A 288,358-nucleotide genomic window follows, 5' to 3' on the forward strand; every position below is an offset into this window, starting at 1 on the left:
AGGGCTTTGTCAAGCCGCAGCTTAAAAACCTCTAAAAATGGAGATTAACACTTTTTAAACACTTGTTAAATCTGAACTCCGGTCATGATAGATTCATGCCAAAAAGATCCGTATGTGGAAGGAGCTGAGTATTCTCAACTCACATGGACTTCACCAGTGGTTGAGGGTACTCAAGACCTCACTAAATTGGTCCCCCAAGCTATTGACTCCCCAAAATAATGGCTCCTACAACCGGAGCCAGATTGGAGGTTGGGGGGGGGGGGGCGGGGGAGAGAGAGAATGATGGGACTCTTCCAAGCTCCAGCCACAAAATAAGCTCCACCCATATAAGGCACTAATCACAACTGCTTAGGGCCAAAAAATATGATCACACATGTTCTTTGGGTTCCAAATACATCCATCAGATCGTGCTTGGCTTCCCCTTCCTCAAGGCTTGGTGCCAAAACAAGCTGTCATTCACAGCATATTGTGCAGTTCATCCGAATATAATTCTCTCTCCCGTCTCTCCCACTACGAGCAACGAGATAGTTCATACTTTGAAGTGTTAGCTTTGGGTGTCTCAGTTAGTGGTCACTGAGAGGGGCAGGCAGGATACATACCGCTCGGAGTTATTGATTCAGATTTTGCAAAAGCAGGCAGATGTTCCTACATCATCAGCTTCAAAACCATGAACCCAGGTGTAACAACAAGAAATGGATTATTTTGTTTTCAAATGAAAGCTTAGATTCTGGAAAATAAAAAAGGCAGCTTGAAATTGGTGGTGGGACATTAGACTGGCTGAATCTCAGACCTGCCTACAGATCTGCAACAAGTCTGCCAATCCAAGTCCCTGGGACCTAGACAGACTATGCCACTATAACAAGTGTGTCGCCAACGCTGTCAATAGCTATGGAACCCAGGACTAGCAGCACAAAAGGCAGTGACCCTGCCAATTCATCTAATAGGGTAACTACTTAGTTGTGAGTCGAGCCGTGTTAAATTGTCTGGACAAATATGTTTTTTCTAGCAAAGGGGTCCTCTTAGAAAACTGAAGTTTTCATGAAAAATTATTGACCTCTTTGAAACCTTGCAATTTTTGCCAGTGCTTCCACAACATCATCAATAGTTTCTAAATCAAAAGATTGTTGAAAATAGCTTTTTTATTTTTAGTTTGCTGAAAACATCTTTGATCAAGCTTTTGAGTTAAAAAAAAAAAGAGATAAAAATGTCATGGAAACTGGTGTGTTGAAAACCCAATTAAAAAGGTAAGCTCTTCTTTTAAATTCTCAAGGGGGTTGGTTCCTGTTCCTGTTGCTGTTGGCAGGCCAGGCTCTGCTCCAGCTAGAGCAAGGCGGGTAAGTTGTGACTTGCTGACATATGGAGCAGCCTGTTTTGTCTCTCTCTGTTTTTGGTTCTTGAGGGTTAGGATTCTGAATCTGAAGAAATAAAGTCATGCTACGTTGCAACCTTTCAGACGGTTAAAAACAAATACTCTAATTTCTCTGTTTGTGTGCCACGAACATAGAACCATAGGGTTAGAAGGAACCGCAAGGATCGTTTAGTCTAACCTCCTGCCAAGATGCAGGATTTGTTGTGTCTAAACCATCCTAGAAAGATGGCTCTCCAGCCTCCTTTTGAAAACCGCCAGCAAAGGAGCTTCCACAGCCTCCCTAGGCAATCTGCTCCATTGTCCTAGTGTTTTTACAGCTAGGAAGTTTTTCCTGAGATTTAATCTAAATCTGCTCTGCTGTAGTTTGAGCCCATTGCCTCTTGTCCTGCTGTCTGTGTCAAGAAAGAACAACTTTTCTCCATCTTTTTTATGGCAGTCTTTCAAGCATTTGAAGACCGTTATCATGTCCCGCCATAATCTCCTTTTTTCCCAAATTAAACATACCCAGTTCCTTCAGCCCTTGCTCATATGGCTTGTTGCAGTCCATCCCCTTGATCATCTTGTCACTTGCCTCTGGATCCTTTCCCTTTTCTCCACATCCTTTCTCTACATTGGTGACCAACACCGGACACAGTACTCCGGCTGAGGCCAACCCAGAGCTGAGCAGAGCGGTACTATCACCTCCCATGACTTGCATGCTATGCCTCTGTTAATGCAACCTAAAATTGCATTTGCTTTTTTTGGCAAAAACATGGCATTGCAGATCCATATTAAAGTTGTGATCCACATGAGAAATGGAAAATAGGCCCATTTTGAGCCCTCTGAAATGGAAACAAGTTTGAAATCTTCCTCAGAGTGTTTCCCGGTTTTCTACCAGCTCTAGTTGTGAGTAAGCTGCGTGCTCTGATCCTTGCTTACCTGGGTCACGAGTGGGAGACATGATCACACCCCTGTTTTGCTACCACGCACTGTACCCTGTGAATTGCACCACATAACGGTATATTGCACCCTGTAAAGGCTGTTTGTAGAAGGAGGAGGGAATGGAAGTTGGCTCTAGGACATCTCAACGATGTTACTTGTCCAAGCATAACAATAAAGGAGCAGAACATGGAAGGAAACAGTCTTCAGAACATTTATTTGGTTTTGCCAGAATCTTAGTTTTATTTTGAGTTTAAGAACATTTTCCCAGATCCTCTTTAAAGACTCTTTCTGAACTATAATAAGAGCCAGTTAAGTAGCACCGAGTGGCTCATGAAATTTCCCTTTGATAATATAGTCTCCAGATCACACTTCCAGTCTTTCTTCTCCTGTGAATTCATGAGCTGTGAGGTTCTATGTTGCAAGGAGATGAGTGCCCTCAACTTCCACGGAGTTGTCTGGGATGATCAGCTCGGCTACGTTCTCTCATTGTTCTGCAATTGTGAAAGGAACAAGTCAGACGTTGCAGCGAGAGGATCAGATCCTGAATGTTATGGGTTACCAAGTTGTGGGCTAACTGGGGTTTCTCTGCTTTCTCCAATGTGCTCCATGCAATCATGCATAAAAGGTAGAGGGGTCAGATCTCAACGGGCGTAAAGTCATCCTCCCCTGACTTCAATGGACCAATGCTGGTTTACTTCAGCAAACGATCTGGCATGAGACTTGGAGGTGAAGTGGCTTATTGATTGGCTTCTTTGGGTGCTGGATGCAGAGTCATCCAATGTAATTTCGTTCAAGAGCATCCCCTTCATCTGCAGGTTGAAGAGCACCATTTCCAAAATGATCTCATCCATTCTTTTTAGCTCTTGCAGATTTAAATGGGGAAATTAGAATTCATATCTGGCCTGTGTTTTATGTAGGTCAGACTAGATGCTCACAGTGGTCCCTTCTGGCCGTGGAATCTATGAATCTATGAATCTTCTGTCAGGACACTAATGGAGACAAGCACCATTCTTCCAATTAAGCAATTGGTAACGTTATCCCCTTTTACGGATGGGAAAATAAATGGAGGCACAGAAAGGTGAAGACGTGACTTCCCGAGGCCATTCAGAAAGTGAGAGGCAGAGCCCGGAAAAAACCTAGGTCTTTTGTCTCAGTCCACTGCTCTATCCACTGGACTGACTGTTTTCTTCCAAGGGTTCAGCTTGGCAGCCCTGTTTCCTGTGTTCTGCCACTCAAGCGCGACCTTGTGCCTGCCTCTCCGGATGCACTCCTGAGCGTGGACTCTGCCCTCTCTATGGCAATGAAGCACATGCCTCTGGCAGCCAAGCCAAGGCACGGGTCAGAAGCTCAGCAGTTCCCAGACTGATTTACCCTGACGGAAATAGATTAGTTCCACTCACTTGGATATCTGCAGGCCAAGCTCCGTTAAAGAACTGCTGACCTCTCATGGAACACTCTGGACAAACTTTCTGTTTCAAGAACAATCTGTCTATAGTACACCATGTTTCCTTGTCACTGCCGTTACCAGGGCATTGACAGGGAAGCAGGAGATAACTGTTTATACCCCGTCTGAAGTCAGAATCCTCCCTTTGTAACCTCAGTAGTTGCCACTGTGGAGTTGACAACATGTAATGTCTTCAGGTGTGGATCAAACAGAAGAAGTAGGTGACCTTACAACAACAAATGTCCTGATTATTTTTGTTTTTTTTTTAACTACTATTGAAGGACGTCTGCATGAAGGGATGTGATGGAAAATGTCTCTGTATTTCGTAATACTTCACATTGCTATAATGCTCTTCAGGAGAAGATCTCAAATGGGCAAATAACTGATCACTCAGATCTACTGATGAAAAGTGCTATGTATAAGCTTAGTATTATTACTCAAAGCGTAGCAAGCGCCTGGAGGTTTCCAGTTTGAATCCTAAAGTAAAGGGCCTCTCTGGGAACTGTATAAAGAAAGCCTGTTACTGCATTTATGAGCCAGATCCTCAGTTGGTGTAAGTAAGCGTAGCTCTGCTGAAAGAAGTAGAACTGCATTGACTTATGCCATTTGAGGCTTGGGACTTATAGCAGAGGTACTTTCGTCATGGAGGGTTTTTTCCCTTATCAGAAGTTGGGACGGAACAGAATATCTCTGCATTGCAAAATGAGCTTGCCTAGATCCTACTCATGGAACAAAAACAGAATTCCAGGAGCTGGAATGCAAGAAGGGCTGGGACCCAGTCCCAATGAAGGCAATAGCCGAGTTCCCAATGACTTCAGCTGACCAGGGTATGTGGCCTGTTGTCTCTACGCGATAGCATGGCTCTGAGACTCGGTATTTGAAATGGAAGCTTTCGGTCTTCACATGATGATAACAACTCCTTGCCATCTGAAAATGGTCCAATGGCCTCTGAAAGGAGTTGGGACTTGGACCCGACCTGTCAAGTAGGTCTGGACCATATCACAAAACCCACCATCACTTGCGCATCCTCAGCAGAATGTCCATTTTTGCTTATGTCTCCCACTAGTGATACAAGTAGGTACAAGAGGTGGAAATGAGGTTTCTCCCCAGGGTGGCTGGGCCGACTTTCTGAGATAGGGTGAGGGGCTCGGCTATTCGGGAGAGCCTCGGAGTACAGCCACTGCTCCTCCGAATCGAGAGGAGTCAGCTGAGATGATTTGGGCTATCTGATAAGGATGCCCCCGGGTAGGCTTCCTTTGGAACTCTACTGGGCACGTCCCACTGGGAGGAGACCCCGAGGCCAACCCAGGACATGCTGGAGGGATTATATCTCCTGGCTGGCCTGGGAATCTCCCAGGAGGAACTGGAACCTGTTGCAGAAGAAAGGGAGGTCTGGTCGTTCCTACTCTCCACGCTGCCGCCGCAACCCTCACCAGGAAAAGCGGTATAAAGGAGAAGTGTTTATCTCTGATGGCTACATTTCCGGAGTCCCAGGCCAGTGCTTTAACACAAGGTCATCTCTCCTAGAAAAACTGAGTTCAGCCACTAACCCCTTGGCCAAGTCACTTGTCTCTGTCTTATTTCCCCATCTATAAAATCGGTATAATATTTCATACCTCATAGGAATGTAATCTATAAATACCTGAAACGTGCTCTGGATTCTAGAGTAGTAAAGAGAGTTGGGGGGCATCATGTAAACACCCAGAAAAGAGATCCCAATGCAGACAGTGAAATGCGTACATCATCTTTAGTTCTGTTATTTATTTTCCACCAAGAAATAGTTCTGGTGCATTGCAACTGCCTTATTGAATTGCACTCATCTGTTTCATTCCAGCTCTCATTTGCCCATGCCCTTTTTGAAGCAGATCTTGTTTTTACATCCGTCCAAAAGTTAAATAAAATGGGTTTATTTTGAAAGCAGAGGAAGCTGTGATCAGGTGCTGCAGCAGATTTGTGTGGACAAACCCTAGTTTAGCACTACTCTATAAAAAGAAAACTAGAGAGGAGCTAATCAGCTGGGATAAAATAACCCACCTGCAACTTCTGGTCTCACTCAACCCTATAGTTAACTTTTTTTTATGACCTGCCTCTACAATGTGACTTCAGCCGAGAACAGAAGTACCTATGGACTGTGAGAGAAGTTTTCATGAGGATTTCTGGCCAAGTGTTGGAAATCTCTTGAGAAAAATCTAACTGCACAAGATTCCCAGACCAGAGTTTGCCAGTAACACACAATTATTTGTTAGTTGAATCTAGAGAAGATTGTGAATAAGTTCAGAAAGATCTAACAAAGTTAGAAAACACACGAGGAGACGTTATAGTAGCACATAGAGTCCCGGATCAAGTTCAGGATTCCATTCTGCTAGGTGCTGGGCATATATAGGAAGAGGCTTACTTACCTGAAGGGCTTACTTTTGTCTGTCTTGTTTATTGAGATTGTAGCATTATCCCTGTTTTACAGATGGGAACTGAGGCACAGAGATCAGCTGAATGTCCCAGAGGAAATCTGTGGTAGAGCTGGGAATTGATCACAAACCTTCTGGGTCCAGTGCCTTTAAAAGACCATCCTTCCTCAAACAACAATCATTGTAAACAAATGTGGCACAATGCACATTAGATGGGACAATGTGAACTACTCACACACATGCTGATGGATTCTAAATGTTCTGAAGCAGATACAAATAGAGACCTATTTGCCACTTGGGACATCTCAATGCAACTCTACTTTCAAACTCATTTAAGAACATTATTTTCATCTGTGAATGTATAATCTTCTAACCATCACTCTTTAAAAAAAAAAAAAAAGATTATTTTAGTTAATAAGCATTGGCTTTAAGCATGTATTTGGGTAAGATCTGAATTTTTCATAGATCGGTTTAGTAATGTGTCCTGTCCTCTGGGATTGGTAGAACTTTTTTTTACATATGATGGATAAAGATCTACAACAATCCCATTCATATTTGACTTGGCTGTCTGGGTGCTAGCCAGAGAGTTGGATGTCTTAAGGGAACTGTATTTTTATCTTCTGAATCACCAGTGAGGTGACCAGAAGTTATTTGTTGCTGGCTTGGTATATCTTATGGAAGAATAACCACCAGTACTGTGGGTCTGCCCGCCCCATTCTTTGCACTTTCTGCCTGTTTAAGCTATCTCAGCGTGCTTCCCCTGGAGGCCAACTTCACAGAGGTGTCTTGTCAGAACAGAACGTAAGCCAGACTTCTCAGAAGTGATTTAATAGGTGAATGATCTTTCCCCAGCCCAGAGCAGAGGACAGGGCAAGAGGTCAAGCTAGTGGACATGGATGTGGGGGGCTACCCTGGAGTCAGTGTGTCTGGTTCCCCAGTCTCTCCAGCTGTCAATCCAATACTTAATTCACTGAGTTTTTTATTTGTAAAAAAGTCTTGTGACATCATGTCTACATGTGGTAGGCCAGAGAGAGTCTTGTGAGGAGGTTATGTGTGTCTGTGAATTTATACTTTAAAGGTCAGATTCCTCAGCGGCTGCATATCGGTGGAGATCCATTGAATTATTAGAAAGGCATGGGGGAGCAGGTGCGGGAAGCACAGGCACATGCAGCCCGGTGTCCTTTGGGGCTCCGTGAATTGGCCTTACCTCCTTCAGAATGCTGGGTTGAATATAAATATCCCCCAATGGTTTATAGCTCTGGTCCCCAAACATTTAACCCTGCGCCCCCCCTTCCTCCTGTCCATGTCCCCCCCCCTCCCACCACCACCTCTCCCCAGCTGGGGATGGGAGCGAGGCCACAGTCCGGGTCAGGGGTGGGGGCTGGGAGTGGGGCTGAAGGGGGAGATGGGGCCAGGGGCTGGGAACTGAGGCCGCAGCCGGGCCTGGGTGCCAAGGTGCAGCCAAGCCGGGAGCCAGGGATGAAGGCCGTGACTGGGCCCAGACCAGAGCACATGGCCAAGCGCAGCTGGCTGGAGGCTCCCTCCCCGCCCCCCAGGGGGGCTGGCCCAGGCCCCCCAAATGTTCCTGCACACACCCTGCGGACCGTGCCCCACAGTTTGGGGACCTCTGGTTTATAGTCAGGAAGACACACACACAAGCCCTGGTGACCCTGGCTGAGCTGCAATCGTTCCAGTCCACTCCTTTTGCAGGCAGGGAAATGCAAACACCTGCACGCTTCTTTGGACAGCAGTGACATCCGGTGGCTAGCTAAGTTTTTTTTTGCTTTTAAAAACTGTGCTAACTAATGGCTACTGAGCCCCACCCCCTCTCCCCATGGACTAATGGTTAGAGTAGGGGAGAGACTGGGCGTTGGGACGCCTGAGTCGTACATTGTGAGATGCTGGGTTTATTCCCTGCTCCGTGCCTCAGTTTCCCTTTCTGTGATGTGGGCACAATGATACTTCCCTACATCACAGCTCAGCTGCGAGGATGAGCCATCAAAGGCTGCACATGGCTGATGAGGCGGAAAGTGTTACAGAAGTGCTAAGTGTTATTAGGGGAAGGATGGCTGGCTGCCCATTGCAGTGCCTGAGAACAGTGGGATTGGACCTGCTGTTTGTCCAGCGAAAGTTTTGGGTAGGCAGAGCATTGTCACAGGACAGAACCTTTTCATATTTCTTCTGCTTGATCTCTGTCACAGGACATCGCAGTCGTCCTTCAGGACTTTCCCTGGCACCACATAAGTGTACTCGTTATTGCTCTTGTCTGGTTTTTTTCTGATGGGGACGACCATTTATTCAGAGCTGCGAAAAGTTGAACACTTGTTATGAAGCAAATCTGTGTGGACTATACGGCTGCAAAAACAAGAAAAAACTGTGTCAAAGAGAGGCCATTCATGATGAGTCATCTGCTTCTTGTACATGGTAGATACTGGCAGGTCAGACATCTGTATCAGCTAGACTGGCTACAGATCTTACTTCTGAGCAAGACACACACAGATGTGTTCAGGATCTGGTTGCCCTGCCAGGTATGGCTAAAATTAGCTTAAATTAGCTACATTTAAATTGAACTTAAAATAGCTAAAATTAGCTTAAATTCACGCCACCTAGTAGCTGAGCAGTATGTACAGCTTAGCATTCCATGACATCTCCCCCTTTAAGTCCTACCTTCCTATCATTTACAAAATATACACTGTCATGCTGTCTTTGAAAATCAGTACATATCAGTTTAAATGTCTCTGAATCAGACTGGTGTTCCAGTTACGCCACCTGAATGCATAATAACGTGGTCATCTGGGTATCCATTAGTTGCAATGACTGGCTGTGGTCAGTTTCCTTCTTGTTCTGCAACCACCACCTGTGGAATTTGCTCTGATTGTTCTTTCTCAGGAACAAACTGGAGATGTTGATGGTTTCCATTGACCTCTCCACTGTCAGACCCTCTCTCTCTGAATTCTTTCTTTACAACAGCTGGAGTTGTCCTTCCTTTTTTTCCATCCAATTTGACATGAACCATCTCCAGGTTCTAGACCTGGCAGATCTCTGAGTGACATCTGTTGTCAAAATGTTCGTAGGCTCTTTTTGCCTTTTTATCCAGTTTGGCAACTCTCTTCATATCTGGCCACTTTGAAGGTAACTACTGGTCCAACTCTGGAAAAGAACCTCTGAGTTGTCTTCCCATCAGCAGTTGTGCTGGACTGTATCCAGTAGCTGCTATTGGTGCTGATCTGTAACTCAGAAGAGCAAGGAATGGATCTTCCTGCTGCAGGATTTTTGTACCTGTCTAAATAGCTCTCTCAGCCTCTCTATTCACTTGTGGGCAATGTGGGCTGCTAGGAATATGATCAAAATCATCTTTCATTTGGAATTACTTACATTCTGCTGCGGTGAATTGTGGTCCATTGTCCATCGCCGGTTGTTCTGCAATATTGAAGTGAGCAAAAGTGCACTTCGGCTTCTTGATGATATTGCAACATATGTTTTTCAAGTACATTATTTCTATAGACCTGGAAAAATAGTCCACTAGGGACAAGTAAAGATGTGCCTCTGAAGTCACATAAATCATTTCCAAGGTCTGATTGGTAAGGGTGTTGCGTTGGTCTGGACTAGCAGTTTTGCAATGTTTGCATGCTTTGTTGTTTATGCCCTTGGTGATGCCTGCCCAGCACACCGACGGAACGGATGGCCCATTCATGGCATTTAATTAATCCTTGATGTCCTTCATGAATGAGGTTTAGGATTTCTCTTCTCATTTTGTTTTGGAATTATGAGGCACTTCGTAATGCAATTATGATGCAATTAACTTGCTTAATTGTCCACGGACCACAAAGCTGTCTCTTATCACTTCCTTAATCTCCCTTAGATACTCAGGCCAGCTAACCCTGATGTCACTTAAAGCTTCTTGAAGTTGCACGTCTGTCAAGGTTGCTTTTTTGTAGCCGATGCAGTCTCTTTACTGACACAAGTCTGTATGCATCCAGTTATGCTTCATCTTCAAGCTCATGGGTTTCAAAGAAATATTGCATGGGGGCTGGACAGGGGCAGGTTGGTTGGCCGGTTTTGAACCCTACACAAGGACGACAACTTCAAAATATTTACCAAACTCGTTTTTTCAGGCTGGCAAAATAAAAGCAGGGGTGTTTTATGCAGAAAAGATGCTCAACATTATAATGTCCCTCCACAAGTTCTCTAGGAACACAAGACTGGAAGGGACATCCTGGCTCATCAAGTCTCGGCCACTGCTATCCCTCCATTATAAATCAAGCCCCATCGTCTATCATTGAATGGGACTGAATCCCACAGTGAAATGCAAATGCTGGTCTTAAATGAATGTGTATAAACCTATCCCCATTGATTTATTGCTCCACAAGAATCAACCCCTAGCAGTGTATGCAGCTGCTCAACCAAAATAGGCAGTGATTTTAAGACATCACTCCCACGGCTCCTCCAGGCTTTGACTTGTGAATAAAATTGATTTCCAAATAGAAAAGAATTGTCTGTTAGTAAGGCATCTGTAGGAGCAGAGCAGGAGGACAGGCTGCTGGGGATGGGCTGGGAATGGACTTTTACCTGCCAGTTGCATGCTGCGTCTGCTTTGAAGATTTCAAAACTGCCCCCTGTGCCCCCAAGCGCGGCAAATCCTAAAGGGTTATTTCTGATCTGCCTGGGATGAGAGCGGAGAGAAAATAAAGACTCTCTGATAAGAAAGTCACTGCAGCCTGAGGGCGTGGGAGATAACAAAGCAATTGAGCCAGTGTTGATTAGCAGCAGTATGGTCTTGTGGCAACAAGCCACTGGGCATTTCTTGCTTTAAGTGCATTTTAAGGCAGGTAAAAAGTCCTGGAATAACGACGTGGGAGAACAAAATCTTCCCTTTGCTCTGGGTTTGTGGCCGGGCTGCTTCCGCAGCATCCAGCTACCCCTGCAGGGCTATGAGAGAAATGTCAGCCTCCCTTCCCTCTTTAAGGGTGTAACACCACAACGGCTGGTTTTTCCTGGGGGAGGTTAAATCCACCAGTTTATCTCACAGAGGCTCTTAGACAGGTATGGCTGGCCTTGGCCAGATTTGAACCAGCAACCCACGCCTGCATTCTATGATCATTCACCAGCCAGTGGTCTGCAAGCCAGGCGCAGGGTGGTTTAAAATGAATTTTAACTTATCCTATTATTTTCTTCCCTGCCCCTCAGGATTCCCACCCAGCTTCCTTGAAATCTGCCCCTCAGCAGGTTCGTTATGGGGTGAACTCTCCAGCGTGCCACAGCCCCAGAAAAAGGGAGGATCTGTCAAGCACCCCCGCCCCCGGCTTGAGGTGGGGGCGATATGGGCTAAGTGCTGAACCTGGGCCTTTCATGCAGTGGCAGAGGGCACTGGGCCTGGAGTGTCTCTTAAACAGGCTCTTGGAGCTATTTTCAATGAGCTAGTTTGGCCCCATTGCCTCTTGCACTGTGTGAATCAATGAAACTGCGTTAGTCTTTTCCAGGCACCGGAGCCAGGGCCGCAGGCTGGTTTTACACCGGCCCAGGCAGATATTACAGCAGCCTCCAGCAGCTGCTAATGGCTCCCAAGAAGCGATCTGGCAGCTGGGGATAGGCAGAACACAGGGAACTCTGCCGTTTTCCCCCTCCCAAGCTCTGGGTCCGTCTACAAGGGCCAGCGAGGTGGGTATTGAACCCACATAACCATCGCTTCCAGTAACTGGGGAGATGAGGCCATATTTCACTCCCTCTCTTGCACCAGAGTGGAGCAAGCGTCAGGATGTGGTCAGTAATGGTTGCAACGATCTTACGATGCAAACTGGGTTTCAAAATTCAGTTCCCATGGCTGACTGCATTTCCTTCCGTGGTGTACACGGCTCCTAACACATGCAGCTTTGCAGGAAGATCAGGACTATACTCCAGTCTCTGGCTTTAGGGCTTCAGCTGGTCGTTGGCAGGAGTCAGGAAGGGATCTTCTCCCCTGCCCCGTCCACAGCTGGCCAGAGGTGCTCAGGGCGGGGGGAGGAGGGGGAGGGTTGCTTTTCTTTGATGAAAAGATGGGCTGTACCTGCAGATGGGACATTGGACAGGGTATATCAGTGCTCAGAGGGGGTGCAGAGACCCTCGGTCTAGGTGCCTGGCTGGCGTGCGTTGCCCACGTGTTCCAAGTCAAACTGATGGGCGGATACGGGGTCAGGAAGGAATTTCGCCCTGGTCAAGTTGGCAGGGACGATGGAGGTTTTCGGCCTTCCTCTGCAGCATGGGGCGTGGCTCACCCGGCTCCGGCTCACCTAATCTGTTCCCTGCCGTCGCAGGGGCCTCAGGCATCCATCAGGTAGCTGGAGCTAGACGGGGGTTCAATCCTCACCCTCCCCACACACTCCGAACCTCTGCTGCCAGCTGCCCAGCCCCGGCTGGACAGGGAGCGTGCCCGGAGCCAGGCTGGGGGGCTGCCGGCAGAGTCCGTCCTGAGCGTGCCCGGTGACCGGCCCTGGTGCCGGGGGGGGACAGTCTCTCTCTTCCCCACGCAAGCGGGGCTGGGGCCAGAGGGGGAGGGAGCAAGACAGGGAGGAGAGGACAGGAGTGAGGGTACCATCACACAGCCCCCCTGGACTCTCAACTCTAGCTTGTCCCACTCACCTCCCCTCAACCCCCTCCCTTCATGCCCCCCATTACCACTCGTCCACCCCCAAAACCACCTCCTGCCGTAGCCCCCACCCCGGCCCCACCTCATCCTCCCCCACCATTCCCCTAAACCCCCCTTTTAAAACCTCCCCTACTCTCCCACCCCCAAACCACGTCTGTCTCCACCCCCTGCCACTCCACCACCTCTTACCTCCCCCCCAGGCCCTCCTGCTGCCCCAGTCCAGCCACCCTGCCGATCGGCCCACACGACCCCAAGTCCCGGCGTACCCCCCCCCCTTCAGTTGCTCCAGTCCCCTATGGCCTGCCCGCTGGGCACCTGACCCCTTTAGTCCTGGCAGCAGCCCTTCCCCCCCTCCTCTCGCCAACCCTCCTTCTCTTCTGGGGGGGCGGGTCAGATGAGTCCTCTCCCCCATTCAGAGGAACCCACCAAATCTGTGCGTGGCGAGCACCATGTGCAGGAAGCTGGGCCCATCCCCTTTGGGACAGGAGTCGCCATTGCAGGATGAGTGTGGGGCCAGCTTGCTCTTCCGCCGCCCCGCTGCCCCACAGCCATCTCCCCTCCACTCCGGTCCAGAATAGAGACAGCAACTCCCTCCTACACATGCCGGCGCGGGAAGGGGTGCTGACAATTTTACTCAGCCCCCCCAAGAATATTTCCCTCAGCCACCTCTGCCCCTTGGCCTCTCCCTGTGACATACCGTTTGGTCTCCTGGGGGCTGAAATGTTTTAGTCTAAAATCTCTGGGATTCATATAGAACCATGGAAACGCAGGGCTGGAAGGGACCTCGTGGGGTCATCTAGTCCAGTCCCGGCGCTGGGGCAGGACCAAGGAAACCTAGACCAGCCGTGACAGGCATTTGCCCAACCTGTTCTAAAACCTCTAATGACGGGGATTTCACAACCTCCCTTGATAACTTTTGTTCCAGAGTTTAATTATCCCTATAATTAGAAAGTTTTGCCTAATATCTAATCTAAATCTCCCTTGCTGCTGAGTAAGCCCATTGCTTCGTGTCGTCCCGTCAGTGGCCATGAAGAGCTATTGATCACTGTCCTCTTTATAACAGCCCGTAACGTATTTGCAGACCGTGATCAGGTCCCCCCTCAGTCTTCCTTTCTCAAGGCTAAACATATCCAGGTTTTTAACCTTGCCTCCTGAGTCCGGTGGGTGAAATCTTCTAGCAGGGTTGTTGCTCTCCTCTGAGCTCTCTCCAGTTTGTCCACATCTTAAAGTGTGGCACCCACAACTTAGACACAGGACTCCAGCTAAGGCCTCACCAGTGCCAAGTAGTGTGAGACAATTACCACTTGCTTCTTACATATTAATACCCCCCAGAATAAGCCCTAGTCATAGAATCATAGAAGATGAGGGTTGGAAGGGACCTCAGGCGGTCATCTAGCCCAACCCCCTGCTCAAAGCAAGACCTACCCCAACTAAACCATCCCAGCCAGGGCTTTGTCAAGCTGGGACTTAAAAACCTCTAAGGATGGAGATTCCCCCACCTCCGTAGGTAACCCATTCCAGTGCTTCACCACCCGCCTAGGGAAAAACATTTTCCTAATATCCAACCTAGACCACCCCCACGGCAACTTGAGTCCATTGCTCCTTGTTCTGTCATCTGCCACCACTGAGAACAGCCTAGCCCCATCCTCCCTGGAACCCCCTTTCAGGTAGTTAAAGGCCGCTATCAAATCCCCCCTCACTCTTCTCTTCTGCAGACTAAACAAGCTTAGTTCCCTCAGCCTCTCCTCATAAGTCTTGTGCTCCAACCCCCTAATCATTTTTGTTGCCCTCCGCTGGACTCTCTCCAACTTGTCCACAGCCTTCCTGTAGTGGGGGGCCCAAAACTGGACACAATACTCCAAATGCAGCCTCACCAATGCCGAATAGAGGGGAATAATCACTTCCCTTGATCTGCTGGCAATGCTCCTACTAATGCAGCCTAATATGCTATTAGCCTTCTTGGCAACCAGGGCACACTGCTGACTCATATCCAGCTTCCTGTCCACTGTAACCCCCAGGTCCTCTTCTGCAGAACTGCTTCCTGGCTTGTCGGTCCCCAGTCTGTAGCTGTGCATGGAATTCTTCCATCCTAAGTGGAGGACTTCACAACTGCATCATGTCGTTGGCTCATACTCAGCTAGGCAGCCACTGTAACACCCAGATCCTCTTCAGTGGTGCTGCCACCTAGCCCATTACTTGCCATTTTGTATTTGATTTTCCTGTCCTATGTATAGCACTTTGCACTTGGCTTCTATTGAATTTCATCTTGTTGACGTCAGGCCGCTTCTCCCATTTGCCAAGGTTATTTGGAGGATGGGATGCAGCCCCTCCCAGCTTGGTGTCATTGGCAAATTTTATAAGTGTCCTCTCCACTCTATTATCCACGTCATTAATAAAATGTAGAATGGTAAAAGACCCAGGTCTAACCCCTGTAGGACCCCACAAGATACATCCTCCCGGTTTGACCATGAATTACTGATAACTACTCATAGACTCTAAGGTCAGAAGGGACCATTATGATCATCTCATCTGACCTCCTGCACAACACAAGCCACAGAACTTCACTCACCCACTCCTGTAATAGACCCTGAAGCTATGACTGAGTTACTGAAATCCTCAGATCATGATTTAAAGACTTCATGGTACAGAGAATCCACCAGCAAGTGACCCGTGCCCCATGCTGCAGAGGAAGGTGAAAAACCTCCAGGGCCTCTGCCAATCTGCCTTGGGGGAAAATTCCTTCCCGACCCCAAATACAGCAATCAGCTAAACCCTGAGCATGTGGGCAAGACTCACCAGCCGGACACCTGGAAAGAATTCCCTGTAATAACTCAGAACCCACCTCATCTAATGTCCCATCACAGACCATTGGGCACATTTACCATAAGTAGTCAAAGATCAGTCAATTGCCAGATTAGGCTGCCCCATCATACCCTCCCCTCCATAAATTTATCGAGCTCAGTCTTGAAGCCAGCTGGGTTTCTTGCCCCCATGTCTCCCTTTGGAAGGCTGTTGCAGAACTTTGAGTACAGTTTTCAACTAGCTGTGCAGTAACTTTAAAATAACTTCATCTAGACCTCATTTCCTTCCTTTTCTTATGAGGCTGTCGTGTGGGACTATGTCAAAAGTTTTACTAAAATCAAAGGTATATAGGGGTATTTGGGGGAAATTGAATGGCTGGTGAGATTCAGGAAAGCAGACTAGATGATCCGACGTTCTTTTCTGACCTGAAACTCTATGAAATGTAATTAATTTAAATTGAGTGAATAAGACTGGTACATCAGGAGGAAGGAAGGAATTTACCCCTGATGCTGTTGAATCAGTTGGGATGTGACAATTTCTATTCTAGTCTGTTTAATGATAGTGCTTTTATTTATTTGTGCCGTTCTGTTGCAGAATTCTTTATCTCTATGGTGTACATAGGAGAATGGCCAGAAAATAGTCTGTGATCACATATTACCTGAAATAATCAAACCGTCACAAAATTTGCTGATGACTGACAACAAAAAGACTTCTGCACAATGGATTCCAGTTGCATCCAGGGGTAGGGTGACTTTTAAAAGCCATTAGTTTGTGAGGATATTTTGCAAATTTAAAGGATATTAAGCTGATAGTACTCATGATAAAAACTGATCTTTTTTATATGCACAGACCTGTACATGGGCCTCAAATGTTAACCCCTTCCTCACTTCTTTCTGTGATGCCAAACTGAAACTGGATTCAATGCAGTAGCCTAGAGAGTGCAGATGGGCCCGGTTTGCAAGGGCTTGAGACCATTGAAATTCATGGCCAAATTACCACTGGGCTGAGGTGAGCTCCCGCTGTAGCCAAAGATTCAGAGTTTCCCTAGAGTTCAGAGGTGCTTGAAAACAGGACTTGGATTTGGCCTGTATAGTGAGGGGCCAGGGCCAAGATGGAATCTGGATTCTGCCAATGAGTCATCCCAACTGTGCTAGATGCTCAAAGCGTGAAAATATTAAAAGTGAGAAGTCTAGGCCAAATTCAGCCCTGAATTCCACCCCCCGGCCATCCCACCGAATTCACCATTGAACAGCAAGTAAAACGGTCTATTGCATGTGGGAAATTGTACGGGCAAAAGTACCTCTGCTGCTTTCTGTTGTTTTGAATGCACCGGTATCTCGATGTGATTGTGTGATATATGCACTCCACCATGGGAGAGGCTGCGTTTGCATTATTTCCAGCCCAGGCAGTTTGCTGGAACCCTCCCGCACAGTCTGTTCCTCCTGAGATTGCCAGCTACATTCTGCAGACTCAAACTGTCACCTTTGGGCGCTCATCGGAACTGAACTGTGAACCGCTCGGCAGCCTCGCCCAGGGTTAGATTGTAGGGTTCGGAGACTGCGTGGTCGGCTCATGTACGCCCTTCGGGTCTCCGGGCACCCGATCAAACAAGTTCATCGGCGATAGATAGCATTTGACAAGGACAGACGCTATATGACTGTTTATGATTGCAGGGATTGAGTTACAGGCTCAGCAGCTGTAAAAATACCCCTCATTGCTCTCTGAATGACTCAGCAAGGGCTCTTCCTAGAGGCAGCGATAAGATCATTTATCTCCCGTCGCCATCTACCCATCCTCCTTGTGTGTATTAAAATCAAGGGCCAGGCTGCTGCTGTGCAAATTTAGCTCAGCTCTGAGAACAGTTAGTTGTGGAGTTTGCTAGTTCTGAGTCCTGTCACACGAGAATGCGTTTGTGTTCAAGAACTACTGTAACTTACAAAGCCGGGATCGTACATGCACAATTAAAGTTGACGGCAACGGTAGGCCTAACTGAGATGTTTGCTGTGAGGTCATTTTTCAGTTGGGATGGGTTCAGAGAATCATCTCAATGCTGCAATGCTTAGTCAAAGTTAGCCTCTGGTTGGGAGGCTCTTGAAAATCAGCAGAGCTCCACGGAAGCTGTATCAGGTGACTCCAGCGGCAGATCAAGCCCAATGAGCTATGGGAACATCACTGTGTTGCAGCTGGCTGCTAGGAAGGAGATCATTTGGAACAGGCAGCTGTTGAGAACACCCTGGCTCCCCCAGGCTGCAATCTGCCAGTGAGAGCTGGTTCCGCTGATGGGATGCTTCGAACTTTGCTGCTTCATTGCTGGGACTCGGGCTCTGGAGAAGCTCAGAACTTTCTGCAGCTCCTACAGTTCTTTTCAGCTCTTGTTAAAGCCAGTGGGTATTTTTCTGACTCATCTCTGAGCTTGCACTTTCTCTTGATCCTGCCTCTGCCTCAGGATCTGAGCTACCGGAGAAAGACCAGTGATGTCTAGGAAAAACTTCCTAACTGTAAGAACAGTAGGACAATGGAACAGACGGCCTAGGGAGGTCGTGGAAGCTCCTTCGCTGGCAGTTTTCAAAAGGAGGCTGGAGAGCCATCTGTCTTGGTTTAGACGCAACAAATCCTGCATCTTAGCAGGAGGGTTAGACTAGATGACCCGTGCAGTCCCTCTAGCCCTATGGTTCCAGGATGCATTTTTTGTGATGTGCTCCTATCTGCATCTCTTCCCCTCTTACAGTGACCCTAGTCAAATTTGGCAATGCACTGTATGCACATGAATCATTAAACACAGCTGACCTAGGATTAACCGCAGGGTTAGGGAAGTGAAAAAACTTCTTTTTATTTGGAACCTAGTTTTAAAGACCGGAGTTAATAAATCAAGAATGACCCTCTGAGGTGGGAGGAAAAGAGAACAAGCCAAACTCACCAGGCCTTTCTGCCCTGCAGTGAGAACATGCCTCTATGTGACCAGAAAACAATGGGGGGGGACAGATCTTGGGCCTTGCCCAGTGTAGGGAGTATAAGGAGATGTGGCTGGAGCATGCCACATTCTGGTGATCTGTGGGGATCATCACAAGCCAACGTAACTTAGAGCAACCTTCAGTCTGCTCTACGCTACCTGAGAGGCCAAACCGGCTCCCTTGGGGGTCAGGGAAGTGACAAGGTGACTTAAAACTCCTGAGGATTTTAATGGTTTGTGGTTTCCTTTCGACAGCGAGGCTAGTCTGGTGACTGACTACTCATGCGCCGAGGCCAGATTCCGATCTCAGTTACACGGCTGTAAATCCAGAGTGACTCCAATGGCACAGCAGAGTTACTTCGGATTGACACCAATTTGGCTAAGCTCAGGGGTCCGTCCGGGGTGTCTTGCAAAGCAGAGCTGCGTAGGCATTTCGGTGGGCCGTTTGGTCAAATGGTGGCATTTCCCAGGCCGCCAATGAAACAGAAGCTTGGGAAACACCCTCCACACGTGCCTCTGGCTCTAAAGGTTACGAAAATAAATACGACTGGATGGAAACAAAGTCCATTCATTCAGGAGCGTGGAACGCACTCCTGGGCCTGAATGACCGTTGCCACATACACTGCAAGTGCTAATGAGGGTAAAGGACACGCTAAATATAGTTCATAAAGAAAAATAGCAGCGTAAGGCTTTTGTTCACCTGGCGACCAAGGCCCCAGTCCCCTCCGCTCCCAATAGATGGGAAGCTGCTGGTTGCAGTGCCTCCCTTGGTCACCGTGCCTGTCTGGTCCTAGCACTTGAGCTGCAGGTTTGCTGCTGATTGGTTAGTTAGCCGGGCTGTAATTTGCCAGTGGTTGTTGAAGATGGAAAACACCACCGGGTGTGGATTTCACCCAGAGATTTTGCTTCCAGATCTCTCAAGGGGCTTCACTCTAGAGGGGTCTCTCTCCGACGAGGATCTCGGTCTGCATGGAACGTGCCTGGAATCCGGCAGGCCACACTGCCATCTCCCATTTCCCCCTTTGCTCTTCCAACCCGATTGCATGTTGATCTCTTGGCACGGCCTCGATGGAAGGTACATAACCAGGGGGAAGATCAAGATATGGCCACCCTGTGTTAAGTCCCTCGTTTTGTGGAAGCAGACAACGGGTTCCATGCAGGAGGGGCCTCTTCTCTTTCACTCCCCAACTATCCAGTTAGTGCTGGTGGGAGGTTTGAGGTGGCCAGGGCTGAAGTCTCAGCAGGGAAACTTGGAACAGGGCTTCGACAGCTTCTTTTGAAAGGCCAAACAAAGATGCTTTCCAGTAACAGCACCTAGCCCCGCTGCAGCGATAGGGCAGATAATGGTGTCAGCCCCCCCAGCCCTCTTCCCCTGGAACCTCTGCCATTCGGGAAGTACCAGAGCTTTCAGCAAAGGGACAAATGGCCCCTCTAGGGCCGGATCCTCAGCTGGTGTAAACTGACTTTGTTCCAGTGACTTCAGCAGAGCAACACCAATTTCCTGAGCCCTACTTTCCGAACATCCTGCAGGAGCCTGACTCTTCCCTGTCTCCTGCAGGGCGGGGGGTGTCTCTGCGACAGTGGATATGCACTCCCCAGAGCAGTGCAGGCAGAACAGTTCAGCCCCAGGCCTGTATTTAACTAGCTCTTAGCCAATAGCGCGCACACGTCTTTGCTCCCCCTGCATTCCCTGCCCGGCAGCCTTTTGTCCCCGCTTCCTACTCAGCTGTGGCTGCTAAATGATTCAAGCTCACCATGAAAGGTATTTGTGAGTCCATGAGCCCCCAGGTCAGAGAGCTTTAGGGGCTCCTGATGAAGCAATCACTGCAGAAAACAGCAGGATGACGCTTTTTTTTTTTTTTTTTTTTTAAACAGGACATTTTTCCCAATGAAAAAATGACTGGAAATTCTCCTTGTGGTTGAAATTTCCTGTTGTTTCGAAAAATCAGAAACAACAACAACCAAAGATCAGCTTCTTGCAAACTGTGAAAACTTTTCGCAGGAAATGCTTTTGACAAATGACTCCACCCCTACACACCCTTTCAATTTTTCGTGAAAAATCATTTTCATTTTTTGACCGGCAGACCCAGTTGCATCCCCCTTCTTCCCATCAAATACAACCAGAAAAAGACTGAGATTGGAATATTATGCCCTATTCTGGTGCCCACGGTCTTAAAAGGATATTGAAAAATTGGAGAGGGTACAGAAATAATTCAAAAGCTGCAGAAAATAAATCTCTCACAGCGAGATATTTAAAGACTTCAACCTGTCTTGCCTGTTAGAAATGATTTGATTATAGTGTGTAAACACCTTCACAGGGAGAAAATACTAGATATTAAATAGTGCCTTAATCTAGCAGACTGAAAATTAAAGCGGAACAATCTCAAATTAGAAATAAGCACAATTTTTTTTAGCAGTGAACGAGTTCAACCATTGAAATCTCTGACTATCAGAAGCTGGGACTGAATGATAGGGGATGGATCACTATATAAATTGCCCTATTTTGTTCATTCCCTCTGAAGCGTCTGACACTGGTCACTGCTGGAAGATAGGATACTGGGCTAAATGGACCACTGGTCTGACCCAGTATGGCCGTTCTTGTGGAACAAATGTGGTGGATTCTCTATCTTTTGATGTCTTCAAATCAGACTGGGTGCTTTCCTAGAAGGGTGCTTTAGCCAAGCACAAGTTACAGGGCTCAGTGCAGAAGTAACTAGCTGAAATTCTGTGTCCTGTATTACAGAACAATAATAGGCCAGACTGGATGATCGATGGTCCCTTCAAGTCTTAATATGAATTTCAAAGAGGTCCAGATGGATTTCTTTCTTCCTGGGCATCACTGAAAAAAACTCGCATCACAGTTCATCCTGCAGAATTTTTCTAGCTGGCATTCATGTGAGAGGCAGACAAAAGCATAGCTTGGGTCTCAGATCAGCAGGCTGAGTTTGCAGCCCAGGCAATTAGAAAAACACCCTTTTTTTAGTTTTGCAAATGGAGTCAATTTGATCTGGAAGCTCCTGCAAGAGAATAAAATATGCCACCCCTCTTTCACACCGTCCCTTATGCTGAGAGCAGCCGCCCCTGAGCACAGCTTCATCAGCATCTCAAAGTTTTAGGGCTTTTTTCTCTTGGATCCTTTTTATTGGTTATTATTTTTCCAGCAGCCTGGGGACAGACAAATGAGCAGCGCGCAGCATGATGTGCTCCACTGAGCCTTTGATGTTCCAGCTGACTGCTTGAGTGCTGCCTTTCCCTTCCCACCAGCGTGGACCCTGTGAAGAAGATTCTACTGCACAAGTAGATGGTGTGTGGGTGGGTCTCCTCCAGACCATACAGATCAGATCCTCTGCTGCAGTAACTTTGTGTTCTTAGCCACAGCCTTCACTGGAAAGAGAGAGAAGATGACACTTCATCACACCCCCTTACTTACACGAGGGGAACTCCACTGATGTCGAAAAGCCGGAGCGCCATGTGGTCTAATTAGCTTCTCTCCATCAGCTTGAATGGCATTACAGCGGTGTACCAGACTGGAAAGAGATGAAGGACGGTTAGGGTGCTAATTTGGGAGCCCAGGTTCAATCACTGATTCTGACACAGGCTTCTTCCGTGACCTTGAGCAAGTAGTTTAAGCTCAGATCCTTAAAGGTATTTAGATATCTGACTCCCTTCGATTTCAATGGGAGTTAGGTGCCTGAATCATAGAAGATTAGGGTTGGGAGGGACCTCAGGAGGTCATCTAACCCAACACCCTGTTCAAAGCAGGACCAACCCCTGCTTTGGGACCAATCATCCCAGCCAGGGCTTTGTCAAAACATGCCTTAAAAACCTCTAAGGATGGAGATTTCTCCAGCTCCTAGGTAACCCATTCCAGTGTTTCACCACCCTCCTAGTGAAAATTTTTATCCTAATATCCAACCTAGACCTCCCCCACTGCAACTTGAGACCATTGCTCCTAGTTCTGTCATCTGCCACCACTGAGAACAGCCTAGCTCCATCCTCCCTGGAATCCCCCTTCAGGTAGTTAAAGGCTGCTATCAAATCCCCCCTCACTCTTCGCTTCTGCAGACTAAATATCAGCAAGTTAAAGAAGTATGGGTTGGATGCATGGACTATAAAGTGGATAGAGAGTTGGCTAGATCATCAGGTTCAATGTGTAGTGATCAACGACTCAATGTCTGGTTGGCAGCCAGTAACAAGCAGAGTCCCCCAGGGGTCAGTCCTGGGACCGGTTTTGTTCAACATCTTCATTAATGATCTGGAGGATGGGGTAGATTGCACCCTCAGGAAGTTTGCAGATGACACTAAGATGGGGGGAGTGGTAGATACAGTGGAGGGCAGGGATAGGATTCAGAATGACCTAGACAAATTAGGTGATTAGGCCAAAAAAATCTGATGAGGTTCAACAAGGACAAGTGCAGAGTCCTGCACTTAGGACAGAAGAATCCTAGACACTGCTACAGATTGGGGACCCACTGGCTAGGCAGCAGTTCTGCAGAAAAGGACCTGGGGGTTACAGTGGACAAGAAACTGGATATGAGTCAACAGTGTGATCTTATTGCCAAGAAAGCTAACGGCATATTGGGCTGCATTAGTAGGAGCATTGCCAGCAGATCATGGGAAGTGATTATTCCCCTCTGTTCAGCACTGGTGAGGCCACATTTGGAGCATTGTGTCCAGTTTTGGGCCCCCCACTACAGGAAGGATGTGGACAAATTGGAAAGAATCCAGCAGAGGGCAACAAAAAGGAATAGGGGGCTGGAGCACATGACTTATGAAGAGAGGCTGAAGGAACAAGGCTTGTTTAGTCTGCAGAAGAGAAGAATGAGGGGGGGATTTGATAGCAGCCTTCAACTACCTGAAAGGGGGTTCCAGGGAGGATGGAGCTAGGCTGTTTTCAGTGGTGGTAGATGACAGAATTAGAAGCAATGGTCTCAAGTTGCAGTGGGGGAGGTCTAGGCGGGATATTAGGAAAAACCTTTTCCCTAGGAGGGTGGTGAAGCACTGGAATGGGTTACCTAGGGAGGGGGTGGAATCTCCATCCTCAGGGATTTTTAAGTTGCAGCTTGACAAAGCCCTGGCTGGGATGATTTAGTTGGGTTGGTCCTGCTTTGAGCAGGGGGTTGGGCTAGATGACCTCCTGAGGTCCCTTCCAACCCTCATATTCTATGATTCTATTAAATAAGCCCAGTTCCCTCAGTCTCTCCTCATAAATCACGTGCTCCAGCCTCTTAATCCACGAGCCGCACTTTAACTGTAAAAGAGCCGCATGTGGACACAAGCCACAGTTTGCCCACCCCTGTTATAGTCCATTCATCCAACCCATACTTCTGAAACTTGCTGGCAAGAATACTGTGGGTGACAGTAACAAAAGCTTTGCTAAAGTCAAGGTATATCACGTCCATCCACAGAGCTAGTTATCTCAGCATAGAAGGCAATCAGGTTGGTCAGGCATGACTTGCCCTTGGTGAATCCATGCTGACTGTTCCCGTTCACCTTCCTCTCCTCCAAATGGATTCCTTGAGGACCCGCTCCATGATGATTCTGGGGATTGAGGTGAGGCTGACTGGTCTGTAGTTCCCCGGATCCTTCTTCTTCCCTTGAGGATCTGTGCCGTAGTTTCTCTAGGCTGCTGTTTTCCCGTCTGCACAATGTGGATAATAGCACTTCACAGGGGTGTTATAAAACACACCCACTGAAGAACATGAGATGCTCCCTGCAGTCTGGTATTAGGACCCACATCAAAATCTTAGATAGGAAGAATCAGGCCCTCAGAGTCAAATTCTTCCTTTAGTTACACCAGTGTAAATCTGAAATAACCATAAGGAGATGGCTGGAGTCCCTCCAGATTTACAGTGGTGTAACCAGCTGCCTAATTCTCCCTTCTCTTTTACCTTGTGACGTCATTCATGCCTGGGAAATGCTTTTACTGAATCTGCAGCTGTGCGTGTTCAAATTTCCCTCTGGTGTAGGTTTTATGTACAACATTCAGTAAAGAAACACGTCCCCACACTATCCTCAAGGAGGGCCCAGCCCAGCAGCCGCTGAAGTCAACAGGACATTTGTGTGCAGGAGCTGGCCCTACATAACAGGATTCCACCCCCCAGTAGAAACACTCTCATTTTCCGTACTAAAAAACATACTCCTCTGGTGTCACTGAATTTACATGCAAGACTTAGGAATACAGTTGCAAGGCTCAGCTACTTTCTTGTTTGTTCACCGTGGTAAATTCTGGCAAAGCAGAAGCCAGCCCTGTGTATTCTGGCCCTGGCTTTACACATTAACCACAATCATCAATAGCCAAGTGAAAACAAAGCGAAAGAGTCCAACTCCCCCTCCTAGCTCATTGAGGTTTTGTCATTTGACTCCCTTTCTGGGAATGAGTCTTACAAAACTTCTGGTTTACAATGTAATTGACAAGCTTGTTTATGTCAGGCAGTTGCTACCATTGATTCCCCCTCAGATCAATAAAGCCTGTGCATTCATTAAAGCAGTGGGTAGACCTAGGTACGATCCAAATCCTATCCCAGTGAAACTGAGCAGAGCAATGGCAGAAGGTCCTTTTTCTAGGATGAGAGCTTAGTTTCTTGTGGAAAAGAAACCACCATCCAACTGTGAGGAAGAAACTAGAGAGTGAGGTTGTTTTATTTTGCAAAGCTTTTGTGCATGTCAGCCTGAGACTAGGAAAGCAGATCAGAGCTGTTGACACTAGAAATATTTGGACCAGCTCCTTACCTGGTGTCAAGTGGCATTGCTGCATTGCTGACGGTAATTTACATCAGTTGAGGATCTTCCCCTTTGTCTGGTTGGTTGGGTTGTGGTGCTTAAATGCCAAAGGAACTCTACATTTAGTACAAATCCCAGAGGTCTCTTTAGAACGATTGGATAGCAAGGATTGCTTTTCGTATTGCAGCAACTGTCCGTCGTGCTTTGCATACATGTACGAACGCACTCAAAGTCCGATTGTCCTCTCTTTTTCACCGATTGTACAGCAGAGGTAAATCCACGCGGTGGAGCAAATCTCTCCATCATACCGATGAGAACTACAGTAATGCAGGGGTGAATCAGAGCCTCGCACGCTGACATACACAGTCGCACTGGTTGGTCACCCACACACAAATGTACATGCACAGGCGAAGAAGGTTGGTCTTGGAGTTAAGGTGTCAGTCTAAGACGACAAGGAGCCAGATTCAATTTCCTGCTCTGCCTGAAGTTTCACGTAAGCCCAGATCCTCAAAGGTATTTAGGCTCCCACAGATTTCACTGGGGATTAGGAGCCTAAATTCTTTTGTGGAACCATGCCTCAGTTCTTCATCTGTAGCATGGGGATAAGAGGCCAGCAGAACCACCCAGGGACATGAAAGTGATACACTAAAGACCGTGAGAGGTCAGATACTATCTCTCACTAACAGGGGCCATGTAAATCGATAAGAGATCACATGGTCACACGTGCACACTGGGCATCGGATCTGGCAAATCCAACGGAACTGACTCCCTCTCGCTTTGGGCCATTCTGATCTCTCTGCCTTTTAGAGGCACTTTGTACCGGGACGTATGTGCAGGACAACTGTGAATCAAGGACCCTTCTGAGCCAAAGCCTCTCACTGAAAAGATTCTCACTGACTTGGATGGGCTTTATAGCAGACCCTATATATGGACCTGGTGGTTTTCTGGGGATCAAGCGCCGCACACACGTACAATGAAGACATAGTCCTTGCCCCACACAGAACTTAGGCCAGATCCTTAAAGGACGCCTTGGGAGTGGCATCTAAATACCTGTGAGGATCTGTGTGTCACAGTTTTATATGGCCCCTTCCAGTGAGTATCTGAGTGGCAGCATCTTTGTTTTGTCTCCTAAGAGCCGGACTCACCCCGGGGTGCTTAACAAATGATCCATAACATGGAGAAAGCCTGGCCAGGGAAGTGTAGGCGAGGAGACACACACACACCCAGAGCCAGGCCGTGAGCAGCGGGGAATAGCAGTGGGAGCGGCCTGGACTCTGACTGGCTTAGATGATCCCGGAGCAGGGTGACCTTGGCGGATGTACGGAGCGTGTACGCCATCCAGTAGACTCTGCCTGCCGCCACAGGGACACAAGGAGTAGTGTCACCTTCTGGGCTGCTCCAGCGATGCAGTGGTCTTCTCTCTTTCATAGTTAAATTCCCTCCCACCCCAGAAAGCCCCTCTATAAACAAACCACTCGGGGGGTGATGCCCCCTGTTTGCTGTTTCCCTGCATAGCCCAAGTGAGCGAACACACAGGGAGTAAAAGACCCAAGAAAGAAGAAAGACCAAGGGAGGTGCCTGGGCGGGGGGGGGGCTTTACATTGAAAGGGCAACTTGCAAAGTAGCCTGGGCCGGATTCCTCAATTTCTCAGCCCCCTTTCACATCGGTGTAACGCCCCCCAGCTTCAGTGCAGCACTGGGGGGAGGGGAGGGGGGCACACCAGCGAAGTGACAATCAGTCCTGGGCGGGGGCGGGTGTGCAACATTTCCTCCCAAACAGCTCCAGGGCAGGGTTGTTTTAGCCTGCTCCCCCGACGGAAAATATACCCAGTCTCTGTCCCCGTCCCCCAGCACCAAGTCCAGAACTGGGGGAAGGGGGGGGGGGGGGGAGAGAAATCAGCCCACTTAAAAACGCCCTGCTCCCCCTTTCGAAGAAGCCGGTTTTAAAATCCCAGCATCCCCCCCCCCCCCTCCTTTGCTCGCCTCCGCCTTGCCAGATTTTTTGCAAAGACGCCCGGCAATCTCCCCGGGGTGGACCCGGGAGGGGTGATCCTATAGAACCAGTTTCTGCTCTGGGGTTGCCTCCAGCCCTCACCCCTAAGGATTCACCCCTAGGCACGGCCTAAGCGGGGACATGGGGGGGGGGGGCTTTAATGCAGCCCCTGAACCCTGAAGGCGAGCTGGCCAGCAGAGAAAAAAACCCCAGAGCCCTACAACGCTCTGGTTACAACTGCGTCTGGACGAGAAGTGGTGTGGGGTGGGTGTGGGTGTGTGGACAACGAACCCGCGGCGGTTCCCTGTCTGCGGGTCACATGGTGGCTACAAGCATCCAATGGTGTGCTGGCCATGCTGGTTTTTATACCTGCCTCCTGCGCTCTGCAAACCACACACATTCCCTGCGAGCCGCGCAGGCTGGCAGCCAGAGGAAGAGTTTTCATCAAGAGGAGGATTATTTCTCTCTCGGACACAGGAAGCGCTACTCTACCTTCGCTGGGAGAGAGCCCCTTTTCATAACACGAGCTGAAGGCACCCATTCACAGCACAGGGGAGCTCTAAAAAAAACACACACACACACACACCAACGGTAGAGGATTTTTTTCCCCCCTCTCTCTCTCTCCCAAAAATAAAAGAGAAACGCACACAGCTCCCCTCGGCTTTGACCGCCTGCTCTCCAAAGATCTAGAGAGAGGTTTTCTTGCAGTCCGTCCCCCCCCTTCCCCTTCCCCGCCTCCCTTTTTAAAATCACAGCCCCCGGCAGAAACCTGCTATTTCTGCAGTAAAATAAAATAAAACCCACCAAAAGGATTTGATTCTCCAAGTTACAAAAATTAATAAATCCCCAGCAAAATAAATAAAAAAAAATAGTTTCGGGGAGGGGGCATTATTTTGTTATTTCAAGCAGCCCCGCAAAAAAAAGCAAAGTATAAAAGAGGGTCTGCAGCTCTCTCTTTCAGACTCCTAAACAAAACTAAAGCCTTTACGAGGGGAGAAATGATGCTTTTTTCCTTCCAGCTTTATGAATGAAATTGACAGACAGCTGCCTGGAAACTAACAAACTGGTCAATTTCACCAGCGGGGGTTGGTGGAGGAGATTTTAGCACAGGGGGGAAAAGACAGCTCTGCTCTCCAGACAGATTGTCTTGTCTTCTGTGCGCGTGTGGTGTTGAAGCAATGTGTTTTGGAGGCGATAATACACACGGAATAATATATCCCGAGAAGCGGGTAGATTTTCCCAAATGAAAAGTGTAACTGTCTTTTTTTTTTTTTTTTTAATCCCCTCTTGTACGTGTGGAAGTAAACAGACCGGCCGCATGTTCACTTCGTAAGTAAGTCTAAAAGCGACAGCAGCAGCAAGCGGGAGAGAGAAAAACTTTTGCTTTGCTGGGCTTTGGAGATTTGATTCTTGCCGGAGGAGAGGACAAGAAGCGGGTGGGTGGGTGTATTTGTGCAAAGGGGACAGCGTAGATTTTGGAAAATGCCATGGAGTAAGTGAAAAGAGTTTGTACTGCAAGATCTAAAATAAACTATGTAAGGAGAGCGGGGGTGGGGGGAAGAGCAGTTCTTCAGCCCCACGCGTTCAGCCCATACTCAATTGGCGTTTTGAAACTGCAGATCCTTTGAGACGGAGAGGGAGAGAGAAGCAAAATCCGCATGTGCAACAAAAACACACTGCATCCAGGGAAGGCTGACAGAATAAACCTCTTGTGGAGCTGAACGGCACTGAAATATACAAGCGAAAAACTACCCAGCAGGACTGACTGTTTGCATGAACGTAACTGCGAAGAGAAAAGATTTCCAACTTTTTTTTTTTTAAACGTGTGACTTTGTGATTTGTTTGCTTGCTTTAAAAAAAAGCTCTTTTTGGAAAAAAAAAAAAAAAAAAAAACCCTCCCTCCCTCCCCAGCCTAAAAGATAAAATTACTAGATCTAAAAATAAAGCAGTGGTTAAAAGCTCTCCCCACTCCTTTCCCACCTCTCTCTCTTTCTGTGTGTTTGCCTTTGACAAAGAAATGATTTGAACTCCCCACTGCCTCATAAAAAGGAAGCAGAATAGCAGTTTTGACATATGGATGTGATTTTTCTGCTCTGAGACAGATGCACACACAAAACAAACAGCACCAGCTCTGAGTGCAGCTCCGACTGAGCCGGGTGTCGGTGCTCCCTTCACATGGACTCTTTCTCTACGTTTATGAAGCTGCCTAGATTTCCAGCCATGAGAAAGCGAAGCAAAGGACTGGGGTTTCTTGTCATGTGCCTCTCTGGCTAAAACTGTGGAAACAAACAAATAAAAAAACCTGGGAAGGAAGAAAAAAAAAAAATCATCTACAACTGGATCACTGGAAGATCTTTCATCCTCCTTTTACTTCCCTTAAGACTGTGGATGCTGCAACACGCTTCTCGGATATGGGATCCTATCTGGTTTATCACAGCCTGAGTTTAATCCTCTGTTGCTCCGTGTTGAGTTCGGTCTACGCTCTGGTGAGTTGCTAAATTTTTCTCTTGCACATTCTTGAGCAATTGTTGTCTTTCGCTGTGGCTGTTTCCTTGATGAGTAATTTACTGTATCAGGATTTAGAAACTGGCAAAGCCTGGCTTTTGAGACGAATGTTTGATTTTTGCTGGCAAATCTTGTGCCCAGTCTTCGCTGCTCTTAGACTGAGAGCTCCTGTGCTAGATGAAATTAAAACGACTGCACTTTCAGAAGAATTTTTATTGCCCATTTCCAAATGACTTTTACATTGATTTTAGCCAGCTATCAGAAATAATTCCAGGATCAGACCCACTCTCCCCCCCTATTGAAAGAATGTCTTATTAATCTGGACAAAATGTTTGTCCTCTGTTCCGGATGACAATGTTAATTTTAATTTAATATTGTTGAAGCGTAATTTCAGCAAACAATTGCTTTCCGCTGTGGGAATGACTCTGTACAGTAGCATACTGGATCTGCTTTGCAATCCGAAACGTGAGCGCATGGATGGCATATGGTTTACACTCAGAGGAAAGAAAGTAGTATTAACCCTATACCGTCAAAGACTGTATTCCATCTGTGTGTGTGTCCATATATAATATAGAGATTTTATCTGATGAGACAGCTATTATATGAGGAGCTAATCTCTGTTAAGACAACTGTCTTCCTGAGTGGAACAAAAAGAGATTATGTCTCAGGGTGGCAAAACCAGAGATGATTTGCTCTGCTCATCCTTCTGGATGAAGCTAAATGTCATAAGTGATCAGCCTTTGTACATTAAAAACCCACTGTGTGCTCCATCACCCATTAGGTTATAAAAATATTAATTATATTTTTCTTCTGCTCTCCGGCATTGTTATTACTGAGCGTGTTTGATGCTAGGCAAATGTGTATGGAGTATGGGGTCACTGCCTAGGATCCTGTCTGCTTTAGATATAGAAAATGAAAATGCTTAGAAAGGGAATCAATCCTCCGGCCCTAACTCAAACAAAGTTCCCGTTGAAGTTCATCTGGGAGTTTTGCCTGTGTTCAGGACTTGGGCCCAGTGCTCGGAGTTGCGGCAGAAGCCTCGCGTAGCATTACGGTTTGTCGCCCGTGCGTTGTGTCGCCAGTGAAACGGCTCTTCGTGAGACAAAGCAAAATGAGCACCGTGTACGTTCAGGTTCTCTCCATACTTACTTATCTCCGTCTCTGGGTGTGTATGAACTTAGTCGCGTTTGAAGGAAAGTCAGTGTACACTGCAGAGATGTGCCATTCAGGCGCCGCTGGCTGTTGGAGGTAGAATGTCTGGGGTTGAAGCAGTTGATGTCCGATGATGTTTCTTCCCCCTCTCCCCGGATCTGATGTTGAGCAGACCAAAAGTTAACAGATTCTGTGATTTCCAGCCCACTTTGGTTATCTTATACCAGGGGGAGTCCATTATTTTTCATCAAGATCCAAATTTCTTGGTCAAGGTATAGCCAAGGTCCAGACTATAGAGAAAATAATAAAATCATAACAACAATCATGGTAATAATAGGAAAATAAAAAGATTTTGGGGGCTGTTGAAAAGTGTCCGGGGGTCTGGATTTGGCCCACGGTCTGTCTAGCGAGTTCCCTTGTGAGTGTTCGGTTGAATATGTGCCACCTGCTAACATCCCATTTCTCAGATTTGTCCCCATGGAAGTCAACAGCAAGGCTTCTGTTGACTTCAGTAGCTGCCCCCCCCAGCTGGTGTTGATGGGGTACAGTGACTGGGGGTGAGCAGAGACAGGAGGCTATGCTGTGTTGCCCATCTCGCGCCTTCCCTGCTACCACTCACCCCCGTCCTCCACCACAGAGACACACGGTGGTTCTGCTACCCACACACACGGCAAAATCCTTCTGACTGTAGAGCTAACGAGCCAGCGAACAGGCTGTCTCCGTTCTTGTGGCTTTTTCACGTATATTTTGCCAGTGGCAGAGACCAGAGCTGGAAAGAAATCCCAGCAAACACACCACTTCAGATCATACACTCTGGGATTAACTTTGCAGCATTGACCGGAGACTGAGATTCAGGCGGGTTGTTGATTGTGCCGGGGCTCAAAGCTTCATTCTGCCAGTGTAAATCAGGGATAAGTCCCCTGAAGTCAACGGCGTCACTTGCACAAGTGCAAGAAGATATACCGCCCTTTCGGGGAGATCTGCACTTTCTCTGGCTCTTAGCCTTGTCCCCGTTCTCTCTAATTGGATGCAGAGGGCCAGATTCACGGGCGTGTTACTCCAGTGTCACTCCAGTGCAATTCCATTCATTTCAATCAGGCACACGAATAGCTGCAGGTTCAAGGTACCTAGCTCGCTCTTAAAACACTCCGGCAAAGACAGCTATTAAAGCTGTCCAAGGGATTGCTAAACCTCCCTTATAATCTCTTGATTGGGCAGAAATTCTTTATTCCTCTCCACTTCTACTTAGGAGGAACCCAAGGGTTCTGATCCTGAATGTTAAAAGCATGTCCTGTTGTTGTTTTGCAATTTGCAATACAGAGCAGAACTTTATCTGTGTTGGCTGCATGGTTTTTAACCCAACACTTTTGAAAAGGAGCATGCACAACGCTGTATGGTATCAACAACTTGCATCAATACAGCGTCTTTCATTGCTCCAGCACAACAGTGATAGGGGCCAGATAAGTAGCTAGATAGAAGCTAAAGGATCCCAGTATGTTTAACAGACTATTCACACGGCATCACAGCAGAGGATTCGGGGCAAGAGATATTTTGGCCACAGACTCTGGGGCAGATCTTTGCTAAAAGTGGCATGTGACCTTTAATGTCTACGCTCAGCAGACGGGACCCTGGGTAACAGACTCCCAGTCAATTTCCAAAGGACAAGCATCTACACTGAACACCTGGGATTTGAAGTTATGGTTCTGGGGAATCCAGGGACTAGGTTCTGATCACTTTGTCTTCACTGGGATTTGTCCCACTGAGGTTGAGATCAGTGCATGGCCCCAGGTGTTTTAAACCTGGTACTTAGATCGCTAACCCATCCCCGGCAGCTTTGCGTTAGACCACAGAAGCGTGAGTGCAGGGGAGAGCAAAGTTAGGAGTGGAAAGTGCTATACAGTATGTTCTTCAGCACCTGTGAATGACGGGCAACATCTTGGCTGCCTGAACCACTTTTGAATTGACTTTAATGTTGCACACGGATAGGATCTTTCAGCCTTAACCGCAAGGGGATGGGATGAAATCTAGTGTGCAGTGCAGCTAAGTGGTAAGAGACAGGGCTCTCAAGGTTAAATATTCCTCTCTCATTATACTGTTGCAACTCCACTGAGCCTGATTCTACACTCAGTGGCATTGGTATCTCTCAGGAATAACCCCCACAATGGAGTTTCAGCAGTGCAAAACCGGTGTAGCTGAAATCAGACCTGTTGACTTAAATGAGGTTGTGTGACTGTAAGAGGCCTGGCTTCTAATCGCTTGGTGTATGTGCAAAATAAGGCTTTAGGGTGGAATTCTGCTCTCAGTCATAAACCCAGAGAAATCACACTGATTTCAGTGGAATTATTCCTGATTATGCCCTTGTAAATAAGAGCAGGAGTTGGCCCTTCATGCTTGTACTAAAATACAGGCTGGTGTGCTTCTGCCTGCAAGTCTGTGTGATGGAGAGAAAGAGTTTATGAACTTTGTGAGGCAGTCATAAGGTGACCAGGTAGCAAGCGTGGAAAATTGCGACAGGGTGGTGGGGAATAGGCGCCTGTAAAAGACAAAAGCTCCAACTAGCGGAACTGTCCCTATAAAATCGGGATGACTGGTCACCTTATGCTGCAATCATACATCTCCACGGGGAGGGAGGTGGTTTGGTCTGAGCTGCAAAGTTCTGAAAATAAGGGGTTTGTAATAGAAACGTTGCATGCAACGGTAACTCTGTGTGAGTGGTGTCACTGGGCTGAGACCTCAGGCACTACATTTTAATCCCAAAGGGGGTTTTACACATCCCAGCAAAAAGACTTCCCAGAAAACCACCACAATAAAAAAGTCTGGGGATTTTTCCAGCTGTTTGCCCTTCTCTCTCTTTTAACCTCCGTGCTTTAAGTGCATTTATCATCAGAATAGATCCTCGGTCAAAAGGCCACTGTGCTGCCTTCCACATTGATAATCTCTTGCATGGCTCCCAGGTCAACATAGCTCCATTTCAGGTCGAAAGAGACCAGGCCATGTCCACAGATGGGGTAAACCAGCCGATGCCAATTTCTGCTGGCTGAGGAGTCAGGCCAGTCATTTCTGTAACTGTCAGCACCTAGGTCACTGAGATTTGAAAATCTCGTCATGCTCTTTGTGCCGCTCATGTTGTCAGCACTGCTAAGAAATCAGGAGTAAAAGCTGCCAATTTGGCTGATGTGCAAGGTAGAACAGACTCGATCTTGCTCTGCTGTAGCTTTTTTTAGAGCGCTTTGTGGTCTGCAGGAGATTCTGGACCAGGTTCTCAGATGAGATATACCAGTGGGAGATCTAGCCATTTGGGCGCTAGTCACCAAGGACTCAGTGTATCTAGGGGAAGATTGATTAAGAAGGTGCTGTATTTACCTCTTTGCTCTTCTGATTAGAGCCACATCTTTGTGGAATTTGGAAATGGGAACGGTTCAGTTACTTAGATTGCAGCCTCTCTGGGCAAGGACTGTCTCTTTGTTCTGAGTTTTTACAGGGCCTACCACGATGGATTCCTGGCCTAAGACGGTGAAGTCTAGGCGCTATGGTAATACAAATAACAAATCATCATCATCAGGTTGACTGGCATCTTCCTTAAATAATTTTCAGCTAAGAGGAAGAGATCATCGTATTCTGTCCCCATGCACGGCCAAAAAAAAAAAATCACCTCTAGAGAAGCTGTAAATCTCAGCTGTCCAACTTCATTAGAAAGGCAGCCCTGAAGTGCATAAAACAGTTTCTGAAATGTTCTCTTTTTTTCACACTTGGGAGGCTGCTGATCTAACCGCAGTATATTTATGAAAGATAAAATTTTTGTTGTTGTACTTGGGAATTAACAGATATCCCTGAACTATAAATATCCAACCACCAAATATAAAGCAAACAAGCCTTGGCGCTAGAATAATGCATGGGGTGTGACTTAATCCCAGACAAGCCAGAGTTCCAGTGGCAAATCTGACCTGACCTAGCTACATTTGGCCTACATGTTGCTGCCCTGAAAGTGAGAAAAGTGCAGGGATAAATGACTATGTGACAAGGATGTCAGGCTATGAACAATTGCTGTGAGTGAGCTGTCAACAGAGGTACGCTTGAGTTGTACATTTCACTTCCAGTCTTCCCCAGCAAACAGATTTGTTGTTGTTTTCTGACTCCCTAAGAAATAACGTCCAGCGGCAATGTGCTTTGAGATTGACATTGTTATTTATAACGAGAGTCCTGTGGGCTGTGACACACTTCCCAAGAAAGCTGATGCCGGCAGAAATGAAATTTGTTAGTCTTTAAAGTGCTACAGGACTCTCGTTGTTTTTGCTGTCTACAGACTAACACGGCTACCCCTCTGGAACTTTTCACCATTGTTATTTATGCTGTGGTTGTTTCATAAGGTCCTGGTCAAAGTTTCGGACCACCCCTGCACTAGGCTCTGCAACACAACTAAAATAAAGCCAGCCACAGCCCCAGAGATGGCAGAGTTGCCAACTCTCTCAACTTTGTTGCAAGTCTTGTGATATTTAATGTTGTTCTTAAATGCCCAGCTCCTGGAGTCCTGACTCTTAGCTTTCATTTAAAAAAGAACTCTTTCTGACCCTGGTGGTTTTGGAGAAATGCTTGAATTTGCAACTCCTAAAGGCACAAAACCAAGAAGGCAAATAAAAGAACCCCAGATATATTATTCTTAAATAGCTCATGGTTTTTAAGATGATCTTCCGTGGTGGGGGGCCTGACTTGTGATTTTTGAACCCTCTGAGTTGGCAACGCTGATTTAAAGTCTGCACCAATGCACTGTACGGCAGCCTGGGTTATACTGAGGTCAGAGTGCTAGACAATCATAGTGGTATCTTCTGGCTTCCAAATCTATGCACAAAATCCTAGTCCATTGAAGCCATTGACAAATCTACCGCTACCTTCAATGGAATTGGGATTTGACCCTATGAATTTATACAGTAGCCTGGAAGTATTATGAATGAATTGTACAGTCTGGTTTTACATGTCTCCAGTAGAGGCAAATTTAAAGCTGCCCCTCATAATCACGCGTCTTTATCAAGAGGCCCTGTCTGCACTACAGAGACTGTGCTGGCAAAGTTATGCCGGCATAGCACCCAGTCAGTATAGTCACGTCCACCCTGGGTGGTTTACTGACCTAGTTATGTTGCTAATGGTGTGATTTTTTTCCCACTCCTGACCGATGTAGCTTTGCCGGTATAAAATGTAAGTGCAGACTCAGGAGTGGTCTACGTTAGAGAATGAGATTGACCAGCTAGATCGCTGAGGGGTGTGAAAAATCCACACCCCCGAGCTACATATTTAAGCCGACCTGAGTCTCTGTGTAGACAGTGGTAGGTCAGGAGAAGAATTCTTCTGTCAATTCAGCTACCACCTCTTGGGTAAGGTGGGTTACCTACACTGACGGGGAAAATCCCTCCCAGAGAGTCTTTATCTACTCAGTAGATAGGTCGTTTCCTTATTCCCACTAATATTTGGAAGCCTTTTGAACACTACCCTTCGTGCCTTCACTCGCCCTCGGAAACTGATGTGATCAAAAAGAGAAAAATACCCAGGCATCTCCATTTTGGGTAGGCTGTTTCTCTGCAAAGGCAGACAGGTTTTTGTACCCACTCAAATCCTGAAACAGGCAAGACTGGGTCCTTTGTGCTAGTACAATGCAAATAATAAAGAGGAGGATTAATAATAATCAAAACTTCAGACAGGTTCATGTTAGGGCAAATGAAATATTAAGGAAACAATTCCCCAGAATCAGTCAAAACCTTATTTGAAAATGTTCAGAGCAGAGAGGAAGGAATTCCCCCTTGAAGTCCTCAATATCAATCTGAGTGCTGGAACATGACTCACACCCAGCAATTTGGATATCTTAGGCTAGAATATTCAAACCTTCAGCCAGCTCTGGAGAGCTGTTATAACAAATACTTATAATGAGGTAGTAACCTCCCTCAGAAGAATCCAAGCAGCCAGTCAATTAATACGTTGCTGAGGTGCAGCCACCTCTGGGGAGGAGCGTGGCAGATCTTGAGCAATGCACAGCAACAACTACTAAAAGTCAGCACGTGAAGATGACTCGTGCGTCCGGTTGAGACTGCAAGACACATTTAGGTAGCAGAATGGAATCACCTGAATATAATTTGAGGAGAATGCTATTTGGGGCCGGTAATTGATGGTAGCAACGTCCCACGTTCTGCTCTCAGACCCACTTGGTCAACACTATTGCTATCCCTGAGGATCCATGAGTGTGACTGAAGGAAGAATTTAACTCTGTGATGAGTAGTTGCTCTACTAGGGAATAAGAATTAATATTTATCCTGCATAGCCGTGATCTGAAGCTCTTTCTTTTCAAGTCACTGGAAAGACTCCAACTAACTTCAGTAAACTTTGCATCAGGCCCTCTATGTACTAAGGGGGTAGCCCTCAGCGTATTTTGGTTTAGGGGTGCTTTAATTTTTGGGTACCTAACTAGAGACATCTTAAAGGGCCTGATTGCCAGGAGACAAGTTTTCTGAAGATCAGGATCCTCTCAAAAGTGTCTCAGACCCAGCACCCAAAAATCACTAGCCCCTTTTGAAAATTCAGGCCTTAAACACTACTAAAGAACTTAACAATAGTGAGCTATTGGTAAGAGAATAAGTTAAGCTAAACACCTCAGGGCAGAGGCTTTGTTCTGTGTTCACACAGTACCGAGCACAACAGGATCCTGGTTTGTGATTGGTGCTACCACAATACACATAATAAATACTAACCTACACCTAGCTTAAGGCTGAAGCATGTTGTTTTACGGTAACATATACATTTTAAGCAGATCCCACTGCACTCCTGGGATAGCCAGGTGGTAGGTGAGAGATTCAAGCCGATGTTTCTTGGGCAGCAGTTGTACAGCATGCTAGCAATGGTCCTGGCGCCAGCCCAGCCTTATTCCTCTGTCTGAAAATATAAGGAGAAACCCCTTGTCAGATTTCATTACTGGAAACTGAAAACGGCTTGTTCCTTTTAGATTCCAAACTCCTGACAGCAGCATCGCTGGCTTTACTTCCTTGCAGATCTCCTTGTATTGATGCCTCCCCTGATGCAACTGGGTTGCCTCAAACACTTTGCTTCTCTCATGGACACACCCGCAGGCACGTTTAAATCAGCAAAGCTCTGTTGAAGCTTTGCTGATTTACACTGGCTGGGGATCCGGCCCGACACGCACACACTCGCTGACCTTCACACGGACACCGTCACACAGATATTGATGCATTCTCGGCTGCACGCACTAAAGTCACATACTGAAGCTAACTAGACATAAACCCAGTCTAAAGAGATTTAAAGTTGGCCATGTGGGGATTGGCAGCAGTTTAACTACATTGATTTAAAAATCAATCTGATTTGGAGCTGGTGCAAGCTTTCCATGTAAACAAGGGCTCACTTTTTCACACGCACATACATTCAGGTGTCAATTTTCAAAGCCGTTCCCAGGTGCACGTTCTCTCTCTCTCACACACACACACACAAACACACTATCATGCTCACTCACACACGTTTCCGCATCCACACCTAATGCTCACGCTATACGCCATGCACAATACAGAGACACTTGCCCACGTCACCACAAACGTGGGGCTGGGAATTTAGCTAGACTGTGACAGGAAATAGATTGATGATATTCACATGCCTCTCCTTAACTCCCCATGTCTCTTCACAGCTCTTAATGCGGATGGCTTGCCTCTCAAGTCTGAGTGAGGGGTCACGGGAGGTCTTGAGCGTGACGGGGAGGGGGAATGACAGTGGTGAACGCAAACACACAGATATGGATAGAAAGAGACCCCCAGGGATCAAGTCACATGTAAGTGCAAATAACATCGTGATGGGCATGGCTAGAAACGAGAAAGAGTGTTCTATATCGGGGCCAGACGGAGACCTGGGAACTAAAGGCCATGCCTAAGGTATGTATCGAAAGGACAGGGATGAGAGAAAAGGCATTCCCTATTGAACCGTAGCTGCCGCCATTGGCTGGTGCATAGGGTTCTGGCTTCTGGAGTTGCGTGATGATGGCAGAATCCCAGCCTTCGTACGTTTCTAGCCCTCTTAATCACCCAGAAAGCTTGCAAATGTGACCTGAGTGCAACTGACGCGGAGACCTCTGCCTGAGGGGGTGTCTATGCTGCAATCAGTGGTGTGACTTGCCGCAGGTGTGGACGCACCCCAGCTTGCTTTGATCTAGCGAGCTCCAATAACAAGAGCAGAGAAGCACGGAGCGCAGCACAGGCATACAAGCCCACCCAGGACTCGGTGTACACTTGAGCGGCTAGTGCCGGCTGCCGAAGCTTCATGGCTATCGTCAGTGGGACTAGCTAGATCAACGCGGGCGTGGGGATGTCTCCGACGGACACGCCCTGAGTCTGCTGAGAGCCTGAAACAGTCGCTCTGAGAGGAGAAACGGCCCGATTTGTAGTAGCGTGAGGTCTTCATCTTAGTGGGGATCCAGGCCTCTCCAGCATTACCCCAGTGTGTGTGTGGGTCTCTCTGCTACTCCCTCATGGCTCTGCCGGGGGCGATCCTGGAAGGAGCTTCTTCCACATGCACAGGAGTTGGGGGGGTTGTTTGAATCCACCCTTTTTTTGACTAGGACTCACCTCCTCCCCTGTCACACTAGCTCCTTTATTCTCATGCAGTGGGCGCTGTCGGAGGCCAGCAGAGAATGGCGGCACGGAAGCTCCTCGACAGTCACTTTGCCTCAGTAGATCTCAAAGCGCATGTCAGGGAAGAGCAGTGTGGCCGTGGCAGGGCAAGGGGCGGCTCGGGCTAGCCACCCGCGTACAATCCCACCCAATCTGCCAGGTACATATGGGGGCGGTTCGTCTGAGCCACTGAAACTGGGGTACTTTTAGGTGCTAGCGTGTGGACGTCTACCCAAGTTGGGAATTACATCCCTGGCTGCCGGGAAGATGGACCCAGAGTCACAAGGAGGCAAAAAGATTTGCTGAAGGTCACCATTGGGAATAGAACCCCTTTCTCCAGGCTCCCAGTCCAGTAACTGAGCTGCTGAATCCTGCTCCTGAATTTCCCCACTGTCTGCGGGGACTGTGCAGCGTGTCGGTTCCACTTCTGGCCACTTAACCCGCCTCCCCCCGCGGCTAACAGCAAGCGAAGAAGCCATGGATCATAAATCGACTTGTCCAGTGTCACCTTCTGAGCTGATTGCAATGCAGAACCAACCGCAGATGAGGCCCAAGGTGCATTTGAGTGTTTAAATGCTTTCCATTATAATGATCTGTGCCGTTAGGAGTTACTGGGTCAGGCCACTTCTTTAATACCCGATTTGTATCTGAAAATAACCCATAGATGCCTCAGTGTTTGTGAAACATGTTAAAGATGTCAGTTGCTATGTCAGTGTTAAGCATGATCTTTTACTTGTCAGAAGGCTTTTCCCATGTACTTGCTGGTATTGTAACTAATCAGGGTTCCTTGATGTTATCCTTGCCCCTTTGCCCTCATTTCTCCCCCCACCCCCATATCATTTATTTAAAGTATATAAATATATGTTGTTAATGTTTGTTTTGAGGAATGAAAACAAGCTAAACAGCATCAGTTTAAGGGCCTATTCCAAAGCTCATTGGAGTCAACCAACAAGTTTCTGTCGCCTTTTTTGGCCTCTGGATCAAAACGTAAACATCTGCATCAGAATTGCTTGGTTATGTGCACACACAATCCAGCCCAGGCGAGGGGGTATTTGTAAGGAACAGCGCCAGGCAGTGGATGTGAGAGAACTCAATATCTTGCGTAAACAGTGAGGCACAAATGGACAATAGGTCAGATGAGCTAACCCAGGCCAAGGGATGAGAGTGGGACCCTGGGCAAGCAGAAAATCTATTTCCAGTTCTGCCATTGACTTGCTTTGTGACCTCAGGTGAGTCACTTAGCTTCTGCCTCAACATCTCCATCTGTGAAATGGGCATGACAATCTCGTTCCTACAACTCTTTGTGCTGAGATTTAACGGAAGAGCTTTCTGAAAGGGCCGCAAGATCCTCAGATGCACGGCGCCCTGGATGTGCAAAGCACGTTGATTCTAAGGCATCAGTTACAGGGGGAAGGGGTAGGAGGAACAGAATGGAAAACACACCTTACGTCACAGCAATCAGGATGCCCATTGCATGATCGGAACCTCACGCCCATCTCTATGCACTAAGTCATGAAGCGATGACAGCGACGCTAGATTGGAGATAGGTGTAACGCAAATCCCGGCATCCACCCCATTTCAAGTTTTGCAGTTCAGAAACTGGATCCAGATTCAACTTAGCCCATTTCTCCTAAGAAAGACCGGGACTGCGGTGCACCGTAACGTGTCGTTTCAAAACCATAGGCCACATCAGCTCTTCTGAGCCTGTGCAAAGCTTTTTGGGATCTCCTGGTGCCATGCCCTTCCACAGAGCCTGCCCTTTTACTGTGTGCTGTCTTCCCACATAATCACCTGCCTTCCCTGCTCGTTGAGCACATTCCATCGCCAAAGCTATTGGAATGCATCAGTGAATTCTTACCCTGTCTCATCCTCTGGCCAAGATATTAACGACTCTCCTGCTCATGTATCTTCTGTTTTCTTCCTTTCACTATGGGCCTGATCCAAAGCCCAGTGAAGTCAATGGAACAACTTCAGTGGATTCCCCCCTGCTTCTTCGATTGACACCCAGCACCTTCCTTTGATGCGTGGGACGAATCTGCTTGCTTTTGTAGGCCGCTGATTACTAGGCTCAAAGTGGCTTTTGATCCCAGCTCTGGAGAGCCAGATCTGTCACATCTCAAAAGTGAAAATAAATGTCTTGTTTGTCCTAGCAGGGCTTGGACAGCAGGATCAATAAACCAACATTACACAGCATATCTATTTCAATCTAAGCGTCCATTCAGCTCAATACAAAGACAAAGCAGGAGAGGGGGATGATGAGAGCTGGGCGTTCGAAGAGACACTCAAAGGATACAATCCGAACAATCAGTGTGGCCGGCTTATCAAAAGCTGTCACATCTCCAGGCCTGTTTGCCTCCAGAGAACTGATTTTTTTCCAAGGCTTCCTTTAAGCTGCACGTTCCGCCATAGGTCTCTGGGTCTTGCTTGTTTGGATGGCCGCACCGCAGAAGGACGGTTCGGTTCAAAGGCTGGGTTTCTGGTCTGCCCCTAGTTTCCTGGGTCTCTTTGGGCAAGTCACTTCAATCTCTCTGAGTGTAAATAGGGTGCAGATGATGCCTGTGGATGGGGCCTGGGTCCAGGAACATAGCCCCTGCTTTATTTTGAGTTAAATCACCAAGCCCATAGCTGATGATAATAAACCTACAAGGGTGGTCTAACCAATAGAGGAAGACAAAGCACCACGACGCGTTAGCATGTCTTGCATGGGGTTGTTAATGGCTAGCACATGGGGTGTTCGTGGGGCTGAAATTAATTACTGTTCACACAGCACTTGGAGATCCTCTGTTGGAGGGGGCTTCAAAAGGGCAGGGTTCTTCTTGTGCAACCTGGGGCTCTCTGGGAACCTTGGCAGCTTATCTTGGCATGCATCCGAATGCCTCATTTCTGCTGGTTTTCCCATGGCAAGTGTTGTGTCGCCTGACCTTTGGACAATCCCATCTCTTGTCCTAGAGTTTGTCTACATGGAGAGTCACTGTGCTCACCGGCTGCCGCACGCTACACTCCCCTCTGGGGCTCTCACCACGCTGTTGTGACGTCCCTATGTGAGTTAGCGTGCGGCAAGCTGGGGCGCTGTAGATTCATGCTCCAGCTGGTTAAGGCGCTAACACTCCGTGTAGACAAGCTCACAGCGTTTCAGAACATCTAAATAGGTCAGCCGGGTAATCACCAGGACGGGAGACGAGTTACTGACGCTAAAGGACAATGCTGGCACAAGAACAAAGGGGGATCAACTGGCCACGAATCAATTGAGGTTGGAAAAGAGAAGGAGGTTGCTAACCATCAGAGGAGTGAGATTCTGGAACAGCCTCCCAATAGGAATAATGGAGGGCAAACAACCTAGCTAGTTTGAAGACGGAGCTTGATAAATGAACAGAGGGGATTATAGGATCGGGATACCTGCAATAGCAGGGGATGGATTCACTGGTCCAGGAGATTCCTCCGGTCCTTTGTTCAAAGCAAAGGGCCCCTGCCTGATGGGCTGCTTTGGAAAAGCAAAGGGCCTGATTCTCCCAGGGGTTGTGGCTTGGAAGTGACTCTGATGAAGTTACATTAGGGCAGGGCCGGGCCAAGAGAGGAGCATCCAGCGCTGGCCTCCTCAGAGCGGCCACATCAGCATCACATGCCCTTCTGTGTCCCCAAGCAATCCCAGCCAGCATCCCTCCCAGCTGATTTGGGTCCAGATCAAGCTCCACTCAGGACTTGCCACATCTCTGTTGAATAACATCCCCACTGTACCGGGAAGGTCTGGTCTCATTTCCACTCAGCTGGATAAAGATTTCAAGATTTGGTCCAGCAGGACTGACACATGCCTACTCCCCTGAGTCACGCCTTAGCTTTGCTTGACTAATCTATCGGCATCCACTGTACGATTCAATGGCATGCTATCAGCTTCGGCATCGCTTCATTTCCAGTCATTACTTGTGCTTCTTCATCTGCCTTTCACCACACGCGGTCATTGCATGGTTGCTTTTTTTTTTTTCATTCCTGAGATCATATTCTCTCTTGGTGACTTGCCTTAACCTCATCAGAGGAACCACAAAGTTCCAGTGGTCCGATCCTCAGCTGCACTGAAGTCAGAAAGGCCCAGCTAGACTAAATCGGCATAGCCCCATTTTGCAGATTTGTTCACAAGCTCCTTGGTCTGCATTGCACCGGGGGAAGATGACGCTTGGAAGGTTTGGAGATTCAGGTTAGATTAAGAGCCTAAATGTTCAGATGCTTATCCAAACCTCGCTCTGCTGTGCTCAGATTAGCTTTCTTGTGGTTTGCTGACTGGCTTCTTTGGCCTGCCCTACTTATGAAATGTAGAGTGCTTCTTGCATGCACGCAGATGAGAACCCCCTTCTTTGTGGCATTTTGACCACACCAACTTCTGGTCTAGCTGGTAGTGAGAACGGGGCATGCAGACACAGAGAAGTTGTTCAGACTTCAGAAAAGGTCTGGGTTCAGTTGCGGATTCAGGTCAGCTCTTAATTACTCCAGGCTCTACCTAGAAGATGGGCAGCCCTATGCTGATGGTATCGAATCCTAAGAGACGCTGAGAGCGGGGAATTTCTTGTTGATATGAACAGCCAGTGGGAACCAGACACAGGGTAAACCAGATCACCTTAAGCACTGGCTGATTACTGAAATGTACGACCTAATTCTCAGCTTCCCTACACCGATTTTTCCCCTGGTGATTTTTCCACTCTGATTCCCCACTGCCTTCCGTCTCGTGTCCTTGCTTCCATCTCCGCACAGTGCATGTAAAACACTGCTGTTCTCAGCTGATAATGTTCCACGCCCATTTCTGGAAACAGTAAACTGTCGAGCCCTGCAGATTTCGCAGGGGTCACTTCTGGTTTGCCACCCGGTTGGCAAAAGATGAATCCAGGCTTTTGGGGGCCAGATCCTCAGCGGGTGCAAATGAAGCTGACGGAGCCCCAGCGGTTTATGGCAGCTGAGGCTCTAGCCCCACTGTCAGCCTATTTACTAACAATTCTGCCTGCACAGCAGGGTTCCTCATAGGGGTCAGTGCGGGCACGTTCTCTGGCTTGGCTGGTAGAACTGAGTCAGCAGGTCTCTGGGTTCAGGAAGATAAAGGGTCCTAAGAACAGTCAAATAAGCAGATTTCTGGGCAAACCAAGGAACAAGCATTTGGCTTCCAGCCAGCCGTGCGCCGTAAATAGACTTGTGTTCAGGCAAGCCCTGGCTCAGGACAGAAGAGGACAGCCTAACCCTAACCCTGTCAGCTCGGCTGGCATTCACCTCGCACTGGCTCTCCTTGCTGGCTTCCGCTCCGGCATACCGCCCTGCATCCTAGAGGCTGCTCCTGGCCGTCCTGGTGGCTGAAGTATGGCTGTGTCCAGTGAGCTGAGTGACCGTCAGCGCGGTCTAACTACGGGGCTGCCTCGCCTGCTTGTGGCTTCCTTGGGCGGGCCCCAGGATCCCATTCCCCACTGCCCCTCATTCCTATTCTAGGGCCCTGTTCTCCCCTGGCAAAGCTGGGGTGTCAGTGAATTACTGGGAGGATGGAGTTCTGGGTATCCGTCGTGCAAAGCAGCGGGTCACTGGACTGCGCGAGTTCTTTGCCCCCAGCCTCCCCAGTAGATCTGCCTGTAAGCCTGTTGTTCCCCTGCACTGCTATAGCTAAGGGTGGGTAGGTGCAGACTGAGAATGCGCCGCTACAGAGGTGCTAACCCCTGTCCTGCTTGGGCCAGGACCTGCGAGCAAGGGGTCTGCAGGACATTGAGATGCTTCAGCTTCTTCTCAGAGGCCAGGGCAACGCTACAGTTGTCACGTTACAACCCAGTCACAGAGGACAGAGCAGGAGGAGATCCGTCAAATCTTCCCCATTCCTCCAGCAATGCAGCCCGTCACCCGCTACCATGGGCGTCTGGCTGCTTTGGGTTGCAGGCCTGGGGCGAAGCAGCCAGAGGGTCCCAGTGAGCCTGGCACATGGTACGTCCAGTCCTGAGGGTGGGTGCTTAAAGTCCCGTCCCTCTGATTAAACATCTTGCTTGACACCCACACGCACCTGCCGGTACGCTTCACTTCCAGCCTGGCATCGGCAGGCGAGATCTCACCAGCCACTCGAGCTACAGCATATAATGCTTTGTGCAGTTGACGCCTGGGTGGCAAACTCATTACAGGAGCGGGACCGAATCCTAGTTTAAATCCCCACCCGTGGGTTGCAATAGACATTTAGGATTCAGTGCCCCCTTCAATCCACTGGTGTTGCGGGGAGGTTTGCAAAGGGTGGGCGATGGCCTTTGATAGAAGGCGATTGTCAAAAGGGCCTAATGGAGTTCAGGGGCTGTCTCCCACTGGCATCATGGCACCTAACGCCCTTAGGAACCTTTGCACCCCCAGCCTTCATTACTCGGTGTTTGTTCAGCAGCCTGCACTGGGGAAATCCACTCCCTTCAAAGATCATTGCTGTTTGCACCCTTTGCTCTCTTCCTTCCGTTGTCCGTTTCCCTGCCTTTGTAGGTCTCCCCTGTTCACCTCTCTGCAGCAGCTCCCAATTCCAGTTCCCTTTTCCCTTCCACCACCTTCCCCATTCTGTCTGTAATAAAATAGGAGTAAGCGTGGCCACTTCAGAGGCATTGTTAGAGTTCGGAGTTAACACTACATTAAGATGAATGAGGGACAGAGTGAAGGAGTTCACGCCTCTCTGAGCTAGTGTCTCAGGCTGCCTGCAGACTCAGGCACACCATGCTTCATCAGTCTGCACTCTGGTTTGCATTTTGGAAGGCTTCCTTCCTAGCCATGTGTAGGTCGAACTTGGTATGAATGGGCCCCAGTAAGCAAGGACAAGGGAAAAGAGAAGTTGTCAAAATAACTGTGTTAGTGGACCCAGTTGCCCTGGAAAGAGAGAAGCAGTGTAAAAACAGGTGCAAGAAATAATAGTAGCTAGGAATGTGTGGATGGAGGATAAGCAGATAAGGAGGAAACTAACACAATATGCTTTGTATGTGTGGCGTGGGAACAGAGCATGGTGTGTACAGGGATTGGTTCTGGAAATAACCTGGCCAATCAGAAAGTGCATGATGTAACGCAGAATGGAAGACACATGCATCAGTAGAGAGGTAAACTCGTATCTAAAGTAATTCGTACGTGTATTCTTTGGATTTGTGGTATGCTCTGTACTCACTCCCTACACCTGAGTCTGATCAGCTCTGTGTAGTCTTAGTGTATGCCAATAAAGAAACCTGAGTGATGATTCTGGAGTGGGGCTGAGTTCTTGGGACCTGAGAGGTTAAGATCCTGAGAGGAATCCCAACTCTGCGAGAGCTAGAATCTGACTTTTTCTTTTAAATGAAAGCTGAGATTCTGCACAATCTGCGCATGGCCCGTGGGCCATATAAATATGTGAAGTGGGACAGATCTAGCCCATGGATGGGGTGTTGGACACCTCTGAACTACTGGATCTTTTTCTCACTCTAGTGGTTCTCACCACTATAATCATGTGCCTGAATTTAAGGGAGAGGGGAGAAGCAAGTTAGTGATTGGCGTGGTGTGGTTTGAAGGTCCCATCACTTGTATAAATCATCAGCAGGGCTAAAAACAAATGCTGAAAACACAGGAAAGATGACCTCCTCGGCTTCCCAGGGTGTAAGGAGCGTGCTTCTAGACGCTCCATGAGATAACAGGCTTTCATTCTCTCACTAGCATCACCAGTCTTTTAGCCATACTGATGTAGGACCTCGGACCAGCGTCATTTTCATTCCCAGTGTGTGGTTGGTACTTGCTTCTGAAACTGGTCTGAGTTGGGAGAGGAGACAGCGCTGTTCTCTGCGGACAGGGGACGGTATTATTCCCAATAAACTGAAACAAGGGAGGGAGATCTCACTGACCCCCAGCCAAGGAGGAGGAGGAGGAGTTGTGGGGCAATACTTCTCACCCAGGCCAGGCACAGGAGCGGGAGCTGTTCAGTCCCACTGGGGAGATGAGAAAGAGCTGCTGCTTTTAATAGAAAGGGGGGTTGTGTTCCCCCCCCCACACACACACCACTCCCTCTTTATTTTAACCCCCCCAAATACCTCCATTTTACAGACAAACAGAGGCACAGAAACTTGCACAAGGCCAAGCAGCAAATCTGTGGCGGAGCCCAGACCGAAACTGATGACTCCTGGCTCCCAGGCCTGTGTCTCGGCCGCTAGACAACACTCCAAGCCCTGTCTGATGCATAGGATGAGCGTGCTGTGTCCCTTCCCCGGGCCTGGCCCAATTCAGTCCCTCTCCGATACCCCTTCCCCTGCTCGTCTGGCTCTCAACTCTGTGAACTGACATGTTAGGCCGTCCAGCATCTCCCAGCCTCGTGTTTACCCCGAGTCCCCTCCCTGGAGCAGGGCGGATGACGGAGCTGCCTGGCCGCGCTGGGAAGACGTCACCTCCCGGCTCTCCGCAGCACACTGAGGGTTTAATGTGCCATCCGCACAGTGCTCGCCTTGTTGCAGCTGCAGCGCCGCAAATAGAGCCCCCTGACTCCGTTGTCAGCGCGAGGCCCAGTGTTTTTGGAACAGATCCTCTCAAAGAGGGGAAGGAGGGCCGGGCGGGGGAGCTGCGTTGGCCACATCTGAGGCTATTGGCCAAATTGTGCGGGCCTTACCAGCCGCCTTTATAGAACACAGCCTGGGAATCAGTACATCAATCAACATTACGGGGCTCGGGACAGGGTCAGATACCTGTGGTTTGGTGCATGCCGGCAGAGTTAAATCTCTTCAGAGTCACAGCACCACACACTGCTCATTAAAGCTCTGATCTGCTTCTTTGCAGGGGGCCCAGGAGGCAGGGGGCAGCGGAGGAGGGACAGGTGAAGGGCTTGTAGCAGCAGCAAGAATCTCAGTGTGTTTCCCAGCTGCCTGGGTGGGATGCGAGGGGGGTTCCTAACCCCGCTCGCTGCTTTTCCGCTCTCCTTTCTCGCGCCTCAGCCGCAGGGAGCCCAGAGCTGCTCTGCTCGCTTCCCAAAATAGCTGGCAAACGAGCTCTGGATGTGAAGTGAATGATACTAAAGGGGGAGGAGGGGCTGGGGTGAGGAAGGCACTGGGCTGGGGAGGAGAATCAGTGGAAATCCTATCGCACTGGGAAAGAGAACGAAGCAGACCCTTACGTCTGCCTTTGCGTTCCTGTGATTCGTGATGCTCTACCTATTCCACATCTGGAGATCCCTGGAAACATCTGCCTCCGCTTTTCAAGGACACCTAAGGGAGTTAGGTATCCAAATCCCCTTGGCTTTCAGTAAGCGTTGGGCACCTAATTTCCTCTTTAAAGCCCCAGCCCTTTTGATTTTTTCTTAGGGTCTTGGTGCAGATTCGGCGGTGTTTGCACCAGACACAGCACGTGATGTATTCGTCTGTGTAACTACGTTAAGTCTTTTGGAGGGTTTTTTTCCTGTGGACTGCCCCTTAAGGACTCTGCTTTCCACAGAGAGAGGCAGCCATTTCCGCAGGGAGTCCAGCGTAGGCTGGTTCAGGAGAGACGCACCCCCCGTGCTCTCTTACAGCAGTTTCACTTCCCGCCCTTGTATGTTTGCTGGGTTGGCCTGATCTAAAGGGAAAGTGGCTCAGATTGAAATGATACGATTGCTCTTGGGGGGTGGAAAAACATTACAGGAAGGAGCCGAAGGGGAGAGAGAGATGGGATGGGAGAGAAATGGCAAAAGAAAACTCAGGCTGACCTGAGATCTGTTAGACTGGGCAGAGATGTCCCACGGGAATGGCTGGAACACTGGGAAAAACACCAGAGGCAGCAGTAATGCCCACGGCGAGAGGTTTGGACTCGATGGACAGGCTTTCCAGTCCTGTAAAGTAACACGAACGGTAAATGCCACAATGTTATGTGTAATGCCCGCCCTGACCCTTTCTTCTCCTGCCAGCGGTATTGTGGTAGCGAAAACATGGTCCCGGGGAGCAGGGAGATCCCATCGGAAGTAGCCACTGGAGCGCCTCGTGGATGTACATTCAGACTGAGACAAGGGCACTTTGATTGTCCACATGGCCCTGGCACCCCGCAGTGGACTGAGTCAGTCTCGCTAGCCACAAGCCTTGACAAATCGTGAGTCAGGCCCCCCAAAATCCCGAGATTGGCTTAAAACTCATGAGGTTTGAAAAAGAATAAATGGTGGGTTGGTTTTCTTTGCCTTCTGGTTGCTGAGACCAGAAGATGGGGGGGTCTCAATTTCAGGCTTTTCTCCACAACCACAAGGGCTAGACATTTCCTGTTTTATTTTAACGGAAGTTGAGAGTCTCACGGCTAACCGCAGGTGCTGGGGCTTTAAGGAAAACAAACAAAATCGTGAGAACCGGCAACGCTGTTAATGAGTGGCTGGCTACCCCTGCCCTTGAAAGAGGGCGAAGCCAGACCAGAAAGTTCTGCTGTCCTATCTGCCCCTGCTTTGCTGGGTGACCCTGGGCAAGCCACTGGGTGGTCCTGTGCCTCAGTTTTCCCATCTGTAAAATGGGGATAATGATACTAGCTTCCTTCATAAAGCGCTTTAAGATCTACTGATGAAGAGCTAGGACTTATTATTATTACTGTCATAGGGCACGATCCAGCGGTAGGCAAGCCATGATACTCTCGGGGCCTCTCCAGAAATACTCAGGGGAGTGAGGAGGTTAGATGGATATCGATGTTGCTTTAGAATCACAAAGCAAAGGTCCACTGTGAGTCCTTCATTCCTTACTTACCTGAGCAGCTCTATAACAACTCATCAGCATGGGCATATCATGGACCAGTCTGTCTGCCTGTATTGGGAAACGTGCTACAATTGTAAGCTGTCACTTTAAACTTTCAGAGACTGGCCTGGTTAAGAGGGGAAAAAGACATACCCAGTGCCATTCAGCCATGACCAATCAGGGCCTCAAACCCCCCGATTCCTGGCTCCCAACCCAGTGGTCTAGCCACATTTTCAGTGATGACGTTCAGGTCTCGCATGGCTTATTTTGATTCGGCAGCTCAGCCTGTCCCTAGCATCTTCATGGTTATTGTTTTCCCTGCTAGCGAGGTTAAAGCTAACATGTTACAATCACACCTTCCTTTGCTGTTTGGAGGTGTCCTCAGATGGTAAGATCTTGGAGCAGGGTCTGTGTCTCACCAATGTACAGCGCCTTGCACAATAGCGTCCGGATCTTGTCTGGGGCCTCTCGGTGTAATACAAATAATAGATTACATCGAGGGCCCTGATCCTGCAGTAGGATCTGTGCAGAGCTCAGTGGGTCTCCACAGTGTGTGACAGGATCCGGTTGCCAGATCAGGACCCAGATAAGTACCCCGTCTTTCCCAAAATCTCGGTGCAAAAAACGTTTCTGCCGGAGACATATCACGGGAGGTGTGTCATTTGCATTCACGAAGGAAAGTTCACACCAGTGGTAAATACCCAGTAAATACAAACGGGCCTGACTCTCACTGACACCCCAGTTACATTGACAACCCTTTACATTGACAGAGTAGGGTAAAGGTGCCTTTGTATAAATGAAAATCAAACCCGATGTACCCAGCACCCACTCACCTCCACGGGGAATGGATCCCAGGCAGAGAAGCTTTCCCCATCTGCACTCCCTGGGCTGCCAGTCAGTCTTTGGGTGTGAACAGAATGGTAGTAAATGGAGTTTCCATTAAAATGTTCATGACACTTTTATACCAGTGAGTATTTTCTAGGTTATCCTTTGACCAAAGTATCCTTTGACCAAAACATTTGACCAATGCTGATTGGCAGTGAATGTGACTGCTGCACCACACCCCAGAGGTGGATACATTTCAGTGAAGTGACTCCACACAATACATGCTTAGACTGCGGAATTCATTGCCATAAAGTTTCACTGAGCCCAGGAGCTTAGGATTCAGAAATGATTTGGACACTAATATGAATAATGAGACTATCCAGCATTATAGTAGCAATGATTTTTTTTTTAATAGTTTTGAAGGGGAAAACGTCATGCTTCAGGGCCTAAACCAACCTCCGATTAATTGAGGTCAGGAAGAAACTTTCCTTGATGGAAGAGTATTCCATAACTGCATATTGCAGGGTTTCTTGCATATTCCTCTGAAGCAGTTGGTATTGGCCACTGTCAGAGCGGAATATGGGATTAGCTGGCGTATTGGTCTGATCCAGGTCAGCAATTCTTCCATTCCTATATAATGGGGGGACTCCTTTAGGATGGAAAGAGCTATGTAAGCAAACAATAAGTAGTTGTTATTTACCCAGCTGATGCTCCTGTCTCCTCTGAGTACTTCTCTCTAAAAGAAGACATCCGATCTGTCAAGGAACCTTCCTGTCTCAAGCAGAAAGTAATTTGCCTCCAGCAACATGGCTCTCCATTTGTTATGAAACTGTCAGTGGCCTCTGCGTTTAACTGTGTAATTACATTCTCTGCAGCTGGACTCAGTTTAGTGGATTTTTTATTCACTGCTGGTAGCTGCCATGCTGTTGTACAGAATGTCTATATCTTGGAGACATTCCTTCAGTGTCCTAGGCACAATCTGTGGGGCTGATCCCCCCGCCCCGCCCCCGAGGATGATCTGGCCGCTTTGCACCAATTGAATGATGCAAGACAGTTGTTAAAATGGTTAAACCAAATTGACAGCTGCTTTGCATCACCGGAATGGTGCAGAGCAACTAGAACATGCCAGTGAATCTGTACCTCTAACCTTAGTCGTGCTTGCTTGCGTTTGTACTGTTGCACAAGGAGATTTCTGTGTATTTTCTACTTTTCATGTCTGCATCAGATGTTCTGTTAGAGAACTGGCCCATGAAAACTGGGCTAGCACCGGCAGTTTAACCATATTGGCTTAAATCTTTTTAAGTGAGCCATGTTTTGGGGGTTCAGGTTGAGGCGCCTTAAAAGACCCCAAGTTTCAAAAGTGAGGTGCACACGCTTGTTGAGAAACAAACCCTTTTGTGGGGACTCTGTTTGACCCCCAAAATCATCAGTCACTTTTGAGCAATTAGGCCATTATGATTTTGACGGTCCGTCTGTCTGTCTTGTCTCTCTGGAGTCAAAACGTACAGATTGTGTGTGTAGATGTTTATATATTACTGCTCATGCTCCCCGCCCTATACCATTTCCATTTGGAAACCGCATTTTAGAGGGTTAGTATTGCTTATGTGTGACCCCTTTTATTATCCACTAGCAAAACTTGACTGCTTGACATGGAGGTCATTTTGCCCAGGTTCCGGAGGACGTGCTCTCTATGGGCAGGGCAAATCAAATCCTTCCTTCTTATTATATTTACTTGTATAGTTTAAACCTCAGAGAATGTATTTGAATAGGACAAACTCTAGCAATGCTGATGGCCTCCTTACCAGCTGGCAGGGAATAAATACGCGTGATCCTGGTGCCTTATAATTCCGCACGCTTTGCAGGAAGGAATTGTATTGGTCTGTTACAGTGTTGCTGGCATGGAAATCACCCTTCAGGAGAGGGGGAATTTTAAGGTCTCAGGACTGTTCGAAGCACCCCGTGGACAAGTGCTGTCCATAAACCGGGTCCTTGTAAAATTCAGACGGTAAACAGCCCTATCGAATGCACTGAGAGAAAAAACAATAGTCCAATGTTGGGAATTCTCCAGCCGATGCAAAGTGACCTTACGCAGACGACACTGGAATTTGTTACTCAGACTTTAAGGCCAGAAGGAACCACCATGATCATCCGGTCCAATCGCCTGCACATCAGGCCACAGAACCTCACCCACCCACTCCTGTAAGAGACCCATAACCTCTGGCTGAGTTAATGCAGTCCTCAAAGCATGGCTTGGAGACTTCAAGTTACAGAGAATCCACCATTTACAAGCCATGTCAGTCGCTTAGGGTGCTATTCACTACTTGTTTAAGGTGCAGTTATTCTAGATGGAAGGCAACAAAAATGGTTAGGGGGCTGGGGCACATGGCTTATGAGGTTGGAGGGAACTGGGCTTGTTTAGCCTGCAGAAGAGAAGAGTGAGGATTTGATAGCGGCCTTCAACTGCCTGAAGGGGGGTTCCAGGGAGGATGGAGCTAGGCTGTTTTCAGCGGTGGCAGATGACAGAACAAGGAGCAATGGTCTCAAGTTGCAGTGGAGGAGGTCTAGGTTGGATATTAGGAAAAGCTTTTTCCCTTGGCGGGTGGTGAAGCACTGGAATGGGTTACCTAGGGAGGTGGTGGAATCTTCACCTTTAGAGATTTTCAAGGCCTGGCTTGACAAAGCCCTGGCTGGGATGATTTAGTTGGGGTTGATCCTGCTTTGAGCAGGGGGTTGGACAAGATGACCTCCAACCCTAATATTCTATGGTTCTATGATAGACAAATTCAGGCTGGAAATAAGGCGTACGTTATTAGCGGTTGCCAAGGGTCATGGTGGATTCCCCCACCATTGGCAATTTTTAAATTGAGATAGGATGTTTTTCTAACAGAAATATTTTGTGGCAGTTGTCTGTGTGGGGCAGTAGTTGCTCTAGGAATTATTTTGGGACAGTTCTCTGCCCTGTGTCCTACAGGAGGTCAGACCAGATGATCACAATGGTCCCTTCTGGACTTGGAATCTGTAAACCGCTCCTAAGTGGAAGAACCACATAAATGATTTAGTTGAGGTTGGTCCTGCTTTGAGCAGGGGGTGGGACTAGATGACCTCCTGAGGCCCCTTCCAGCCTTCATCTTCTATGGTTCTATGATAAGTAGCGCTCGGTGGAAATGGCTTTCTTCTTGTTCTGCATTAGGATGAAACTGAGACCGGTGGAAGGGAGAGAGAGACACTCCTCCTCTCCAGAAGAGCCAATAACCCACTAGTTAGGGCATTCACATGGCATGTAGGAGATCCAGATTCATGTTCCTTCTCTGCCATGTTCCCTGGTGAGTCCTTCTGTAGTGACACCTCAAATAATGGTTACTTGAGGTAACTATTGGCTATTTAGAGGTGAGGGGGTCTCTCTCTCTCTCTCTTGCTTCAATTTTGACCAGAAATTCCATCCCGGACCAGAGAAAGCTTTCCCGAAAAGACATTTAATCAAAACTGGTCTGTCCCTGCGAAAAGTTTTGCTGCCAACCTTTTCCAACGAAAAACCGTTGTGTTGGAAAATGCCTGAGCAGCTCTGGGGCCAGGTCTGTCACAAGAGGTGTGCGTGCATGCGTGTAGTTAGCAGATAAAGCGCCAGTGGATGGTGCTGACGAATACGCAGCAGGGTTCCTGGCTTTGGTGGGTCCAATAAAACTTCTCGTCGTGGTGCGCGGCAAACGCCTTCCATTTGTGCAGCTCTTCCCGTCAGCTGTTGATTTGGTCTCTCAGCCCCTCGGGCCACTTAAAAGCTTACGTGGGACTTAAACAATGCATAGGCCACTGCAGAGGGGTGAGGTTCAGCTTTAGATACCATGGTGATGGGCTCTATAGGAAATGCAGGGCTGAGGGATAAAACGTACCCATGAGAACGGCAGCAGGCTGGTTTTCTCAGCCCGGCAGGATGGAAGAAGCTGGTGAGGGTTATGCATAGCGTCTGATCCAGGGTGTCACTGGCAGTGGAAGGGGTGGATTAGATTCAGGGCTGACTGGGTGAGGTTTTCGAGTTTGTATTCCGCTGGAAGTCAGACTAGAATCAGAACCCCACCCCACTCCCGGTCTGGGACGCAATGGAAAGCCTTGTATTGATTTCAGTGGGAGTTGGATCCCTCGTGAGCCTTTGTCCTTGTGCTGCTGCAACAGCCACTCCTGCAGAGCGGCTTCAGCCTGCTGCCCTCCGTCACGCCGTACAATAAATAGACATCCAGTCACCGCTGCAGAAACGCCGTCTCCTGCTTTCCCAGGGAGAGTCTCAAGGGCTTTGTCTGGGCATCTCTGAGAGCAGGGCATTATTATCCGGCGACAGGAGTCTGATCCAGTGAGAAGAGTCTCTTTGACACGTATTTAGGGACTCGGGAAAACATTTGTGATGCAGGATTGATCCGGTCTCACAGAGCCTCGGAGACCTGTAATGGAAACGCGGCGTTAGGGGAAAGGAGGCTTGCAAAGGGAGCTCATTGATTGCAGAGACCATTAGGAGCTCTAAACTGAACACAACTTCAGCATCCCCATACCAATGTTTTCTTGCAGACAGGAAAGTCAGCGCACGTGGGTTGCTGGCCCAGACGCAGGAGCAGACCTGATGATTCGAGCCCAAGCTCTCAGTCCAAAGGCTGGATTTGCTGTGGACCCAGCATGTCATGAAACAACACACACACAATTCAGTATCATCCGCAGGGGCAGTGTGGATGTGCTAGCTGGGGCTCCAGCGCTCTGAACTCAAGTCCCTGACTTTGCCAGAAGCTTTCTGCGACTTCGGGCAAATCGCCTGATCGCCCCGTGCCTCAGTTTCCCTCCTGTAAAATGATAATACTCCCTTTGTCTGCCGAGATCCCGATTCTGGAAAACACACAGACACGTGCGTAAGTCCATCCCCATTCAGGACTGCACGTAAAGCACGGGCCTGCCTTTGTGTATGTGCTGAACTGCTGTACCGAATAGGGATGCGTTCCTCAGCGGGGGGGGTTGTAATCTTTTTGGGGTCGGGGCTGTCTCTCGCGATGGATCTGTGCAGCACCCAGCACAACAGGGCCCTGCTCCTTCTAGAGGCCGTCAGGAGCCGCTGCACTATAAACGTCAACGGGCTAATATCAAACAGATGGTTTCTGCTGGTTTTAATTATATTTGTAAAGAATGAAGTGGAGGGGAAAAGCTTGGAGCGGCTGGGTGGAGACAGGATTGTCAAGGCCAAATTCTGCACCCTGTAAAGCGAGGAGTTCTGTCATAATTACAGCTTGTTTTTCACCATGTGTCTGTACGAAGCCTGGTGGGATCTCTAGGCACGATCATAAAAGAAAGGATTGTTTTTAATTGATAATAACGCACTGAATCCCGTTTGCTCTGCTTCGCCGGCGCGAGCGGTGATAATCCCATGTTCTTATCTGGCACGTTTCATCCACACATCTCAAAGTGCTCGAGGAAGCAGGGCGGGAGCATCATCCTCATTTTACAGATGGGAAACTGAGACCACCGGGCATTGGTAAACATGGCCACGGCAGCCTGATGGCTTCTTATTCCTTGTGGCAGGCCGGAGCAGACGTAGCTCAGCTTAACTCCTAAATCCAGGGGAACTTGCTGGGTGTAAAGCCTTCAGGGTCCGACCCAGTGGTTCGGTGCCGTGACAGTCCCTGGTGTAACAATGGGAGCATTGTTACAGACAGACGGGGCAGGGTAACGGGATCTTGCACCGTCGTAAATCACTTTTATGGCCGCTGCGCTTTCCCTCCTGCGATGGCGTCTTAGGTTTCCCTCTCCCTCGCTCAGGAATGATGGCAATCTTTGGAAAGGGAGGGGGGCGGGCCCTGGAAACATTCAGTGGGGGCATCCCCAGTCGCATACCTCTGAAATTTGACCCGAAAGGAAAGTTTATGTGGTTCAACTGACTTAAAACCTTCAAGACCTGGCTGCATCGGTGCCAGAACAAACAGCTGCATTGAGAATTCCTGGGCCATTTGTGGTGGCCGTCTACACTGGAAAAGCTTTCTATTGATTCCGGGGGGGGGGGGAGGAGGCGGGGGGAGAAAGAGAGAGAAAAGCACACACGCCTGCTCACTCAGCCGTATCCTGGCAGGCCAAATGGCAGGAGAGCGCTAGTACAGGCCTCAGCAGAGCATGCGCCCGTGCAGGCAGGCAAGCACGCTAACGTGTGCTCGCGCAGACATGATTGCACAGACAGGTGTGCGCCCTCGCTCGTACTTGAACAGACGTGAGCACAGGCAGGCATGCGCTGTTGCGTGCTCACATGTACTTGCGAAGACTTTTGCAGACAGGCGGGTGCACGCCCACGCTTGCACAGAGAGGGGCGTGCGTCCACACATGCTTTCACCGGCGTGTTTGCACAAGAACATGCCCAGTCGGGCATGCAGCTGTACCGACGTGCACACCCTCACCTGGACGGGCACGCTCACTTGCACAGATGGGCAGAGGCAGGAACACTTACTTCACGGGGAGGTGGATGCACTTGGTAGATGGTGTGCATTCCCCCGTGCACAGCGGTGGGTACAGCCCATGCACGCCTGGGTGCGTGCGACGGCCACTCCGCCACGCGCCCGCAGATGAGCTGAGCCATGTGCATTAGCAGCCAGGCCGGTTTTCCAGATCAGGTGTCTGGGCAGAGGAGCCTGAAGTTAAACGAGAGGGAGTTTAATGGGTTGCACACAACTCTGAAAGACAGCACCTCCACAAGCGCCAGGCCCCACCCCCTGACGCCACGCCAGAGCTGGAAGCTCAGTGCAACGTCAGAGAGAAGAACACCCCCTACTGACTCACCAGCTCCAATTCCGGATAGCCTCATGAACGAAAGGGCGCGGCTTCTATCTACCTACACCAGGTCCTTGTCTGGCCCCCGTTGCCTTAGTATTTGAGCACCTGACAATCCTCATAGCACCCCTGGGAGGCAGGTCAGAGCTATTATCCCCATTGTACAGATGGGAAACTGAGGCACCGAGCAACATAAGGGCCAGTTTTTAAAGGGATTTAGGCACCTGACTCCCATGGGGAGTCAGGTGCCTAAATCTGTTTAAAAATATGGCCCTAAGTGACTTGCCCAAGGTCCCATGGGAAGTCTGTGTCAGAGAAACGGACTGCACTCAAGCCTCATCATAGCAACCTAACCACTGGGCAAACCTTCCTTTCAGAGCATCTCCTTGCATGACTGGAGTCTCTGAGTTGCCGCACCTCGTACACAGGGATCCATCCACCACGTGCGCTGCCTCCTCCTCCCGCAGACAATCGCTGCTCATCCTGTACTCCGTACCACGGTGCACCACGTACCGTTGCAATTTTCCCAGGGCCGGGACTCACTGTTTTTCCTTCTCCGTCAGGCCGGTGATTCATACCCGTCTTGATCTCTCTCCACCGTGCTGCCCCTGCTAGGCGTGTGAGCATATTACGTGCAGTGGCACGTCTGGCGGGGGTGAGAATGGGGATAGGGTAGGCAGAGGGGACCCAACAAATCAATCAGTGTGTTTGCCTGCCATTGCTGCTGCGTGTTCTGTAACTAAAGTTGAGTAAGACCTAGCCCCTTAGCTTCGTTAAAGGGACACGGTCAAACAATTTACCGTATTTTACATTCATTGTGCAATAGCACCTGGGAAGCCCTGAATCTTTTCTCCTTAAGTAAAATTCTCTTCCCCCCCTCCACGCACCCGGTAAAAAATCACACACGCTGCTTTGTGATTGTAGGTTGGTTTGGGAATGCTGAGCTGCGCAGGCTGCTTTGTTATTGTAGGGTTGCTGGAAAGTGCTGGAGTGTCCACACTGCTTTGTTTTTGTGGGGCTCCTTCTGGGTGTGGCGCGTGACATGCCCGGTTAGCTTTGGTGACTGCTTTGAAAAACCTTAGTAAAATCCACAGCGATAGATAGTGGCCTGGACTTGGAGACCAACTTTCTGCCAAAACGCCAGCCAAGCCGTAATGTCCCTGGGAAGCAGCACCCCAGAGCTGTGACTGGAACTAGGGGCTTCCCTCTCCCATCCCAGAAACAGCCAGGCCACTCCTCCTCTCAACAGCCATGGGGTGACAGCAGGCAATAGGGGTGGCAGACACCCAGAAAGATGGGGGGGAGTCTTAGGATTTACCCGAGCAGCTGGGGTGTACCTCCTTGGGTGGATGGGTAGAGATGAACTGTGCCCATTGCCCCCTAATCCTTCTGACATGGACAGAGTCCTCTGCTGGGGTGGGGTTAGCAGAATCCCCCAGAGCAACGGGTCTTGGAGTTAACACCCCACTGAGATGACTGGGCTGAATGGCCCCTCATCCCTATCATTTTAAGCTCTCCGTAGACTCAGCATATGTCAATCTCCATCACTTTCCGCTCAGCTCGCATGTTCCTTCATAACCCCCGGAGCGAGAAATGTTTCTTTTCAAACAAACGTGAAGATGCTGACGTGACCCCAGGAGGCAGCGGCGTCCTGGACACAGGCCTATGCATTAATCCAGACTCGGTCACAGCTACACTGATGGGGATTGGGGCTTCATCTCCAGCAGGAATTAGGGCTTCTTCTCCAGCACCAAAAAGACCTGTGAGTACAGGAAAGGTGGGGACAGCAAGACACAGTTGCCTGAACAGCAAGGAGAGGTGCTCCCAGATTCCATAGGCTGGATTTTCAAATTCCAGGCTGATCGTGGCCCAGCTGTGGCCTGTTGGCATCTCTGGACGACACGCAAGCAGTCCCGGCCGCATCGGGCGGTGATGGCGGTTTGTTTATAGCGGCAGATCACGAGCGAGCATGAATGTTTATCTGGGAGCTGCAGCAAGCTGTATCTATAAACAGCCCTGGAAGCACAAAAGCATTCCTGCTGCGTTAGGCCATTTTATTGGCTTCGTATAAGAGTTGCGTTGGGGAGAGGGGGGGAAACGCTCAGCCTCGTTTGTGCTCATGGCTCTGTACCGGAGGGACCTTGGCTCGGCCAAATTGTTCACCCCGGCAGTCGAGTGCCGTACCATTGTGCTCACGCGGAGAGGGAAGGCAGGAGGGAGATTTGGGAAGGGATTAAAACGTGCAGTTGAAGTGAAAAGGAAAAAGTCAGTCAAATGGTTTTAATCCTTTTGAAAAAAAATCCCTGCGTTGATTCATGAAAGGGGGGGGGGGGGGGGAACCTTACATTTAACCCTTCGCTCACCTTTTCTCTCTTGCTGGTTTTGCCTCCGTCCATGGTGATTAATTACCATGCAATGTTTGCGGGTATAGTCCTTGTTATTTATTATTTGTATTATCATAGTGCCCCCCCATTGTGCTTGGTGCTGTACAAACAGACAATCATAGGTGCTGTACAGCCAGGCAGCTTCGGCGCTTTAGAGAAAAATTAAAGACAGCCCATACCCCAAAGAGCTGACAGTCTAAAACTCTGATCCAGCAGTAGGAAGCTGGCCCCTGTGCTGAGATGGGCCCGGATGGGTCCAATTGCAGAATGGTGGCCTCAGTTAGATGTGGCCTGCAAGAAGATACGGTGTCAGAGGAAGAGGCCAGGAAGCAAAGGGCTACACAAAATTAGGTTACCCCACCTTGTTTTCTCACAGCACGCAATCCATTTGTTACATTCCTTTTTATACGGCAAATGCTGATTTTAGGCAAATATACCCTGCACGTTTAGCGCACACGAAACACGCACACTCCCTGCACATGCTACGCTGTATACACACAACACATGCACAGGCGTTAACCACACACCATCCATGCCCTCATCTACGTGCCTGCACAGACTGCACATGCCAGGAAATACACACACTGCACACAACACACACAAGATACACCCACTGCAAAATATTCACACCACATACACATGCAGAGGCTACATGCTATGCCTACACACACGTACCCATCACGTGTTCATGCACTACACAACCACACGGCATGCATACACACTGGACACCCTGTCCCCTTTTTCTGGTAAGGGAAGTGTTTTCAGCAAAGCCTTTGCATTACATAAATTATCTGTATTACAGACCAGCACTCCGTTGTGCTAGGTGCTGCACAAAAACTGACCTTAAGTTACTTTCCTATTTGTTAGACCAGCAGCAGCACTGGGGCTAATAGAGAGGGTCCGCTCCCTTCTCCAGTGATCTCGGGTGGCCTGTACGTCTGAGCAGATATAGTGCACGCATTCCTCGCTCGCAGGCTTGTTGTGTGGTGTTCCAATGAGTTGTGTAGCCGGTAAAGGTCTTTCGTTTCCTCAGAGGAAACGTGCCATGGAAATGCAAAGCAATGATCCTCATTCATCCGCCTACATGAGCACTTTCCTTACCCTTTGGTCATATTGTTCAGTGAGGGAATGCTACCCCCAGTTTGCACCAGTCTGGGCTTTGGGGGAATGACTTCCCAGTTTATTCGCGCTTCTAAATTCCTGACCTGAGGCTGCTACTGGAAAGTTGCGATAGTTGGATCGTGCTCATTGAGCAACTGGGTAGATGGGATATTCTAGCACATCTCTTTTCTATAGGCCAGTTCCAACAAGGCCCCGTGGCCCAAAAGAGCCACAAAGCTGCTGTTACAGACCAGTCGAGGAGTCTCATGGTGTAGGAGATTCCCCCTCTACACCTCCCGCCCTGCAGTGTCAGGAATGCAAAGGGGCATGGCCAAATCACGGCTGCTTTCCAGTGGTTCCTTGCTTATGTCATGGCGTCTTGTGCATCAGTTCCGGTCAGCGTACGCTTGAACTGCCCCGAGCGCTGCTCTAACTTACATCCAGAGCTGAATCCTTGTGGGTAGGGACATATGGTCCCTTTTGCCTCCTTGGTTTGCACTGCCTGCAGCTCAATGTAAACAACATCATTTACACTCAGGCCCCATTATACCATGCTGGCAGGGTAAAGGGACTTTGAAGTGGGTGTATGCCTAGTCCTCTTGCCAGGCCCCTCTCTTTTCCACTGCCAGAATGAAGTAAAGAGACTTTAGTCCTGTCTTGGTTTTGTATTAAACAGGAAGGATTAATTTTTTTCCAATTTACAATCCATGTCGGTTAAACATCACGCACTATTGCAGTTCTTCTTCACCGGCAGCAAATATCCAAGTGGTTTCAGGTCAGCGGGTCTGACGTGACATTTGGGGTTAGAGCTGGTTGGGAATTTTTCAGCAGGACTGTTGTTCCCTGATTCGTCAAAACCAAAACTCTTTGCAGAAACGTATCGCTTTTGACAAAACCTTAATCGGGACGATTTCTCAGTTCCAGGCTAGAAGAGAGAAGATGGCCTTTGCGAAACCAGGGATGCAAACCTAGGTTTCTGCTATCCACACGCTGAGCATCCTAACCACTGGGTTACTGGCTAATCTGGGGTGGGTGTCTCTCTCTCACTGGATCTCATGGTTTTTGGTGAAAAATTTCCAACGGTTTTGTTCTGATGCAGAACAAAAGCAAATTTTGAAACCTCAAAATTTGCCATAAACTCACATTTTTGTTTTCTGGCCAGCCCTAGGTGTGATACTTTCTGCTTTTCTCTATGCCATGTTCTGTGCCAGGTGACATAAACTACAGAGTGTTCTCTCCAAGCTTTCCAGAGTGTTGCAGAGTGGTTCGTGGGATGTCACGCACACACAGCTTGATTCTCCACTGCCTTGTACTTTTATGTTATCACTTACAGAAGAAGGGTGATCCAGTGATTAGATTTCCTGCCTGACCCTGGGCAAATCTCTTACGGTATGTCTACATGTCAAAAAAAAAAATCTGTTCTTAACGTGGATTGGCTAACTCAGGTTAAAACAGCAGCAAAGACAAGACAGCCTGAGTTAAAAGCCGATCACGGAGCCCGGATTGAATTGGAGCTCCTGACCCGAATTGCTGTGCCTTTACTGCTATTTTAACCTGAGCTAGCTAACATGGGTTAGCTACCCCCAGTTAAGAACACAGCCTCCTTTTGCAGTCTAGACACACCCTTATGCTCCCTGCATTTCAATTCTCCGTCTGTAACACAGAGATAATAACACTTCCGTACCTCGTAAGGAAAAACACACACACATCTGGGTCTGAGTTCTCGTTTGCGATTATTATTTATTAGAGCTGGGGGGCACGGAGGGACGCTGAAATTGAGATGAGTGGAGCAGTTCACACCTCTCCGAGTGATTGTTTCATGCTGTATCCAGCTCCATGGGGTGCTCCCCTTTCAGCAGAGAGCAGCCCATGGAGATCAACAGCCGCTTCACACCTTTGCGAGTTTCCTATGCTGCAGACAGACCCTTTCCTCCTGCCGTGAACGAGGCGCGTTGAGACTCCTGGCCCAGCCATTCAGCCACGAACTCCCCGGAGCGACAGTGCAGCGTGCCTGGTTCCTACCTCCGCCACCTCCCTGCTGTACGTCGCTTCCCCTCCCCGTGCCTCGGTTTCTCTGGCTGCACAATGGATGTCGTGATACTGTGTCTCCTTTGTAAAGCGTTTTGAGATCCTGGTTTGAAAAGCAGCTGGAGAGGAGCTACTTCGTGTGTGTCGGGGTGGGAACACAACACGGCCTTCACAAAACAGTCGCTGCAGAGCAGGAATTTGTTCCTCAAACTCCCAGGCCCTCCTTGGCTCTGAAAAGAGAGAGCGACGCCCCTGGCAGAGGAACGGCTGGGAGAGATTTTGTCTGAGGGGCTCTTCCACCAAGAGGGGTGTTTGTCTCGCATTTCCAAAGCCAGCCTGTCACTGCTCATTACGCTCTTTCTCCTAGCATTTGGGAGCGATTAACAGTGGCCCCCCCTGCCCCAGTTAGCCGGTTTGCAGAATGCCCGTTCCTCTGAAGCAAGCCCCTGGGCAAAGCTGCATGTGTTTAACTCCATACAGCAGCCGAACTATGGGGGAAGAACCAGCTTCCTCCTTTGGCCGCTTTACGGAGAAAGTCCTCTGGTCTCTGTTCACATTCGGCTCCCTGGGACCAGGGTGACCAGTTAGCAAGTGTGACGAATTGGGACCGGAGGTGGCGGGTAATAGGCGTCTATATCAGAAAAAGCCCCGAATACTGGGACTGTCCCTATAAAATCGGGACATCTGGTCACCCTACCTGGGACTGATTCTGCCCTCGCCGTCCTCCTCTGCAATCACACGGAGGCGGAGGAGATCAGAACCCGGTCCAGTCCTGTGCTTCTAGGTGCTCCCTGTGTTATTATGTCTTGGCCATAGGTGGCAGCAAACAACCAGAGCTGCTGTAGTGTGTGGCTGTCAGAAACAGGAGTGGGGGTGTGACGGGAGGTGCGGAAAGGGAAACTCCTCTGTGCTGGGCTGAGGTGCTTTGTGGTGCTGTGAAGCAGCCTCCCCATAGGAGCCGAGGGGGCAAACAACCTAACTGGTCTGAAAATGGAGCTTGATAAACTGCTGAGTGGGATTATACGCCTGTGACAGCAGAGCGCTGGACCCGAGAAATCCCTTCATCAACTCCTAGATTCCAAGGTCAGAAGGGACCAATGTGATCACCTAGTCTGATCTCCTGCATAGCACAGGCCAGAGAGCGTCCCCAAAATCATTCCCAGAGCAGATCTGTTAGAAAAACAGCCCATCTTGATTGAAAAATTGTCAGTGATGGAGCATCCACCCCCACCCTTGGTAAATGGTTCCAACAGTTAATTACTCTCACTATTAAAAACACACACCTTATTTCTGGACTGAATGTGTCTAGATTCAACTTCCAGCCATTAGATCATGCTAGACCTTTCTCTGTTAGATCGAAGAACCCATTATTCAATATTTGTTCCACATGCAAATACTTTTAGATTGTGATCAAGTCACCCCTTGCCCTTCTCTTTCTTAAGCTGAAGAGACTCCAGGAGCACAATCTATGTCTATGAGGCGGGTTTTCTAATCCTTTCATCATTCTCACGGCTCTTCTTTGAACCCCCTCCGGTTTATCAACATCCTTGAATTGCGGGCACCAGAACTGGGCACAGGATTCCAGCTGCAGTCGCACCAGTGCCAGATATAGAGGTCAAACAACCTCTTTCCTCACACTCGAGATTCCCCTGATTATGCATCCCAGGATCACTTTAGCTCTTTCGACCACAGTGTGACACTGGCAACTCACGGTCAGCGGATTATCCACTGCAATCCAAAATCATTTTTAGAGACACGGCTCGCCAGGATACAGTCCCCCGCCTTGGAAGGATGGCCAGCATTCTTTGTTCCTAGATGTACTTATTTACATTTAGCCATATTAAAGTGCATGCTCTTTGCTTGCACCCAGTTTACCAATTGCTCCAAATGGCTCGGAGTAGGTGACCTGGTCTCTTCATTCTTTACCGCTCCTCCCATGCTGTGTCACTTGCAAACTTTATCCGTAAGGCGTTTGTTTTCTTCTCAGGTCAGCGATGAAACCGTTAAATAACCTAGAGCCACGGACTGATCCCTTCAAAACTCCACTGGAAACAGATCCGCCCTATGACGATTCCCTGTTTACAATTACAGTCCTATGTCCCTACCTGTAATACAGTGGTGCTGCGTTTGGCACAGACATCTCTGTCTTGAGCTGAGCAGCAAGGCATGTTGGGAGCTGTTGTCTCCTTGAATCCACTTTGATACCACCATAGAAAACAGAGCAGGAAATAGGGTGACCAGACAGCATATGTGAAAAATCGGGACAGGGGATGGGAGATAATAGGCGCCTGTACAGACAAAGCCCCAAATATTGGGACCGTCCCTATGAAATCAGGACATCTGGTCTCCCTAGCTGGAAAAGACCTGTCAGGTCCAGGGCAGGATGATTCACCAGTGAGTTTCACCAAGGAGGGCGGCCGCTCTGTTAAACTGCAAGATCCTGGCAGGCAGCCCTGGTGTGGGCAAAGTTTAGATGGGCCTATTGATTCCTCATATAGAGAAGAGGAGGATGAAACCTAGCACTGTCCGTCTGTAGCTCCTAAAGCACTTTATGGGGTGGGATTGCTGTTCTCCCCTGGTGGTGGTTGCAGGACCTATATTATTATTGTTTATTATTTGTGGTATCATAGCCCCGGTCATGGATCACAATACCGCTGTGTTAGGAGCTGTACAAACAAGACCATTCCCTGCCTCCCAGAGCTTCCAAACTGAGTATAAGACAAGAGACAACAGCTGGATACAGACAGAGCGGGGGAGCCCAAGGGAACAATGAGACCATATTGGTCAGCGGTCTTTACACACCAGTCCAGTTTTTGGCAGGTGTCACACCAGATTGGAGTGTTAGGGAGAGACTGGAAGGTGGACAATGGGTTAGTGTTGCAGAGGTTTACGTGGCCCAGCGTGAGGAGCAGCCGGAGGGAGGAAGCACAAAGCGGCTTGTTTGCAAATGCAACCAGCGGGCGATGGAGGCTGACGTCACGGGCCTCGCCGTGGAAGTGTCTTCACTTAAATGTGGCTCCCACCACCGCAAGCGCCTCTTGATGCCGATGTAGTAACCTCACCTCCCTGGGCGGCGCAGGGTCCTAGTTGATGTAGTTAGCTCGTTGCGGGTGTCCGTGAAGACACTGCGTTGTTCATGTCGACTGTTACTGGCTTTCAGGAGCCGGCCCGCAGCGCCCCCCCGCCAACAGAACAATCGATACAAGCACTCAAGGTAGCTTGACGTTATTTTGTAGTGTAGACATGGCCTAAGAGGTGGAGTGACTTGCCCAGGGCCATGCATCGGTTCAGTGGCAGAGCCAGGAATGGCCCAGTGTGCTCAACTGCAGCATTGTGATGGTGTTGTTCTTTTGCCAGTTGCTTTAATTAGCCGTGAGAGACACAAGGAAGGTCGGCAGGCAGATTTCTTCCCGGTCACTTCCCTGCCAAGGAGTGGGAAGCTCGAAAGACCTGTCACTTCCCAGCCCCGCCCTCACCTCGCTCCGAATTCGCTGGCTTATTTTTGTCTCCCTCTTGGTTCGAGCCTGTCTTTCCTTTTGTCCTTTTCCAGCCCTGCCCACAGACCCAGCTCCGCTCCAGAGACTGGAACGCGGACCCCTTGCCAGATCCCGTTCTTTTGCAAGCCTCTAATTTATCGTTTCGCGAGGACAGTGTCCCGGCGAGAGAGCGTGTCCCTGTACGTTTCCCTTTAAACGCGGCGAAGGAATGGTGTGGTTCTCCTATGTGCTCCGCTCCCGCAATTAGAGCTGCCTGTGTAATTAGCCCAAGATAGATGGTGTTGGGGAGGAAGTGCATCACCAGTTTAATTTCAAACTGTCATAAAACCAGGGACTGGAAAGTTGAGAGCTTCCATTTGTTTTCAATTGAGAAAAATAGAGGGGTAAGAATGACTGGCAACCCCGCCCCTCTTTAGACACACACACACACAGGGCTAAATGAAACCAGACCGAGCAGGGGAGAGCTGTGAGAAATGCATCGTCCGTTTCGAAGGATGCTGGAGCACGCCACTCTCGGGTCATGTTGGCAGACAATCTGTCTCTGCCCCCATCCCTTCTTCGAGGACCGAGGCAGGGGGAGGCGATGCCTTGTATTGAATCGACGGCTGCTGGGGAGAGACCTGAAGAAGAGCTCTGCGTGAGCGCCAAAGCTGGTCTCTCTCACCAACAGAAGCCAGTCCACTAAAAGATATGACCTCACCCGTCTTGTCTCGCTAATATCCTGGGACTAACACAGCTCCAGCAACACTGCATGCAACGCTCCCCTCTTGTCTCTTTCCTCCCTGCCTCGTCCGCTCCCCCCCTCCTTACCCCCATCTTACTATTATTAAAGATCAGGCTTCCATTGCGCTAGGTGCTGTCCGGCCCATCTCTGTTCCAGAGAGCTTACCACCAAAGGGCATGCAGACCCTGGAGCTGGGAGGTGTTATCCCCAGCTCAGGTAGACATACCCACGCCAGCTGTGATTGGGCTGGTGCGCTGAACTCGAAGTGTGGCCCCTGTGGCACGGGCGGCAGCTCGGGCTAGCTGTCCCGGGTACATACATCGGCTTTCAGATGGGGTTGTCGTCGGGGCAGCTAGTCTGAGATGCAGGGGCCACACGGCTATTTCTTGAATAGCTCTCCAGAGATCCAGCCCTAGCCCTTGTCCACTGGACTACACTGCTCCTCTTTCCCTCTGTCCCTTACTGTCTTCTCACTCCCCCATCTCTTTTCTGTCCCCATCGCCAGACCCTACTCTCTTTTCTCCTCCCCTCCCTGTTGTTGCTCCGTCTCCGCTCGTCCCTGCACTTGCTTCTCCCATGACACCGATCAAGCAATATCTTGTGCTTTCTAGAGGTGCTGCCTGTGTCCCTGGATTGTGCTGCAAGATGGTTTGCACTCGCTTTTATTTCTGGACACTTCCCTGGGTTATTCTCGGCCTGGTTGGATCTCAGACACTAGGAAATGCTGTCTTCCCTTCCCAAAATAGGCTCCACCCCACTCCCCTGTCTCCTCCAGAAGCCACAGCCTCATGGTCTTATAGAATCATAGAAATGTAGGGCTGGAAGTGAACTTGAGAAGTCATCTAGACCCTCTCTGAACACTGAGGCAGGACCAGATAAACCTAGACCATCCCTGCCAGGTGTTTGTCTATCCTATTCTTAAAAATCTCCGATGACACAGATGCCACATTCTCCCTTGATAACCTGTTCCAGGGCTTAATTACCCTTGCAATTAGAAAAAATTTCCTAACAGCTCACCTATATCTCCCTTGCTGCAGATTAAGCCCATGACTTCTTGTCCTACCTTCAGTGGATATGGGGAGTAATCAATCATTATCCTCTTTGTAACAGCCCGTAACATATTTGAAGACTGTTATCAGGTGTCCCACCCCCTGACTTCTTTTCTCAAGACTAAACGTTTTTTTAATGTTTCCTCACAAGTTAGGTTTTCTAAACCTTTGCTCGTTTTTGTTGTTCTCCTCTGGACTCTCTCCAGTTTACCCACATCTTCCTTAAAGTGTGTCAGGTCTGGACACAGCTCTCCTGCTGAGGTCTCACCAGTGCTGAATAGTACAGGACAATTGCCTCTCGTGCCTGATATATGACACTCCTGTTACTATGTCCCAGCCGTTTTCACAACTGCCTCACATTGTTGAGTCTCATTTGGTCTCTGATCTGCTATAATCCCCAGGTGCTTTTCAGCAGGACCAGCACTTCATCAGTTGTTCCCCGTTATGTACCTGGGCCTTTGATTTTTCCTTCCTCAACCTCATACTTTGCACTTTTCGCTGTTGAATTTCATCTTGTTGATTTCAGACCAGTTCTTTCATATGGTCACAGTTATTTTGTATTCTAATCCTGTCCTCCAAAGTGCTTGCAACCCCTCCCAGCTTGGTGTCTTCTGCAAATTTGATAAGCGTTCTCCCTACTCCATCGGCGAAGTCATTAATGGAAATGTTGACTAGAACTGGAGCAAGGACAGATCCCGGCGGGACCCCACTAGATATGCCCTCCCAGTTTAACAGCAAACATCGATGACTATGGTCTTTCAACCCGTTTTGCACCCACCTTGTAGAAGTGCGGACCACATTTCCCTAGTTTGCTCATGAGAATGTCATGTGGGACTGTGTCAAAAGCCGCACTGAAATCAGTCCCTATCTTGTTTTGATTGGAGGGGTCACTCTTGTATCCTGACTTCACATGATGCATAAAGGAGCTCTGGGCTTCTGCTCAGAGCAGAGTCTGATTCTAAGACTCATTTTTAAAGCACAGTAATTAGCAGCTTCCTTGAAATGCATCCAACACAGCAGGAGATCTTTCAGCCGCTTAGGTAAATCCTGATTAGCCATGTTTACCCTCATCTACTGGTTAACATGGTACAGACCAGTGGGATGGGCACCAGGGACATCAACCCAAACGATCTGCTGAGAACACAGTCTCATCTACACGATCTTCCCTTTGGTCTTTGAGGCAAGCCCGAATCTTCCTATGTGGATCAACTCGCCAGAGCATCGTCTTGGAAAGTTAAATACTCTTGGACATCTGCCGGGATTGAATGAAGCACGGAGGGTTTAGGATCAATTTCCACTCTCAGTTCTCAGTGGGAAAGACAAACCGTTCTCTAACAACATGGACAAAACAGAAAACTCGGCAATATCTCCATTCAGGTGCTAAACACACTAGCCAGATCCCGGGTAAATGTTAGGCAAGTGACGTTTGCGTCTTATAAAACCTGCGGGAATTGTCATTGTTAAGGAAACCTGTTCAGTGTTTTTATTCCCCTTGCTTCCTCCATGTGCCTGTCCTTCTACGGTTGACCTGGCTTATTTGCTCATGACATTTGGCTTCTGTCTTAAGCTGTCAGCCTTGTCTGCAGGGGAAGTTTCCTGTTGTGTGGTCTCTTTATAGACACTGACTGGTTTTACAGATGGCTTCTTCTGTGCAGAGAGTCTGCATCTCCGGGCTGTCCTTCCGATGGCTGTTTCCGCTCCCCTGGCTGGGTAATTAGTCATTGGTACCCATTGAGGAGTTATGAGACCATGACAACAGCAATGACGGCCTCATTGCAATTATTGTAAGAGGTCATTTCTCACGCTTTACAATTATTACTATAAGGACATCGGTGGCAGCCGTGGTTTATCTGGTCCAGTATCTTGTCTCCAGTCCAGGCCAATTCCAGCTACTTCAGAGGAAGGTACAAAGAATCTGACTGTAGGCAGGGGTGGGTTAATCCTTCCCCCTTCCCTCCCCGGAAGATCTCTTTCTAATCCCTAATAGTTAAAGGTTGGTTTAAACCCCTAATCCTGAGGTTTTATATCCTTGCAAATGATCTTTATTGTTAACATTAACTATTCCTAGACAGGCAGAAAGGACCCGTGTGATTCCTGCGTCACACAAGCCAGAGAGTTTCTCTCAGCGATTCCTGCGGGAACCACACATTTTAGGGAGCGTGTCTTTTAGCAAGCCGTCCAGTCTTGATTTAAAGACTCCCCCTGACAGAGAATCCACCCCATCCCTTGGGAAGCATCAGCCACAGAGCCCACCACCAGCTGTGTTCACACCCACCCACCAACAAGCCCCCAATGCTTGGGTCCTCTTGTCATCTGTAAGAATGTCCAGTCCCGCTTTGTAACCTTGGCAAATGACTGACATTGCACTTTGTAATTGTGACACCCCGGGTATGTCAGGAACAGATCCTCAGCTGGTGCACACCTGCGTAACTCCACTGATGTCAACGGAGCTAAGCGGATTTACACCAGGGGACGATCTGGTCCTCGTGATGTCTCTTGGCCTGTCGACACAGACTGGCAACATTGGGCTGAGTTGTGCCAATGCGCAGGAAGTGTTGCAAGAGACTGCAAAGAATGACTGTGTTATTTACCGGGCTGACTCTCCCAGCATCATGGGAAGCCAGGGAAAATATTGTAGTGATGATGGAGAAGAGGCTTGTGCAAAAGCTTGTCGCAAGCTGCAGCGTGGGTGAGCTGGCACCTGCCTAGGACATGCCAACAGTCAGTTAGCTAGCTCAGCAATGGGCTCTGGGAGTGTAACACACTAGCCTCGGTTGCTCTTTTCCCCCTGGAGGGGCTGTTCCATGGGGTAAGGTGCTAGTGGAGTTACTCCTTTAGCTCAAATGGTAGAAGTCTGTACCAAAGGTCCCAGGTTCAAGCCCTGGTGACGGCCCCTGTAGGAGCTGTTACACCAGGGTGGAGGTGTAGCTTTTTCTAACATGAGAGCTGTTTGTAAACCGAGGCGGGTGCTTCAGCAGAGTTTATGCACTGTGATCTTCTCTGCTGGGCATGGCCAGCGCTTATACCGGAGAACTCCAGCCTCCGTGGGCAAGAGGCTTCTGGCTGAGGGGTCAAAACATTGCGTGCAGTTTTTATTGGTGCCCCACCGGCCCCCTAATGCAGGCCGTAAAGAATTTCCTCGCCGGAGCCTAAGTCCTCATCTGGCGTAGGGTAAACATAGCTGGCTCTGTGCAGCCGCCGGGTGCAGGGATATGCAAGCTGTCCCTCTGCAGCCAGCTGTTCTTAGCTGCCGTTAGCAAACTCCTGAGCCGTCCAGTTCTTCCTCTGCTGCTCCTTGTAAGACTGCGCTCCACTTCTGTGGAGGTTTGCCGACGGACAGCTGCAGCTCAGGGGAAACCTGCCTCTCCGAACTGAACTTCCTGAGCTTTCCAGCCTGACCTGGCACTCGTTTTCACCTTGTATCTGGGGTGCCGAGAACACTGGGAGCTGAGCCCATGGCACTAACGTACGAAGCTTGCGTCCTGATTAAGGACAGCGGCTTCCTTTCCGTGGCCAAGACGGACGAGACCTCCATGGCACACAGAGAAACTAAACACCTGCAGTTCCCAGAACCAGGCCCCAACACCCTCACAGTCATAGGCTGACACATTTGAAGGGTCTGGCCCAGGATCCCAAATCCATCTGTAAATCCAGTTGCCACGCGGAGGAAGCTCTTGCGGGGTAGCAGAAGCCCTCCAATGTCTCTCTTTATCAGGTACAGGAATGTTTCTGGCACACAGTATAATTCTATATTATCCTGAACAGAAAATGAGTGGGAAATGGAATTCTCAATCCTCCCCGGACTAAGAATATTTTCAGCCAGTTGAATGCAGGTATTTGTTCATCGGGGAAAAGAGGAAAGGGGAAAAAAATCATTAGGGATGGTGGTGACAAGTTACATTTATTGCATTTCCATGAAGAAAAGCAATGCCCTTCTTTGATTAATAATGAATCCAAGGACTCCTGACACAGGCTAAAAAAAAACCCACATAAGTAATATTCTAGGACAGAAGAGATGTAGTTGTTTACAGAACCACTGAGACGTGAATGATGATGTTTTTTAATTGCCAATTTTCCCTTTTTCTCTTGTCCTCAGAATACCTGTAACACCATCAGACACACAGGGTATAAACCAAGGTCATGAGCAGTTGTCTTGAACGACGCCATTGCATTTTTGTGCAGAGGCGTTAACCCGAGAGTCAGTTGACTAGTTGCATTCCATCTCCCTCCCATGTCCCCTGTGATTTCAGTCAGATCTCTCCCTATCTTCTCATTTTATATTACGCTAGTGCTAGAGGCTGCGGCAGAGATCACGGCCCCACACTATTAGACCCGGCAAAACGTGCATCAGTGAGACAATCCCCAAAAGAACTTACTGTTTAAACAGAGTGCGTTCATAGATGCATTGACTTCCTGGCCAGAAAGGGCCATTGTGATCACCTAGTCTGACCGCCTGTATAACACAGGCTATACAACTTTCTCAAAATAATTCCTAGAGCAGATCTTTTAGAAAAAACATCCCATCCTGATTTAAAAATGGCCAGTGATGCAGACTCCACCAAGACCCTTGGTAAGTTGTTCCAGTCGCACAGAGGACGTTTGATTAATGGAAGCCGGAGGAAACCCTGGTGGAAGTCCTTAGCGGTCCTGAGGTGCTAATCAGTCATCCAACCTGGGCATAGCTTGAGTACTGGAGCAGGGAAGCTGCGGAAATGCACATTTCATCAAGGGTTGCACCAGCCCATCTGGAGTCCTGGATGGATACTTGCATGGCTTCACTGCGTCAGTATCCAAGCTGGTTTAGACATGGCCACACAAGCGGCAGTGACGGCCCGTGACTGCAGGTGGGGAATGGATACACAGAGAAGTGAAGTGATTGGCTGGGTGATTTGCTATAGCCAAATTGGATATCAACCCCAGATCTCCTTGATTCCAGTCCAGTGCTCTTACCACAAGACCATCCTTCCTGCCCCCTGCCCTCACCCCCGCCTTCCCTCTCCCATAGTATTAAATCACCCCCCAAGCATTTGTGGCTGTACCTTCACAGCACCCCTGTGAGGTGGGGAAGGCTCATTATCCCCAGGTGGAAGGGAAACTGAGGCACAGAGGTTAAGTGACTTGCCCAAGGTCTAATCCAGGAAAATCCAAGTGCCCCCCAGTCCATTTTAATGAGCACTTCTTCCTGGCAGCGACCCCTGTTTTCATTGTGTGGCTGACCTATGCTGACAGCCCTGAATCTACTTTGGCTCTCCTGTGAAGAGACGGGCAGGTGGAGATGGGCGCCCAGTCACTGGGCCGGATTCTCCATCCCGTTGCACCACGGGGCATCATTTAGGGCCTTATGCAACTCCCTTTGAAGCCAGCAGGAGATGTTTGGTGGACTTCATTGGGCCTGAGATCAGCTCCTCACATCTAGGCAAAGTGGAGGCAAGATGCTGCTATGTAGACGTCTACGCACGGTGCAAGGTGCTAGAGAGACAGACTCATTGCAGTCCCCTCTCCTATGAGTGCTCCCTAGCTCTGATACAGCGCTTTTCATCGGTAGGTGTCCAGGTACTTTACAAAGGGGGTCACTAATGTTAGTTGGTGAAACAGAGGCGCAGAACTGCAAAGTGACTTGCCCAAGGTCAACCAGCAGGCTGGTGGCAGAGTCAGGAACAGAACCCAGATCGCCTGAGTCCTAGTCCAGCACTGTCTCCTGGAAGGAGAGGTGTAGAGCTTGGATGGCTCTACAAATTGATGACCCATGGGGCCACATCCTCTGCTAGGGTAAATCGGCAGAGCTTCACTGAAGTCAAAGTCGCTGATTTACACCTGGAAATAAGATGTAAACTTTTAACAGGGAGGGTAATTAACCATTGGAGCAATTTCCCCAGGGCCACAGTGGATTCTCCGTCACTGACAATTTCTAAATCAAGATGAGATGTTTTTCTAAAAGATCTGCCATGGGAGTTATTTTGGGGACATTCTGTGGCCTGCCTGATGCAGGAGGTCAGACTAAAGGATCACAGTGGTCTGGTCTGCCTTTAAAATCTCTGAATCTACACCTGCTGAGGAAGTAGCCTGTTGTTCCCCGGTGTTACTGTTTTGAGCCTGGCTCACCTGTTCCCACATGCCCACTGTGTGGTGGCTGATATTCAATGAGTCCATGGTCTTGATCCTCTTCTCAGTGGAGAAGATCTGAGGTGTAAAATCCCCCCTCAGAACAGGCGACCCCCAGCAGTGGCAACAGAGGAGCCGACACTTGAGTGAGCATAAAAACGGAGCTACCCTTCAAAGTCAAGCTCTTTCTACTTGGTATATTCTGCCTGGTTCGAGACCAAGAAAACACCTGTACATGTGCCTTTCTCTTGCCATTCTGCCACTGTGTTCAGTACCATGCTGGGGTGACTGTGGTGTTATGATGTGGATCGTATAATTGTTTTTTACGGGTGATTAGGATGTACTTGCTGGGTTGCTGCTCGCACCTGCTCACACACAGTAGTTCAGCTCAGTTCTAAGGCTCAAGGGAGGAAAACCAGAGGCAATCATCGTTAAAATGGCAAATCAGGTGGGGGAAATCAGAATTAAGGAAAGCAATTAGGTGGCACCAGAGTTAATGTCGGTAACAGGCTAATGTCCCTGAGCTGTAGGAAAATGGGAAACATTTGATCAGGGCAATTCTATTTCTGCCCTTGCGTGGTTTGTGTTAATGCTGGCAAAGCCAGCGTGACTTTCTTTTTCCAAAAGCTGGACATCATCCCAGATGAGGGCTTAGAAACTTCTTGATGTCTCAGCGACTCCTGTGACATGTGTGCTGTTCTAGGGGAAGTAGCTCTGGCTTCTCTCTGAGTGCCTCTGAGATCCTGGGTTGTCTGACCCCCGTGCTGGGGTCACCGCCTCGGAACGACAATGACGGGTGTTGTCCAAGCAGCTGCTTTGGTGAAGAAAGAGGGCAAGGAGTGTATATGCTAAGTGTCCCCCAGTGGTGGCCATAGGAACCTTTCATAAAGGGCTCGGTAGGATGGAAAGGGTGAGGGACAGCTCCTTCCATGCGGAGTTGCTTTGCATAGCTGATATGCAGCTGGGACACTGGACCTTGTGTCTCCATGCCACCAACTTCAGATCTTTTCCAGGTGCTTAGTCAGCTGTCATTGGGGTGCTGCTCCCTTTTCAGTGGGAGTTGAATTGGACCCCACGTCAGCACTGGCTGAAAGTCCTTCCCGTCTGATGGCTCTGTGAGGTGGTTTGGTTTCATGAAGATTTCTGTTTAGTTGAGAACAAGCAGCTCTCGTTCTGATTACGCTCTCAGGGCCACAAAAGGTGCTCCAGACTCATCCCCACACTACTCTGGGAGAAGCCTGAACACGTGTGTTAATCTAGTTTGAAGCACAATAATTTCGGGCCCGATCTTGACTCCAATGGGAGTTAAGTCCACCTATCACCTTGCAGGGCTGGGGCCTTAACATGTCACTATGCAAAAGCACCCTTATTTACGTGACTTTGTTTCTTTAAGGCCACAAAGGATTCTGGGCATTATTTGCTGTGTTTGTGCAGGTGTTGTTAAAAGGACATAAATTCTTGCTATGCTATGCCTTCTGATATGATGACTTTTCTCTGCCCCGTCTCTAATCATTTCTGCTGTTCTCATGAATAGCATTTGTATATGAAAAATCATCTGCTAATTAACCAGTTGAGCCCAATTTCGCATATGGAACCACTTCTCCTAATGCATTTGAACTACAACAAAAAAGAGCCCTCTTCAGTCAGCGATTAGAAGTTTTGCAGCTCTCGGGAGACTGCATGGCGGGACGCGAAGGTGGCGGAAGGAAAACTAAACTCTACGAGGCAGCTGAGTCTAAATAATAATCATCAGCATTTTTCATCTGAGAATCTCCTTGTGCTTTACTGTGCAAACCTGTATTTAATCTTTGCAGTGCCCATCAGAGGTACATTGAGATACATTGTTAGATCTGGTCAAAAAATCTCTGGGGTAACATTTTTCTCTTTTTTTTTTGCCAACAGGCAGTGGTTTTTTGATACAACAGGCGTGAAAAAAAAAGTCTGCTTTTTTAGAAAATTGGGAGGGGTTTATAGTGAAAACCCATAAATTTGGGGGTGGGGGAAGGGGTTCAGACTAGATGAGCACAGGGGTCCCTTCTGGCCTTAGAATCTGTGAACCTAAGGTCACGCCGCAAGCCATTGTGGAGAGCCCAGGACGGCTGACTCCTAGCCCTGTGTGCTTAGCACTAGAATTCACTGCCTCCTGCCAGGACGAGGCTAGCCAGCTGTTTTGCTTTATGAATGAAGTCACCGTTAGTGGGTCGCTAACGTCAGATGCCCATTTCCGCTCTGGAGTAAGTACGGCACTCTGGACTGGCCACTGCTAGGGGTGAGAAAATAGTTCCGTCTCTTATCAGTCAGGCTTCCTGGTGGGGGATCTATTTCTAAAGCTGCTGCCTCCAGCCATTCAGATCTAGGGGCCATTACCAAGAGCAGCTCCATATCGTCTCATTGTCTCCATTTCTGGGTATGATAAAATCTGAGGCTAGGAAAGGGTGCTCAGAGTCACACGGGGTGAGTCTTCACTGCAAAGCTTGCCCGGGTGAGAAGCACTGGACTAGATGGCGTGGAGGTTCCTTCCAGCCCTATGTGTCTCTGAACTCTGCAGCGAAGACAGTGTCTGAAATAGGACTAGCACCCAGCTCTTCTGACTCCACTCCCATGCCCAGTCCACTCGATCATAGTGCCCCTTCCCATCCCACTGAGCGACATGATCTGATTCATTAGATTTTCAATCCAAAGTGGAAATGGAGTTAGAATAATAGAAGATTAAGGTTGGAAGGGACCTCAGGAGGTCATCTAGTTCAACCCCAGGACCTACCCCAACTAAATCATCCCAGGCAGGGCTTTATCAAGCCAGGCCTTAAAAACGTCCAAGGATGGAGATTCCCCCACCTCCCTAAGTAACTCCTTCCAGTGCTTCACCACCCTTCTAGTGAAAAAAGTTTTCCTAATATCCAACCTAGACCTCCCTCACTGCAACTCGAGACCATTTCTCCTTAAGTTAAGCGGCTTTTCCCTGTAGTTCTTGGAAAGGAATGACCCATCCCCATGGCTTGTCGTCCTTAGCTGGTACAGCCTGAGACCCAAGGTGATGTCTCCGGAGATCTGGCCACGGCCATGTTTAACCCTTAAAGTCCCTCCGGCTTCTGCAGTGGAGAGAGAACCTGGTTTGGCTGTTATTAGCTGTCCATACCTTTCGTTTCAGTTCGATGAGACTTTGCTGGGATAACAAACTTTGCCAAAGGGTAAGACACCTTCGGGTATTAGAAGCAGGTACGACTCTTCCGCAGCAGGGTCACGCACCATGTTGGGGGTTTGATCCCCCGTGTCCATCCATGATTACTGCAGATCTGTGGACCGTAGATCACGGCTGACCCTAGTGTAGCACGCCTGCACTAGGAGTTTGCACTGTTGAAGGTACATCAGTGTAGCTGTTACTTATACCACTGTTTACACCACCGGTGAATTTGGGCCAGAGAGAGCCAGGACCGTTGCCCCACTGTCTTTGGGGAAACTGGTTCTGTATGCCTTCTCTCTGATGATCCATCCTGCCCCATTCAGTGTGTCTTTCACGTCCACCTTCTTGGGCCTGATTTTCCTCCCACTTGTACAAGGATGTAAATCGGGAATAACTCCATTGAAGTCGATGGGCCACTATAGATGGTCTTATAGAGCATAGGCAGTGGCAGTGCAAAATGCTCTCCCAATGTGTCCCAACCCTGACCTAAAGAGGTTCATTCAGTCTCCACGCTCCATTCTACCATAACCTCTCTACTAAAGCAGTGATCAAGGGTGCCAACCACTGCTGATTATCGGGCTGAATTTTACAGATACCTTTATCCAGTGGAGGCCTGATTCAAAGCCCTGTGAAGTCAATGGGAGCCATTCAATGGACTTTAATGAGCTTTGGATCAGACCCTGGGAAATGCTCACAGACCCACAAGCATATTTGTTGTGGAGTGGTGGTGTCGAATGGTCTAGAGAAGGTCAGTCAAGGACGTCCATTCTCCCTGTCTCAGAACACACGGACGAGGGCACACGCCATAAAACTGAAAGGAGGCAAATTCCAAAGGGATAAAAGGAAATACTTTTTCCAGACTCTGCTTAATTAGACTGTGGAACTCATTGCCACAGGAGCTCCCTCTCATCGTGGTCTGCTGGGGATGCCTGGAGCTCAGCCGGTCCCTGCAGATCCCAGGCAGCGGGATCAAGCCATGTGAGTCAAGTGACCCATCACCCACCACAACTAGCAAATACTCCATGCAAAGCAGAAGTGAACCGTGTTTGAAGACCTGTTGGCTGAAATTTCTTTGCCATCTCATCCCTCCTTAAAACTCTTCTTTGCCATGATGCCTATCAAAAGCCTGGCAATGGTTAGGTGGCTGGTGCGCAGTGACCCCTGCCCATCAATACGGTCTCACGGTTTCCTTGTACTCTGCCGTCAGTCTGTATCCACCTTTTGTCTCTTGTCTTATACTTAGAATGAAAATTGTTTGGGGCAAAGACCATCTAGCTGTTCTGGTTCTGTACAGCACCTAGCGCAATGGGGCTTTGGTCCATGCCTGGTGCTCCTAAATGCTATCCTAGGGTAAATAAATAATCACAATAACCACAATTTTCCAAAACTTCAAAACTCGTGCAGCACCTAAGCCTTATCGTGATCAGAACCTCTTGGACCGAAAGAGCAGGAAAACCATGTCCAGTTCTGTGTGAACGTGGGTTCACCAGAGATTGCCTGAAACAGCTGATTTCTGCAGAAGCAAGAGTTATAAGAAGACTCTTTAGTTAGGGCGAGATTCACTGATTTCCGCAGCACAGCACACATGAGGAGCGTCGGTATGTGTCTCTGCTGTGTTCCTCTCAGATGAGTCTGGGATCAAGCAAAGAACATGCTTTTTAATCTGATTTTAGATCTGGATGCTGAGTAGAACTGCTGTGCTGTGAGCAGCTGCTGGAATCTGCTTAGACGACTCTTTTCCTGTCATCTTCTCGGGGTGATGCTAGCTGTTTGTAATGAGCTTGATGTCAAGACACTTTGGGTGCCGGATGGGGTAGAATCCAGCACCTTCAGTACCACAAAACAAGCTCCAGCCACCAGAGCGCAAAGCGTAACTTCATTAGCTGTTGAGTGGCAAGTTTTGACAGTCACTGAGAGAAGACGTGTGATCATTCTTTGCTGTTATTGCTACTGACTGGAAAAGCCGATCCCAGTCATGTGATCTATTAGTAAGCCTTTGCCCATCGAAGGTCTACAGACCTGGAAGAGAAAAGGAGAAGTTGGTCCATCTCCATTGGCTTGGATTTACGGTTGTTTATGCCATGCACAGCGCTTGGCTAAGTAGAAGGCGGCTTCATCTTCTAGAGCCCTGGCAGTCTTCCCTACGTAAAGAAAAGCATTTGGGCAATTCAGAGGCTGGAAAGAACTGGGTTAATGACCCTCGAGAGACAAGTGCCGTGCTTGGACAGCTGTCGTTTTGCAGGGCTCTCTGAACGGCTTTCCAGGAATAACTGCGAGCAGGTGTCATTTCTCAGCTGGCCCATCAGCGCGGTCCCTAGAGGAAAGGATTGCGTTATGCAGACGTATTCCTGTGTGTCCCTCGTGCGTACTCAAGCGTGTTGAAGAGAGACAATTTACCGTGCACCTAGTCAGTACATCGACGTCTTCAGCGGTAGATGTTCCCTTACATACCTGGTTATAAAACTGAAGTTCTTAAGGGGATCCTACTTGTTTCCTATTTATAGGACAGGGGGTTGGAAGGGATTTCCCAGTTCCCTGCCCCATCAAATAGCCCCTCTTCAGATCTTGTCGTTTTGCATTATGTAGCTACCCGGAAGTCCTGAAAGTTGCATGCCAACTCCCAGTGCTTTGGATCAGGCTCTGAGCCTCTACTCCGAGATAACCAAAACCACATTTTACCTTCCCCCACCCCTGCCCCCCTTGCACTCCTGTCTTTATTCGGAAGCTGTCAGCCCGTGCTACGTTCCGAGGTCCAGGAGAAAGCACAGAGCAGCCCTCCCCCGGAATGCCAGCACAGCTGTTCAGGAGGGACAGGCAGAGATTTTGCCCCCTATATGCCTCTTTCAGAAACACCCCCAGAGTGGCGTCCGTTGGTCATTCAAGCTAGTCCTGAGCTAACCAATCTGGCTAACAGAACGACCTCTTCCCCGACTTCCCCCACCTCCCCCGCTGGACCTGAACCAAAGTGGCTGCTCCCGAGGGGAAGCATTTTTTCTAACACGGGCGCTGCAATTAGATTGCTGGTGTTTGCCTTAGGGTAGCGCCCAAGGGCCTCAGTCAAGATCAGAGGCCCCTTGGGCTAGGTGCTGTACCAGTACAGGTGCCACACAGGCAGCCCGTGGCAGGGCCAGGCGTTAAACACAGATCTTCCAAGTCCCACTCAGTGCTTCACCCATCCTTCCGCTCCAGTGTTTGCCCGTCTCTAGTACCTTCCATCTGCGGGTCCCAGGCACATTCACAAAGTCGCACCCCATCGTTGCACCCCTGCAAGGTGTTCTTATCCCCACAGGTGGGGACACTGAGGCAGAGAACCATTTAAAGGGCTTACCCAAAACCACACAAGAAGTCCTTGGCAAAGCTCGTGACGCTAGCCACCTTCCTATGACTCCTGGTGAGCAGAGAACCGCGGGGGGCCAAATGCCCAGGAGAGGCATTTTAGCCCAGAAGCTGCAGTGGAGGAAACCACTGGTCCAGTCGTAGCTGCGACGAGCATGAAGACAAACTAGGGTGCCTGAACTTCCACAGAGCCCCGTGACTAGACTTCCTTTGCACCCTGCGTGAGCGACGTGTCCCTTTCCTCCTTTGCTGCTGTCAGCGGTGCAACGAGGACGTGCGGAGCAGACGCAGCAGTGTGTTGTCGGGAAGGGAGGCTCTCTCTTTTGTTGTTCCTTCCCCCTTCTGTCCCCTGGCTTGTGACTTTGACCCAGGGGACACTGAGGGGAGCTAAAGTCTCAAGCCATGCTTCCTTGACTTGAACTTAACCTAGGTTACCTTAAGCACGGAGTGACCTGTGTAAAACCCTCAGTAATACTGAGTTTGTATGTAGCCCTTCTGCCAGTCAGTGTCAGCAGCGAAAGGGCTGGTTCAATATCTGGGGGTTCCTTTCAACAATATAATACAGAATCAGCTCGAGCCCCCCACCCAGTAACCTGGGACAATTGCACATCACCCCTTCGGCGCCTCTGGAGGCAACGCTGCCCCTCTCGCAGGGACAGAGACTGAACGTAGAAAAGAGGCTTTAAGTAAAAAGGGAAAATTAGCCTGGCATTGACATGGGGAAACGCTGCAAGCAGGATGCACACGCGTAAAACCACGAGCAGAACACCCGCTCCACAGCACAGTGGGCAGCTTCCTTTTGCCTCAGCTTCTTAAATCCAGCAACCAGAAGTTCCTTAAATGTGCCCCTCACCTCACAGCCCCCTCCCCCAGGTGGTGTCCTTAGTCGGGGCAGACCCAGAGTTCAAAGGTGCAGCTGCAGAGTTCACCTCATGCCCTGACTCGGGGGGCGGGAAATGGGAAAGGAGACCTTTTTCTTACTCCACTGACTGGCCACTCCACTGGCTGCTCTGCTCCCTGGCCGCTCGCCTCTGCTGGCCGCCCCGCCAGCCATCACCCCTGTTCACCAGCCCCTTCTGCTGCCACCTGCTTCTCTGCTCTGACCTCTGCTGGTCGGTCCCTTGAGGTTCCGCCCGGCTCGTCGGGATTGTCAGCTCTCAGGGGGGAACTTCATTGCTGAAGCGGGCTGGGCAGAAATCGCTGCCCCACCACATGTGATTCCCGCTCTAGTGATCACTTAACAAAAACAAAAGACTCCTAATGGGAGCCTTAATTAGCTCTCTCTTGGAACAGTGGGCAGGGGCCCCCTTAAACCATGCCTAGGACTCTTTGGAAGAACCGCACCTCCCGACAGTGACACCTGTCCCCACCCCCTCTTCCTCTCACAGGCCTCCGAGCCATTTGCTCGGAGAGTTGAGTTTAATTGCGGGTGACCCCCTCGACCAGGACAGGCTCAACACAGTTCTGCTGCCCTTTCTTCAGACAACAAGGATAACAACATTTCATTACCCCGGCATTCCGGTAAAGGGAACTTGTAAAGCGATTTGTAACCCAGCACCAGCCCAGGTGGATTAGTTTGGCCACACAGCTCTGGCTGCTGGGTGCCTGAGCAGAGGGGGTGCGTTCATGTAAATACAGTCTGAACTTGACGCCTTTTCCCCTCCACAGCTAGCTCGACAGGGAAGAGCTCTTTCAGCCCCCGCTTACATCTATATAGCAGATCACAAAGGTTGGCATTGTCCCGCCCATTTTATCCGGGGGCGCAGGGAGGCAGAGATGGGAAGGGATTTGCCCCAGGTCACACAGCAGAGCCAGGAACAGAACCAAAGGCTCTTGAAACCCAGTCCCCTATCCACTAGGCCACGCTGCCTCCCTGGGCAAAGAATTCACCCAGGGAGTGAATCACCTGTGGTTGGCCGAATGCTCGCCCAGCAGCAACTGAGAAGGAAAGACTGGGCCTTTGCACGCGGACTTTGCTGGGGTGAAACCCAGGGCTGGTGGTTCACTACATGCAGAGTATATTGTACCGCTCTTGGCCACAGATAACAGCGGCCTCCTGATTATTGCACAATGAGAAATCCCTCCCTTGGACGACAAGAACGATGGTGCATTACGTCAGAGTGAGCTGGAAAGTGCATTTAATGTAACGACAGGAAGAGAGCCAACTCACTGTGTACTCAGAGTGGCTTTCCTGGCCCCGGCTAGGAACGCTGACGGCGAGTCAGCCCCTTTTTTGCTATAAATGATGCCGTGCGCTCCAGATCTGCAGAGAATGCGTTCACTGTACTGCCCAGCTTCCATGCCAAGCCATCGCTCGCAATATACCCGGAGCTGCCATCAGGCCCCACATCTCCAGCCTTCCCCGATGCAGATCAGGACGAAAGAGCTAGCCCTGATTTCTGGCCTGGGGTTTGGAAGAGATCATGCCAGGTTAAAAGGGGTGGGGTGGAATTCAGACACCTCTGCCCCACCAACACAAGATTGACTTGTGTTTTCTTATGCTGAGCGGAGCAGTGGGGCCCTGTGATGGGGTGTCCTGGTCATTTGCTGTCCCCTGGTGGAGGCCTTGCCACCTGGGCATGCCCCATCCTAAAATGTGTCCTGCTGGAAGAGAAGAACAGTGAGTTCCGACCTCCAGGGGTTGCCTACAGAGACTCCCGGGATCAGCTGTAGAGAGAACCAGCGAGAGTTGGTCCTCCAGCACCTAGAAGGGCTGGGAGCAGGTGGATGCCAATCAGGGCCCAGCAGACCAGATAAAAAGGTTGACTGCTTCTCCTTGGGGCCATGACAGGCAAGGCTTGTTCTCCCTGCCCGAACCCAAGTAACCTGGCCTAGTCAGCATCCTAACCTAGACAATATTTGCCTTGGTGCGTGCGAAGGACTAGTGTTTGTGTTACGGACTGTAAAGCCCATGTGGCTATTTTGAGTTCAGCATTAATTAGTTTTCTGTAAAACCTGAAGTGAACTCACGCTGTGGGTTGCTGGACTCAAGTGAGCCCTGGACAGGCCCCATCCCAGTAGAGTTCAGAGCAATTGGATTTCACGCGGCCTGGTCTGCGGGTTTTTTCTGGTATGCACAATGCAGGCTGGAGAATTTCACCCGGCGATTCCTGTGGGAAGCCCATATCTTGTGGTGGAGCTAGAGCGTATCTGTTTGAGAGGCAGCCAAATCTTGATTTAAAGGATCCAACTGATGGAAGAGGCATCATCTGCAAAGGGTGACTTCCAAAGGGGGAAAGCCCAGCTCAAAGTGGAAAGCCAACAGACCCCAATGCTAATCTCAGCCCTGAAGACGTAATGAGCCCCAGAGCAGAGGTTATTAGTGGGGACAGAACCTGAGACCATTTCTGTGAGAGAAAGTGGAGAGAGAGAGTCTAGAGGCTCCTCTAAATTACACCAAGCCTCCAGTACGTTCCTGTGCGGACCCAGAATAAAGGGCTCATGAAGGTGGCTGAAATCTACCTTAACTGCCTGCCCCCTTCTTTTCTGCCCCAAGTTCATGACCAGAGTAACTGAGGTGGGGGACTCTACCCTGGGAAGCAGCGCTTCTAATAAAGATTGGGAGTTGTGGTGGATAATCAGCTGAACATTGAGATCCCGGTGCAATGCTGTAGCCAAAAGAGCTAATGCGTTACTTGGAAGCATAAACAGAGGAATCTTGTGTAGGTGCAGAGAGGCGATTTTATCTCTGTATTTGGCCCTGGTGCGACCACTGCTGGAATGCTGGGCCTGGTTCCGGTCTCCACTATTCAAGAAGGATGTTGATAAAATGGAGGAAGTTCAGAGAAGAGCCACGAGAATGATTAAAGGTTTAGAAAACCTGCCTTATAGGGATAGACTCGAGGAGCTCGATCTCGTTAGCTTAATGAAGAGAAGGTGAAGGGGTGATTTGATCACAGTCTATGAGGACCTACACGGGGACAAATATATAATAATGGGCTCCTCGGTCTAGCAGAGCAAGGGCTAACGCCATCCCATGGCTGGGTGCTGAAGCTAGACAAAATCACACTGGAAATGAGGTGTGCATTTTTAACTGAGAGAGTAATTAACCAGTGGAACTACTCACCACGGGTCACGGTGGATTCTCCACCGCTGACCATTTTCAAATAAAGATTGGCTGTTTTTCCTAACAGATCTGCTCTAGGAATTATTTTGGGGCCACTCTCTGGCCTGTGCTATGCAGGAGATCAGACCAGATGATCACATTGTTCCCTTCTGACCTTAGAATCGCTGAATCAGGCTCAGTGAATCCAGCTTCTGGTCTCTGCTAACGGGTTATATCCATTGCAGTGTCTGGTTGCTGGCTGGGCTACTGCTATGTTCCCAGCTTTGAACCTGGATACACCGGGAAGCCTGGAAGTAGAGAGCAGGAGGCATGCAAGCCTCTGGGCAGAAGCTGTTCGTCTTATCTGGTGGTGTATGGTGCTGGCTAGCAGACTGTGGGCAAGGATCACTGGCCAAAGCGCTGTATCCCTTACAAAGTCAGACAGCTGCCTGGGGCGCTTTGTGCCATCCCGTACTCACTCAGTGACAGCTCTCAGCAGCGTGGTGCTGCGGTAAAGGAATATGTTTTGGGGAGGGCAAAAAAAAAAAAATTTTACAATGAGGATAGTGTAGCCTGGAGCAGCTGGGCTGGAAAATCCAAATCCAAAATCCAAAGGCTGAACGTCTGCCAATCTGAACACGGCTGCTCTCACCCGCAGGAGTTGTTTCATCACTTGCTCCGTTCACAAGCAAACCTCCCGCTGAAATCAACGAGATGCTAACTGGAGCGCTTCTCCGACTCATTTGTTATTTGTCACAGAGGCCCCAGCCAAGGTCAGGGCCCCCATTGTGCTAGGCGCTGTACACACCTAGGCAAAGTCAGAGACAATCCCGGCAATCTAAATAGACAAGGCAGAGAAGAGAGGAAAATAGCATTATGCCCAGGGAAAACTGAGGCACAGAGAGACTAAGGGAATGTCTACGCTTAAAATGCCATACACTGATGGGCTTCTCTTGTTGACTTAGGTAATTCACCTGCCTGAGAGGCAGTAGCTAGATCAACAGAGGAATTCTTCTGTCATCCTAACGCTGGCTGTACAGGAGGTGAGGATGATGTAGCTGTGTCTCTTAGGCGAGTGTTTTTTTCACTCCCTTGAGTGATGTAGCTATACCGATGTAAGTTTCTAGTGCAGAGCAGCCCTAAGCGACTTGCCAGGGTCACCCAGGAAGCGCGTGGTAGAGCCAGTACTTGAACCCAGACTTTCTGCGTCTCAGCACAGTACATCTGCCACAAGACCATTTTTCCTCTTGCTTTAGAACCCTCCTCCCAGGGCCTTTGTGTGGCTGTCACAATTTTGCTGCTGAAAAATCTCACTCCATGGCTCCCTGAAACGGCTCAGGAATTTTGAACCAGGATCTCCTGGTTTTTAATTTAGTGCCCTATCTGCTAGACAGTCCTGCCTAGCATAGCCCTGCCTTCCTATTCCGGAGGGCGACACCCCTTGCCCGTAGTATAGGAAAAGATGGACAGTCTACAAATGGGACTTCCAGGTACTGGCTGGTGAAGTAAGAGTGAGATCACTAGTTTTGATTAAACAAAAGGAAGCTGGGGAGGAAATCCATGCAAAACATTTTCCCCAAAATCGAAAACGTCATTGCAAATTGCAAATTCTAACTGTGTCTCAGACAGGTTGAAAAACTTGGGGCTGTCACAGAAATTTCTCACAATTTTTTCTTTAATTTCAATATCTGAACAATTTTGTCCATCGCTACAAATCTCCTTAAAAATCTTAAACTAGCTGGGGAGAAAGAGAGCCCATGGCTTGGGGGTGCTGCCTAACACAACTTCGCTGGATTCGTTAGCTAGACCTTCCCTCACCGTCCGCTCACCAAGAGACACATCTCTGATCTCATCTGATCCGCCTCCCCTTCCCTCATCTTCACACCTCTCTGCTTTCTCCCCTTCCCCCACTCTTGGCTTGGTGCTCATCTTCACGCCAGGAACAGTCTCCCTTCGCCAACCCCCCTTCTTCTCCCAAAGCTGTTTGGTGCACATTGCCCACGCAGACCTGCCCATAAGCGATGTGTCTGGTTATGGTTTTGCTTGCGCTGATGGCCATCGGGAATGCGGCCGTTGACGTCGGAGCTGGATTGAGGCAATCCAGGGCCACACGCACATCCAGCAGCCCTGCCTCCGTGCCTTGGCCACACCCATTCATCATGGTCTTGCTTCTCCTGAACCTTGGCGCCACATTTTCTTGGTGTGACAGTGGAAAGGGTCAACTACACAAGAGCTGTCTGCTGATGGGCCTCGCCCAGACCAGACCTCCTCAGACTTCCATTTCCTGTCTTCGGGTGGGCTGGGGTCTGTTCCAGAGGAGGAAGGATTCAGCCCTCACCTCTCTATTTGTGAGTAGGGACCCCAGACACCCCAGCAATGCCCCAGCAGACCTACGTGGACTTCCCAGATATTGTCAGTTGTTCGCTGTGTGTATGTTCTTCCAGTGTGTATGCTGTCCCAGCTCTGCGCAGATAACCGAGACACCAAACCACAACTATCCAATATTATCCAATTATCCACTAAGATCAGAGATCCGTTTCAGTAACAAAGGCACCAGGCCAGGTTTATCGCCAATCGAGCACGGTAAAAAGCTCCTTATACAAGTACACGTATGCCCGTGACAATGGTACTGGCTCAGTAAATGGCGGGACTTTCTGTTCCTCACTCGGCCAGACAAAGACACTCCCTTTGAGACCCTCTTTTATACGCTGATACAAACAAGTTGCGTATTGCCCCTCTGACGTGTGTAGTTGCTACCCTCTGACATGGTAAGACACCACCCTTTACCTTGTACCAGACGGTTCGGTCAAAACATCTCTATCCGTCATATTGTCATTCGGAGGGGTCAGTAAGCCCTTGTTATCTTTGGAGTATTGGGATGTTCTGGTACCTTTCTGGCATGTTCTTACATGAGTGCTCTGTACCTCGGGCTTCTTTAGGAACGTGTGTATTTGCAATATCAGCTCTGTTCTTGTCAGTTACTGTGGGTCTGCCAACATTCACAGCGTGATTTCTGCTAACTTTGCTTTATAATGGCAGGGCTTGACTATTACTTTAGCTCAGGCTGCAGGCCTCATACATTCCCGTTATACCAGGCCTCATGGCTCAGGCTCTCACTTTCTACTACACCAGACAAACAGGCATCCCTTCATGGGAAGTGTCGGAAAGGGATCCCCAAAGCTGCAGACTTCGGGGTTAACAATCCAGTAACGTAAATGGGGCACTTCACTTCTCTCTCAGGGCTACTGTTTCAGGCTCTCTGCAGACTCAGGCACTCACAGCTGCATTGGTTATGCTCGGGTCATGTTTTTAAGCATTTTCTTTGCAACCGTGAGGGCTAGAAACATCGTTCTGTTTTTAAATGAAGGTGGATTTTCTGACGCTGTTTTGTGACTCCAGGAATTGGGACCCTGGGCCTGGACAATAATCCAGCCCAGGTCGAAATCACATGGGTCAAATTCAGCTCTGAGTCACCTTGATGTAAATCAGTTGATTCTAATTATGGAGGTAGTCTAGAGTTACACCAATCCTGAGAAGGACAGGCTGAGAGCTGGTGCCTTCAGCTAGTGCAGGGGAGAGAGGCTGATGAGGCTGCAGTTCAGTATTATTGTGTTCCGTGGTCTTGGGGATAATAAAAGATTAGGACAGTTGATACCCGGCTCCCTTCACCGCTCACTCTGAGGCTGGGTACTGGACTGACATCCACCTGAAGGCCATGCTGGGAGGTACAGCAGCAACTGTGTCCCGAGTGTCTGGCCTTTCTTTGATTCATGAATTCATGAATTGGTTGCGTTGTCAGCGACGTCTTTCCACTAGAGTTCTGACCTCACTGCCAGAATAGCTAGAGGATTCGTCTCCAACCTGCCAGAGAGGAAACAGACAATTTAGCCTGCCCCGGGGGGGACTCATCTGTTGTTTAGAGGGTGGGGGTTGGTATAGGCAGCTCGTAAATGGCTATAGGGATCTTTTAACAATAAGTCACCCGCTCAATTCCAGCTCAAGATGGTAATGAAGAAAAAATGTTACTCCTTTGTCGGAGCTGTTAGTCATTTAGGCCTTGTCTACACGGGAAAATTAATCCAGAATAAAGTAGGGTGTGAATATAAAGCAGATTAACTATTCCTGATTAATTCCATATGTGGGAGTTCTTATTCTGGAATAAGAGCACTTTATTCTGAATTAGCTGTGTGGATTAAGCTAATTTGAAATCAGGCATTTTTACTCCTGAATCAGACCGTCCACACATGAAGCTAATCAGGAATAGCTATTCTGGAATAAATCCTCATATAGCTAATCTTTCAGAACCCCATAGTAAATGCAGTCAAAAAATGTTATCAGAAAACTGCCTTTCCCCTAGCAAAAGTCCAAATTAATTAGCATTCACCGTAGCTCAAGGCAGAAGACACAGGAGTCCACCCATGTAGGAAACTAAATTCTACTTTTAGCTTTTCCCCTTACTTTTTTGCAGGACAAGCTCATACATTTTGCTTTAGTTAAAATCATAGAAGATGAAGTTGGAAGGGACCTTAGGAGGTCATCTAGTCCCACCCCCTGCTCAAAGCAGGCCCAACACCCAACTCGACCCCATATCAATTCATACTAAACCCAGGATCGAACTGATACTGCTGAAATCAGATTGAACTCCAGGGCTAGTTGGAAGTTTTCCATCAAAACAGTTTTTTGTAATTAAAAAGTGGGTTTTGGTTAACCTAGGGTTTTCACACAAAGTGCATAGTGTCCATGGAAAATTTTGACTTTTCCATGAAAAACTAAAAAGCTTTAGAAAATATTTCATTTTTTCTTGAGGAAAATTTTGATTTTGTGTCAAAAAAAAATTAAATGTTGATGTTTTGTCAAAAACCTGGCACCCCAACATGTGAATGATGATGTTGCATTGGAAAATTGAAAATTTTCTGCCTGGAAATTTTTTGGTTTGGGGATTTCCAGTTTTCAACCCAAAGTCTGCATTTTCTACAGACAAAGTCCCCATTCACCGAGGCGCTCCATTTAACGCTCGTTCCAATCAGCTTCATTAAACAGGTGTCCCTGCACATTTCCCCTCTTTTGAGAGGGAATAAAAAACCCCAAACCATTTGTCACTCTCAGCTCTCTCCAGGGCATAGCAATGGTTTCCCATAACTCTTTCTACGACCGATTAAAATGTATGCCAATTCTGAGTTCGCTTTCAAGTCAGTGAACAGCTGTTCAGCTGCCTCCGTGAGCTGAGATGCCAGGGTCTGGGGTCTTTAAACAACAGCTCCCCCAGGAACAGTGCAGATCATCTTCGTCTGACCTCTTGTAGAACCTAGGCCATTCAATATCTCACAGTTATCCCTATATTAATTCCAAAGATCTTAGTTAGACCAAAGCATGACAGCCCTCAGGAGACCAAACTGTTGTGTGGCCCAGGCAGAGAGCTGGCGGGACCAAGGGGTCATCAATACGTGAGGCCATGACAGGGAATCTAGAATCCTGGAGCTGAGGTGACAGAGCCACTTGCATCAAAGGAACGAAGCCCCCGGCTTCCCGTACAAATCATTTTTGTGCCCCTCTCACTGTGGGTCTTTGTCACACACGCTTAAACACTGCGAGGTTGAGACGGAGTATGGTCCAGTGGTGAGAGCACTGGGCCATGGGAAACCCACATTCGGTTCTTGCTCCGCCTCAGACGATCCAGTGTGAAGTGAGAGAAGTCCCTTTCTCTGCCTGTGCGCCTCCACCTGTCCCAGCACTGCCCTCCCTCACAGGGCTGTGCGGAGGATATATCCATGGAAGAGTCTCAGACGCTCAGACACTACGGCGACAAGGGTTAGATAGGTACCTTAAATAGAGAGAGATGTTTTTGCTATCCCTGGTTATACTGCAGCCTCACCTGAAGGACCCCCACTGTGCTAGGTGCTGTACAAACACATCATAAATGACAACCCCTACCCCAAAAAGCTTGCAGTCGATCTCAAGGGCTGCTTTAGCTATAGGCAAACTAGGCATCTAGGGTGGCAGATTTGGCCCAGCTGTCCCTTTGCCGTGACAGAGTGGCCACCAGGCCAAATTTGAGTGGCATTGCGATCCCATGAACCAGGTTTCAACGCCGCTCACTCAGATTTGGCCTGGCTGCCCCCTGTCATGACAGAGGGGAGGCTGGGCCAAATATGAGTGGTGTATGGGCAGGGGAGCACGTTGAAATTTTGCCTAGGGCGGCAGATGGTCTTGTTGAATGGCCTCCGGTCAATGTGATTGCTTCCTCCCTCTGATCAGTGCCTTTACTACACAAGTCAGCCCACTGAAATCAACGGAACACTTCTTGGAGTAAGACGCTACTCGGAGTGAGGAAGAGGATCAGAATTTGGCCCTTTGAACTATTCGCTGACTGAACAAGTACATTCATTTCCTCCCTGTTTTAGGGTTATATTCCACCACCTGTACTCACTTCCCTGAGCACTACCTTACTCCACAAAGAACATGGATTTCAAAGGTGCCAGGCACAGTGAATCAGAAAAAAGATGCTAAAAAGCACAGCAGTGCAGGAGCTTTTCTTTCCTGGGAAATACAGGGCTGGGCATGAAGCTGTTTTCCTATCCTGCAAGAAGGATTTAAAAAAAAAAAAAAAATCCCAAATTGAAACAAAGAGTCAACAGCTCAGAAACGATTGTGACCCAAGAAACGTAAAAAAGTTTAGTCAATCAAACAAAAGGTTTCGTTTTGATCATTTTGAAATGCTTCTTTACCTTTTCCATCTTTTGACTTCTTTTGAACTATCCTTTTTAGTATAAATTAAGTTAAATTTCTAATCAACACGTCATTTTGAAGAATAAACAAACCCTCTAATCTTTTCATTTAGAAAATGTCGAAGTGGGATGATTCAACCATTTTGAACTGGTTTTTCTTTAAAAATGTTGAAGTTGAGAGATTCAGCGAAACCAGCCCCGTTTCATGAACAGTTTCAACCGCTCGGCATTTTTTGACAAAAATAAGTTCAAAATAATAAAAGTTCAAAAAATAAGCATCAAAAACTTCCCAATCAGCTCTAAACAGAAGTTTACAAAGATGAGAATTATTTCCCTGGCAGTGGGAATTAAATCAAATTGTTCATAATTATGAATGGTTTGTACGTAGGCTGATGCATAACAAAGAGACATGCCAAAGAGATGCCAACCTTCTACAAGACCCTTCGCCCAACCATTACACCAATTATTAACGTTGGCAGAGGGTAGTGTGGAAAAGGGGGTAGTGTGCAGAAGGCGTAGTCTCGGTTGTTCAGGGCAAGTAGTTTGGAAAGGCTGGCATCTCTAGTGGCAGAGTTAAGATTGCGGAGTGTGCCCTGTGGTGTACGGTAGCTGTGTGAATGCTTAGGCGTAGGCTTCGGGGTAAAAGAGAAGAAGGCCTATGCCATTTGCTGGCTTGAGTTTTCATTGCCTTGCTCTGATGGTTTTGTGTCAGGCCCGTTATGTAGGTAGCAACCTTACCTGCTTCCCAAGGAAAGTTTTATTGTGTTTTAATTGCAGTAGTTATTCAGGGAGGATGCACTTTTAATTATATTTGTGGTGTATTAAAGTAGTTAATCTATGGACAATGTCTTGCACGTCACATGGTGTTGTAATGTGCGTGTCCATGTAGCACTGCCCTCTACTGGAGGGAATCGGAACTGCTCAATTGTGTGTCAGACACCCTATACTGCTAGCAGCGATTCTTCTGTAGTTTGAGTGGTAGAGTTCTGTGCCTTTTCAGACTAGGATCATCATTCTAACTCTGCTGCTAGAATCAGTTTCCAACAGGTGTGAAGCAAAATCACAACCATGAAGTTCTTACAGTAAATTGCCTGTGATATTCAGCCCAGCTAATTTGATACACATTGAGCTAAATTTATGCCTGGTGTAACTCCATTGACTTCAACAGAACTACACCAGTGATGAATCTGGCCCATCCCATCTATTTTGTGTATAGTATATGGGGCATTTATTTGAGCCAGGGGTGGGAAATGTATGTTTTAGGTGAAGAAAGCTGCTTAAATTAGCAAACAATGTTCTGCCTATGGAAGAGGTATAGCTAGCTAGGTTACAGGCACCTGGGAAACTGGTACATTTCAGCAGTGTGCGTAGAGATGATAAGGGGGAATGTCTTCAGATCCGTTGCCTGTATTGGTGTTAATGGTCTGTGTGAAAATCTGCCTCCTGGTGGTTTCAACCAATAGCTGCAATGCACGCTGCTGTTATCAACACCAGGGGAAATCAAAAAAGAACGAAGGGTAGGTGTCACGCGGGTGATGCAAAAAGCAGAGCAGAGAGGGGCACTCGCTCGTGAAATGCGCAGAAGCCATTTCTAGCCACCATTTTTTCCCCAGCACTCCTCTATGAATCTACATAGCACCATCCGCAGGCCCAGCTACACATACCTATGGCTCGCTGCTATTCTTCGCATGGCACCGAAATGCAGTCACCTCTGGGGTGACAGCAGCTGTTATCATGGCACCTTGCAACACCAGGCCAAGGTCTGAGACAAGAAAAGAACTCGGCCGCGTCCATTTGAAGCCACAGGGAAATTTCAGGAAGCGGTGTGTAATTCCCTAGACCGGAGTGCCAGCATTTGCATGTCATCCCTCGTGAACAGCCCCAGGAGATCTTTAATCATTACAGACTTGGACCAGCTCCATAGCGGGTGTAAAGCAGCCGAGCCCTATTGGAGTCAATAGAGTGACACCTGCTAAGCATCTGGCCCTAACCCTGCTTCTCAAAGGAGCGCTGACAAGTTCACAGCCTGCTCTGGTGCAGTAGCTGATGTCTGAGTCTAAGCCTCTGAGCGGTTTTTGTTCGGGATGCTGGCACAGATGGCCGCCCAGATAAGGTGCGTGCTGTCTAGCCGCCTTGGGACCATGCTTCCAGATCCTGCCCAGAGTTTGTGCACGTCTCTCCTCTTGTCCCCTCTGGACCAGCCACTCTGCTGGACAGAGCCTTACATTCTTCTCCCAGGAGCTCTGCCAGCACCTGAGCGCTTTGCATGCTTGCCTGCAGCCAGGGTTTCGGAACATGGTGTTGCTGAAATTCAATCCGCCTGGCCGCCTGCCTCCAAGGAAAACAAATTAAAGGAAAAAAGCCTACTTCTCGCGGTGAGTCACTGCACAGTGGGAGCGAGTCAGGCCTTTGCTGCCCCCGATGTCGCAGTGGGGAATTAAGGAAGGGGAGCCCGTCTCAAACGGGGATGTGTACAAGGGGTGGGAGGGCAAGCACGGGCCTGGGTCCCCCCAATAATCAGCAGGGGCACAAAACTCCTCCCGCCCCAGGGGCCCGGCAGGGAAAGCGAACTCCTCGGCGAGAGCTGACAGCTCCCTGCAGCGGGGGTACAGAATGTGCCCCTCCAAAAGGGGTAACATTTTAATTCCTGTGCATGCCCCTGATTTCAAGCCCGTTGCCGTCCTGTTCAGAGTGCTGACAAGTGAAATAACGAGGGGCTGACGTGAAAACTTCACGGGGCGGGGGGACGGACAGAAATTGGATAATGAGCTCTTCAGTCGAGCAGACAAACATCTAACGAGATCAGTGGCTGGAAGCTAAAGCTAGAGAGATTCAGGATGGAAATAAGGCGTACATTTTTAACAGTGAGATTATGTAACCATTGGAACACTATACCGAGGGGCGGGGTGGATTGTCCATCAGTAGCCATTCTTGAATCAAGATTGACTTTCCCCCCAACCCCCAGACATGCTCTAGTTCACACAGGAATTATTTGGGGAAGGTCTATGGCCTGTGTTATACAGGAGCTGAGTTGATGATCACCGTGGTCCCTTCCAGCCTTGGAATCTATGAAAACATCTTTGTGCCCCGGACGGGTGCATGTACCAGAGCAAGTGCCGTTGTTTTGCTTTTGTTTCGTTTTCAAGTCAGCCAATTGCAAGGGAAAGGTGACAGCCCTGGGGTGGGGAGCAGAGGTGCACATGTTATCCTGAGAACATGGGCAGCATCCTTGCAAGCTACGCCCTGGATGCTCTATTAATAATAATAATACCTAGCGCTTCTCATCTTTCACGCCCAAAGCACTTTACAAACAAGGTCAGTGTCATTATCTGCTCTTCATAGATGGGAGCGTCTGGCCCAGGCTCATCCAGCAGCAAAGCTAAGAATTGAACGCAGGTCCCTGAGTAGATAGATAGTCATGTCTATAGCCACAGTGCTAGATTGCCATCCGACTAGGCCATGCTGCTACCTGCTATCACACAACCCTGACCTGAAAGGAGCATCTCTAAGGAAGAGTTCAGCCACCATGGCCTAGTCCATCTTTGGCTTTTCTGCGTGGTGCTGCAGGCAAAGGTGTCTGTTGTTATTATTTTGATAGCACCTAAAGATCTGAGTCAGAGATCAGCCGATCCCCCCTATTGTACTAGAGATTGTACAAATCATTTCCCTGTCCCAGAGAGACCACTCCAATGGAGGGCTTGGGGTCTGTCAATAAAGGATTTTCATGGCAAGGGAAAATGGATAAATCCACCCTGCCTCTGTGATCAGCTGAGATAGATATTCCCAGCGAGAGGGTATGGTCTCTCTCCTAGCCAAGAACAACAGACCCGTCAAGCAACAATCATCTGGCCGGGTGAGGAGTTGCTTAAGGAATTGGAGAGCAAAATGGTCTGTAAAATGCTGGATTTGGAGACAGAACAATGGGAGAACTTCTCAGAGGCAATGAGGGGACAATAATCTTTATATGGGGGGCATGAAAAGGCCTTTGCATTGGCTCCTGAGGAAACACTCTTTGTGGATCAAAGAATTGACAAGCAGGCCAGGTGAGGGATAAGGGGGTGAGCCTTGACAAGGAGGTAACTGGAAAGACGGGCACATTCAGGGGAGAGAGGCAGGTTGGTCCAGTGGTTAGGGTGCAAGTCTGTGCTTTTAGAGGGTTAGGGTCACACCATCCTGTGCCATGGATTTTCTGTGTGGCCGTGGGTGATTCACTGAGATTCTCTGAGCCTCAGTTCTCGATCTGTAAAATGGGGATAAAATGACACGTGTGGGAGTTGGGGGCCACTTTGGTGAGACTAAAGCTGGCAGAATCTGGCCTAGTGCTCTTACTCCTCAGAAATGGGTTACCTAGGGAGGGGGTGGGATCTCCGTCTCTAGAGGTTTTTAAGCTGCAGCTTGACAAAGCCCTGGCTGGGATGATTTAGCTGAGGTTGGTCCTGCTTTGAGCAGGGGGTTGGACTAGATACCTCCTGAGGTCCCTTCCAACCCTCATCTTCTATGATTCTAAATCAAGACTTTAATGATAGATGTCTTATAACTGGTTTCTTTAATGACTTTCAATTAGACACTCTGTCCAGAACCTTTAATATGAAATTGACGTGGTTTCAAGCCTGCAAGAGCAGTGAGCTGTGACATAGACGAGTTTCCCTTCTGGCCAGTCTCCATAGCCAACTAAAGGCTGTTCGACTTCTCATTCCGGCAGGGCTCCCACAGGGCATTTTGCGCTTTAAGCTCCCCCACCCCTTAGCTACAGACACGGCGAAACGTTGCTTCTCTTTCCAAGGATCTAGTCCATTGATTTAACTTAGTGCTGCTTTCTCTTGCTCCTCCCATGGCAGGAGGACACCTGGGGCTCATGCAGATGCAGCCTGTGTTTGTTTCGAGGGCTCTGTTTATATCCCGATGCCAAGCAGAGTACAGTCGGCTGTCTTACGTGAGAGCACCTCCAAGTGTTGGACTATCACAGCAGAACTATAGTGGAAAGTGTTGCCTGGTGCTGAGAGGAAGATCTAGGCAAGGGGACAGCAAGCCAATGCCTAAATCACTGCAGCACCGGGGGAAAAAAATCAGATGAGGATTCCTTTTCAGAGAGAGGGTGATTGAATCAGATCTTTCCCATTAAAAGCCACTGGGAAACATGCTTGTGTCTTCTTTGATAACATCCCCCTAAACATAAGTGGAACAGGACATTTCTTAAAAGATTGCAAAGCTATTGGAAGCGACAAGTCAAAAGTTTCAAAGTGTTCACGTCATCTTCCCGGCGTCGGGAAGGGAAGAGAGCCGCCTGTTCTTGCTTGTGATTCCTCTCTGGAGCCCGGTAAGCTCCACCTCCCATTTGATTCACGCGAAAGAGCAATAAAAAGTCAAAATAAAATAAATAGAAACTGTTCCCTCGTAATCCTGATAGCTGCGAAACGGTCTCCGGAGACAGGAGTTTACGAGGCCATAAAGCCGAGGAACATCTGCTTTAAAAGAAAAAAAACCCAATATCATAACTAAGCAACTGAGCATGGAACGTATATTCTAGGAAATGAGGCCCAACACAGAGCATCATCTCTGGAAGATAAGACAGAAATGGCTGCATCCGCCAAGACAAATAAAAATCTGCAGTGTCAGTCCAACCTTCACCTCCTTTTATGGTGCTTCTGAGAGATCGGCCAGCGAAAAACAGTCAAACTGCAACAGCCGACAAGAGAATCTCACCAACTAAAGGTCATGCATCAGCCTCGGTCACATTTCCTACTCTTGTCAACGTCAGGGGTCAAGTGCTCATGGAAACATCCTGGCTGTTCGAACAAATGTTACTAACTGCATCGTGATCTTGACCGGAATGACTTTAATCTGAGGAGTTCACCCTTCCGCCTTGGATCTTACAGACACATAGGCCATGTCTACATGACGGCGGCGAAATCGATTGAGCAGAAGTGGAGACCCGCTCGATCGACCCAGAAATCGACACTATTAATCCACCTCCGCCAAAAAGAGTAACGCTGCATTGAAGGGAGGGCATTTCCCGTCGGCGCAGTGGACTGAAGACACCGTGGTAAATAGAAGTTAGGAAGTCAATGGGAGATACGCTAGACCCTCTACTTAGCTTGCGTTAACTCCCGTCGACTGCCGTCGAATTTGGCGGCAAGTGTAGACATAGTCACAGTGCAGACCTCTAGTGCTTGAGGTGGCAGTAGTAGGCTGTTATCCTCTGGCCAATCAGTCACAGTGGGAGGATGTGTTATGCACTTTGCCAGCGGGTTACACATGAGTCTTGCGTGTTATTGAAGTTGGTCCCAAGGTGGGAATTGTTTGGTCTCTGTGCGACAACTCTACCATGTAAACGCAGAGAAAACTCTGCTTTGGCGAGGCCAGTGAGAAGCTGTGCTGAGGTTTTTGTTGGCTGGAAGCTGCTCATTGCATAGCTTAGCGCTCCGGGGTCACTCCTGGGATGTGATTGGAAACGCAGGCAGTTTTTCTCTGAGTGCATCGTTCCGAGGCAGGCTGAGCAGATGTTCCAAGGTGGCTCACCCCGAGTCCACGGCCAAGCAATATGCGACGAAGGCTGTAAAACGTTCATGTGCATTGATGAACGTTTGCCGGTCGCAAGTTGTCACCAAGATGCTAAGGAGTTGGCGTGGCAAGGAGATTAATCAACGAGGTTGCGTCCATGCGGGTTGTAGCCAGATGCCTGAGAGCAAAGAGCTGACCCCATGCTCCCCTGCATGCACGCACCTGCTCTTTTGTTACTGCGCCAGCTCCCCGAGGAGACCAGGCCTGAGCGGATGTTGACAGGTATCTCTCCACATGACCCGATGGAGCAGCACTGATACCAGCTGCAGATAGGGCCTGTGGGGAGGGGCTGGAGAGTACAAGGAGCCTTGCCCAAGCACCCCAACCTCTGCACTTCACCCTGCAGAGACGCCTGTTGCATTCCCTGTGCTTTCATTAGCACAGGGAGGGACTGCTGCTGGCTGGTGCCCTCTGGTAAACTAGGCACCCCAAAGGCAGAAAGGACCATGAGCAAGTGACACCTTTCTAAGGCCTTGTGCTATGCATGTAATCAGCCATTAGTGTGGCCCAGTGCGCTCAAACCAGACCCCGCCATGCAGTGGGCAGTTAATTAGTCAGCACCAATAACGGGGTGCGTGAGGCCCCTTGGTCTTTCGACAGGCGAGTTTGCCACCGCAAAGGAGGTCCGAGGAATTGCCGGGTACTCGCCCGGCCACTCGCTTTTGAGGCTGTCTCCTTCATTCTTAAGCCTTACGCTCTGTGTTTGTGTGTCTCTCTCTCACTTGTTTGCCAGCCGTGCGTGCAGCCGGAAACCCGCCGCACTGCAGATCGCTGCCCGCAGACGCCGTTGTGTTGCGTTGGCTGCACGGGGTTGGAAGACTGCACGTGTAACGCTGACAGACCTCTGTCATCACCAGCCGGGATCAAACCCGGGACCTCAGTGCAAAAGCCTCTACTGCATGACGGAAGAGACACCTGTCTTTTAGCCAAGGCCTGGAGCCGGCTCATCAGTCTGGCGGGGCTAGCTACCACTAGACGAGGACAGAGTGTCGCCCCGAGCAGGCAAGGGTTACACATGCCTGGTCTAACTGCAGATGGATCAGGCCCCTCGGAGAGGAGCATAGCAATGTCAGGCTGGAGGCACGGTGAGGCAGGACCAGGTAAACCGAGACAATCCCTGACCGGTTTGACCAACCTGTTCTTCAAAATCTCCCCTGAGAAGGATTCCACCGTCCCCCTTGATAACCTATTCCCGTGTTTAACTGCTTAGAAAGGTCTTCCTGATACTTAACCTCAATCTCCCTTGCTGCAGATTAAGCCCATTACGTCTTGTCCTGTCCTCGGTAGACGTGGAGGACAATTCAACACTGTCCTCTTTAGAACAAGCTTTTTACGTCTTTGGAGACGGTTGCCTGTCCTTCCCCAGTCGTCTTCTCCCAAGACTAAAACGGGCCCCATTCTTTCATCCTTTCCTCAGAGGTCACATTTTTTCCCAAAGCTTCTCCCACTGTTGTGGCTCTCCTCGGGACTTTCTTCAGTGTGGCCACATCTTTCTTGAAGCTCGGAATTGGATACCGCACTCCAGCGGAGGCCGCACCAGTGCCGAGCGGAGCAGGACGATTGTCTCCTGTGTTTCAGATGCAACACCTCTGTTAGTACACCCCCAAATTACCTTAGCCTTTTCCGTAACTGCGTTACATTGTTAACTCAGATTGAATTGATCACCAACTGTAACCCCCAGATTCTTTTTAACCGTGCTACCCCATAGCCAGTTATTCCCCATTTTTTGCATTTCATTTTTCCTTCCTCAGGATGGTACTTTGCACCTGTCTTTACTGAATTTCATTTTGTTGATTTCAGACCAGTTTTCCAATGTGTCAAGGTTGTTTTGAACTCTCATCCTGTCTGCCAAAATGCTTGTAACCCCTCCCATCTTGGTGTCATCCGCAGATTTTATCAGCAGACTCTCCACTCCATTATGAAAGTCGTTAATGAAAATATTGAAGTATTGGATGGACCCCAGCACTCCCTCCCCCACCCCAAATGGACAGCAAACCATTGCTAGCTACTCTTTGAGTACAGTCTTTCAACCAGGTTTGCACCTGCCTCATAGTGATTTCATCAAGACCACATTTCCCTAGTTTGCTTATGAGAATGTTATGTGGGACTGCGTCAGAAGCCTTACTGAAATCAGTACATATCATATGTACAGTTTCCCCTCCCAGCCAGTTCCCTAGGCCAGTAATAACGAGGATACAATAAATACAAGATAAAAACTTGGATGGATATTAAATCCCTGTATTAGGAGAATGGGCAAGGCAGGGCAGGGCTCGTGTGCACAAGTTTCCCCACCATGGCACTTGCATCTTCTTCTATATTTATTGTTCATCTTCAGATAGCACCTAGAGACTCAAATTGAGATTGTGATACCATCGTGCTAAGCACCGTACATCCACATATTGAGAGACAGTCTCTGCCCTCAAGAGCTTGCAGTCTATATAGACAAAGGCAGTGTTTGTAGCTTCATTCTACAGGTGGGAAACTGAGGCACAGATGGATTAAATGACTTGGCCATGGTCACAAAGAGAGTCTGTGGCACAGCCAGGAGCAGCACCCAAATCTCCTGAGTCCTAGCCTCGTGCCTTTATCACAAGACCATCCATTATCACCACAATCATCCCCAAAATACACACATCCTTCCCCGTAGCTTCGTCTGCTCATAGCTGCCCAAGCTTACTCCATCGAATTGTGGGAGAGGTCTAGGTTGGATATTAGGAAAAACTTTGTCACTAAGAGGGTGGTGAAGCACTGGAATGGGTTACCTAGGAGGTGGTGGAATCTCCATCCTTAGAGGTTTTTAAGGGGTGGCTTGAGAAAGCCCTGGCTGGGATGATTTAGCTGAGGTTAGTCCTGCTTTGAGCAGGGGGTTGGACGAGATACCTCCTGAGGTCCCTTCCAACCATAATCTTCTATGATTCTATGAATTTATGACTTCAAAATTGTCAGTCACCCTTGGTAAATTGTTCCAGTAGTTAATTACTGTTAAACATTTATGCCTTATTTCCAGTCTGAATTTGTCTAACTTCAACTTCAAGACATTGGATTGTGGTATATCTTTCTCTGCTAGACTGATGACTCCATTATTAAATATTTTTCCCCGTGTAGACACTTATAGATTGTAATCATGTCACCCCTTAATCTTCTTTTTCTTAAGCTAAATAAGCTGAGCTATTGAAGTCTTTCGCTATAAGGCAGATTTTCTAATCCATTAATCATTCTCATGGCTCTTCCCTGAACCCACTCCAATTTATTAACATCCTTCTTGAATTGTGGGCACCAGAACTGGGCACAGGATTCCAGCAGTGGTCGCACCAGTGCCAGATATAGAGGTCAAATAACCTCTTTACTCACACTCCAGATTCCCCTGGTTATGCATCCCAGGATGTTCAGATGATTATCCACCACGAGTCCCAAATCTTTTTCAGAGACACAGCTTCCCAGGATAGAGTCCCCCATCCTGTAAGTGTGGCCTGCATTGCTTGTCCGTAGAGGTATACATTTACATTTAGCCACATTAAAATGGATATTGTTTGCTTGTGGCCAGTCTACTATGCAATCCAGATCTCGCTGAACTAGTGACCTGTCTTCTTCATTATTTACCACTCCCCAATATTTGTGCCATCTGCAAGCTTTATCGGTGATGATTTTATGTTTTCTTCCAGGTCCTTGATTTAAAATATCAAATATCCTAGGGCCAAGAACTGATCCCTGTGGGACCCCACTGGAAACACACCCGTTCGATGGTGATTCCCCATGTTGAGATCTATCAGTTAGCCAGTTTTTAATCCGTTCATCGTGTGCCATGTTAATTTGATAGCATTCTAGTTTTTTAATCAAAATATCGTGCGGTTCCAAGGCAGGGCGGGACGTGCTGCCATGGCTGTGACGACTCCAAGGAGCCACGTTGTATGTTCTGCCTCCTGCAGGCCCCTGTGCCACAGTGCAGCTCCCTCAGTCCTTTTGCTGGAGCAGCAGCCTGCCCTGTGGGATCAGGTGGTGGATTGAGGGTATGGTCTAGGGAGTGGGACAAAACCACCCAATTCCCATATGCTTTTCAGCTGGGAGGCGAGATGTGCAGAGCTGGGAGGTGAGTGCATTAACGTCACGGCACATCCCCCAGCACCTGGGCAGAGTCCCATGTCACCAGCTCCCCACAACATCCCCCTCTTCCTTTCCACCCCCTTATTTCCTTCCCAAGTCTTTCCCTTCCTCCTTCGGCCCCTCTGTTTCTTCCCTCCCTCACCCCCATCCTAACCCATGCTTTACATCTTTAATCTTTAAACACCATTCTCACCTCTGCCTCTTGTAATGACTCCTCTCCCAGCCCCTCCACTAGTGACATAGAGGGGAGAAAAAAATGCAGGTTCGGGGACAGAAACTCAGGGGTGAGATGTCCTGCCCCGGCCCCCCTGCTGGCCCCCGACACCGTGCTGTAAAGGCCAGAGCTGCCTGTCAGCCATGGAGAGATGGGCACTAGTATTGATTTCCATGATCCCGCCGCAGGACCCCGGCGGGCACAAAGAACGCCCCTGCCACGAAGACCGTGCTATCTGACCAGACTGACTTCGATCCACTCTCGCTAGGGCAGTACTGTAAGGACTCACTAAGGAATCATTTCTGTGCTGAGCAGCTGAGTGCAGACCATCCAGCCGTGCTGCAGGAATCCTTTCCCAGCCCCTTGACCGCTCCCATTGACAAGTACAGAGTCTGGGGCCAGGATCCCCCCCCCCCCCCCCCACTTGCACTCTCACCTTTGTCCCACAATCCTCCTTGCTCCGGACCCGTGCGTGGGCCACCCCTCAGCTCCCAGACTCCCTTCCCCTGGCAGCAGGTACCGTAGCTCCAGCCAGGCCAGCTGGCAGCCTGGCTTTATTTATTTTAAACGCTTTCCAGCGTGAACCTGACAGGAAATACATTTCAAGCCACTTTCTTTATGACGGAAATAATGCCTCTGCACTGGAAAGAAAATGCCTCCAGGTGGACGAGCTGATCCCACCCGGCCGTCACCAACCGGGTTGTGTTTGCCGCAAATGCGACCAGGTTTATTATTTTGCTTGGCTTTTCTTGCTGAGACTCGGGAGGGGAGAGCACAGTAGCTACAACTTCCAACACAGTGCTGACAGCACCTGTGATTTTACTGCATGCCTTGGGATCGATTCTTCTGGAAGCCCCGGCTTCTGAAGTCAGGTGATTAAGTGACAATTTCAGCACTCGTTGAAGAACAAAAGTAACTTTCCTAGTCCCAGCCACGCAGAGGAAAAGCTGCAAAACCCTAATGGTTCAAAAACCACCAGGCAAATAAAAAGAACTCCTGTTTTATTGTTACTTTTTACATTGCGTGAAGCATCAGGTATGGGTCAAGCATCCAAAACAGGGTAAAAGCCACATGCAAGTCCTATCAAAGGTTGTGTAGGGTTCTCCCTCCCTGGACACTGTTAAATCAAGATGGAACGTTTTCCGAAAAGATCTGCTCTCCTCCAAGCACAGCGCTTGGACTTCAAGCAGGAATTAATACGGGGAAGCCCTATGGCCTGTGTGATGGAGCTCAGACTATATTACCACAGTGGTCTCTTGGGGGGTCTCCCAATCAAAAGTGGCACCATGGGGAACTCCTTGTTTATTTTTTTCTTCAGCCCCTCTAGGCCCAGTGTGTTTACAAGCAAAAAGAGGGTTTGGGCTTGGTTTTTTTTAACAACCTCCTACCCTGCAGTCTCAACCTGAGAGCTGAGAGTCAAGCTGGGGTCTTTCCTTCTGGTGCAGCGTCCCTAGTAATGAAGGTTACAAAGAGGAAATGTGTCCTCGGCGGCACCCCGTTGTTTACAAACATCAGTGGGCTTGATTTGGAGCTGAGTATGTCATTTCTGTGACTGCCGGCTGGAAAAGGGGCCTGCTCTCATGACTTGAATCAGAATCCTAGAAGATGAGGGTTGGAAGGGACCTCAGGAAGTATCTAGTCCAACCCCCTGGTCACAGCAGGACCAACCCCGACTCCAGCTAGAGCCCTGGGCTAGGTGTCAGGAGATGTGGGTTACTGATCTGTTGGATAACATTGGTCAAGCCACTTCACCCCTCCTCTCTCTTTTCTATGCAAATGTAAGGTTTTCGGTGCAGGAGCTGTCGCTCACGAGGAGTGTGTACAGCGTCCATGAGAATGGGAGCCTGATCTTGGTTGGGATTCTAGGTACTACTTGGCTGGTTCCCTCTTGCTTATCTCTGCAGGGCTGACACAAGTACGAGCTCCCCTTGGTGACTCACAGCAGCAGCTATGCCTGAGTGCACACTGGGAGGAGACCTGACGAGTTAGAGGTGGTCAAAAAATGTCCATCTCTCTCTCTTTTTTTTTTCTTTTGGACAGAAAATGGCTTTTCCATCAAACTGGAAACTTCTGCAGGAAATGTCCATTTCTGATAAACGTTTTGTTGAAAAACTGGAAACCGTTTTTCTCCCCAATCCAGAATTCTTCATCCCCCAGCCCCTTCAAAAAAAGAAATCTGACATTTTTCCTAGTGGGGGAAAAGATAAATACCTGGCTAGCTCTGCGGCGGAGTATGAACAGGTCCATCTCTACTGTCACTTGTTAAGCATCTAACGACACTTTGAGTCACTGCATGTCTTTACTGATTGGATGGGCTGGGGGTGGGGGCAGGTACCTCTCACCTGTAGCCAATGATGGAGCTGGTTGATGGCAGTGGCCCAGCCAATGAGCTGCAGAGCGTGAGTCGGGATTATGTCAACCCTTTAGCAGCGGTGAGGTTTTTCACTGGGCAATAAAGCAGCAAAACGGCCCTGAGATAAATCTCTTGGCCTCTCTGTAGAGAGGAGAACGGTTAATGTAGGTGAATCGGGCGTAGTAGCTCTCATTGGCCAGTGGGGAGGTGAAGCGATAGCTTCCCGAAGCCAGGAAAAGGAAGGCAAGATATGTGCCGGTTCCCCGTACTTTAATCCCTGGAAAGGGGGATACCTTTTTGTGCATTTGTTTTCACCACCTACGGCTGTGACCCACTTAGATCCCACTAGCTAAGCAGGACCTGGCTGGGTGAGTCCTAGGATGAGAGACCATGGGGCTGGTTTTAAGATGGATAGTTCCTATTTCTCCAGGTTTGTTCCCCCGGTGGGGATGGCTGTGAAACCAGATGTGGTATTAGTCAGGGTTCACGTTGCGGGGAGGACACCATTTTGAAGAGCATGCTGGGAGGGGTCAGGTCGGCAGGGGCGGGGTCACATCAGTGGGGGCGGAGCTACGGATGTGCTGGAATGTCTGTTATCCCGGGGATGCGCTAGAGACCACGCAAATAAAAACCAGGGCGGGGCTGTTGGTTCAGTAGCCGAGTCAGTGCCCCAGCAGGGCACTAGGGGTGCTGCACGGCGCCATCACACAGCCGAGATGCAGAACCGAGACCGGGAATCACTCCTGGCTCCCCAGCCAGATCCTGGCCCTTCCCCATTCTCTGTTGCTTAACCTGACAGCCGGACACCCCTTTGGCATGGCTCCAGCTGTGCTGCTGGATGGGCACCTGATGCATGGGGGGATTAAGAGTCTGTATCTGAGCTAGGGATTTGAACCAGTCCCCAAGACGTCATCTGCTGCCTTTACCACAAAGCCACCCTCCTTCGGTTCCCCCATCGGTACAGGCGCCGCAGCGCTCTTGCTCACTGCTGGAGCAGAAGGTCGCGTTCAATCCTGAGGGAGGCAGAGGGTAGGTTGCGTGGGGCAGACGCGTGCCTGCAGAAATGGGCAGGGAGTGAGAGAACGAAACAGGGACAGTATCATCAGCCCTGCTGAGTGCTTCACCCCGTCCCCTTTTCACAAACCGGGGCCCAGATCCTCAGCTGCCGTCAATCAGCCCTGGGTAATTAGCACTGATGAGGCTGCTGGCCGCCGATCCAAATGCAAACTGGAGACGGGCAAAGCAGCTTGGGAACAGCAAATTCCGTCCGGTGCCGTTGACCTTAGTCCTTGGGGATGTAGGGCTGCGCTGCCAATGATCTCTGCTGCAGTCATGCTCAGGGCAGCATCCGCTCTAGCAAGGACACCAGCCCTGAGCGGACGTTCCCGTTCTCCTTCTCCACTGCATCCTCCGCCCAGCTGTTCCCACCCGTAGCAGCAAAGGGCTTAGCTACAATCTGACCGGGCTTGATTTGGCGAGGACCCCTCCCACCCCCGCACCCTGCCAGGGGCTGCCATCCCAGGGGCATCCTTCAAAGCTGGATAGCTCACGACCTCTGCCGTCTTGGGAGCCAGTCAGGTTTCCGTGCTGCAGGAATCGGGTCAGGCCTGCATTCAACGCACGATACAGCAGCCTTTCGACCTGGTGAGGGGTAGCACCTGACCTGAAGTCAAGGGACAATTGTCCTTCCTGAGCTTTTCATCAGGTGCTTAGAACTGGACCATGGTGACATTTCCAGAGCCAGGAGGCTATCCTGCCGCATTCATGCTCTGATCGGATTCACCTCTGGTTTTTTGTTGGGTTTTTTTTGGTAACCACCAAATTGTTTAATGTTCCCCTCTGCTCCAGGAAAACAATTAGTCGTGTCTGTACAGGGACTGCTTCAGCACGTCTCCCCACAGCCGCTTGCATCGGTACAGTAAGCAGTTGCAACATTTTAAACCTTCACCAGGAATCTGTTTGCTTTTTGCTCTTTTTTGATGAGCTGCCAGGGAAGTTTCACAAAAAGGATAGTGTTATTTCTGAAAATGAGTCCCATAAACAAGGATGAATATGACCTCTCCTCTGAGACTTGGGGTTTACTTTAGTGGCTGGGAGATCAGCCAGTGAAATGGAAATACCAGAAAACATTATCATAATTATCCCGTGGCCTCCTCTGGGGGCAAGGAAAAAACCCAATGAAACTCATTTTACAGGCTCTGGATAGAATCACTAGCTAACCCCCCTCCCCCCAGCCTTCTTCCTGCTGGGCCTTTCTGCATTTTGTTAACACTGAAACGATTCCTCGATCCTTCCCTGCAAGCGACGTTTTGGCCAAAGGAGGTGACGTGAAGCCAAGAGGCGAAAGCCGTTGACCAAAAAAACCAAACCCCTGCAGATGTCATCTTGATTGCAAGCTGTTAGGACACACGGGAGCTGCCCAGCCCCGTCCCCTCTCACGCTAACCCGCGCTGACCTTGGATTTGCTGTCATCCTGGGTGCCGGGGCCGGGGGCTAAGGGAGTTTGTGCCAGGGAAGTGAAATGCAAACGTTAGTCCCTAAACTCGCCTGGTTAATTGAAGCTCCATTATTGTCCCCTGAGGTTGCTTTCGTTGCAGCCAAGCTCCTAAGGTCCACAAGGCTAGATCTGGACTCCTGCAGGACTCTAAGCACTACCCCAGCTCCCGCTTTGCCAACCCTCCGGTGGCATTCAGGCCGTGTGCCTTTGAATGCAGTTGCACTTGGTGCAGATCCCTCGTCTAGGCGAGTGAAGCTGCTATTTGCAGCCAGGCAGCTTATTACACCTGCCAGGAGCCAGGTTAAGATCCTCATCAGGGTAAATCCCAAAAGGCATCCTTGCAGATCACGTGTTTCCCGGCTCGATTTCTAGGTAGCTTCTTAAGGGGATCTGGCTGGATATTCCGTTTGTGGCCACCACCGGCGATCGTCACAGGCCACTGCAGCTTTTGGCTGATGAGAACTAGGTTGAGATACGGTGATGAAAATCACGGTTCATCAGGGTTTATCCCACCACTGCTAGAGGGTTGCACTGGGGCAGCTGTGCCCATAGCTAGCAGTCAGCGCAGTATAAACAAAGCAAGGGATGTGGGGGTCTTTCCGGCGAAGCACTGAGGCTCAACGGTAGGTGCGAAGTAGCGAGTGCTGAAAAGCAGAATCTAGATGCAAGTGCGTGAGAAGGAGGGAAGTCTGTGATGGGGTGGCTATAGTAGGAGGCAGTATGGACCGGCAGACAGTGCATTAGCTTGTGTCTTAGGAAACCTGGGTTCTCTTCCTGGCTTTGACCCGTTGGGTAGCTGTGGATCCTCTCTGTGCCTCAGTTTCCCTGTTGTAAGAATTGGAGGGCCCTGCACCACTGCCGGAACTTTGGCCCTGCCCTCTGCTGCTTTTCCCCTGGGCAGGCCGGAAGCTGGAGCCCAGAGGTGAGCATATTCCCGCTGGCTGAACCGGTCGCCCCAGCACCTCTCTGCCCCATTGTAGCCCCTCCATGCAGAAAACACAGAGGTCAGTTGGAGACGGGGGAAGAGGGTGCTGAAGATGCTGTGCCTAGGTGTGTGTAAGGTGTAAATCCGGCTCTGTCCTCATCCCCATTTTACAGATGGAGAACTGAGGCGCACAGCATGCCAGCAGGATTGGGGGGGGCACCCAAAGTCCAATGGTTCCGAGTGCCCAGGATGACACTCCCTGGGCCCGTTGCTTGGAGGTGCCGAATGCTGAACGCCTGCAGCTCCCATCAGCCTCGGGCAGAGCTGGGATTGCGCCACCCCTTTGAAAATCAGGCCCATGTTTAAATCAAACTGGATCTTTTTCTGAAAGATCTGCTCCAGGTCAAAGAGGAATTAATTTGGGGAAGTCTCATGGCCTGTGTTATCCAAGTCCGACTACATGATCCTTCTGGCTTTATAGTCAATGCATCTATATAATCCGTTCGTTTTATGTCGGTGCGTAACTGCAGGGGGTGTCAGATTTGAAAATGTTGGCCTAGCTAATCTCGTTAGCAGGGCCATTCTTCAATATGTTTGGACCAGAATTTAGGCTTGCTTGTCAAAAAAGGAAATCCCACCAAACCCTCCATGACAAATGTACGTTGCCATCGATTTGATTGCATTGCAACGAACCCAGATCGGGTTCTTTATTTCGATCTTCTGCTCTCATGTCGGAAGCACAAACACTGCATGTCGTCTAAGTGCAAGAGAACCAGGAAGTGAAAATGACAACCAAGGAGGAGCAGATGAAAGCCAGCAATTCAGTTTCACAGACCAAATGGAGAGGCATGGATGGTTTTGTGGTTGAGGCATTGGACTGCGGCATTGCCAAGTCTTGCAATTTTACCATGTGTTTCACAATAGTTGGTGTTTTCCGTAATGCCCCAGCTTCTGGAGTCATGTGATTCCCTGAGCCTCTCAGCTTTCATTCTTGGATGGGGGGAGTAAGCTTTTAGCCTTTGTGGTACTGGAGAACAACTGAAAAATGTGATCCTAGTGCACTCTATGGAATCAACCCCAAAAGACACATCAAATACATGCCCAATGTCTTTAAAAAAAACCCAAACCTCTCAATTTGTGAGGCAATCTCATGATTTTTGGGGGGCCTGACTCATGATTTTTGAAACCTGGGGTTGGCAAGATGGGGACTGGGACATAGAGAATCTGCATTCAGTTCCCAACTCTGCCACATGCTTCCTGTGTGACCGTGGGCAAGTCACTTAACTTTGCTGTGCCTCAGTTCCCCTTCTGCAAAAGGGAGATAATAAAGCTTCCTGTTTATGTCTTGTCTATTTAGACTGTAATTTCTTTTGGGCAGGGACTGGTCTTGCTATGATCCATGTAACGCCTAGCACAGTGTGATGCTGATCTCAATTGGGGCCTGTAAGATGCTAAATAAAACACATAATGATAAACTGAGAGAAGAAAAGAAATAAATAATCAACCATGTTAAGCAGTGAGAAGCACGTTAGATTTGTGCATCTCCCACCCAGTTTTAATCATCATCTAAAGTGACTCTAGGAACAGTCAAAGAAGGTTTTAAACATACAGGGGCCGATTCTAGAGTAATGCTTCTGGTTTCACTGGAGTATCTCCGGGTTTACACAGGTATAACTGAGAGCAGTGTCTGATGCAGGATGCTTATGTTTCTCAGGTAATGGTGTCTTAAATGCAGACCAGCCAACCATCTGGAAAGAGATGCTTTTACTTTTCATTCACATTAAGGCTGTTTTGACAGCATACGCCACTTCTTCTTTCATATGGCTGGTGTAGAGCAGCAATTACCATTTCACCTGAAGTTGATCTACCAGATGGCTACAGCAGGAGTGACAGAATTTATTGCAGTGCCGCCTCCTTCATATTTATAAACTGGGCAATAGTTCTGATGGTCTGTCACGGGGAACCACACGTGCATGCCGGGGAATCTGTGATTTCCCATTTCCATGCATTAAACGTCCGCCTATACCATGGCTGGTTTGGATTCGGTTCAGAGTTGACCGAGATGTCCATGGGAGGTCGAACCCAGGAACCATCTGCGTGGGATCTGGCACAAGATGCTTATTTTTCAAACCTTGTTTAGCCCAATCTGCTTTCCAATCCTCCTTCTGCTCATAGCCTGGTTGCATGAGGCTAAGCAAATATTCCCAGAAAGACTTGCTGGATTTACAGCATTGGGGGGGATAGGGAGACATCTGTTTTCCTGGATTCACTGAGCTTCGCGGAGTATTGCAGCCGTTCAGTGTATCGACGGGGCCACGGCGTTAGACAGAATAGGTAGCCACGGTGTTAGAGCTGACGTAAGGGTTCCAGTGAGGCGCTGCATCACTGTATTCAGCGGGGCATCAGCAAGTCACGTGTGGCTGCATCTGCCCCATCCCAGTGCACAGTATTCATCAACCGAATATACAAGGGCCATTGCAGATGTTCATGATACTGATGCACCCCAGGTTCTACCTGAATTATGTTGGCTCTCGCTTTTTGTCTCTGCAGCTACCTTCTCAAGGTGATCATGGAAGGCGAGGCTGCGGTCGAGTTTCAGTCTGAGGGCTGAGGGGGTGTCATTATGTCACACATTTTTCCCATAGAAAGCTACTTTCAGGGTGTTTTGGGCACTCCCTATGATCAAGGGGGAACGCGCTGACTATTGGTTTTCCAGAAGTATTTCCATTTCCAGAAGTATTGTTCCATAATTCGGTGGGCCTCCGTTAATGCTTTCTCAAGGTCGGGAAAATTTGGTGCTTGAATGGTCAAGGCAAGATCATCTGCATAGCCAAATGTTCATGATTTAGTTGGAGGAATGTCACTTATATAAACATTAAAAAGGGTCAGCGGGAGTACAGAGTGTCGGGGGAGCCCGTTGTTTATGGTACTGGGTGAGCTGGTCTTATTACCCAGCGACACCTTAGGCATCTATTACTCAGCGTGGTCCACAGCAGTGGGAGTGTTTCATAGCGACGTACGACTTTTGCCAGTTTCAGCATTAGGCCCTTGATCCATCCAGTGTCATACGTGGATGACAGGTCGACAAATGCTGCGCCAGTCTCTAGTTTTTTCGGATAACCAGCCTCAGTGTGAGTTGTAGGTGCCAGAGCTTTGTTTTGGCCGGAAGTCTGCCTGTTCGACAGGGATAGTTGGCTCAGTAAAAGGGCGAATTCTTTTGAGGATGATACGTTCAAGAAGTTTACAGGTCGTGCACAGTATGGAAATCAGCCGATAGCTTCCTGCTTCATCAGTGAGCTTCCCAGGCTGCCCGTATTTCAGGAATCTGTACTGTCCTTAAGGTAGCAGAGTACAGTGTTGCTAGCCACTGAAGTGCTTTGTAGCCGAGATGGTGGAGAAATTCTGGCGGAATACCGTCAAGGCCTGCAGATTTCCCTTTTTCCATCGCGGCATTTCCTTCTTTTACTTCCTCAGTCATGAGGCAGGATTTTACTGTGGATTTTACTCTATCTAATCTGGAATATTTTGCCCTGTCTGTCTGTCTAAGGGTTCTCTATAGCTCTCATCACTGTAGAATTTAAGAACTACACAGTTACATTTGATCTACATGTCAATGTCCCTGGTGGTTCATGGAACTTTCTGCTTTTCTCCCTTCCTTGCATATGGGATAAACATCTATTTATTTATTATGTTTATTCTCCCCTACCCTCCATCATTCTGAATCTGATGGAAATGCTTTTTTGAAAGGGAAGATTCTGCCCCATACATTAAATATAGCCACACTGTGGATCAGTCTCATCTTCAAAAACCAATGTGCAGGCATGCGTATAAAAACCTGTGCATGCGTTGCTATGTATATTGCAGTAGTACCTAGATACCACAACTGAGATCAGGGCCCCATTGTGCTGGGTGCTGTACAAACACATAACAAGAGACACTCTCTCCTTGTCAGAATAGACAAAAAGGCACAGAGAGGCCGTGCTGGGCAGGAAATTGTTTTCCCATCCTGGGAAAATATTTGAGATTTTGAAAAATGTTCCCATTCTTAACTGGGATGAAAGGTCGAAATCTCGAAAATGTTCATGTGCCCCCAAAGGGACATTTCTTTTCAGTTCAAATCAGTCAAAATGTTTCATTTGATCATTTCGAAACATTTCATTTCTATTTCAACCAACTTGTCTTTTTAAAAAAAAGATTGGTTTCTATAATTAGCTCAAATTTCCAAACGAGAAGTCATTTCAACCGGGGAAACTGGAATTTTTCATTTAGCAAATGGCGAAATAAGACTGTTTTGATGATTACAGGATGTTCCCCCCCCCCCCCCGCGCGTTTTCAGGTCGGGAAATTCCTCGAAACCGATCCATTCCAGTGCACAGTTTTGGTGTCGAGGAATCAACATTTTTCTATGGGAAAATGGCTCGCTGAAAAATTCCTGACCAGCTCTGCATAGAGGGGAAGGGACTCACCCAGGGCCAAACAGTAGGTCGGGGCGGAGCCAGGTGTCCTGATACCCTGTCTCGTGTCCAAGCTATTGGACTCCACTTGCCTCATTTTGCGTTTCTCTCTCACCTATTTTATATATTGCTGATCTCCTGCCGGCTTCTGCCTCTACAAAGTCCTGCGTCTCTCCTACCCCCCTGCGATTCTGATGGCCCTTGTGCACCTGCCTTCTCCCAGGTCAAAAGGCATCTGTGCTGTCACCAGCTGGGGAAAGCCCTTCTGGGGCAGGCGCGCCACACCTCGGGCGGGCAGAGGACACACTGGCCACCGGCGAGGCTGGAGGGCCACCGGGATGCTGTAGTGCAGGAGCCCAGCTGCATGGCAGGAAGCCCAGATTTGGTTTTGCTCATGTGAAGATTTGCCCTGGGGTGGGAAGCCGGGTGCAAACCGCTCCCCTGCTTCGAAGCGCAGCTCCCCTCTTCCTCCCCTGGCCTTGGTCAGGCTTTACTGCAGACACACGCAGGAGAAACTCAGCCTCCCGGGTGCAACGTTTACCAGCTCGGTTTCCTAAGCCCTCCGGACCTCGGGGAGGGGCTGGCAGCCTGGTGGCCCCTGCTGTCAATGTTTGTTCTTGGATTTCGAGGGGATGTTGATTGAGGCAGGTGCCATGTGGCCCAGGGCCTGCCAGAGGAAGCTAGACTTGCACATCATGAATGGGGACAGGTTGTGGGATTTAAAGAGGCAGGAGCCGTCTGTATTTTTAACCCCATTGGTATTTTGAATCGAGGGTTGGGGCGGTTTGGAAGGCTGGTCTCCCAGCTCAGCTGTTCCCTGGTGTTATATTTAGCTTTGCTCCTGTATTTAAAGCGCTATGGTCAAGTGTTACTCAATGGGATTTTTTTTTTTTTTTTTAATAGCGTCATCCCTCAGTGCTGCGGACTTTGGCATCCTGCCACAGAAATCTCTCCCTTTCCGTGTGTGTGTGTGTGTGTGTCTAGGTCGCCTCCGTCTCTCCACAAGATCTGCAGACAGTTGCCCGTGGCGTCTCAGAATGTAGCAGTGGGGATTCTAATTATGGAGCAAAATTAAATATAGCCAGAGACAGGCGAGGAAGCTGCCAAGGAGCAGGATGTCACAGGTGGCTGGGATAATGGCCACATCGGAGTCTGTAATCACGAGACTGTGCAGTAAGCGTTTTGGACTGGCTGGCATACCTCCATCCTCTACTGGATGGGGATCAGAACTGCTCAGCTGTGTGTCCTCGGCCCCATACTGCTTAAGGCGGGATTTTCAAAGCAGCCTTGTCTATCCAAGACACTTGTACGACCCTGTTACTGCAGGATCTCAGAACCTCACAATCTTTAATGTATTTACCCTCACAGCACCCCTTTGAGGAAGGGCTGTGCTATTATCCTTATTGTACAAACAGGGAATGGAGGCACAGAGAGGCTAAGGCCTGGTCTACACTAGAGAGTTTTGTCAACAAAACAGTGCTTGCGTACACACTGCAAGCACCCCCCTGCTGACAAAACTGCCTTGTTTTTGCGACAAAATAAAAGAGAATCCTGAACTGGTGCAAGCCCGGGCGGCTGGCACTCGCCTTCCAGCTGGGAGTGAGACGAGAAGCCGGGACTGTTGGTCTCTACTTTACCCTGGGAGCCGGGGCCAGCAGTCTGAGAGTTCTTCCACCTGCTCCCAGCCCTCCACCTGTCAATTACATGGCTGAGCTGTGAAATTGACATGGCTGTTCTGGCTGAGAGTAGGGAATGGAGAAGCGCCACCCTGCTTTCCCTGGCTCGGATGGCGGGGACAGCCCACAGGGAGCGCACAAGCTCCTCAGGTTGGTAGAAGTGCTTCTGGTTGAGATGCACTCCCCACCCCTGGAAGGGCAGTGTGAACATCAGTCATCAGTGTAATTATATTAATATATTAGGCCCATTTATTTTTTTTAAGAGTAGACAAGGCCTAAGTGACTTGACCAAGGTCACACAGGTAGTCTGTGGCAGGGAAGGGACTTGAACCCAGACCTCCCAAGTCCTAAGCCAATTTCCTGCCCACTGGACCAGCCTCTTGAATATAGGGATGCCCCTTTGGTGCCTTTGAAAATCCCTCCCCCCACTCCTAAGCTGATTTGTCTCTAATTCCCTGATTCTCCCACTGCCCCTTCCCCATCCCCTGGATAGGATGTTTGTGATGTAACTGCTGCTTCTCGCTTTGCCAGCTCTGCAATGTGGGTGCAGGTCCTCAGGCCATATAATCCTTCCCGCACGCTTCACCCGCTGAAACCTTTCTCAAGTTCAGTGGTCTCCTGCTATCTCCACCTTGTCTTCCTTTCCACTGCAGATACAGCTCTGAAGCTGGTAAATTTCAGGCTCTGAATGCTGCCTGTCTGCTACAGTTCCAGATCCTAGGGAAAGGAAATGAGCTGGCAAGGATTTAAGCTTAACTAGGCAAATCACTCGCATGTTCTATGGAAGAGGAATTTAGCCCCGCACATGTGATACCACTGCCAGGGCTGAGGGTGATGAGGGAGAAGTGTTTGTCAAGCTGATCATATACACATTAACTGAAATGGACAGAACCGTATCATGTCAGCTTGCCCTCTGAGCATGGTCCAACCTGCACAAAACTACTGGGTTTGACACGCGTGCTGGATTCCTGTTGGAAGGAAAGGCCCACTGAGGAGGCTAAAATGTTGGGTGCTGCAGTGGCTTACCTAGGGAATCCCCACTACTGGAGGTTTTTTAAAAACGGGCTGGACAGGGATTGTCCAGGGCTGGACAGGATGGACCTGTCAGGGATGGTCTCGGTTTATTGATTCCTGCCTCAGTGCCGGGAGATAGGGTGGATGACCCCTCAAGGTCCCTGCCAGTCCCACCTTTCTATGATTCCACGTCTTTCATCTCGGCAGCCCCGTGGCGGAACCCTCTTTACGATGTGGCTTAAGGGACGCTAAAGATGGGTTCCTTGGCCTTTCAGGTCGGCCTCTCGCCCAGCTATCGGCCCACACAGCACAGGATGAGTTAACGCTGGCCATTTCTGCTCACGAGAAGTCCAGCACGGGCACAGCCCTAGTGGAAATTATAGTAGGCGCCACTGGAAACCCTTCCACTTCCCCTGCGGTCAGGTTCTACCAGCCTCTGGAGGTTTCATTTGGAGGACCAGAAGCCCAGTTACTCTGGCCCTACTACAACCATGAACTGGATTTTCCTCTGGGAAGGAAAGACCCCTGTGCGCACATAGGGAGAATGGGGATGTTTGAACCGTTCTTGCTCATACGATTCCTGCTTAAAGTCAGAGCAGAGCTGTCGGACTGGAATTGAACCTGGCAGTGGAGTTGACGTGTTGAAGAAAGAAAGGGAGTATAGCCTAGTGCTCAGAGCAGAGGACTGGCGTCAGGACCTGTGGGTTCTTTTCCCAGCTCTGCTGTGCGGTCCCTGTAGAACCTCGGACAAGTCACTTAGTCCGACATTTTCAAAAGAGGCTTCGGATTTTGGGTGCCCAGTTTTGTGGGGTGCGCACCTCAAATCACCTTGGGCCTGATCTTTCAGCAGGCTATGTACATGCAGATCCCATTGACTTCGGTTGGTGCTGGGGGAGCTCAGCACCTCTGAAAATTAGCCTCCTGTCGGGCGCCCAAATGTTGGCCATAACGTCTCCGTGCCTCAGTTTCTCCTCTGTAGAATGTGGATCATGCTGTTTATTTACCTGGCTGAGGGGTGGGAATTGTTCACCAAGCCCTTGAGGCTAGACCGGGGGTGCGTCCACACAGCAATGAGAGGCGTGATGGCGACCCAGGAAGAAACACTCAGGCTAGCGTGGATCTGACAAGCTCGAACAACAACAGCAGTGAAGACATGGCAGCGCGGACTGTACACGCCTGCCCAGGACCTTGGCCATGGCCTCAAGTGGCTAGCCCATTCTGCTGCAGCTTCACTGCTCTTGTTACCGCCGCTCACTAGATCCAAGCTACCTCGGGTCTGCCTACACGGGCTGCACTGGAGACATCCGCTAACTTTCCCAAGCAGCCCGGACTATAGCGGCATGCCCAGCTGCTCGGGAACAGAAGAGAGAAAGGACTGCAACTCAGGGAGCTTGCTTCCTTCCCAGCTCCCCTTGCGGAGGGAGGGGCTGGATTCGCCAGGGCTTGCCGTTGGGACTGGCGGCCTCTCTCCATGAGCCGCCGCAGCTCCCACCGAAGTTATGGGTTTGGTGCAAATCCATGGTGAAATGCTGCGGACTGTGTTATACAGCCTGGGGAGGGGGGTGGGAGGAATTGACCGTCCTAGCCGATCCCTGGCTGACATAGCACGTCTCTCTGTCTCCCCGCAGGTGGATGCCGACGATGTCATCACCAAAGAGGAGCAGATCTTCCTGCTGCTGAAAGCCAAGGCCAAGTGCGAGCGACACCTGAAAGCCAAGGCGCACGGTGAGTGTCTCCTCTCCGGGCCGCAGCCGGGCGTGGGAGCTGAAGGGCGGCGAGAGGCGCGCGCGCGCTGTCCCCTGCGAACGGGCCTGGCTTTGGCGCAGCCTCTCTTTGCCATTCGCTTTCTATTCCAGGCTGCTAACGATGGCCTGATGCCAGGCGGGAGCAGGGAGAAAACACTCTGCAGGCTAGAGAAGGGGCTGAGCAGACAAAGGAGGTTAGGGTCTCTCTCTATCAGGACCTGTGGAATGAAAGGCTGGAGTCTGCTCTCTCTTAGCCCTCATGAACTTAACCGGTTTGGCCCAGGCTCCGGAAGCAGAGCCATAAGAACGCAGGCTTTGCATTCAGTCGAGCAGCGGCTTTGTCTGCTCCTTCGCGTCTGTATTGTCAGAGTCCTGCGTCTGCACTGAGGCTGCCAGGGCCAGCCTTAGGGAAAATGGCACCCTGGGCGACCTTGTATTTTGGCCCTCGCTGCCTTGCCCAACCTCCCATCCATCCCCCCATCGCCTCTGGCCCCTGCTGTCTCCTCATCCGTCTCCCCATCTCCCTGGGAATCCCCCCCATTGCCCAAAGCTCTATCCCACGGCCTTGCACCCCAGGCTCGCCCTGCTCCTCGCCTCTTGACCCTGGTGCCCCCCCCCGACCATGGCGCCCTGGACAACTGCCCACCCGTAAGGCCAGGCCGGGAATGGGCTTTCCAGCTAGATGAAGGCGCTCAGCCTTTGACCTGCCTCTAGGCTCAAAGCACGGGCGCCCTCGTGTGTCTCTTTGTCAGAGCGATGCACTGGAATCTGATTAGCCAAAGGCCACCTGAAACGGTCAGACAATCAGAGGGTTGGCTAACTGGTGGGGGGCGGGCAGTGACCTGCAGTCTCATTGGCACCTAGCACTGTCGTCTTTCCAACAACTGCACTTGTGTGCACGGCGATAGCCCTGGTCGATCCTTTGGATACTCAAAAGTTTCCTGTAAGTTGGAGAGGCAGCGTGGTCTAGTAGAAAGCGCACTGAGCTGGGAGACAGGAGACCTGGGCTCCGTTGCTGGCAGACCCTAAGCAAGGCCTATCACCGCTCTCTCTGCCTCGGTTGCCTCTTCCACTCCTTCTCTGCTCTTTACTATGTGTTCGTGCAGCACCTAGCACAATGGAGTCCTGATCTTAATTTGAGCCTCGAGCAGTTACTATAAGAATAACAACAACCGGGGTCTGATCGTATAAAGCGAGGACTGATTCCCTGGAGTTCTCCTATTGCTCTATATTTACTAATCATTGTAACCCTGTGTGTGCACACAGTGCCCTTTCATGCAAGGATCTGGGCAGGGTCTTAGCTCTGGAGGTCACAGGTTCAATCCCAGAGGATGACCCAAGCCCCCCCCGAGGGCCAGCCACCTCCAGCACTTGGCCCATCCCTCAATCCCGGCTGAGCAATGTGTTTTCAGCTTCACTGCCAGCGCGTGAGCTGCAGCGAGATGAGCACGTGGCATTAACCCTGTCCTCAGGGAAGGGTTCATCTTCCGGTGACCTCGTAAACAGCGCCAGCTCCACCCTGGCGGTTCAGGGGCGCCCCTGGGGCGTCTTCTATGAATCACTGCCATGCAGAGTCCTGGAAACCCCCCACAATTCTCTCAGCAGTCAGCAACGAACGGGCCAGCGTCCCATCACGGGCCCCGTGCTGCCGGGGCCTCCGTCTTTCAAATGAGCTGTAGGGCCAGATCCTCAGCTGGTGTAAAATGATTGTAGCTCCATCGACTTTGACAGCTTTGCCAGGTTGAGGATCTGGCCCATCACACCAGGGTCCTGGCCATGTGTGATCATTAAAAATACCAGAGCGGGTGAGGGAGGGGTTATTTCCTATGTGTGGGCTAAATTCCAGCTCAGGTAATCACCTTTTGCCTCCCCAAATCCTGCAGGGGTTTTAAGTGCATATGAGAGTCTTGCCTCCTTCCTGCCCTAAGCTGTCGTGAGGTGTTGCGGTGTGCTGTTAAACAGCTCCTTCATTTCACCCCAGTGGTGGCTGCATTTCTGCACGGGAGAGGCATGATTCTGGCACGTATGTAGGATCAGAGAGTAAGGCCTTTCTACGGTTTGTACGCACGCCTTCATAGCGCCCAGTTCCCGCTGAAGTCAGCGTAGGACTCTCCTTGGTGCCGGAGTTAAAACAGAAGTCTGGATTCTCCCAAGCACCTCGGTGGCTTAAGTGCACAAGTCAACGGGTCTGGAGTTCCAAGTGATTTAGGCACTTTTGCACATCCCCGCCTGAATGTGGCTACGGGGGCTTGGCCCATTGTTTGTTGAGACGGGAAGTACCAAGCCTTCTCTGGCCACCGCTGGAGGCAATCACCATCCTGACACTGCCCAGCTTAGACAAAAAAAAAAAACGCAAAAGCTCAAGCTCAGGTACCAACAAGTCTTAGTCCTCCATGGGCTAGAAGAGCTGGAAGAGACACTAACCAATCAGGAGCCACCAGGCCAGTTAAGAAGGCTTGCAGGCTTCATAGCAGGGGAAGTGCTGGGTGAAGCTGGGACAGAAGTGGAGCTCCAGAATGCTAGGCTGGGCTGGGTCGGGTCGGGTCCGGGCCTTTGTTTAGGTGGTGCAGCCCAGTGGTTACTTACCGTGTTGGTCTAACTGTTTCAAGGTGCAAGCATCCAAATTCTGAGTCTAACCTTAACGGACTATTAAAATCCTGGCACAGAGCTTGCAGCGTGACTCGCCCTCGGCTGGGCCAGCTGCCATGTTTGTACAGGCAGGGCACTGGGTCGGGAATCAGGAGATGGGACTCTCAGCTGTTGTGAGACTGTCTCTGTTTTGTCTCTTGAGACTGTAAGTTCTTCAAGGACAAGGACAGTGTTTAGACAGTGCCCAGGCAATGAACTCAGTGGGGGCCTGAGTGTAATATGAATAAACCGTTTGGGGGGGCAGGGTACTGTAGACATGGCGGTTAATGCCTAGTTGCTCTGCCTGTGAGTCGCAGTCTCCGTTTACGGCCTCGGAGTCTCCTTGAGCACGCGTTCTAGCTAGCGATTTGTACTGGTGCCCAGCGCTGTAGTGTCTGAGAACGTCCCCATGTCAATTAGATTGCCACTGTGGTATTGGAGGGCTCTACCTTGAAGGGCTGAGCTTCCCAGACACAGAGTCCGGGTGGGATGCTGTAAATCTCTTGTTGTTATGCTTAGTTGGAACCAGAGACTATAAAGCAGATCTCTTGCAAGCGGTGGGGCCCAGAATTAGTTTAGTTAGGCACCCAAATAACTTTGCAGGTCTGGGCTTGAGTGATCATTGAACACCACAGGCAACACAAGGTTCCTAATGGACTCCTCAGCGTTCATAGTTCTTCTCCCTTATAGGAAGCCTGGTTTGCGGGGTATTTTTTATTTCTGATGTGCTGAGTTACTGCAAAAATATCACAGCAAAGAGACTACGTGAAAGGCCAGACTGCTGCAGACACAGCATGACCCGTAACAAATCCCACATGTCTAGCAGTGATGTATTAAAATACAGATCTTCGCAGAAGAGTCCAGTAGAAACAGCCATTCATTCACAGATCTATGCAGCATGGGGGCAGATCCTCAGCTGCTCTGAATGGGCATTAATTCCACTGAGGTCTGTGTAGCAACAGCTAGTCTCCAAACACCAACGTCTCTTGGCCCTGGCTTGGATCTCACTTACATTGATCTAACGAGGTTATCCCAATGAAATCACTGGATTTACAGCAGCACAAAACCGATATGTGAGTTCTGACAGCAGCCCTCGGTCTATTGATGGTCCCGCTGTGTGAGAGAGAAAGAAAAAGATGAGATGAATATGAATGGTTGTAAAGATGTGTTGTCTCCACAGTGCAATTCCGTGCTGCCATGGGCTGCTAACGTGGCTGTGTGCTGCCTTTGTGTGCTGATCTGACAGTGATATTGTGTGGGAGTGACACTTATTGTAGCAATCAGGCAAACTGATTTCTCCTGCTGGAGCACTTGATCCTGATCCCCAGCAATAATGTTACCCAGGGTTATCTCAACCCAAGGCTAGGATAACTAGTCTCTGTTTTCCAGGCGGTGTCAGGACATAAATCAGCGGGAGACACAGCACCTCCAGCTGATAGTGATTGGCACACACAAGAGTGCTTGCACCCCAAAATCCTTGTTTTTATTAAGTAGAAAGCACACATTAAAAATGCCACACCCCAGAATACAGTCACCCAAAGTCTGAGGGGGTGTCGAATGACAGCAACAGGTTTCCAGTGGCCAGGTTTTCTCATAGCTGCTGGGAAGTTTTCTGTCAGTGACTCATAGAAAACGCAAACTGCTCCAAAAGTACACTCTCTATCTGAACGCGTAAATAGGTTTTCTCCGGACCAAGAACATAACTCATAATGGCCTCTAATAGGTAGAACCCTGCAAATTCGTGGATTTTAGTTGGGGTTGGTCCTGCTTTGAGCAGGGGGTTGTACTAGATGACTCCTGAGGTCCCTGCCAACCCTCATCTTCTATGATTCTATGATATCCACATCCGCCAATGTGGCTGCAGATATCCACCGATCATTTTTTTGCGGCTGGTGAATCGGATGCGGATCTCAGAGACGGGGAAGCAGCTGTCTGCCGCTCAGCCTTTGAGGCTGCTACCCCGCCTTTGAGAGCTAGGGGTGGGGGGCTGGCCGCCGATCAGCTCTTCCATGGGCCTCCCCTGTGTGCTGCTGATCAATCAGCTGTTCCACCCGGCACCCCTGCCACCCACTGATCAGCGGTTGGGCTGGCCTCCGAACAGCTGACTGGGGGCCCAGAGCTGCGGGTGCGTGGGGTGCAGGTCACTGCACTGTGGATGGCAGCGGGAGGTAAGCTGATTGGGGCGGTTCAGATGTGGATCCACATTTGCGTATCTGCGCAGGGCTCTTCTAATAGTCTAACAATCACCCCAGCAACAGTGAATAATAATTAATTATTCTACTGATCAGCAAAGCAACGTCAGCAGGCCAAGGTGAGCTATTCACATTTCCCGCCTCTCTCGTGAATCTGTCTTTTCGCTTGATCTGTCTTAGGAACACCACAGTTGTGCCGAGGTTTTTGTTCTCTCTGCCTACACCCAGACCACGTTTTCCTGTCTCTGTGGCATTCTCGCTTCTGGGGGCTTAGAGCACAAGCTGGCTGCAGGTTATGTCAAATCCAGTTCTCTCGTCGGAATATTATCCTGGGGCGCAACAGCTCACGAGTCTCCCGAGGCTCTCTCTTCTGTGACGGTTTCCACCGTGGGCAGGCCAGACATTACTGGCTGTGTTAGCGAAGAACCCGGGAGCCTTCCAGGGTGTGTGTGTGTGTGTGTGTGTGTGTGATCAGAAGCCCCACTAAGAAGCCTCTTGAGATTTGTTACAGCCGAGCCCCGTCTCTTTTGTAGCACGTGGGGTCGCCAAACTCCCCAAAGAGGCAGGACCAGGGTGTGGCCCAGGGCTCTGTAATGCACGAGAAATAGGTAGCATCCGTTTACTATTTAAAGGGGCACCACCCTATTCTAGGCACTACAGCCTCTCCCCCCCCCCCTTGCTCTGCAAATGCCTGGAGTAGGATACTGGGAGGGGGCTTGTTAAAGGCACAGCAGGTGCTGTTTCTGATCACACTTCTGCCACCCAGTTGCCCAAGAGATATTAGGCCTGCCACAGTCCTAGGCCAACCAGGATCTCTTCAGCCACCGCCACTCAGATGGCATACCCCCTAACTCTACTCTGCCCCTCTGGCTACGTAGCCACCGTTTAGCCCTAAGTGGTCAGGGGCTGGTCTTGTTTCCAGGACGCTTTGCATCAGACTTTGGGCTGGGGAACTGCAGGAGAGCGGAGGATGGGGCTTCTCTGGCCCACCCTTGGGGAACGGGTCCGCGCTCGTCTGAATTGGGCAGGAGGGATAAGAAGAAGGGTGAGCGGGAGCTGCGGGCGGGTGCGCTGAGGGTGAGGGAGTGAGCCGAGGAAGTGGAAGGGATGTGTTTAAAACAGGGCCATGGGGAAAGAGAATCTGCTGGAGGGACTAGGACCCTGAGTGAGAACAGGGTGGGGCCGGGCTGTGATGGGGAGGCTGACAGCACAGGTGCTGGTGGGGCAGGATACGTGCAATGGGGCTGTGCGGAGACAGGGATGCTGAGCATGGGTTACTGCCATTTGTTCTTTAAGAATCCCTTACGCCAGGCCTCCCAGATCCTGTGATCAACCATCCCCTGGTCAGCTGTTTTGTCCTCCTGTTGCCCTGGGAATGACTCTGATGGCTGGGGCAGCGGCCCCCGGGCAAGGTGACCCACCAGGGCTGCAGACAAGGATGCTATTGAGTCTCGTTTGCAAAAAAAAATAGCGTTGGGAGGACAATGCTCCTTTGCAGAGGCCTATAGATCAACCGTTCCCACCCTGGGGGGCAGGGCCCCCTGGAGTCGGGGACGGGGGGGGAGCCGCCAAAGATTCCAGGGCGTTGCAGTAATATTGAGGTCATTTAGCCCCCTGAGCTCCACGCCGGACGCAGCCCCCCCCAGCCCTGCGCCGGCCGGGCGCCTGGAGCAGCCCCGGCCAACCCGCCAGAGCCCACCTCCACTACCCTCAGTCCATGAGTGATGGGACAAGGCGGGGCCACACGGGGCGGGCGGTGGCGGCTGTGCCAGGGTAGGCTTAGTTTCTTACTCCGGTAAGAGTCATTTATTGTTATTATATAATGTAGTGTTGTTATTATCATCATTATGTGTGTTTATAGGGGGTATATGTGTTTGTAGGGGGTATATGTGTTTATGGCCGGTGAGGGGTCAGGGTGGAAGGAGTGGGGGGGGCCGTGTTTTACCTAGTGTTAACTAGTGGGGCTTTCACTCCAAAAGCTTGGCAACCCCTATCGTCCCTCTTTAAGTGACAACGAGCACCTGAGTCATTCCCCTCTCTGGTCTGGCTGCAGGATAAGAGCCGCCCCTCCCAAAAGCCTGGCCTGACACCTTGACTCAGCCGCGTCCTCCAGTGGATGCCCTTCACTTGCCTTGGGCAGGTGATAAAGTTCGTTTAGACTCATAGACTTTAAGGTCAGAAGGGACCATTATGATCATCTAGTCCGACCTCCTGCCCAACGCAGGCCACAGAACCTCACCCACCCACTCCTGTAATAGACCCCTGACCTGTGACTGAGTTATCGAAGTCCTCAAATCATGGTTTAAACACTTCAAGGTACAGAGAACCACCAGCAGGTGAGCCGTGCACCACGCTGCAAAGGAAGGCGAAAAACCCCTAGGGCCTCTGCCAACCTGCTTTTACTGTGGTTTGGGCTCAGCTAAAAAGCCTCAGTGCCCCATCGGCATGAAAGCACCTGAATGAGGGGCTGCAGGATCCAGGCTTCAGGCAGGGAGAGAGAAAGGAATTGCTGGGGTGGGTTTCCTCCATCGACCCAGTGCTGTCTACACCAGGGGTTCGTCGGCTTAACTACGTCACTCCAGGGTGTGGATTTTTCACACCTAACTTTTTACTGTAGACCTGGGCTAAGTCCCATTTTCAGTGTTTGTTCTATCTAATCTATGTATCCATCCATCCCCATTCATACCCATCCACTTGTCTATCCCCATACATACCCATCTATCTATCCATCCTCATTATTATCCATCCATCCATCCATCCATCCACCACCCTCATATCTATCTATCTATGCTTTTAAGGCCTGGCTTGACAAGGCCCTGACTAGGATGATTTAGTTGGGGTTGGTCCTGCTTTGAGCAGGGGGTTGGACTAAATGACCTCTTGAGGTCCCTTCCAACCTTCATCTTCTGTGATTCTATCTATCTATGGCCCTAACTCGATTTTTCTATAGAGCTTGTTTCTCTAGCACTTAAAGGGCTGATTATCTAAACTATCCTCTCAAGTCTGGTCAAATATGTGCAGGTTTTCAACCATCAACGGAATTTTTCACTAAAACTTCAACTTGTGATGAAAATTAAAAGGGAGCACGTTTTGTGAAAATGTCATCCTGTCAGGGTTAAACCGCTCAGGATGAGGTAGTGTTGAGAACTGGGAGGTGTCGAATGCAATCTGGCAGAGACATCGTCACAATCTGCCTCTGGCCATGTGTGGCTGCCTGTTTGTTTCCTCTGGGTTCTGATTTTATAACACCCCACATAGTTAATGGCCTAATTTTTGGAAGGCACTCGTGTTTTGTGATGTTGGGGAGAAAACACTGGATGCAACGAGTCTGGGACCCGTGCTATCCCCCTTTTTCCAGATGGAGACCTGAGGCTCAGAAAGATTCAGTGCCCCACCTATGGTCACAAAGGAGTGTCAGTAGCAGAGCTGAGAACTAAATTCTCATCACCTGAGTTTCGGTCCAGGGCCTTAACCACAAAACCACACATCCTGTTGTCCTGGAAGGCAAAGTAAAACTCAGGGGATGCCAACCCATGTGGATGGAAATGGCGAAAAAGGTTTGTTCACATGCTTGTGAACGGAAACCTTGGGCTGTCAGCATTGTGAGATTAAAGAAACCAATCTGATGTGTGAATCTGATGTGGTAAAACAGCTCTGAGCCCTGCGTTATAATTTCCTGCAAACATCTAAAATTCCCTCCCTCCCCCCATTAGTCAAGCCAACTTTCTGAGCCAGATCTTCACTGGTGTAAGTCAGCGTAGCCCTATTGCCTACGGCGGAAGGATGTCGACAGAGACCATCACAATCTTGCTCAACAACTCATTGCCCCTTTCCTTCCTTGGCTCACATAGGCCATGTCTAGACAAGCAGCGGCGCTGATACAGCAGTGGCACTGCAGCGCGACTGGTAAAGACACACTACGCCAGCAGGAGAGAGCTCTCCCGTCAGCAGAAAAAAAACAGCTCCATGAGGGGCAGAAGCTATGTTAGTGGAAGCGTCTCCTGCTGACAAAGTGCTGTGCACACAGGTGCTGATGTCGGTGTAACTTGTCACACAAGAGGCTGGAATATACACATCCCTGAGTGACATATGTTTTTCCGACATAGACTGGAGTGTAGATTGAGCTTTAGGCAATTGTGAATATTGATCAGAGATGGGCTTGAGCTAAACTGGACAAATTGGAGAGAGTCCAGTGAAAATGATGAGGGGTCTGGGGCACAAGACTTATGAGGAGAGGCTGAGGGAACTGGGCTTGTTTAGTCTTCAGAAGAGAAGAGTGAGGGGGGGATTTGATAGCAGCTTTCCACTAGCTGAAAGGGGGTTCCAGGGAGGATGGAGCTAGGCAGATGACAGAACAAAGAGCAATGGTCTCAAGTTGCAGTGGGGGAGGTCTAGGTTAGATATTAGGAAAAAGTTTTTCCCTAGGAGAGTGGTGAAGCACTGGAATGGTTACCTTGGGAGGTGGTGGAATCTCCATCCTTCGAGGTTTTTTAGGTGCGTCTTGACAGAGCCCTGGCTGGGTTGATTTAGTTGGGGTTGGTCCTGCTTTGAGCAGGGTGTTGGACTAGATGGCCTCCTGAGGTCCCTTCCCACCTAATCTTCTATGAAAAAAGTCACCTTGAAGATAAGAACCCATGGAAGCCTGAAGGTGTTGAGATACAGGGTTTTGGCCATTGCCAAAGCAGAGAAAAACGTCACAGTCCTGATCTGCAGCTAAAGTTCCCTGAGTTCGATCATGGTGTGGGTGTTGTTTGGCCCTCAGATTTGGACTTGGTGATATCTGCCCCATCATCTTCCAGACACTTAGGTGTTGTCGGTTGTTAGCTGTCAGTGTAGGCTGCGTGCGTGTGTCCCCGTGTAGGTGCTGTCCCAGCTCTGCGCAGGTAACCGAGACGGCGCTCAGGATCGAATGAATCGACACGACCACGGATTATCTGAACAATGAAGGCACCTGGGCCAGGTTTATTGCAGATGAAGCACAATGAGATGCGACCTATCGAGTAGCTACAGGTACACTTCAAGTACGAGTGCTCCGTTACAATGGACTCAGCACAACTTAACAACGGGACTTTCCATTATCACTGAGGCCGGATGACATAATTCTCTCTGACATCCTTTTTTACACACTGTTAGAGAGAATTTTGTTCTGCCCCCTTTGATGTTGGTAGTTGCCCCCCTCTTGACATAATCTAATTCCACCCCTTACCTTGTACTGGATGGTTTGGGCAAAACATCTCTATTTATCATATGATAAGGCATGTCTGTCCATCAGAGTGTCATTTCAGGGGGTCAGATGGCCCTTGTTATCTCTCTGGTGTTAGGCTGTCTTGGTAGTTTCTGCACCAGCTATCTATTTTTAGCAATGTTTTCATATTAGTTATATTTTGGAAATATGTGTGTTTGCAGTATCGGCTTTTTCTCCGTGCCAGTTTCAATGAGGTCGTAAGTTTACAGCCTGAATCCTCTTCCTGGCTTTTTCCACTTAGGCTTTAGGTCTTAGCCTGTTCTGCTAGGTTGCTCAAGCTCTCACTTCTTACTGCATTAGGCTTGGTCTAACCTTAATCCTTAAACCAGTAGAGTTATGTCAGTTCGGGGTGTGAAAAAACTGCACCCTCCAGCCAACATAGCTATGGTGGCAAATAACAGTAGAGTGCAGATGTGGTTTGGCGAGGTGGTGTTCCCACGGGGGCAGGAAAACACCCTTCTGTCAGTACGCTGTGTCTACGCCAGGGGGCTATGCTGGTGCAGGCTCTGTAGTGCAGACATAGCCTCGTATTGACGCTTTTCCCCTTTTATCGTTGACTTGAAATCCCTCAAGGGGAAACAAGACGCTGGAGGGATCTGTGGAGTCTGTACAGTTGCTTAGAAATTGCCCGGAAAAAAAAATGACTGGGAGCAAAGTATGCAGCGGAGGGCTTCTGCTGTGCACGGGCATTTCTAAGGTTGCACAGCTCAGCTCCAGAGACGTCATGGAGGCATGCAGCAGAGACCTGGCGCTCTGATTTGGAAAGTGTGATCCTGTCTACGCATGGATTTCAAACGCTGGAAGTGGCTCGTTCTCTGGGCTGTTCCATTTGGCGTTTTCTCCTGCCCTTTTCTGGTTTTCTTGGTTCCTCGCCATTAAATCCACGTCAGCATCTCCTCTCCAGCCTGCGTGACTCGGCACATTTGCACGTGTGCTTTTGCAGCACAGGAGGAAGCCAGAGAAGCAGCAGGTTCCAGGGCAACTCCTCTTGAAGAACTTGCTTCGTGTTTCTCATCCCTCCTCTGCGGTGGGTGAAGGAGGGCGGGCAGCAGGTCTGCGTGTTAGTGGGGTCAAAAGTACCAATGCTATGTGACTACGTAGTGCTCGCTCTCAACCTCTGCCATGCTTTGCCAAGCCTGACTGCCTTCCAGTGCCAGGGAGGACTTTTGGTGGGGATTTAAGCCTGATGATGGTCCTGGAAAATTGATTAGAGGCCCTGAAACTAGAATTCAGTGATTTAGGAAAAGGGCCACATGACCATTGCCTTAAATCAGGTCCAGGGAAGGACACAGATTCATAGATTTTAATGCCAGAGGGTTCCCATCCTGTTTAGATGGGGAAAGCTCAAGAGAGATTCAGAGGAAATGTTGGCAGCTGCCAAGGAGAAAGCATCAAAGAGGGCAGAAAGAGGCGAGTCCCTTTCTGATCCCCTGCGAGCAGGATCTCCGCATCCCTGCCACGATGCACCAGTCGGGTTTGCTTTGCTGCATCAGCCCCATTCTGTGACGTTTTGCTTTGTTTCAGGCTGTGTCCATGAGCCCTGGTTGCAAGCAGGGTGGTGGGAGAGGGGCCCAGGAGGACAGCCTGCCGCTGAAGGCATTCCATCTCTGAGGCACCACCCTCCCCGCGGGAACCTAGCAATAGTCAATGAAAGCATTGTTCCTTCGACCCAGCTCCGTCCACACAGCGGGTTAGGTCGGCACAGCTGGGTCCCCTGGGGGCCACTCGCTGCTAGGGGCGCCTCCTCCTGGATGCACTGAGGATTAGCGCCTTCCAGGCCCGGGGCCCCTTCTGCTGCTTCCTGTGAAGCCTGCAGGGGAGCCCCCCGTCCACTCCAGGAACTTCTAGTCAGCAGCCAACCTCCCTGAACCTTGATGCCTTTTCCCGGAGCCTTGTTCCTAACCTTCTGGCTCTCCCTGCATCACTGCATTTGTCAGCCTCACGCCTTTTCCCAGCCGGTGACTGCAGGCTATTTCCCAGCCACCCTCTTTACTATCAGCTTCCTGCCTTTATAAACCCAGGCCACCTCCTTTCTCCTCAGCTGGGCTCCCTCATTCAGTCCCGGGATTACGTAGCCACTGGATTCCCCTCAGCTGTGGCCTGTCTGATTAACTGCCTCCCCGTACTTATGCTATATTAACCCTTTCGGGGCAAGTGTGGGGTGATCACCCCATCTCACTGTGTCAGTCAGGCATGGGGTTTTTTGCCCCCAACATAGCCATGTTGATGTAACTTTTCAGCATGGACCAGGCCTAAAAGTGTCTGCACACAATGGCCAAGTAGGGGTTGCATCGGTTTATGAACCAGTTTCATCTTGACCTGAGGCAATGCTGAATATGGCCAGGGCCGGAGCAAAAGTGTGGGATTATTCCCAACTTGTTTCCATGCAGCCCTTCTCTGCATGTCTGTGCAGTTCTTGGCTTGGGCGTCAGGGGCGGGAGACCCAACAAACAAACAAAAAACTCATACAACGGTCCCAAGTATGCAGCTTTCTTTCTTTTTCACTTTATTTTATTTTATTTAGCCTCCAGATTAAAGCTGTTCAGTCGGAACAGGAAACCCTTCAAATTTCTTTTATATGTACATAAATATTATATTTCTGCAACAGTGGTTGAGCTGATGCCACCCCAAAGGCAAACCTGGAAGGAGATGAAGTGAAATCCCCAGTTATGAGCCATCATGACATTCCCCTTCTCCCCCCATGAATTAAAAGCCTGTCTTGCCCTGCTTTGGAAAACCAGCAGGGACATTTTGCGGCGGGGGAGAGAGATTTTTGCACAAGCCTGTTATTAGTCGCGGCCGTGGGACTGGCACTCCCGAAGTTTTAGGTGTTGCAGTTTGCCTTGCGATGGCTTGGTTTTTTTTTTTTAATAAATAACCCTCTTATTTGCTAGGGAGACGGGGGTTATTTTTAGTCAAGAAACCATGACTATTTATCCGAGGTATGCGTGCTGGCTGCCTGAAGTATGGCTCCATTGTTCCTATGGCTCCATCTGTCCCCTGCCCATGTCCAGGCTGTCTTAGCAATGCTGCTTTCCTACAAAGGATGCTCAATCCTGCCTGGTGCAGGGCGCCGTGCAGGAGATGCTGCGAGCCCTGCACTCTCTTTGAAATCAATGGGAGATGTGGGCTTTCGGCACCTCTCAAGATCAGGCCTAAGAATCACAGGTTTAAATGTCCTGCCAGCTTTTGTCTATCCCTCCTCTCGATGGTGTTTGTCGCAGCCAGCCTTTGCTTCCTCCGTTGCTGTACCTGATTTTAGAATCATAGCAGATCAGGGGTGGAAGGGATCTCAGGAGGTATCTAGTCCAACCCCGTGCTCAAAGCAGGACCAACCCCAAGTAAATCATCCCAGCCAGAGCTTTGTCAAAACATGCCTTAAAAACTTCTAAGGATGGAGATTCCACCCCTCCCTAGGTAACCCATTCCAGTGCTTCACCACCCTCCCAGTGAAAATGTTTTTCCTAATATCCAACCTCCCCCACTGCAACTTGAGACCATTGCTCCTTGTTCTGTCATCTGCTGCCACTGAGAACAGCTTAGCTCCATCCTCCCTGGAATCCCAAGGCTGTTATCAAATCCCCCCTCATTCTCTTCTGCAGACTAAACAAGCCTAGTTCCCTCAGCCTCTCCTCATAAGTCAGGTGCTCCAGCCCCCTCATCATTTTTGTTGCTCTCCGCTGGACTCTCTCCAATTTGTCCACGGGAGAGGGAGTCGTCTTGCAGCAGATTAAAATAGGGAAGCTGCTGCAGGGGCGGGATGATCAATGGGGGGAAGGCCTGGCCTGTCTGCCGGACTGACAGGACACAGATGAGCTCCCAAGGGCTATTGCATTGAGAACGTGATCTGTGCCTTCCTGTGATTTACATAGTTCGCTAGGAAGCCTAAAGGTGACGGCCTGAGCAACGTGCCCGGGACGTTTTAAAATACCGGTGCAGGCGAGCCAGGATCGGCAGCGTGCACCGACAGGTAGATACACACAAAAGAAGGAACATATCCGGAGACACAGATGTGAGTACACTTGCCTGCCCTCTCGCCCCAGTGTGAAGTCACGCACAGCCACGCTCTCACGAAACCGGACACGCGTCCCCCCAGCGCCCGGCACAACTGCTGAGCCCCGACACGTGCCCGGGTACACTCATCCACACAGTCCCACCCTTTCAAACAGACCTGTGTTCCCAGACACACACAGCTGGCCATGCAGCTGCAAACACAGACAAACACCCCCATACGGACACACGTCCCGCCCCCCACACTCCCTCCCTTAAGGCCTGGGTCGGATTTTTTTTAGTTGCTCCTCCCTGCCTGTTTCCAATCCGCCGAATGTCCTTCCCGTAAGAGAGTGACCACAATTGGACACCGTATTCCAGATGCGGTCTCCCGGCTGCCTCGACCGGTGCCAGAACAACTCTGGCTGATTTATATTCCATACCCCTAGATAAACACCTCGAGCCCTTGTTTGCATTCTTCCTGCTGCCAAGTGGCCGCGCAGATGGTTTTAATGTGTTCTCCACATGTATGCAATGCTTGCATAAAGAACGGGTGGCGGAGGGGTAGGAAATCAGGAAGGCAAGTGACCACGTCCCTCATTGGAGGCCTCCTTATTATACGGGCTGAGCAGCGAAAACGTGAAGGCTTCAGCGTGCCGTCACCTCTCCAAGGTCAGCTTCCTGCAGACTTCTCCCGCAAAGGCCCCTTCTTCCCCAGCTGTCCTGGGGTCAGCAGTTCCCTCTGTCCCCCAGGGCCGATCCCTCTAGATTCATCAGCACCAGCAAAGGCGGCGCTCGGCGAGGCCCGTTCGCAAGGTTTTGCAGTAGCAGCCTCAGAGGAGGTATTTGAGTGCACGCAGCGTAGTTGTAGCCCTGTCTGTCCCGGGATGTTAGCGAGACAAGGTTGGGGAGGTAATAGCTGTCATTGGACCTACTTCTGTTGGGGAGGGAGACCATCTTTCGAGCCATACAGAGCTCTTCTTCAGGGCTGGGAAAGGAACGCCCAGCATCACAGCAAAATGCAAGGGGGAACAGATTGCCAGCATACGTAGTTAGCACCTATTGTAAGGGACCCTTCAAGATTGAGTGGCCCGTTTGCACCTCTGCAGTCACATGACAAAAGGAGGGGTTAGTCGGTTACAGATTGTTGTAATAAACCATAAATCCAGTGTCAAACTCAGAGGCCCTATTGTGCTAGGCGCTGTATGTACAAATAGCAAGAGACAGGCCCTGGCCCACAGAGCCGATAGTCTAAGTACCCAAGACGGACAAAGGGCGAGTGGGGTGAAGCGACTTGGCCAAAGTCATATAGTAGAGGTTGGAAGAGAGCCCAGCTGTCCTGACGCCTGCTCTGTCACCACGCCCACTGCTTCACCAGCTTACATGCCGTGCGTTTCGGTCCCAGTGTGCAAACCGCGCGCAGTTCGGCTGTGCATTTAGAAATCCCCGAGCGCCTTTTCTTTTCAAATTCATGTGTGTGTATTTAGTATTGGCCAGGCTCTCTGCTGAGAGTCTGATGTGGTCCAACGGAGAAGGCAGTGGCCTAGATGAGCTGGTTCTAACCTGTGGCGTGTCCCCACTGCACCCCATATACCTAGACTATGATGCAGAGGCCCAGGTGAAAGGGGCATTTCAGGCCAAAATCTTCCAACATGTGTGCCTGGAAGGAGACTAAAATTCAGCACCTCAATGACTGACCTTGTTTTCAGAAGTGGTGAGCACCTACAATTCCTACGGACCTCAGCGGAAGGATGCTTAGATCCAAGTATGCCAATGACACCCCTTCTTTAGGGGTCTGAATCTCAGCATCAGCAATTAACCTCAGCAATTAAAATTGTTGCTCTCTGCCTCTCAGTCATTAGGCTCTCTGCTAAGATTGCCTTCTATGGTTTGTGGAAAGTTCAACACCTACATGCTAACACCTGGACTCTCAGACCCACCAAATTCATCGCACATCGGTCATTAAACAGGCAGATCGTAACCAACAGGAGCAACCACTGACTTGGGCAGGATTGGAACCGGCAACGAATAGGTACAAGGATCTGTAGCCCCTGCCCGATTGCCTGAATCACACAGCCTCCTGCCAGCTAGCTTCCATCTGACGTAAATAAAATCTTAGGGTCGTGTGATGCCGCTAAAGCATAACGAACATGTTATGCACTGATTCCCCTTTTGCCTCTTTGGAGCATCACGTCACTCTTCCGGGCATGATGATGTAACATCGTCGTGGTGTCACTTCCTCATGCAAGGAAGGAACCATGCAATTTCTTGAGGCAGCCACGACGAACACGGGACCCTTGAATTGTCCTGCAAGCAGGGACTACCGAACGGACAGCATCCCTAAGCTGTGCTGAATGTTATGAGCATGGCCAGCCCGGGTCTTGTTAGCAGCAACCTTCATACGGGAAAGGAGGAGTGGCACGTTTTCTCCTGACCTTTGGCTGCCAGGTGGAATCGAGCCCCCTTTTAGTGAGGGTGTTTATGGCCACAGACTCAGAGATCTCATCTAAAGAAAGCGATGTGTCTAAATACACAGGCAAAAGAGCATGGCTAATGGACGCCGGACACGGGAAATGTATTGCTTACTGACGCTAACAGAGCCAGGCAATATGCAGAGCCGGCCTTCCTCACACACTGCGGTCAGGGTGGATTTAGCGGGATTAGGATTAGAGCAGTTCGAGGCCAGCCTAGACGGAGGCACCCAGCTCCGGGGAACACCAGCCGTGGAGGAGAAGGGGGAGTTGCAGGGCGGCACCGACGTCCGTTGGCAGAGCTGTGTCAGAGCCCAGGAATGGAAGCGGAGGGAGCAGCTGGTCAGGAATCAAGTGCATAGGCAGAGCATTATGGGGCAATTACCACAGGGCAAGCTAGGTCTTTAAGAGGCAGTTCAAGTCCTAGCCCCCAGTGGCGCCCCAGTCCCCAATTCAGGGAATTCTGGGGTTTGTAGTCCAGAGCTGAGAGCAAGGCCTGCTGGGAGTGGCAGGGGTATAAAGGCAAGCTGCTTTTCTCTGGACTGAGGCAGGGCTGGGAAGAGCGGAGCAGCGGCTGGGCGCTGAGGTGGTCTGGGGAGGAGGGGGGCCTGGGCAGGATTTGATGGGAAGGGGGATTCCAGCCACAGGGAGCCAGGAAGAGCTGGGGAGGGAGGTCTGAAAGGCAGGGAAAGAAGCAGCCCAAGGGAGGCGGGACATATAACGTGGAATGTGTGCAGCTGGAGGGGGTGGCCACCTGGCCGTTCAAGGCCTCTGGGCTAGAGCCCTTTGGTAGAGGAAGGGCCTGACTGCCTCAGATGTGGTGTGGATCTCAGCCTTGAGGTGCGGAGCTGCTATCCCTGGGGTGAGGGGACTGTTGTGAACTCATGTGGCCAAGGCGTGAAGGTTGCATAGGCCTAAGGAAGGAGCTGTGGCTTGGGAAGGGCACGGACTGCACCTGGATCTCTGCACCCGAGGAGTGAAGGGCTAGTTTGGGTCTGGTTGGCCTCCGCTTACATCTTAGCCAGAGGCTCAGACTAGCTCTGAGAGCCAGAGGGAGATTGCTGAGCAGCAGGGAAACTGAGGCAGGCCAATGGGAGGGGAGCGACTCTTCCAGAGGGGAGAGAGGACCGAAAACAAATGTAACGCTCAGCTCGTGGGACTGGAAGGAAATGGGGGAGACACCGGAACCGTTTCATAGGCCAAAGGCTGCATCTCGGAAGCCACAGGGCTCCCTCGGGAAAACAGGCTGAGTTGTCCGAGGCACCATTGGCTTGTCCCCTTCCTTCAGGTCCCTGTGCGTCTGCAGGGGAGCTCCGGAGCCGGTCCAGTGGGCAGTTGCTTCGCTGGCCCAGCTGGAAGGTGGCCTGAAGGGGGAAGGCCTGGGTTCAAATCCTGACTCTGCAGCTGGCTTCCTACGTGACCTTCAGCCACTCTCTATGAAATGAGGGTGAGACCGAACACGAGGGGCAGGTTACCCCGCCTCTGCTCACAGTTGGGTTCTCTGGCACCTTCTCTGGCCCCATATGGACCCCGGTCTGATTCCATGAATTCGGTATTGTCCTTCGGAGGGATGACACACTGGGTGTTCAGCTCTACACCTTCACCGGTCCCAGAGATTGCGGAGTTGCTCTCAAGAGGTGCTCAGGAATAAGTTAATGGCTGCATAGATTTTAGTCAGGATAGAGCCCGGGAGTTCTTACCGTTGAAACCCAGGTTGCTACCCTTCGAGCTAAACCTCCATCAGCTATTAATAGCCCCTAGAGCGGAACGTGTTTGCACACAGGCGCTGAGATCCAGGAGAGATCGCTGATCCACGTACACAACTGATGAGCGCTACTCGTGCACTCACCGAGTCCTTTGTCAGCTGAGGGAAAGAGACAGACAACGGCATCAGGTATGAGAAGAAACAGGCGTCCCCAAAGAGCGCAGCATCCTCACGCATCTACATCAGCCCATCCTCGGCCTTGCGTCCAGAATGGGATGCATCTGTAAGGCTGTCAGGACGGCTCAGTCCACACCCTCCGGAAAGCAGGTCTCGGGGCCTGGTGTTTACCGAGGCTGTTTGTTTATAATTTTTATAGTGTTTGTCTAAAGCGCCAACCCCACATTTCCTGCAGGTCCCCTGGAGTTGTCTCCAGCCTGACTTCCAGGTGGCTGGGGTTAAAAACCCAACAAAGATTTTTTTCATCAGAGAAATGCTCTGTGACACCCTGTTACCGCATGAATGTCGAACCAAATTCCCTACCTCTCTCATTAAAATAATCCATAGCTGGTGTAAATTGACATAGAACTGTTGGAGTCAATGGAGCTACATTGATTTTCACTAGCTGACATGGCCTTCTTGCAGTGTGTCTGTGCCTGCCCATACGTATGTATAAATATATACTCTGTGTATTTATTCCTTTTCTGTCTGCGGGTTATACACTTTGTTGTGAGTTACATTTTAGTTCTGCCCTTTAATTGTGTGTAGTCTGGCAAAAACTCCTTTTAGGACCTCTGACACTAACGTAACATGCTGGTTAGTTATATATATATATTCAAATATATTCTTTCCCCCTTTCTACACTGCCACTTGCAATGATGCCAGCAGCTTGTTTCAATCCTAAACAGTCTCTTTGTTTATAAAAAAGAAAAGAAAAATCCTCATAAGCTTTCAGTTACAATAAATCTGATCCCCTCTGGTTATCTGTATTCAGTGTTATACAGTGAATCAGAAAAAATAAGATGTCTTAGGGGAAACTGCCATTTTTTTTTTCCAGTGCCCAAAAGCCGGTGGTTGAAACTTTTTAATGAAAAGCTCTTTGGTTGAGAAATGGTCTTCTGAAAAAAAAAATGTCACAAAAAATTGTCAGCTTATGATTTTTTCATGATTTTCAATATTTGTTATTTATCATTTTTCAGTTGATACCTTTTTTTTCCCAGTCTTTTTTGGAAATCATTTTTTTGTAAGTGACTGGAAAAAGAGGAAGGAAGGAGAGAGAGGGAAAACCAAAAAAATTAAAATGATAAAACAGAAAAATGCTGGGGGGAGGAGAGGAAGTTGGTAGAAAAAAACAAAAACAAAAAACGGTCCCTTTTGAACCCTGAAAAATGAAAACAACTTTTGAAACATTTTGTGAATTTTTTCCATCCATTTCTTGTAAGCAGCTCTTGCGTTAATTGCTATGCAAAACAACAACAATAATTAATAATACCTAGCTATTATATAGCACAACAAAGCCACAATAAACAACAGTGAGCAAGTAAAACAACAGTGAGGGAGGGTCAGAAATTGGTCTTAACTATCACCCCAGACAGAACCAACTAATAAACTAACAAAAGGCTAATGGTGATAGATAAGGCAAAGGTTCCGATAACATCACGCAGTTACTCAGGTCAGGCATGTTTGATGTTTCTGTTTCAAAAATATTTCCTGAGAGCATTCAGTCACTTCCTGTTGTCAGTAAATATAGAGGGATAACTGAATTCAACTTTTCATTCATTTTGACAGATGATTCTAAAGACGATGAAAATTCTTTGCATTGTTTAGTACTGTTCATTCAAAAGTCTCCAACCCCTTCATAAACTCTAAACTCTAAACCTCAGTGAGGGATGGAAGAACTATTGTATCAATGTCACAGATGGACCAACTGAGGCACAGACATGGTTAGGGTGTGACCCAACTTCCATGAAAATCGGTGGGAATCTTTTCACAGATTTCAATGAGAGTTGTTTTGGGACCAGATCTGTAGAATCTTAGAATCATAGAAGATTAGGGTTGGAAGGGACTGCAGGACTGCATCTCGTCTAACCCCCTGTCCACAAAGGTATTTAGACCCTTAACTGAAACCATTGGATGTCAGGAGCCTGAACACCTCTGTGCATCTCGTCCCAAAATTACATAGTTAAAAATTGCAGCAAGTCAGAAGCAATAGAATCCAGGAGTCCTGACTCCCAGTTCGACGTCCAATTACTGTGTGGTAGTGTCAACCATCTCCAGCATTTCTGATGAACACACTCACTGGGAAATAATTGCACACTTGGATATTTAGGAACCGCTAATTTCCTTTACATGCAGAAAGCAAGGGGTTACCAATGAAGACAAATGTTAGATGAGCAGGTGCAGTACAACTAAGCTTGGCAGAATTTGATTCTTCCTGTTTCATAATTTCAATGACTAATATCGGTGTTTATTTTAAAGCGTTTTAAAATATTTTTGTTAATTTAAATTTTCACCATTGCGCAAAATTATGGGCCTTCAGCAGTTTTAGCCTATTTTTATCAATTTAAATTTTCACCAGTATGGGAAATTTAAAAGGGGCCAGACAATCATTATTTAATGACAGCAGGCATTGAGATTCAAAAAGTTTATAACCATTACAACACAAATTGTCAACATCATATGTCAGAATATGCAAAGTAAACATCCTTACAGTCCACTTTAATGAGCTTGCAAGCAGCATTTTTCTTACTTCGCCATTATTGCTGATGGAAAAAATGTTTAGTTGGTTTGTGTGTGTACGGTGAAATCAACATTTACTGATAAAAAGCTAATCCTTCCAAGCCTAAGGACAACTAATGGAAAATGGGTATATATACCCATTCTTTCTTTTATTTGGCCCAATGTGAAATAGATCTCTGCTTTCTGCATGTCATGCCAGTGCTGGGAATACCTATTCATGCTGTACTGGGACTTCAGTTTCCTATTGCGGCCGATCTGCCATCTTTCATCAGCACTAAATTAAAGATAAGAAATCAATAGTTAAATTGAGTGTCATTTTATGCCCTAAATTACCAGCATATTGAATCAGGCTTTGCCACTCCCAAACCCAAAGGGGAGAAAATTAGCTAAGATGTTTTTAAAAAGAATTCTGAGTTCTTATTTCATCATATGAAAGCATATGCATTACAAAGAATAAATTACTTGAATGACTGAAAGACTGTTGATGGCTTATCTTTGATGTTAAAGAAAGAACATCATCGCTAAGATCTTGGAACATTTGTTGTGTCGTTGATAATGGAACTATCACAGAAGAGAACGCACCGTATTCCATTGTGTTTTCGTTCCTGTGGAGTGCCCTTAGATCAGTGCTGAGCATCTAGCTCTGCTGGGAGTATCCGTCTGCAGCGCAGTAATTGCTAAAGAGGGGAAAGCTGCCTCCTGCAACTCTGAAATTAAAACTGAGTGGGGACCCGTCTGTCTGTCTTTCTGCATTTGTCTTCCTTTCAAAAGGGTTCTTGGAGCACAATCCTGCAAGGGTCTGAGCACTCTGACCCAGCTGGTCCAGTCTAGGAAAGTACTAGGCAGATACTTAATTCTAAACATGAACAGAATCCCACTGAAGTTAATGGGACTACTCAAGTAATTAAAAGTAAGCATGTGTGTAAGTGCTTTGTTGGACTGGAGCAAACAGCGCAGCACTTTTCAGGCCTGAGTCCTCATATACCATATATTACTGCCAGCCAGTTTCAGATAGACTAGGAGATTCTGAAGGATTTTCTTCCCTACTTTTAAGGGAATGCTGAAAACCAAGGCTATGTACACACTACAGCTTAAGTCGGCATAAATTATGTCACTCTGGGGTGTGAATAAGCCACCCTTGAGCGACGTAAGTTACACCGACCTAAGCACCGGTGTGGACAGCTCTATGTTGGCGGGAGAGCTTCTCTCATCAACATAGCTATCGCCGCTCGTGGGGGGGGGACTGGAGTAATTAAGTCGACGAGAGAGCTCTGCACTAGCGACAACACTGTAAGCTCTGTAGTATAGCCAGAGGCTAGGGTCAATTACCACGGCAGTCACGCTCATCGGAGGATAGCATCAGCAGTTCTAACCATGGACAGCAGTTGGCTTCATTGGGTATTGCTTGTACCGATAGGTGATTAGTAACAAAAGAACATAGAAAGTGCTATACCAGAGCAGACCAGTTGTCCATCTAGTTATGTGGTCATGTCTCTGGCGGTAGTCACTTCCAGGTGCTTTGGAGGAAGGTATAAGAACCCAGAAATAGGAAGTTATGTGATAACCTACCTCCAAGGAAAGTTTCTTCCTGACCCCTATTAACCTATAGTTTGTCTTATGCCCTGAAGCATGAGGATTCATGGCCCATACCCTCAATGGTATTGAGGCATTTAAATACCTTTGAAGATCTGGGCCAACAGCCCTTCCAGAACCGTGGAGGGAGTTGCGTTGTTTTGATCTTTTCTAACCCTTGCTACTGTAGCTCCGGATATTCTCCCCATTGCAGTTGGTCAAAATATTCCAAGTTCTGATACATTTCAAAATTTCAAAACAAAACAAAACAGGACGAACGTTGAAATTAATGTTCAGAATTGAGTTTTCAGAATAAATTCCAAAAAAAAGGGGAGAGAGAAATTTCTTGATGTGTTCTCCCCCCTCCCCTTTTAACTATCCCTACTCTATCCCCACAAATGTCCTCAGAACCCTTTACAATGGCGGCAGGATGATACACTTGACCTGTAGAGTACGACGTGTGAGGTATATGAAGTTTAGTTTCTTCCAAAAACTGGACCCGATCTTTCCTCATTGGAACCAAATTCTCACTGACTTACCTGGGAGTAAATCTGAACCTAAAGGAACCCCAGTATCCACCCGTTTCTGGAAAGCCTGGGTAAACTGATACCAACAGACAGATGTGAGCAACTCTCCAAAACATTGTTACTATAAAGACTGTTTCTCTGGATTGATGTAAATGCTACAACAAGGCACCTGTCTCTATGCTCTAGTTGCCCCCAATGTTACAACCAAATTCAGGCTCAAACATATATCTATAGGGAAGCAGTATAACTCACCACCAGTGGCTGGTGTCATTCAACTTACCATTTGGAGCTACTGCGTCTAAACCAGGCATCGGAGGAGTTCAGATTTCCCCCTTTCTCAATGCAAAATTCCCTAAGCCTTATAATCTCTCTCCACTGCCACATTTTCAAATGCCTGGGTAAAAAGCTGAGCTGTCCAGCAAACCTTAAAGGACTATATCAGACCAACATGGGAAGTGGCTTCCAAAGTCTTGGGAATCCCCACAGAGAACACCCAGCCAGCAGCCCTTTTATCTTGCCCAAGTCCCTTTGAAAAAGAACCAGAGGCTGGGATAGGTTCTATCTACTCTACCGCTGCTGGCAGGTGTCAGGAGCTGTACACGAGAAGCTGATTGCGTAGCATAGCAACAGCAACTTTATTGAACCTACTAACTCCAAGACCGTGCTGCTTATTCTTATCTGCGAGTAAATGACGCTCCTTGTATTAACGACCTGCACGCAGCACGCTCCCCGAACGGCAGGTAGGACCAAAAGCATTTATGTGTGCCCTGAACTTAATTCTAGCTGGGAGAAGGCCCTCTCAGTGTAGCGTGTGTCTGGGAGGCCAGCTACAGACCTTAGTGGCACGAGGCGACGACGTCGGTGCAAGCGGCTGAATGCGGCAGGCTCAGTGACTTTTTCTCGTTCTTTCTGCCGCAGATGGTTTCTGTCTGCCCGAGTGGGACGGCATCGTCTGCTGGCCTGAAGGCATGCCAGGCAAAGTGGTGGCCATGCCATGCCCTGACTACATCTATGACTTCAACCACAAAGGTAAAGCTCCTTCCCGAATGCTGGGGGGACCTTGGAGCCTGCGGTGGGGAGGGTTGTAGCTGAGGATGTCAGAACCTAACGATGGCATAGGAAGCCTTTCCCCACTTCAGCGGTGCCCCGGGTTTACAGTATCCTTCAACAGTATCCTGGGATTAGTGCATCAGCCCCCCAAGGGGACCCATTTTGCCACAAGGGTAGGCCAGATGGCCTCAACACCTCCCAGACTGCGCCTTACGGCGCCACCAGTCCCGGTGTCTCAGTGTGAACTCTTAGCAGCGAGCCCGACTGAAGTAGACTCCTGGTCAGGCACTTCCTACCCCTTTGAGGGATCCAGGCACGTCAGTTAAGTATTTGCAGGTTTTCCAGCCCCCTGGAATGCACCATCTGGAAGCTCTGGGGTTAGCGGAGAGAAGCACAGGTTAAGACAGCTTTTTCGCTCCATCCCTTTGTCTCTGGGTCCCGAGGGGAAGCCCTTGTGTGTGTGAGAACCTGTTCTTATCACAGACCCCTGACACCTTCAAGCCCTTGATCTCCGGCTGGGGGCTTTTTGTTCTGCTTCCCTTTAGGGAGGTGGGGAGAAACAACTTGCTCTAGGAGGTCATCCTCACTCATTGAGGCTCCCCTTGACTCGGCAGGACCTTCCGATCAAATGTGTTGATTACAGCCCAGTCAGCCCTAGTGGCTCAGTCATTTTGCCCTGATCTCCCAGAATTAATTCTTACCCCGCCCCCAAAGGCAGCCATGCAAAGCAGAGAGGTGGGGAATCCTACTGATAGTGCATCAAAATATCACAGACAATTCCCACTGTCGTTACAGACGGGGACTCCAATCAGGTTCATGAGAGCAATGACCCTGTGACATTTCTGTGGCTGCACCCATCTCACTCAACATTACAAAGCCACCGCACTGGTGGAACCGAAACCACAATTTGATTATATTGTGTCTAATTTTTTTTTTAAATCCTCGGGCTGGTTTCTCAGTTGCTCTGCACCTGACCTAGAAGCAGGAGCAGAGTTGGTGGGTGAAACCGTTTTTGTGTTCCCCTGACTCAGGGTTGCCAACCGTCCGTAAATTTACAGACAGTCAGTTAAAAAAAAGGAAAAATTTTCACACTGTCCGTAAATCCATAAATCGATGAAAATGTCCGTGAAATTGGGTATAAAAAAACCATATTGTATTTTGACATTGATTGTTGTCGTTCAGAATTACTTCTTGTATTGTAAAACGACACTGATCATGACTTTGTCAATTTCCTGTTTTCTATTATTGCACACGCCCAAAGAACCCGACTGATCAATTAACTGCCGCTAAAACAATTGGGTAATTCCAAATTCCTGTGTATAGCATATTGCGAGCACAGAGTTTATATTTGTAATGGTGCCGTAGGTAATTAGTTCATGAAAATGGTCGTAAAGTGAGTACGCACTTTGGTGACATTACTGTATTGTTTATGGTATGTTTAGTAATGTCAGTAAAAAGTTTACCGCATCAGTAAAAAAAATCAACTTCAGATCATCATATCAGTAAAAACTAAAATGCAAGGTTAGCAACCCTGCCCCTGATTCTGAGGAATCAGGAGTCTGATCTGCCCTGATATGAATAAGAGCAGCCTCAAGGCTGCTCTAACTTATGCTCTGCTTCCCCTGGCTCCCAGGAAGCAGAGAATAGCCATCGTGTTGTAGAACCCTCACACAGGACCGCTATGGCCGAGACTGGGAGCTGGGCCGGTGTAGAATCCTTATGCAAGCACTATCAGGGAGGTTTTTGTGCACATCCATTTGACAGCCCCTTTATGGTATGTGGAAAGGGAGGAAGGATGGTCCAGTGGATAGAGCACTGGACTGGAACACAGGAACGCTAGGTTTTATTCCTGGATTTGCCACAGACACTCTGTCTAAACTTGAGTAAATCACTTACTCTACACTGTACCTGAGTTCCCCATTCGTAACAGGGGTGTAAGAAATTAAAAAACCCTATTCATGATTGGAATGCGCTCAAATAGCACAGTGATAAGGGCTAGATAAGTAGAAAGATCTGGTTGAACAAGCCCATTGTTTTTCAATGAATTTTTAATAATTATACAAATGTTTCCATTCTACTGGATTTTGAAAACCATTTTTTTTCCTTTTCTTTTTTTAAACCCTGTATTTTAATCTGCACCGTTTGGTGGGCACCCCTCTAAATTTGGGAGTTTCTGAGTAGAACAAATGGCCGGGATTCAAAGTTCGGTTGCTGTGAAAGATCCTCTAGACTAAGCTGATCTGAAACAAAGCCCCTTGTGTCTCCATGACAAGCAGCAGAGAGAGAAGAGAAGGGAAGGCTGAGTATGGGTAGCTGAGGTTTAAGGATGGGTGACTCAGTGCTCGAAGCATCGGGAAAGATACTTCTTCTGTTCTGCAAGCATTGCAATCTGCCAAGCCTCATGCTATCTGCTTTGTCGTTCCTTTTTGTTAGGCCATGCCTATCGGCGGTGTGACATGAACGGGAGCTGGGAGTTGGTGCCGGGCAACAACCGCACCTGGGCGAATTACAGCGAATGTGCCAAGTTCCTCACCAATGAGACCCGGGAGAGGGTACGCAACGCTTGTATGTAAACTGGGCACGGGGGGTTCTGATCAGCACGAGCCAGTAGAGGTTTCAAGCCCTCCAGCTTGCCTCCTGAGGCTGGAAAGTTTTCCAGAGTTTGCAGGTCACAAGCGAACTTTTCCCATTTGTTTCGGGGGAATTGTTTCACTTCAAGGGGACCGGGGGAAGGGAAGTGGGGCGGGTTAAATACAGTCAGATGTTTGTCCTGCACTCCTCAAAGTGGCCTGATCCATTTTCACAAAATCCGGGGGTGAGGGGAGGGGTACTAAATGGAATTTCTTAAGAAGCTAACAGCAGGTAACCACCCCTGCGGCGGGGGAGAGGAGGCTCTTCCACGCTAGTGAGACCACCATCACTTATGGGCAGTTACACCATCCTTGTGCTATTGCATTAATTAATTAATTACCATCATCATCATCATCTTACACCCTAGGGGACGTAGCCATTGGCCAGCAGCCCATTGTTTTAATTGCTGCACAGACACAGGACCAAAAAATGCTCCCTGCCCCAAAACGTTTGCAGTCTAACTCCTAGCAGCACCTCTGCTTGGGTCAGCTGTGGGGACGGAAGTGAGGACCCCTGGATCTAATGGCTCAGCCCTCCACGGACTGAGCTAAAGAGTTAGGACTAGTAGCTTGTAAGCAGCGGCAGACTTCCCAGGTTTGTTCATCAGATGGGACAAAGACCCTGTGTCATTGCAGGTAGGTGGGAACCTTCGAACTTATTCTCCGCTCAGCCTGATTTTCCCATCGCTTCTTGTCTTGTGTGGTCCTGTGTCAAGAGGGCAAAAAATGCTACCCAATTAGAACGATTGTGTTTTACCCCCACGTTACACTTAGAGGTCTAAGGGAGCACACGATGCAATGAAGAATCAGAGCCTGGTAGATCTAACCTCACCAGTGAGCAGCAGTTCATAGATCATGATCTGGATTTCAGTCCAGCTGGTTCTCCGTAGGCCTTCTGGATCTCTCCTGGCCTGGATATGGAGCAGCTTTCTGCAGAAGGAACAACCGTTTTGTTTGAGGAGGTGACTGTGACACATGCCAGACCCTGAGAAGCATGGAAACTTCAAAAGACAGATATACTGAATGTGCCGTGGGGTTAGTTAGAAACTGTTGTATCTGTGCATGACAGGGTTACTGGCTTAGTGGAGAGGAGGAAAACTGCAGGGTGTTTGTCATGGCCAGAGAGAAGGATGTTGTAGTGGTGGGGGTGGATCAGAAAAGCCGTATCTTAGAGGTTAGAAAGACAAGGCACGTGAGATGATATGTTTTATTGGACCAACTTCTGTTGGTGAGAGAGACAAGCTTTGAGCCACGTTGGGCTGCATTAGTAGGAGCATTGTCAGCAGAACGAGGGAAGTGGTCATTCCTCTCTATTCGGCATTCATGAGGCCACATTTGGAGTATTGTGTCCAGTTTTGGGCCCCCCAGGATGTGGACAAATTGGAGACAGTCCAGCGGAGGGCAATAAAAATGATTAGAGGGCTGGAGCACATGACTTATGAGGAGAGGCTGAGGGAACTGGGCTTATTTAGTCTGCAGAAGTGAAGAGTGAGGGGGGGATTTGATAGCAGCCTTTAACTACCTGAAGGGGGGTTCCAGGGAGGCTGGAGCTATGTTGTTTTCAGTGGTGAGTTTAGCTGATGGCTAGATATCCACGTGGAAGTGTCAGAAAGACAGGCTGAAATTTGAGTGAACTTTCTTAGCCACCTATGTATTATTTACAGCTGGGATCATGCAAAACTCGTGTCTAGAGGCAATTAAATAAGCTTCCGATATAGCCACAAACTTCACAGCTGGGAGCAGGCGTGAAGGTGACACACACAGCCACTTTGTGGGAATGTTCTTAGTTTTAAATCCGGCTCCGGGGCATGATATTATCAGCCTAGTTTTTCTAGCAGTGAGGTCAAACTTGGATCAGTGATTTGGTAAGGAAAGAACTTAGAATGATTTGAGCATCTCTGCCTTTAATCATCCATTCCAGGAACAGAAATCATACTATGTGACTCAGGTAACCAGTTACACTGCGGTGATAAGGAACTGGGAATACACGCAGGGCGCATAGTTCATCAGTAGCTCAGATTTGTTCACATTGAGTGTTTCCACCGAACAACTCTGAATAACAAAGTCATTCAGAAAGATCAAGAGTCTGTTTGAGAATCGTTCACCTCAGGACACTCCTGTGAGGTAGGCAGGTGCTGTTATCCCTATTGTAGAGATGGGAAACTGAGGCACTGAGAGGCCAGCCAAAAATCACACAGGGAGTCAACAATAGGGCAGGAATGGACCCTGAATCTTCTGACTGATAGGTTAGCATGCTAACCACTGGGCCAGCCTTCCCCTCTAAGGGCTTGTCTACACTTACCTCAGGGATTCGGCGGCAGTCGACCGGAGTTACTCAAACTACGCAAAAAATGTGCGTAACTCCCATCAACTTCTGTGCTTCTGTTCTGCGCTCCATCTTCACTGCACTGCGCCGACGGGAACCGCGTTCCCATCGACGCAGCGCTACGCCACGTGAGGAGGTGGTCCTAATACGTCGATTTCTGGATCGACTGAGAGGGTCTTCACTGACCGCTCAGTCGATCCAGAGCAATCGATCTGACGGCGGCGAATTTGCCTCTGTCAGTGTAGACATAGCCTAATAATGCTTTCTGGGAAGGAGGCCCAGGATGTAGTCTTTATGCCCTCATTCCTCTCAATAGCACAGCCCCTTCTCTTTCCTCCCCACAGAGTCATGGCTTTGAATGTGCGTTTTAGAAGTGAAACATTGTGAGCAGTTAGAGAGAAGTGGGTCAACAGACCATGTGCCATCCATCTGCATGAGGCATCTACAGCTTCTGGGCAATGGCCTGTGGCCATTCCCTTCTGGGAAGCACAGCTGTGTATTTTGTAAATCATCTGTTATTGCACTGGTAGAGTTTAATTCCGAAGGACCACAGAGTCGTGGGAAATGTCTAGGACACACGTTAGCACCCAAATGCCCCGGTCTGTGTATAAGACCGGTATTTTTTTCCCTGTTGAGTTCACCTCCTAAGCATATGGACATGGGATTGACTGTGTCCGTAGTGCGGCTCTGCTTAATGTAGCATAAAACAGGTCACTCTGCATGGATCAGAAGAAAGGGAAATTTCAGGATTGCATGGCCAGCTGTGTCTGTCATTTCAAAATCTGCCTATTGCAGAGAAACAAAGTAATAGGTAATATTGGCCCGGCTTCTGTTGGTGAAAGAGGAAAGAGCTAGACAGAGCTCTCTGTTCTTTAGTCTGGGAAAGTACTCCGAGTGTCACAGCTGAATAAGAAACAGAACACATTGTTCAGCATAAGTAATTAACAGGCCTTCAAGGTGAATTGGCCCGTTAACACCTCTGAAGTCAGAGGACAAAAAAAGCAGGGGAGGCTAGTGGGTTACAGATTGTCGTAATAAGCCATAAATCCAGTGTCTTTTGTAAGACCATGATTTTTAGTGTCTAGCAAAGTTATGAATTTAAGCTTTCAGGCTCATTTTTTGAAGATGCTGTGTAGGTTTCCTTCCAGGATGAGGCCCGAGAGTGTTCAGATACGGAGTGATTGTTTTGTGAACAGTGGTTGCCCATGGGTGATATGGAGTTTTTCCTCTTCGATTGTTTTTTTTGCGTGAGTTTATTTGAGAGCACAGTGACTGTCTGGTTTCACCCGCGTAAGTTGTTGGGGCATTTAGTGCACTGGATGAGGTACGCCACATGTTGTGATAGGCATGTGTGAGATCCATGGATCTTGAAAGGCGTGTTGTGGGTGATATTGATCATCACAGCAATGGGGGTATGGCTGCAGATTTGGCATTTGTTGTTCCGGCAGGGTCTAGTGCCGCTGTGAGTTGGTGAGTCCAGGTCTGTGGGATGCTTGCTTCTGAGGATGAGTTTGGTGAGGTTGGGGCGTTGTTTGCAGGCCAGAAAAGGGGATTCAGGAAATATTTCTTTCAGGATGTGGTCCCCATCGAGTATGGGTTGTCGTTGTTTAATGATACCCTGAACGGGTTCCAGTGTGTGGCAATAGAGACTGTCTCTCAGGCTTACAGAGAGCTCTTCTTCAGATCACTTCTCTGTGTAAGCTTGAAAGCTGGTCTCTTTCACCAACAGAAGTTGGTCCAAGAAAAGATATGACCTCTCCCCCCTCGTCTCTCTCATATCCTGGGACCAACATGCCCACGACAACACTGCAAACAAAAAATCACATGATTAGTCTTTTTCTCTGCTGACTGAAGATGGCGATTATGCAACAGCAATTTAGCCCTCCAGCCTTTCACACCGTCCATTGGGTCTGCAGAACTGGAAACAATACAGCCTCCTTCGACTGATTCTCTAAGTAGAGATGTCAGGCAGATGGATTTTGCCAAGACAGACTTGTCATCGCTACAAAGAGTGTTTTCTATTTTTTTTCCCCCACTGGGAGAACAGCATTTTTTGTGTCATCCGTAACAGCTGCACTTAACCAGCAATCATCCGACGAGGTTGTTGGAAGATTCAGAGAGAGACAAATGGACAAACATAGCCAATGGGAAGTTGTATGGAAGCCAAACACTAGAAAGTGTTGGAAAAATCTCTGTCTGTCTCTCTCTCTCTATATATATATATACAGGTATTTGTTTAGGTTCTCTGTGTTCTCATTTTAGCTACCGTGGGGTAATTATATGGCTGGCCAAAGCAGATACACAGGGGGGTGGAAAAGGTTTGTGTCTCTTTTTCTCTTTTCCTGAATGGCATAAATAGGATTATTCCATTTAGAGCAGCGAAGAACCTGATTTTTTTTTTAAATTAGCAAAGTTTGCTAACGCAATCAAAGCCAAGAGGATTAACAGATCGCAACTGCCTAGTGATGAAATTGCTTCCGGGTTTTTTTAAAGGGGGAATCTGATTGCTGGTGAAAGGTGCTGGAGTGACAGCCCCAGAGACTGAAGTCTGTTTAGCTGCAGATCAGGTAGCCTGACAGCACTGGCTGCAGATAAAGTTTCCCCAGATACCCCCACACGCCTTAACCCCTGCTGGGATGAGGACAGATCTCTTGGGAGAGGGCACATCTGTGTGTAGCCTTGTGACAAAGTGTATAGACCCCACCTGGCTGAGGAAGACACCAGAGAGGCCCTGTGTGCAGGGTTGGCCCAACTTCTCTGGCCCTGTCAATTCTGTGTGGTAGGGAGGGAGGCCTTTAAAAAGGAGGAAACTGCAGTCAGCTGCAAGGAGAGAGACCACCCTGAGCAGAAAATGGTTGAAGGGATTCCTAAAGCCGCAGGGGGGATGATCATCCACTCTAACCCTCAGAGGAGTGCGACAAACTCCTAGAGTGAGCCCAAGTCAGCTACCCCTCCAGAAGGACTCCTAGGAAACGGCTACACATACAGCCCCACAGGATGAAGGTATTGCCATCTTTCCCCCTTTGAGTTGGCTCTGGGAAGACACTATTTTTGGAGGAAGGAGAAACTGTACATAAGCCACCCCATGCAGATAAATAGGTAAGGCCAGGGACTGCCACCATGTGGGAGAAAAACCTAAGGGAACTCTTTTACAGGCCCACAAGAAGAAGGGATCCCGGGAGTTTGCCAAGAGAAAGGAGGGAGCTTTATAAAGAAGCAGCCTAGCAGCATGATCATGGAGGTTCAAAGAGATTTCAAAATGCCCTCCAGGGCCATGCTGAAAGCTGCCCCAGCTCAGTGATCTCCTGCCCCTTTATTCTAATGCTCTGTCTTTAAGAGCTGGGATAACCCTGCCCTTCATCCAGGTGGCCAGAAAGGAGCCCCGCAGGAGCCGAATGCAGGATCCGTGTGTCTCTAATCACAGGCAGCCTGCTTGGAAAGACGTCCTGCCTCCAGAGTGATGGACTGAGAGATCTCTGGCTTCCTGCCCCAGCACCCTGACCATCCGGCTCTGTTTTATTTACTTTCCATCCAGCATTTCAAAGTAACTTGATGTTGTGGGGGTGTCAGGTTCATAGATCAGCCAGTGCTGGTCCCTCGAGGAGCCCAGGGTGGTCAGAGAGAGAGGGCACAATTTGTTTGTTTCATCTTCAACCGCGAGACGGAGCCATCTTTGCGGTCCCGCGGCCTCAGGTCAGGGAGCGCATGGGTAGCACATCAGGCGCTTTCACCTGGCCCTGGATGCTGGTCGTACCTGGAGCACGCTCGCTTTCACGCTGGTGCCCGTCCGGAGCACTGGGGATATGGGCGCTTTCCCTGTCACGCTAGCCTGCATCGGTGGCAACGCCAACCCTCGCACTTTTGCCTTGGTGCACGTTAGTAGCACCTCTGAGACCGGCACCTTCACTGTCACCCAGCGGGGTGGCAGTAGTATCTGAGATGTGACCACTTTCAGCTTAGCCTAGGGGGGGTGTGGCAGAAGCACCTCGTGAACGACCACTTTTCACATGGGGGCACATGGACAGCAGCGCAGGGATTTTCCACCCGGTAACCAGAAGCAAATGGTTCTTGTGTCTCGCCAGAATTCCCTTCTCTACAAACGCTATTAAACCCAGGCACAGCTTGTTTCGGAAGGACAAACCCTCTTGTTTTCAGGGATGAGACTGGGGAGAAATGTGACCTAGATCCACTGAAACCGTAGGGAATGGAAACCGTGCCCAGAAACATGGGAGGTTCAGTTCTGCCTGGAAACCATCATCCCAACAATGTGGACCATCGGAGGACCTAACCATAAGCCAACCAATCCTGTCTTCATCCACTGCTGCAACGTGGTGGTTTGCCTGCTGCCGAGGAAATCAGAGAGGCCCCGGGAAAGCAGTCACATGCCAGACACGATGGGAAAAGCACAGAGTGTGCCAGGGCTGCTTTCTCTAAACCTCATTGTTTAAAGCAAAGTTGTTTCCAGCCTGGAGCTTTGCAAAGAGCCCTGACTCTCACTTGAGGGATGACCCCTCGGTACAGCCAGGCCTGGCCCAGCTAAGTGGAGGGGAGATCTCGACAGGAGATCCGTGCACATCCTCTCTTGACAGAGGAGAGAGCCTAGGGACGGGGCTATGTTGGGGCTTGCTCACTGGAAAGGAGATCAGGCAGATCCTGGGGCAGGAGCAGGTGGAGGCCGCGGCAAGGGGGCAGGCAGAGCAGTGGCAGCAGAGATGGGGCCAGGGCATGGCACGATTCCACATCCTCCCCCTCCCGGGATAACACACAGCAGGATGCTTCGCTGCTGAGCGAAGTGGACGGGACCCCCATCCAAGCCAGCGGCCTGGGATCCAGCCTGTTTGAACACCCCCCCCAAACGTCCTCCGTCCTCTGCTGTTCTGCCGTGGAATCAATTGTCTGGGCAATACCAAGATTTTCCAGCCCTCTCACCCGCCAAGGTGGTGCTCGCCAAGGACAGCTTGCTTTGGGGGTGCCTGCAGTGGTATGTGGACTCCTCACTTAGGCATGGCAGAGGCAGAGTTTAGTTTGAAACAATCGCACCGGTGTGGCAAGGGGGAAGACAACGCTTCCTCTACCCACCCGATCGCCATCCCCCCACCTCCCATCCCCACCCAGTTCTCAGACGAGGCCCTGGTTGTCGGGAGGAGAATAACATCTGCGTGATGGCCTGGGAAAAGAGGAACATGGCAGCTTTTTAAAGCCGTGGCTTGGAGTGCAAGAACACAACCAGTCATGTGAAACCATTTCCATGGCCAAAGAAGTGCCACCACCAGAGCCGCTGCTTCCCAAGCTCTGGGCTGAGATCTGTTGTCAGCGAAAGCTGGCATTTCCCAAACCGTTACGATTTTATCCCGACTCTTACAGTAGCACACGCAGAGCTGCTACAATGCAGCCGTTGTTTGATAGGAACGTGGGTGTTTCCAGTTAAAGTTCTGAAAGGGGAAAGGGAGAGGATTTTATTCTGCTTGGCTCAGTGATTTTTCTCCACCCCGATCCCGTCTTGGAGTGCGAGGTATTGCATACAAAGACGGTGGATGCAAACCCGTGTTTCAGCAGAGCCGGGATCCCCGACTTCACTGGGGGGAAAAGCAAGTTAGGCCCCGTATGGAGCCTTCCCTTTCAAAATGCACAGTCGGCTTATATTGCTCGCCGCACCGCCTGCTGCAACCACTGCTTTAAAAAAAAAAAAAAAAGAGCATTGGCAAGGCCATCGCTCTACCAAAGGAAACCACAAGGAAACATTCCCAGAGCTGGGTATTCTGCTGTAACGGGGCCTGCGGTTAGCATTCCACAGTGTGCCACTTCTAGCCCCAGATCAAAATTAGAGCTGTCATTCGGAGCCCAGCATTACTAATGTTACTGAAACTCCCCCGGGGGAGGAGGGAAGCAGAGGGAAGAAGAAAGATGCTGAATTGGTTGGTTTCTTCTTGAGTTTTTTGCTCCGTTCAGAAGACGAAAGCCTCTGTGATCCGCGATGTTGGTAGATGTTTTAACCCTGCTCAAGCTGATGTTCAGACCTGTAACAGACAAAGCTCCATGCAAGAGAAAGTTTCTTGAAGCTGTGACTTAGAAATTGGCAGTGAAAAAAGCCTCTTAGGTGTCTAGTCTATACCCTGAATGCAATATTGATCTCTAGAGATCCATGCGGTCTAATGCAAGGTGGCCTTTTTCATGAGACTTTGTAAACCAAAGTCTTGTATGAACAATAAAGATCCTCAGGCACTTCCAGCAGAACAGGCCCTTTCTCTTAGTATCCCTGAGCCAAATTTCTCCTCCCTGCATCCTTGTGCTATGTGTTGACGCCCTTTACCCCCAATGCTGGTTGCACACCACTGGTGCTGCACATCAAACGGCTAAATCCCACACGTCCTTAGTCAGGTGAATATCATAATGAAATCACTGGGCGTTTTGCCTGAATAAAAGCCAAGGAAGGCCAGCAGGATTTGGTCAACAGTTTGTAAAGCATCTGGGGATCTTTGGGGATGAAAGACGTTGTATAAATCCAATCTGACACACCGATATAAACCAGGACTCCCCTTCAAAATCCATGGTAACCCCCGTTCACTAGGAAATGGGGGTAGCTCTTTACATGCTGTCCATGTACTGAGAAGACCACCGGTTATCCTGTTCCTATAAACACTCACTGCTTCTTTGACCTTGTGTTTCTGTTGTCGGCAGATACAAGAGCCTGAATCTTTATGCCACTAGCACTGTTGTGTTACAGTAAAGCAGAATTTATTCTAATTTGGCCGTTTCTTTTCCCCCCCATCATTTGTGCTGCAGGAGGTCTTTGATCGCCTCTATTTGATTTATACCGTTGGATACTCCATCTCGCTGGGATCCCTGACAGTTGCTGTCCTTATCCTGGGATACTTCAGGTAAGCGGCTCGGTTTTTCCTTTTGGGGGGTATCGGTTCCATCACACCAGGCACCTGGAGTGGATGGGAGGAGACCGAGGTCCTCGTCGGTAACAAAACTCCTCCTTCCTTATGTGTGTTTCGTCAACAAGCCACCAAGGTTGTTTTGATATTTGCTGGTTGGGTTGTGTGCGGCGTCATTCAAACAAAACTCTTGGGGTTGGGTAGAAACCCCTCAAATCGTGCCGTACTCACTGTAGGCAGACAAAGCTTAACACCTAATGCCTCTGTTTGCTAAATGGATATAAGCTGATGGGAGCACAGACCACGTGGAAGCAATGGGGCACATCCTCTGGTTCCCTTGTGGTGCACAGGAAGCAGATGCAACCTATAAGCGCTGAGGTAGGGATTCCCCCAGCATGGGGGACATAGAGCCAACAGAGCTGGTTCCTGCACCTTCTTCCTGCCAGGAGCAGCCATTTTGCCAGCCAGAGTGGGAAATGTTTTCTGTACCCCCGGTGCCCTGGGGCGGAGCAAAACAAATTGGCCGGCTATTCACTGGAGGAAAACTGGGCTGGCCAATCACAGCAGAGCAAAAAACAAATCAGTAAATCGAGCTGAGAGGCCCAGCAGTCCAGTGCCCCCTAGAAGTGGCTGCCACAGTCACCTGCCCCTGGAACCGGCCCATCTTCCTGCAACCTCACCTGCGGGAGGAGAGCAATTAGAGCGTACCATCCCCAGCTTGGGGGACCACCGCCAGCTGCGGTCATAGAGAGTAGCCAACAAACTGCTGTAACCTGCACCCGGAGCCGACGCTGGGCAGGGAACCCAGATCTTCTGCGTCCCGATTCAGTGCCATGGACACATCCATCTCCCGCTTGGGCCGTTACTGGCGACTCAGTGGGCTGCGTTGACAGCAGGCAGTGCCAGCCGGCTGCTGTGGCAGTAACCTCTCCACGCAGTTATCAGCAGTGGCGATGGACTCCCAGACACCACACAGCGCTGGCCTGGGCTAAACCACTGACATGCAGCCCTGGGAATTGGACATGGGACCTTTGTCTCCAAAAACACACTGGCCTCTCACCGGCAAGCTAAAGGAAATCAGTTTTATTAGCCTAGAGAGCAAAGAGCACCCCATCGGCCTAGATCAGACATGCACAGTACAACACGACAAGCTCAAACTGCTTTGGAACAGTGGTGAAGTTAACACGTGCTATTCTGAGACACATGGTGCCCTCCTGCACAGCCGCAAACTCTCTTCATTCAGGTCTCTTGCATGGTAAATGCTTTGTTTCCTATTGGAGACCCGGAGAGCTTGTTAAATCATGTAATGCTGCGACTTTAGCCCGTAGAATGGAAATTCTCATGTCTTGCGCTCGCTCGTGCTACTTGCATCCATTTATCACTGATAAAGAGTGCTTGTGCTCAGAGAAGTGACTGAGTAAAAATAGCTGCCTCTTACTCAGTAGAAATGCTCTCTCTAGCACCCAGAGTTAGATTAGGGTGACCAGATAGCACGTGTGAAAAATCGGGACAGGAGGTGGGGGGTAATAGGCACCTATATAAGAAAAAGCCCCAAATATCGGCACTGTCTTTATAAATTGGGACATCTGGTTACCCTAAGTTAGATCTACTCGCTTTAGGGTGCAGGGTAAGTTTTTTCTACTATTTATTAGCGCTGGCCAAAAATTTTTGGTCGAAACAGGTTTTCTGTTAGAAAATGCCATTTCAACGAAACCAAATTTTCTCATGAAATTGTATAGATTTTGACATTTTCATTTTGAAAAAATAAATGAGGGGGAAAAAAACATTTGAAAATGTCAAACCCCCACATTTTGACATGGTGAGAACAAAAAAAAAAAAAATTGAAAAAAGCACCTCTCTTGGTTTTGAAATGTATTCGGTTTGATACTAAAATTGGCATTTTTAAATCATTTCGAAAGGGTAAAAATAAAATTGTTGATTGTCCCAAAACAAATTTTTTATTTCAGAATTTCATCTCACTTTTTTTTTTTTTTTTTTTTTTAATTTTGGCATTTTGTCCCAATTTGGGATGATCTGGGATGAGTTTTCTTCTTTTTTTTCCCAAAATCTCAATTTTTTTTTCCACAGGACAGAAAATCCGTTTTCCAACCAGCTCTTCTATTGATTTCTTTTTGCCCCGCAAAGCCAACACAAGAATGAGCTGAGCTCTGTTCTGGCTCACATATCATCAGGAGAATTATTAATTAAATTGCAACTGCAGGAACAAAGCCTGCTCTTTCTCATAGAATCATAAAATAGCAGGGTTGGAAGGGACCTCAGGAGGTATCTAGTCCAACCCCCTGCTCAAAGCAGGGCCAACCCCAACTAAACCATCCCAGCCAGGGCTTTGTCATACCTGCACAACTCCATTTAGCGCTCTTTGTATTATAGTAGGTCTCAAGGCTTTAAATAGAGCAGAATACCAAGGAAGAACAATTGCTCTTGTCTCAAGTCTGTCTTCCTCCCATTAAAACCTGTTAACCTTAGCAACAGACCTAGATTCTTCTTCTTCATGTCATTAGAGCTGGGGATCTCAAAGGAGATGAACTCACGGGCTCCCCCAGCACTAGCTAACCAAGCACTATCACATCTTACACTGCTACAGAGCCTTTCATCCTAATGGAGCTCAAAGCACTTTACAATCTATATTCAAGGATCACTTCATGCAACGTTGCAATGCAGCCACCTCTGGTGTGGGGCTCAGGGGTTTGACAGGGCCCAGCAACACTACCCAACAGGAAGTGAAGCAGAATATTTATTGAACTGAAACGGAAGCGGGAATCTAGCCAGACAGGAAGGAATTCTTAGCACAGGGACTAACAACCCTGTGCTGCACACAGGGGTGAATTTTGCATGGGAGCGGGACTCTGGCTGTAGACTCAGTTCACTGCAGGGACCCAGCTTTCCTGAGAGAAGAGGTGGATGCTGGGGGAGGTGGGAACACTGTGCAGAATCGTTCAACCCCCTCGGTGCCATCAACAAGCACAGTGGAGTCTGAATAGGTCCAGAGGGACATTTTAACCATTTCAATCCTCCCTCCTCCCAGACGTTTGCACTGCACAAGGAACTGCATCCACATGCACCTGTTTGTCTCCTTCATGCTGAGGGCGGTCAGCATCTTTGTGAAGGACGCGGTCCTGTACTCCAGCTCGGCTCTGGAGGAGATGGAGCGGCTCTCCGAAGAAGACCTCAAGTCCATTACCGAGGCCCCCCCAGCGGATAAGTCGCAGTTTGTGAGTACTGCCCTACAGCTGGTTACGTCTAACCTCTCCCTCTTGTGTGACTCACCCTGGGAACGCTGGTGATCTGGGGCCTGGTCGACTTCCTGTCTCTTCCCCAATGGGAGACTGAGACATCTGACCCCTCTTCCCCACCTAAACCGCAACATCTTCCACTCCCCCTCTCACGCCCTCCCTGCTAGCTGTCTTGAATCAAGTCCAGGGTATATAAGCAATGACCCAAAAGAACCTTCTTGCCAATGCAAATTCTTCACCTGCCGTCCATCCCAGGTAACACCAGGGCTAGGTCCCGGCACCTTTATTATGTGGGAAGATGGGCACCTCCTTTTTAAAGAGCAACCTCAGCACCCCGATGTGCACGTTTACACAGCCCACAGAAGTGAGCCTCTCTCGACCTGGGCTGGAGGGGGGTCCTGCTGTGAGCTGTAGACATATTGTGGCTATGGCTGGCACTCGTGCTCTGGAGTCTAGGGAGGGTTTCAGGGGCCGAGATGCCCCTTAAAACTGCTTCCTGCACAGCTATTTTAGCACAGCAGCGCAAGCCCAAGTCTGCTGAACCGGGCTCGGAGGCTCACTGCAGCAGGCTGCCATTGGCCATGTAAACACACCCTCCGTGGTCAGGCAGACAACTCCCTTTTGGAACAGTTTCAGTGCCTCTGTACCACAAGACATGTCAGCACATCCGTTTCCCAACGTGCCGTTTCCCCACCAGTGTACGTAATTCAATGATTTTCCGCTCGGCTGTTCTTCTCGGGACAAACCACGCAGACATCGCCCTAAGCTGTCTGACACGCCTGCCTGTGGTGGAGACTGGAAAGGCCTTCCACTCTCCGCTCCGGCTCCCAAGCATCCCTAGATGTAGATTTTAGACTGAAGAAGCACATCAATAAAAGTATCACCTCATTGCAATTTGCCGTACAGTTTACTACTCCCATTACTGTTTAAGACCCCGAGCTACTGGGGTGATATACTCTTTATAAAGGCCAAGAGATGGATTGAATGGTATTAGAAAGACAGATTCCACTGTCATCTCACCGTAATTGACTATTCTCACTGTAGTTTATTCCTATTATTATTGTTGTTATAGGTATCTTGTAGCACCCCCAATGTGCTAGGGAATGGTCCCTGTCCTGCAGGTTTTGTACTCTAGGAGACAGATCCTCACCCAGTGGAAGTTGGTGGAGCTGTGCCAATTTATACTATCTTAGGAACTGGCCCTGAAATGGCAAACTGGGTTATTCCCGTTGTGACATATTTCCCAGTCTGAACAGCGCTTCCCCCCTCACCGGATGTGTTCTGAATTTTGAAATGGCCGAGGGCTATTTTAGAATTAGTAATGCCATTTCATGTGTTCGCATAGCCGCTGGACAGCATGTGTTACATGGAAAGCTGGGCAAAAGAACTGATTCCTTTTTTTTTCAAAAAAAACCCCACCTTTTTTTGGACCCCCCTCCCCAATTATTTGCCAAAATCAGGTTGAATCTGACAAATAATTTAGGTTGGGGAAAAAAAAATTGGAAGAGTCCAAATGTTTCAGTTTGACTTTTTGATTCAAAACTGCATTTCAATTTTAAATTTGGCCAATTTAACTCCACCCAGAAAAGGTTGAATCAAAACAATAAAGACTCCCCCTCCCCCCCAATTGCTTTGTCTGAAATATTTAATAATTCAACAAAACAAATTAGATTTTGGTTCAAATCAAACGGGATATTTTTCCAGATTTTTCAGTTCAGCCCCTGAACTGATAAATCCATTATTTGCTTAGCTTTAGTTACGTGTTCCCAGTCCACAGAAGGTCCGGGTCTATTACAGACCTTGCCTCTTTACTTCAAGCTTTAGAGAATCCTGTTTCATTCAGAAAGTCTTCAGTGTGATTCCTTGTACTGGCCAAGATGACGGCTGTTGCATTAGCTCTGTGTTAGCAACCAAAAGGGAAACACTCGGAGTTTGCAAAGAATATGTGTACTTTGCTGCATTCATAGAGCAATTTTGTGCTATAAATAACCAGGAGGAGATGTTTCCTATTTAGTGAACTGCAAACACAAGCAAGTATCTAAAGGGTTTAGCAATGATTGATATATCATTTCATTTCCAAAGTAGGAGCTACATAATTATCAGGTTGGGAAGATGGTAATTTTCTGTGACGACAGAAATTATCATTTGAATGTTTTTTTAAATTTATCTTCTTTACATTTTTTTTTCACTCCTTTGTCTTTAACAGAAAGTGAATTTTTTGGCTGGCTAAACTTGACAGATTGATTGATAGCTCTGCAGACTGAAAATTCCTTTTTTTTGCCACGGAAAAGGACATGAGTTATGCAATTCTGTCCAGTCTCACTGGGGCTATATTGTTCCCTTTAGAATATTCCCTGAGTAAGAGGCAACACATATACATGCGGCCCTAGGAGGACATGTTATAAATAAGGAGGTTAGAAAATGGATTGTCCATCCTGTGAAAAATTCTGAGATTTTGAAGGAAAAAAATCATCCCAAATTGGGACAAAAAGCCAAAATTCTGACGTTTTCACGAAACAAGAGTCCCTGGCAAGGTTCCTTGAAGGCCAATCAAAATGTTTTGTTTCCGTTTCAAAAAAAAATTTTTTTTTGAAACCATAAAGGTCATTTCAAAATGAGAAATTGCAACTTTCCGGTCTGAAAACGTCAAAATGGGACGTTCGGTTATTTTCCAAATCATTTTTTCCAAACTTTTCCGAAATGAAATTCTGTTGGAATAGATTCAAGTTTGCGCCCCAAAAAATAAATAAATCAGTTTAATCAAAATGGCTTTTTTCGACAGAAAACTGTTTGGACTATAAGTTTTGGACCAACCCTGGTTACATTTAAAGTCATTTAAAGCACTGCATGAAGCAGTAGAAAACAGACTGTCAGGAAAAAATCCTGCATTGGCAGAGGGGTAGGACAGGGCAATGGAGAGGGGTCCGCATTACAAAGGTTACTGCAGGGTGGTACTTATTTTGCTCTGGTCATTCTGTGTTTAGAATGAGGAATCCTGGCTGCAGCTACATGTGAGACAGCACTGATTTTTGTCAATGGTATTCATTTAATTAAAACAATCCCAGGGTTACAATTAAATCTGACCCAGAACTTCATTGGCTTGCACGTTTAGGGCTAGTTTTTCCCAAGGCTCTCCCAGGCGCAGATTCAGCAGTCCGGATTGATTCAGTCACACACTCAAACTCCAAGTGAAATTCCCTGCCCTGGGTTATTCGGGAGGTTAGACAGGATCATCACAAAAGTCCCTTCTGGCCTGAAAGGTCTGTGCATGTAGCTGCCTGACTCCCTCTGCCTTGGTGTCCTTCAGTGTTTTGCTGAACAGTGGTGGAATACGCACTTGTTTGAGTGTTTTACTGAATCGGGGTCTCAGACTTGTCTGTGAAAGTGATGGGCTGGCACTGGAAAATTATGAGCAGCCCCAAGCCAGGGTCTTGAGCGCTCTCGGTGAGACGCAAAGGAGCATGGTAAATTCCCTGGTGCAGATCGCAGGACGTCTCTTCTCTAGCAGGCACATTGGCATCCGAAATGGAGGCGCATGTTTCTCTTCTCGCCCATGTTCCCCTGAACGGTCAGGAGCTGTACACTGGGACAGAGTCTGCCGGTACACAGGGAAAAATCCAGAGTGGCTCCATTGGTGCTGGATCCAACCCACCAGCTCAAAATTAGACCCTGCACAGTGGAAGAAATACACAGGGCAACCCAACAGGACTAACTACGCAACCATGTAAAAATGCCCTGGGTTTTTCCTAGAGAAAGCTCACCTTCTACCAGATTTCATGAGCTGACTTTGTGGGCCGGATCCTCAGCTGGTGTAAATCAGTAGAGCTCCCCTCAGGTGAATGGGTTTACACCCACCTGAGATGTTCCTCTTTGTCATTATTTTTATTAGAATAGTACCTAGAGGTGTCTGCTGCAGTCACTTGAGCTAGGCGCGGTACAAACATGTAGCCATGGAGTCTCTGCCCTGAAGAGCTTACAGTCCAAACAGACGATGGATGGGAGGGGAAACTGAGGCAAAGTGAGTTGCCTAGGGCCACCTGAGCCCTCTCCAACTCGCACAGCAGCCTTTTTCGTGTTTTCAAGCTCTCGCTAGCCCTTGACTCCCCCTGCTTCGGGTTCACAGCACGTTTTTAACCTCCCTTTCTCCCTCTGCGGTCACTCCAGGTGGGCTGTAAGGTAGCCGTCACCTTCTTCCTCTACTTCCTGGCGACCAATTACTACTGGATTCTGGTGGAAGGGCTCTATCTCCACAGCCTCATCTTCATGGCCTTTTTCTCAGAGAAGAAGTATCTTTGGGGCTTCACGTTGTTTGGTTGGGGTGAGTCACCGCTGCTCTTGTGGCCTTCTAAGCTGACAGTGTCTGTGTGTGTCTGCGTGTCTCTGTCTGAGCAGGTCGAAGAGCAAATGGACACAGAGTGAGGGCGGCTGGATCCATATAGTAGCTGATCCACCCATCCTTCCGCTGACTCTCCCTGTCCCCTAAATCGCCTGTGCACAGGGAAGCACCCTAAGCTGGGATCTGCAGCATATAAAGGCTGCACTCGTCCTACATAGCTTCCCCAAATCCTACCCTCCCCTGTAACAGGCAGGGCCTTCCTTCCCTGTGGAAGGGGTGGCAGGACTGAGTCCCTGAAGATAGTATTTAGTTTGATTTCTCGATCACAGATTGACTCCATGCAGGGCGGGGCAGGCGTGTTTGTTTCACCATCTATCACGCAGGAGTGTTTCTGGAATGGAGCGCTGCAGCCAACTTAAATGATTCTCTGCCCTTAATGACACAAGGGCCAGACACTCGGCTGGTGCAAATCAGCAAGGCTCCATTGAATTCACTGGAGTGACACCGATTTACACCCGCTGGGCTAGGTTCCCTTGAGACTGTCAGCACCCTGGGGAAATGGTTGCATACATGGGAAGTGCAGTCAGGTCTCAGGATGTCGGTTCATGGTGGAGTCCTGCGCTCTGATTTCCGTCCTCTGGCCTCAGACGGCCACCGGATTTCTCGAGCGTTCGAGCGCACAAATGGAAACCTGCAATTTGTGGGGAAGCAATTTTTTTCTGCATGGATCTTTTCTTGAAGCAGGGACGTGGGGGGGGGAGGGGAGAGGAGGGGACAAGTCATTAGTGGAAGGCTGTTTATACACAAGTGTTTAAGAAGAGACTGCGCTTTTGTTCCCCTCTGGCACTGCCTCCGGCTTGTCGAGACAGCGCAGGGAGTAATGAGGTGCAGCTCGTTTGAGGGCAGTGTAATAACTGCCTGCAAGTGTCTGATGGGTGGGAACACGAGGGGAGAGGAGGAAGTGTTTAAGATAGTCCTCATGGGTATGACTAGACATAAGGGAGTGCAGTACCTGAAAAAAAGAACGTGCAGCAGGGAAAGCTTCTGAAGGGTGAGATCTATTAGTTTCTCAAGCGAAAGAGCAGAGGCCTTGTTTTAAAGAAATGCGAAGGACAAAGCCCTGGAGAATATACGACAGGCCACCATCTTACCTTGGCACTGTATGTAACTGGTTGTTTCCATCGATTGTGTCCACACCAGTGGATCCCCCAACTATCCAGATAGCCAGCATTCAAGGGGTAACGTGTAAGTCACGTCCAAACAGTGCGGCATTCTGTTCCCTTTAACGCTGGCTCGGCCACATAACGTTTGATGAGCCTGCGGCAGCCTGGCTATTAAGTACTTGGCCTTTGAGCTCTGGTGGTAGCGGTTTGCGTCTTAAGATCCAGGGCTCCCAAATCCCACCCAGAGGTGTGGGCAATGCGAAGGCTATGCAAAGGCTGGCTCTCCTTAGGGAAAGTTGGAGAATGATGCATTGGCTAGTGGGCTTTCCAAACATCCGCGGTGGGACAATTCCTACTCCAGCTGTTGTTAGACTGAGAATTCTTTGGACTCAAGTATTTAAAAAAATCTTCAAAGTATTGGAGTAACAGTGGCCCCTTAGTCATTTAGTCTCGTGTCTGTTTTACGTCTAAGAGAACGGCATCCAATTTATGCTGCCATTTAACATTGCTAATAACGCCAAAGTAGTCAAAGAAAACCCATCAAACAGGCCTCGCAGCCTTTCATTAACACTTCTGATCACTGCCAAACTATAATCATCTTATTGAGCAGCCCACAATGTAAAAGTCACACCTGTCACAACACCAATTATCCATTTGCCTCCACACATTTGTGGCTGTTTAATTAAATTCCTCTGGAATTAGAATGGACGGTTTCCTCCAGTTGCATTTGGTTTTGCTTTATTTGGATTAGCATGATAAAAAATATACATATATACACATGGCTTTGATAACTTTTGGGCATTCAGAAGTGGGGCCCAGTTCAAGGCCTTCTGAAATCACTGACAAGACTCCAATTCAATATCGTAAGCATTGGATCAAGCCCATACCACAGTGATGACCAATGTGGAACCAGTGATAAATAATTATGATGTTCAAATAGGTACAGCAGGGAGACGTTTTCCTCAAGAGCTGAGATCTTTTGCTCATATAACAAAAAACATCTGAGGATTTGTAATGCCCTGGAGACTTCTATGAAAATCCAAACCGTTCACTATAGAACAATTTATGCTGAAGGAACCAAAACACCCACTTGTTCTCTGATGTTGGATCCAAAGATTTATCTGAAAGAGACTTTACAGTCCAGATCCTCAGATGGCATACTTTGTTGTCAGTAGTGGATCTGGTGAATAGCTGCTTTCAGTTCCAAAAATCTGAATTAAAAACATTGTTCGGGGTTGACCCAAAAATGATATTTTAAAAATATTTTTCAGCAAATCAAGAAGTTAAACAAAAATTCATTTTGGATCACACAAAATGTTTCATTTAGCCTGAACCAAAAGGTTTTGATTTCATTTTAAGCTTGCTTTTTTTTTTTTTTTTTTTTTTTTTTTTAAGGTTTTTTAATGTTTTAAAATTAAACTGAAGGAAATTTCAAAATGAAAAGTTGTGTCAAATAAAAAAAAATGAAATGGACTGATTTGTGGAGGATTATTGTTTTTGTTTTTTCATTTGAAAGAATTTGGCCAATTCAACATGAAATTGCAAAATTTTTGTCAACCTAAATCTGCATTTTTCATTGAAAAAAAGTTTCAGCTGAAAAATTTTGCTGAGCTCTGGTCAATAGTGAAGGATCTGGCCCTTCTTGTAATACAGAGGATACAAAGGGGACAGAAGGAACTTGTTTCTTGCAGTCATCTAGGGGAAAAAAAGATTTTACTAGTAGCAATAAATTTCCCAACAACCTTCAGGCTCTCTGCAGCTGTTATATAAAGGTAATCTGAGGAGCATGATCAATAACTGTAGAAAATCCGATTATTTCAACTGTGTTTCATTTACAACATTTTAATTTTCCCTGGTAGCTGGACCTCATCAGCACTTAGACACTATGGGGATGAGTGCTATGGGAGAACCTAAAATAGACAAATAAAAAGACTGACAGTTATTGCTGTCAGAGGAGCACACGGAGGCACCCACTGGGACCAGAATCCCATTGTGCTTGGTGCTGTGTGTACACCCACTGAGGGACCATCCCTGCCGCAAAGTGAGTGCCAGCTAAATACAGACAGATCTGGCGCAACTTAGAGCAGCCTTGAGCATCTGTTCTGGGCCGGCGATGTTACTCAGCTGATTGTAGGCAGGAAAATTAAGAATAACTAGGCCAACTACTGGAGCAGGGGACGGGAAAGAAGGTCTCTTTTCCATAGGCTGAATGCAATGATTGCTGTTGTGATTAGCCCAGAACACTAGGGTTTAACACTCCAACTAGTGCCAATGAGACACAAGCCATTTAGGGCTGCCCTTAATCACTCTGAGCAGTTCTTTCTCCTAACGGGCTCCTGGCATAAGCAAGCCTGACTCAGCGAAGGGGGCACAATCTGCCCTTTACTGCCCACGCACGGTTGGGTTTTTACCAATCACCCAGAAGACAGCACAATAGCATAGAGCAGAGTCGGCCCGATAGGCCTATGAAGAGAGACAGTTCATCCTGGCACTACAGTGAAGTTTCTCTGTCTGAACTGCAGGTGAAGGCAGGACCCAGAGGTCCTCATCATGCAGGAGTCAGAGGCATTAGAAAAAATGTGCATGTGAGTGTGTATGTAGGAATGTGTCAATTCCTTTTCTTCCCCTGGGGGCATCTCTTTGTTGCAAAGGGGCTGGGGGAAGGAGTTTGCCTAGCCTGAGATGTTTGCACTTTTTTCAGCTCCAGGGCAGAGACCTGACTTTATAGAACCTGCATTGTACACACTGTGTGTATTGATGGGACATGCACAGCGCATACAATGTGGATACTGTAGAAGTCAATTACAGCATCGCCACCCAGTGGAACTCTGCCTGTGGCTATACACGCAGCGGGGGGGGGTGCGTCTGGGTGGACGTGTGTGTGTGTGGATCTGCGTGTGTGCGTGCATGCACGCTTGAGGGAGACCAAATTGCTTTTGTGAGGTTTGCACCTCCTGGCTGGTTCGCCAGCTCCCAGACCAGGTCGCCATTTGTGGCTTTCGCTACTACCACCACCTGCAGGCTGAAACACACGGCCACGTTTTCAAGAGTGTCTCCTAAGCCTGGGTGCTGACATTTTTAGGGACCCACCTTTAGACAAATTGTGCCTGGTTTTTAGAAGATGCTGAGCAGCCACAGTTCCTCCTGACTTTAATGGGAGTTGCGGGAGTGTAGCACCACTGAAAATCAGGGATCTCAAGCGGGGCAGCCACATAGAGACCATAATAACAGTGCTTCAGTGAAGTTACCCTGGCTTTACTCAAGAGCGGGTTGAAATTTTTAAAACACAATTTGTTAAAACAAAAAAAAAAAGACCTTTTCTCAATATCAGCAATTTTCACATATATATATATATATATATATCTCCCTGTTTATAAGATGATAAATTTGCCGGCAAAGGTCCAGAACATTTTAGGAGGTTAGTGAAAAATGAATCCAGATATGGAATACCTGAAATATTCTATTTCAAACATTCTAGTTTCCCTTTGCCGCTAACAACAAAAACAGCATCCCAAGCCCAGCGCCTCCCTGCCCCGCCAAGCCCGGCACTTTAGGCGCTCACTGGGTTGCCTGCCCCTAAATCCAGCCCTGAGGGTAGGTCTACACTTAGAGCAGTGTATAGCACTGTACACCCAGTTAGCACTTGTCTAAATGGCAGTGTAGACAGTGATGAACAGCTGAGTAGAGCACAGCAGAGTGCCCTACATGCCTGAATCCCCAGGGTCTATATCCTCCACATCTCTCTAGACACCCAAGCACTGCCTCCCATGTCTGCACTGCTAGTTATAAAGTATAGTGTCCTGCTGCTTCCCCCCGTTGTCAGAGCCTTTCCCCGCTGCATCCCCACACCAGAGCCTTTCGCTGCCTCGTGTAGATACAACCCCGCAGCACACGTGGACACAGCTCGCCTTTCCCTGCAGCGTATAACTACGTGGACCCTACATGCTGCCGCAAGTATAGACAAGGTCATCGTGAGAGATAGTCCCTCCCTCACACTCCTGTTCAGGAAAGCACTTAGCACATACTTAAGCATCTGCTTAACGTCCCATGGGCTGAAATGTGCTTAAAGTTAAGCATGTTCGTAAGGACTTTCCTGAATTGGGGCCCACAGAGCATAGAATCCACACCACATTAATAATTATCAATGATAACTGGCCTCTTTTTCTGAAAAAAAAGGGGATGTGGAAGCTATGATAGGTTCAATTATGCATTTTCAGAGAAGGCCATGGGGGATTTGGGAACATAAAGAATGCAGAACTGGACTCGAAAAAAGAATCTATTCAACTCTTCAGTATTTTCTTAGGTCTTACAGGAAAAATTAATGCCAGAGCTAAATCCACTGAAATAAGCATGGTTACACCAGAGATGAATTCGGCCCTATTTTCCACGGGTTGTCCTAGCTTTTGTTAGTTCATGCAATGGGCTTCTTAAAATGAAAGGAGCTTCTTCTCCATCCAAGTTGAGAAAAAGCTCTTTCCTTGATCAAATTGTGATGGGTAGAAAGTCAGGGTGCATTAAATTAGAGGAAGGAGCCCTGGCAAACTGAAAGACTTGTCCATCAAAATCTCCCAGCCTCCTAATTTCCATAGCTAACACTTAGCTCTAGAACTGGTCAAAATTGAGAATTTCTGTCCCATGGGAAATTTTGTGATTTTTTGTCCTGAATCGGGACCAAAAGTTAAAAAAAAATCTCAGAACTTTTTGTGAAATGCTATATTCCAAAAATATTTTGTTTTGACTTTATCATTTTGATTACGCATGATATGAATATAAAAGTCCAAACAATAATGCCGGGGGGAAAAGTTTCAATAGTGTCAATACGTTCTTGGCAATACATTTAATTTTTTTTGTAGAATCAGCATCTTCCAAATGGAAACTGTTCTATTGGAACGTTTTCAATGAGCTCTACTTATCTCCTGGGAAATATCACAAAGACGGCCTCGCTCGTAAGAATTCTGCTATATCCAGCTCCAGCTAGCGGCAGGGAGAGGTCTAGGTGAACTATATGGCCGCACAGATGATCTATAACTCAAAATGGCAGCAAAAGTGCTAGCCCCAGCTCCTGGCTGCAATCCCATCTGACTCTGGTCCCAAAAGGCTGTGAATGGAAATGAATATCCAAACTGATCTGCCCTACTTGGAAAGCTCACAGTCTGAGGAAACCTACTGGCTTCCCAAACTTTTGAGAAGGTCTCTGGAAGCCTCAGAAGCAGTGGAAAGTAGAGCAGTTGTCACTGTCTAAGGCAGGCAGTCAGCTTGGATATGTGTGGTATGAGTGTGTAAAGGTCAGGATGCTTTCTCTCCAGAGAGGTAGTGTGGTCCAGTGGGTTGAAAATCAGGAGGCTTGAGTTCTGGCTCCATCACTTTCCTGCTGTGTGGCCGTTGGCAGGTCACTTCCTTTCATAGAATCGTGGAATCCTAGAAGATGAGGGTTGGAAGGGACCTCAGGAGGTATCTAGTCCAACCCCCTGCTCAAAGCAGGACCAACCCCAATTAAATCATCCCAGCCAGGGCTTTGTCAAACTGCACCTTAAAAACATCTAAGGATGGAGATTCCACCACCTCCCTAGGTAACCCATTCCAGCGCTTCACCACCCTCCTAGGGAAAAAGTTTTTCCTAATATCCAACCTAGACCTCCCCCACTGCAACGTGAGATCATTGACCCTTTGTCCTTCTTGCCTAGTTAGGTGTGAGTTCTTTGGGGCAGGAGGTGTCTCTTCTTATAAGTATGTACAGTGCCTAACGCTATGGGATCACAGTCGCAGTTAAGGCCTCTAGTAAGATCATTGCTACTGTAATATAAATAATAAGAGTCCTGCGTCATTTTTGCCTCTGGAACCAAACTTCTCCAGAACTCTGAAGTATTCAGATATGGTATTCTGGATAGGACCAAGACATGGAATATGGCTCTATGTCTGATTCCAAATCTGTGGTTCCCTGCAGCTGGAGGTGAAACCAGTATTGGGCCCTTAACCTCCAAATTATGCTTGAGTCATGGGGGAAATCCTCTAAATTCCTTCCCCCATGCCAGTTCTAGCCCTCTTCAGTTGGGTTTCAATGAACTGAGTTTACTACACATTGTTTGTACTCATGAGTATTTTCTTGTTTTCAGGACTCCCAGCTGTAATTGTCACAGTGTGGGCCAGTGTGAGGGCTACTCTAGCAGACACAGAGTAAGTCTTGGTTGAATTTTGTGTCGTTTTCTTTCTGTTCTTGGATTATGTTTTTGCTGCATTTTTGGAACCAAGAGGCTTGTGGATGAATTAGTGACCCCAGGGAAAAATAACTAGTTAGGGCTGCAGATCTGAAGCAATTTTACAATGAAAGCAGGAAATGCATGGAGCAGGGATGAAATTCTGTAGTTCCCTTGTAATGCTCCTGACTTGTCTTTAGTTTTCAATAATTTAACCAATTTGTGGCCACCTACAACTTCACAACTGACACACTGAGACCACTGGGAAGTGTGCATTAATCTCAGGGACAGAAATGTGATTCTCCCACTCCACAAGCATAGACCTCCACCACTTGAGCTAAAAGAGAATCACCCATTCGCTTGTACAGTATAGGGCTTATGACACACTTCAGAGCAGCTCCAATTCTATCCAGCAGAGGTCAATACTGCACACCACCCGCTTCTCAACTCCTTGTCCATAAGTCTGGTCCATGGCGTGGGTTCATAGGTCTTGGAGTTACAATCTTTTAATCTTTTAATCTCTCTTGACAGTTGTCTCCTTGGTCTTCCATGTCCTTTCTGACTGTCCTCATCCTCCCATGCTTTCTTTGCTAGTCATTTTCCTCCCACTTCTATCATACGTCCAGCCCACCTCAAATGCATGCTCTCCTACCTGTCTATCACTGGAAGTCCCAAGTATACCTTCCCCTTAATTTCTTCCAGGAGCACTCTTCCTACCCTCTGCTTGCTTGCCGTTCTCTTTGGCATATTACTTTCTACTCCCGCTATCTTTCTTTCTTCCCTCTTCGTAAGACCCACAGTTTCCATACCACAGAGCAGGCAGGGACAAACACACATAGCACACACATTCCCTTTCAGTTTATTACTTAATTGCCAGTCCCACAATACTCCAGCCACCTTTTTCACTGCTGCCCGTGCACACTGGGGTCTTCTTTTCAGTTCCCTAGACCTCTCGCCAATGGTACTAAGTGTACTTCCCAAATAAACAAATTCTTTCTTCTGATTCCGTTCTCTCCTAAAACTTCAATCAACAGTTCTTCTTCCAAGTTTTCTACTAGCAGAAGTTCAGTTTTCTATGTGTTTACCTTCAAACCATGGTCTTCAGCCACAGATTTGGGTGGGTTATTAACCCACCCTGATACCAATTCCTCTTTGCTGCCAGCCGAAAGGGCCAGATCATCAGCATACATTCGTTTTCTCTGTCTCTCCACAGGCTTGGTTCTCCGACTAATTAACACCATCATTAGGATGAAGAAAAATGGACTCAGCACATGGCCTTGTCTCAGTCCCATTGTCACCTCAAAACTCTCTGAAACTCCATGTTTGTTGCCCCATTATCGCTTGACCCTCAGTACAGCTCCCCTATCATCTCTACTTCTTGAAGTTCCTCTCCCACCCATCTCGGTACTCCAAACATCAAACCCTGCAGAACCAAGTCATAAGAGCTGCCATACTGGGTCATACAGTTCCATAGTCCATCTTGCCCGATATCCTGTCTCCGACAATGGCCCATAGCAGAACTTCAGGAGGAGTGTACAGAACAGGACTATTATGTAGTGATCCACCTTCTATCTCCCTTCCTAGCTTCTTATAATCAGAGGTTTAGGGTCGGCCTGAGTATGGTGGTGTGTCCCTGACCATCTTGGCTAATAGCCATTGATGGACCTATCCTTCAAGAATATATCCAGTTCTTTTTTGAACCCAGTTATACTTTTGGTCATCGCAACATCCCATGGTGATGAGTTCCACAGATTAGTTGTGCATCGTGTGATAAACTACTTCCTCTTGTTTGTCATATGCTTTCTCAAGATCAATAAATGCTAAATAGAACTATGCCTTCCATTTACCATTCTTTCATACTTATGTCTCAATGGAAATATTGTGTCTTAGCACTTCACTTTCAACAGCCATGTTGCGCCTCTCCTATATTCTCATCCACCTTGCACCTCAACCTTGCCGCCAAAACTCTTTCAAGGACTTAACAGGGTGATGTCCTGATAGGTGTTTGGATCATTTGCATTACCTTTCCGAAGAGACACAATCAATCCTGTTTTTCTCTCATTTGATATCCTAGGCTGATCCCAGCAAACACACAGTAATTTAGGAAGCCACTTTACTACAATATCTCCAGTTACATTGATCATATCAACAGTTTCCTCATCTTCACCAGTTGCTTTACCATTCTTCATCTTATTTAGTACTTTTCCACCCTCTTTTTGAGATCAGTACTGCACACAGAGTCATAGAAATGTCGTGTGAGAAGGACTTCAAGAGGTCATCTTGTTCACAGAATCATAGAATATTAGGGTTGGAAGGGATCTCAGGAGGTATCTAGTCCAACCCCCTGCTCAAAGCAGGACCAACCCCAACTAAGTCATCCAAGCCAGGGTTTTGTCAAGCTGGGCCTTAAAAATCTCTAAGGACGGATATTCCACCCCCTCCCTAGGTAACCCATTCCAGTGCTTCACCACCCGCCTAGTGAAAACATTTTTCCTAATATCCAACCCAGACCTCCCCCACTGCAACTTGAGACCATTGCTCCTAGTTCTGTCATCTGCCACCACCAAGAACAGCCTAGCCCCATCCTGCCTGGAACCTCCCTTCAGGTAGTTAAAGGCTGCTATCAAATCCCCCCTCACTCTTCTCTTCTGCAGACTAAACAAGCCCAGTTCCCTCAGCCTCTCCTCATAAGTCTTGTGCTCCAGCCCCTTCACCATTATTTGTTGCCCTCCACTGGACTCTCTCCAGTTTGTCCACATCTTTCCTTTAGCCCCAGATACAATATCTACCAGTTGTAAAATGGAATCTCACCTGATATTGTGCTATGCAGCATCATTTGCAAACTCCATGTACATCCAAATCTGCAACCATGATACCACCACGTTCCTGTCCTACAAGCAAAAGGTAACCTGCCTGCACTCCCTAGTGAATGTGACTCTGATCACGATAGCACCACTCATCCCGTATCCCTTGCCTCGGGGCATTTGCGAACACGCCGTGTAAAAACCTTCCGTTCCTGTTGGTGGTTTCGACCCCCCTTCACCTCCCTGTTATTCGGTCTCCTCAAATATCCGCCCGGAGCGGACGCTGGCTCCTGAAGTGAAAAAAGCTGCTGTGGTGCTAACAGGGAGCCAAGAGATGGCTATGGACCCTTTCATTTCTTGATTGCTGGAGCACGTCCAGTCCACAGCAGCAGCCGTGTGAAGCAATGATTGCGGTTGGATGGGCTCACTCAGTGGCCTGTTTGAAATATCTTTGGAGGCCTCCATCCAGTTCCCAGCAGACAGGCCACCACATCAGAAAAACCCACCACCGTGATTAGTTCCCCCTCCCCTTCTTGGCAGCCAAGGCAGAGAGGCCAAGAATTGGCTAGACAAAGAGAATCAACATCCTGTTGGGTTGGGTGGAGGTTCTGGCAGAGCAGAAAGGGGGGACAGATGCACTCCCGCTGTCCTCAACAGAGCGCTTCATCCAGCAGGGCAAACAGGTGGGCAACTTCTACCACCATTGCACTCACCTGGGCCTCAGCTACACACCAGGCTGTAACTACAGGTATGATTTTTAAAGCCAGTTTAGTTAGAGCCCTCTGTGGACACGCTTCACTTAATTTAAGGCTGTGTAATTAATTGCATTGGTCTAACCAGTGCTGGTAAATTTGCAAGCAGGGGCTAAAAAAAGGAGCTGTCACCAGTTTTAAACCAGTTTAAGTGTGTCCACACAGGGCTTTGTCCTGGTTTAAAATCCCACCTTTAGTTAGATCTGGGCAACGTCTGCGTCTAGGCCAGGCCTAAGGAGATGTATCCCGTGCAGCTTGCTGAACCCTGGCCATTACAGACTGGGATGTAGGATTCCAGTTCAAAGAGGACTGGATACAAGCCTTGACAATGTCCGAAGGAACAAGTCCCTGAAATCTGAAGAGAGAAATGCCAGATCCTCAAAGGCATCCTAATGTCCCCTGATTTCAATGGATCTTAAGCACTTAAATATCTCTGAGGATCTGGGCCTAAGATTTTAAATACATTTAAAATTGGATTTTAGAAGCAGACATAAGGATAACAGGAGGCCCATTTTGATGCCGATCGTTACTGATGCGATGGGGAAGGCATGGCCAGGGGTAGGGTTCAGGATGGTTTCACAGGTGCACAGGGCATTGCAGGGTCTCTGTTTTCAGCACTGAGTTGAAAACAGGGAAGTGAGGCGATTTTCCGGGGCAGATGAGGATTTACTAATGCGGTGCCTATCTCTTCCTAGGTGCTGGGACCTGAGTGCCGGCAATTTAAAGTGGATTATTCAGGTGCCCATCCTGGCAGCTATTGTGGTGAGTACTGGATTGGATTTGGGGTGATGGGGGGTATAGGAGCCAATGCCAGGCTTCTGGAAGAAAGACAACTCAGCCTGTGATCCCAAACTTTGTAATAAAATAAACACACAGGTCAGGCTTTACAAAAGTGACTAGTGATTCAGGGAAGGGGCCTGAACTTTGAGGAGCCTGACTTGACATGTCTTAAAGGGACCTGATTTTTCAGAAAGTGCTGAGCACCCCTCCTCTAAGAATCAGGGTATTTCCAATCCACATGGTACTGGAAAGCCCTTGAGAGGAAGACGATGATCTTGGCAGGCTTCTGCACCAAAGAAGGTCCCGTTAAACCTTCGACCCTGGGCTCCTCATGTGAACTGAACCTTTGCACCTTGTGTATTTTGACGGCCATTCGTTCGTATTCTGGATTTACTTCCTGAGCTGGTTCAGGCTAGGAGTAACCAGAGATGGTTTGTTAAAGGAGCGGAAGAGCAAGCCCCATAACAATCACTGCTGATCACTGTAAGGCGAAGATTTAGTCATGAGTATTTTTAGTGAAAGTCATAGCCAGGTCACAGGCAAAAAACAAAAATCACGGCCCATGATCTCTCCATGACTTTTACTCTAAATACCCCTGACTAAATCTTAACTGGTCCCAGGATGCCATTGCTCTGGGGGGGGGGTGTGTCCCAGGGTGGAGCGACAGTGCTCTGAGGCCCCCAGGGACCACTCTCTGTTGGCCTCCACTCCTGGGGCCGCTGCACAGAATCCATGGGTTCTGCAACTTCCATGACAGACTCGCAGCCTGGTGATTCCTTCTGTGCACTGGAAGGAACAAGTGCCAAGACCACACAATAATCTTTGGAAATAAAACTGTAGGATGGAAGACAAAGTTCATTTAGTTCAAGTGGTTGATTGCCAGCAACCCCATTGCATTTAATTTAAAGCCCAGTTAGTAGATGACAAAGAGCTGAATAGATGTTTGTCCTTGTAAAGAGAATGTGTCTTCATGAGATCTACAGGGCTATTTACAAATGCAGCTATTTATCGTGCAAACATGTTCTGTGGATTGTTTCCATTTCGTCTCTGGGGATTCCTATTGCACACTTGGCTGCTTTTTCAATCCCCGCACCAGCTTGTCATCTGTTTCGGGACAAAACTTTGCATTTTCTGGATGCATTTTGGGGGCTTAACGTTCCTCCACTATGCTGGTAACTCAGAAGTCATTTGGTTGTTTGCATTTCCTTCAAAGTTTGGCTAGTGTTTCAGGAAAAACAAAAGAATTTCCCTCCTTGTTTCCTTCAGACTGGGGTCACGGGTTCTGTGGAAATACAGTAGCAATCAGGAAATACAAGGTCTGGTGAAGGACAGCAAAGAAACAAACACAGGTCATAGACGGTCCAATGGCTTGGCCATGGAGAGAAAGATGGCCTCATGGCAAAGCCACTAGGCTCAGAGTCAAGATTTCTGAGTGAAATTCCTGCCTCTGCCCAGACTTTCTGTGTGACCTTGGGCACGTCATGTAAGAGTGAAATCCTGGCTTCATTAAAGTCAATGGTAGAAGTCTCATTGCTTTCTATGGGGCCAAGATTTGCCAGTTACCTCCCCATCAGTAAAGTGGCAGTAGTAAAGACTCGCATTCCTCCCTCTGTAATTTCTCATGCCTATTTAGACTGCCCGTTCTTCAGGGCACAGACTGCCTCTTATTTCCTGCCTTTGTACAGCCCCTTGCACAATGAGGCCCTGATCTCAGCGGACGCCACAAGGCACAAGAAATAAGTAAATTTTACAGAAAAATGTATATCAATTTACCACCAAGCCCTAGAACATTTTCCCATTGCTTTTCCTTCTCACCACACTTCTCAGGATCCATCTTTGAACTTGCCTTAAATACTGTTGAAAGATGCTGGATTGACAGCCACGGGGACTAAAATCCCCTAAGCAGAGAGCACGTCCACCCAGGGCAGAGGCCGTGCAAGTTTCGCCCCTACCACGTTGTCCTACGAATTGGTCTCAATCCTGATTTAGATGCACCTGACTGGTGGCAAGGAAGAGTTGCTCAGGGTGACTTTCAATCACCTGTTTTTTAACCAGGTTCTGTTTTTTCAGCCGGTTTGGGGCACTCAGAACCCTCAGTGATGACCTTGGTGGAAAGACGAAATTCACCCCAATGCACCATCAAGTCTCACGTAACTAGGGCTGGCCAGAAAACAAGAATTCCGCTTGATGAACAATCCCCAGGTTTTAAAATCGGTTGTCCTTTTGCACTGGGGTGAAGAAGATAACTTCCAAAATGTGGGTCTCCCACACCCCAAGCAAGTACCCTGCCCACCTAGGCTCTGGAGTCAGTCTTCCTTTCAATCTCTCCTCCTGGAGCTGTTCAACTGTATATTGATAACTATATCGATGTTCATCGGGCCAAAGAGAGCAATTGACTCTATAGCCTGGTGGTGAGGGCATTTGAGTGAGACACGGAAGAACAGGTTTTGCCTCTCTTCTCTTCCCAACATGGAGCAGGGGCTTGAATCTGGGTCTTCCATCTCCCAGCTGAGGGTCTAACTGTTCGCTATTCTGGGGTATATTTCTCTCTCTCTCTCTCTGCTTTTGGCCAGAAATTCCATCCTGGAACTGGGAAAGTTTCACAGAAACCAATAACGTTTCCAGGAAAAGTGTTGGTTCGGGCGAATCAGCGTTTTCCTTTGAAAAATTCCTGACCAGCTCTACGCTTGTCATGAGGTTTTTAAATGGCGCATTGGCCTTGGCGTGGGCTCCTTGCACAGGCCTGAATTTCATCTTACGTGCCTAGAAACACCACCATGAGACAATAAGGAGGCTGTACATGGTGGGGTCTGCAAGGGAACGGAAAAAAGTGGGGTCTTTCCTTAGCTCCCTGGCACAAGATCAGGCAGAGAGCATTTAACTCAGACGCAGTTGGCCTGAACTCGCTAACTTCTGAGCTCCTCCTGAAGGAGGTGAGGGCACTCTCAGAAGCATCTGGGGAAAGGCGCCATCTCGGTCTGGTAGCGTTGCAGATTTTGCTTCTGTGATTTTTTTTAAAACAATCTTTTTCTTTTCCAGGTAAATTTTATTCTTTTTATCAATATTATCCGAGTCCTAGCAACCAAGCTACGAGAGACGAACGCAGGGAGGTGTGATACGAGACAACAGTACAGGTGAGTCCCCTTGCCCCTCCAGCACGAGACACGGAAGAGCGAGAAGCATGGGATGGGCTTGACAACTTGGGAGAGCAAAGTGTCCCAATCACCTCTGGAGCGGGGAGCGGGCCCCCAGTCACTGCCGTGCTCCTTCTGCTTACCACCAAACCAACTAGAGTTCCAGGTGAGCAGCACCTGGTGAACCAGAGGCACTGCTGCCCTCCTGAGCTTTGATCCCAGTCTGGAGGGACCAGATGAGAGGTCTGCTGGCACAGCCGTCAAGGGCTAACGATGACAGTGGCATTTGTGAAGTGGACACCTGCACCATCTTTAGTTGGCGTTGATCCTGCTTTGAGCAAGGGGTGAGACTAGATACCTCCTGAGGTCCCTTCCAACCCTCATCTGCTATGATTCTATGACCTATTGAAGAGACCACCAGTAGCTGTTGGGTAGTAAAGATGGGACTGGTTCAGGGACTACTCAAGAAATCCGAGTTCTATTTCTGCCTCTACTGTATGACACTGGCCAAGTTCCATCCCTTGTCTATTTAGAGTTCACGGACTGTCTCTTATGTTATGTTTGTACAGTGCCTAGCATTATAGGGTCCTGATCTCACCACCGTAGGGGCTCCGTTCTTTACCATAACCCAAATAACTAATTATAATTATTTTCGCTCTCTACCAACCTGTGTTGACTTTGAACCAGTGGCAAAACGCAAAAGACTGTAAAATCCGATCCTTACTTATTACCTCCCTTGTTTCCAAAACATTGACTAGCTCTTTAAACCTGCCTGCAACTGTTTGCTCAAGAGAAGAAAGATTCTTAACTATTCACAAGAAGTTTGGAGTTTCGTCTTGGCTTTTTGTGTATGGTTGTGTGTGTTTGTTTGGGGGGTTATTTTCATTCTTTTCCCTTTGACAATTAAGCATATTTGCAACATAATCAAAGTTTGACTCTGAAAGTAAATAACTGAGAGGCATCCGCAGCTAGAGAACTCCCAGAGCGTTTGTAGGCTCAAGTTGAAATGATTCAGTGCAAAACCTCCAGACGAGAGAGATCAAAATAATTCAGAGATGTGTCGTTGGAAGTGGGGCTGGAATTTGGCTTAAACATGCAAAGGTTTGTTTTGCTGCCATGTCAGAGCCGTGACTTAGCTGTTGTTTATTTCTCACTCGTGGAGACTTGCTATTAATTACGGCTTGGACAAGCTCGGCTATTTTTATTTTTTCATCCCCACAGTGATTGTCAGGCGTTGGACAGCGAAAGCACCAGGCCTCCTGGCAATGGTACCCCCTCACTAATTGCCTCCATTTGGTAATTGCTGTAGCCGTTGGCAGTGGTTTCTGTCCCTTGATCAGCATCATTTCCAGTCAGTGTCTATTGCCTTAGGGATACGAGGTATGAACCCAGCCAAATGTTAGGGGCTGGGTTGTATCAAAGGCACAGGCTTCTGTTGAGGTGGAGTTGGTCCTCCATCTAGGGGACCTCCAGTGCACATTACACCCCAGGGAAACATAAGGTCTTAGAATCATAGAAGATTAGGGCTGGAAGGGACCTCAGGAGGTATCTAGTCCAACCCCTGCTCAAAGCAGGACTAACATCAGCTAAGTAATCCCAGCCAGGGCTTTGTCAAGCCGCAGCTTAAAAACCTCTAAGGATGGAGATTCCACCATCTCCCTAGGTAACCCATTCCAGTGCTTCACCACCCTCCCAGTGACAAATGTTTTCCTAATATCCAACCTAGACCTCCCCCACTGCAACTTGAGACCTTTGCTCCTTGTTCTGTCACCTGCCACCACTGAGAACAGCCTAGCTCCATCCTCCCTGGAGCCTCCTTTCAGGTAGTTGCAGGCTGCTATCAAATCCCCCCTGGCTCTTCTGTTCTGTAGACTAAACAAGCCTAGTTCCCTTAGCCTCTCCTCATAAGTCATGTTCTCCAGCCCCCTAATCATTTTTGTTGCCCTCTGCTGCACTCTCTCCAATTTGTCCACATCCTTCCTGTAGTGGGGGGCCCAAAATTGGACACAGTACTCCAAATGTGGCCTTACCGGTGTAGACAAGCTGCCCCATTCCCTAGGATGGTGTAGCATTCTCTCCTTTCCCCCTCTGTGACCTCTGCTGCCTTAATCCAGACTCCAAGAAGGCAGTTCTAGGGCCTAGAGAATAACTCAGACGCATGACTTTCTCCATGTGTTTCTGTCCTTCTCCTGTTCCTACAGGAAGCTGCTGAAATCTACCCTTGTGCTTATGCCTCTGTTTGGAGTTCACTATATCGTTTTCATGGCTACGCCATACACAGATGTGTCAGGGATTCTTTGGCAAGTTCAAATGCACTATGAAATGCTGTTCAACTCTTTCCAGGTACCGTACCCTGGGCATTTATTCTGGGCATTTTAAGGAAAAGTGGTGGTGTTCGATGGGACGGGAGGTGCAGATTCAATGCTGTCTGTTTGGGGGGGAAAGATTGTTTATGGGTGCCAAGTTCCTCTCCTAAGACCAATTAGCTCCATTTGCAGCTAGGTGTAGTATGTATTCGCAGAGCATTTTGGGGTCCTTCGGGGCAATGTGTCAGGCAAAAAATTTTATCATTTTAAGGTAATTCGTCCACCAAAATCCCTTGAGATCCAGGTTAGATCCTCAGCTGGGATAGGTCAAGAGAACTGGGTTTAAAGCAGCTGGCCCCACAGTAGCTTGTCCGAATCCTGCAAACAGATCTGCGAACATGAACCACAGCACCCTACTGAAGTGGATGATAAGTTTGGGTGTAATGTGGCTCTGGTCGCACGACTGGGACCTTTTCACCAAAATAAGTGCATCCATACCATGAAAATGGTGTTGTACGCACACTGCACACCCTCCCCTTCAGGGCAATCTACCGGCCAGTGTTTTAAAATCGTAAGTGATTGACTAGCATGGCTGGGAAGTTAGAGATGGACCCAGACAGAACCCAGGATCCAAAGCTTGAGGGAGTGCAGATTCAGACTGGACCTGAAACAGAAGGACCTGGCCCTGCATTCCTTGTACTGCCCAAGCTCCCGATTGGGTGCAAAGGGAATGCATGACAGGATCCCAAAATTGGCTTCCACGTCATCTGATTCTGGGTTTCCCACATCCCAACGAACTGCCCTGCCACTGGGCTATGCAGTCAGTCTCTGCCCAGCCCCAAATATTTATTTATACCAAGTGAACCAGCTCCAACAAGCGAGTTTGAGAGATCTCCACCCCAGAGTTCTCCATAGACACAGTAATTAGGGCACTCCCCTGGGCTGTAGAAGACTGAGGTGCAAGTCCCTACTCTGCCTGGTTCAGAGTAGGGATTTGAACCCAGGACTTCCACCTCCCAGCTGAGTGCTTTAATCACTTGGGTTATGGCCTCTTTTGGGAGTTCTCTGTTTTGTTTGCAAAACGTGTCTTGGTTTCTCCCTGATGCAGAACAGGAACATTTCTGAAATCTTGAAAATGTTCCCAGGACAGGAAAAGGACACAAGACAGTGGTTAGCAGCTGCTCTTCTGAAGCCTCTAGAGGGCATCTGCAGCAGGAAACAAATGTTCATTTTCTACCGCAGCCCAGGACAGATGTGCCAGCCAGCCAGTGCACACAGGACATTTGAAATGCTGGTTAGCAGATTGCCTGGATGACAGTCGTTAATTGTCACCTGTTTCTTGTGGATGGCAAGACAATAGGGTTTCTCCTAGTTTGCACTATGTGTAAATTTTACAGCCCGCCGGGTTTTTAGCTGGGGTAAACTAGCATTGCTCCATTGACATCAGCAGAACTGTGTGGATTTGGATCGCAGCATCAGTGAATTGACATGGAGATGTACCAAGATAAATGTTAATGTGTTGCTTCATCTTCTTTCCAGGGATTTTTTGTCGCCATCATATACTGTTTTTGCAATGGAGAGGTGAGTGTCTTTGGTTCTGAATGATCCCCTTTCAGCTGTAAACTTTTGAAAGAACGACCATAACATTTTGTTCAGAGTTACGAACATCTCAGAATTCTGAACAACCTCCATTCCCAAGGGATTCATAACTCCGAGGTTGTACTGTATTTCCAGTTTAAACATTGCTGGCTTCAACTTCCAGGCACTAGATCTTGTTCTGCTAGATTAAAGAGCCTTCAGTTGCTAGATACCTTCTCCCTGTGGCCATGCTTACAGACCATGATCATGCTGCTTCTTAACATCTTCTTTGATAAGCTACCTGTAGATTGAGCTCCAGAAATCTCTCACAGCAACCAACTGGAGCTCACTAGTGTTGAAAGTGCTGCTTTTTGGCGAGGGTATAACACCGAGGCTCTGACAGCTTGTAGCCATCAAAAATCCAAGGGCATTTTTCTGGAGAGTAGAGGTGTTAACCCCGGCATCATGGCCATGTTCTATTGCAGTTAATGACTTTCTGCCATCCTAAATCTCCACGTTAGTCCAGACCAAGCGTTTGATTTAAACACTAACGTCGCAACAGGACCCGCGGCAAAGAACAAAACCAGTGGCCTAACTAAGAAGGTCTAATGGAGAAACATTCACTATGGCCTGTTAGCAACTGCCATGTGGCACGGTAATCCAGTCACTCAAGATTAAGAGATTCCAAGGCCAGAAGGGACCACTGATTACTGCACTGCGTGTTACCAGTGCTGGCTCTAAATTTGGGGCTGGATGCTGTTGGTTGGTCGGTCGGTCGATTGGTTGGTTGGTCGGGGTGTTATGGGGAGGGTGGGCTTGCAACTGGAGAGAAAACTCTTTGAATGGTCCCAATATACTGGAAGCTCGCTATACTTTTTGAAAAGAATTTGCAGTAAGGCAGGTGGCTTTCTTTGGCACTATGGGTAGGTCTACACTGCCGGCTCCTTAGACGCAGCGGGATTGACTGAGCAGGCTGCATAGGCCTGTTCAATCGCTCTCGGAAGTGCTCTCGGGTTGACACAATTAATCCATCTCTCCGAAAGGAGTAAGATTGCGTTGACCGGAGGGCACCTCCCATCGACGCAGCGCAGTGAAGATGCCGTGGTACGGCAACGTAAGCAAGTCGATGGGAGATATGTAAGCTACATCATGTAGCTTGCATATCTCCTGTCACCCGCCGGTGGCAGTGTAGACCCGGCCTGAGCCTTTCAGAGTTTGAGCTAGCACGCAGCTGTGTGGTTGTTTCCGGCTCAGAGAGGAGCCTGAAGAAGCAACCTGGATGGGAAATCTGAAGGGGAAGGTACTGCATCTTCCACAGGGAGTAAGAGATGAAGTGAATAAGAACGAGTGCCAATCAGTTAGGTACACATAATGGGCCAGATCCTTAGCGGGTGTAAATGAATGTATGTCCACCAAAGTCAGTCCAAAGTCCATGGAAGTCAAGGGAGTTGGAGTCAGGGAAGCGGTGCTCATTTATACCAGCTGAGAGATGGGAATGACCTAAGGGGCCTTCTAGTCCATCTCAGACTGCCACATGACCCAGTCGAGTTGTGAATGGTGAAGCAGTGGGACTTCCACCATTTCCTACACCCTCATCTATCCTGCCAATAAGGAGTGATTCGTGATATCCAACATATCCTTTGCCCCAATTGCATCCCATTATTCCTATTAGTCCCCCAGCCATTTATCCCTATCAACACTACTTCCTTCTGAAATCCAGCCAATAGTGTCATCCTGCACCATTCTTCGCTTCAGTCCTCACTAATGATCTTCCCTCTCTTTTCTCTCCACATCTTCAGGTTCAAGCCGAAATAAAGAAGTCATGGAGCAGATGGACTTTAGCCCTTGACTTTAAAAGGAAAGCACGAAGTGGGAGCACAACCTATAGTTATGGACCCATGGTCTCCCATACCAGCATCACTAATGTAACCACCAGAGGGGCGCTTGCCCTACATCTCAATACGAGACTTGTACCGGGTGCCGTCAACGGACACCGAAATTTGCCAGGCTACGTCAAAAATGGCTCAATTTCCGAAAACTCCATGCCTTCTTCTGGGCCAGAGCAGTACAACAAAGAGGAGGAGTACCTGAACGGCTCTGGACTCTATGATGGAGACAGACCCACAGTCCTTGTTGAAGAAGAAAGAGAGACAGTGATGTAAAGAAAGAAGAAGAAGAAGTTTCCCGGAGAGCATTTAGTGGGCAAAAGAATGCCAGGCCGTTCATCGGATGCCAAAGGTTTTCATACAGTTTCTCTGTTCTGTGGAACAAGAGGTCAAGTTATATGGGAAAAGTGTACCACAGATGTGGCCAGCTGTTGATCACACACATTTACTCAGTGGTCTAGTTTCCAAGGTGTTAATGAAGGCAGAGCTCTCCAGACCCATTGAGCCTTGTGACCTGTTGAACAACGGGGATATTCAGAGTTTACAAGGGGATGTACAAATGGTACTCTGTACTTTCGCCTCTTGGAGAGTGTCCGTAGCACAAAGGTGCAGGGAATTCAACCAAGTGAAACGAGACAGTCTGGTGAGGAATGTGACACGCCATTTTCTTTCAGTGGTGCAACCTGCCCGGGGTGTTGCCATCGGTGCTTGGTTTGGTCTGGTTTTCTCATTCATTGTAAAGAAGTCAATCCATCCTACAATCACCCACACCAGACGAGCCGAGTCCCACGGCTCATGTCTGCCAGTTCAAGAACATAGAACGGACTGCTCTGGTGATTGATAGTTTTGCTCCTTTATTATAAAACCCCTGGGGTCACTCTGTGCACGTTCCCTCTCGAAGCGACCTTACTTCTGATTCCTTGCTGATGCAGCATGCTTTTGTGGTAAATGACTCACAGCTACTGGATGCTAGTGCATAATGGGCTTCCCATTCTCCCACCAGAGCCCAAGTAACAAAAGTAAAATGCAAGTATCAGAATGTAACGTGTTAGCTGGTCCAAATCTTAGTATTAGAAAGAGGCCCATTCTGTCTGCTTCTAAGTGGGTTGAGATGGAAAAGAAAGTTTGTGGATGCTTTGGCGTGTGTGTGTGTGTGTATGCATGTGTAAAGCCAACTCAAACCTTTTTTCTTGTTCTTTTTTGAATTTCAGGGAAATTGACTTTTTTTTTTTAAATCTTTAAATTATTTTTCGTTCTCACCTCTGCATTTCCTGGTTCCTGTTGGGTCTGAGAGAGACTGGTCTAGCAGTATTCCCATCTCAACCAGGGGCAGGAATGAACTGGAGTTGGACGAGACAGCCTGTTCTCATGAGATGTGCAGGCCAGTTTTGCCGAGCCAAGACGTTGAGATAAGTTTGGAATTCCAGACTTCTGGGTGCATTGCTGAACTGCCAGACTTTTTGTGGTTTGACCATCAATAATACACGCATGCAGGGGTGGGCCAGATCCTCCGCTGGCAGAAATGGTTGTATGGTCATAGCGCCACTGAGGTAATTGACACTACCTATTGAGACTGAGTGTCCGGACGCCACAGTGATTGGCCAGAAAGGGATCGGGGAATATTTTCCCAACCTACAATTTCTCTTGCTGGTGGATTCTGCTGATGTCCTGCAGTCACCATGGAAATAGGTGGTGTTCATGTTCTAGTACATGTGGTACTTTTATCTGACATACCTGACATGTAGTAAAATCTAGGGGCTAGACCCTTGGCTGCTGAAAATTGACAGCCCTCTCTTGAAGCCATTTCACACCAGCTGAGCTGATTGCCCTATATCTCTGTAGTTGTCTGAGCACGATTTAGAGCCACAAGGGGATAAGGACAGATCTCCCATTTGAGCGTGTGCTTCTGCAGAGCCTCTCAGGGGGGAAATCTGGCTGTGGCAGGTGAAATTCCTTCTTGGGATCCCAATGCTGTGGTTTCAGAGCCTTGGTCCAGCCTGTAGGAGTACATTTTGGAAGTGCTTCTAGTACGTGAATCATTTTGACCCCATATATAGGCATCACCTGGCTGCAGTCAAAACATAGTCAGACTGAGGTGTCGTGGCTGGATGCCATGATCCTTTGGGGACCCCAGCACGTGCCTATCAAATAATCAACTCTCTGTCGCAGCTGAGCTGGTGAAGCCCGCTGACTGGTGGCTCAGATATCCATGCCGCCAGAGATGGACTAATGAATCCACTGCTCCTCTCAGGGTTTACGGCCTTCATTTCCAAAGCTCCGATCCTGACGGAGTCTGGTGAGGCTCTGGGCAGAGCAGCCGGTACCTTGACACCACCTCTAGTGTCCTGTACCTGCCTTTGCACAACCTCTCCGGTTAAAGCCTCATCCAAAGCCCAACCAAGTCCATGGAGAGACTCCCTTTCACATCAAAGAGTTTCAGATCGGAACCTGGGATTGGGATTGCAGTGACCAAGAGGTCGCCCCCCTCTGAGGCTCTGAAGGAACTGCACCCCATCGCAATTACAGATAAGGCAGATGTTGGAAGATGACGCTATTTATTTTTGATGTTTGTTTTTGTTTTGTGTTGTTAGAATAAGTCCAAATATTCTTAGCAATTTACCACCAAATGGCAGCTATTGAAATGTCAGGTCTCCAAAGGGTGAATCAGTTTAGTTGTGGGGTTTTTTTATAATACCGTGCAGGAATTAAGAAATTTTGCAAGGAAAAACGGAGGGGACTGAGTGAAAATCTGGGAGCAGGAGCAAAGCAGCATTGCAGAAATCTGGGTCAGCCTGAAGCACTCACTGCTTGCAATTTAGACATAGATGCTGGCATAGCCTCTGGAGGGAATTGGAGGGAGAGGAAGTTATTGCCAATCAGCTGTCAAAATGCGTACACTTGAGTTATTTAGCATCCCGTTCAGCTGAGCTGCTGATGTGTAAATCCAATTCAAGAGAGAGATGTGTTGAGTGTGCTGCCTCTGGCTTTCCAACCCTTGCATGGACCCTTTAAGTCTCCTTCCCCCACCCCCGCCCTCTCCAATCCCCAATGGACATGTGTTTTGCTTCAAACCTACTAAGTGGACACTTGACCCTCGTGACTGTATCACTCAAAGAAAGAAATTACTTAGCAACGTTTCCTCACTGGTGATTCATTATTTCCCTGTGTTTGCTGAAGACAGCTTGAGATTAATAACGTGTTTGTAAATCATTTAGCAAAGTTCAAACAATTAACAAGAGCCATGAAATTATTTATTTATGAAGGCAACATGTATAATAAATAAATGTAAATTTGTCACTGGATTTAATGACTAGAATCTGCTGTCAGTTGCTAAACATGACCAAAAATTACATATAGAATGGAGGAGAGAAGGGAAATCTAATCTTGATCATTTCCAACCCAAATTGTATGTAACGAAAAGTAATTTTTTCCCTTTGAGTGTTCATATGCATGAATAGAGTTGCATGTAAGAAATAAGAGCATAAAAAGTGGAATTTGTCTGGTTTAAAGGCAAATCGTACTGCATTGTTGTTGAATCCTATTCAAATCCTACCTGTGCTGAAAGCAAGTGTTGCAGAGAATTGAGGGTGGAGTATATAGGGCCTGGCCCAATGATGAATGAAGTCAGTGGAAGCCTCAGTGGGCTTTGGATGGGGCCTATAGTATCTTGCAAAGGGGAAGGGGGGAAGGAGCCTCCAAAATTGGAAGCTGTGAATCACTTTGGAGAGACAACATTTGGATTATGAGCTAAATTCATCCTTGGTGCATGGTTGCAATGAGGGTGTGAATTTGAGTCCACCCAAATGGGCTGATAATCTGGTGAAAAGGCTTGTTCTTCTCTGGTGCTTTTGGTGACTACCACTAGCACCATAATAGCCTTCCGTGCACTCGCAGCATGTCTAGTTTGGGTCAGATACTAGTACAAGGGGGAAAATACCTCGTGCTTCAGAACCACAAAAAGGGAAATAAGTTTGTCTAAAGTTCAATTCCAGGAAGGTCCCAAGGGGGGGACAGTTGTCCTCATTTTTATCTGAGCCAGCTTGCACTCCTCCCTGATGTCTATTCTGTGATGTCTTATTTGCCATCTTATCCAGGTAGAAAAATGATCTGCAGCGTTGAACCTCTTCAAGGTTCTCTTCAATCTCGTGTCCAGAAGTTTTGCTCTTCTGTTTCCGTCTGGCTACCCACTCACTGCCTTCCCATCAATGGCCATGCAATCTACTTATCTTCTTGAGTTCTCTACTGTTTAATCTACCTCCTCTCTGAAATACACAGAGCTGTTGCTCTTCTCCTTTATTGTGATTCTTTAGGAGATAGAAGATGTGTTCTATGGGGGGAATCCCCTATCGTCTCTGCTTTGTGTGTTTCTGTTTGCAGGCCACATAGAAATGTGTTTCATCTTTGTTCCTGAGCGATGGCATTTTTTTTTCACTATTCTTCAACTTTGTCCCTTCTCGTCTTCCTGGAGTTCTGACTTTTTTAGAGCCAGATCTTGCAGTCCTTACACAGTCTGTTCTTCGGGCCAGTTTTTGCTAGATGGAATGCTGATGGATGCTGATGGAAACTGGAATTTCAAAATATTGGCAACAATTTTAATTTTTAAAAAAATTGGGGGAAAAGTGTAATGATATTTTTGTAAAAATAGTAAACATGGTAAACATGGTATTGTGTTGGTGTTTGACCAGCTTTAGAGATGACTGAAATAATTCAAAATTTGGAAGTTTCAAAATTGGAGGGGGGGGGAAAGAAATGTCTTTGTGGGTTCTTTTACCCAGCTGTAGCTTCTGATACCTTTACTCACATTCAGTAATTAATACCTTACTCCATTGACTCAGTCAGTGGCTTCAATCAATACTACTCAGCAAGAGTAAATGGGTCATTCTGGCCTTTACCTAGGCAAAACGCCCATTCAGAACAAATGGAAGTTTCTCCTGAGTAAGCAATGTGTGAAAACAGGGCAAGCATTGTATGAGTCAGCCCTTAGAGATTATGTTGGAATAATTTGTGACGCCGTCTCATGCACAACTCTGCCCTCTCCTGGGAGGAATGCTTATGAGTTTCACATCTGGTTGCCCCTGTAGCTTGTTGAGAAGAAGCCCGTACTTTGGAATGAAAAGGTAGGAGGTGTATTCCCATTGCTGCAGTTTAGCTCCTGACCTAGGTGTTTCCGTGTGTGTTGCAGTCATGGATTCTGGAGGTTCTTGCACAGTTCTGTGAACTTAGCCCTATGTCACCTCTTTTTTGTCCACCTGGAGAAAGCAAGGTTTTCCCCTCCATCAAGTTGCAGTCTCTAGTGCATTATATGAAGACCATGTTTCCATTCACCTGGCATCTCTTTCAGGATGGCCTGATGGTGCCCGGAGAACTGAAACTAGATGCCAGGAAGTATTGGGAAGGAGAGCTTATAAATTATTTGGAGCCTGATTCTCCATGGTCTGGTGCTTTGCGTCATCTTTGATACCAGTGCTAAGTTACTGTAAAGAGAATAAGACCTCAGAAGTACATGCTAACTCTGAAAACTGAGGGGGATGTCCTCCTCAGTAGACGGAATAAAGCCAAGAGAGGTTTAAAAAAATTAACATGATTAATTTTTATTTCCTCTGAACTGCCAATTCTCTAAGCAAACCCAGAACCAAAACCATCTCTTCTGCATCTCCTCTTCTGAGTCATGTGACATCTGAGTTCTGATGGAGGCTAATGAAAATCAGAGCAGTCTCTTCCAGTTTAAAATATTTTGTGGGGAGCCAGAGGGCTTCAGTGTCCGTCTCTTGGACTTCAAATCCTCTGTAAGTGGGGACACCAACCTGCCATCTGCCACTTGCAATGGCCTGGCAGGTAGGTAAAACATTTCTTATGAAGCTGGCTTAGGTCTTCACCATCCCCATTCTATCCAACCGCACTTGCTGGGTGAGAGATTGTATTGCACCAATGGCATGTCTTGGAGACTAGACATTCCTACATGAGGCTTGTGCTGGAACTGTACTGCCATTTCCTTTCTTTAATGTTGCTGTTATTTCTGAGGCTTGCCACGTTGTACAGAGTGAGTGGAGGATGCCCACAAAATCCCCGTCCATCTACCGATCTTGTAAAGCTTCTACAAACCAGAGTGGGGTTTGTAGCCCGTTCCTCTGGACGCAATGAATTTGCATCCATTCCTCTGTCTTGGAATGAGAAATGTGTTACATTGTGACAGTACCGAGTTTGCAAAAGACCCTATAAATAGTTTTTTTGTAGGAACGCCCACGGCCTTTTGGTGTGCCTGGAAAACATGATGGTTCATAAATTGCAGGAATAAAAGGAAAGAGCACACCCATCCCTACTCAGCGATGGCAGCTTTTAAATTGTTGCCCAGGAAATTAAAAGGTCAGACCTACTGGATGGCAAGAATGGTTGCCCTGGAAGAACATCCTGTTTCCAAAACAGCAAATCCTGCCATCTTTAGAAAAGTTTGCTGGCCCATCACCGTGCCATGCGAGCTACTTTCTGCCCGCCCTCCAAATCAAAAGTAGAAGTTAGGTTGTCAGGTGGAGCTGTTAGCTAAGGCTGCAGCAGAAAAGGAAATCATGGCTGAGTTGCGATGAACCCACGTGGCAGAACATGGGAGGCCAAACAGCTCATCTGCATCGATTCATAAAATCCCGGTGAGAGACACACAAGCCTGGCTTAGACTGTGGCTTCATCAGCAAGAGACAAGACGCTTGGCTTCTCTTTTCCCTTAGTGGACATTTGCCTAAAAGGTCTGAGAGGCAAGTCTGGTCTCAGTGGCCCATTGGATCCTTGTGGTCTCCACTGGAAATACCAAAAAGGCCAGTGAGCATCGGGTTGGACGGAGATACTTGTCCATTAAGCATTTGACTGAGACCACCAACTCCATTTCACGGGGAGCAACTTCTGGACCCAACGCAACCCATAAGAATTTCTCTCCCAATTTGATTAGCAACAGCAACCTCGAGACACAAGTCCTAGTCACTGACATTGGTAATGGGTTGCAATTGACTGCTCACCGCCAGATTAATTAACTTTACAAGCATCTATTAAAAGCCAATGATATCAAAGGCGTCTCCTAATCAGGTGACCTTAGATAGAAAACACTGCTAAATACCGCCACTAACTGATTCTCGGGATAGAGGGCTACAGGTTCAACTGGCTCAGAGATTTTAGAGGTTAGTTTTTCATGCAGTCATATTTTTATCTGGACTCAGATTCATGCTTTGGCAGGAAGCCAATTCCACAGCTTTAATACAAAGCCAATCTAGAGCATCTGAAAGGAGACATAATGGTCTTAATTCAGCATGGCAGGACTCCAAATTCCGATCGATTCCTGTGAAGTGACATCAGTGAAAAATGGAAGTAGCACAGTGCCAGGGCAGGCTCTTCTTTTTGGAAGGGTGAATGTATTAGGCAAATGCTGTTCTCAGGGACAGATAGCAATTAAACGCTTGTTTTCATTGAGCCAGGCTTAGAAGTAATTATGTATTTATTTCATCAGGTTATTTTCAGCGTCGTTCTTACTGTGACTTCTGCACAGTGCCTGGCTGGCGGATCTTTTCTGGGCAGAAGGGAGTTCGCAGCAGTGGATGGACTAGAAGGAATAAATTGAGTCGATTGGCCATTCCTAATCGGTCGCCAGGGGAAGACAGTTAGAAAAAGGCCTGAGTCTGACCTCCCAGCCGCTGTTGTAGGCCAGGAGTAACTCCCCTGAAGTCATGGAATTACACCAGTAAAATACCATGTAAAAGAGATCAGGATCAAGTCCTGTGCCTGGAGCTTTTGTGGAATTCTGTTTCGTGCTGCTAAAACCATTGAGTCTCTTCCCACCTATGGAAAGGCTCTGCAAATAATTAGGGAATTGGCCAAGCCGCTTTAAGATTTCTAGGTAGGTGGGACCCCCTTGCTCTGTGATAACTGGGTCTGCTGATTTTTTTTTTAAATAAGAAGAAACAGTACCGGCCTCTTGCATTTTTATCGGTGCCAAAGCCAGTGCCTTTAAGAACATAGCGGAACAAATTCAGCCCTAATTAAGCATGCAGTCTCATTTTCTGAGGCTGCATGAGATTAGACATCAGCTCCAAACCTGACTCTTCGTAGCTTGAGGAAATATGAGCAAGTGAAAATGCCACAACGAGTAAAGTTTAGACAAGCATCCACTTAAATGAGCAGCATCAGTGACCAGAGAGCATTATAATTCTGGCACTCGTTCTGGAGAACATCTCTATACACCATTTATGCAAGCGCCTGACTTTAAGCATGTGCTTAAACGTTGTTGTGAACAGAGCTAGGACTTTAGCACACGAGTGAGTTCTCTTCTGAACAGAGGGCACCCGGGGAGATCAAATGGCTTCTTCAACAATATCTGCTCTTCTTTCTCTTTCCTGTCTCCACAAAGGCAGATGTCACTTTTTTCAACCTTCCTTTCTCTTCTCCAGTGCAGATAAGAAAGCCGTACCTTGCAGTGGTCTGACACAAGAGTGGGATCCAGGCATGCTTCTTGCTCTCACATTTAAACCTCCCCTCCCACTGAGCGCCGGTGACCGCTTACCCCTCCACCTCTCAGGGACTGCGTGACGGTCAATAATTTAGGGCCAGATTCTCAGCTGGTGCCACTCCGCATAGTTGCACCGGAGTCAATTTCAGATGAAATCCTGGCCCCCCTGAATTCAAAGGAGCAGGATTTCATGCTTTTGTTTTTGAAGAGGCTCAGTATTATCATTCAAATGAACAATCTCCCTAATCTTGAATAAATGGTTTTGCTCCTGTCCGTTGGTTTTCTGTATAAGGGGGCCCACCTCCTCAGAAATGAAGACAGACAATGACCATCTGAGAGATCTAGTAAAATAAGCTTAGAGAAGGCATGGACTCGCCAGGCAAAGCATCCCTTGTGCACCTAAAACAGAAGGGGAGAAAAAATGACTTCACTGGGAAACCAGCTGCTATTTAAACCGGAGCATGAGACGTGCGTTCTTCTAAACAGCATGCCAGGCTTTCCGTGCCAGAATTTGTCTGCAACCTTTTTTAGCCATTTGGTACCGAGGTACGCCTTCGAGGGGGTATGGGGAGGCTAATAAGAGGCCACCTCAGTAGCAAATGAGCGATGTTTCAGGTGACGGGGTGCGTGCATGGAGGACTGGGAAGCCAGAAGTGTGTGGTGAGATGCGAGTCATTTAGTAGTTTAGTTCCCCCAGTGAGGGTCCTAACAGAGGGAAAGAATAGCACCGTGGGCCAAATCTGCAGCTGGCATAAATCAGCATGGCCCCATTGACTTGGGGTTATCAGGTCCTGCCAGCTGAGGATCTGGGCTCATGGATGTGTGCACACGGGCGAAGCGACAGCAGGAATGCAGCTGCCTGGGCAGTTCGCGCTGGCCCCAGTCTACTGAAGCACCATGCCATTTGCTCATCCTTCTGGTGAGCTGGGCAAAATGCTACTCTGCAGCGACTCCATGCCAAGTCAGCAGCGGTGGTGGCCCCCAGCGACCGGATATGGGCGCTAGAGGGAGGCTCCTGATTCCCATAAACCTGCAACGTCCTCCTCCAGCAGGGCAGCTCTCAAAATGCTGCCTCTTTTTTTCTGCTCAGAGCAAGAGGGGAAAGGGCAGGAACACATGGGCGTTGGCCCAGGAGCTCTTGTATTTTGTGTTATTTTTTAAGCTCACATTTCACGACGGAGGGGAAAATAATAAAGGGCAAAACTGTGATTTATTTCTGTGCACTCTTGAGATGCAGCATTGTGATGTCTTCAGTGATGCGTATGGTTTACATTCCTCCACCTTTACTTTTCTGTATGGACCAAAATCACGAAAGGAAAATGAAAAAACCACAGGTGTATGTAAAAAAAAAAAGGGAATTAAAATAAAAAGAAAGCTTTATTGATTGTGTGAACATTAAGGATCTTTGTTTGTGTGCCTCTCTCTCTACAAACCCTTAAGACACTTGTATTTTCCAGCCTGCCAGTTCAGGGGACTCTTGGTTGGACCAATGCTACATATTCCATCTGCCTGAATGTGCACGCAAGACAAGAAACTACGGTCCAGATTCTCCAGGTGGTGTAAATCCGTGGTGTTCCACTGACTTCAATGCTAATTTACACCCGCTAAGAATTGGACCCTGCATGCATGTGTGAAGACATTTCACATGATGCACCACTGAGTTTTGCGTAGGAGCAAGTGTTGTTGGAGAAAACAGTTCCCTCGCTGTTTAATGACATGCCCTGTGTGCTGGTTGGCCGTAGCGCTCCACCCCAGAAGTGGCTGCATGTCAGTAATGCTTTCAGAATGATAATTGCTATGCTAAAACTCCTGAAGTCTTTAGTCAGGCTAAACTGACGTTGATTTCAGTGGGAGGCGTGGGCCCTGGGCTTTCCTGAAAAAAACAGGTCACTTATTTAGGTGGCTATGCATGGAATGATTGGCTTGATTTTCAAAAGTCCTCTGTTCCCACAGCTCCCAGCAGTGGCGGGGACGGGGACATTTTTGATCAAGAATGCTTGGCCAAACCCTTGCTTCTACGCAAAGCTCCCCAGCATTTTCCGTGTCCACACTGAGCAGAGACAGGACCCCACCCAGTTAGTTAGTTAGGTGCCTAAAGATGGATTTTATGAAGTGCTGGGTTCTGGTCCCTGCCAAAAGGAGGTTAGATACTATACAGCCCAGTGGTCTGGTCCAATATAAGCATGAGCTAACATACTACAGAGGAGAGCTAGCTTTGCTCAGTAAGTGTCCATGCTTGCAAGGACCTTTGGAGTCACATTGGAAGACCTAGCTTGCTCTACGTTTCCATGAGAAAACCACTTCCACTCAGTGGAAGAATCCACAATGCTGCACAGTTCAGCCTGCTGGGCAGCAGAACAATCCCCCATTCCCCCTGGCAACCTGCCCCACACGTACCCTGAGAGGGGCTGGGAAGCAGGAGCCAGAAAGGCAGTGAGGCGCCTATGTATGTTTGAGGGTTTGGACCCAAGCAATTTCCATTGACTTAAATGGAGCTGGGGGACGCGCGGCATCGCGCGGGAGCCAGGCCCTGAATTCCCACGGGCACAGGCAATGGCTGGTGGAAATGGACAGACCCAAGGAGAAGCAGCGAGGTTGCAGTAATAGGCTGAAACAAGGCGATCACCCCTTCCCTTCCCACCGCGTGCCCTGCCACCTAGCAGTGCCTCCTGCTACCATTCTTCTCCTAATGTGGCCGCAGTGTCTATTTTGAAAGATGCACTCAGACCACCCGATATTCGTATGCTATCAATATCCTATAGGGCTTCTCTTTCCAGGCAGAGCTATGCCAGGCCTCCATTAAGCCAGGCGTGAACAATGCAGAATCGCTTCTCTGGAACGCTCCAAAAGCGTAGTGTAAAATAGCTAACTTGAGCTTAGCAAATGCTCTGCTACGTGAGTCATGAACACAAACACAGCAGAATCCAATGGACGGGGATGTCCCGCTTCACAGGCCTTTGACCCACTTCACTGGAACGCCTGCTCATCAAGCGGCGTCCCTTTGGTACCCAAAATGTTGTGCCGTCCTTCCCTCCCACCTAATGTCTGCAGAGATAATTGTTCTGCAGGTTCATCCTCAGATGGTTGTATTTGTATTTGTATTGTGGAAATCCCAGAGACCCCCCAGTTGAGATCAGGGCCCCATTGTGCAAGGTGCTGTACAAACACATAGCAGTGGCGTACCATGGATCTCCGGCGCCTGGGGGGGCCAAGCCTGCATTTCAAAGACATAGGGTAGCAATAAAAGCAAGTGCCTCCCCCCCCCCCTTTTATTTTTGGCATACTAAACCATAATCTCAGCTCACCATCTGCCCTGCTGACTGAAGGTTCCCAAACATTTGTGTTTTCACTCTCAGTAGAAATGCGCCGTGAAGCGTTTTTCCATTTCTCTGCACTCCATTTGCCTGGCCACCATAGAGATTAACGAGTAATATTAGCTCCCCAAGTACCGTCGGATGGCCAGGGAAAGTTGAGCTCTTCCGTAGCCAGCCAACCTTTGTGAAATTGAAAAAAAATAAAAATAAACCCACTTTGGAACCGATATCCCTTGGAAAAGTGAGGGATTTATGTCTGCCAAAAGCAAACAGCTGCCTTTTATATCTACTACCATATAAATTCTATGTAGGAGAAGCCCTGGATGTAGCAATCCTGGATTAATTATCTGAGGCGGCAGGTGTATCCCAAATTACTTTACGACTGGCATGTGTGGAGATCACTCATCAGCCGGGAAAATGCGGCTACCTATGGAGTGGAACATTGTAGTAATTCTCCGCCAGGAACGCTAGTCAGCTCATCTATCTTAGGTATTTAGAGGGACCCCACCGCCATTGTATCTGAGCACCTCACAATCAGGGATGGGGAGAAGTGCTAGCATCCCCATTTTATAGATGGGGACCAGAGAAACTGAGGCCCGGATCACCAAAGGTATTTAGTGGGGAGGTTAAGAGACCAGGCTCCAGCCCACGTCTGAATGTTTATTTTTAGCCCCAAACCCCAGTCAATTGAGCTGGGCTCTGAGACTCGGCGCCACAGGGGGGTTTTTTTATTGCAATGTCGACACACATTATGTGACTTGCCTTGGGTCACACAGGCAGCCAGTAGCAGAGCAAGGAGGCAACCCCAGTCCTCACAAAGTTCTACGCTAGTGGCCCACTGGCCCACCCTTCCTCTTAAGGGATCATTTTAGAAGACATGAAGAATAACCATCCCCAGCTGCAACTGTGACCAACTTCTTCAACTCAACTGGCTTACGTAGAGGTAGGCTGGCTGCAAGAAAGGGATCGGTTCATAAACCCTTTGCGGCATGCCAAAAATGAATAAAATATTGGCTCGTGAGGCAGAGAACGGCCAGCTAATCTAATGCCAGCCAGGATTTCACACTTCCCTGGGAGGGAGAAGCCCCATAGCCACTTGTTTGGGAATGAATCATAGAATCCTAGCAGATGAGGGTCGGAAGGGCCCCCAGGAGGTCATCAAGTCCTAGCCCCTGCACAAAGCAGGACCAACCCCAACTAGATCATCCCAGCCAGGGCTTTGTCAAGCCGGGCCTTAAAAACCTCTAAGGATGGAGTAAAGAATAGTCTTTACTCCAGGATAACCACACCAATTAAATGCAACCAAAGGGCAGAACGATAGCATTTATTATAGATGGGAAAAGACTGGATCACAGGTTAGGGTGCCAGCCAGAACGCATCAACTGTCTGTTTTGAAACAGACTCCCTGTACGATTGAGGGCTAAGCTACATCAGTCAGGGGTGTGATTAATGACCCACATTGCTGTGCTAGCAAAAGGCCCCAGTGTGGACACAGTTATACCAACTGTGCTTATTTCATTCAGGGGTACTGGAACAACGCTAAATCGACACAGCACAGTGAGTGCTTTGCCAGAACGGTAAACCAGTAAAGTGCTTCTAGTTAGACCTGGCTGGGCCTCTGTGTGCTTTAGTCTCCCCATCTGCAAAATGGGGAAATAGCACTTTTGTATCTCACAGAGCAGTTATGAGGCTAAAAACACCAAATCGTGTGGGAATGGGAGTCCTACAAGTACCTGTGATATCTAGATACATACATGGAATCACAGTCCTCTTTATACAGGAGGCGATTATTAAAGATAACAGCTACAACTGCACCCGCAAATAGGTTTCCACACAGCTTGTGTACCAACCACATCTCTCTTGTTTACCATGGACCCCACCCTGCTCAGAACTCCATACACCACACAGAGACACCTAGTGGCTTAATAATCTACTGCAAGTAAACATATGATTACAGAAAATTTACAAAAACACTCTTTTTTTTGATACAGTGTCATAGAATCATAGAAATGTAGGGCTGGAAGGGACCTTGTGAAGTCATCTAGTCCATCACCCGCTGGTGAGGCAGGACCAAAACTATCCCTTCCAGGTGTTTATACAAACTGTCTCTTCCATGTGAATCACAGAACAAAGAGCACTGAAGAGTCTAGTAACAAAATTACAAAAGAGAATAGCGGGAGAGTTACATTAGGGGAGAGAAAGGTGTTGGTTTCAGACAGGGAAAGAGGCAGGCAGCCAGCAGGATACCAGAAGGCTAGTTTTCATAAAGAAGAAGCTGCAGAAGACAAAGCTTTTGACTTACCAGTGGTGAAATTGTTACTACTCCGCTCCATGCCTCAGTTTCCCCGTCTCGAAAACAGACACAACAATACTCACTGCCTGGTGAGAAATTGCGAGGATAAGATTATGAGGTGTTCTACTGGGAAGCCAGCCTTCTACAAAGGCCACTGGATTTATCTAAGGTAAGAAAAGACAGAAACTAGTGGTGCAAGGGGTTGTATTTAATACGTTGAGCAAGGGCTAGATTGTGTGGTTAGACACAGCCCTGAGCAAGAACTGGTGTGGTAGCTGCCGTGTGACTCAGTCACCCTGCTGACACACAATTCCTCACCTGCTTCTTCCTTGCTCCCACAGGGGGTTTACATACCACCAGCAGATATCAGCAACAAATTACAGCATCCCATTGGACAGGCTCAGACAGTTTGTCCAATGAGTGGCGGTGAAGCCAAAGCCCGGCCCTTACCCTGCCCACCTGTACCAGGCGGGAGTAAGTGGTTGAGTAGCTTCACTTAACTCCTGTGCGCCCGAACCCAAGGTCCTGGCCCCACCCCTCAGCCCTCTATATTTAGCAGGCTCCGCCTCACTTCTGAGGGAGTGACCAATCGTGTATCAGTGGGCGGGCTCCTTCAGAGGTCCTGCCTCCTCGCTGGAGGACAAATAGTCCAACCCTGAGGTAGGGTGAGCCAGCTCAGAGGTGTACGGGGAAACTTGTATGAGCACGCGATCCAAGCCACCGCTGAACTCTTCCTGACTTTTGTGCAGCTGCCTGGCAATAAACCCAGCCAGGGGTAAGGAAAAGAGAGGCCGTGGCAAGTGCGGCGAAGGGAGAGCAAGAGTTACATCGCGCGAGACATCATCAGGGGAGGCCCGGACATGTTACACAACAGAGCTGAGATCAGCGAAGCCAGAGAACCCCCCAGAGGGCACAAGATGGAATAAATTAGACTGAGAGATGCGTCATCGGGACCGTGAGCCGGGAGGGCCCCTCTGAAATACCAAACGTCCTATCTGAACGTCCGGCTAAAACCGACCGACCGACTGTTTAAATCAAACACACCAGGGCCAGAGCCTGAGCGGGGTCAATCAGTGTAGGGCCCCTGCAGTCGTGGCCGCTGATTTATACCAGGTGAGGCACTGGGTCCAAAGAGCCAAGAGTCTCAAGCATGAGGACACGGCTGAGTTATTGAGGACAAAGGACAGAGCTTCAGCTGGCGTAAAAGTGGGGGCTGTGCCATTGAGTCAGTGGAATCGCTCCCATTTACCAGGGAGCTGGCCCAAGGTTTTCTGCGCATATGGACATGCCCTGGGTGTTTGTTATCACTGATGTGGGAGGCCGGAAGGCAGAGAAAGAACATCCGCGCTGAACATGACCGTGTATAAAGCTTTTCTGGCATGTGGCAGTGGGCCTTAAATGCCATAAAGGGAAAGCGTGGGGAAGACAAGCTAACTGGAAGCACTAACGACCTCCCAGCGTGCTGATGAGACGCAGGATGGTTCAGTAGGGAGAGAGCCATGGGAGATCCAGCTTCCAGACCTGCTCTGCCGCAAACATCCTGTGTGGCCCTGGGCCAGTCCCTTAGCTTTGCTGTATCTCAGATCTGCATGGGAGGTGTTCAAACGTTCAGAGACCTCCCATCAATATCTGAACACAGATCTGATACTGTGACAATGCAGGCCAGATCAGTATAATTGCTAGATAGCTAATCTTCTTCCTATTCTGCTGCACTGGACAGCAACCTCATTGGAAAGCCCCGGTGCTGTCTGAGGAAAGAGACTGTGACGCACCGGAAATTCCCCTCCAGATTCCTACCCGAGGGCCTGCACCTCCACAGCCTCCTGCCTTGTGTTGTCACTACACCCCTGTAAGTGTAACACGCCACCCCAGCATGTGCGTCTGCACCCCCTTCCAGGATATGAGCCACCAGAGGATAACAACCTACTACTGCTGTTGGGTAGTGCAGTTATTCATTTAGCTCACTTGCTCTGGGCTGCATTGTTGAAGATCCCAGCTTCAAACCCGGCCAGTGACCCATGTGCAGGAATGAGCTGTTACTCAAGCTAAGAAGAATCAGGCTCCAGGGCATCAGAATGATAGAAGAAACCAAACACAGAATAATGCATCCCGGGTTTTACATTGAGCCCAGTGCACCCTGGGAGGACCCTTAGTCATAGAATCATAGAGTTGGAAGGGACCTCAGGAGGTGTCTAGTCCAACCCCCTGCTCAAAGCAGGACTAACCTCAGCTAAATCACCCCAGCCAGGGTTTTGTCAAGCCGCAGCTTAAAAACCTCTAAAGATGGAGATTCCACCACCTCTCTAGGTAACCCATTCCAGTGCTTCACCACCCTCCTAGTGAAAAACCTTTTCCTAATGTCCAACCTAGACCTCCCCCCCTGCAACTTGAGACCATTGCTTCTTGTTCTGTCAGTACTACCCAGGCAGCATGGACATGCTCAGTAAAGCTAACTGTTCCAGAGAGGGTAAAATCAAGCCAGATGGGACGTCACTGACCATAGGCGGGAGGATTCCGGAGCCAGAAAACCTCCATGAAGAAGGCCCAGCTACCCACCCGCTCAGGGTCCTATCCTGGGTTGATGAGAATGTGCACCCCTGCCAATTTCACAGCTGGCTGGGCAGCTAGATTTTCTCCATGTACAACCAAGAAGCAGACTCGCAGAAGCAGCAGCCGAGAGAATGGTATAAAGGGTGTGGTGCAACCTTTCTCTGGAGTCTCCTGCAAGGGTGAGGGCTCTCTTGTTCGGCTGGCGGTCTTGTTCACGAGCAATGCGTGAGCAAACTTGGGCCCAGCTTGAAGAGATCCTGGGATGATTTATCGCTGCCCATGGAGATTTATTTGAACCCATAATCTCAGAGTGAGACACAGGTGGAGGGGAAAGGAGCATACAGATGCATCTGAACCAGATCCAAAGGAAGGTGAAACCTCCAACCATTGCTCTAGTGGGGCGGGGGACCCAGAGAAGGATTTGTTTCCATAAACCCTTTTGAAACATTCCAGATGTTTAGAGTTTTGCAGAAACCTGAGCCCTCTCTTTCGAAGACCCTGGATTCTTTCGTCAAGGGAAATGACTTAGAATGCAATGAAAACATGTTTTCCTACCTATGCAGATTAGGATTCCATGGCTTCCTGCCACTAGATAAAAGTTTACCCCCCCAAAAAATAAATAAATAAAAAGTAACTAAATCTACGTTTGGTTGGCTGGATCTCCCAGGACTAGCTCTGTGGCTACGCTCTTTGGCTTCATATCTTTTTTACCGGAGGTGGCTCCCCGGAGTATCTCTTGCTGTCCGTAAAGAGTCAGTGTTCCCAGCTCTCACACTTTTCGCGCGAGCTTCGCAAGATTTGGTGTTTTGTCCCCAGGCCTCAATTCCTACAGTGAGAGAATCCCAGCTTTCGCTGAAAACCAATAGCATATTTTGAAGCCTCCATGGCTGCTCGAAAAAGTGAGCCATATCTCACCCAAAGGGAACTAAAAAGACCCTAAATGTATTTGTTCCCTAAATCTCATGATTTTAGGGGAGTGGTGGCTGATTCACAATTTTTGAACACTTGGGGTTGTCAATACCAAACCAGCTCTCTCGTCTCTTCAGGCTTCATCAACCTTTGCTTCCAGGATACGACCTGTGTGTGGCTCCGGGGACCCATGTGATCCTCCATATAGGAAAGTGGGGCTCTGGACTGCAGGGGCAGATCAGGGAAATGCAGACTGCAGCAGGGTCTGGATACCGGGTCATATGATGTTTGAGCAAAGAGAGTTTAATTGTTAAATACAAGTTCTTGTTATCCTTTGCATGAAAGCAACGTGCTACCTACCTCTCTGTTCAGCTACAGGCCTCTGGACTGTAGAAGGCATCTCTATAGCTATCTTGGTGTCCCCCTTTAAAAAGAGTTCAGGAGTGGGATGAGAGGAAATTGTTGATTTGAGCAGAGGAAAGAAACCAAGTGTAGTGTGTGACAACTGTCAGGGCAAGGGCCCTGGGTGATTGGAGCAGAGTGGTGTAGGAGAGGATTGTGTAATAGTTGTGTCTCTTACCTCTGTCACATGGCTTTGTTACACCATGACAGATCAATGCTCTGCCATGCCTCGCTGGGGCCGAAAATGCTTTTGTGGTGTCCATGCAAGCAGCGAAACCCTTTTCACACCCATTGAGGGCGAGCAAGGGAGACCACATTGCTGACGATGTGTGTCAGCCAGGGTTCCATTTCCTGGCATCGATGGAGCCAGCATTTCCTGAGCCACTCATTCTTTGGACCTTGTTGCTTGGTCGGGCCATCTTTGGACTTCTTCGCTAGATAGCTCAGTACTCCATAAGCCGGCAATACACACCCTCTTAGTACTCCGTAAACCAGCAATACACACCCTCTTAGTACTCCGTAAACCAGCAATACACACCCTCTTAGTACTCCGTAAGCCAGCAATACATACCCTCGTAGTACTCCGTAAGCCGGCAATACACACCCTCTTAGTACTCCATAAGCCAGCAATACACACCCTCTTAGTACTCCATAAGCCAGCAATACACACCCTCTTAGTACTCCGTAAACCAGCAATACACACCCTTGTAGTACGCCGTAAGCCAGCAATACACACCCTTGTAGTACGCCGTAAGCCAGCAATACACACCCTCTTAGTACGCCGTAAGCCAGCAATACACACCCTTGTAGTACGCCATAAGCCAGCAATACACACCCTCTTAGTACGCCGTAAACCAGCAATACACACCCTCTTTCTTGTTCAAGATAAAATGAGGATGATCCAATCTCACACGTCACGGTGCGTTACCCACTTGTCAGAGGGTGTGATGCAGCTCCCTGTCTGCCTTCTCTGTTATAGCCCCCAGCTGCAGGGCCTCTCTCTTCAGTTCAAGCTGTAAAGATGCCTGTTTTTAACTCTGCATGTCTCTAGTTCACAGATTTTAAGGCCAGAAGGGACCATCATGACTATCCTGTCCCCACTCTTCCATAACACAGGCCGTAGAACCTCACCCAGTAATTCTTGCATCCAGCCCATAACTTCTGTCTAGCTGGAGCACAGGTTTTAGAAAGAGATCCCGTCTTGATCTGAAAGCTGCAGGTGATGACGACTCCACCACGTGTCTAGGTAAGTTTTTCACGTGCTTCTTCGTTCTGTAAGAACGCGCCTAGCTGCAGCTTCCAGTCTTTCGGATCTCGTCCTGGGTGCAGGAGCTCACCAGAGGCGCTCTCCAGTTCGTGTCAGTGAAGTTTCGTTCCTTTCCCAGTCACTGGTTTGTTATTTAGTGAACCCCAAGATCGTGACAATCGTATCTTGGTTAAACTAAATAGGCCGAACTCAGTCTCTGGTGTTGGCCAAGATGGTGGCCATCATGTTAGTTTGATGGCCTCAAGGATTAGGAGGAACCTGCCAGCGTCCTGCCCTGAATTGCCACGTTGCCGTTATGGAGAGGGCTCTGGCACGGGAGCTGGAAGCGTGAGGCCAGATTCGCTGGCCTGATCCGAATAGGGCACATTCTACACGCTCGCTGCTAGGTCCTGCCCACACGTCCCCTTTCCTCCTCGTCTTTCTCACTGATGCCCCTCAGCCCGGCCACGGCACGTGAAGACGGGGCAAGTCACCTGTCTCCACTTTAACTCCTTCCACGCCACAGCCAGCCTTAAAGGGACCGTGCGGTCAAATGGAATAAGATCCTGCAAGAGTGTTATTCTCAATCATGACTTTTAAGAGGTTGGACTAGATGAACTCCTGAGGTCCCATCCAATCATAATCTGCTATGAAACAAACCAACTTCATGGTTTGTCTCCCCACCTTCCCTGATCCCCGCAGCCCCTTTCTCCTACCACATTGCTGGGGATAAGGGTCCAGTGCTGTGGATTTAAAACACCTTTTCTGCAGGCCTCCCGTGTTATCTAGGGCTCCCTGTCCCAGCAGGCCATCGGGCCATTGCAAGCTAAGCGAAACAAACCCAAATTGATCTCCTGTGCTGCTTGCAGGTCTCCGTTCTCAATGGTTCCTTTCTCTCCCAGTGCTTCGGCTGCTTAGGGTTGAAGCTGAGGATAGTCTTGAGGCTTTGGGAAGAGCTGATGAATTCAAATTATGTGTTGTAAACAGCCGGAGATGGCTGGAGAACCCAGCTCCCTGCACTCTCAGAGGAAGTCCAAGGAAATAAAATAACCCAAAGAACAAGCTCTGCCCGCCCAGGTCCCCACACTTGTTTCCTCGGTTGACTCTGGCCGTGCTGTAAAATGCAGCCGTTTATTTTACAAGCTGTGGTTTCCCAGACTGAATCTTCCCCGGTGGCTCAGGGACGTGGAGCCAACTGTCCCAGCAGAGCCGAGGAGACCCTGGGCTCCGTTCACACAGCTACGTGAGGGGACTCATGCTCTCTGGGCAGCACGCGTGCCCAGCTGGAAACACCCAAAGCCAGGCACACGCTGGCCTATACCTCCGGTCTCAAACACACGGACACACGGCCGTCCAAGCACAGGCCTCGACCGGCAGTCATTGAAGCATTTGTAGTCACTGGGACACTGACACTTTATTCCACACAGATACCCATGTGCGGAGCCCATTCTTGCCTGCTCACGCATCGTGACATGCCATTGAACTCAGAGCTATGTGCACCGGGGGCCTTGATTCTTCAGCGCAAAATGGGTGCAAAAATCTGACCCCTTGACGGGGAAGCCTTTTAAACCCGCCATGGCCGAAGGAGTCTTGGGTCAGACGCAGCAAATCAGGAGCTGCTTTTGGAAACACTGGGGCTGGGAGGCCATTGATTTCTAGAGCGTTAGGCCAGCAAAGCACTTGGCCTGTTGTGAACAAAACAGGCCTGATTCTTCCCCCTGCCCTCACAGCAGCTACCTTGCATCTTGTGTTATCATTTACGCCTCTGCCAAAGGAGTGCAAAATGCTCCCAGATCAGAGCGGGCCGCTCACCCCAGTGGCGGGTGTTTTGCATCCAAGTGCAACTCGCCTTGCCCAGCTGTAAGCGACGAGGCAAGGTGGCACATCTGGCCTCTTGATCACTGCGGGCTGCTAGAATAAGTCCGCTCACCCCCTGCCTTTAGACCTCGTCCGGGTAACCCGCTGGTCAGTGTGCTTTAATGGGCCTGACGCATGCCTGTGAGCTTGTGACAGCCCCCGTGATGGCCCCCAACTCGCCAGGTCCAGCTACGTAAGCTCCTGCTGCTTTTAGTTCCAGCAGTCCCCAGTTCCATCCCTGTGGCCAGCCAAGATGGCGGGCGCCACACACGCCCTGGGATTATTCCTCATCGTTTGCCAAGTGCCACAGACAGCGGCATCAGCATCCGCAATGCAGGCCTAACCTGGCTGCTTTTACTGCCCATGTCGTCCCGCCTGTCCTGCGCCTGGCCGACGCTAGCCCACCCGCCCCTGTCACTTCCCTGATGCTTGACGAGCAAAGGCAAAGAGTCCTTGGGCAGACACGCCCACACACTCCGCTCCCAAGGACCACGTCCTCCACAGACGTGCAACCAGCCCTGGGGACTGAGATGCAGAGGTCTGACCATCAAGGGACCTCCCCCAGCTAGAAGTCTAGTCACTTCAGAGGCTGCTCTGAGCACATAACGCAGCGCTTCCTATCTAGCTGTGGTACTTATAGGGCCCCCATCTCTGGAGCAGCACCCCACCATCTTTATTTCCCAACCCATGGTGAGGTTGGGCAGTGCTGTTCTCCCCATTGCACAGAGAGGCTAAGTGACTTGCTCAAGGCCACGGGGGCAGGCTGTGGCAGAGCTAGAAATTGATCCCTGTCTTAGGGTAGGGCCCAAAGCGCTGAGATGGCCTTCCTCTTCCTAGGGCGAGCGCAGACTGACAGGTTAGCATCCCACGAGCTCCCGCGACCGGGCTGGGCCCACTGAGTGAGTGACCCCAACTTCTAAGGGCGTGGGCCTGCATTGTGCGTTCCGCCGGGTGTGCTATGCCGGTGGGGAAGAGGCAGCTTACTTCTGGCTCAGGGGTTCAAACTTCTGGCAGGGTCAATGGTTAAGAGATTGAAACCGGGGGGCGCTCATGGCAGCAGCCGAGGAGAAGGGGGGAGCTGTATGGGCAGTGGAAGGAGAGGATCCTCTTAGCTTTTAGAACCAGAGGAGGAGCTGTGTCACCCCCACCAACCCCCCAACACTTATCCTGATCGTAAGCCCTGTGCAGATCCAACCTAGACCTCCGTGTAGGAGGCCGGCAATAGTGGAGAAGGAAGTTTTTCCGCCTCTCACCCCTACACACACACACACACACACACACACACACAGGCTGCTGCTGGAAGAGGCGGGACGCATGGCAGATTGTTCCATCACTGAGGCCACATGCATGAGGCTCAGAAGGGGGCACCAGGGACGTAGGGCGTCTTCCCCAAAAGGAGAGGATGCAGAGATAGAGGGGTCACCCCCCGAGGTCAGGAAACACCAGACGAATGTAAAGGTGGAGTCGGAGGGGCCTACCTAGCCAGCCAGCTAGATATCTGGAGGTTTGCCCGTCACTGTGGTATCTGAGCAGAAGACTAATGAGTTGCCCTGTTGTGATTACTGACCACTGCAGGAAGTGGTGGAGAAAACGGGGGAAAATATAAGCCTTAGCCTCCTGCGAGAAAACGAAATCCACCCACAGGGACCAAACAATCCAAGCCCAGTGAGTAATTTATTAGTAGGCTTTGAAGGATTAACATTTGATCGGTAAATATCAGTGAACGTCAATTTCCCCGTCACACACAATCTGATGAAAAAAATATTTCCCTCCATGATCCCTGAAATTTACAGATCAGCAAAGAAAAAAAATGCTGCTTGAGTACTGATTGGAGTTTGATTTCAGGATGTTTACTTCGTCTATTTTGGCATGCAACGCTGGCAAGTTGTGTTTAAAGGTTATAAAGGTTTAACTTTGTGAAATCAACATCTACTGTCATGAAATAATTATTGTCTGACCCACCCCTCCCCGTTGTTGAGTTTCATAATTTTCCATAACTCTGAAAATTTAAATAGAAAAAATACTTAGTCATAAATATCGATGTTATCCATCAAAATTGCAACAAAATGCTAATCGAATTCTGCCAAGTCTATTTAGTAACAGCTGCACATTGCCCCAAGCTGGTTGTGGGCAGCGTGTTGCGATAATGTTACCACCAGGCTTGTTTTTAGCCCTTGCTCTTTACTCTGAGAATACCGTGCCCGAGAGCCGAACGTGCCTCTGTGAGTCTAGGCTCCCCTATTATGGGAGGCAAAAATGCCCAGCAAGCAGCTGTTTGGAGTCGGCACTGTAGATGAAGCGACCCAGCTGACACGCTGGTAATAAGATTAGAGGGATTCCGCCACTGGGATAATCCACTGGTCATTTTATAGATCCAGTTTCCTAGCCCCTTCTTTCTAGGAAGCATGATCTCGTGGATAAGGCACTGAACCGGGACTCAGGACACCTGGGTTCTATTCCTATGACTAACTGTACAATCTTAAGTAAGTCATCAGAACATTAATCACATCATTTTTTTTCCTCCCATATTTTGTCCTGACTGTTTAGATTGTATGTTCTTTGGGATAGAGACAGTCTGTCATTATGTGAATGTACAGCACCTAGCACAATGGCACCATTTCGGCAGTAATGTAAGACAAATAATGAGCCCCCATCCCCACTGGGACTAAAATTTTGCTGCCTAGACATAATTAAAGACTTTTCCCAGACCTGAAGAAGAGCTCTGTGTAAGCTTGAAAGCTTATCTCTTTCACCAACAAAAGTTGGTCCAATAAAAGATATTACCTCACGCACCGTGTCTCACTAATATCCTAGGGCCAACATGGCTACAACAACACTGCAAACAAATGAAAGCTGCCTGTTACAATTACTATTGTTATGTAAGTGTCAATAATGGAGTCAGCACTGTCCCACCATGAAGACACAAGCGCTGGGTGTCGAACACACCGCCAGTAGAGTGGGTTGGAAAATTATCTTCAGAAATGCCATTTCGACAAAACCAACATTCTTTCACTAAGTCACCACAATTTTGAAAAGTTCAGTTAAAATTTTTTTGAAAAAGCTTCAAAAACGTCAAAACATTCCACATTTTGGAATGAAAAGTTTCAATTTTTTTGTTTGTTTCAAATGGCTTTTCATTTCAAAATTTACATTAGTTTATGTTTAGTTGAAGTTGAAATGAAACATTTTGAATATGTCAAACCAAAATGTTTCTGATGATCATAATTTTCTTTTTTTCCCCAGAATTTCATTTTTCAAACATTTCAAAATTTTGGCTTTTCATCCTGATTTAGGATAATTTTTTTCATCAAAATTTCAACATTTTTCATGGGACAGAAAAGCCACTTTCCAACCTGCCCTTCACTGGGAAGCCAAGAGGATGTGTAACTTTGATCTTTCAGACTAACTCAGAATAAACACAGGTAGGAAGCAAATTGGGGCAAAAGGCGGTGCTACTTTCTTCCAAACTCTGCCCACAAAACAAGCTCCACCCACTAGAAACACCAAAATGAGATTCCACCCACAGTAGATGGTGCAGGTGTTCAAAAACTGATCGTGTGTTCTCTGCTGGACTCTTTGGGCTTTGTTAGCGGTTGGGGCTGCATTCAGTTACACCCCTGAGTCTTGGTGGGGTCCAACGACTGCACAGCTCAGATGCCCTTCTGGGCTCTGATAGACTTCCTGGAATTAACTCCATGATGGAGGGGAAGAAAAAAAGTGGTGATTCTTTCCCAAGCACCACCTACTTGTGATGCCAAAATGAGCTGCTGCTCCTGGTAGATTGTGAAGATCTCCCTAATATGATTCTCTTCCCCTTGTGGCTTTCTTTGATCAGCAGAGAAATAGTTAGCAACGTGGACACTTAAATTCTCATCATTGGGGCCTCTGAGTTAACGCAGAGATGAACGGTGCAGTCCACACCTCTCCAAGCTATTGCTTCAGGCTCTCTGAAAACTCAGGCAGGCATCACTGCATTGGTTCCACTCAAGATCGTCTTCCCAACCTTTATGGCTAGAAACTTACTGTGGGCTTTTTTTTTTTTTTTTTGGTGGTTTCTTTTCTTTTAATGAAAATTGGTAGTTGTGGAGACCAAGACGCCGGCTTAAGGGAGGTGGTGGCACGCTGTACCACCACATAGTACTCCTCGTCCCAAACTGGTGTCTTGCATACAGACTAGCTGACTATTTTATCGTGCTGAGAACTGATCTGCTCCCTGAATCTGGTTGGGAAGAAGTTGGAATCACGTGAGATGAGTGTGAAAGGCCTGAGACATACTCTTATCCAGCGTTGGTAACTGCTGGTCCCTCAACATGTGAGAGTCGATGGTGCCGGCTTCACCGCCTTGTGCCCAGCTATATTTACAGCTGCCCAGATGCTTCACTGGGAGGCCTGTAAAACTTGCTGGAAATGAGCAGCAAGAGCTACACCCAGTTGCCCCCACGAGCAGAAGAGGTGAGGAGGAAATGGGAACTGCTCTCAGAAACGAAACCGTCAACAGAACGGTTAAAATCTGATCATTATTTCTTATTTATATTATGGCAGCACCCAAAATACAGCCACGTAAGAATCTACAACCATGCCACAGTCTCAATAGAGGAGGAGATTGACAAAAGCGATGCAACATACGAACCCACATGTGTATTTCATTTTGTTAGCTATCTGGTCAAACCCTAGCTAACGCTCCACCAGCCTTTAGTGTACGGGCTACGCTGAGGTCTGCAACCGGTCTGTGAAGAGGGGACGGTGCAACAATGGTTCTGCAGGTTCTGTCTGGGATACAGGGCAGGTGGACAAGGTACATACAGTAGGGATTCTTACCTGCAAAAGGAAGGTGGATGAGGTAGATGGAGGGTCTCTGTGGTAGGATGGATGAAGGGGGGTGGTCTTTGGACTGCAAACAGAAAGTCAGGTGCAAGAGCATTGTGGTCATTTACCCACATCGGGAGGTGGACCGGAGGGCTGAGTTTATGGCATATGTGGTAACACCACAGACAGAGTGGGGCAGGGGATAGAGGTATTCTATGGCCACCACCAGATGGGGTAACGTCTGAAGGACAAGGGGGTCACTCCCCAATGGGGAAAGGGTTGAAGATACAGCAGCAGAAATAAGGCCAGTCTTGGAACTGTGTTTGCTGCATTTGGAATGATTTTAACTACAACGTTCTGTTACGATGGTTTTCAAACTCAGTACCTTCAAGTGCTGGATTTCTGAATGCTGTATGTTGGCCCGGTACCGGGGTGATCACTGTATGAACATCTTGGCGTAGCTTAATAGGGGCCGGTCTGGAAGGGAAAAATGGCTCAAGATAGCCACCTCTCAGCAAATACTTCAGCGTTGTTATGGGACAATGCCAGAACTACTGGCTTTGATGGTTTTGCCTCCTCACCAGCCAAGCTGCAGAAGTGGTTTTGACCAGCAAAGAAAAAAGCCTGTGAATACAGAAGAGCTGGGTTTAAACTGGACACACTCTCAAGAGAGAGGCAGTAGTTGTTCGGGAGAATCAGATTGAAACACACAACTCCTCGCTGGGGAGCCTGGAGAAGCTAGGTCTGCCTAGGCTACCCTCAGAGACTGGTAAGACTTTAAGGAAGACGGACATGCATGGAGACTGCTGGTTATTTTAAAATCCTAGTTTCTCTCTAACGCTTTTTTCCTACTGTTACATAAACAATGCTTTGGTTTAAGAAGGCTTTTGGTCACTGACTCCCCCGGGGAAGAACCGCAGGTAACCACACTCGGTCGGATCTGCACGGTGTGAACAGTGGATGCCCAGCGTCCTGTAGCCCCAGACGCAGTCGGAGGACTGGCTTTCATTGCACTGTTAGCTCGAGCGCTAACGCCAGGGTTGCACCTAACCCCATCCCTGTCCACACTCACAAATCTGCAGCATGAGTTAAATGGAGCTTTGAGGCTGAGCTAGCTAGCTCATTCCAGCTGATGCTCACTATAAGTCATAAGTCAAGTCATTAGTTGCTAAACCAGTCGTGCTAATCCCATCGCTCCGTGCTGCTAACCAAATCGCTATGTGGAGCTCGAGAGTCATAGTCAGGGATGATTTAGATAATACTTATTCCTGCCCTGAGTGCAGGGGGCTGGACTAGATGACCTCTCGAAGTCCCTCCTAGTTCTACGATTCAATGTTTTGCAGTGCGAGCGCTCTCCCGCTTGGCCAGCTCAAATGGAATAACTCGAGCGTACTAACGCCTGCAGGGAAGACGAGCCCGAAAAGTGGGACACTGCAAAATTCCACCCCAAGTAAAGACACGAGGGCTGACACCTGAGGGGGTGCACTCAGAGGGGAAGGAGGAGTGCACTTCTGCAGCAAGGCGGCAAAACCATCAAAGCTCGTAGTGCTGGCATTGTCCGAGAACAACGCTGAAGTATTGGCTGAGAGGAGGCTATCTTGAGCTGTTTTTTCCTTCCTGTTTTTTCCAGACCGGCCCCTATTAAGTTATGCCAATGTATTCATACAGCGATCACCCCGGTACCGGCTAGCCCTGAAAATGTGACAAACCTAAACTCTCTTTTAATGAAGGACTTTAGTTAAGAATTTCCTTAGTTTTCACAAACATGAAAAATATACATTTTCTTATCTATATAAGGCTATATGTATTCATATAACTATATCTATAGATATCAGAAAAATATTACAGGACATTTCCACTGCGCCACGCTTCTGAAAGGCAGCGGCATGATTCCCAGCGTCCTGCGTCTCCCATTGCCAGCTCCCCCTTCGGTAATGCTAGCACGTGTGAAAAAATTACAATCCCAGAGGGCTGGGAGGTTATAGTGAGCAACGGGCAGCAGGCAGATCTGCTGCACGCACTGGGCTTGTAGAGCGTGAGCAGGTGCCATTATGCTCACACTTACACAGGTCCAGCATTGGCTTCAGGGGAGTTTCTCCCAGAATTGGGCCCCTTATCTGATAGGTACAGCTTTTTCATAGTGGACAGCAACTGGGGTAGTATCCCTTTTATATATTTTGTTAGCCTTCTCCGGTGTAGGGCCTGATGGGCCGGTTGATGAAATCTAGTTATTCTATGATTACACCTCTCCCATTCTGGAGCAGTGCTTCTACCCCAGTACATCCAGGGAGAACCCTCCCCACATGTTACATTTAAATGGTTAACAGAAGATGTAGTTGTGTGTCTGGACCTCATTGGTCAGTGTGCATTCCAGGTCCCAAATCCAGAGCAGCTCTGAGTCTGTCAGCATGTCAGTTGAGAAATATTAGCTCACACTGCAACAGTTCATGCATCTAGACCCCTGGTTCAATCCCCCACAAGCATGTTTCTGGGATGCTACCTTCCCCCCTTTTAAGTAGGTTAAGTTATGGCGACCCCTAAATTAGGGCATATAAAGAACAGTTGTGATGCCCTTTACTCACACAGTAAAGATAACAACATTTCATTACCCCTGCATCCTAAACCTAGGTGAATTTTAACCCCAAATGGTCAAAATTCATCTCCTTTGCAAAGGAGGTGTGTCTATGCAAACAAGGTCTGCTCCTGAGGTCCTTTTCTCCAGTTCATCACTAGATGGCAGGAGAGAGCTCATGGAATAATTGAGAACAACTGTTAAAGTGTATGTGAGGAAGAGGTGCCCAAGTCCTTGCAAATTTGCTTGTGTCAAAGACAGCACTGGGCCTGTTTGTGTTGTAGCATGAGCCAGACGTACTCCAACTTCTTAGAGTATTAACAGTCTTTTTATTCAAACAACACACATATGACTTGTCACAGCACCACAGACCCACACTTTCCAGCAAGGCACAACACAACCCTGCAACAGCCACTCATTTCCTTGTTATCTACCCTCCTGCTCCCCCTAGTGGCCGGTTTACTATACACATTACAACAGTTCTACTTTTACGTATTTACAACACAACTTACAAACCCAGCGCCAATAATTAGTTATGCCTTTTAAATTGCAAATAATTAAAATGAATAAATAGGCCCGCAGTCCCCGTTACACTGTATAATCTTTTAAATAGGTAGATGGACGTTTGTCCCGTATAGAATGCCTCAATTCGACATCTTTAAGGAGTGATTCCAACCACCAACGTTGAATTTTCAGGAACAACGTTTGGTTCAGACCTGACATTCTGTGGTGTGGTAACTTGAACAGTCTGTCCGTGAGTGCGGTCTGTAACACCTTATATTGTGTCCAGCGGTTGCCCCTCCAGATTTCCAGAAACTGGTCCTGACCCCAGTCGGCATCATCAGGTGGCAATTCCATTGTTGCGGTGCTAACACCTCCAGAGTTAATGCCAATCCTTTTTCTCCGCTGATTCAGTCGCATGTCGGTGCACCAAGCTGTCATCTCCCAGAATTTCCACATAAGAGACTGTTCCTGTAATACCTTGAATGGTAGCTGGCATCCAGTTTGGACCAGGATCAAAAAGAGTTTAGTATAACCAGCTTCTCCAACAGTAAAGCTACGTTTCTTATCATGTTTGTCATGTTACTGCTATTGCTTCTGCTGCTTTTGCTGTATATTTTCCATTAAATATGGATGCATAAGCCTTGTCCTGAGTTACCTTCCCATTAACAACTCTGATCGGGACAGGCTTGTGGTCGACTGTGGTGTTATCCAACAACTAAACAGGTAACAGGATCCTTTCATATCTATAGTACCTCCAGCTATTCGTTAGTACCCTCTTTAAATGGCTGAATTGCCCGTTCCACTAACCCATTTGATGACTGATGGTAAGGTGACGATGTAACACGTTGCTGCGTTGCTTCATAAAGCTATGAAATTCCATGCTAGCAAAAGAACTTCTATTCTCTGATACAAGCATTTCAGGTAAACCATAGCTGCTAAAACTGGGCCTCCATTTTTCTGTGGTGGCTTGGCTCATGGACATATTCGTGGGGATCGACGTCCACCCTCTTGGAATGTGCAGGAATGGTCCAGCGTGATCAGTCTGTGTTCTCCTCCAGGGCCACTCTGGCCACTTCCAAGGATAGGAGGTGTGTGACTCCCTTGGCAGATAGGACAGGATAGTACCTTACTTTCAGTGGAAGTATCCATCCTTGGCCAGCACACATAACTCCAGGCTAACCCTTTCATTTTAGTGGTACCTGGATGTGTCTGATGGAGTTCTTCCGTTATTATTTCCTGTCCTTGCTTTGGACAGAAGACCCGGGCTCCCCATGGTACTCAGCCATCTTGCACAGCAAGTTCCCTGTGTTGCATGCAATAAGGTGTGAGCTGATCAACATCCCCTTAGCACAAACTCTCTAACTCAGTGGTTCCCAACCCAGAGCCCGCGGCTCCCTTCCCGCTAGCTGCAGAAGGGAGTCGCTGCCTAAGAACCTTGCTGAGGCCAAGGGGACGGGAGATCAACACTCCCCTCCCCCTGGCTGTAGCAGGGAACATGGCAAAGCACTCTTCCTGAGTCCCTAGGCGCTGGGGTCCCTGCTGTAGCCAGAGGGAGGGAGAACTGATTTCCCGTTCCCCTGGATGCAGAAGGGAGCCACTGCCTGAGGACCCAGGTGGAGCGCGTGGTTTCCCTGCTGCAGCAGGGGGATGAGACATCCTCCTGGCTGAACTCCTTCCCTCCGGCTGCAGTGGGGGCAGAGAGGGAGGCTGCTGGCGGAGACTGGTAGCCCTTCAGGGTTGTAAAAATCATATTTGTGGCCCTCGAGCCAAAAAGGTTGGGAACTGCTGAGATAACATTGGTGAGTATAGGATCTTTGCCGGGTCATGATTCTACCTGTAACGCTGCCACTGGAGGTGTATCGAGATAGTCCAGTAGTGACGCCTTCTCTTCACTTTGGCCTTTTTCATATGTCTCTGGTAAAAGCAAACTGTTTAAAGCATCTGCATTTCCCAACTTCTTCCCAGTTTTGGGCATGGCAGGACAGTGGTACACAAAGCTAGTAGGATCTTAATGTCACTGCCCAGCTCTGGATTCTGAGTGATGCTGTTTGTGGTAAGGCCTTCATCTCATCAAACAATGAGATCACGGGGCTCTGACTGGTGCAAATTGTAAATCTACATCTATCCATCTATCTATCCATCTATCCCTGTGAAACTTCTGCACCCCAGAGATAACAGCCAATCCTCGATCTAACTGTGAATAATTATGTTCAGCAGAAGACAGCGGTGGGGACACAAATCCAGTTGTTTGCTCTGACCCATCCCCCATCCCGTGAGCTAAAACAGCTCCAGTTCCATAAGGTGATGCACCACCCATCAAGGCCAGTTCTTTGTCAGCTTGATAATGGACCAGGGTGTCCGAGGTCTGCAGCAATAGTTAAGCTCCGAAACGCTTGTTCGTGAGCTGATTTCCAATGCCATTTAATCCCCCTTTTAAGTGACATATACGGAGGCATTAGAAGTGTTGATACATTGCTAAAAACTGATTGTCGTAATTCAACAAACCTAAGTAAGTCTTCAGCTCTGAAATATTCCTAGGTGCCAAGGCATCCTGAATTGGTGTGACTTTATCTCTGCACTGGCTGTAGTCCCTGGGCTTCCACTTTATATCACAAGGATCACTCTTTCTGCACCAGGAAGGAACACGTTTCCCTTTTTAGGCCCAGACCTTCTTTAGCCTGTTTCACACTTCTGCTCAATGTGTGTGATTTGTCCAGCTTTCAAATATACTGCCACACTGGAATTCCCTGAATCAATCCATCCAGGATTCTTTGGAAAACCGAAGGCGCTCAGGACACATCATAAGATAACTGATTATATTTAAACAGTCCTTGGCATGTTTACAGTGACGTACCGCTTGGAGTCTTCTTCCTGGGTGATCTGTTGGACGGCACGGCTCGTGTGTAACTTTGTGAACAATTGCCCCCCCCTGCTAAAACTGCAGACAGAACCTCAGGTTTTTTTTAAGTGGGCATTGTTCTAATTTTGAAACCCCGTTTGCACCCAATTTATAGTCACCACGTGTGAGTGTGGAGCCATCTGACTTCAACACTGGTACTCCTGGAGCAGCCCTTCCAGAAGCTTTACTGGTGCAATCATTCAGTTGTCCGTCGTCTTTTTAACTCAATTTCCACTTGGCAGAGTACAGTTCTGGGGTCTGAAATGACAAGGTGTGACATTTCGGTTCACGTAAATTTTAGCAGGAAGGCCTTTTAAAGTGTCCAGTTCATCTATAAATACTTCCTTAGCTGTATTGAAAATAGTTTCCAGAACTAGATCATCGTCTTATTTCAGGTGACTTTTCCAGTCCAGTGAAAGCCACCTACCCTCTACTGAGCAAGCCACGGATGGTTCCTGCTGCTATTAGTGGCTTGGGTCCAGTGGCAAACCTTCACACGAGTGGCTTTCAGTATCTTTACTGCTTCTCCAGTGCAGAAATTGGATCCCACCTTTCTGCTACGGAGGAGATGGTTCGTTATTTTTCCACAAGGTCTCATACGCTTCTCAGCTCATAACAGTCACGCTACATCCTGTGTCGAGCTCAGATCGTGCCTTTTTTCCCATGTACAGTCAGCCCAATCTGCATGGGACCTACTTGAGGAATAGTTGTTTCTGTTATACTATAAGCTACTTCGTCCTCTTCTTTTTTCCTGCTTTCCTCCTCGAGTGCATGAAAGGTACCGTGGCTCTGAGCCTGCTTTTAATCATTGATCTGTGTGTCCACTTTCCTGGTCACATTTTGACACACTCTTTGACTGTGCCCAGTTAATCTGCAAATCTGACATTTTTCATTCCAAAATTTGCAGACCACGTTTGCTTCCAGCACGCTAACGCTCGCTGCTAGCGAACTGGATCTGTTTCCCAGGTTGCCTTACAATTGCATGAACATTACCTACTGTTTCCATCTCCCCAGGCTCCTGTGGCTTGAGTTTGTAACTCCTTTACATTTTTATTTGCAGATTCCCCAGCCTGGGCCAATTTCACAGCTATTTCAAATGCTAATTGTGGTTCAGACAGCAATCTCCTTCGCATTTTGTCATCATTAATGCCGCAAATGAATTTGTCTCTCCGCATTTGTGTCAGAGTCCCGCCATAATTACAATCTTGAGAGAGCTGCGTCGGTTCTGCCACAAATTCCTCTACTGTCTCCTCGGATTTCCTCGACGGAGAGTTAAACTTAAATCATTCTGCCATTTCTCCGGGTATTGGGTTGAAATGGTTTTTTAACAGATTTACTAGCTCATCAAAAGTTTCATCTCCAGGCTTTTCAGAAGTTAACAGGTTTCTCAGTAAACTGTAAATCTTGGCCCCTGTGCTGCTGAGCCTGCTGGTTTTCTGCTCACCTGCACCTGCAATAGTGTTAGCAGTGAAAAAATAAGATAACATTTCACTGTATTCGTCCCAAGTTTGGCGTTGTAAATTAAATGGTGAAACAGTCCCAAAAGTTGCGGCCATTTTCCCGGTGCTCATCGATGATTTCCCAGCCCTATTTCTTTCTTTTCTCTTTTCCATTCTTGCGAGTTCAGCTCCACTTCGTCACTGTGTGCTGTAGTGTAAACCAGATGGACACCGGCTTCCGAGAATAGTAACAGTCTTTTTATTCAGACAACATGCTTGTGACTTGGCAGTTGCTCCACAGACCCACACGTTGCCAACAACGCACAACACAACCCTGGACCGGCCACCCATTTCCTTCTTTAACCATCTGCCTACTCCGCAGGAGCTGGTTTATTATGCACATTGTACCAGTTTGTAATGACTGTAAAGGAGATCTTTAGTGAGGAGACAGACAGAGCCCCTACGATCTCCATGGATCTCCCTCCGTACATTACCCAGGAATGCTGGAGAGCCAATCGAGTTCTAACTTCTGCCAGATGGTAGGGATCCCTGAAGGAGCCATTACACAGCTGGGGGATTGCAGGAGTGCGGTAATGGCCCAGCCACATTCTCTCTCTCTGTGTCTCTCTCTTTCACACACACACACACCCCTGTATTGCATGACCCAGGGACTCCCCCAAGCCAGGAGCTGTATGGTTCCTTTGCACACACGACCCCAGAAGCACAAAGGGGCGTTACCTGGGGCAGGATGTAGCCCGACCTCTGCTCCGTTATATCATCTCACAGAGAGGTTGGCTCGCCTCTTACCCCTGCCGGCTGTACCCCAGTGTAACTCCACTACACCAGAGATGGAGATGGAGATGCGAGAGGAGAACCAGGCTCAGGGTCTGCCTAATCCTTAGCCCCACTTTGGTGCAGGAACTGACTCTGTTTGTGCAGCACCTAGCACAATTCAGCCCTGATCCTGGATGAGACCTTTAGAGCAGCTGTAATCAGAGAAAAATATTTTTTTTACCCAAAGATACGTCGATAAGCCTGATGGCTTATAGAGAGTGACCCGTGGCCCATACAGAGCACAGCAGACCTCCATTGTTAACGTCCCATGCAAAAGATTTCCGTGCAGTAACAACAACTGATCTCAAAGGAGGAGCTGTCCCTAGTGGAATTCAAACCGACGACCACAGGAAGTTTAGCTAAGGTTACGGGATATGTTGGTCATTAAATAGGTGTAGCCATAAGCTGTCTATGAATGAGTTAAGAATGTGAAGGTCACTGAGGCGTGTGGAGCTGCAGCCCAATAGTGCATTTTTATTATACCACTGAGCCACTGAAGATGCCATTGGTTGCCGTGTGTCCAGGTTACTGAGAGCTTTCAATGAGACTCAGTATTAGGTAAAGAACTAGCAGCTTTATTGAATGCGTCCAGCTGTGCTTGAGGGCTAGAGTCAACCAATACTCCAGGCCCCCTGTTGTATCATGAAATATGTCTCATGTAAATTCTGCGATGGGTTCCAAAAACCTCGTCACTTATATGGAGGAGTTCTTTGCAAGCAAATCTACAAAAAACGTTTTGATTTGGAGCAATGGGTTTGTTTTGGTTTCTAATTGCATATTAATAAAAATGAAGGAAAATTCTAAATGAAAAGACATTTCCAAGAAACAAACCAAAAAGTTTTGGTCGCGATAATGTCAAAAGGAAGCATTTGGATTGTGGAAAAATTACTTAATTGCATCTGAAATGTGGCCTTCCCTTTTCTTCCACCCTTCAAGCTGAGTGATATGCATGCAGTACAAGTGGTGAAAAGAAAAGTAGATATTTTAACACCGGTTCAGATGTCGTGATCTCATGTCATCTACTAAATAACAGAATTAAGGAGTTATTTTAAAAGTATTGGGCCAAAACCTTAGCAAGTATAAGTCAGAGTTTCATTTTTGATTCCATCCAAAACAATTTCCCCTCCCTGATTTTTCACAATTGCCAGAGAACCAAAAACAAATCTGGTGTTCACACAGCTGTACTCAGCACTTCTCAGGATTTGAACTTTAGTTAAGACGGCTTTTGAAAGTGCCTAGTGGAGTTCATGAACTATGAAATCTGATCAGCGATCTAGAATGATGCTCCTAAATTGAGCTCTAAGATATAAAAGCCTCTCTATTAAATAAACAGCTGTGAATAGAACACGGAGCTGGGATGCTGGTACAATGGCTGTATTCTTATTTTATTTCCTCTGGGCTCTGGGTACAGAACTGCGCTTTCCTTCAGAAACGGATCACATGGACGGCAAAAGAAAAAAGCAAGCAAAGAACAGATTTTTTAGGGGGTTGATGCAGAAGTGATGCTACAACTCCAAATGCCAGGAACATTTCTCCTATTCTGAAGGAAGATTATAAAGCTCAAACTGTAGCACAAAAAAACAAAAATAAAACCAAAAAAACACCACCACCACCAGCCAGGGAAATGATTTTTCCCCCTTGCTTTGCAAGGTGATGAAAATCCCATGCTGTTGCCTGCTTGGATCTTTCCTTGGCAGCAGAGCGCAAGGGTGGAACTTGACAGTGACTGGATAGGTGAGCGGCCTTTGGAGAAAGGGCATAACACCATGATTTGACACATCCAGAGTCAATGAAGATGCGAGTGTCATTGGTGAAAGTCTGTGCTTTTCCAAAGTAACTAATGATTTTGGGTGCCTCAATTTTGGCTGCTTAGACTGAGATACCTCCAAGGAGTCTGATTCTCAGAGGACAGGCGCTCAGCACTTCCCGAAAAGCATAAATAGCACAAGGTAGCTGGAACAAATGCTTAAAGGCGCTAAGTTGAGAGCATGAAGTCTCCTGTTCTCATGCTAATTGCTAACCAAAATAAACAACTTCTAGTCCACTGTACCTGCTCCGGGGAAATCCACTGACTTGCGATGATGACTCACTTCTTCCTTATGCAAACATTATCAGAAGGATGCTGACCTGTTCTCTACCAGTGTAAACACAGGGTGTTGTGTTTTGCTTTTGCTCTTTCCATTTGAGTTCTAATTAAACTTTGCAAAATGACCCTGTACGTCCCTGGAATATTGCCTGGGCTGATGCTTCCTTGATAAACAAAAGGGACAAAATTGCTTTCTGTGGAGAGGACAATTTCATCCAGTGTGAAGCCTGAGCTGGCAGAAGAAAGACGAACAGATTAGTGTCCTATTTTCTCAGCAAATAATTTGGTCCTTTGGTTATGACGGTTCTCTGGGTACTTGGACTGTGAGTCCCTTTGTTACCACCCTCTGCTTCCAGTGAGAGAGAGAGATGCTTATGATTAACTGGATGTCTGTTTCCTAACACCTCCAGCCTGCGATCCGCTCCCAGCATGAGATATATTGACGGTGAAAACAATCATACCTTTATTATCAAAGATCCAGATTAAGGAGAATGGAGATAGTAGGTTCCAGATGAAACAAAATGGGAACATCCTTTGTAGAGATGAAACTCGTCAGGCTCACCACCGGTCTAAGGGTTTGTCCTCAGGTGCTAGCAGCATCACGGTAGCACTTTAGTGAAAACGCTGCTACGCTGATGGGAGAGCTTCTCCAGTCGGCGTAGTTAATCCACCTCCCCGAGAGGCAGTAGCTGTGTCACCGGGAGCAGCTCTCCCACTGACATAGCATCATCTAAAGTGGCAGTTAGGTCGGTATCACTGTGTCACTCAGCGGGGGTGGATTTTTCACCCTCCCTGAGAGACGTAGATATACCAACGTAGGGTCTGTCATGTAGACCTGGTCTAAGCAAGTTGACCTCATCTCAAATGGCCTCTGTAGTGTTTGCCGCTACTCCTGGTCAACATCCCGTTTTTGTTAACGTCAACACGCTGTCAGTTTACTTCCTAGGTGCAGGATAAAGGGGTATCTTCCTTGCCTTTGCCTCATATCCCTCAAAGCTCATTGATTGTCCCTAGAGTCAAGATGACCCCCGTAGCTTATTCTTCAGTGTGTTGCCTTCCTGTTGGCGTCCCATCCCTCCCTCCCCCGTTGACTTCATATGCAAACAGGGCTTCCATTGGGTTGGTTTATAGAATCATAGAATCCTAGAAGATTAGAAGGGATCTCACTAAGTCATCTAGTCCAATACCCTGCTCAAAGCAGGACCAACCCCACCTAAATCATCTCAGCCAGGACTTCCAATGCTTCATTTACAGGTGGACCGATAGAGATGGATGAATAAGCATCTTTTCTCTGGCAGAAAACCTGTTTGTCAGCTCTGCCTTGATACAGAGTTTAGGAACATTTTTTTTCAGTATACATATATAACTCCTTACATAGTATCTGTACATAGATTTCCCAATCTTAATGACCAGCCTGACCCTGATTTTCATTTAAGACCTTCAAAGATATTTCCCGGTCAACCAGAATGTTCATACCAGGATCTGGACATTCTGGTAACCTCTTGCCAGTCGGCACTGACGGGTCACACTGATCTCATTGTTAATCTGTTGAAGAACAAGATTACTGCTTCATACAACGGGCATAAAATCAGTGCTATTATCCTATAAACATCTTCTAGCATCAAGAATTTCTATTCCTGCCACTTCTAATGGCAGCTTGTATCCACTTGGGACATTTGACCCCTCATTTGTGCCCATGATGGAACCTTCGAGTACTTGGTTCATCGAATTGGAGCTATTTTAGCTCACAGGATGGAGGATGGGTCAGAGCAAACAACTGGATTTGTGTCCCGTCTTCTGCTGAACATAATTATTCACGGTTAGCTCGAGAAGGATTAGCTGTTATCTCTGGGGTGCAGATGTTTCACAGAGATATATATTTATATAGATATAGATATATATGGGTGTAGGTTTACAATTTGCACCAGTCACAACCCTTAGTGCCAAACTATCTGAACCCCGCCCCCGTCTTTAATGTATTGAGCCTTCCCACGCCCCTGGGAGGTAGGACAGCGCCCTTGTGAAACCAAGGCCCCGAGATGAAAGGGGTATAAGTCCTTGTTTAAGGCACCCGAATCCCAGTTTTGGGACCACTGTGATGCCCAAAACTCCTGCTGGCACCCTATAGATGGAGAACGAAGTAAGTTTTTGCATTAAAAGTTCCCCACGTGCTTCTGTTTCTGCCTCTAATCAGCCATGCGGCTGCCTCCCTGTGTGCCCAGCTGCCCATATCCTGCCCGAGCCCCAGCGCGATTCCCAAACTGGGAGAAGACAGATGTTTGGTTGCCTAACTGAGCCGAGGGGACTGATCCAGTAGGTGGGCTCAGAGGCTGCCCAGGGAATAGGGCCCCCCACACAAGCTCACACAAAAGAGCCGGGGGGGGGAGGGGAGCTGGAGAGATCTCTCTCATATCTTTTAGCCCTGTGGTTAGGGTGCTCACCCGGGATGCGGTGGAACGCTTAGTTCAAGTCCCGGCTGTAGCTGAGGGCAAGAAGGGATTAGAACTGGACTCTGCTGCCCCTCAGCAGAGGGCTCAGACCTTTGAGCTACGGTGTATTTTGACGCAGGGAATCCCTCGGTCCCTCAATCCCTTGAAGCTGTAGCACTGCGGATAAATAACTAAAAAGTCCCTGGAGCAGGGGGAAGGGACCATAGGTGAGTGTCCAACCACCAGGTTACGGAGTCTCTCGTGGGCTCCTGACCACACCATAAGGCACCTAACTCCAGAGAGGGCCCCTGGCTGGGATTTGCAAGCAGATAACAGGCGTCTAGCAGCTTGAGCATGATCAGGCTTTGCCCTCACCCTGCTGGTTAGCATCTCCCCTTGGCTAGCGTCTGGGGAAAAGCTGAGACTTGGCCCCAATTCTCGGGAGTCCCAACCTACCACTTTAACCACTGAACCAGCTACAGAAGCTGGGCACCTCGTACGGTCCTTGTGCTGACCCCTTTGCAAAGGGGCTGGATTGCATCTTGTTTTACTAATACAAAACACAGCGGGCCCAATCAACACAGGCACCTCCTGATGTACATCAGCGTAAGCGAGAAGAGACTCGGGGTATGTCTACACAGCCAAAGCTGCACACGGGCTAGTGTGAATTCAGCTAGTGTGGGTAACAATAGTAGTTAAACCAACAAACATGGGCTAATGAGATGAGTACGTGGCCAGGGCCTGAGTGCTAGGTGGATTCAAGCTAGTTCAAGCATAGCTTCTTGTAGACACATCCTACATATCCAGTGATTTCAGTGAAGCTACCCTGACTGAAACCAGAGGAGTATATGACCTACAATCACAGGATCATACATGTGTAGGACTGGAAGGGACCTCACCAGGTTATCTAGTTCAGTCCCCTGCACTCAAGGCAGGATTACATAATAACTAGGCTATTCCTGATAGGTGTTTGTCTAACCTATTCTTAAAAACCTCCAGCGACGGAGATCCCATAACCTCTCTAGGGGCATGTCTACACTGACGGTGGCAAAGTCACCGCTGTCAGATCGACCTTTCTGGATCGATTGAGCAGTCAGTGAGGACCCGCTCAGTCGATCCAGAAGTCGACGCGGTAAAACCACCCCCTCAAGTGGCGTAGCGTGGCGGCGCCGGGAACTGGCACAGTTCAGTGAAGACGCTGCGCAGAAGGGAAGCACAGCAGTCAACAGGAGTTACACAAGCTACTCTGCGTAGCATGTGTAACTCCCGTTGACTGCTGCCGAATCGCCAGGTAAGTGTAGACCACAGCTAGGCAATTTGTTCCAGTGCTTATCTACCCTGCCCATTAGGAAGTTTTTCCTAATGTCCAAACTAAACAGCCCTTGCTGCAATTTAATTTCCTTGCTTCTTTTCGTATCCTCGGAATTTAAGGAGATCAATTTTTCTCCCTCCTCAGCATAACAACCTTTTATGTACTTGAAGATTGCTATCAAGTCCCCCCTGAGGCTTCTCTTCTCCAAACCACACACCCAATTTTTTCCATCTTCCTTCCTCGGTCATCTTTTCCGACCTTTAATCATCTTTTATGCTCTCCTCAGGACTTTCTCCAATTTGTGCACATCTTTCCTGAAATGTGGCATCGGGAACTGGACACAATACTCCAGCTGAGGTCTTATCAGCGCAGAGTAGAGCAGAAGAATTACTTCTCGTGTCTTGCTTACAATGCTCTGGGCTGATACATCCTAGAATCGTGTTTGAGTTTTTTGCAACAGTGTTACACTGTTGACTCACATTTTGCTTGTGAGGCACTATGGTCCCCAGATCCCTGCTCGACGTACTCCTTCCTAGACAGTCCATTTCCCATTTTGTACGTGTGCAACTGATTGTTCCTTTCTATATGGAGCACTTTGCATTTGTCCTTATTGAATTTCATCCTATTTACCTCAAACCATTTCTCCAGTCTGTCCAGATCATTTTCAATTTTAATCTTTTAAAATTTAATTTTAATCATATCCTCCCCCTTCCAGCTTGGTATCATCCTCAAATGGTACTCTCCACGCAATTATCTAAATCATTTATGAAGATATTGAAGAGAACTGGACCCAGGATGGTTCCTGGGACGCCACCTGACATGCCCTTCCAGCTTGACTGTGAACTACTGATAACTACCACTACTACTGACCACAATACACTTAATAAGCTTGATTCTCCTCTGGCTTACACATGTGTAGAGCAGGAGTAACTGCTTTGAAATCCCTGGACATATGCATATGTAAGACTGGTGCAGTGAGAGGAAAATCAAGCCTGATATTTTGTATAATACATGAGTTAAGCAAAGCAGAGAGGTGTCGCGGGTCCCCTTCCATTCCCCATGTAGAGTGCCTGGCATATTTAGCTTAAGCCTTTTAGCTCTGGAGTTCCCTGGTCCGATGCCCAGTGCGTTGGCCACGATCACAGCCCTACAAACCTGATACCGTGAGCCAGCTATACTGTAACGCAGTGTTTCTCCATTGAAATCAACAGAGGAAGAACCATTTTTACAAGCTGAGGAGCTGCCCCTGGCATCTCCCTGTGTGTTTGTACCATGTCGAGCACACATTGGTCATCACCATAATATAAATATATAAACCCTATGAAGCATGAACAATTTAACAAGCCAGACGTTAAAAATAAATAAATACATCTCTTACCATGGTAACGACTATTCTGAAGAAAACCCCCTAATGCTGTCTTACTCAGCCTTCCAAAAAAGAGTGACTCGTTTCAAGTGAGTGGGTGAAAGGGATTTTACAGAATTAATACAAACAAGTGATGCTGTACCTGGCTGAGAAATAATGGATCAATTAAATGCCTAAATTACCATGACATTGAAATCGCCTGTCAAATACGAGACCTTTATTACAAACACAGAGGAAATTACCATCCCAGTGGCTAACTGTACAACCAACCACTTCTAACGGGCAGTGCAACCTTTGGATAGAGCAATGGATGGCCTTGAGAGACTTGGGTTTTATTCCCAGCTCTGCCATTGGCCTGCTAGTTGACCTTGGGCAAGTCACTTTCCCCTCTCTGTGCCTCAGTTTCCCCATATGTAAAATGCACTTTCTGAAGCACTTTGAAATCTGCTGATGACAAGCACCGTAGAAGAGCTAGGTGTTATTATTAGTAACTCATAAGGGGAGATCAGTTTCATGTATAATCACCAAACAGGAGATGGGATATGATTTTTCCCAGGAGGTCATTATTTTTAATTCTATTTAATTATAAAATACATCTTTGCCAAAAAAAGAATAAAAATTACAAAACTCCACACTCCCTGAGCCACCATTTGAGGTGCTCAGATAAATGACCATGAAAAGACTTCATTTAAACGAGAATCTGATTATTCATTAATTCTCTAATATCACACAGCCAGCACCTGTGGGATGTTATTACAAAGAATGGCCGTGCCTCCTCTTCATTCCTGCAACAAAATTAACTCACCCTTGATTTCAGTCTCATGCATTTTGCATTATTCATCGGAGGAGTTATGAAAAGCTGCTGTCCATTCCTTCACTGGTCAATGTTGTTTAGCGGGTGGAGGACTGAGGAAGAGGCTCTGGGATGTGGAACACTGCCAGTCTCCCGGTCTGTTTCTCAGAATCTTTCTTGGGAGGAATCCACCCCTTATGCCCTCAAAATAGGGCATACGTGGGACTTAGGTAGTGCATGGCCCTTGGGCTGGCCCCTCTGCCCCTGGGAAGATTCCACATCACAGGCCATGTCTACACCGGCGATGTGATCTGGGTCCAAAAGCATGGTTGTGCCAGAACCGTCTACATCTACACCCCAGAAACATGGGTTGCAAGGGTGTATGGAACAAGAATGCTAGCGTGCCTGAGAGGTGTGGGGTGGACTCGTCGGGGGCTGTGGCATGGCCCATGCCAGTTTGTAGTGTGGACAGGGTTAAGGCACGCGTACCACGTCCTCAGTTCAATACTCCTTCAATCCCATTCCACAGTGCTCTGAACCCTTTCTGCCTAACCCTGATTCTAAGCTCTAAAGGTCTCTGTCCCCCTGCTCTCACCCGCAGGAGTGAGCAGTGCGGACTCCTATGGAACAGTTTTCCACTGCGCCCTTTCCCCCAGTACACGTGAACATGGAACATGCTCCGAGAACAGCTACCTGGTCAACCGAGCACCCCCAGCTCCTGATAAATGCGTGGTCGGGGCCCATGACTTCTCCTGCAGCCCTAGGAACTTACACCTGTTCCGGGAAGTTTCAAAGAGGCTGGTGCGAGCAGGCAGTCACTGTACATCGACCTCGTGCCAGGAACGGATAAAAGCCCCGGAGGCTCTGGTACCAGAGGACAAAAGACTCCAGGAGAGTCCTCCAACAGGCCCCTTCTTGAAGGAGCTGGTCCCAGTACAGAGCATGACCCCCCTTCCTCATCCCCACCAGCCTCTTCCTCTGGCAGGATGCCAATGAAGGCCGAGGCCTGGAGACAGTGAAGATCACTGAAGAGGCGGCCATGGAGCACAATACCCTGCCCCTTTGCCCAGTTAAAAGCCCACCCTCCCCACCAGCATCCCCTCCCTCTGTCTCCGGGGCTGCCTGCGAGACTGGTAGGCCGTCCCTTTCCCCTTCCCCCAAGACACAAGCATCAATTCAATGGTTGATTAAATGACCACGAACCTCTATAAAAGCTTTTGGCAGAAGCTATAGGACAGATTACCTGCCATATTGCCCTGGGGTCTGGGCTTTTGTTGGCCAACCGGCTGACAGCGAGGGAGGGGGACAGGACATTTGTACAAGATGATTGGTTCTGCCAAGTTACAGCTAGTTTCTGCTACTTTCAAGAGCACAAACTTTCACTACGGTAACCCCCTCCCCACTTACAAATGGGAGCCAAGCGCGAGGGGGCATTGGTTTAGTATCATGGCCGATTACATAAGGAAAGGAGAAGGGGGACCTTTGATTCGCCGAGGAATGTGCCAGCGGTCCTCTGTGACAGTACAGATGTTCTCAAGCATTCTGTGACACTCTGGGGTCCAACCCAGAGCAGTAAGAGGTTTTGTCACCACCCGCCCTGTAAGCCTGGGTGCCTCCATGCTGTGCAGCTTTGGTTCAGGCCCTGACACCACCAGCATGTTCACAGTTCAGAAGCTTCCCCCATGCCCTGGTGTTTGGCGTCTATCCCCTCGGAGCCATGCAGCACGAGCCAGGAGAAAAGGGGTGGGTGAGGGATCCGCTCGGGCAGCTGCCCAAACACAGTGTGGTGTCCTTTTGCAGCTGGGAGGCAAGTGGCTTGCCATCTGGATCGGAAGGTTCATGGAACAGAGTCCAGTTGCGATGTTATTCTCTCTTTCCCTGTTCCTTTCTCCGCTCTTCACTGGACAAAGGGGCCAGATATCCTGATGCTGCAGGGGATGGTTTGGGGATGGGTGGGCATTCGCTGTGGTTCATTTCTCTCCCTCCATGCAGGCTGCAGCTGCTAGCTTAGAAAATAGTCTATTTCCATTCGGGTTGCCTCTCAGTCCAATAAGCATACATCAGCAAATTACTGGTGCAGCAGAAACTCCAGCTGGTTCTTCAGGTTCAACAGCAGCACAAACATGTTTGCTCCACCTCCATAGCTCCCCAGAGCCCTCCTGTACCCACTCTGTACTAAGTACTCGCTTTTAGCCTAACAAATGTTATGAAGGACATGGCACGACACAATAACGCGGATGGAACTGATCACAGTGGAATCCAACTGGGTACATATGCATCATCAACGAGCCTTCAGCCATCCAAAGGCACACTCCACTACCACCCTGCATCTGCTTAGTTTGAAGTTGAATCAGGGGTGGCTCGTCATCCCAGACGAGTTAGGCACGGCCCAACCGACAATTCCCAAAAGCTACAAAACACCTTTTGTATATTCTTTTTTAATTGAATTGATAAATAGATACAGATTAAGGGACAAATTGTGATTTGATTTGATTTAAAAGTTACAATTCACTCTTTGTAGTTCCGAAACAGACCCGGAAGTTCAAAGCAAGTAGTGCTGCGCGAGGATCAGAACTTGGTATAGCTAATAGTGCCTCCTGAAGCTCCCTTGTTACCATGGCAATGTACCCATGATGCTGTCTGGATTAGGGGTGACCATTGATAATATAATTGATACCCATATTGCAGAATTACAATCATTCATACAAGATATGCCATGTCGGATGCCATTGGAAAGGTTATCATTTGCTAAGCATGAACATATTGTCTATGTGTATGTATTGTCTTTGTACTGTAAGTTATGGATATGTGTGATACATGTCTGTATCCAAACACTTGTGCTGTGCTACTGGGGTACACCCCCCAGGCAGAATAGTGTCAGCACTGATGACTCATCAAGGATCATTACCTTTACAATGAGCCCAAGGAGAGAAGCCAGGAGGGCACCTATGAGTCCTCAGGACATGTAGGGACATGCCTGTGGTCAGGGGCATGGCAAGTGCCTTTCCCTGCCCATGTGCTGTGAGCTTGTGTTTGAAACAAGCCATACGGCAGACCAGAGACTATAAAATGAAGTGTCACCATCTCCATCTTGTCTCCATTCCTGCTTCCTACCTCTGGATCAACTCATCTACAACTGAAGCGGTGAAACAAAGGACTGAGACCCATCCAGGGACTGGATGTACACCAGAGGGAATGTACAAGTCTGCAAACTCCACAACACTGCTGAGAATCTGATATATATATATATATATATATATATATATATATATATATATATATATATATACTTTAAAGTCATTTGTATGTCTCTGATTGCTTTGATAATTTAACATCTCCCTTCTTACTTGTTTCTTTCCTTTTATAATAAACCTTTAGTTTTAGTTACTAAAGGACTGGCTGGCAGCGTGGTGTTTTGGGTAAGAGCCAGACTCATATTGATCGGGTACTGTGGCTGACCCTTTGGGGATCAGGAGAACATTTTGGTAAAGAGAATAGAGTTTTAATAACTGATCTCTTTACTGAACCCAGTGGCTGATTGGGAACCAGAGACTGAAATGCAATACAGGGTGCTGTGTATGTCAGCGACAGAGTGCCCTAATGTTATATATGCCATCATGTGCCAGCAATGCCCCTCTGCCATGTACATTGGCCATACTGGACTATCACTACGCAAAAAGATAAATGGACACAAATCAGACATAAAAAATAATAACATCCATAAACCAGTCGGAGAGCACTTCAATCTCCCAGGGCACTCCGTCGCTGACTTGAAAGTTGCTGTACTTCTCCAAAAAAACTTCAAAAACAGACTTGAAAGAGAAACTGCTGAGTTAGAAATGATTTGCAAACTTGACACATTCAAACTGGGTTTAAACAGGGATTTGGAATGGCTCTCTCATTATAAGAAGTAATTTGCTCTGATGACCCATTCTCACCTCCTACTCAATGGTTGTCATCAAGCCTCAAGTACCCGGCTTCCCCATTGTTATCTATGCCCTTGGATATGTAAATATTGCCTTCTACATATTTTCTATGTTTCCTATTTTGCTGTATCATTTCTACCAACTGCATCTGAGGAAGTGAGCTGAGGCTCACGAAAGCTTATGCCTGCTGAAATTAAAATTGTCGATCTTTAAAGTGCTACAGAACTCTCGTTGTTTTTGCTGTCTACAGACTAACACGGCTACCCCTCTGGAACTGTTGCTACCGCAGTGGTTCAGATTTTTATCCCCTGTTTGTCTGTCCCTAAGATCTTTGAAAACCTCAAATTTCCTCTCTCCACCCAACTGTTCCCCACCAGGCTCCTTCTTCAGTAGCAAAGCACACCCAGGCTGGAGGTCCATTCCCGCAATTAATCAGAAGGCTGACTATAATCAGACTCGCTGTCCAAGCCGATGTGCAAATGCACTAAGGCAGTGGATGATTTTTCTGATTTGACAGCCGGATCTTGATATCTGACATATTGCCGGAGTCTGTTTAAGCAGCAGTGCCATTTGCCACACGCCTTCCAGAAAAGATTTGCCGCACTGTGGCAGGAACAGACTCCAAGTGGCATCCGCAGGCTGTTAAATGCAAAACCAGGGAGCCAAAAGGCTAAGCATTCTTTCCCGCTCAAAGAAGCATCAAAAAATGAAGATGAAAAGGCAGTGCCTAATGCACGCTGCTGAGCAATTATAACGACAAGGACACACACCAGCCTGCCAGCTTTCTTTGACGGTGCAAGATTAGCGCTGAACACAAAGCAAACTGAACTCCTTTCTACCTGAAACCCTCAGTTCTTTTGTACCTGTTCCATTAACCCACCTCGCGTCCAGCATAAAGCACTGGCAGGCAAAATGTTTTCATTACTCAAGAGGTCTGACAGCTTCTCAGCTCCCCAAAATGTTAGCTACTGCAGTCATGCCACCTTGCACCACGATCCAGCTCTTACAAGCTAAGTCAGCTGGCACTTCCTCTGCGGCTGGATGGGGCGCCCACTTTAGGCAGTGCAGGAAGATGATGCTGGTAATCTAGTAGGTGATACTTCTCTCTTCCAGGTTACCACTGATGGTCACTGAGTCCGGAGAATATGCTGCTGGATGGGTCTTCCTTTTGGCGGAGATGTAAAACACAGCTCCTGACCGCTTATGGCTATTAAAGATCTCCTGGCATTTTTGCAAGAGTGCTCGCCCTGTCTAAAATCCAAGGTGAGTAATTATGGCTGGCCTGCTTAAAATATCTCCATTGTTTCAATGGGCTGTTCGATGCATCTTCAGTTCCTTTCCTACATTGCCGGGTTGTACTGTTGCGCACTGAAGAATGCCACAGTTCATCCCAAGAGTGGTCGTATCACGCCCCCATTTTGCGGAGTGCTTTTAGGATCTTTCAGCATGATAAGGGGTTTAAATGGCCACGCGCTTATTATTCCTGAGCTTTCTACTGGCATCCACCATCCGACTAATGCAGGACCATTGTCAGTGATGGGAGCCTTGTGTCAAAAGAACTGCTGAGAGAAATGTCAGTCTCTCTCTAACAGTGGCTTCACATTTGAAGAAAACTTCCCCAGGCACACTGAAATTCATGTCTGACCAGGAGGTATTTTGTCTGGAACACCGCAGCTATGAATAAACCGTTGGATGAATTCAAAGAGGACCTCATGACTGTGGAGGGCTTGGAACAAACATTATTAAAAGTCGTCTTGAAATGTGGACCTTTCAGGTCAGGATGTTCTACAAGCTAGATAGCTGGAAAGCTGTGATATGAAGCACCAGTGCTGATTTCTATGCTGAGCTCTGTTGGGTAGTTGCTGCCTCTCATTTATCTGGGAACACGCTTAGGGCGAGCCGTACAACCAGTGAAAGTCTTTTCGTTGACTTCAATGGGCTTTGGCTCACGCCTTTATCCACCACAACGGAGCACCTAGAATCGCATTATCTGGTGTTCTCCACGTTCTCAAGTGCCCCACACTGACCATGACTCAGAACTTCCTGCATGGACTCAGAAACCCGTGGACTGCAGAACTTCCAAATGCTCCCAGTTCTCGGTTTTTTATTAAGTTAGGCTAACACATGATGCACGGGGGGGATGGTAACAAGAGAGGGGGATGGAGAAGGAGGCTTCCACCAAACATCTGAGATGACGTGTCGGCATGACATTTGCATCGTGCTACTTCCACTTTCTTTTCTAGTGTAAACAAATACGGATGGAATCAGGCTGGCGTGCGACGGTGTGGGTCATTTTTGGAGAAAAACAGGAGAGCGGGTGGGTTTTGAGGAGGGATTTGGAGGAAGAGAAGGAGCTAGCGTTGCGTACGGGGTCATGGAGACCCTTCCAAACAGAGGGAGAATGAAAGGAAGCGGAGCAGAGGGCCCAGCCCAAGTAATGGAGCCCCAATGACTATATCTATTACATGCTCCTACGATGAAGGACGTGTTTGCTTTACTAACCCCGCCGTGCAGCCGGTGAGGCAGCACTGAAATCCTAGAGCATGCAGCTCAGTGGTTTGGAGCAATCACTGCAGGTTAGGCCAGGTGAAACTGAGTGGGGAAAGGCAGACATCAGACCAGAGGGTGAATCTAAGGTCATCAGTATGCACATGAAATTAATGGCCTTGTACGGATGGATAATGAATGAACCATCCCCCTCCGCCACTCAGTCTGTCCGGTCATTTTAATTGTAAACTAGTGTCTCACTCTGGATACGATCCAGGAGCTCATTTCAGGTTTTTCTTAACACTGGAGTATTGAAATAACCTTTGGAGTTACAAAGATAGCAACAAGCCCACAGATGCCCCAACTGCTCTCAGATTGTGTAGAGAGGCAAGACGGACAGACAAACCAGACCAGGACCGCCTTAGGACAGATTTGCAGGCTCAAGTGATCCAGGATGCAGATATTTGCTGTAATCTGCCTGTGCTGAAAAACTGCAAGGAAGGACAGTGGGGAAAAAGAATCCATATTCGGGTATGAGGATAATACTATTTCAAAGCATAACCGCGCCCGGTCTCTTTCTCCTTTCTGAGGCTGTGTCTCTGCGGGGGGAGTTTGTGACAGTGGAGCAGCAGAACTCTGGTGTACCTAGAAGCCTGAGTAAATTGTATGAGTTTCTAGTATGTCTACACTGCAGTGCACAATGTGATGGCACACCCCGTTAGCTTTCATCTCGCTAACCCTGCTAAATATAGCAATGAAGACAAGGCAGCTAGGGCTCTGGATGGATTTATACAGCCCATGCTGAAGCCTGTGCTGACACATGTCCCATATTTTTAGCGCGTTAGCGAGGTAAAAGCACCTTCAGCTTCAATGCAGACCCACCCTACGCCACTTTTTACATCAGAGCAGGGTGTCTATACTAGGGGTCTGTATTGGTGCAAGTACATCAGTGTAGCTGCAATAGCACCATACACCCAGTGTAGACAAGCCCTGGCTTTATATTTCGCCTGCTTTTAGCCAGACCTTCATTGGAAAAACATGCCTTTTTTAAACTCACATAGCCCTCTCGATATAAAATCCTAGAGGACACAAGACCGAGTTTTTGCCTCAAAGGGAATGTATAGAAATGACCTTGGCTAGCTACATGGAAGTAAAAACTACCTGTGCCTTCTCCTCACTAGAATTTTGCATCAAGAAAGCTAGCTCAAAGGGAAAAAAATCGCGCCTCTTTTTACAGAGAAGCTTTTGTTTACAGCACCGCTCTGACTAAAGATGACTTATTCCTCATTCACAACAGGACCGCTTTTCAGAGCCAGCCTCTTTCTAGCCATTGAGCAAACAGCTCTGCAAAAATACTTAAAACTCCAATCCTGTTTGATTAAGAGCCCTTTTAAAATGCAGGTTCTTCGCAGCTAATTTCTCTAGCCCTGAGACTTCTGTGTAAATGACTTCCAATTACGTACAATTACTTGATTAAATCCAAAGCATCCCAGGCCTTTTACTGGAGTCACAGCCTTTGTGAGGTGTCCCATTAAAATGTGCATTGACAATTAAACATGCATTAACAGTTTAGGGCCAGATCCTCTGCTGGTGCAAACTGACCTCGCTCTCGATTGATTGCGCTGGTTTATAACAGCAGAGAAGCTGACTCCTTATATGATAAAGAAGGTTTGATGTACAATAAGTGAATACCATTCCCACTGCAACAGCTGCATTTGCTTTTGTTCTCCCCTATGTTTGCATCACTGTTTATCATTGTTCTAATGTAATAATGTAAGCTATTATTGCATTACCAGTGGAGGGCCGCTCATGTGATGGGCTGTAATCAATAAACCTGGGCCTGTCTGTGGTTAATGGACATTCTGGGTCATATATCTCCATTTCAGTGTGCAAGCCATTACAGGAGAGATCACGCAGTCTCCTTGTACCTCTCCACCTCCTTCACACTGATGAAAGCGTTGTTCTCTTCTCACAGTAACAGAAAGAACAGCAGATCCCATCTGTTGCTCCTCAGAGACATGAGTGCATGGAGCACGTAAATAGAGCACTCCACTCGCTACACATCGCTTGCCCTGCACGTAGGACTTCATCTATAAAACCAGGGGTAACGGGTGACGGCAGCCCTACTACACCCCGCCCCAGGAAATCCCAGTGTCTTACTAGCAAAAATGGTCTCGTGGTTAATACAGAGAGAAGCCAAAGAGAACCAAAGGGAAAAAAAACCATCAGTAGGTCTATCATGTATAATGCAGAGTTCTCCGTGCCAGTGGCATATTGAGGAGGGGTGGGTGGGCTATGCCCCCAGGGTCCAGCCTGCAGGGGTCACTGGGCCGGCCCTTCCTCATGCTCAGGAGACAGGGGGACGCAGGAGGCTCTGAAGGGCGCCCCTCAGCTCCTTCCCCCCTGCATGTGGTGAAGGGCCGGCCTGGCACCCATCCCCCAGGCCGGGAGGTGAGGTCACCCTGTTCAAGCCAGCACAGGGCTGTGGGTCTGGAGCAGTCGGTAAGCCCTGGGCTGGCCCTTCACGAGGGGTGCAGAAGGCTCTGAGGGGTGCCCCTCAATGCCTTCCCTCCCCCATGCGTGGTGAAGGGTCGGCCCAGCCCCCCTCCCCAGGCTGGGAGGTATGGCCACCCCATCCGAGCCAGCGCCGGGCTGCGGGGCTGCAGCGGGAGAGGCGGGCGCCATGCAGCGGGTAAATGCGGGGAAGAGGGGATGGCAGAGCCAAGCCTGCATGTGTGGCCCCCCCAAGCCTCATGCCCCCCCTGCAGGTACTGACCCCCCCTCCCCAGGGCCGCTGGACGGCAGCATCGGGATCCCTCCTGCCCTGTGCGGGGGGATGCGTGAGGCCTGGGGGGGCGCAAATGTAGGTTTGGCCCCCAGGCGCCGGGGACCCACGGTACACCACTGCTCCGTGCAAAGACATTTAAGTGTTTGTGATGATGTTCTTTGTACATGTAAAATCTAAAGCGAATCCACTACTCAAAGTCACAGACTTTAAGGCCAGAAAAGACCATCATGATCATCTAGTCTGACCTGCAGCACATGTCCCTGTTACCTTCGTTGCATGAATCATTTCACTAAGGGCATGTACACCTTGATGGTGGCAAATTCGCCGCCATCAGATCAATTTATCTAGATCGATTGAGCAGAAGTGAAGACCCGCTCAATTGATCTGGAAGTCGATTCAATTAAACCGCCTCCTCAACAGGCGTAGCCCTGCGTCGATAGGTACGCATTTCCCGTCGGCACAACGCAGTGAAGACGGCACGAAGAAGAGGATTTAGGAAGCCGACGCAAGTTATGCAAGCTACTCTGCGTAGCTTGTGTAATTTCCATTGACTGCCACCAAATTTCCCCATCAATATAGACCAGGCGTAAGATTGGAATTTCAAACATAATCTGACCGTGTATTGACCTGCTCTGGAATATCCAAGTGATATTTTCTGTAGTAAGAAGTGAGAGCGTGGGGCCTGCAACCGAGCAGAACAGGCTAAGGCATAAGGCCTAAGTGGAAAAAGCCAAGTTAACGGGAGTTAGGCTGTGAACTTATGAACTCACAGAAACTGGCACAAAGAAGAACTGATACTGCAAACACACACATATCCAAAATGTTACTGATATTAAAACATTACTAAAAATACATAGAAGGGGCAGAAGTTACCAGGACATCCTAACACCAGAGAGATAACTGTAGGAGATTAAAGAGTTAAAAGCTGGACAAGTGACCAGGCCTAAATTACAGGGAACAGGGTCAAGGCAAGGGCAAACCTTGTTTCTGTTAATTGGTGTGAATTTTAGTTACAGTCTGTTATCTCTTTTCTTCTCCTCCCTTCCTGGCCATCTGTGCAGGGGATGAGTCTATCAACATTTCTGTGCAAGGTCTTTTGGTGGGAAGAAAGCATTATCTTCCTTCTCCCCCTGGCATGCCTTTATTTCAAAGAATGTTAGTGTAAAATTAATAGGTGAAGTGCCTGCCCTCTGTATGGTAATCCTGTAAACAACAAACAGGGGCGGGTATAATTATATTCATTATGTAGTTATTAATATTCATTTTATAGGTGTCAGTGTAACCAAATAAAGGTGTATTTGCTGAAAACGTATACATTAACATACTGGTATGGATAAAAGAATTGTAAAGTAATCCCCTCGTTGCTCACTCACGGCGTCAAGCTGGAACGAGCAGGCAATAAAGGGTTCCGTCTCCCCAATCAACCCCCGGATTATTTCTAACAGTTTGATTATTTCTAACAATAACAAGGGCTACCTGACCCCCTGAAATGACACTTTGATGGATAGAAATGTCTTAGAATATGATAAATAGAGATGTTTTGCCCGAACCATCAAATTTACGGTACAGGGCGGTGTTAGACTACGTCAAGAGGGTGGCAGCTACCTACGTCAAAGGGGGCAGAACGAAATTGTCTGTAACAGTGTGTAAAAGAGGGTGTCACAGGGGATGACATTGTCTGGCCTGGGGGATAACGGAAAGTCCCATTGTGCCGAGTCCACTGTAACGGAGCACTCGTACTTGAAGTGTACCAGTAGCTACTCGATTGGTCGCTTCTCATTGTGCTTCAACTGTAATAAACCCGGCCCAGGTGCCTTCGTTGCTCAGCGAATCGATGGTCGTGTTGAGTCATTCGATCGTGAGCACTGTCTCAGCTATCTGCAGAGATAAGACAGTACCTACACAAGGGACACACGCACGCAACCGACACAGACAACTAACAACTGACCACGCTTTCTAGCTCATTCTTCAAGCTATGCCAGGCTGCTGTTAAACACGTTTGTTGGCTGAAGAGAGGTTTCTAGAACTGATGCAAAAACTAGTGCTGGATGGGAGGCGTGAGATCCTCAGCCCCATCCTGACCCTTTGCAACATTTCAATGGTGCAGATAGGCCAGGAGGCCCATGTAAACGATCAGCTGGGAACCTGCAGCCGACGTGGGGGAATTCTTGGGTGCTACAGAGGCTGCCCCACACCATCCCCTCCTAAGGGTATGCTGGGGGCATGACTGCACATAACGGGTAGGCTGGGGGGTCTGGCCAGGAGGAAGTGGGCATGGCTGGAAGGCTGAGGCTGTTCTAAACCACACAATGGTCTAGAGAACCAGCCTCGCATGACTCTTTGCATCTCTCCTCCCAATGCTGCAGGCCACATAGTGGGCACAGAGCAGTACTGAGCTCTCAGACTCTCGCTCTGAATATTGAATGCTTTAGCTTTTCTCTTCTGCTTCCACCCTTCCCTACCAGCCCAGGTAATATACAGATGCCCACAGTAATATGCATCCCCTTGGCCTAACCTCTCCAGCAACGTACCTGAGCAAAGACGTTCGAGGCCGCTGCTCGTCCCAGGATACCTTGTCTAGGCCAGTGATGTGAAGGAGGGTTGGCAGAATCAATTCTTGTAACGATCGGGAGTAAGTGACAAGGCAGATGCTGCTTTTCAGATACTGTTTTCTGGACTGACCCGCATACCAATCCACAAACGTGTTTTCCACCAAGCAACTCATTTAGAAACACTCTGCAAACATATGGCCAGTTTCCAACTCCAATGGCTCCCGTGGGAACTGCATCAGGCCGATAGTTGCTTTGAAAACAGTACAGAGTCTAATTTCATTTTCTTTCTGCTTCTGACAGTGAAATGAGAAGCAATTTGTAGCAATCAGTGATTTGGGCTTCTCAGTGATTGAGTGAGATCAGCACGTAGGGTGACCAGATGTCCTGATTTTATAGGCAGAGTCCCGATATTTGGGGCTTTGTCTTATATAGGCACCTATTACACATTCCCAACCCCTGTCCCGATTTTTCACACTTGCCGTCTGGTCACCCTATCAGCACGTGTTTCGTCTTCTGGTTAAGCTGTGCACCATACGGTCTCTGGCATCCCACTACCTTGGAGTCCTATGTACTGAGAGTGTTTTCCCTTACAATCTTTTCCGTTTTCCCTCGTGCTCTGTAAGTCTGGACCATTCTGCTGCTGGACTTTTCATCGGCAGCGAATCTTTCTGTTGGAACGCCCCCGTGTTTGTGGCGCTCATCAAGGTTTTCGCTGGAAAGCACCTCGTGCTGTAAGTGCATAGCACACATGCCAGAGAAGCACGCGTTAAGAAAAACACTCAGTGTGACTGAGGTGCCACCATCCACAGATCAAGATCCTGGGATCTGATCCTCAGCTGCATAAGTAAGCTTCAGTGGTTCTCAACCCGTGCCCCACAGTCCACTTGTAGACCAATCAGCACACAGCTGCGGCCCATGGGCCATCCTCAGGCCATACAGGTAGTATATATTGTGTGGAAGCGGCCCACATACCCCACAGAGAGCTTCATTTGCAGCCCACATTGGTAAACAGGTTGAGAACCACTGTTCTGTTCAGTTAGATCAGTGGAGCATTGCAATTTTACACCAGCTGAGCACAAGCACAAGATTTCCTCGTTAGAGCTGGTTGGGAATATTTCTATGAAACATTTTTTTCTCCCACACTAAAAATGCAGATTGTCCTAAATTGAAACTGTTTGTGAAACAGGGTCAGTTTAGACAAATGTCCCAACTTGCAAAAACGTTGAGAAGACAGTTTTGAAATGGTCAGAAAGTCCCATTTTGACATTTTCGAAACAAAAAGTTTCAGTTGTTTTTTGTTTCAGAAGGACTTTTTTGTTTTAAAAATGTAGCTTAATTTACACTTGAAAAGCTTTAAAAAGGTCAAAACTATAACAAAATGTCTGAAATTTTCAAAATGAAGTGTTTCGACCGACCCCAATTTGTTATTATTGTTGTTGTTATTTGTTATTAGTGAAAAATTGACATTTTGTCTTTTTAACCCAATTTGGGATGAGCCAATTTTTCAAAATGTCAAAAATTCTCATGGGATGCGAAAACCACCCAGCCCTAGTCCTCCTAATACGAAAATAAGAACGGACATGCTGGGATAGACCAATGGTCCATCTAGCCCAGCGGCCAATGCCAGGTACTTCAGAGGGAATGAGCAGAACAGCTAATCATCAAGTGATCCATCCCGTCTTGTCCACTCCCAGCTTCTGGCAATCAGGGACTAGGGACACTCAGAACATGGGGTTACATCCCTGATCATCTTGGCTAATAGCCAGTGATGGACCTTTCCTCCATCAATTTATCTAATTCTTTTTTGAACCCTGTTATAGTTTTGGCCTTCACAGCATCCCCTGGCAATGAGTTCCACAGATTGATTGTGCATTGTGTGAAGAAGTATTTTTCTTTTGCTTATTTTAAACATGCTGCCTATTACTTCCATTGGGTAACCCCTTATTCTTTTGTTATGTGAATGAGTAAATAACACTTTCTTATTCACTTTCTCCACGCCAGTCATGATTTATAGATCTCTGTCATATTGTCACAAATGTTCAAGAGTTCAATTTTGGGCACAATCAGGAAGGACAAGGGATACTGCCCCATATTTTAACAGCAAAGAGCTCCCATCTGGGAAGGTCCAATGTCCTTCCTGCTGTGTGATTTCTTTCCTACTTCTGGCTCCTTTTCCTTGATGATTTATTCTGCATGAACTATTGACAGCCAAATAGAATAGATTAAGGCCAGAAGGACCATTAGATCATCTAGTCTAACCCCTGGCATAACACAGGCCATAGAACTGCACCGCACTGCCAAGGTATTGACCCCAATATCTTGCCTGACTAAAGCATCTCCTCCAGAAAAGCATCCAGTATCTTTTGCTTATGCCGGGTGTTTGGCACGGAAATCTGCCTGCAGAGGTTCCAAGAAATTCTATGCGTGAGCAGGGCCCCGAAAGACAAACCTGGTCAGCTTTGGTAGCGTTCAGTGGGTAGCACTGGCGCTAGTAGGTTCAAGGGCCATGTCAGGGGCTCGCTCGTGGAGTTGTGCTGTTGCTACAGGGGAGTGGTCAGGGCTGCCACCTGAGGCATGTTATGCATACGCAAAGGAAAAGAAGTGCTGGGGGAAAGGATGCTACCTTCTTGGAAATGTCCTTGTGGAAAGACAAAGATGCCATGACTGCTGGGGGAAGAGTATAAAGGGAAAGGGAAGCTGGGTCAAAGGAGAAGGATGTGTCTTCTCTTCTCCTGCTTGCCTGAAGCCTCTGCAGATTATTGCCCAGTGTTTCCCAGTTGATTTGTTTTTGTCGCCAGCTAATAAATAATAAAACAAGCCCTTGACTAAAGACCTAATGCATGGCATTTTATTTCCCTTCACAGACGAGACCACTCACCAGCGTACAGTCACTTTGGAGGTGAAAAACAAACTCTGTAGACCCTGTCTACTGTAGCTGGGCTGCTGTAGCAGTGGGGTACGGATGCTTCCTGCAGTGATGGAAGCAGTTTTTTCATCGCTGTCAGCAATCCACTTCTCCCAGCGGCAGTAGCTGGGTCAATAGAAGCCACTCTTCCGTTGATCTAGCTACGTTTACACCAGGGGTGAGGTTGCCACATCTACGGTGCTCACGGGGGTGAATCCTAAGCACCTATGCCGAGCTAACTTTTAGTGTAGAAGAGGCCCATCTCTCTCCCTTTTTGAGGAGTATGTGGAAAGCTACACTCTAAAGCCACTGCTCTAGAAGTACAGGTCCACCTTTAAGACAGTGATGTAGGTGTGCAATGCCGACAGACCCCGGTCTTCAGCATTGAACCCGGGACTGCGGAAGCTGAGTATACGAGCCTCTACTGCATGAGCTAAAAGTCACATGGGGTCTTGGCGAAGGCTGTAGCAGACTCATCGGTCTCTAAATCAGTGGTTCTCAACCTATTTACCATGTGGGCTGCATATGCATATGGGCCGCATCCAATACTACCTGTATGGCCCGGAGGATGTCACATGGGCCACAGCTGTGAGCTGACTGGACTGCAAGCGGTCTCCAGGCTGCAAATTGAGAACCACTGCTCTAGATGGTCTAGGTGGCACTAGAGGGGGACAGAGCCACACTAAGCAGGCATGAGTTACCCAAGATTTCATTCACGCCACTAACTGAGGCTAGGTCTGCGGTACAGAGCCTGTGTCGGCATCGCCCCCAAGTGTGAATGCAGTGTATGCCGACAGAAGGAACTTTTCTGCCAGTGTAGGCACACCATCTCCCCAGCTGACATTAGCTATGTTGGCCATACCCTCTTCTGTCAGCATGACAGCATCTACACTGGGGGTTGAATCAACATAGCCCTGTCGGTCAGGGATGTGGTCTTTTCATGGCCTGACTGACACAGCTATGCTGTATACGTTTTAAATGTAGACTAGACCTCAGGAGAGCAAAGCTTTATAGCCCCCTGCCAGTCCCTCAAAGCCACTCGCCATCACTGAGATTACTTCATGCAGATCATTTCTATCATTCACACTGTACCCAGAGAGGTAGCGCGCTATGATTAGCACTAACGCTCTGAATCCCAGTAGGCATTGGCAATAAGTTACCCCCTTCCACTTTATGGAGAGCAGTCAGGAAATAGTATAGCCCGGGCCCAGCTTTCAGCCTCACCTCCCTGGCAGTGATGGAGTCACGCAGAGATCCGTTTCATTTGCAGGAACTGAATGCGAGCTGTAGCAATCATGTTTGAGCCCAAGTAACAGATACGTGTTCTTTCCCATTCTTACTTATTGTAACGAGATGAATCATGCCTGCCTCTTCTGGGACTTAGTGGGCCATAATGTCCAAGCCTGCAGGAAGTCTGTTACAATCTAGTGGGAATCGCTATCCTCAGACTTCAGTGGAGGAGTCCAAAAATATCGTGTGTGCACATAATGGCAAAGGGACGCCTCGGAAATAAAAACGATCAGGGAGGTTAGATGGATCCCGGGCACAGGGGGATTTGGCATGTTTCACTAGTAGGTCACCATTTCTAAACCTATACTGAGAGCGATCGGAGGTCTGTGTAAAATAAGTTGATGGCCTTAGTCCAGTTCTCTCACTAGCATCTGCACCCAAGAAAACAGAAGTACTAACCCAATTATAAAAGAGGAAACAGGCACATGTGGTTACGGTGCTGGATGAAGGCTTAAGAGATCTGGGTTTTATTCTGGACTCTGCCACACATTTGCCCAGTGTAACCCTGGGCAAATCACTCTGTCCCTCAGGTCCCTCCATCTGTAAAGCGGGGCTGACACCACTTCCTTCGTCTTATTCCCTCGCTACATGTTCACCCACCGCTACTGGTCAAAGATCTCGCTCCAGCTGCTGCTTTCTCTCTTGCTGGGGATGAATGAGTTGCAGGCCGTTAACGGAATAATCAATATTGCTATAGCTGTTCTCAGGTGCAGAAGAGGGGATAAATCACCAGCCCTCACCAAACGCTTTGTGAGGGCGATAACTGGAATTCTCCCCATTGTGCAGATGGAGAAACCGAGATGCAATGGGCCAAATCCATCCCTGTTGTCGCTCCAGTGAATTCCAGCAGAATGAATGCGGCCCAAAGAGCTGGAAGGGAGAGGGGAGGGGGAAATGGCTCATTCACGGCCAGAGCTTGAATTAGAGTTCATAGGCCCTAGTCCTGCACTGATGACACTACAGCAGACCTCTCAACCAGAACAGGAATCATTTAAGGGGACACTTTGCTTTCAAGGGGCTGGAGTGTGACCTCACAGCCTGCCCTGGGCAAGGGGCAGCACGGAGCAGGAACAAACTGTGACGGAGCGTTGCAATGCGTTCCCTGCTTGCCCTGGATTTGGGAGGTCATCTGCTACTGATCTATACCAGGAACAGATTATCTCCCTCCCCCCCACGCCACGCCACACCTGAGCTCTCCTGGCCGGTGCATGGGTTGGCAATGAGTCACGGATCCACTCATGTTCACCCATCTGCACAAGGGGAAGGATCAGTGTTGTGAATCACAGGTGTGATTCCAGTAGCGGGGTACATAAGAACGGCCATACCGACTCAGACCAATGGTTCATCCAGCCCAGTGTCCTGTCTTCTGACAATGGCCAACGCCAGGAGCTTCAGACGGAATGACCAGGTCAGGCAATTAAGAAGTGATCCATCCCTTCTCGTCCACTCCCAGCTTGTGGCAGACAGAGGTTTAGAGACATCTGGCGCATGGGGGTTGTGTCCTGGACTACCATGGCTCATAGCCATCGATGGACCTATCCTTCATCAACTTATCGAGTTCTTTTTTGAACCCAGTTATACTTTTGGCCTTCACAGCATCCCTTGGCAATGAGTGGGTGGCGTGTGAGGAAGTCCGGCCTTTCGTTTGTTTTAATCCCGCTGCCTATTAAACACTTCCCTGGTCATTTTCTCCACCCCATTCGTGAATGTATAGACCTCTATCGTGTCACCCTTTGGGAGTCTCTTTTCTAAGATGAACAGGAGTGAGGGGCACCTTTCATTTCTCCGGGGCCATTTGAGGCCAGTAATTTTGCTCAAGATTTGCAGGCATTAGGTGAGTCCTTTAACAGTTAAAGGCAGGGTTTTCGAAAGCACATCAATGACTGAGGAGCGCAAGTCCCATTAGGTGCTTTTGAATCCTCCTCCCACTACATACACGGCTCCAATAGACAGATATATAGATGCTCCTTCCCACATCCACTCCACCCTCAAGTCCCTGTCTCTATTAAGCCACCTCAAGATGCTTCAACGCTGATCTCAAAGCACCAACAAGGCATGCCCCCGAGCAGCCCTACAATACCAAACTGATGTGGAGGAAAAGATTCGGACAGGAATTGCATTCCACTTGTGATCTGTTTAAAACGACCTTTTTAAAAAACTACCTCGACAGTGTCCCCTTTAGAAGCAGCTCCTTACAAAAAAATAAACAAACAGGCCTGTTTTGCTGGGTATAAAAAAAAAAAAACCTTGTGGGATCCATTAAATACCTAAAACACAACACAAGAACCAGGTTAACTAAGGCTGCGCACACGTCTCAGAGGTTTTCCTCTCGTGGTTACCATGATGTCATCAGCAGGCTTTGATGCGTGTGTGCGAAGAATAAATGTTTGTGTGTGAAAGAGAGAGAGAGAGAGAAAAACCCAACACAGATTAATTTGTGAAACAAGCCAAGCACAATAATGGGCTGGAGGCAAAATTCAGAAAAATCCTTCTGCAGTCCTAGCTTATGTTCCCTCTGCTTTATGACAGAGGGCCTGATCCAAAGCCAGTGGAGTAATAAAGAGGCCTCTTGATTTAAATGGGCTTTGAATCAGGCCCTAAATCCACAGGCTGGCCTTCTCCATCACACCCCAGAGCTCAGAAAACTGTGCTGATGGGAAATAGAGTTGGTTGGGTAATAATATAAAGCCTAAGAACTCAAGAATGCTAGTTGGGCTGTGGGACTAGTATCATCGTCTCTTTACTATCTGCAAACCCTCCCTCAGCTCTTTATTAGCAGCCTTTTCATCCCAGAAACTGATGTGATTTGATTATTTTTTACGATGCCTCATAGAGCACAGGAAATAACTGATCGTCGGTTCAGGGGCAGTTCCAGAAAAAAAAAAAAAATCATTTCAGGTCAAAACAAATCTGAAACTTTTTAGAAGTTTTGGTGACTCTCAGAAGCCTGTTTTTGGTCTGTGTGAGAGCAGGGATTCAAACCTGGGTCGCCTCCCCCTCCAACTGATTTGCCTAACCCCTGGACCAAAGGTTATAAAATAATACACTATCTGTGGCATCTACTCCTCCAGCTACTTGGTGAATGGCCGAAACTATCTGGGTCAAATTCATCTATCGTTTGGGACTGACTGAAACTGCATTTTTTGTTGAATAAACTATTTGTCCAAAAAGTTTTGCCCAGCTCTAGCACAATGGGGTGCTGGTCCAGGAGCACGGCTGGGAGATGCAATACGAATACAAAGCAATTCTTGTCATCTAAGCTTGGCCAGTGATTAGATGGGAGACCATCACGGAAAGACGGGACGGTAGAGCATGTGTTGTTGGTAACACGGTGGGTAGAGCACTTCCCCATGTTTCAGGACTAACTTAATGTGCTTCAAGAGGATATTGTACTCCTGGAGGTGTCAGCCTTTATGCGAGGCTGAGGTCTTGATTGCTCTTCGTTACTGAAAATCCCATGGGATTTTGAAAGGCTATGGCCTCAACCCTGAAACTGGATCTGACGTACATGGCTGTCCATGTGGAGCCGATTGGAGGAGGAGGAGCAGGATCCCTGAAACTGGCCCCCCACTACAGGAAGGATGTGGACAAACTGGAGAGAGTCCAGCAGAGGGCAATGGAAATGAATAGGAGGCTGGAGCACATGACTTATGAGGAGAGGCTGAGGGAGCTAGTCTGCAGAAGAGAAGAATGAGGGGGGATTTGATAGCAGCCTTTAACTACCTGAAGGGGGTTCCAGGGAGGATGGAGCTAGGCTGTTCTCAGTGGTGGCAGATGACAGAACAAGGATCAATGGTCTCAAGTTGCAGTGGGGGAGGTCTAGGTTGGATATTAGGACAAATGTTTTCTCTAGGAGGGTGGTGAAGCACTGGAATGGGTTACCTAGGGAGGTGGGGGAATCTCCATCCATTGCGGTTTTTAAGGCCCAGATTGACAAAGCCCTGGCTGGGATAGTTTAGTTGGGGTTGGTCTGGCTTTGAGCAGGGGGTTGGACTTTTTGGCTTCCTGGGGTCCCTTCCAACCCTAACCTTCTATGATTCTGTGAAACTGGATCTGCGGGATCCTCAACCCTGAAACTGGATCTGATGTACAGGGCTCTCCACGTGGATCCGATTGTAGGAGCAGGAGCTAGGGATCTCCACTGGCCTTGCTTCTCGATGAATTCAACCCTGCCTGCCTACGGTCTCCCAGGGATTTCACCTGGCTCAGCAGTGAAGCTGAAAGATATGGGCGGCCTAGTGGAGAACCAGCTGAACAGGGGCTTCCAGTGCAATCCTGTGGCCAGCAGAGCCAATGTGATAGTTAAATGCTGTGAAGGGGTTGAATCACCGCGGGTGCCTCCTTGTGGCCAGGCGTGACGTAGCTGCTCTCTTCCTGCTGATGGCCAGGTCACTTTAACATGTCTCCCTTTCCAGGATAGTCCAGGAACAAAAAGCCAGGGACTTAATGCAAATAAACTGAGTTAAGGAGAGAGAGAGGGGAATGACTCCCCCTCTGGATGCATCAGAATCTGGTCCTCTCTTCCCTCATGGAAGGGACTCTTCGCGGGAGCTAAAGGTCTGTCCTTTTCGCCGGTCTGCCAACAGGGGAGCTCTTCTGCTTTCCTTTTAGGCTCTTCTTCCAGCCTGCGCCTGCCTTGCAGGTGTGGCGGGGCGGAGTTACTCGAGCCCAGAGCAGCACCTGAACCCCTTCTTGTGCAGTGTGGGGTTTGTATGTCCTACCACAGGTGCATAAACCAGGGGAGCTTAAGTAGGAGCAGAAAGGTGGTTTTTTACCTCTGGATTTGGGCCTGGTGTGACCGCGGCTGAAATCCTGTGTTCAGTTCTGGTGCCCGCAAGTCAAGAAGGATGTTGATAAACTGGAGGGGTTCAGAGGAGAGCCACGAGAATGACTAAAGGATTGGAAAACCTGCCTTCTAGTGACAGACTCAAGGAGCTCAAGCTACTTAATTTCACAGAGGGGAAGATGTGATCACAGTCTATAAGTCCCTACAGGGGAGCAAATATTTGATAATCGGCTCTTCAGTCTAGCAGAGAAAGGTCTAACATGATCCAACGGCTGGAAGTTGAAGCTAGACCAATTCAGGGTGGAAATGAGGCGTACATTTTTAACAGTGAGAGGAATTAACCACTGGAACCATTGACCAAGGGTCATGGTGGATTCTCCATCGCTGACCATTTTTAAATCAAGATTGGATATTGTTCTAAAAGATCCGCTCTAGGAATTATTTTGGTCCGTGCTATACAGACTCCCAACAGCCCTTTCTGGCTTTGGGATGTATGAGTAAACATGGTTTCTCTTCATTTCCTGTCTCAATCTGGTGTAGTACTGCCAATTTTATGCCAGTAAACATGTTCTCCTTTCAGTCACGGATAAGAGCAGTGGGAGTTTTCCTTTTCTTTTGGGGATGAGATCCCAGTTCTGCACTGCTGGCAGTCGGTGTGTGCTTGTGAGATCACCAAAAAGGCCCACCCAGCCACCCAGAACTTGGGAAGGGTTGTGGAGCTGGATATTCTGTGTCTAGAGACATACTTGAATTTATAACCATTTAGACTAAGGAATTGCAGCTGATCGGGGACTGGATTCAGTAGCTCAGGGTTCTCTGCCCCAGACTACCTGTGTGATCTTGGACAAGACTTTGTGCTATTCAATATTTTCTAGTTTCTTTGGAGGACTGGATTAGGATTCAAAACGAGCCACTCTACAGGTGCAAAGATATCATTCTGGGGTACACAGGGTGTGTTACATGCTGCATGCATTGTCCAGAGTTATAAGATCTTGGACAGTGTTACTGGCCTAGCGGATGGGGGGGAAGCAGTAAGACGTGATGTATCTTGATTTCAGTAAGGCTTTTGTTACAGTTCCATATGACAGTCTCATGAGCAAACAAGGGAAATGTGGTCTGGATAAAATTACTATAATGTGGGTGCACCACTGGTTGAGACCATCTCAAAGAGTAGCGATCAGTGGTTAGCTGTCAAACGGAGAGGGTGGGTGCAGTGGGGTTCTGCAGGGAACAACCCTGGGTCTAGTGCTATTCAATATTTTCATTAATGACTTGGGTAATGGAGTAGAGAGTATGCTTTAAAGTCTGCAGATGACCCCAAAATGGGAGGGATTACGAGCTCTTTGGAGGACTGGATTAGGATTCAAAACGAGCTTGACAAAATTGGAGAATTCGTCTGAAATCAAGAAGGTAAAATTAAATAATTACAGGTGCAAAGTCCGACACTTAGGAAGAAAAATCAAATGCGTGACCACAACATGGGGAGTAACTGGCGAGGCGGTTATACTGCTGAAAAGCTTCTTGGGGTGATAGTGGGTCACAAACTGAATATGAGCCAACAATGTTGTGAAAAGGGCTGATATCATTCTGGGGTGCATTAACAGGAGTGGTGTGTGTAAGACACGGGAGGTAATTGTCCCGCTCTTATGAGGCCACAGCTGGAGTATTGTGTTCAATTCTGGGCTCCGCACTTTAGGAAGGATATGGACAAAATGGAGAGAGTCCAGAGGACAGCAACAAAAATGATCAAAGATGCAGAAAACCTGACCCAGGAGGAAAGGTTAGAAACGGGGCTTGTGCAGTCTTGAGAAAAGAAGACTGAGGGGCGACCTGATAACAGTCTTCAAATATGTTAATGGCTGTTATTCAGAGGACGGGCATCGATTGTTCTCCATGGCCACTGAAGGTAGGACAAAAAGTAATGGGCTTAATCTGCAAGAATGGAGATTTTGGTCAGAGATTAGGAAAATCTTTCTAATTCTCAGGGTAGTTAAGCTCTGGAACAGGCTTCCACGGGAGGCGGCGGAATCTCTGTCCTTGGAGATTTTTGAGAACAGGATGGACAAACACCTGTCAGGGATGGTCCTTCCTCAGCACAGGGGAAAGGACCTGATGACCTCTCAAGGTCCCTTGCTGCCCTACCTTTCTAAGATCTGCAGGTAAAAATCAACACACAAGCACTAAGAATTATTCATGATTACTAACAGTTAAGTTCTTGCTAAACCAAAACACTTCTGAAGCACCCTCCTGGGATGTTGAGTGGTACACATTAGAGCCAAGAGAACTCCCACGGCAATTCTGCTGCGATACATACAACAACATACAGTGAGCAGCTCTGTCCTAGACAAACACCACTCCAGTTCAATAGCTAATTATGTCCCAGTCCTGGATGCAGCTGGCAAAAGCCAAGGCAGCTGCTGGATGGACGCAGCAGAAAGCCATGGCACCAAATGCTGAATATTAGCACTATGCTCTGGGCCTTTTTTAGAGTGTGAAGCTGGGGCTCAGCGGAGTAAGTGGTTTATCTTGGTTACTTTCATTTCCCAGTTCAGTTGCTCCGCTTTTCTAGGACCAGCTAGACCCATGGGCAAACTGGGGTCTTAGCCAAATCAGCAAGTTTGTCACATTGTGCCGTGCACCAACTAGTAAGATGCTGATCTCATGTAAACAATAATAATATCCGGCCCTTATCTGGTGCTTTTCATCAGAAGATCTCAAAGCAATTTACAAAGGAGATCAGTATTATTAGCCCTGTTTTACAGATGGGGAAATTGAGGCACAGAGAGGGAAAGTGAGTTGCCCAAGGTCACCCAGCAGGCCAGTGTCAGAGCCAGGAATGTAATCCAACTCCCCTGAGCCCCAGTACAGTGCTCCATCCTCTAGGCCACACTGCCTCCCTTGATTGTCTCCTTGGTCATCATCAGGGCCTGACTCCAGCACTTCCCAGACTAAAGTAGGATGGTCTATATCTCCTAGATGGGAGCCATGATAGACTTCAATTCTCTGTGGATCAGGTGCAGCGAGAGGCGTGTAACACCAGGAGCAGCAGGTTATCCCTGCAAAGGGTTCTCCCGTCAGCAGAGAGCAGGCATTGTGGATTCAAACACAATGGCTTCTTAGGCCCCTCTGCTCACCTTCCAGCTATGAAAGGCTCAGAGCAGGAGGGGCTGTTAGCACAAAACTCTGGTGCCCGGCTTCCCACCGAGCAGAGGCAGAGCTTACTTTGCCGGCTCTGGCTGTCCCTCTCCAAGTCTCTCGTCCCCTGTGTCACAGGAAGTCTTGTCATCAATATGCTCCTTAGGCTACGTCTATACTCCTGGCAGCACACACCGCACAGGCAGGGCACCTGGAGCCACATGCGATCCGGGTCCACACACGTCACTGCGGGGTGTAGCAGGGGCGTAGCCAGAACGGACTTTTTGGCAGGGCCCTGTGGTTGACACGGGTGGGCCGGCGGAAAAAGACGCGCTTCCCCGGTCACGCGCCCAGAAACAGGAAGTGATCGGCTGAGAAACGAAGCTGCCGCTCCGACGCTCCAGTTGCCAAGGCAGCTTCAGCAAAGCATCGGCAGCAGAACTTCCACAGCCGATGGGGCGGGCCTGCTTTCAAGCCCACCCCGGCTCACCCATAGCTACGCCACTGGGGGGGTGTAGCTACAAGACTCAGTGAAAGCCTCCAGTGGCGCGAAGGCAACGGGACATTTCCCTGCTAAAAACAGCAGTGCAGCTGTGGATGGGTGTGTAGGGTCTGTCTACACTGCAACTAAAAACTCTCTCATTATGAGTTTGTGCAGCCACTAGCGCAATGGGGGCCCCGATCCTGATTAGGCACTACTGTAATATACATAATACAGATCAAGCTCCTCAAGCATATCAGTCAAATTGATCATCACTTGCTATTTGCTAAACAACACCCAGGCGAACAGGACAAGATCTGCACGATGACACCGTCCCCTCTAAGGAGTGCCCGGTCTCCACTACAGTCAGTTCTGACCTCACACACATATCTCCCTCACCTTCCTTGCCAGGAAGCTCCCTCCTCCTCTCTGCCCCTCCCCACCACCACAGCACTGCTGGCGAGAGAGCTTCCCCCATGCAGACCTTGCCACAGAACGATTACATTTGCAAAACACGTAGTGACTATGAAATGGGCAAAACGTTTTATGAATCCCCCCGCCCGCTTATTTTTCTACCAGTTCTATTATTTGTATTACCATACCACCTAGAGGACTCCCCCGTTGCGATCAGGGTTCTCTTTTGCTAGCTTCTGTACAAACACAGAACAAAAAGATGGCATCTGTCCCACAGAGCCCATGCTCCAAGTGGAAGACAAAAGACATTGGGTGCATATGACCGACCAACCAGGGCAGGTAGCTGTGAGACCAGCCTGGCTTTGCTGGTATGCATAAGTTACTGAAACTCATTTAAATTTGTAAACCTTTCGGGGTACAGCTTTTTTGAAAGGTGCCGTACAAAACAGAGTTGTGTTGTATACGACAATCCTGCTCATTTCCAGCCATTGGACATATCATGTACAGCATTGCCAGCTCTCGTGATTTTAAAGTTTCGCTATATTGTCTTTCTTAAAGCACAATTTCCTGGAGGCGTATGGTTGAGAGGCAGTATGGCCTAGTGGCTAGAGCACTGGGGTGGGATTCAGTTGAGTTGTGCTCTCTCTCTAGTTCTGCCACTACCCTGATGGGTGATCTTGGGCAAGTCACGGCCTCTTTATGAGCCTCAGTTTCCCCATCTGTGAAATGGGGATAAGGATGCTGACCTCCTTTGTAAAACACTCTGAAATCTACTGCTGTGTAATCATTATTATGTGAGACTCTCAGCTTTCGGTTTTAAAAGGTTTCCAGGCCTCCTGGCTGCAGAGAAACGCTGGAAAACGTGAACCCTACAGGCTCATAGGCCAGAAGATTAAATACATAAATAAGTAAAAAGGACCCACCAACATTTTATCCATTTTTTAAAAAAATCTCATGATTTTTAAGCCAATTGTCTGAATATTTTTTGGGAGGGCGAGGGGCTGTCTCATGAGTTTTGAACACTTAGGGTGGGCCGTACTATACATGTGACTGCTTGAAAAAAAAAATTCAGCCCACTCAGTGGTTAACGAGAAGGCCTCTATGCACGGCCCCCTGGGGAGGGGGCAGAAGGGAAAGTTTGCCCCAGGTCCTCTGTGGGAGAGCACCCCCAAACCAAGTGGCATTGTGACCCCTCTGCAAGGGGTTGTGAGTCTCCAACCCGCCCCTCACTGCAGCTACCCTCAGTGGTGATTTTTCTGGAAGGGTTTCAGATTTTAACTAGGCCCCCAAAACGACCGTGTGGCCCTGCCACTTTCCCTAATTCGCTTTTAGCGTCCCTTCCCACCAGCTCCTGATCCAACTTCTCCCCCCAGATCCATTTCCAGTGGCAAGCGTGGAAAAGAGATCAACTGAATTCAGCCGCTTTCACTCACAACGCTGACTCTGCCTCCCCTCAGCTGCTTTTACTGGGGCCGGGTTCCAATACAGCACGGGCTAGTCCCCCTCCTGCTCCATCTGAGAGGACCCATTGTACCCTCATTAATTGCCCTGTCTTGAAAAGCGCTGGTTGATCGGGCAAGCCAGGCGCGCTGTGAATGAAGCTCACAGGGTGACGTGTGTTGGGTGGGGGGGGGGGGGACGCACGCCTGACCTAGACAGACGGCAGTTCAGCCAGGTTCAGTTCTCCATAAACACTTCTGTTTACGCAGCAATTTTGCATCACTCCCCCGCCCCCAAAGACGCCTGGTTTTATTTTTATGTTTGTTGATTCATAACTATACATTTTTTAAAAAACGAACGTAATCATCACAGTGTTTCTCTCCCCGGTGTAAAATAAATAATGCTGCCCAGGATACAAGTCAAATTTTGTCTTCCCCAAGTCCAGCCAGGAGCAGATTAAGGCAACCTAGCCACACTTCAGCATGGGGACAGCTGTGACCCCATCCCTCGTTAGCGAGGCTGCTGTACTGGCACTCCTCTCCGGTCAGCCTGAACCTCCTCCCACCGGGGATCACCGCCCCACGTCTTTAGATGGACTGGGGGCTGCAATAGAGGAGGGAGGACCCAGATCCCACCCATCCAAGCATAGGCTGCTTTACGTAGGGGCCCAGGATCAGCTGGCAGAAGCAAGGGTCTACTCATACATAGAGCGCCACAGAGCAACAGGTTTCCATTAAAATAAATGCATCTGTTCATCCCTGTCTGAGCTATTGTTTCAGGCTCTCTGCAGACCCAGGTAAATGTCGAAGCATCAGTTACATTTAGGCCACTTCATAACCATGAGGGCTGGAAACTTTTTTAAATGAAATCTGAGCTGGTGGGCTAGGAATGGACCTATAAAGCTAATGTCTTAATCCAGTACTAACACAAGTGCCTTTTGTTCTGCATTAAGTTTATCCACCCTTTCGCAGGCTGTGATTTAAAACAATTCTAGGGAGTTGGGGGAACCGCAATGCAGCCTCAACTAAAATAAAACCCAATTTACAAAGCGAGGCCCCGGCCACCTCACATGGGCAGCAGGACACATTGTTCTGTTGGTTTATTACAAAGTTCAGGAAGTGCTAGAGCATTATTAGCAAGGTACCAGGCCAGCAGAGGTGTGAGCAGGAAGGTTAAAGAAGGTGGCTGTCTTAACTCCACGTGCGCTAACCGAATGGTGATTTTTTATCGCTTACGCCAATGCAATACACTCACGTTGCTGGCTTGAGGTGAAATTCCTGGATGGTTGCTCTAATGGAGACTAGAGCTGGGTGGAAAATAAACCTGTTTGAGATTTCATAAATTTGTCCTGTTCTGCACGGGGACCTTTTGAATTTTTTTTTTCACAAAAGTCTAGGGAGACACCCCACCCCCAGAGCAGCCAATCGCTCAGTGATGCAGGTTATTCATCGAGGCTGTGGGAAACCCCAGTTCAAGTCCTGAATCAGATCCATGGGGAAAGGTCTCTCTCCCCCATCCCATCCTGAAATTCCATCCTGGAACAAAGCAACCTTCCCAGCAAAAGTTTTCTCAAAACTGACCCTGCTCAGAAGGGTTTTTTTTAAAAGGAAAGTTTTGATTTCAACAAATCAGCATTTTCAAAGGAAAAAATAATCTCTGACCATCTCCAATCTAAATAGCAGAAGTGGGGTGAGCCCGAAAGCATGTTACTTTCATAATTTTTTTGGATCTGGGTTTCAGAAGACACATTCACACACCTATTAGAAAGGTGACAATTTCCACACTCCGAAACCCATGGATTTGGTCTATTTAAACTATATTATCTCTGCTCTGCAACTTGATACAGGCAGGAAACCATGCACCTTGTGTGCTCCATCAGCTATGTGCATGTGAAAAGTTGTGCACATGTACAACTGGAGTATATTAAAGTGTATTTGCCATCCTCTGGGACATTTTTAGAACAGAGTGATCTTGAATGTTATCTTCCCACTCCTTCCACAGTGTAATGGGCATAGCTTTGTGGCTACCGCAGTGGAGTAGGGCTCAGTAGACCTGGCTTCTAGCCCTGGCCCTGCCACAGGCCTCCTGCATGATCTTGAGCAAGTCACTTTCCCTCTCTACCTCAGTTTCCCCACCTAAATGGGGTAATGATACTGACCTCATTTGCAAAGTGCTTTGAGAGCTGCTTGGGACATGAGTATACACACACACACACACACACACACACACACACACACACACACACACACACACACACACACACACACACACACACACACACACACACACACACAGAGTGTGTGCACATTATTATTACCCAACTCATTCCTAAAGATCAAAATGGTCGATCATCCCCATGACAAATTCTTTCCCCCTAGATTTAGTGAACTGTGGCTCATGTTAACCTTTTCCAGCCCCTAGTCCATACCTATGCTCATTAACTGAGGGTACTTCCGAAATAGCCTCTCTGCATGTTTGCTAGACAGGGCAAGAGTCTTCCTTGAGCATTGCCACCTCTAATGCACAGCTTTACAGGCAGTGGGATGCCCAGGGATTATTTGGAAGGGCTAAAATGCTGACCGAGGAGCTGTGACCTGGAACAATTTCTTTCTGCACTCTTTCCACAAAGGTCACAGTCCTTGGTGACTCAATGGCCAAGCCACCACAACGTAACGGCTTGTGTTTAGTATTCCGTGTTTTCAGTGTTTATTTGTTTAAAAAACTTCCAGCTTTTTTTTTTTTTTTTTTTGTTTATTTTCCAAACATTAAAACTGGGATGGAATCGGGTTAAAAAAATCGGGGAAGGGGAAGAAAACCAAAAAATTTTCATAATATAGACATTTAACTACAGTATAATTAAACTTTTTGCTTATGTACAGAGGTATTTTTCATCTTTCTCAGAGCTCATAGTTTTTCCAGAAATCCTGGTTTGCGTATGCTTGCATAATTGTCTTCAAAGTATCCTCACTCCTATTGAGCCTCCTGCTGTCTTGGAGGTAGTCCAACTTTGAAAATATGCACTCTGCAGCCATTAATCCAGGGTTTATGCCCAAAGCTCTCCGTGCCACTCTGCTGAAGTTGGGAAGGGTGTCTTGAAGACTGTTCCAAAAAGCCAGCACATCCAGTCTCATGTTGTCAAAGTTAGGCAAGTTCCTGCGAGTCGTAAATTCCCCTTTCAGATTTGAAATTTCATCTTCAGTGGCAAATGTTTGAAACACTCCGGCATATCGGTCCTAATCTGCTGCAACATTCACCGTGAGGAAGAGGGGACCACACCTGGATGACATTCCAGAAAGAATCTTCTGCACCAAACACTTTGGGGTTCAGGTTACAGCCCATGGTCGTTTCCCATTTCTCACTGAGCATTGTGTTGAAGGTTTTGAATGCTTTTTTGGTTCTCTCGTGTTCTGGGGTTGGAAGGAGTCCCAGAAACTGCTGGGTTTTCTCACCGCATGTTTCTCCAGCAGCTTTTGTGCTCAATTCAGCTGAGATTTTGGTCATCAGGATCTGATAAACATCTTGCATTGGCAAATGTGGGGGCAGTAGTTGGAGAAAACTCCAGTGTTTTCTGTGGGTCACACAGTGAGCCCAAGTTTTCAACAATTCACATTACATGGTGCACGGAATTGGGCAGTCACTCGGGTTACTTGCCAGTCTCTTCAGAGTTTCTGCTTTAGAACTAACAAACTCAGGATGATTTAGGAGACACATTAGCACAGTCCACACATTATTTACATGAAAGGCAGCAAAGTACAAGTTCGTCCGCTGAAGTGGCCCAGCAGGGGTAGGTAACGGGTAGCTGGCTCTGCACTCGTCCCATACGGTGTAAAACAAAGCCTTCAGCTTGTTCACATGCTTGAAGACAGCCCTGGATCCAATGATGCACGATTTCACGTCTTTTATTTCTTCTGTAGCAGTAGCTGCTGACAGAGCAACATTAATCGGATGAGCAGGGCAGGTTATATGTAGCATAGAATCACAGAAGATTAGGGTTAGAAGGGACCTCAGGAGGTATCTAGTCCAACCCCCTGCTCAAAGCAGGACTAACCTCAGCTAAATCATCCCAACCAGGGCTTTGTCAAGCCGCAGCTTAAAAACCTCTAAGGATGGAGATTCCACCACCTCCCTAGGTAACCCATTCCAGTGCTTCACCACTCTCCTAGTGACAAACTTTTTCCTAATGTCCAACCTAGACCTACTCCACTTCAACTTGAGACCGTTGTTCCTTGTTCTGTCATCTGCCACCACTGAGAACAGCCTAGCCCCATCCTCCCTGGAACCCCCTTTAAGTAGTTAAAGGCTGTTATCAAATCCCCCTCACTCTTCTCTTCTGTAGTCTAAACAAGCCCAGTTCCCTCAGCCTCTCCTCATACGTCTTGTGCTCCAGCCCCCTAATCATTTTTGTTGCCCTCCGCTTGACTCTCTCCAACTTGTCCACATCCTTTTTGTAGTGGGGGCCCCAAAACTGAACACAATACTCCAAATGTAGCCTCACCAATGCCGAATAGAGGGGCATAATCACTTCCCTCGATCTGCCGGCAATGCTCCTACTAACGCAGCCCAATATGCCGTTAGCCATCTTGGCAACTAGGGCACACTGCTCTGATTTCTAATTGAGTTTAATCTCCCAAGCAAGCTTCTTCTTTCGTATGGCTTGGGTAGGTAGCAATGATTATAAATTTATATCTAGATTTGATAGCCAGCACGCGGCCACAGCAGTGAGCAGGTGAATGTCCTTCCAAGCCCCCGGCAAAAGAGCGAAGGGGCCAATCCGATACGATATTCTCCATCATGTGTGACAGGTGCCCACAGTCGCATACAGGTGTTTGCCTCATTTTCCATTTCAAGAGGGTTTGTCCACATCTCCCAGGAGATGTCCTGATGCGAGTCAATGTGCACCAGCCTTTCTGACGTAAATCAAAACCTGGTGGTTCCTTGGCAGGGTCAACGACAAGCTGCTTGGTTTAAACGGTCCAAACGCTCTATGTAGCTCTCCACTGAGCCTCAGTGTCAAAGTTGATTGTCAGGGTCTTGATGTGGTTTCACAGAGAGTTGCAGGATTTTAATCTGGTCTTGGGTAAATTCTGCAGATTTCTTAACCATGCCAATGCAAACACGAGGATCCCATTGCATGATGACTTGCAGAATCTGTGCAAACTTAGTCATATAGGAAGCAGAATCTGTGTTAGTTGAGGCCACGTTTTCCCAAGTTATTGATACATCTCAAACATGTCAGTTATTGCTGCATCGACAAAGTGGCTGTCAGCAGAGGAGATGAATGTCACATCTGCACAAAATAATGGGGGTGCGTTTTCCACCTGGAAATAAAAAAAATGAAAACAAAAGGCCAAGAATCAGATGGTGCAAAGCATCAGGAGACTCATCAAAAATCAGACTAGACACTACATTTCCAGCAATTTGTTTCATCAGTTTAGATACTAAAGCATCATCCTTTTCTTTCAGATACTTCTGAATGAGGCTGTCTGTATTAGGAGGGGTTTTATTGCACACATCACCAATAGGGCCCTCTGCAATTAACAGCGGTTGTCTGGCGAAACAAAGAGCACGCACAAATTCATTAACACAATGGTGCTGTGTCCTCTCTTTCATGAAAGCCCAGCTGAAAGCTGACCATTTATCCCGAAGATCACTTTCTTCTTACACTTCTTGTGTCGCTTGCTTCCGACGAGCTCCTTTATTCCATCGCATGAGCACTGACCTACGGGCTGCGCAATGCATCCTCTTCACTCCCGTCTTTCACTTTTCTGGAAAATTTCTAAGCACCGATTTTCTTGTTGCCATTCAGGCATAGATTTGTGTCTTCGCCCCCCATTTACCGTATCGGTCTGTAAGCCCCAAGGAACTTATCTTGGACTTTGGGGCTCTGTGGGCTAGTACTTCAAGAAGCGGCACACAGTTCTTAGTAGGAACAGGGAGCCAGGGGCGGACCCAGTCAGTGAGGCAACCCAGAGGAAGAGAGGCGAGACAATACGTAGAAAAACAGGGCCCCCTGTGGGTTAGGGGAAGGATTGTAGGCGTGCCTGCTCAGAGGAAGGGGCAGAGTCAAATGACAAATAAGGGAAGAAGAGCTAGCCTGGCCACTATGGAGTGCGATGCCCTCCCCTGGGAAGGCAGGAGGAGGGAGAAGCCATTTTGGGGGTATTCTGGAGCCAGCCACAGAAAAGGTAGGACTGGCTGTGGGGGGATCCAGCAGAACACAGGCCCGTCCATCCAAACCTTGTAAGGAGATTGACACTAAAGGAGGTAACCGGGTGCAGAGGGGCCATTACATATCTTTAATCTGTGGAGGATTGATTGTTGAAATTCAGTGCCGCACTAAACAGATGCAAAGAAATAGTCAGGCAGCGGCTCCTTGTGAGCCAACCACAGCGCAATTACTAACGACGTTTGATTTTCCGACCTCCGCCGTGTGTGCGCGTTCTGCATTGTACACTGTGGAACTGCTTCAGTCTCAGAGCAGCAGGACACAACAATCGCATCCCGCGTTAGTGTTTAACAAAAATAAGTACCCCGCCCCCCCAACCACAAAATACTGAGTGGATTGATAAACGGGTGTAAATCAGCAGAAACGAAACTCCTTCAATAAAGAAAACTGGTAATTTATTGGTAAAAAATGCAAATGCGGAGAACACTGCTTGTGGTGTGTGTGTGTGTGTGTGTGTGTGTGTGTGTGTGTGTCTGTGTGTGTGTGTGTGTGTGTGTGTGTGTGTGTGTGTGTGTGTGTGTGTGTGTGTGTGTGTGTGTGTGTGTGTGTGTGTGTGTGTGTGTGTGTGTGTGTGTGTGTGTGTGTGTGTGTGTGTGTGTGTGTGTGTGTGTGTGTGTGTGTCCCACCACTGCCTACAGAGCACAGTCAGATCTGCTCCATGCTTGGTCACTGTGTAGCCCTTCAGGGGAAGGCGGCGCATCAAGCTACAAACCCCACTCAAAGGATGTTTCACCTTGAAACCAAGGCACTCAATCCAGCCCAGTTGACAGTGATCAAAGCTTTTTGCAAAGCCGACGGGTCTCAGTCATTTGCTAGTGGACAACTGTACATATCAATCATATCAGTCATGAGCATCCCCTTGGTAAGGTGGGGTGGCTGGGCCTTGCCCCCACCCGACCTTCAGCCCTCAGCACCCAGGCATCAGCACAGGTCTAAGACTGGGAGACTAAGCCATTTGGATGAGTCCCACGGGACTGGGGCTGTTGTAGGTCATGCAGGCAGTCCTTGTCCTCACTGCTCCAGGAGCTGAGTATCAGCCGTCCATTCTCCTCCCAGTGCTCTCCTCAGTCCCGCCATGCCTCACAGATGCAGCAGGACCGGGGTCCTTGGTTGCTCCTTCCTGCCCATTGTGGGGTTTCGTGTGCCCTGTCACAACATCATAAAAGCCCCCAGCACAAGACACCTCCTCATCAGGAGTCCCGGAGACATCCATGGTGACATGAGCTTGGAAACACAATGCCTTTCCACAACTATGGTTATCCCTGGAGGAAAGCTCCATTAGCTGATCAGTGACATTTGATTAGTAGTGACAGAGGCTTCATTTAACTTGTGACCTAGAGAAAAAAAATAGTTCAAATGCCTCTTTACTAGAGCTGGAAGTTTACTAGAACTTTGTTTTGGGGGGAAAAATGCAGATTTTGGCAACATCAAAACATTTCACGAGTTCATATTGGTTTTGCTGAACTGTTGGTTGCAGGGTAAAAAAATCCAAATGTTTCATCTTGACATTTTCAAAATGTTTCAATCTTTCCATTTCAAATAATTTTTCAGTTCAAAATTGCCCTTCATTTTAATTTTTTTTTAAATGAAAAAATGGTGGAAATGAAACGTCTCAATTTTGTTGACACAAAATGGCTTGTTCGGCCTGAAACCGTTTTTTCTTCAATTTTTTTAAATTCTCGATGAACCGAAAGACCCATTACTCCCCCAGGTGAATCAGTGATGTTGGTTTGAAATAAACGAAGTTTGATCTGAATGGTGCTCTAGAAGTAAAAAGCTCAAACACATCATTAAGTTCCATGAACCATGCAGCTCCTTATGAATCTCCCTACTTTAAACCCAGAGCCTATAGTAGTTCAAATTATTTGTGTCTGTGTTTGAAAGATGGGGAGAAGGGGGGAGAAAGGAAGTGCTTAGGTGAAAAGGAGTCTGCCAAGGTTTTGTGAAAGTCAGTTGGTTTTGTTCTCCCTCTCCAACCTTGGCTTTCTATCTTTGGTGTGAAGTGAAATATAATAGTTTGGCTCAGCTGTTCTGGCCAATTTTTACCCAATATGAAACCTGAAGTACAATTATAACCTTTCCCCTCCATGCAGAATAAATCACAGTGCTAGACTTTTACAAGAATGTGAAACTGCAGCTCTGCTCCCCTAAACTGAAAAAAACCCAACTCACAAAATTTAAAAACGGATACACAATCCAGTCAGGTAGAGAAGAAATGCTGACAAAGTTAACACAAATGGTACCAATTACCACCTCCAGCACCTGGACAGCCACTAAATCATCTGGAGAAACCAAATTTCACACCTCATTTTGCTGTTGGAGATATAATTGCAACTCCAGAGCGTCTTGGTGACTCTATTCCTTTTCTTTCCAGCTATTCCAATTGGTCTGTTGCCTTGCTGGGAGACAACACTTGAATTTCCCTTTCCAATAAAACTCCATAAAAGTGTTGACCCTCTCCACAGGCATATTAGCATCTGGGCCAAGATCCTGCAGATGTTTAATATATTCACTGATTAAACTTGAGTGAAAGGGCTAATAAAAGAAGAAATCAAATGCCCATCACAATTAATGGATCAAAATCAGCTACATTAAAGACTGGAACCTAGGAATGTCGAAGACCAGAGTGCTTCTCTGGGGCAATTATTTATTATTTGTATTCCTGTCGAACCTAGGAGCCCCAGTCATGTGCCAGGACCCCATTGTGTCAGGCACTGTACAAACTCAGAACAAAAAGACGGCCCCTGACTTAAGAAGCTGACAATCTAAGTATAACACAAGAGACAACAGATGCAGGCAGACAGACGGGGAAGTTCAAGGAAACAATAAGACAACACTAGTCAGCATGACAGGCAGTGGGTGCCTGTGGCCCAGCCGTTGTCAAGTTTTTTGGAGGCAACCCAGCAAAAGGAGAATTTAATAGGAGGGATTTGAAGCAGGATGCAAATCACAGTCCCTAGGATGCAGCGTGTGAGTGTGGGATTCAAAGCCTGCTCAGCCAAGGAGCTCTGGCTGCAGAAGAAACTTGCAGAGGAAGGCCACTTCTGAGACTAACTATCTTTAAGGAAACACAGCAAACCCTTCCTCTTAGACAAAGCCTGCTCACCCTTTGATGTTCCCCTGGTGCAATCTGAACTGGCGTATTGCTGCGTCACCCCAATTCTCCACTCCTGGAGCCAGTCTCACTCTGCTCTGCTGTGAGAACCCCCACTCCTGGGGTGTTCCTGCACAACCTCCAGCATGTAAACTACTCCCAACTAAGCGAGTGAGTGCTTCTAGCCAGCCACTCTTTAGATTATACACCAGAATGAACCCAGTCAATACCCCCAGTCCCAGATGCAGCCCTAGGAACCTCCATTTTACAGTGTTCAGTTATGCCCACTGAACAATGTAAGCGCCTATATATTCGTCAGTTTAGCAAAGAAATTGACATGCACCAGCCTTGTTATTCCAGGTGGACTCTCCAACACACTTCAAACCAAAAGGCACTCCTGTAGGCAAAACAAACAAACAAACGTGTTAACTGCAGAAGGATTTTAAGTGATTATAAGTCAAGGCATGGCCACTCAGATTTGGTCAAGAGCAACAAAAGCAAAACGGCTTCTAAACTAAGCTTAACGCTTTCAGCAACCTTACAAACGTCTCAGCACAGGTTGGCTGGTTTCCCTTCAACCAGGCTCTCCCCTCTGGTCAGCACTTCAGTTGCTTGGTGGTGTTTGTAGATGGAGGTGGGAGAGAGAGAGAGAATATGGCAAATGTCTCCCCTTTCTATAATGTTCTTTCTCCCCTCTGGGGCTTTGCCCAGCCTCCCCCAGGGTCAGGTGACAAACAATGTCCTTATATGAACTCATCCATGTCTTGAGTCAGTGAGCATCACCTCCTCCAGGTTTCAAACTGGCCAAGGAAAGAGAGGTGACTCATTCTGGAGTCCAATTGATGCCCAGGCCAGTCCTTTGTTCCTGGAAGGTTGAGCTGGGTTTGTCCTATACACACCTTGATGAGGTGTGAACTGCCCCTCTGCTCCTGGAGAGTTTTGTCTGGGTACGTTTCAAGCCATGAGGACACATCTTTGGGAATATTACATAGTGAAGCCTCATAACTGTACACATGGCATTACGACAAACATACTACTATCACAGTAATGCTCAGTACCTCATGAGCATGCTGAAGACATCTAACGTGACATACTTTGCATTCAACAATACATAATTCTACTGCAAGGGTGAACATGGAGGCGTAGGGCATCACACACACTGAAACAACCACACCAACACAACCAAAAAATACCCAAAGCAGTGCTTTCCGCTCAGCAGAATTGCCAGAGACTCCATGAAGGCCTCTAGGGACTTCAGTATTGCTATCGATTTCACATGGACGGCATTCAGATACTATGGTGATGGGTGCCAGTATTAAACCAATGGATGGGGAGATAGATGGATACAAAGATGAATGTGGTATGAAAGAAAAGCTGTATCTCGATGCTGGCTATTTGACTAGCTGTGCACTTTCCAGCTTACACTGAAACACATTGCTATGATGTTTTCTCACTTGCATGTCTACAAGAGAATGGGGCTTTTCTCCCTGCAGCTTTCAGACAAGATGTAAAATTGAGGCCCTGACTGCTTGTGGTCATGAGACGTCTCCAGCACTTTTTGTAAAGAGATGCAGGGTTAATCCCACAGTCCTGGCTAAACTCCAGGTTGAATGCCAACATTCTTCCTACTTGACTTCTCCCTGCAGGTGTCCTTCACTTTGACAGATTATAAAGTATTCATCTCCTTCACTTCCTGTCTCAAACTATTGTGCTGTGTTGCTTTGTGCTGCTGCATAGTGGCCACTTTCTAAACCAGAGGTGGCTGCGATCCCTAGGTCTCTGTTACTTCACAGGGAAGTGAAGAGGCATAACTAGCTTATTTATATCACAGCAACACCTAGAGGACCCAGACAAGATTTGGGCCCCACTGTGCTAAGCACTGTCTGTACATTACAAACTGTCTTTGGCCTGCTTATCTTGTAATGTATTAACATCCCCAACTGTATAATTACAGGTACTAACAAGCAATTTGGGCCTAATTGCCACAGGGGAAATTACAGGGAAAGAAAATGCCCGACACTTTTACTCTGCATGCAATTCAGAGACGTCGAAATTCAGGTGGATCACGCCGGCCTCTTGAGTGAGCAAAGGATGCAAATGGATCAGAAGAGAGCAGTGCTCTGCCAAGACAATTCAGGACAGCAGGACTGATGGCGACTGGCAGATAGTCTGAAACAGAGCAGTCGTTTCAGGGCAGCCTTCGTCCTATGCTTGACTGGTCCTATGCCAAAGGCCCCTCTTTGTGAACCTATTCAGACTAGGGAGGCAGGCGAGAAAGCGCTGGATTCCTTCATGAAAGGAATCTAGGGAATTTAAACTGCCTTGCCTAACTTTACATCCTAGATAACACATTAATTTTCTCGTGTCTTGAACACGTGCATCTTGCCTTAAAACAACAAGAAGAAAAAAACCCTTAGACTTCGGTTTCTCTCAGAGGCAATCATCATCAACAGCAGCACCCTTTATACTTCGATTCAAGGAACTGGCAGCACATTTCAAACAGTAATTAAATCCCTTTTGTGACTCTGAGATAGTTTCTACTGAAGGCCGCAGTGGGTGGCAATTAAAAGAGGGACTAATATTCAAAGTGGGCCAGAAGGGAAAGGGACGGAAACAGGCCAGGAAGAGAAACTGAGGAAGGAACGAGGGGAAGGGGACTTTGCAATCAGAGACGGGGAGAGTTTGAAGTGAGCAGGGACATGCAGACACAGACACCGGCAAGCTCAGCTTCCATTTTTATCAAAAGAGAGAATGAAGGGGCGTTGCACTGCATGGGTCAGGTCTCAGGCTCTAGCAAGAAACCCAGCTGCCAGGGAAATTCCTCTTCGTGGCTGGGCTCTGTAGCCTGAGGAATCACAGAAAACAGCTAGAAGTCCCCCCTGACCGGAGCAGGAAGGCCGGTTTGGAGCACAAAATGGCCGCCAACTGAAACAAAGCCAGCAGCGCTGCCACAAAACCAAGTGGATTTCTGAGTCGGGGGGGAGGATTTCTGTAGCTTCCGGTCCCAGAGAGCTAATTCAGAGGCTTCATCCATGGAACCGACAGGGCCCTGGTTTCAGGCCAGGATTTCCCAGTCACAGCATACAAGGAACAGATCTGGGCCTCCACTTGTGCAAATCAGGAGGGAATGAGCCAGCCCATCAAACCAGTAGGAATGGAAAATCCGTTCCCTGCTGGGTTGCTAGTTCTTATCCACACCTGGTCTTTACTTCCCAGAAGTCCTTGAGGGATGTCCCGAGGGCCACAGCTGATGCAATGAGGGCTTGACCGAAAGCCCACTGAAATAGAGTAGTCTTTATCATTTTCAGTAAGCCTTGAGTTAGGCCTTAAGTTAACAGTAATCTCCATCTAGTTCCGGGTGGGCAACCGTACCCCTCATGATAAATGCCATCACACCTGGTCTTCATCGGCTTGTGAATGGTCTCTGTAGAGACCAAGGCCCTCTTGGCTGTAAGAGCCATCTCCTCACACACGACCATGGGAAGCAGGGGTGAAGCACATACTGTTGTTGACTGCCGTACCTGGTCTGTGAACCAGCTGTACAGATCAGGTCCGATTTACAGGGCAAGCGGCTCGAGCGGAGGAATGCAGTGCAAAGTAACTTGTTTCTAACTTGTCAAACAGCCACATAAGTAATTCTCCGATTTTTTTCCCCCAGTTCATTACAGTATGTCTTTATCTACTGCTGGGGGTAATTTGATTTGTACAAGGGTTTGAAACAAACAAACATAAAAAAGGATCGATAATCCTCTATAGAAAATTGTTCAGTCAATATCAGTTCAGACAAAGAGGCAGATCGTTTTGAGTTGCACACAGTTTATTGGATAGAAGCCCTGAAAGTTACAAGTGTCCGTCCAACATTCATTAGCTCTAGCTCTGAGTTACATAGCTAGCCCTGTGGATGCATGTTTCTGGCTAGATTCCTCCAGCGATAGAGAAGAATAGAGCCAAGAGATAAGTTTTTAGGGTTCCTGCTTGCCCGTTACCGTGGTGGAAGAAAAGAATACTTGGTCTTTATATGCAGAACCCATCTTACCAGAAGATCCTAAATATGTAGTATTGTCTGGTTTTGCACTGTCTGGTCTTGCAGGTTTGATGAGCTGTAAAACAGCATATTTTACTGAAGAGTCCATGAAGCATTCAGGAACATAAACAAGCTGTAAGTCATTTACTTTTTTGTGTTTCTCACTGTGCTTTCATGAAAAAAAAATCAATAAAAAAAACATGATCACACAAAAATTGCTCCTTAGGCAGGCAGAACGTAGCTTTCCAAGTTGGAATCTAGCCAGAATGTGGGGGAATAATTCCTCTACTCTGGCAAAAAGTGCCCGGGGATCTTTAATTATCACGAGTGGTCAGAAGCTCCATTTTCTTGTCCGAATTAAAAATATGAATGAGAAAACACACTTCATGGTGAGGGTTGTTTCATGTCCACAACCAAATGGTTTGTCACAGCTGTTCTCTGAATCGGTGACTAAAGCAGGTTTTAGAAGGAGGAAGTTTGGGATAGATACATGAATAAAAACAGCAGAGAGAGCTAAAGCAAGGTGTATCTCCTGTCATCAGACTGTTGATAGCAGTGGGATGATAGAGCCCCAAGAGAACAAGTTTGATGAAACTGATGGTGGGGGAAAGCAAGCATCATGTAGAAGCTAGCTGTACATGGAGAGAGGGAGAGAATTCTCCCCTTATATATTGAGTAGGGCTAGGAAAGAATCCAGTGCACATAATGAAGCATTTTATAATTGTCTAACTACACAACTGGGGAAGAAGAGAGTTTTCTTTCCTCTTAAAACATCAAGAAAGGCACTACTGGTAGAGGAAGGATGGCAGACTAGATGGATCATTGCTCTACCTCCATGTAGAAACAAATCTTATCTTGCCATGTTGGGTTTGTAGGTTTGTTTTTAAAATAATTTGCATTTTTAGACCTCTTCTCTTTGGGGGGTAGTGTAATGCCATCTTGTGGATCTGCAGGGAATGAGCAGGAAGTAGACTAGAGTGAGACACGGGGACGCATGCTCAGTGCGCAGCGGCAGTCAAAAAAGCGCACAGAATGTTTGGAACCATTAGGAAAGGGCCGGATAAAACAGACAATATCATAATGTCACTATCTGAAGCCATGATATGTCCACACCTTGAATACTGCCTGCAGATCTGGTCACTTCGTCTCAAAGAACATACATTCAAATTGAAAAAGGTGCAGAGACGGGCAATGGAAATGATTAGGGGAGCAGAACAGCTTCCATAGAAGGAGAGTTTAAAAGACTGGAACTGTTCAGCTTGGAAAAGAGATGACTAAGAGGGGATATGATAGAGGTCTATACAATTGTGAATGGTGTGGAGAAAGTGAATGGGAAAATGTTATTTCACATAGCACAAGGAATAGGCGTCACCCAATGCAATTAATAGGCAATAGGTTTAAAACAAACAAAAGACACTATTTCTTCATACAATGCACAGCCAACCCTGTGGAACTCATTGGCAGAGGATGTTGTGAAAGCCAAGAGCATAACTGGGTTCAAAAAAGAATTAGAAAAGTTCCTGGAGGATAGGTCCATCAACGGCTGTTAGCCAAGATGGTCAGCGAGGCAACCCCATGCTCTGGGTGTTCCTAAGCCTCTGACTGCCAGAAAATGGGACTGGATGACGGGACGGATCACTCAAAATTTCCCTGTTCTCTTTATTCCTCTGAAGCATCTGTCACTGGCCACTGTCGGAAGACAGGATACTGGGCTAGATGGACCATTGGTCTGACCCAGCATGGCTACTTTTATGTTCTTATGATGGACAGGGAATAGGTAGGGTTCTCTGAGTCAGACATCGATCTGGGTTCATCCATTAGTGTTGTTGATATAATTGTTCAATAAAAAAACATTTCATTAAAACTTGAGACTTACCGTTCCCTCAAGAACACAACAGTTAGGAACCAAGAAGGGAGGCAAACATTTTTAACAGTGAAGGCACTTAACCAGAGGGACAACTTGCCTCGCGGCATGATGGCTTCTCCCTCATTTGAAGTCTTTACAACAGGGCTGGCGGTCTCTTTTAAAACTAAGCACTAGCTCCAACAGAAGCAATCACTGGATGAGGTCCTCTGGCTTGTGCTCTGCAGGAAGTCAAACCAGATGATCATAATGGTCCCTTTTGGCCTTAAAGTCTTTCTGAAGCTATGCAAGTTGATTACAAATAAGCCCTGCTTTCAGAGGCACCGTGCACTCCAGACACACACTGATCTCAGCTCAAGTGCTGAGTTCTCCGCTCTTTTCAAAATATCTGAGCCTTGTTAAGTGACTTGCACAAGGTCACGTGCTGGGTCAGTGGCAGAGCTGAGAAAGGATCCAGAGTCCCAAATAGGACTTTCCTGATAGGCATTGCTGTCTAGATGTTGTCTCAGTCTCGGTGTACATACACAGGGCCATTCGAGAGTAGCCACAGGGGCCATCCAGGCCACTTCTGGAACGTTGAAAAGGAACCGCATTTCAGTTTGTATAGCCCGGAATAGCTGTCCTAGGGACAGAACACGATGTTTCTTCCAATATAAATAGCTCATATTTATCTCTCTCTCTCATCAGAGTTTGGGGCGTGGGTGTGTGTGTTACAATTCACTTCAGGGGATGGATGACTGAAACCACTCTGGCCCTTTAAATTTTCAGCTCTGGGACCTTTTACCAACGTTCACATGAAAATTATAATCAGTTCCAAGGGACAAGGGTTTTTCACACTGTAATTAATCCTCCTTCCCAACGTCAAATTTGTGTCGCGGTGGAAGGAGGAGAGCCAGGAGCGGGCCCCTGGAGACCTTTTAATTAGGAGGAAGGTCTCGTTAAAACTTTCCAAATACCTGCATTGATGCCCTGCTGGCCCGGTCCCACCGTGCTGACAGTCAATTCTCTGTCTTGCGGCCTCCCCCCTCGCTTCCCCCTTCTCAGAAGAGTCAGAAAGGAGAACCCTGGCAACCTCAGCGAGGCGTTGCAAGCGGTCAGACAGGGAGAGGGACGGCCATTTGCCCGGCGGCTGGGGAATTTCCCATGGAATAAGCTCCCCGCGCGTACGGCCCTATACAGCCTGGCCCAGAGAGGCTTGGGAAAATACAGGGCAGTGGGAGCAGACCCAGATAAAAGCTCAAAGAAAGGTAGGAAGAGGGAGGTTACAGGGCAGAACTCTGCAAGGGCTCCAGTACTTCGTCTCGCTGCCGGTACCCGGGGGCATCTGGACGATAAGCAGCGCAGAGGCCACGGCCAAGATCAAGGCCTTATTGTACGAGGCTGTGCACCTGTGCAAGACAGCTCCTGCACTGAATGGCTGATAGCGCTAAACAGACAAGGCGTGGGAGAGAAGAAGGATCACGCCCCCCCCCCAATTTTATTGATGGGCAATTTAGAGACGGAGAACAGGAACAACTGACTCAAAAGATCCTCAGAAGCCTGAGTCTCATCCCCTTTCAGTGAGGCTGGCTGAGACGTCTCTGAAAATGTCACTGCGGTGGATTCGCACCACTCACCGCCGGACCGGTGCCTCCTGCCGGTTGTCTGGGGATTTGCTCGAGCCGACAACCACATCCGCACTCCGCGCACCGTCACTCTCCTTCGCGGTTCACCTGTGGCCCTATTCCGCCGCTGTCAGGGCCCGCAGCATCTTCCCTCCGGCCAAGCCACAATCCGTGATCCCCCCCACTTCTGGCGGAGGCCTGGCTCCTCAGGAGTCCAGCCACTTTCCCAGTGGCCACCGCAGTTTCTCAGTCCCCCCCCTTCCTCAGTGGCGCCTGCAGTCACTTATTCGGCCACTTCCCCAGTGGCTAGCGGGTGGGGGAAGGAGCCAGGCCCACTCACTACTCCAGGTCCCGGCCCAGGGACCCTCTGGATCGCAGCCTGCTGCTGCTGCATCTTGAACTTCTTTCCCCGCTGCTGTCTCCCTGAGCCACTTCCCCCTGCCCTTGCACTTTCTCTGCCTGTCCTCAGGGCCTGCGGCCACCCACGCCCAGTGGTAACACTGTCTCCGGTGCTGACGGCCTCTCAGCCTGCAAGAGACACAGCCTTCCCCCCTGAGTTCCAGGCAGTGACTGCTCTGCTCCGCCCTGCAGCTCCTTTTATAGGGGCCTGCTGGCCTTTGACTGGCTGTTCCTCCCAGCCCCTCTCCTATGGGTCCACCTCCCCTGCACTGCTTTTAACCCCTTAAGTGCCAGCATGGGGCAGACGCCCCATCACAGTCACCAAAAGTGACTTGCCCAAGGACACCCGGGGAGTCTGTGGCACAGCTGGGAATTGACTTCAGGTCCCCTGAATCCCAGTTCAACGCTTTGACTGCAAGATCGTCTGTGGTCAATTAGTCATCGTTCTGTTCACAGCCACCAACCGGTGTCAGCCCCTGCAGCATCAATGCAAGGAAATAGGTTTGTAGAACAGATGCTTGAATGAGAGGGTGGATGACAATCTAACAGCACTGGAAGGGCAAGAATCGGGGTGTGTTTCTAAAGGAGCTGCTCTAGGCCGGCCACGAGTTATTGGGCTCAATAGGGTTCTCTCACAGAGAAGGGAAGAGCAATGGCCCCAGGAGAGGAATGATGGTCAGACTAAATGATCCCCATCACCCCTCTGGCCTTAAAATACTAGGCTATGGACTACTCATGTTCACAGTGTTGTAGCCGTGTTGGTCCCAAGATATGAGAGAGACAAGGCGGGTGAGGGAATATCCTTTTATGGGACTGATTTCTTGGTGATGTTTTACTGGACCTTCACTTGTGGCTGAAGAAGACAAAGTTGTGAGCCAGCTCTGTGGAGCTCGCAAGCTGGTCTCTTTCACCGACAGAAGTTGGTCCAATAGAAGATATCCCCTCCCAAACCTCATCTCTTTCATTCACTATGCACGAGAGTTGTCAAGGTGAAACGTCCGTCTGATCTACCCTGAGTTTTTCTAAGGCCTCTCTCACCTGAGGGTGCTGCCATTTATTATGTGGGTGCGAACTTTGTTGAATCCAGTGGGAGCGGCCCCCATGGAATTGAAGATGGGATTTCCCCTCTCCAGGTACTGATCTGAAGAGCGATGGGAGAAAGGGGCTGTAGGCTGGTTTATGGAGGGCAGTGTGAACATGGGTTGGGAGCATAACAGAGCTCATGGAGTTGGCCCTGCTGTGAGCAGAGGGTTGGGCTAGATGACCTCCTGAGGCCCCGTCCGACCCTCGTCTGCTAGGATTCTATTGGAAAAGCAAATCTTGAACACATTAACATTAGTCTTCCAGGCAGAAGCCAGATTCGAAGAGTTACACTCAGCCAGTCGTGCCATGGGACCTGGGTGTCCAATCAAAACGCTCAAGCAGAGTTGGGCAAAGAAGAGCAATTCCCTTTCATGGAGGATTTCAACATTTCAAAGTTTACTTTCATTCCAATTATGGACGGACATCAAAAGGTTCAAGGTTTCAAAGAATCATAGCAGATGAGGGTTGGAAGGGACCTCAGGAGGTCATCTAGTCCAACCCCTTGCTCAAAGCAGGACTAACCTCAGCTAAATCATCCCAGCCAGGGCTTTGTTAAGATGGGCCTTAATAACCTTTAAGGATGGAGATTCCACCACCTCCCTAGGTAACCCATTCCAGTTCTTCACCATCCTCTAAGTGAAAAACATTTTCCTAATAGCCAACCTAGACCTCCCCAACTGCAACTTGAGACCATTGCTCCTTGTTCTGTCATCTGCCACCACTGAGAACAGCCTAGCTCCATCCTCCTTGGAACCCCCTTTCAGGTAGTTGAAGGCTGCTATCAAATCCTCCCTATTCTTCTCTTCTGAAGACTAAAGCCTAGTTCCCTCAGCCTCTCCTCATAAGTCATGTGCTCCAGCCCTCTAATCATTTTTGTTGCCCTCCGCTGGACTCTTTCCAACTTGTCCACATCCTTCCTGTAGTGGGGGCCCCAAACCTGGACACAATACTCCAAATGAGGCCTCACCAATGCCGAATAGAGGGGAATAATCACTTCCCGCGATCTGCTGGCAATGCTCCTACTAATGCAGCCCAATATGCCATTAGCCTTCTTGACAATAAGGGCACACTGCTGACTCATCTCCAGCTTTCTGTCCACTGTAACTCCCAGGCTGAACTTCTGCCTAGCCAGTTGGTCCCCGTCTGTAGCAGTATATGGGATTTTTCCATCCTAAGAGCAAGCCTTTCGCACTTGTCCTTGTTGAACCTCACCAGGTTTCCACAAAAGAGAATGGAGCCCCAACCCCTGCGCAATCCACCTGGTGGGCTGCCTCACAGCCACAGCCCCAGGAAGCCTAGGCTGCTGAAGACACATGTAGGTGAGTCTAGGCAGATTTCCAAACTGGCCTGGCAGCTTGGGGAGTCCATTGGAACCTTACCTGGTTTCCAGGGTAACATCATCAAAATCGGCAAATTCTGACCAAAAAAAAAGGTTGTCAGAATTTTGCCAACCAGCTCTGCTACATGCCCAGCTTGAAGTAAATACTTGATAATCAGATGCACTAGGGGTACTGCTTGCAAGTGATCTACATGCAAAGGATTATCCAGCAAGTCATTTCAGATGTTAAGGAAATTCGAGATAATTGGTCACAGGAAAAGCAGCAAAACATGTCCCAAATTTATCCACCAGCTCTGGTTCGCCTATGCTTAGATTTGCTGCTGTTTCTTTCTTAAATGTCTGACTCAACTCTACAAAAATAGGCCATTTTAGAGCTGGGATTGGGAGTTTATGGCTCCTGGTCCCATACTCACATCATAAATCCAGCCTTTTAACTTTGCTGGTCTAGAGTTTACCAATAAATCTGATAAAAGCAGCACAATATTCATAAGCAAAGTCACACGTTCATTATTACAGCCTGCAGTATATAGCACAGTCATCGCTATAGATCAGTCAGCTCTGCACAGATATCTACTATCAAGTAAGCTCAAATGGTTTATACAAATTCCCTTATACTGAATAAAGGGATGCAGCTTAAGTGAAAACACTGACATTCCACCTAAGTCTCTGGCCAACCTATTATCCGTAACCTATAATAAACTAATTAATTATCGAAGATTGGTATTTCAGCCAAGACACTTCATCTATGTTGCTCCTCCTCCACATATCATTTTTCGATTTATAAGTGTTATTTTCTCTCTTGAGTTATGCCATTGGGAAACAAGGTTAAAATTTGTGTTGCTTTGCTTTGAAGAGAATCGCTGACCAGACAGGTCAGCTCATTAACATAATAGATGGAGATGAACCCAAATGAAAACAAACAGGACGTAGATCCCCTCCATTGAACATAGGAGTCCAGAATTTCATGGCTGGCCCCGATATTTAACAATTGGCAGTGGCTACAATGGGCAGAGCAGGAAACTGAGGGTAAGATCTCCTGGATTCCAAGCACAATCTTGGAAAGAGTCCAGAGAAGAGCAATGAAAACCATAAGACGTTTGGAAAGACAGAACCTCTGAAAAAAGGAAGAAAGAACTGGGCATGTTTAGTGCAAAGAGAAGAGAAGACAGAGAGGCAACGTGGTAACAATCTTTCAAGACGTAAAAGGTTGTTATAGAAAGGACAGGGATCATTCGTCCTCCAGGTCCACCCAGGATAGGACAAGATGTAATGAGCTTAATCTGCAGCAAGGGAGATTTAGACTAGACATTAGGAATAACTTTCTAAGCATAAGGATAGTTAAACTCTGGAACAGGTTACGAAGGGAGGTTGTGGAATCCCCACTGCTGGAGGTTTTTCAGAAAAGGTTAGCCAAACACCTGTCAAGGATGGCCTAGGTATACTTTTACTTGACCCAGCCTCTGTTGGGGGGTAGGGGGATGGACTAGATGACCTTGAAGTCCTTTCTGGCCCTATATTTGTATGATTTTAGGAGTGTCAAATTCTGCTGGGAGAGTCAAACTCCATTTTTAATTATGGTGCCATACTGCTACTGCCCTAAACACAGAGGAGAGCTCCCAGTCATGTCAACAGAAGGTTAGTTCAGAGATCAAGACATGGCCCTCTGTGTAATAACTAAGCTGTTCGGTTTTTGTACAGCTCGTTAGAAAATGAGCTTCTCCCACCACCCCATCCAACATTTCAGCTTTTTGGCCAAAAAAAAATAAAATAAACCTCACAAAAAAATAAATAAACCTCACAAAAGCATACTTTCTGCTGCAGTTGTCATTTCATCATAAACCTTGTTTTGCTTTAGAAAGAGTTTAGATGGAAAAGGTTCAGCCTACTTATTTGTCTATTACCAGATTGTCATCGTCAGCATCTCCCAGTGACAAAATATATTCTCCCTTTTAAGACCATTACTATTTCTGCCTTTTATTCTTTTCCTCTCCCATCCTCCCTTCTGCTTTTTACCCTCTCCCCATCTTTATGCATCTCTTCTGTCCCTCTCTATACAGTCGCTCCCAATTATTTCAGTTAACAAAGAGAAGGTTAAGGGGTGACTTGATTACAGTCGATAAGTACCTACGTCAGGAACAAATATTTAATAATGGGATCTTCAATCTAGCAGAGAAAGATATAACATGATCTAATGTCTGGAAGTTGAAGCTAGACAAATTCCAGACTTGAAATAAGGCATACATTTTTAACAGTGAGAGTAATTAACCATTGGAGCAATTTACCAAGGGTCATGGTGGATTCTCCATTGCTGACAATTTTTAAATCAAGATTGGATGTTTTTTTCTAAAAGATCTGCTCTAGGAATTAATTTTGAGAAGTTCCCTTGCCCAGTCTCATTTTGGAATCATGAGAGCTACAAACTTTTGTTGTTTGTTTGGGTTTTAAATGAAAGCTGAGCAGTCAGAATAAGTCCACATGAATCCAGCAAGCAAGCTACAGACAGCCCATAGACTGTCAGTTCAACAGCACCCGTCCAAGTCATAGTCAAATGAACTGCAGTGATGAGCAAACAAACCTGCATGAAGAGGTCGAGTAATAGGCTGGAAGGCAGCTATTGTTAGCCACGGCCAGGGTAGAAAAGGGAATGGAAGGGCAAAGAAAATTAGGGACAGGGACATTGAGAAAGTTGGCTCTGCACAGCGCTGGCCAGAAAGCAGCAGTTCTATTTTGTGAAAAGTTCTGAAGTTTCAACAATTTATTATTCTGATGTGGAGCAACACCAAGACCTTTGGAATTTTTTCATGAAGGGGGAGAGAGTCCAGCGGAGGGCAACAAAAATGATGAGGGGGCTGGAGCACAAGACTTATGAGGAGAGGCTGAAGGAGCTAGGCTTGTTTAGTCTGCAGAAGAGAAGAATGAGGGGGATTTGATAGCAGCCTTTAACTACCTGAAAGGGGGTTCCAGGGAGGATGGAGCTAGGCTGTTCTCAGTGGTGGCAGATGACAGAACAAGGAGAAATGGTCTCAAGTTGCAGTTGGGGAGGTCTAGGTTGGACATTAGGAAAAAGTTTTTCCCTAGGCGGGTGGTGAAGCACTGGAATGGGTTATCTAGGGAGGTGGTGGAATTTCCATCTTTAGAGGTTTTAAGCTGTGACTTGACAAAACCCTCACTGAGATTATTTAGCTGAGGTTAGACCTGCTTTGAGCAGGGGGTTGGACTAGATGACCTCCTGAGGTCCCTTCCAACTCTATGATTCTATATACAGGGAGATCTCCACCTCAGAATAGAAAATAGCCCTGTGCTTAAGGCATTCACAAAGTATGTGGGAGATTTGGATTCAAGCGTCTTGAACCTGGTTCTCCCACATCCCGTAAGTGCCTTAACCACTGATCTAGTCTGTCCTATATTTTGAGCATAAATTCCATTCTGGACCTGAGAAACCTTCCTGACAAAAGTTTCAACAAAACTGGTGTTTCTGTGGAAACGTTCAGTTTTGACAAATCAACGTTTTCCTACAAAAAGTACACATTGTGTCGCAAAGTTCCCAACCAACTCTAGTTCTGCAGGGAGACCGCGGACGAAAACAAGTTTGGACAGAACGCTGAGGGTTAGGTTTGGTTTTTGTTTGTGTTACAAATAAAGCCAGAGAGGAGGAACGGGTTGACTGTATAAAGTGTCTGCACACTCCATTGGGAGCACGGCAGGAACTCGACTTTAAGCAGGGAGAAGTTAAGAGCTATTGGTAAAGCAGGGGTGGGGGGAAGGAAACAGAGATTTTCAAATGGGACTTGAAAAGAGTAGGTGAGTTTTAGAGATCCCGGCAGGCTGTCCCTGACGGACAGCAACTATAGATGAGAAAGTTCTGCTACCATCAGAAGCAAGACTAAGGGAGGAGACAGATACAAGAATAACCATTTCCTCTTCATTTAAGTCAAGATCTTTTGCTTAAGGGCTAGAACTAATCATGGCACTCCTCAGGGGAGCATGGAATTGGAATTCAGAGATGACAAGGCCAGGAAGGACCAATGTGATTATCTAGTCAGACCTCCTGCGTAACAGACCACAGGAGCTCACTCAATCATTCATGCTCCGGGCCCAATAACTTGTCGTTCAAGGGGGAAGCTATCCCAAACGACATGACAGACAGGGCTCAATTTTAAGGGCCTTCTATTTCTTCCATTTAAAAACATTGATGGTTCTTTCTTCCCCAGAGTGGAAATAGCCAAGAGTGTAATGAGCAACACAGGGCAGGAGATTTGGGATACATACGTCTATCATGACAACATTCCACGAATGTAAGATTTTTGTCAGTGTGTGGAAAGATCCGCACTACCCCACTGTGCTGCTTTCTCTGGTGCTGCAGTATCTGGCTATTGTTTCTCTTTCTCTAGGTACTGAGAGCCCTGTCACCATATACCTCTTGGACTGTAAGCTCTTTGGGAGTAGGAACAGTCTTTTTGTGGTGTCTTTGTACAGTGCCTTGCACAATCGGGTCCTGCTCTATGACTGGACCCTACTGCAATACAATAAATTAATAAATGTGTATTAATTGATCCTCACACCACCACCCCTGTGATGCAGGTTTAGGTTGGACATTAGGAAAACTTCCTGTCATGGTAGTTAAGCACCGGAATAAATTGCCTAGACAGATTGTGGAATCTCCCTCATTGGAGATTTTTAAGAGCAGGTTATGACATGGGTAGTCTAGATAATACTTAGTCCTGCCTTGAGTGCAGGGGATTGGACTAGATGACCTCTCGAGGTCCCTTCCAGTCCTACGATTCTATAAACACGGGTCGATTTCACTTCTCTTCACACTTTCTTCCCCTCATGTGCCACCCCAGAGCTGTGGCAATTGGATTAGTATGCACACCGAGAAGGAATGTTCAAATTCCACCCTTGAAGCCCTACTTTAAGGAGTGACTTGATTTCGGTCTATAGGTGTTTAACTGGGGAACAAATATTGAATAATGGCCTCTTCAGTCTAGCAGAGAAACATGATCCAATGGCTGGAAGCTGAAGCTAGACAAATTCAGACTGGAAATAAGGCATACATTCTTAACAGTGAGATTAATCAATCACTAGAACAATTGATCAAGAGTCGTGGTGGATGCTCCATCACGGACAATTTTTAAATCAAGACTGGATATTGTTCTAAAAGATCTGCTCTAGGAATCCTTGTGGGGAAGTTCTCTGGCCTGTGTTATACAGGAGGTTAGACTGGATGATCACTATGGTGGATCTACTCACGGCCGTTTCACATGTGTATATATCCTAGAAACTTACGTTCTAGAGAACATCTTTTCCTAAACCGACCTCTCCATTGACAGCTCCTGTGACAGACCATAGGAGAGTCATATTAGGAAAGTACGTATCTTCAGCTGTCATTGAAAGCAGTTTACCAGCTAAAAAGCAAGGAAAAGAAACCGGCACCTTAAGATTATAGGGCTCCATGGACCACCAGTAAGAACGTCTGACCAAGACAATCTCGGTCAAATTCATAGAAACTGCACTGGCCTCAGTGGCTTTCTAACATGCTATTCCCCTGCACTGCAGTTTCTCTAGATTTACACCATCATGACAGAGTGCAGAATTTGGCCCTGTTCTTTAACACATATTTATACAATATCTTCCCACGCACTCATTTCCTTAACTCAACGGGCCACAGAGAGCTTCAAAACAGAATCAGGGAAGGAGTTTTCACACTTATGCCACTTACTGCTGGGGAAAACAATTTCATGCAGATCCAATTAAGTTCTCATAGTCCTGGAAATAATTACACGTCCTGCATCAGAAATAATCTTAAAATAATCATCATTACCAACAGAGTTCACTGGGATTTTTCCCCTCCTGTGTTTCCTCTTTGAAGCCCATCTGAGGCAGCAGTTTGAAGTTTCAGTGGCGGCCTATCTCAGCGTTGCAGATGTGTAACTAGAAAGCCCTCCAGAGGAGCGCTGGGTGAGCGATTGGGACACCCAGCGTGAGGATTGCTCTTTGATGGTCTCATATTTTATCTGTGACTCTTTATTCACTCATGATCATTTCCTCGCATGACTGATGCTGGTTGTTTTTCCAAATCTTGCTCAAGATTCTTTACCTATTCCCAGCTGTAATCCCCTTCTGTTAAGCTTCTTGAACAGGGTAATGAAGAAAAAAAACCAAACTTATTTATAATGGACAGATCCCCAGCTTCTGTAAACCAGCCTCACTCAGCCAAAAGCATTGAAGTCCATTGAAGCCCAAGGAGAAGGGTCAATTTATATCAGCCCAGGATCTGCGCTGGACACAGTGTGCGGTACAAGACAGAATCTTATCCCAAAGGGTTGAGAGGAGGGATGACTACGCTAACATCAGGTACTGGCCATAAGCAGCCTCCACACAGTCCCTGGGCTTCCCTAGCTTCTTGAACTCTCCCTCCAGCCTTTTCAGACAGCTGCACAGCACTTGTTGCAACCTAACCCCATAAAACTTGCCCTATGGTGCCAACAGTCCCAGGAGCGCCTCGCGCTTCATCCATTGCTTTGATAATCGGGTAACCCCACTTAGCTTCGTGTTCCCTTGTGTGTGTGTAACCCCCTTGTACATTCAATGGGGCATTTCTCTCATGTGGCTGGTACACATATGGGATAATAGCCAATCACTGCTGCCACCTAATGGAGTCCCTCCTTTAGCTCAGAGTAGGGGGATGTGTTTTGGGGCTGAAGGGCCTACGGTTCAAGAGCTGTTGTAGGCAAACTTATACATACAGTGCCCTCCATATCCCAGTCTGCCAATCCTTCGTTCAGGACAGCTCTTAAGCACATGCTTGACTTTCATTGGTGTTAACGGGACTTAAGCGCATGTTTGACTTGAAGCAGCCGTTAAGATGATGTCCTGAACAGGGAAGTTTTCCTAAAAATCTCATTTCTTCTGCAACACCAGGAAAGAGCCAAACAAACAGCATCCAGGGAGCCATGGCACAGCCCCGTTGGATCAGATCGGCAGCTGGTGGAGGTCTCCTGCTTAGGAAACACCTTACATTCAGCTCTGTTTTCTTCTCTCCCTTGCCTCTTTGCTTTGTGATAGCTGCTTCTTCTGCCTACCTGCTCCCTCCAGCTCTGACTTGTGCAAATAGAATAGCAGAACCGGAGCATGAGGGTGGTCTTTCCTAGTGGATTAAACAACAGCTAGAAAGAAAAAAATGCCCAGCTTTGGAGGGCCACCGAGCCTGTGGGAAGCTGTGGAAGTCGGTGGCGAATACAGACATAGGCTGAATTTACGTTTTGTACGTATTGAATTGATTATGTCAATGGTACTCATTATCTTTCGGCAATGCGCTCATGCAATGTGTTCTTCTTTATTTGGAGGAGGATGGTAGATTAAACAACCTCAGCTTGGTGGCTAGAATCTAAAGGATTTATCTGGTCCCCACATCACTGTGGTATCCAAGCACAGCAGTGTCCCATGTGTTTATCCTCTCAACACTCCTGTGTGGCCTGGAAGCGCTAATTTCTCCCTTTTACAGATGGGAAACTGAGAAACAGAAAGGTAAAATGACCTACCCAAAGTCACACAGGACACCGACAACAGATCAGGGAAATGAACCTGGGTCTCCAAAGTCCTAGGCTAACACCCTAAGCACCATGTCACAAGTAGAAGGATAGGATACTGCCTAGAATACTAGACTGAGGCCTGGTCTACACCCACCATCAAATTCAGTGGCAGTCGATGGGTGATACACAAGCTACGTAGAGGATTAAATTACCTGAAAGGGGGTTCAAGGGAGGATGGGGCTAGGCTGTTCTCAGCAGTGGCAGATGACAGAACAAGGAGCAATGGTCTCAAGTTGCAGTGGGGGGGGGAAATCTAGGTTGGACATTAGGAAGAACTTTTTTCACTAGGAGGGTGGTGAAGCACTGGAATGGGTTACCTAGGGAGGTAGTAGAATCTCCATCCTTAGAGGTTTTTAAGCTGTGGTTTGACAAAGCCCTGGCTGGGATGATTTAGCTGAGGTTAGTCCTGCTTTGAGCAGGGGGTTGGACTAGATACCTCCTGAGGTCCCTTCCAACCCTAATATTCTTTGATTCTATGATCAGCCAACTCCCTCAGCACCCTCGTATGCATTGCATCCTGCCCCATGGACTTGTGCACGTCAGCTTTTCTAAATAGTTCTGAGTCTGTTCCTTCGCCACTGATGGCTGCTCACTTCCTCCCTATTTGGGAGCTGACCTTCTCTTTCAAGACAGAGACAAAAAAAGCATTGAGTACTTCAGCTTTTTCCACATCATCTGTCACTTGCCTCCCCCATTCAGTAAGAGGCCCACACTTTCCCTGACCTTCTTGTTGCTAACATACCTGTAGAAACCCTTCTTGTTACCCTTCACGGCCCTTGCTAGCTACATCTCCAGTTGTGCTTTGGCCTTCCTGATTTCGCACCTGAATGAGTTGGCACTAACCACGGCCCCCCAGCTGTGGGTGGGGAGCCCTGGAGGAAGTGGGGCATTAAGGGACATGCATTTGTCCAACTTCCAAACCGCAAGGTGCAACACTGAGCCAAAGGACACTGCCCAAAGCACTGTGAGGTGTGGCAGCCGTCAGCTCTCCTCTGGTGGGTCCCACGCTTGTACTGTCTCTAGTGGGCCAGGGCGTGTCCAGTCACCCCATCTTCCCTAAGGAGAGGGGTAGGGACCCGGGCCCACCCGCTCCTCCGGGTCCCAGCCCAGGGGCCCTATGAGAGGCAGCTATGTGCTGCTGGCACTGTGTTCCCAGCTGCACTGTCTTCCCCTGGGCTAACTCTCCCCCTCCTTCTGGCTCCTTGAGCCGGATACCTTTGTTTGTCCACAGGCCTCTGCACTCTGTTCTACTCCTCCACTTTAAACCAGCACTCCAAACTCCTCCTGCTTGTGCTCTGTCTGTTTGGGGTGGAGGGTTTTTATGGAGCACCTGGCTGGTCCCTAATTGCCCCCAGCTGCTCCTAATTGCCCCCTAACAACCCTCAGCTAGACTGCAGGGAACAGAGCCCAGAGCATTCTGAGGCTTATATATCTACCTTCAATCACTTTCCTACAGCCTTCTGCCTTCGCTATATCACAGAGGTCTCACACTTCTGAATTGTGGGGGTGGTGTTTTCCCAAATGAATGTTGGGTCCCCTTTCAATAAAAGTTATATTTTCTTGCACACAGACTCAGTGCTTGCGAGTGGGGAAGCATGGCCTCTTAGAGGCACCCAGAGGTGGTCTGAAATGTTCCCAGATTAGTGGGTGGGGGTTCAAACCAGTTCTATTGCGTGTCATTAAGAGAAACCCCTTGAGCGTGTACCCGGCCCTGGTTGCTGCCGACTCCACCTGGCAGAAGGGTTACATAATGGCCATTCGGGGTTACCTATAGGATGTGCTTGGTTTTCGGAGCTGCTGAGGATTTAAAACATCCATCAAATTCAATTGGAGTTAATGGAAAAAAGAATAATCAGGCCCTGTGTGGCTGGTAGAACTAGAAACATAAGCCAGATCTCCTTTATCTTATCCTATCAGTGACCTTTCCAGAGTGCTTGTCAATACAGAACAGGCTCCACCCCACCATGCATCTATCTGGCACTTCCCCGCTCCTGTCTACCCATCCCACAGCCTGTCCTCTGCATCCCGTTTCCATACCTCCCTGTAGATCAGATGCAGATACCCTTCTGTAAGTGCATCTGAGAAACACACAGGAACCCAGCTTTGCCTTCTAAAATCCAACAACCTTCCTCCGCTTTCTTTTAGCTTCCAACTCATTTCAAACAATTTACAGCTGTTCATCGGAGGAGGAAATCTAGTCAATAACCATCTTTTTTCCTGTAGAAAAACAGCTGCAACTGAAAGCCACACACATGGATTTTATGACCTTGCTAAAGCCCTGCAAGCTGTCAATTGCCTATGCCCATATAAATATTGTTCCGTCTCCAAGAGGGAAATTAGTGTTTAAAAAGAAAGGGGGAGGGGGATTGCTGCATGTCTCAGTGGAATACAGAAATTTCCCCCCTATGTCATAGCACGTAACTCAGCTGGGACAGAAGGGACTGCAATATTTTACCATCCAACAACTGCCTGGGGAGCACACATGGCCCGACAGGGAGTACCACATGCGTGTTTTGCTGCTAGCAAGGTGATGCATGACACCTCTAGCATCTCGCCCCCAGCGTATGGGACTGCTGGCCAGCCTATAGCTTCTCCATGACGCTGAGAGGGAGGGAAAGGGACCCGGTGTGCAGCCCAAAGAAAACCAAAGAAGTGGAAGGCCTTATGTGGCCTGCTAAGGAGACCATTTCCAAAGTACGTTCATAGTTTCTAAGGCCAGCGGGACCACTGGGATCATCTGGTCTGACCTCCTGACCTGCGTGAGGCATGCCACGGGCTGCACCGCCAGCTCCTCATTAGCATAATCTCTTCGGCTCTTCCCCTATGCTAATTGTTGCTCCACGCCCCAGAAGGACACAGTGCAAAACATGCCATGCAAGAGGACTGGGGAACAGCTTGCCTGCTGCGTCCTTAGTGACTTGCTGTCTCTGGCCTCAGATGTGCAGACTATATCGCTGTATCAACCCATTCCCAGGCAAACCCTGCCTGCCTCCCTCCCCCCCACAGCCACATGCACTGCACCCCTCCAACAGCCAGTTTCTTCTGAGGAGGGTCCAGCCACCAATGGGAAGCTCCTACATCAGGCTGCCTCTTGTGGCCATCTCTACCCAAGGTCACCCCTGGGCCCTACTTGCCTTGGAAGAACCACTTGTATGTGCCCCACGATGCCACAGTGTCGCTCGCTGTGTCTCCCAGTGGCTACTACATGTCTCGTGTTTTGAGTCTGTCACTGCTGGGGAGCTACGACACCTCAGTACTCTAGCTTCGGCTTTCAGGGTTCTCAGACTCAGGTCCTGTTGAAAATACCACGGTGCATGGTGCTAGGGGGAGTGGTAGATACCCTGGAAGGCAGGGATAGGATACAGAGTGACCTAGACACATTGGAGGATTGGGACAAAAGAAATCTGATGAGGTTCAACAAGGACAAGTGCAGAGTCCTCCACTTAGGATGGAAAAATCCCATGCACAGCTATAGACTGGGGACCGACGGGCTAGGCAGCAGTTCTGCAGAAAAGGACCTAGGGGTAACAGTGGACAAGAAGCTGGAGATGAGTCAGCAGTGTGCCCTGGTTGTCAAGAAGGCTAATGGCATATTGGGCTGCATTAGTAGGAGCATTGCCAGCAGATCTAGGGACGTGATTGTTCCTCTCTATTCAGCACTGGTGAGGCCACATTTGGAGTGCTGTGTTCAGTTTTTGGCCCCCCACTACACAAAGGATGTGGAAAAACTGGAAAGAGTCCAGCGCAGGGCAACAAAAATGATTAGGGGGCTGGAGTACAAGACTTATGAGGAGAGGCTGAGAGAACTAAGCTTGTTTAGTTTGCAGAGGAGAAGAATGAGGAGAGATTTGATAGAGGCCTTTAACTATCTGAAAGGGGGTTCCAGGTAGGATGGAGCTAGGCTGTTCTCAGTGGTGGCAGGTGACAGAACAAGGAGCAATGGTCTCAAGTTGCAGTGGGGGAGGTCTAGGTTGGATATTAGGAAAACTTTTTCCCTAGGCAGGTGGTGAAGCACTGGAATGGGTTACCTAGGGAGGTGGTGGAATCTCCATCTGTAGAGGTTTTTAAGCTGCGGCTTGACAAAGCCCTGGCTGGGATGATATAGCTGAGGTTAGTCTTGCTTTGAGCAGGGGGTTGGACTAGATACCTCCTGAGGTCCCTTCCAACTCTAATCTTCTATGATTCTATGATCATGCTACATGTAAGCTATCTGTACTGTTTATACAGCACCACACGTAGTAAAAAGCTGTTTAATAAAGGAGACTCTTCGGTCCGTGTTGCAATTGATCCTGAAGGTGACAGATGGAGATTTTAGTGCTAGCACCAAAAGAGACCCATCCCATGAATACATATGACCCAAGCAATAAAAATCGCCAATAACTTCTCAATGTTAACTTCACAGGAGAGATTTCCATGCCACAATAAAACAAACAGGTCTTCTCTGGAGATGGAAAACTATAAAACAGGAGAAACCTGTTTGCTCTTCTCCTGCAAAAGAAAAATAATCTTCACCTACAACAGATTTATTTTGGCAAAATCATCCTGCAAATTAAAGATAAAACCTTGCACAGAAAAGACGATTGAAGGTCTGCAAAGAAATCTCTCCAGAGATGCATCATTCATACAGCCAAGTAACTTTACTGGGCCAGATTCTGATCCCATTTACACCAGGTGTACTTCCCCTGAAGTGAGGGTTGTTAAACAGGTTAAAGTGGTGTTGAAATTATTGGGCTTCAATTTTTACCTTAATTGTAAGTGTAACGGTAAAAAGTACATGAACACTCATTAAATGTCATCATAACGTATAGCTTTTTGCGGGTTTGGTAATTAATCCTGGAAAATAGATTAAGTTAGGTTGTTTTCAGTAATGAATGTTATGAAGAAGGGCAAGGAAACCAGGTAAAGAAACTGAATTAATCCAAACAAAATATATAAAAAGGGGAAAGGGGGGGGGGGGGAAGGCCTAATAATATAATTCCAACTCTCTGTTAAGGCTGGACTTAAACAAGATATGGATCCATAAAGAATGGATCAAAATTGCTGTGACACATATCAATGGTGGGCAAAATAATGAGGGAATGAACCATGCCACCCCCTTCTGGTGGGTTTTTAAAAGAGACTGTAAAACAAACAAACCAACAAACCAAAAAGAAATCTCAGCAGCTCCCATCTCTCATCAGTTCTCAGCTCCCAGCTCATACTGACTTATCTCATTTCCTCTTCCCCGATCCCAGAACAGAGGGAGTAGACCAGTGTTAAGGATTCCTTTCCTTCCCCAAAGGAAGGCCAGCAGGCCTTGATCTGGGTTAAGGAACTTTGATTTTACTGGTGAGTCCTGAAAGTCGTCATATTATCATGACATCCAGTCCTCAGCCCTTTAGTCGGGTGTCTGATTGCTAGCACCTCAGTGGCATGTAAGGTTCTATTTTGTATCCCTCCCTTCTTTTGTTAGGTTAGGAGGAAAGAAAAAGGGGGGTAGAAACTATCTTCCACTCTCTCAGCTTCTCATTCACTCCTGAAATCAACGACATTGCATCAGCAGAGCAAAAATCAAACGGCCACAACCCTGCTCTATCTAAGAAAAAGAACCCAATCAAATGGCCTCCCTGACCAAAATATAATCCAAAGATCCAAGCAAAACGTGTCTGAGTCAACGGGCCAGCCAAAGCATCCATTGTAACTGACCGGCCAGCCAGCGTTCCAAAAATATCAACAAAAGTGGTATTTCCCCCATCTTTTCTCTCCTGTCTCCCCTCCGCCTTGTCTGTTTGTTAAAAGCAGTGAATACCCTTCACACATGAAAAACTAAAAGCAAAATGAACCATCTCTTTTTCATCTAAGAAAGGTTGTCAATGAAAAGAAGAAACTAACATTTTTGTCTCCAAAAGACAGGCTACAATAGGTTTTAATTATATTTGTTTTGCATAATCGTTCAATTTCAGTTTCATTATAGGTGCTTGTTTTAATTTCTTTGGGTTTATGCATGTAATCATAGAAGATTAGGGTTGGAAGTGACCTTAGGGAGTCATCTAGTCCAACCCCCTCAATAAGCTTCCAACTTTAAAACGAAAGCTTTTGAATGTTTGCCAAAAAATGAAGTAAACCAGGGCCTCTATAAAAATAAATAAATACCCAGGCGTATGTATCACTTTTTTAATGTCAGACAGGACATGCGAGGAGGAGAATCAGGCTAGTCAGAGTTCAGTGACATTATGAACAAGAAAAGTGTCCAATTCTCCATTGCTTTGCACCTTGTACAGTCTTGGGAACTTGTGAGAAATGGATGCAAGATGCATCCATGCTGATGCTACATGCTCTGGTGTAAATGTCAGCACAACAACATAGAAGGCAATGGAGAATCAGGTCCTCAGCCAGTGTAAACCGGCTGAATTCCATTAAAGTCCATAGAGCTACCCCTATTTACATTGGTTCAGCATTATTTATATTCAGGCTTCAACCAGTATCAGGGTGGCAGTGTGCTTGGAGCTGTACACAAACACAGTCCCTTCCCCAGGGTGCTGGCCTTCTCAGTATAAGAGAAAATGAAACAAGTGAGTGACAAAAACAATGAGGCAGTTTCTCAGCAGGGTTAATTCAGCATAACCCCACAGACTTCAGTGGAGATGGGCTGCTTTCCACCAGGTTTCTGGAGGTGCTGACAGGTTTACCATGACCAAGAGGGACTAGACAGCGAACCTTAGAGGCCCCACCTCCCTCTAATTCCGCTCATTCTACGAGCCAGCCAGGAGGACTGTGACATACACAGGAAACAGTCCATTGGATTCCCACAGAAGAAGTTGGCGAGAGTTCCTGATACACACAAGACAGCTCACTACTTTCATCTAATCATATGCAAGAGCACGTGTACAGTCAATTGTGTTAACAAGGCAGAGAGATGAGCACCATGCTGAGCAGTGCACCTGGCTAGAGAAATTACGGCATCTAACGATTTCTGATTATTCATTATCTCAGCATCTAATGGACGCCTCATAATGAATTTGCTTTTTACTGTCATCATTAGATGTTAAGCAAAGAGTATTTTTCGCCCTCTTTGCTCCCCTCCTGAGAGATCCCCCGCACTAATAATTTATTTTATTTCACCATTCTTTACGCTGAAAGCTTTTCGATGCATTTAATTTTTCATCTGATAAATGAGGCGCTTGGCAGCGAGAAGCAATTTCTAGCAGCCTGTTTGGAAGTGATCAAAAGCAATTCGCCACCAGGACAGCTCACATCAGAGCACTACAACATTAGCCCAGCTTTGCCACTTACTAAATGATGCAGCTCATAAAGCTGGGGCAGCCAATTAGCTTTGCGGCACGGGAGTAAAGGCTGTGGCAGCATTTCCACGGGAGATGAGCAATCGGGGGGAGGGGTTGGAAGTTCTGCTCCAGGCAGCACCTCAAAAGCACGTGGCCTGATCTTCACGCCTGCTCTGGATTGGATTCAGCACTCACCAACCCCAATGGGCGTCTTTATATTGGCTCGAGCGGTGGCTGGATCGGGCCTTATCTCAGTTTCTTCAGGGTGCAGAATTGCACTGGAGCTCTTGCCAGGAGAGGTTCCTGTGTGAGATTAATGACACTTAATTCCCAGCTGGGCTCCAAATGCCACAAGAAGAAACCGGCGAGGCAGACCAGCCCTTCCGATTCAGTTCCTGGCTGGGTCCAGGAGGCCGATTCCTGCTGTCAGTACCTTTGGGGGAAAATGTGACGTGATTCACTGGTGTCACTTTTGATTTACCCCAGCAGAAGGGAGAGTGGAATATGGCCCAGGATGCACAGAGGGATTTTATAAAAAATAGGGGCGTGGGGAAACACCAAACTTTCCGGCCTTTACATCAGTGTTTCAACGTAAGTTTGGAGCCAAAGGAAAGTTTGCAGTTGGTGGGGCTGGGAGTTCTTGCTCTTCCTGAATCCGTTATCCCAGCTCTCTTTCAAAGCATCCTGTCCCCCCTTTGACAGCTCTATACCTAGTGAAATACCTGGCGCCAGGCTGACATGCCAGTGAGCCAGATCCACAAGCCAGACCCACAGCCTTCTCTCCCGTCACTTTATTCAAAGCCCCCAGAAAGCTAAAGATTCCCTCAAATGCAGGGGAAGCCTCAGGTGGCTCAGACCTGGCATGGCGACGGCACCTGTCCAGGTAGAGGGTGCGTTGGACCAGAGTAGAGCATCAACGCTTTGCCTGATCTTTGACCCTGCAGCTGCTGCAGTTTAGATCAGTGGCATGAGGTCTGAGGGAAGCCCAGGTACAGGGGGGGCAGAAAGATTGCTGGGTTAGATTCACCCAGCAATGTCAAGCATCTCATAGAATCATGGAAGATGAGGGTCTGAAGGGACCACAGGAGGCCATTTAGTCCAAGCCCTGCTCAAAGCAGGACCAACCCCAACTAAACCATCCCAGCCAGGGCTTTGTTGAGCCGAGCCTTAAAAACCTCTAAGGATGTAGATTCCACCACCTCCCTAGGTAACCCATTCCAGTGCTTCACCAGCCTCCTAGGGAAAAAGCTTCTCCTAATGTCCAACTTAGACCTCTCCCACTGCAACATGAGACCGTTGCTCCTTGTTCGGTCATCTGCCACCACCGAGAACAGCCTAGCTCCATCCTCCCTGGAACCCCCTTTCAGGTAGTTAAAGGCTGCTATCAAATCCCCCCTCATTCTTCTCTTCTGCAGACTACACAAGCCCAGTCCCCTCAGCCTCTCCTCATAAGTCTTGTGCTCCAGCCCCCTAATCACTTTTGTCGCCCTCCACTGGACTCTCTCCAACTTGTCCACACCCTTCCTGTAGTGGGGGGCCCAAAAATGGACACAATACTCCAAATGAGGCCTCACCAATGTTGAATAGAAGGGAATAATCACTTCCCTTGATCTGTTGGCAATGCTCCTACTAACACAGCCCAATATGCCGTTAGCCTTCTTGGCAACCAGGGCACACTGCTGACTCATCTCCAGCTTCTTATCCACTGTAACCCCCAGGTCCTTTTCTGCAATAGTAAGCTCAGCTTATCTGAGAAAAAATGCTTCCAGCTGGGCCAAGAGTTATTTCTCACTGTGGGTAAAAAGCAGACTAAAACGACCTTGACTGAGCAGAGCACCCCAGCTGATGTTTTAGCCTCTAAGGAGGCGGGGGATGGTGGGGCAGGGAGTCTGATATTCATAAAAAATTATAGCTGGATTTAAGAGATGAGGATGCAAGACTGAAGAAGCCCTGGCCTAAGTGAGGCCCTGCATTTCACGGACTCTTTGAAAATTACTTTCCACAGTAAACTTGACCAGTTGATTAGTTAGGGAGGCAAGGGAAAAATCATGCACCATGATCCATGCAGAAATGGGGTTCAGTTCTCGGTCACTCCATGCCCCCCATTTCCATATATGCTTTTGCAGGAGGCCCTTAGCTATAGGCACCGTAGGAAGGGATTATTCAGTAAGTGACTCTTGGTCATTGAGCAGTTCCTTCCTCCCCCTGAGATGGAAAAGCAGGACTCCAACCACTCCCCCTCGTTAAAAGTTTCATGACACTTTTCACAAGAATTTCTGTCACAAGAATTTCTTTTCACAAGAAATTCACAAGAATGTCCTGTCACAAGAATGTCCTGTCACAAGAATGTCCTGTCCAAATTCTAATTGAGTTAATTACATCATGTCCTCTGAAATCCCGCCCAGTTTAAACTGGAGACTGCACGGGGTCTGATCTCAGCTGGTGTATATTTGTGTAGCTTCTCTCAAGCCAGCTATGCCTGTAAAGGATCTTACCTGCAGCATTTGTCACTTTCTTGTCCTAGATTGCTGCATTGCTAAACAGCTGTCACCCTTCACCTGACAGGTAGCAACACGGTGGTGGTAGATAAAGCAATTCCCATGTCTACACTTTATAAAGCACTTAAAGGCCCTATTATAAATGTAACATATAATCTAAACCATTTGTGGAAGTCCCTGCACATGGTACAGAGTGAGACCACGGAACGCTTTCAGGTTAGGCTGAACGGACACCAGCGTGAACTCCGAACCTTTGTTTCCCAAGATAATCTTGATCTCAAAGAAGGAAAAGCCATTTGTCCAATGCTTTTCCTCAACCCAGAAGAGGAGGAGAGTAAGCGACAGTCCATGCCTCAGAAAACATCCTAAGGAAGCAAGGTGTCCAACAGAGAATAGAACTGAGTGCAGGTCCGGAGTAGCAGCATTAGTTAACTACAAGGACTTGTTATACAGAGGACATAATGATAAAAAGCCCCCAATTGATACTGCCTTCCCCCTGAGTGAGCTGTAACGTGATGCAAGGATCTTAGCTGGCCCCTGTGATGGGAGCAATTGGCCACATTGCAAGGTTAGAAATGAGTTTACCTGCACTGATGTATCAGGGTACTGAGAGCATTAGGTGGTCTTCATGCCTTGGTCTGAAGCTTTGACACTTTCTACAGTGCTGGATAACAAAAATAAAACACATACATTTAGCTACTGGAAATAAACAGAAGGGCTCAAGCCACGAAGTGCAGATCTGGATCCAAAGTTCACATGGGCGCATCTCTACCAAAAACTCTTCTGCAGTCACGTCTTAAGGGATCCCCATGGTCATTTCCCCCTTTTCACAAAGGATGATCAACGGAAGGGTCCGGTCCCGCAATCACAGACTACCAGGTATAGTTCTTTTCCCAGGTGTGCTCCTGTTAGTTTCCACAGAACTAGTCACAGTAGCAAGCAATACAGTTGCGAGTTCTTGCAGGACTAGACCTCGGTGTTGTGGCTGTGGGTTGAGGGGGTGAGACAAAGAAAGGATGTTACTGGGCAAGCAGGGCTGTCCCTCTGGTGGCCACGCTGTGGAGGGAAGTCTCCCAACAAAGCCACAGGGGCCAAGCTGCCAAGTCATTGGGCCAGATTCCCGGGCATGTTCCAGCCACACTGCTCCATCCCAGTAGGCCTGGGAAGGCTGAGCTGGGTTAGCCGCCGCTAGAGAGGCAGAAAGCAGCAGGAGCAGCTGAGCCCACTTTATTCGGGCAGACGGTCATGGCTGTTCCTCTGCCTCCTCTTTCCCCATCTACGTAGCAGGCACCATGGCTCTGAAACAAGAGCCTTCGCATGCATCCAGAGGCTCCGAGAGGCAGGAGAAACTGAGGCATCCTGCTGCCCTACAGCTCTCCAGACTGTGGGCATGTCTCCTCTACACACCAAGCCCAGGTTTG

At 48.2% G+C, this 288,358-nt stretch overlaps 1 protein-coding gene across 2 annotated transcripts; it reads left to right on the forward strand.

The window, feature by feature from the left end:
* Nucleotides 1–28,094: 28,094 nt before the first annotated feature.
* PTH1R (parathyroid hormone 1 receptor) lies at nucleotides 28,095–191,566 on the forward strand. 2 transcript variants are annotated; one of them, XM_067530427.1, is made up of 14 exons: nucleotides 28,095–28,562; nucleotides 28,849–29,715; nucleotides 117,396–117,492; nucleotides 141,497–141,607; nucleotides 144,062–144,180; nucleotides 153,368–153,462; nucleotides 156,512–156,698; nucleotides 160,884–161,037; nucleotides 168,332–168,392; nucleotides 172,664–172,730; nucleotides 175,788–175,882; nucleotides 178,084–178,225; nucleotides 179,728–179,769; nucleotides 181,566–191,566. In XM_067530427.1, the coding sequence occupies exons 2-14, from the start codon at nucleotides 29,641–29,643 to the stop codon at nucleotides 181,926–181,928; spliced, it is 1,608 nt and encodes a 535-aa protein (XP_067386528.1). In that variant the 5' UTR covers nucleotides 28,095–28,562; nucleotides 28,849–29,640; the 3' UTR covers nucleotides 181,929–191,566. The 2 variants fall into 2 exon arrangements, with proteins under 2 accessions (XP_067386528.1, XP_067386527.1); XM_067530426.1 differs by lacking the exon at nucleotides 28,095–28,562 and having other exon boundaries at nucleotides 28,592–29,715.
* Nucleotides 191,567–288,358: the final 96,792 nt, after the last annotated feature.

Source organism: Emydura macquarii, unplaced genomic scaffold, assembly GCF_026122565.2.
Source record: "Emydura macquarii macquarii isolate MOO-44397 ecotype Brisbane River unplaced genomic scaffold, CSIRO-AGI_Emac_v2 contig_3080, whole genome shotgun sequence".
Taxonomy (NCBI): Eukaryota; Metazoa; Chordata; order Testudines; family Chelidae; genus Emydura; species Emydura macquarii.

What these genes read in the sequence shown, in the direction of transcription:
- PTH1R (XM_067530427.1), top strand. Translation starts at nt 29,641, where the DNA reads ATGGGATCCTATCTGGTTTATCACAGCCTGAGTTTAATCCTCTGTTGC. An exon ending in CCAATGAGACCCGGGAGAGG is followed by an intron (nt 144,181 to 153,367) that starts GTACGCAACGCT and finishes TTTGTGCTGCAG; the next exon opens with GAGGTCTTTGATCGCCTCTA. An exon ending in CTTATCCTGGGATACTTCAG is followed by an intron (nt 153,463 to 156,511) that starts GTAAGCGGCTCG and finishes CCCTCCTCCCAG; the next exon opens with ACGTTTGCACTGCACAAGGA.